The sequence below is a fragment of the Stegodyphus dumicola genome, chromosome 6 (genome assembly GCF_044657685.1).
Source record: "Stegodyphus dumicola isolate Sdum_Otavi_A_Nest chromosome 6, ASM4465768v1".
Lineage (NCBI taxonomy): Eukaryota > Metazoa > Arthropoda > Arachnida > Araneae > Eresidae > Stegodyphus > Stegodyphus dumicola.
The window spans coordinates 50,847,724-51,120,845 of record NC_140773.1 but is presented as its reverse complement, the minus strand read 5'-3'; the positions used below and the strand labels follow the sequence as shown (position 1 = coordinate 51,120,845).

The window sequence follows — 273,122 nt, the reverse complement described above, 5'->3', positions numbered from 1 at the left end:
AGAATTACAGCGTTTTCTGTAAAGAATCTTAGTGCCATAAAGGCGAAGTATTCGGATTAGGGATTTGCTCGAATATGATTTGGACGTTAAAACGTTTGACATTTGATCGAAAGCTAAGCAACTGCAACCACTAATACATAGATAGTAGTAGAGTATTAATGGAAAAAAAAACTAAAAATAATAAAACGATAGCAAGGAGTAGAATAAAAATAAAGGAAAAATTTCATCAAAGACATATTTGGAACAGAAGGAGTATATTTTTCGGCCGCTTGTGTTTATAAGGGAGTATCATTGCACTGTAAAATGAATGAATTGAATTAATTTCTTAGATCCGTATATAAAACAGCCGTGAATACCAACAAAAACTTCATAATAACATGGATTAAAGGGCATAATAGCTCTGAAGACAATGAAAGAGTAGGTATTCTCGTAAAACAAATTGCACTTCAATAATTAGGGGTTAAAACTGAAACCCATGCCCAAAATCTCCGTACTAAAACATGAATTAAAAATATCATCGCATAAAAAATGACACCATCAATGGGATCAAGAAACATTAGGCCGCTGAACAGTTCATTTTTATCCAAAGACCAATGACAACGTCATTATATCTGAGTATTTTATTGCGCAACATATCTCCGGTCATGGTCCCTTCGCTACATATTTCAATAATAGAAAATTATCAACCACTGATCTGTGTATATGTGAGAAAGGGGAGCTCCTGACCAGTACCTTTTTACATATCCTGTAACCAAGAGATTTCACATTAGACACCCAAATAGCTATGATATCAATTTAAAAGATTACTTGAGCAACATTGAAACATATATAACAGACTTGAATCCAAGACGCAATATCTCAAGACGCAAGACTTAAATCCAACATCTATTATCTACATTAACAACGCCTCACCTGTGTCACCGATAAACTCTATTCTCATAGTATGCAAACACTGCCACCAAGACAAATTTCTTGCAACCTTTTTCTAAACTTCTTGTAACCTTTGTAAACTTCTTGTAACCGTTTTAAAATTATAAATGAATTGCCAGTTTGGAGCCCCTGAAAGGGCAGGTGGTTAGTGTATCGGAGCCTTACCAACTTTGACGCTGTTTTGGTGCCCCACACACGTGTACCTGAATTTGAATTGTATAATAAAATATTTTTGTCCTTTCGGTTCATTAAATATTTTATGAATTTTAAATAAAAGCTTATTTTATTTACCTTTCTTTTTTCTTATTTTTACAGATTAGTTATTACATTTGTGATTTCAGTATGAAGAGGAGAAATACGCTTCTCTACGAAAGTGGCATTGTATTATTGCGAATTTATTTATAAAGAAGTTCAGAGGTGTTTTAAAGAAATACTTGAATCATGAATATTCTGGAGAGCATTTTGATTCACATTCGCAAATGAATAATTCTGATGTTGAACATGGGGAAATAAAGGTTTAAATCTCAAACTGTGTATTTTATCAAATGACATCTTGTGCAGTGGACAATTTCCGTCATGGTTAGAAATGCAATAATTTTCCGACTAAACGTTCTTACTATTACGAGTAATTTTCGCCCGGGAGAGGTAGCTTCATTCAGCACTGAAATTTAACAATATTTGTTGCCTATATACCTCAGTACCTTTAATCGTTATTTTTAATTTTTTTTTTTTAATTTGTCAACTGCTTTCAATTAAGTTTGCTGTTTTGTCAGAATTTTTTTTCAAGGATAACTTTCTGAGTGATTCTGATATGGTTTTCTGTTATCACATAAAAAATTTTCAGACGATATTTGTACTTCTGAAAACAAAGTTATAAATAGAATAGCTAATTTTGATAAATAGAATAGCTGTAAATAAAATATAAAGCTGATTTTTGTTGTTTGACTTCTTAATTAGAATAGTTTTTGTTTAAATTGTACCTAATAATTGAGGTTACATGTGGCACGTTAAGTTCTTTTTCAAAAGAACAAGATTTTAGCTATTGTCATAAGAATGTATGATTTACTTATTTTTCGCTGATATTATTTTTATTGGTGTTTAAATTAAATAATTAACATAACAGAACGTTTGACAGCTTGACCATTTGAGCTAAACAATATTGTACACCTTTAAAATAGACGAAGGCTTGTTTCTTGATTATTTATTGAAATACTTCCTTCCTAAAGCGGGCAACGTATATCGAAGTTACGCATTTACAGATGAGCGGTTTAGCTAATTCTGAAGGTTAAGTACGATGGCCGTTTTAAAAAAGAAATTCCTTTATTCGTTGTCCCTCAAAGACTAATAAATGTTTTTATGTTCAAGGACCTAACCTTCAAATGAAGGATTCACTTCATATTCTTGCAAATTCTTTTCATATTATCATATTCTTGCAAAGCCACGCGACGCAGTGACGTTGTATTCGAGCATTTCAAATTCAGTCATAAAATTAACAAGAGTACCGTATTTGGCGATTTATCGCAATTTTTTTCGTATATATCACAAAATCATTTTTAGACCCAACTAACAGAAAAGAATCTATTTTAATTTACATATATATGCATACATACGATTATTTTATGTTTACCATTTTTATCATTATCCATTATTTTATTTTTCACTTATCTATTACATTTAGTTGCTTTTTACGTAAATAAGAGTAACTGAAATGCTTAAAAATAATTTTTGAAATTCATTTTCAAAGCTATTTTTCTTTCATTCTGTAATTAGCAAACTAGAAAACTTAAATTCTAATTAATAGCCGATTAGGAATTATTATAAAATTTCTTTTTATTTTACTTTTAATTTTACTACAAAGAACTTCAAGGGTTTATTTCTGACGCCATCTTCTCCATTATAATGACAAAATAGGTACTGTCTTACGGAAATTCTTGAAAATAAAATCCATTCTTCTTTTAAAGGCAGCATTATCAGCTGTGTAACAGATGGCATATACTAACAGCTTTTTCCATGCGATAAGGCAAATTTTATGTTTTTTTTTTTTTTTTTTTTTTTTTTTTTTTTTTTACTTTTATTTTTAATTTATGAGAACTAATACATTTTCATAAAGAAAGGAAACCGTTATCGATAACTTGGATTAAACCTCTAATTAGATTCTGTAAAAAATGCTGTTACTTCAGTCAATATAAATTTATACACCGCGCCCATAAAAATCATTACCCGACCTTTATATTCTCAACTGTGGCTAGTTGTCCAATTACAAAACTATTTTAAATGATGGAAAGATTCATTTTTCGTACTTTTTTAATTTAAAAAAAATTAATTTTATATCAACTACGATATTTAGCTTTTATACTTTATCCCGGTTTCGAGACTCCTGTTTTGAAAATAATTTACTCATTATAAAAAATAAAATACGAAAGGTTTGACTGTAATAAAAGCTGAACGAGATACTTAATTCCAAAATTCTTGATTTTTGACGTCATTTTCAACTTACCGTAAAAGGTTTGTTAATAAATAAATTAGATTAATTTTAAATTTATTTTTTCCCTTAAATTTAATTCAAAGATATTCTTTCGTAATTTACTAATGTGTAATATTCTTTAATTTATAATTTGTTTGGAAATGGTATGCTGAAAAAATTTGCACGCAAATAATTTATTAATTTTGATACGGAAGAAATATGTTACATTCTCATGCAGTTTTATAATTATTATTAATAGAAAGGTGATTAAAACAAATTTTTGTGAAAGTGATATTTAACATAAATTACCATGTTTACCAGTTTCTTAATCTAAAAATATTGAATTGAAGGTCATATTTATGGAAATTTATAGATAATGGGAAAATGATTTACTAAATACCCTGATTTACTAAATATCCCAAAACTAAAAATTTTATAAAAATTCATTAAACTAGGAATATTTTCTCTTTTTAATTTATGCAGATAGGTTATGACTTAGCAATATGACAAATTGGTAATAATACTCAATAAACTCAGTTCTTTATCTCATTTATTAATTGTTAGCTGAACAATGAAAGGACACTGGCTGAAATAATTAAAAGCATTATATATTTTTTACAGTAACTATGTAGAGACATTAGGTTATTTCGAAGCAGGAGAGATGTGAAAAATGAACAAGCCTTCGCCGGGAATCGAACTGCGGACCTCTCGAATACGCGCCGAGTGTGCTGATCACTACACTACGAATGCATGCTAAGAAGGCGGGCTTATAATTATTTTAAGCGGCTACTTATGTGAAAAGTGAAAAAGACAATAAAAGCTAATTGGTGCAAAAGTGAAACTCGAAAATCATAGTTCTTCTGGGCTAAAAAGTGTATGACGATATTTAAAACCTGATCAGGAATTCCATTAATATGTTAATATGTTTTTACTTCCTTGTACGAAGTAAAAAGGAAGTATTGTAATCGCGAAAAGTTTCAGGCAGCATATTTCAACGAAAATATCCATTTTGACCGCATCGAATGCAATTTAATTATGTTTTTGCGCGATATCTGTACGTAAGGACAGAATAAAATACTCTTTTCGGTGCTACTTTGGTAGACGGTAGCACGGATTTTGGCAATTTTTTGGCGATTTTTCTTTTGGCGAGTAATACAACTTATGGTAAACCTATTGCTGGATAAGTTATTTATGGTAACCGATACTTTGCTGTCATTTTATGAAAAAAATAATGTGTTTTATTATGCATAACTTCCGTGTTTTAAATATTATTTATGGCTTCTAAATATTAAAAATCAATTTAATTTTACATTTTTATTTGAAATAAAAATTTTGTTGTTTATAATATTTTATATAATTTTATGTTGTTGACGATGTAATCAATGACGTCACCTTACTTAAAAAGAAATTGGTTTTATTAATATCTACAAATTTAATCTAATATTTTAAACATTATTTATGGCTGTTAAATATTAAAATACAATTTAATTTTGCATTTGTTTTAAAAATGATTTTATTATGAATGATTATTTAAATAATTTTAATTCTATGCGTGATGTAATCAGCTCCCTGATTGGTTACTGAATATTTGTGCATTACCGCGCCATTTTAAAATTTTATTATTCATCTCTTCGAATTCGTCAGATTTCAAATGGAATGGATATCTTCGTTTCGAAGATGAATGTTGTTATTGGTAATTACCAAGAATTATTGGTATTGGAATAAAAAAATTGCCCTTTGAGACCTTATTTTGGCTAACCTGTCTTTCCTAATCAAAGATTTATTTATAAATTGTTAATAGCGTCAGAGGAAATTTATTTTAAATTTTTGGAGGAAACCTCGCTAATTGCCTCTTCAATGAAGTGCGAGATATGTGAATAACAGATGAAGATGGTTAAAAGAGCCGATTCAATTATGATTTCGATTTTTTTTTTGTGGTACTTATCAATAAACAAGAGGTTAAATTACTCAAAAAATGTAAGTCCATATTTTTCTTTTCTTTTATAATTGTATACTTCAATTTTTGTTAAAAAAGTTAATACACTATTTTCAAAAATTGCTGAGATAATTATTGTCACATATGTTTTAATGTTAATTATATTTTATATAACGTATTTTAAAGTATTTGAATTTAATAATATTCTAATTCTTTTAAATGTTGGTAGGATGGTTTTTAATTCGATATTCAATTTCAGTAATATTTTAATCTAATTAAACATTGGCACAATGTTTTTATAGCGGTGTTTTTATTCTTTTTTTTTTTTTTTCCTATATGAAAGTAATAATAGCCTTACTTTAGTATTTTATACTCATAGTAAATGTATTTATTTACACTTGCCAGCCATCTTAAAAAACAACATTTTCAACAAAAAATTAATCCATTACTTTTAACGATATTTATTTTTTTTTTTTTTTAAAAGTTTCAAATACTTTAATATGCGTAAAAACAGCGTTATTCAAGATGGCTGACAATTGTAAAAATCGCGCCAACATTTGCGCCAACGTAAATCGCCAAAAATCCGTGCAACCGTCTACCAAAGTAGACCCTACTTTTCCTTCAAAAAAATTATAAAACTGCTTTAAAATTAATTCTGAAGAGAATTTTTCGTGGCGTTTGTACGAACGTATGTACGTACGTACGTACGTATCTCGCATAACTCAAAAACGAGTAGCCTCAGAACGTTGAAATTTTGTATATAGGACTGTTATAACATGTAGATGTGCACCTCGTATTTTGGTTGCAATCGGCCGCACCAAACGTATATAAATATATTTACATATATATCCACTCTGTTACCCGGCTAAGTGATCTCAGTTTCTTTACCCTTATATGTTTGTAAATTGTACATTTTTTGCTTTAAAAATGATTGTATTATGTTGATTTTATCTTCCGGTTAAGGTTTTTATGCCTTTAGTAAATCTGTGTGCAATATTTTTAGAATTATCAACAATTTTAAAGTTGTCTAAGTGCCGCTAAGCCTTTTTTTTTTTTTTTTTTTTTTATGGCGGCCATTGATGTTTACATTTTAAACAGGAGACTAGTGGATTTGCTGCCAATCTAGAGAAACTTAGCTTCGCAACAACAAAGATAACGCATTCATTTATTATTGCCAATTAAATCATGCTAATTCTTTGTGGAATTTTTTCGAGGAAATAAGTGTTTGAGATTTACTTCGTAATTTTTAATATAGATATTTTGAGTTTTTATGTATTTTTGCCTTCTCGCGAAGTGAGAACTGAATTAATTAAATGAGAAATACTCAATCGTCTGTGAAAAATTGTTTCTTTTGTTTGCTTAATTTCTTTTATACATCATTCTAGCTTTATTAAAGTATTTGAATAGAACATGTGGCAACGATTAGATAATTCTATTCTTTAAATGATATAAATTTTGTGCATTATGAGTTATAATATGAACGAAATATATAAGTTAACTCTTATATAATTATTGGATTATATAACAGTTAACTTAGTTTCCGTTATATAATTATTATATAAGTTAACTGTTATATAATTAATTATACTGTTAAGTGAAACTAGCGCCGGAGTGTCGCTATGGTAAACAAATACTAGAGTGAATTTTAAAGAATGCATTTATTCTATTGTGGTTTATGCGCTGTCGGCGAAGTAGATTTAATTCAATCCAATAAGTTTAAATGAAATGCAAGAAAAAATGCTTATAATTTAATATTCCGTACAAGGAAGTCATGTGGTGTACACGTCAGATTTTTTTTATAAGTTTTCGGTTTTCGCTGTTGAATTTTATTTGGCGTAAGTGTGAAGAAAATGATATCTAACACTAAAGTTAAAAAGAAAAAGTTATGTCAATAAAGAGCTACAAGAGCAGATAACCAAGAGTGATGTCCAAACTGCAAGCTCAACGGGAACATAAAAAGAAATTTAAAAAAAAACTATCTGCTGTGACGTTAAAATATAAATCCGCTCAGAGTTTTTTTCCTGATACGCCCTGCAAGCTCCTGCATTTGTTTTCTGTTTTTAACTTTGCTTAGATGGAAGCATGCGTTTTCAATATTTTCTATAGTTATACCATTTTACGTTCAGAAAAGAAATGTATAAACAAACAGGGTTTTCAAAATTAAAATATTTCCTCAGTTGAAGTTTAGATTCATTCGATGATAAAAATTTAGTTTATAGTTTTGAAGCAGTAAATATTATTTTTAATTAAGAAAAGAGTCGAAATGTTTGTATGTATTTTGAAATTTTAAAATTACTTTAATGCGAAACTCTTCTTTGAAGCGTTAAACTCTAATCTGAAATTATCATATTATAAGATTGTTTTTAAATTTCTTTCTCTCGAGAAAAGAAGTAGTAAATTGTTTATAACATATAGTAATATTTACGTAGTTGAAATATATCATATCAAATTCTTACGTAAAGGTGCTTTAGACGAATATTTATGTATATTTCATACATTAATATAAAAGGCAATAATCGATGTTTGTATACTTTTTCACTAGCCAATGAATAAAAATTACTGTATGAATTTGTACGCAGTTGGTGTTTTATTCAAGAAATTTTACTCGGCACAACTTTAGTATAGCCCACCTGGAATTTTAAACAAAAAAAAAAAAAAAAAAAAAAAAAAAAAATCACCAAGAGCGGCGATAAATGATATGATCTGGTAACCCATACTATTTGCCAAACGCAATGTAAACAAGAGGATGAAATTACGGTTACAGCTAATTTAGTAGTCAGTTACATTTATTCAATTTCAATACAAATTACCGACACATCCGTTAAGTTGAATGCACGTGCCCTGTATTCTTACTTTTCCGGTATAGATTTCTCTTAAAATTTGTCTCACGCTGCGTTGCAGGAGGAAATACATTTTAAATTAGAATTCTACTAAAATTAATATCTAAATACACAATTCGTAACACTGTTATTGGCGATTGTTTAACGCTCAGATACCGTGAATACTATTTTGTATATATATTTTTGGCTACTTGAGGTGATATTTTTGCGTTTAGTTATTGCTTGCTCTAAAACTGCTGTTAGTGATGTTGTAATTAAATATCAGGAGATTATAAAGGAAAATTTAAGGTGGGAGTTTTCAAACAAGCGTAAAATTTTGGGAACAGATATTTTATGTATGAATTAACAATAGAGTATGAACTTTTTAGAGGATTTTTGATGGATTGTCGATTATTGAAGGATAACGTTTTCTGTGAAAAATGTAAGATACCATGCTGATTAGTTAGTCAGAAAAAGTCATCGAATGGTAGTATTTGCAAGAAATGTACGGCTGAGAAATCAATTAGGCTAGGATCTTGATTCGCCTGTAGCAAGCTCAATTTTTCTAGAATTTTTTTTTTTTTTTTTTTTTCCCAACGCGAATCAATGGAGTTGCTTATGCGCGAATTTCTGCAATTCTCCGATTTCTTTTAAGTGAAAGAAGATTTCTTAGTATATGAGCAATGCAGAGTTTATTCAATTTCTGATTTTTAAGTAAAAAGAGATCGCTATATACATGGGCTAAGCCAATGCAGTGCGCAATGCCGAGGTTGTGCACGTGCCTAGTTTGTGCAATTCTAGGATTTTTTTTAAGTGAAAATAGATCGATGTGTACATGGGCAGAGCCAATGTAGTGCGCAGTGCCGAGGTTGTGCGCGATGCCTAGTTTGTGCAATTCTAGGATGTTTTTTTAAGTGGAAATAGATCGATGTGTACATGGGCAGAGCCAATGTAGTGCGCAGTGCCGAGGTTGTGCGCGGTGTCTAGTTTGTGCAGTTCTAGGATGTTTTTTAAGTGAAAATAGATCGATGTGTACATGGGCAAAGCCAATGTAGTGCGCAATGCCGAGGTTGTGCGCGGTGCCTAGTTTGCGCAATTCTAGGATGTTTTTTAAGTGAAAATAGATCGATGTGTACATAGGCAAAGCCAATGTAGTGCGCAATGCCGAGGTTGTGCGCGGTGCCTAGTTTGTGCAATTCTAGGATGTTTCTTTAAGTGAAAATTGATCGATGTGTACATGGGGAAAGCCAATGTAGTGCGCAATGCCGAGGTTGTGCGCGGCGCCTAGTTTGGGCTGTTATAGGATGTTTTTTTAAGTGAAAATAATCGATGTGTACATGGGCAGAGCCAATGTAGTGCGCAATGCCGAGGTTGTGCAATTCTCTGATATTTTTAAGGTGAAAATAGATGGATGTGTACATGGACACCGAGCTTTGATGTTTTTCGGGCGAATACGGATCGTTGTTTACAAAGGAAAACGAGATAATGTGTGATGACGAGCTGTAATGTAACGTATTTTATATGCAATGTTTAACATATCGTTTGTGTATTTTAAATTTGTATTGTTGTTTTAATTGTGAATTATATTTAAGACATCATTTTTCATTTAAATTGTATTTTAATGTTTTGGTTTTGATATGTTTATAATGCTTTCCGACTTACGATATATATCGATAGCCCGACGATCTACTCAACAGTAGCAAAACTGTAAACTTTGACCCTATAAGTAACTTTTACCTCATTATTATAATACGTAGTGTTTGCAATCCTAATCGCACTTGATAATACGAGTTCTTTGATAATACAGTGTCTCACAAAAGTGATGGGACACTTGTGCTTTACAAAAGGAAACTGTAATAAAATAAATTAAAAAAACATGTAAAAATGTTTTGTGGGTGTGTTTCATACTTAAATTTAGTAACAATTATTACATCACATACATTTTCTCAAAATATTAACTTAATAAAAATACAATTGTTTAGAATGGAGCAAAAAATGGCTCACATAAGTGATGGGACACCATTAGATACTACTACGTACTATGCAACAAAAATCGTCTGAAGTAAGCAATAAAAATATTTTTTTGGGTTTTTATTTTTACTCAAAGCAATTGGCAATAATTTATCGCAATCGTCTGCAGTATTTCTCTCCAGTTTTTTTTTTTTTTTTTTTTTTTGGAATTTTTGTGTTTTTTATCTCTGTGCAGCCATGAATGCTAAACGAAAAGAAACTTTGCCTGAAATTCGAAAATTAGTTATTAAATTGCATATTCAACGTGGAAAATCTATTAGAGAAACTACTGAAACAGTTAACTTCAGTCATTCAACAGTGTTCAATATCATTAAACGGTATAAAAAGAATCATATGATTCAGGATAAAGAAGACCTGGCTGACCATCAAAGCTATCCAATGGAATAAAGCGAATTATCGTTCGAAATATTAAAAAAAATCCAAGAATGAGTGCTCCCAAAGTTGCTACTGATTTACAAGCATTATATGGAGTAATTGTTAATCCTGAGACTATTGGAAGAGTTATTCGATTTGCTGGATATCACGGTAGAGCAGCCAGGAAAAAATTCTTCGTGAGTGAAAAGAATAGAAACCTCAGACTGGCTTTCGCAAAATCCAACATAAATAAGAATTCTGATTACTGGAATGAAGTTATATTTGCTGATGAGAGTAAATTTAATATATTTGATTCTGACGGTAAAATCTTGGTGTGGAGAAAACACAGGAAAGACAATTAATTAAAATCGGTGTTTCAAGAAGAATGGGGTAAAATCACTCCAGAAATCGCAAAAAAATTAGTCGAATCCATCCCAAGAAGATTAAATCATGTTTTAAAGGTAAAAGGAAATCCAACAAAATATTAAATTCTTTTATAAAGTAAAATTTTTGGATAAATATTTGATGGAAAAGTAAGTGTCCCATCACTTATGTGAGCCATTTTTTGCTCCGTTCTAAACAATTGTATTTTTATTAAATTGATATTTTAATATTTTGAGAAAATGTATGTTATGTAGTAATTGTTACTAAATTTAAGTATGAAACACACCCACAAAAAATTTTTACATATTTTTTTTAAATTTATTTTACTACAGTTTCCTTTTGTAAAGCACAAGTGTCCCATCACTTTTATGAGACACTGTATGTGTGTGTGTATGTGAAGCATTGCTTAGTGTTCCTAATTTGTAGTATTTATTTTCTTATAATATTTTCTTTCATTGCGAGAAATTAAATTTTTTATTTATTTATGTGTAAAATTCTAGTATGCCTGCCTACAGAGAATATAATGTGATTTAGAAATTTAAGAACCTGTTTTTCATTAATGTGAAGTTTAAAATTTTTAGAAAATAATTAAAATTGTCTACTTACTGGTATATAAGGGATTATGTTGTTACGTAGCAAAACGTTAATTTGTAAATATGATAAAATTGATATGTTCCAGAGTATTAATTAAAAAAAACTTTTTTTTATTTGTATAAATGCTAAAGCTTAAAAATCTTTGAAAATATGGAAGCTGTATGAAATACAAGTATGAGAGACTGCGACGTTCTTTATCGTTGTAATAACTGGTAGAATTCGCTTACTGTATCATGATAATTTTAAATATAAACAATTTATTATACTTATTTTCAGTTACGCCTAAGCTCAGAAATGTAAATTTAAAGAATTTGATGTTGATTTACAATAATAAACAATTCATTATTTTTTTTAAAGAGAAAATACAAATTACCCGTAGCATGGAGAATACATTGTGACGTCACACCAAATTATTTATTAAAGGTGAAATAGCTAAAGGTTTCCGGTATTGTTTTTAAAATTACATCCTTTTAACCTTAATCATTTTTATTAATCATTTCTTAATATTTCTTTCTCTTAAAACCGTGTATAACAGTCATAAACTTATTTCTATTATCCACGATTTCTGGTGAAATCAAGATGGCTACCATTTTTTTAAACACGGAGTTTCGTCGAAAATCTGGATGGCAACCATTTTTCAAAACAACGTATTTCATGTGCTTTGGCGCCAAACCAAATTCGCCAAACTTTGAAGGTGGGCTATACTAAAGCTGTTCCTTTTACTCTTATACATAGTAAAATATCTTTCAGTAACTCGTATATTTTTAAATCATTTATCATTGTACGACAATAATCAAACTTCGGTATAATGTACAGTAACTAAAATAGCCAAATCATGCTTTAAATTTCATAATCATATACTGCACGCATCTCATAATATTTTTAAATTAACATCAAAGAACTTCACAGAAAGCAAATTATAAAACTAACTCATAATAATAAGGCTTATAACATCCTATTGATTATATTATTGTAATCTTAAAATTCACTAATTGAAACGTATTTAAAAAAGTCTTGCCTGTCTTCCGAAACAAAAGTCTTAAGATTCCATTATAAATTGCTTTACAAATCGTTGCCATTCTCAGTTTCAAAACAAAGAATAATTAATTTAAGAATTTTGATATTTCCCACTGTTTTTAAATATTGAATTAGTATTTATGTATGTTAATGGTTCATATAATCTTCTTTGCCCTATGCACCTCTTTTACGGTTGCTAGAAGATAATTCCCCTCCCACTCCTTTTCCAAAACTTGAAAAATACACGTTTACATTTATTTAGATTTATATTATAACTCATTTCATAAAATAAAAAACAAAAAAGTATAGAACATGTTGGTAAATGTTAAAACTTGAATAAAAGTAGTTTTTTACTTTCATAAACTAAAACTAAATTCTTAACAGGCTGACCATATTCTTCTTGAAACTATGAAATCCCCTCTTCGATTGAGAACCTTTAATGTAGGTTTTATGAATACAAATGCCAGGAGATCATGAAAATGAACCGAAAATTTGGAACTTTGCTTACAAGTCCAAGCAGTAACAGTTTTTTACGGGTGAAGATATCCTGAGTTAAAAAAAATATTATAAATATTTTACTGACTGGAATTTTTTGCTTTTTGAAGATTGTTAAAAAGTTAGATTTCATATTTATAGAACATTTCCATTCACGTCATCCCTGAAATTATTCCTATAAAATTGAGCAAAGAATGTATGCATTTACAAAACCGATATACAAGGAAAAAACCTTGTGGACATTTATTGCGTATACCTTGTGTAAAACATAGTTGTAAAATCAGTATGACCTTATATATCACTTAGATAGATAGATAGACAGATACATAGGTGATGGGAAACATTGCTAACTGCTCATAGACGTTAGCCCTTCGGAAACTTGTCACTAACTAATACATTTTATCATAAGAATGTATAATTAACAGTGCATATGCAGATCAGGTAAAACACAGGGCCAAATTAAGAGCTTTAGAGGCCCTAAGCACTTAAAGGTTTTGCTGCCCCCACATACATTTTGTACAGATAGATAGAAATATATAGGTGATGTGAAACATTGCTGACTGCTCATAGACGTTAGTCCTTCGGAAACCTGTCAGTAACTAATACATTTCATCATAAGAATGTATAAATAACAGTACATATGCAGATCAGGTAGAACACAGGGCCGGATTAAGAGCATTAGAGGCCCTAAGCACTTAAAAGATTTTGCTGCCCCCCCCCCCCCCCCCAAATACAATTTGCGCCAGTTTTTCCCCATTCCTTCTCTCTCGGTCTTGGTTTAACCACACAACACATTCGGCACGCGTTTTTTATCGCTCCGCTTCTTGCCTGCTCATCTTGCGGAATTACTGTGCTAAAGCATACAAATTTCGCATTATCGTTAAAAGGAAGATCTAAGGATTACAAAGATACCAGATTTGTGATAGAGAGATTGATAGAAAATGATTTATGAATTTTCAGATTGTTCAAAACTCTGAAATGGCAAAAGTATTGTAATTACGCAAGCTACAACTTTCCACCGTTCTATATGAGCCGCCGCTCATTGGATCTTCAAGTAACTTTTACCATCGGATGTGTAAGCTTTCCAGGAGCATTTTAAGACCAAGCTCAAGTCGTTCTATTAATTAGGGAATTTAATATTATTAAATTTGCGATTTTACACACGGTGTGGAATGCGATTGTGAACTCTGACCTTGAGCAAAAGGCCGTTGCACTCGTCTCCCCCTCCCCAACGGAATTCGCTACGGAGTGACCGCAAAGAATGCTTCAAAAATAGAGAAGTGGGCGTTTTCATACACAGTGTTTATAGTAGAACTAATTAGTGTACCAAGAGAGGGCTAGCATCTTTGATCTCTGCTCATCGAGACGGATCCAAGTTTCTTTATCTGATAATATTCTGACTAGTGGTTCGCAAATTACGACTTTTTTTTTTTTTTTTTTTAAAAAAAAAAAAGCTTAATTATTCATCTTAGTGTGTTACATCAGTTCTCACAGCGTAGTGTGTATCATGGTGAGTGTGTTGACATCAGTTCTTACAGTGTAGTGCTCATTAGTGCGTTATAGTGATCTGTTCTAATTGTGTTGTGCCTTCGCTTTTGGATTACCTAATTCAACAGATGAAATACATAGAAGATAAACGACCAAGGATTTCCCAGCTGAAAAGAGCAATTCACATAGCAGTGTGACGTAGCAGTACGAATCAGAAACTTCGGTTTTCTCAGCTGAAACCAACAATTAACGTAGTAGTGTGAGCTAATTAGTGACACAATGATAGTGTTGTGCGAATACAGTGTTCTACAGCGTGTGTGTGTAGTACTCAGCACTATTAGTGCTTAATAAATATTATTGTGTTTACTTCATAGAGAACAAAGGAAGCGCAGAAGAAGCCCTGCAATCAAGGTAGGATTGTTTTAATTATCCGGTAAACAAAATATCCGATAATCCTACGAGCAATAATTAAGATTGCATTACATTTACACAATAGCAGTCACCTAAATAGCATCAGGGTAATAATAGCTGTTTAAAACTTATGATTTTGTGCGTTCAATAAGGAGCTGGTAAATTAGCTGCGTATTCATTCCTTAATCCTGTATACCACCCTCCTAAATATTAGCAGTTTTGCAAGGATTCGTTTCAGTGATCATATCTTGTATGTTTTCCTGTTTTATACATTTAACTATACTCATATTTGTGAGTGTTTATATATCAGTAAGTGCTAGTTTTTTTTTTTTTTTTTTTTTTTTTTTTTTCCCTTGATGTGCGTTATATAACTATGGCTTACAATAATTTAACTAATTAAGTATTTATGCTGATATTTTGTGTTATGTACTTCTAGCTAATAATGATAATTTAATTGATTTAGTTTTTATACAGAGAATAGTTTCAGCGCTTATATTCTGTGTGATATCATGTTCTATACCTTTATTATGCGGCCCATAGACTTATTCATTGATCTTTACTAATTAAGCAGTGTACAGCGCTACTGCTACTTTATTAATTGAGCAGTGTGTTACCTGTCATATTTGATTGAGCAGAATATTTGTCATATTTAATTCAGTCATATTTGATTCAGTGATCGTATCTTGTATATTTTCCTGTTTTATACATTTTACCATACTTATATCTGTGAGTGTTTATATATCAGTAAGTGCTAGTATCTTGTGTAATGTATTTCTAGCTTACAAAAATTTAATTAATCAAGTTTTCCCCCTAATGTGTTGTATAATTATATAATTCTGGCTTACAATAATTTAGCTAATTAAGTATTTATGCTGATATTTTGTGTTATTTACTTCTAGCTAATAATAATAATTTGATTGAATTAATTTTTATACAGAGAATAGTTTCAGTGCTTGTATTCTGTGTGATATTATGTTCTATACCTTTATTATACGGCCCATAGACTTTTAATTGATCTTTACTAATTAAGAAGTGTACAGCTCTACTGCTACTGTTTTAAATGAGCAGTGTGTTTTCTGTCATATTTGATTGAGCAGAGTATTACTTGCATTACTTGTCACTTTCCCAGATTGAGCAGAATATTCCCACTATCCTGATCGAGCAGTGTATGACCAGTGCTTATGTATACTTATACAACTTTCATGCAACTTATCTAGCGGCATTTCTACACTGGTAAATACACCAAAATACCCCTTGATTGCTATACTCAACTTCATCATCACCCATATTCCTTCCAGCACAAACCAGCACTATGCCTGATGCAGAAGCGTCAGTGCGCCTTTGCAAATTCGACGCAGCAACAATCGTATTAACTGAAAGTCTTAATTACGAACAAAAGATTAATACACTCTACGAGAAAGCCAAAGACATTGGCACCAGTACAAAAAATAACAAGTACCTGTTACCGACAGAGCAAAGAAAGAAACTATTGGCCATTTTAGAGGCCTTCTGGACTCTAGCCACCAGAGGACCTGCTGCCACTCCACCTCCAGCTAAAACCAACACAGGTGTTAATACTGATTCAGGACTTTCCTACTCTCCACCTCAACCAACAATACACCCAGCAGCAGCTCCGGTTATCGAGCGTTCCTACGCGCAAGTGGCATCACATTCTACGAAACACACACTTCTTATTTACCCAAAAGAAGACTCGAACGCCACAAGGAAAGTACTAAAGGAACACCTGAACGCCAAATTCCCTCTCCCATCACTAGGTGTAAAAATACACTCAGTTAGAAATATCCAGAAGGAGGGGATTGCTGTTGACTGCGCCACCAAAGAGGATCTCACCCACCTCACAAAGACACTAGAAAGCACGCAAGGCAAACAATTTGCCAAAACAAAACTGCCAGCAGTCAGACTACCTAGAGTCGCAATCCACGACGTAAAACTAGACGTCACCAAGGAGGACATTGAACGGGCACTAGGCTCTGAACACAACCTTACCAGCAGCACTACAAAAGTCTTATACCGGCTAAAAGATAAAGCAAATGGCGTCAAATGGGTGCTGGAATGTCAGCCATCAGCCTTCCACCGCATCATGCAATATCCCAGATTGTATCTTGGCTGGAGAGTGCACCGAATTGCTGAATTCTTCAACACCAGACGATGCTTCCAGTGCCAGGAATTCGGGCACACGCAGCAAGACTGCAAGAACAAAGTCTACTGTGCGTACTGCTCCGGAAGCCACAACGTCAAGAACTGCAAATCCGGGATGGCCACCTGCATCAACTGTGCAGACTATAACTACAGAAGTAATAACAAAATATCCTGCGCCCACCCCGCCTATGACATCTCCTGTCCCACCTACAGCAGGTACGTTGAAAGAATCAAACGCAGCACAACCTATGAGTAATAGCACTGCAGACATCCATCAATCTATGCCTAGAGACCACAACAACCAAGTAACATTTAGCCCCATAAAATGCGTCCAGATTAATCTACAAAGAGCGCAGGCAGCGACATCTCAAGCAGTCACTCATGCAACATCCTACGATGCAGATCTACTCCTGATACAGGAACCTTATTGTAGAGAGGGTCAAGTAGCAAGCCTTCCCATATCGTGGAAAGTCTATCAGCGTAAATCAGAAACTAACGAAAAATCCCCCAGAGCCGCAATAGCATGCACCAACCCATCCTGGTCTCCAATAGTCATCAAGCAAGAACGAGACTTCGTTGCCATCTTACTAGCATTCAATAACGCACAGTACATAATAGCTTCAATTTACTCTTCCCCAACGGACAGTATCACTGGCACCACCTCATACATTCTTGACACCATACAACGATGCCCTTCAACCCCTCTGCTTCTTAGTGGTGATTTTAATGCGCATAACACCATATGGGGATATGCAGATACTACGACGAAGGGACAGGAGCTTGAGGACTTTCTGGCAGCCAATAACATTCACCTATTAAATACATCCGATTCCCCACCTACATTTGATAATACCTATCATGTGGGCTGGCCAGATCTCACCCTCTGTTCAAGCAGTATCGCAAACCTAGTGCAAGACTGGACTGTGGTCGATGATGAGAGCTGCTCCGATCACAAATACCTTCACTTTCTCATAAACTGTGACACGAAAATCACAGTCCTACGTAGGTACAGGCTTCCAGGCAACAAGATCCGCCCCCTCAGTCGCTCCTTCACACGCATCTTAAGTAATGAGGAAAACAACCTTGCGCTTCACAACAGCCCAGAAGGCATGGAGATTTTCACAGACCGACTACTTGGAAACCTTAAAGCAGCCTGTAGTGAACTACTCCCCACACGCGCAGCGAAGAAAATACAAGGAGTTAAGTGGTGGACGAAAGAGCTCAGACAACAACGGCAAAAATGCAGAGCTATCAGACGCCGCATACGTTCCACCACCAATGAAGACAGAAAAATCCAACTATTGGCGACATTCCGCAAGGAGCGAGCTCTTTACAAAAACAACATACTAGCGGCCAAAATTACCAGTTGGAGGAAATTTTGCACCGAAAACAGCAATCCGTATGGAATCCTCCACAAGCTAGCCTCAAGTAAAATATATCAGCCAGCTCAAATCTTCATGCAGCCACCAAATACAAGCAACGACAATCCAGTACAAAATACAGCCACCACAATCCTCAACGAAGTCTTCCCCACAGACAACGCGGAGGAAGATACGCCAGCACAGAAAATTGTTCGCATGAATACCACCATCCCACCGACTCCACATGATATACCATTTAGTGACAAGGAAGTCAAGCAAATTTTCCAACACCTACCCCTGAAAAAGGCCCCCGGTCCAGACGGCTTGGACTATAGCATCATCAAAGTTGCATACAAAGCACGTCCCTCCTTCTTCTACAAATTCTTTAACCAACTGTTTGACAACCAAATATTCCCGCAGGCATTCAAGAAAGGACAAGTTGTCCTATTCCTGAAAAAGAATAAAAGCCCGCAAGACCCGCGTTCTTTTCGCCCGATATGCCTTTTGCCAACCCTGGGCAAAATTTACGAGAAATTAATTGTTAACAGACTAAAATATCATCTCCATAGCAACAATCATCTCAGCCCCAGGCAGTATGGCTTTCGCACTGGTCTGTCCACTACGCATGCCCTCTGCAAAATTCGTGAAACAATTCAACGCAATAGCACCACAGGTTTCCATACAGCTTTCATATCCATTGACCTCCAGAGTGCGTTTGACACACTCTGGTGGCCAGCGATAAGACAGGCCCTCCGAGACGCACAGTGTCCATCCAACCTCTTCAGCGTTTTTAGTAGTTATCTAGAGAATCGTAGTCTTCTCATAGCCATCAACAACGACACTACCTTCAAAGTGCAAGAAAGAGGATGTCCCCAAGGCTCTTGTGCTGGACCGATTCTCTGGAATTTAACATTCAACTCTGTACTGGATGCAAACTGGCCACGACATACAAGTGTCATCGCCTACGCAGACGACGCAGCTCTTCTTGTCAAAGGTCGCACTCGTGCGGAGCTCGAGAAAAACGGCACCGAAGTCTGCTCCCTCCTCGCCAATATCTGCAGCAACTTAAAGCTTACAATCTCTACCGCAAAGTCATCAGCAATAATAATACCCAAAGCAGGCACGAATCCAACGCGCCGCCCCTGCATCAAACTACAAGGAGCCAACATAAAGATTGTCCAAACGCTAAAATACCTAGGTGTAATATGGGATAAAAAACTAACCTGGATCCCTCACATCCAAGAACTAAAAAACAAAACATCAGCTATTGCCAGAAAGGCCCGCGCCTTCCAAGGTAAAAACTGGGGTCAGAATCATCATATTCAGAAGATCCTCTACCATGTGGTAGCTGAAAAAATAGTCTTGTATGCTGCTGCCGTATGGGCCCAACCGATGGGAGGACGAAAGATCAAACATCTTACATCTCTTCAACGACCATTCGCCCTGAATCTCTGTAAAGCGTACCGCACCACAGCCACCAGCTCAGCGACAGTCCTTGCAGGGCTCATTCCACTCCACATACGGGCAGAACAAGAGGCAGTGTACACCACCCTCATATACCTCCGCAAAGATGCAACATTTGGCAACATAACATACAGCCCTCTGCAATTTCAAAGCCCAGGTAACACTCTTCACACTCATCCTGCACGTAAAGGCACAGGAATAAGAATTAACATCTCACGGATACAGCCACTGTCAATGACGCGAGTTTCAAGGGATACGCAAATATACACCGACGGCTCTAAGCAGGAAGATGGAGTAGGCAGCGCCTTTGCACACTATGACAAAGGAAGAATCATCCATGTATGGAAAGGACGCCTTGACTTAAACAACAGTGTGTTCCAGGCGGAGGTGCAAGCAATTATAACCGCGGTAGATTACATTTTCAATAATAATATAGAACGGGCGAAAATTTTCACTGACAGTATGTCAACGCTTCTAGCACTAGATAATCACAACCACACCTCGCCCTTGATCATCAAATTACAACAACTTTTACAGCGCAACCCGCAGAAACATCTCTCCTTAACATGGATCAAGGCACATGCAGAAAATGAGGGGAATGAAGCAGCTGATAGCCTGGCCAAGCAAGCAGCCACTGATCCAGAAGCTGAAAAAATCACAATCCCAGCCCCTCCTTCCTACCTCAAAGGGCTATTACGGGGTCAAGGCCTAAATCTTTGGCAGGAAGACTGGACGCACTGCACAACTGGAAGACGTACATACAGCTATCTCCCGAAAGTCAGCACTGAACGCAACATTGCAATAGCTCCTCTTACGGCTTATATTACGGGACACGGCCCATTCCCGACCTACTTCAATAGACATGGCATAACAACCACGGACATATGCGCCTGCGGAGCGGAAGGCTCCCCAGACCACTATGTTTTTGAATGCCATCTGACAGCAGGAAATCACCTCCCTCTTCCTATCAACAATAGTGAAGCTTATCACCGCTTCCTTATAAAGCACAAACCGGCAGTAAATACAATTTGCAAAGTTGTTAACAAGCTCAAGAGAATGGGCCAAGATTTGTGCTCTCCTCATTAACCAAAACTCTCAAGACATGATACACTAACTAAGTCAGCATGCAGTTCCACATTCTCAGACACATAAGACTACTCCTAAAATTTACATAAGTCCCTATTACAGACACCTTTCAAATAATGCACAATCAAATGTATTTAACATTTCCTCTTCTGTATATGCATAATACTATTTTTTTTTATTTTTATTTTTATTTATTTATTTATTTATTTTCCCTATGAGCGTGTATTTTGATCCTATTATTTTGTAACTGTATTTTTGTATCTGTATATTTAATTTGTATTTTATTAGAATTTTATTGTGAATGTGCAAAATTACCATAGCAAATTGCAACAACAAATGTCAAAACGGTAAAACGAATGCAATCTGCCCTTGTATGGCCATGTAAATGATCTTGTTAACATCCTAAAATGCTCCCGAGGCGGCCTCTTGAGGCCCCAGGGAGTTGTTCCTGGTTAGTGGAGGGCGCGGGACACATGCCTGTTTACCTCTGTTAGACATCAGGCGTCCCCGTCCTCCGTTACCAACCAACCAACCAACCACACAACACATTCCATAGTAAAACCAGAGATTGTAAATTGTTTAGGTGCCTCCTTTCCTGAATCCCTAAGTATCTTTTTGTGGTGCCCTGTTTCCTTGATGCTCTAAGCATGTGTTTAACGATTAATATAGCTCTGGTGAAATATTTACTTTGTATGCTGTGAAATACCCGCCTTTCTATGCCCGCATTTTACAACTTTTAACATTTTCTCGTTTTTGGAAACTAACGCTTTACAGTGAATCTAAAGAAATTTGAACATCTGGTTATATCTTTATATTTTATTTCATTCATTAGATAAATACGTTACTTCTCCCTTACGTTCTTACTTGAGCTCTCTTCATATTTTTCTGAGCAACAATAATTTGTTACCTATCTTACAATCATTTTCAGCCTAAAGTTGAATTATAGGAACAATGAAACCAATCATTCTCGTTTCCTTTCACCGTAATATTAAGACAGTCTTCACTAGAGTCTTTCCAAAATTTTGGATTATTGTTATTTTACCGTGCATTAATCACCCACGTGATTTGATAAATTTAGCCATAGAACAAAATATAACTTCAATATTCTTTGTATATCTATAGGGGGCCCACCAGCGGCCGAGCGGTAAAGTCGCTGAACACTGGTAGTTCGGTCCGAGGTTCGAATCCCGCGAACGGGCTGGCTGCATGGGCGTTTTCGTGGTTTTCCCCATGTGTAACGTGTATACGAGCCAGTTACCCTTAGAAAGACCTCCACGAAGGCATCCCTCCCCTTAGGCAGATAGCCCTCGAGGCTTTGCCCTAATCACACACACACACACACACTTTCTATATCTATAGGGCCACTTTCCGACATAATACTTTGTCGAAGACAGAAACATGTCAGAAAGCAACCTTTCGGCGAAACATAAGATTTTTAATTAATTTTAAAGATTTAATCAGACTGAAATTATCTAACAGTCGGAAGAGTTAAACATCGATGAACACATTTCTTAATAACTTAAATCCCTGTTTCATTTATAACATTATGTTTAATTAATAAAATTGAAACAGAGTTAAGTTTTAAACAACTGCAAAATACTTTTTAACGCCAAATATTTTTATTTCTAAATTTGTAGGAGAGGCACAAGAAAGTTTCAGTTTGATACAGCACCAAAAATGTAATTCTTAACACAGAATTTTAAACGATTATCAGTCTACGAGAAGGAGATCTTTTCCCTTTACGCCTCTTCTCCACCACGGCATCCACAAATATTCTGCCACCAAATATTTTAAAATTTTCACCAGAATGATTTCCATCTTCTTGAAGAAAGTACTTATTAATGTAAGCTTTTATGGAATCATGTGCTTCAATTCCTTTCATATCAATCCAAACATATTCTACTTTCTTGTCGTGTATTTTGAACAGTGCTTTGCGGTCTGTGGTCCACATAGGTGCGAAAGTGCTTCTTTCAGGAGATGGATAGATGGTGTTATATCTCTTCGCAATGTTCCCGGCATCGACCTGGAATATAAATATATCTGTTATAACGGGAACTTTTGGACAGTCTCTGTAGCGTCGTCAAGAAAAATACTAACAAAGCGTTTTCTGCCATCACAAGCTACTTACAAAAGAAAAAAAGCATTGCAGTTATCTTAAGGACAAGTAAACATAAATGGTGCTAAAAAGTCCTGCTTAGTAACATTGATGGCAATTTTTTTAGACACTGGTATAATAATCGGGGTTAATTAAGGGAAATTATCTGATTAGAATTACGCATTTCGGTGCCATAGTTCAAGAACGCTTGTTCGACGAAAAACTTGAATTAAGTAAGAGCACAGATAAAATTCTCTCTCACTTCGTAAAACATCAAGCATGCATTCTCCCGCCCCTGTTGAACCTTTTGAGCAGACTGACGAGCTGAGGTACTTAAATAATTCTATTAAATTCTTTCTCTCTTGATTATACGCTGCTACTAATTATAGTTCTTGGCTACAGTATGCAGTTTTCATCGCATACTGGTGTCGGGTTTGCGATGTGTCGATGTTATGTCGGTAAAACCCTATGAACTGTCTGTCATATCTCTGTCGCAATTTTATGAAGATGAAGAACGTCCATCAGTCCTCTTACTCATTATTACATCATAACCGAAATTTCTTTTTTATTCCGTTGTCGTGTCTCGTGAACTTGCATTTTTTCTATGCTATGTTGCTCCGTGTTGCAGTGTTAGTTGTCGTACACGGTGTTTATCCTATGAACTTAAGCCGAAGCGAGTGCTGCGCAGTCTGTCTACTGACTGTCCGACTGAACTTCTCATTCAGTTGGGTGATCACTTGAGCTAAGTTTTGTTATCTCTCGTTGCGGTGGTTAGCGATGCCGATTTCCATAGCATAGGCACCAATTTGTATCTTCGAGAAGACATGGATGCTTGTAAATATGTTATAGTGTCTGTGCAGCATGAGGGCACTTAAAATACTGGCGCATCAAAAGCTCCGCCTAATGGGCTTTATAGTAAGAAAAGAGGGATGAAAGATCCTGTAGGGTGTGCTCTGCCAAAATTGGGATAGAAGTACAAGGTTAATGCCCAGGACTATATCTGTGAAACCATTTGGCGAAAGTATGGCATCTCGAACTCTTCTTTCTGTTTTCTCCTGACTCTAGCTATGTACTACACAGTTCAGTCTCCGATGATCACAAGTATTCAAGTCTAATCGTTTTCTGTAATTTGCTTCATTATTTTTGTTTAAATTGTCTGTGCAATCTCGTCACTCTATGCTACTATGGAACGAGAGAGCACCAATTCTTGAATTAATGCTGGAATTGAATGGACTTTGCACATCCTGAATCGAAGGCATCTAAATAGCGACTTCCTTCTGTCATATTACTTTTAATAATCAGCTAGAGAAAGCTATAGTTCGGGTTACATTCTCCTATACATACGCAGAAATGATACAGCAGTACCAAGATATTTGCATAATGCAGTTTATTCGCAATTCATTGCCACTTCATCGCATAATAACAAATTCTATATTACATGCGATGAGAAACATTATTAGAAAATGATCAAGAATGTTTCATATTAAAAATAGACGATGCGCACATTTTCTACTTCGAAATAATCAAAAACTTCACGTTCGAAAAAATAAGCTGTAATATTCAGGGAAAAGTGCTATGTTATTAAGTGAATTACTAAACAAAATATAGATGATACCATCTGGTGATTCCTCATTTGATTACAACATCACCTCAATGTCAAATTCCTGAATCTGCAAAATCATCCCTTCGAGTAAAAAACATTTAACATTTAGATGATTGGCACATGCTTCGTTTAAAGAAAAATCTGGTTATAACCTCTTAAAAATAGTTTTCATGCTTTATTAATCTTGTAGAGTAGACAGTTTTTCTTTCAACTTAGTCTAAATGGGGAAGGAAAGCAAAAATGGGTACAAGCGAACGAAAAAAATAATGTCTTGAAATCGCCTACGTATTAAATTTTAATTTTCATTTTAAAAAATGTGTAAGTACTATAGGAGAAAACAATTTATGGAATATTGTGCAAATAATTTAAATCCTTAAAATCTTAAAACTGTATTACACATGTCAACCAAAACTGACAATATTGTCTGCAGAAGACTTATAATGAGAACCACTTAAAACATAAAATTCTAAGAAACTAAACTATCAATACACTGCTCGTCAAAATCTAAGGATAATCTAAAAAATACTCACTTATTATGTTCTTAACCAGTGTCCAATGGTATATTTATTAATGTGAATTATCTTTATTTGAACACAAAATTGAACTTCTGCGCATAGAAATATGCAAATTGGGCAAATGACAACGTGTTGTGAAAGAGACGTATGTTGAAATTCGGATGTGTAGTATTGTTTAAAATTAATTTTGATTCTAAGAGTGATCAATATTCGTTAATTATGACTCAAAGGCATCATTTAAGTGGAGGGAAAATGTATCTATTAAATTGGGAAACTCGAAAGGGAACAAACACAAATGGAGTTTGCTCAAGATTTGAATATTCATGATAGTGTTATATCAGGAGCTTAGAACCTATTTTAAAACAGTGACTTAATTACGAGATAGCCTGGTCAAAGAAGGCTAAGAACAAAGACCGCATCGAAGGACAGTTTCTATCTTTGCCCGGGTGGAATAAACCGTGAAACGACTATAGGAGAACTAATGCTTTGTATCCCACTGACTTGATCTTTCTAAGAGGCTGTATAAGGTGACATCGTCGTCATATTAAATAGAGCCAAGAGGAACGGAACCATGTATTGTTTACTGACGATTCCAAATATATTATGCATTTTTATTCCAGATTTGTTTGGATCTGAAAGGAGTGAGGAACACGTAGTTAGCCTTTATGGTTTGAGGTGAAATTATCAAAAATGGTCGCGCCGAGTTGTATAATTTTGATGGAGGCCATGTAACTGTCACATATACGTGAACGAGGTTTTTTGCTATTGAATGACAATGTTCCTCGACATCCAATATCTCTGCTATCAAAACACTTGAAAACAAAATATACCCCTCCAATGGACTGGCCAGCTTACTCACTAGATTTGAATCCTATTGAACATGTATGGGATCCCTTAGACATCCCGAAATACAGCGCGCCAAATGCCTGCCTGGACCTTCCACGATCTGAAACGTGCGCTGCCGGAAGAGTGGCGAGCAATTTCATGATACTTGATCAATAGTTGGTAAATTCCATAAAATCGCGATGCAAAATCTGCTTTCCTCTCACAGATCATACATTACATTAACTAAATATTTGTCGGAAAACTAATTCAATCATTCTTCCACTGCTTTTAAATTTTCATAATTGACTTTAAATTGAATATTTTGGGATTCCTTAACTCGCAGATCTAGTAATTTATGTTAAATAACTTCTAACATAAATTTACAAATTGTTTTAAATCATAAATATTTTTTCTATGAATTTGATTCCTATCAATACCCTTTAATTTTGAGGAAATATATAATTTATAAAAGTCATCTGAAGTAATTATACGGAATTTTGACATTGCAAATGTCTCCTGTGGAATCTTTTCAAATTTTCCGTGGTTATGTGTCATTTGGTGATGTGTTTTGTTAGTTTACCATTCATCACTCGCACGATCAGGCAACTGATGTCTTTGCAAATAGCTTGATGTATTTCTTTTTCCTTCGACTTGGTATACAGCCATTATACGCAGAGTTGTCTTTTGACACAGCAAAAAGTCTCTAATTCATCCTTCTGATTACAATATTGCTTAAAAAATGTAAGGAGTTTATACAATAAATGTCCTCCTTAATAATATAAATGCTTCTTAACTGTATATCTAATTGATATATTTAAAAGTATATTTAATTTATAATATTTATTACAATATAGTAATTATTTACATTTTCAGTATTATTTTAATCAACAAAATTTGTCTTAATACCATATTTTTGTGTACCTTCGTTCAGATACTTTAGTCTTTTCTTTTGTTTTCTTTTTCTTTTCCCCCCCTTTCCTCTTTTTTTTTTTTTTTTTTTCCTCCTATTTGCACTCTATGAGCGTATTTTTTTTACTTCTCTCTTTTATATAATTCCTTAAAAATTTTTGATCTTGGAAGAATAAAGTTACTTTTCCATCAAATAAATACAGTGTGAAATATATATCTTAAAATAATTTCACACTTAAATAAATAATCTGAATAAGCAGGCTTACTTCAAAATTTTTCATATTAAAGTATTTTATAGACACTTCGTTAAATAGTGCTATTATAAAAAGAAATTCTGCTCTCAAGCGAAACATTTTACGTGAAGAATAAATAATTGAGGATTATTTACGTAAAGAATAAATAATAAAGCATTATTAATACTTGCATTGAAATATAATTCTAAGATAGTGCTAATTTTCTTTTAAATTTCGTATGCATTATTTTCTCTGGCCAAAGAGTATTAGGAAGCTTTTGAGTTCATTCAAGCATTCTACAGTTCAAACTAACGCCTATTCAAAAATTCAACGTTAGTTCATTGCCGAAATAAATGAAGTATCTAATTGTGAAAAAGACTTCATATTGTTATCCCATACGTTTGAGGAAAAGAAATTGATCTAATAAGAAAAGTCGAAACAGATGCAATGAAGGAATAAATACTCTTTGAATGATATATAAAATATACATACACATATAAAAGTTTTAAATAATTTTAAAATCTTTTATAAAGTTAAAATGCGTAAATAATAACACATTTCTTTAAACATTTTCCCTTTTTCTTATTTTTGTAAATTTTGTTACCACTATTGCCATTAAACGAAACTGTTTAGAAGCTAAAGCCTGATTTTTCTGCGTTTGACTATCAATGTTTTCGTATGGTTCTACGCTTCACTATATATTTCTTTTCCATTGTTTAATTACAGTAGTGTTAGAATTTTATTAACTATATTTCATTCACAAATTAAAGTTAGTCACTTAATCAATGTTGAAAATTACATAACTAAGTATAAATTTTAATAAAAAATTTAATGTTCAAACATTTTACAACAACAACATAATTCAATTTTTGGAAAAATAAAATGTGAAATGAAAATGAAAAAAGATCATTTTTAAAGAAGAAAATAATCAGCAGTTTTATGTCATTAATTCATCTCCCATGTGAATAATCATAATTTTTTCATGATATAACTTTCTAACAATTTAAATTTTATGCTACTTATGTTTAAAATTATTTTGCATACGCCTTGATTTTTTCTAGGTATCTATCTTTCTAGGTATTTATGACTAAACGTAATTTTTCGTGATGACATGAAAATAAATTATCTTTGAATGTAATCCAAGGCTTAATTTCGAAGATTAGAAGTGCCGGAGCCCTATGGAAAAGACCGTCAGCAAAGAGGAACAAGAGTAAATAAATAAATAAAATGACTATTAAACGCATTAATAATTTTAAAATAAAATAGTTAATTATTATCCAATTAATTAATAGCTATTTAATTAATGTTTATAAATTCTTATTTAATCAATAATTATTATATAATAAATTAATTGTAATTGAAAATTATTAGATAAATAATTAATTATAATTTAATTTATAATTAATAGACAATTAATTATTATTTATTGAAATAATTAAATAATTAAAATTAAATAACATGTAAAGAGATAAATTTAAATTTAATGAGCGATTTTTAATATAACTTTATTGTTAAAAATAAAATTTCTACTGAAATTGTTATTCAATTATATAAAAGAAGCGCCGCAGTCTATTTATTCAGGGCTGCGGTGCGTTCCGGCAAGAATTATGATTTAGTACAAAAACTACGGAGCACCGGAGCCGAAATCCGGTGGGCTCCGGCCCAATTTAAGCTCTGATCGTAGGGGAAGTTCTTTTATCATCACAAAAACTAAATATACTTAAAGTATAGTTGATGAAAATTCCAGGGCGAAACAGAATGAGGGTATGAGTGGGTGGAAACAAAAAATGAGGGGAATCGTGGTGAGAGAGAACGTTTTCTTTGACCGCGGCTCTCTGCTGATATAATTATAGCTATCAAACAGATGTATGTCAGAGGTGAAATGAGTCCTGAATCTGACTCCTAAGGATGAATGTAAAGTTGCTGCTTACGCTTTCCCCCTCATTAGTGGATACTGTGGGAAGACGATGTATAGGACGTGCTTGAGCAGTTTACCTCAGTATTTCACTCTTATTGTACTCGCTGTCACTTAACGCACATTTCAGAACACAAATTATCCTTCCTGCGAGGATAACTAACTGTAAACATCGATGACAATACAGTAGGTACGATGGCATGGCGAGAAATTTACGCTTTCCTAAACAAACTCCCCCATATTTATTGCCCTTCTTAAAGGGAAAGGTTTCCGCATGTGAATGAAGGGACTACTTGTTCTCATGAGTTCGTATTTCTAGGAAAATAGAATATTGCAAGGTCTGCTTATTGTTAAACTAAAACGTTAGGAACTCTAATTTTGTTTTCCCTTTAAATTGTAGTTCAGTTTTATGAAAAGAAGTACCGAAGCTCATCTTATTTAGGGCTCCGGTGCGCTCCGGTTAAAACTGTAATTTATCTTACATTTGAGAAGTACCGAAGCTGGGAACCGACGCAATTTAAGCACTGACATAATCTGACTGAAATATAGGAACGCCTGTTCCTTTACATTACAAAATTAATTTTGAAAACTAGAACTACAAAACATCTAAATTCAAAAACCTTCTTACCAAAATGAATAAGTCTATGTAAAATAAAACTGCCAGAAGAACTGAAACACTACCAAATTCTTTCATTTTACTGTTAATGTTTTTCACCTATATTTTTTACAGTGAATAATGAAACTTGCTATACACTTAACTGTGTAGTCACGGATTAGTTCCGGATATACAATAAGGTGAAAGTTTTTAACATCAAGAAGTAATAAAAAAAAATAAACATAGTAAAATATATGAAAATTCTTAGAAATTTTTATGCAACCAATAAAATCACAGTTGCAAGCAATGTTTTAGATCATATTGCTCAGAGATATGTGCTTTGAAATGAAAAACAAGAAATAAATGATTCTGCTTGTTTGAGGAAACATTTAGTCCGAAGAGAAAGCTATCCAGGATATCCTAACAATAATAAAGGAATTTTGAGCTTGTCAATGGCAGCATGCGTTTGGATACTCAGCTTATAGATTCTGTCAAAAAGAGAATAAGAAAGTATCTGATCACATACATTTCACTATTCCTGCTTTCCAATCACTTTGAAAGATGGATCAAACTTTTGTTTTTTTAGGTTTTGAGAACTAACTATAGGTTGATCAAATAGTTCCGTTTTCTATGATCGTGAGTAGCACGGAGCTTAGGATTTCATCTTTTCGTGTCATTTGAAAATTCAGATTTACCATGAAAAGATTATTGCGTCACTCTCTCGCTCTGACCGAGAATTGAGTAATCTGTCTCATTCACCAGAAAGAAGTGAAGGGAGGAGAGTCACGTGACCAGTTTTATTCTTTTTGCTATTTATTTGTCTTATTTTTTCCTCTGAATTTTATTTAAAAAGTGTATTTGCTATTTTACTGTGTGACAACCATGCTCAATATTTTATTAGAGTTAGAATTTAGAACGAAAACTGGTGTCTGTAAAAGATGGATATAATGCAGTTACTCTAATTAGAATAAAACGTTATGTTGTCTGGAATTTGTAATAAATGTCTTTTTTTTTTTTTTTTTTTGGTGGGGCGATTTTAAGCGCTTTCTTTTAGAACTTCACACTGACGTTACAAACCACAAGTAGACTAAAATTTGCATGTAAATTTGGATTTCAACAAAAATTCTAAATCTTATCCATCTAAAGGAACCAAATACTTCTCAGCCACTGCAAGCATTAATTAATTCTTTTCTAAGCGAGTTTAATACTGAATACTGTTTCTATGGTGACTGTTTTAAAAGAGTACACAAAGTAAACACTGAAGAAAAGGAAATGTGTGTTAGCTACTACCTGTAATAAAACACTTCGCCAATGTTTACGTAATTTATATTACTAAATAAACGAACACCGGCTGCTACTATTTTTATTCGGACATAATAGAGTATTTACAAAAAATGGAAAAGGAAACTAATTACAAAAGTGTATCCTATTATATGTTTATGAAGTTTAATTTTTTAAAACTAAAATATTCCTGTCCTTCCTTTATTTGTTTTAATTCTTCTAATTTGTTTGTTTATGAATGAATGCATACTTACGAAAATTTAGAAAAACTCTAAAAAATATTTCAGGACGTCTACAAAAGAAAGATTTTATGGTAATGTGAAGTAATTATTCAACAATTTGATGTTCCTTCCAGATTTTGTTAATATACTGATAAGTTGTGGACATTATTTTGATTAATTGATAGATGGCGCTAGCATTGCGTGTTAAACGCGACGTGCCTTTTGAATTTCCGAAGACCCTCCTCCGGCAGCTTGGTAGATAGAAGTATAGATGCTTCGCACACATTAGGAACACTTCGGTTCCTATTTAAAAGATTTCGATTTTCTATTTTGAAAGCATATAGATTTTGCTTGATCGCCGAATGCTGTAATTAATGTTATGTAAATATTGTACATAATAAAAGTTACATTTTAAAAGTGATTGACGTCGATTTATAGTAATCTTAGAATAATTTGAAACATAAGTACCTAAAGATTGGATTGAGCTGAATTATCTACTTAAGCACACAAAACGTTCTTTCTAACTCTATCCCAAACTTGATAAAAGCAGGCACTGGACTGAATCCGAGTCTTACGTACCCCCTTGCGTCTTCTGCCGCCACAACTTTTCAAAAGGACTAAATAGATCGACTATATGTAAATATTCTTTAACAAATCCTAAATTCTATTTTCCAAAAATTTTAAACTCATATCCCATTATAATATGCATATGTACTCAGTCTCTCGTCACATAAAATAAGTTTTAATTTAAAAATTTATATATGTACTACTCGGAAAATATTTACGTCAAGCAACGCATTCATTTCTTGTACCAGGCGATCAATTAGATAAGTATTTAAAGCAAAGTATATGGTATAAAAAGTGACTGAATCCTCAGAAACTATTAGTAATTGTAAATAATACTGTGTAAAAAATTAGAAAAGGGAAGATGAGTAATTGTAAAAAATATTGTTTAAAAAACGTAGAAAAGGGAAGATGAGTAATTGCTTGAGTTTACCTATATCTGGCCTATACCTTTAACTGAATCTTTAGAAGAACCTTTAGAATCTATAATTATAAAAAATATTTCTAAAAAAGAAGAAAAGGGAAGATGAATAACTGCATGAGTTTACGATATTAAAATTGTTTAATTAATTATCAAATTGTAAAATTATTTTCTTTCACTTCACTAATCTGATAGTCTCTTAGTAAAAGTTAAATGTTGTTTCGCTTCTATTAGTTAAATAATTTTAATATGGGTAACCTCATTCAGTTACTCATTTTCGCTTTTCTAATATCTTTAGACTATAGTTTTCTTGCAAAATGAACAAGACAACTTCATAAAAAAGATTACTTAAATAATAACTTTCCACAGATTAAATGCATAAACTTAGTTATGCATTATATTAACTGCTACATGTAGGATTACTTTCCTACTCCTTTTCAGTTTTTGAATATTTAAGATTTTTTCTTCTGTTTAAGCAAACAATTATTAATTAATCCAAAAATATGAAATGCAGAGATAAAAATACTTCTCATTCCGTCTTTGCGATTGCAAATCGTTATGCGAATGTACACTGCTCAAAAAAAAAAAAAAAAAAAACGGGACAGTCCTATATCTCCCGATCTACTGGGCCGATTGACAAAATTCAAATTACGTTCTTCATGTCTCGAAAGCGCGACTTAGAATATATATTAGATTTATATATAGCACTATTCTAACATAGGTATTTTGACACAAAATAGGACTTTTTCTGAAATAACATACCAATTTTTTTTACATATTTCGATTCTACGACTCAAATTACGCCTAAATATGAAATTTTGTAAAATTTGGAGCGAAATTTACGGAGAAATTCACAAATTTATGTTGGCACTTTTTTGTCAGTTTGCGCCACGAATGCTTCACTTGGCGAACTTCTTAATATATGGCAACCTAGTTTCCTTTCCCGTGAGAGGGGAAAAAGTCACCATCGTTCCTTTTTTCCAAATAATATTCTTTATATTATATTTTTAATTATAACTTATTATTTTAAGTAATTTTTTCTTTTTCGAATTTAATTTTAATTGTTTAAGTTGCATGGTTTTTTTCGAATAACTGTTTTAAAAATTTCTATTTACCTATTCGAACTGAGTAAATAAAGGTGCAGCGTTTATATTTTTCAAATAGTTTTCTTTATATATATTTTTTGTCATAGTTATTATTTTAGGTAATTTTTAAATTCTTATACTTTTATTTTAATTGTTTGTGTTGCATTGTCTCTTCAGATAATTCTTTAAAAATTTTCTATTTATTCCTTCGAACTGAGCATTTTAAATATATTCGTTAATATAAATTTTCCAGAATTTGATTTTATTTATTTGAATTGCGTTTCTTTCGGAGGAATACTTTGTAACCCGGACTACGATGCGTTTGAAAACTGCATTTATTAAAAGAGAAAATACAGTAAAGCACAGTTAACACGCCTTTCAATGTTCCGTTCAGAAAAGATATATATAAATAGGAGAGATGTATAACCGACATTTTAACTTAGGATGACTTGCATACACTGCTTTAAACAGTTTTACAATTGTGCCCATTGCTTTACACAATTTTATCTTACATTTGGTTTCTTAAATGTTATTCATATTTTAGACAAATATTTTATTTTTGAAATCGTAAGAATCAAATATCATAAGATTAAAAAATTTTAAATTTAAAAAAAATACAAATACTAAATTTTACCCAAAAATTCATTTTTTCTTCTCTTTTTCTTCAGGCATTATACTTTATTCTTGCTCTTTTTCTTTAGGCATTCCGCAAGTATATTAAAAAGCATCCAACTTTTCGAAATATCTTGATATTTCTGACAATCATTTTAAATAAAGTTATCGGCTTCCATTTCATAAATTCCCATAAACGGCCGAGCGGTAAAGTCGCTGAACACTGGTAGTTCACTCCGGGGTTCGAATCCCAGTAAACAGGCTGGTTGCATGGGCGTTTTCGTGGATTTTCTCATGTGTATCGTGTATGCCAACTGGTTTCCCTTAGAAAGTTCTTCACAAAGGCATCCTTCTTTTTAGGCAGATAGCCCTGCTTTGACGTAACTTAATAATCCAATTCAATCCATTTCATCAATATTTGGTCAAAGCCTTTATCAGTTTTTAGAGGCTAAACATTTTGAAGGTATGAGATGAAAGGAAAGACTGGTTTCATCAAGAGGTTTTGGTTTATTTAATTATGACAAAGCACACCAGGGCTATCTGCCTAAGGGAAGGGATGCCTTCGTGGAGGACTTTCTAAGGGAAACTGGCTCGCATACACGTTACACATGGGGAAAACCACGAAAACGCCCATGCCACCAGCCCGTTCGCGGGATTTGAACCTCGGACCGAACTACCAGCGTTCAGCGACTTTACCGCTCGGCCGCTGTTTCACCAGGAGGAAAAAAAAACCTCTTTAAGTGACACCCACATACATCACTGGATAAACTCCTGAATCTTCAAATAATTCGAATGAGAAAATCATGGGATTCTCCATTTATGATACGATATGATGTTCTATAACGTAATTTAAATTTATACAACAATATAGTCTAAAACCAGTCGCTCTTCACTTTAATTTGGAATGATATCGTTTTTATCTTTTCTGTTAACACAAACTCAATTGATGGTATTTTCTAATGTACACGTCCAAGTGTTTTCTCTTTGAGCACCTAAATTCTTTGAAGTATACTGAAAGTATATTCAAAAGCGTCCAACTTTTTTAAACATTTTGGTATGTCTGACAGCCAAATTTCCCTGCAAATTTTTGCTTACTTTTCTCCCTAATTTTATTCTTTCCTTCTACAGTTATTTTCAGTGCTCACACAAGAAAATTAAGATTTTTCGATTGCTAGACTCCCATAAATTTTGCATTCTTCTCAATTTTTTAAAATATGAATTACATGAATTGCGTTTCAGCTGAAGACAGCTTTTCATTTTCTAGTCATTTTTACTATAAACTTTATTTAAAGTTTAAAGCGAAGTCCAAAGGATAAATATTTTAATTAAAATATTTTTGCTAAATGACAAAGAAATAAAACAGTCCAGCAAGGTTTATTCTGTACCACCGAGTGACTCGATTCTTATATCGGTTGAAACAATCTAAATCATATTAAAGATCATGTTTTTTTTATACAATCTATAACGCGAGAAAAAAATTAAGAGGATTAATATAAAAGATTATATTTATATTTATATTTTTAAAGCTGGGACATGAACCAAACTGTCAAACTTTTAAATTTACATGGTGGTTATAATTAAAATTCCAATTTGAAATGATCATAAAAGGAAAACTACCGGACCAAGTGTTATCAAACTTGGGAATCGTGTAAAGGAGGTTATGGGAATTTATTTTCCGAGAAAAAAAAAAAAAAAAAAAAAAAAAAAGAGTTCCAAAACTCACCACCAGGGCGAAAATGGCGCTGTATACAATATTGGTAAATGAAATAAGACATGAAAACATCTGTTTAAAATGTGTTTAATGGTTTCCGAAACGTGTTACAAAGCATGTTCAATGTAGCGTCCAGCATTTTCCGAAAGCAAGTTAAATCCTGTTACTGCATTCTCAACAGCAGCTCTTAGCATATCAGGAGGAATGTTACGAACATGTCAGTGTATCACATTTTTCATTTCTGCCAAATTGTTTAGATTATCACCATAAACAGTGCTTTTGAGATAACCCCATAGCCAAAAGTCACAGAGGTTGAGGTCTGGTGGGAAGAGGGGAAGTGTTGGCCTACAAGACATTCATTCGTGAAATGTTGCCTAAGTAACTGCGACACACGTGAGGTTAGGCCCAGCTCTGCATAAAAATCGTAGTATCTAAAATGCCACTTTACTGCAGTTCATGTATCACGAAACATTTTAACATTGACTCTAAGTGAACTGCAATCTTAGTGGTCCAGCTGTGGACTGCTCTTCAGAGAAAAATGGTTAAATTATAAAACTAGCTGTCATTCAACACTAAACGGTGTGGAATGACTGCTATGCAATCGAATGCAGTAGGAGAATGCAATGGAACTAGGTAGATAACATGAGGGACTTCTTTCGCCCAAATCGATTAAAAGCGTTTTGAATCAGTATCTTCATGTTTTAGGGCCGAATTCAGGGTTCAAAAATTACAATTTAGCGATCTGTCAGAAAGCGATTTCCAGATTGTACGCACTTGTGCGAGTGATTTGCGATCTCACATTTTCTAATCGATAATTCGTGGTTTTCACGGACGAAATTCTCACTTACACGGATGGCGCACTCGACTTTTATCGAATTTAACGCCTTTAAAAAATGGTAATTTGCCTACTTCAAAGTTTCTTAAGGGTATACAACATGTTAAACCCGTGTAACGAAAGGTTAAGTTAGATTCCGACCCATATTTCGTTTAACAATATTGCATACAGCGCCATTTCCTCCTGGTGGTGAGGTTTCCAACTTTCTTTTTTTCGCGGGAAATAAATTCCCATGACATCCTTTACACGGTTACAAAGTTTGATAACATTTGATCCAGTAGTTTTCCTTTTACGACCGTTTCAAAGTGAAATTTTAATTATAACCACCCTGTATATTATTAAATTTTAATTTGAAGCTATGCGTTATATGTATACCATGCGTAAGATTTTCGCTTTTATGGAAAAAATTAAGAATCGAAGCAAATATACTTAGGGTAATGGACCAAAACTGAAAAAATTTCCCCTCCCTCCGAAAATCAAATATTGAAACTTCGACCTTGAATTTATTGGGTTATCGAAATATTTAATTTGACTTATTTCTAAGTCCTAGTTCTGACAACAATGCCGTCAAGAATTCTGAATTACTTAAGCTGAAGTAAAAGATTTAGTATATATTCACTGTATGTTAATAATGTAATCAGAGTGTAATAAAAATAGATTATAGAATTTGCGCTGATGCAACTTTTTGTCTGACTGCACAACATGTAATGGAAGAGAAGGCTTGTAGAGATCTGTTTTTGACATGCCTCTAAAATTAGATGTCATACTCCTTTTGTCTCTTCACTGTCAAAAAACTTTCCTTTGAGAGGCAACTTTAGTTTTTGGGAAAGAAAAAAAAATCACAAGAAGACAAATTTGAAGAACATGCAGGACGATTGAGTACACATACTTATTTTAGGAACACAAGCGGTTCTCCGACTGGTTATTGAATAATGAAAAGATGCATTGTCATGTAATACAAAACATTTGGAATACGTTTTCTGACTGAATAACGTAAGATTAAAAGTCATCTGCTTAATTCAGAGCCATTTACAAGTCAACTACTCAGTAATTGCAGAATCGTTTTGATCCTGAGCTTGTAAGACAAACCTAATATCACTGGATTTAAACACTTCTTTAATCTTGCGAGAACATTCCTTCTTTAGCTCATATTCCAAGAATATTAAGTGAATACAATTATTGCAAAAGAAATTGAATATTCATTTGCACTACGGCTTGGTAGTTAACTAACGAATTAACAAAACTTAAATTCTGCTTTTTGTGTCTAAGAATACAACAATATTTTTTAAATATTTACAAATAAAATATTAAATTGGAGATTTACTTGGAGCCTCATCAGTTGCCTGGCATTTGAAGATTGTTAAATACTAATTGTTTGTTGCAACGTCTAACCCAGGCTTGCATGGTTGGTTTTCATAGTTTTCTATGTTCTCCTTACAAAGGTTCTCTATGAAAGCATCTTAATCAAATAGCTCCCATGTTCTTTCTATGTTCAAATAACCAACTAACTTAGTTTAAGCGCGATTTCCAAGTGAAGTTACTAGCAAAACTGGAATACTCATTAAAAATCATGTAGCTTGCCAGTCGGGAGTAACATGAAAGATACGGCGCCAATAATTGAATTGCTGTTACGGTACGCTGTTTCTAAACTTAGATGGTCATTCCTTAATTAAATAGCTCACCAGCGGCTGAGCGGTAAAGACGCTGAACACTGGTAGTTCGGTCTGAGGTTCGAATCCCGCTAACGGGCTGGCTGCTTGGGCGTTTTCGTGGATTTCCCCATGTGTAACGTGTATACCAGCCAGTTTCCCTTAGAAAGTCCTCCACGAAAGCATCCCTCCCTTTAGGCAGATAGCCCTCGTGTGCTTTGCCATAATTAAATAATCCATCCAATCCAATTCAATCCTTAATTAAATATAATTGATTTGTAACTTCTACTAGAGTTGACGGTAAAAATTGAAGTGTAAATAAATAATATCGTGTGCAATCTTGATTAATATAAAATTAAAAATATTTGCATTCAGACAGAAAGTTTTTTGAAATATTTGCAGTTACTTTATAAGAAGGATTTATTAATAACCGTAATAATTACTTATTATATTACTGATGATCAGGATTCAGTTCTTGACAATTGCATTCTAAATTAGAATTTTAAGGATTGTCCACAGAACCTGCTGACTTATCCAGCCATTAAGTAGCTGCAGATCATTTCTACATAACCATTGAACTTCCATTAATTCAGTCTCTAGAGGGATGTATGTTTATATCATAATTTTACTTTTATAAAAATGATTATTCTAAATCTTATATTTCTATAAAAATACACTGTGATTTAAAAATATGGATGATAGTATCAGCCGCTCTTTCAGCCACTTCATAAGCAACAGTTTGTTTAGAAATAAATTATGCAGTTAATGTCATAAAATATTTTCATAAAATTCAAATAAACATCAAACGAAAATTCTCAGTTTTGGACAATTCGAATTAAGCGAAGTTAAAGTAAAGTAGCAGACGATAAAACGCCGAAGGTAAAAATTTACTCTTACAAAAATTTACTTTTATTTTTTTTAAAAAGGAAGAAAGAGAGAAATTTAAAAAATAGTTAAAAATTTGAATAATATCATCTATAATTTTAAAAAAAATAGCTTTTCATATAGCATTAAAAATATTTATTACGCATCTTTGAGAGAAACAATATCATATTATTAATTCTCCGTAAAATTTTACTTGAAATTTAAGGTTAAAAATAGTGGCAATTCACTGTAACAAAAATCCATAAACCACATTTGGCGTTATTATCGCTCAAAAAAAAGATGCCAAATTTCAAAACGCGAAAATATGTAAATTCGTGTATATCTTAGAAAATTTTGAATAAAAAAGTCTAATTTTTTGCAGATATGCTTAAAAATACACCTACTTTAAGATGATGGTAAAAATTTTATAGGTTATAATTCAAATTTTTTTTCGAAAAATTTATAAAAATTATTTAAAAATAGAAATTTAAAAAATAAAACACAAAAAATGGGTAAATTTTATTTGGAATGAACCTAAATTTCGAAATGTGAAAGGAAAAATCAAAAAAGTTTAATAAAAAAAGAGATATTAATAAATATTTGCCAAATTCAATTAACATTGAGGAACTAAAATTTTGAGAGCTAATATTTTAAAAACTACTCGTACGATTTTTACAAAACTTGGTATTCTGGCATAATTTGTGTCGTAGAATCGAAATATGGAAAAAAATTTGTATGTTATTTCAGAAAAAGTCCGATTTTGTGTCAAAATACCTATGTTAGAATAGTGCTATATATAAATCTAATATATATCCTAAGTCACGCTTTCGAGACATGAAAAACGCACTTTGAATTTTGTCAATCGGCCCAGTAGAACGGGAGATATAGCACTGTCCCATTTTTTTTTTTTTTTTTTTTTTTTTCAGCAGTGTACATTTACAACTTTTAAAACCTGAAAACGTATGCCTACGATGTTACCATAATGCGATGATTTGTAAGCGCTTTATTTTTTACCACGATATTTTTTACGGAGATGTTTTAAACTGCAAATGTTTTTGAATCGCTTTATTCTCGACGACGATGTTCTATATCACGATGTTTTAGATCTGAGATGTTTTCTTCTTGCTATTTTTGCTCTCATAATGTGTTGTTAGACGAAGTTTTCGTCATGCATTTTCTCCGCGACGTTGTTGTTCGCGATGTTTTCGGCCGACGCTTTTTATATTCCTTTACTTGTTTTCTTTATCTTTGTTTCTTTTATAAAGAAACTATAAGGGTTGCAATACTTATTATACAGTGGTGGCCAAAATTGTGCACACTTTTGGAAATTTTTATGTTTTTGAACTTTGTATGCTTATAGAAAATGTTACGTTCCGCAAAATGCAAACTTGTATACATCATTTTAAAGAGAATTTATTACTGAATTCAATACAAAACACAAAATTCAATTATTTGCAATACAAAAAAAGTTATATGTACTTTAATATAAATAAAAAACCCAGATATGAAGTGGTTTGTAATGTCTAGCTTTCCTGGCCAATCACTGTTCTTGTTCTGAGAACCAATCAAATGTTAGTAACTGCCAGGACAAGCTGACATCATGTTTACACTTGAAACAATTCATTATTTTGCTTTGTTCTGTAGAAGGAGGACCTGTTTCTTATACACTGCAATTACAAGTAGGAATTTTTGTAAAAATTTTTAATACTTAGTCAAGAAGCAATGGCATCAAATAAAAGAGTAGATTGGACACCTAGAAAGAGATGTAATATTATTGTGTTAAGAGAAAGTGGTCTTTCCTATGCTGAAATTGCAAGACAGGTGGGTGGCTCAGTGACTACATCTGGAGTCCAAAAGTTTTAATTACTATATAAAAAAGGCCGAAAAAGGTGCACCACATCTATTGATGACAGAAGAATAAAAAGACTATGTCTCCAAGATAGAAAAATGTCATCAGCGGCCATCGGAAGTGATCTGAATGATGCTGGTGTTTTTGTCAGTTCAAGAACAATCAGGAGAAGATTAACAGATGTTGGACTGGGAGGTAGAATTCCACGAAAAAAGCCTTATCTTAATTTTCAGCAACGAAAAAAAAAAAAAAAAAAAAGACTACAGTGGGCAAAGGAACACATTAATTGGACAGATGATCAGTGGTCGCAAGTTATATGGAGTGATGAAACGAAGATATCGTTATTCGGTAGTGATGAGCGAAAATATGCAAGACGTAGAATAGGATAAGAGCTACATCCTGACTGCATTCAAGCAACTGTGAAGAACCCAGTTAGTGTTATGATTTGGTCATGCATGTCAGCAGATGGTATGGGTCGCTTTCATGTCATCGATGGGACACTGAATGCCAAAAAATACATTGACACTATTCTAGAACCAAAACTTCTACCTTCCATCAAAGATCTCTTTCTCAACAATGCTTCATTTATTTTTCAGCAGGATTCTGCTCCTTGCCACACGGCCAAAATATCAAAAGAGTGGTTTCGTACAAAGAGCATTAAATTGTTGTCATGCCCAGGAAACAGTCCTGACCTCAATCCTATCGAAAATTTGTGGCACCGTTTGAAAAGTCTTGTCCTAATAAGGCACCCATCAAATAAAATAATAATCGAATAAATAATTGATGCTATAATTGTTTCCTGGCATGTAATAACGAAAGAAGAGCTTAAAACTCTTGTCAGCTCAATGAAACGTCGATGTGAAACTGTAATAAAAAATAAAGGGTACCCTACTAAGTACTGATAACTCACTGCAATCATCACTATCTAATATATATCGATAACTATTATCGTTTAACTTTTTTTGTATTGCAAATAATTGAATTTTGTGTTTTGTATTGAATTCAGTAATAAATTCTCTTTAAAATGATGTATACAAGTTTGCATTTTACGGAACGTAACATTTTCTATAAGCATACAAAGTTCAAAAACATAAAAATTTCCAAAAGTGTCCACAATTTTGGCCACCACTATATATATCATGCTCCTTTTTTAAAAATTACTAGCATAATTTACTTACTATAAAGAGGAAGGAAATAAATAATTATTTAATGAATCCAGCTAAAGTAATTTCACAGGTATAGCTAGTTATTAATAATAATCGAAATGAATCTGTATTTATTGCTTTTAAATCGCTTTGTTAATTAATAACATTATAAAGTTGAAAGAAAAATTAAATATTTTACTTTTTTTTAACGAAAAAACATTACCATGTGGAAGATAAAAATATTCATTTCGGGCAGTGGCTATACATTTCTTTTAAACCGTTGAGTTCGTTGATTAAATTCAAAAGAAAAACATATTGAGTATATGTCATATATATTCAGTATTTGCCTTCAATTCAGTATTCGAATTATAAATATTTTCAATACGTTATACCGCTGAGTTTTCTGAATTAATATCAAATATAACATATCACACTTTGTCGAATGGCAGCACAAAGCTTTTGTATTGCTGAGCTTTAAAACCTCAGCTTTGTGAGGCAATACAAAAGTTTTGTGCGGTTGTTCTAAATGGTTTGTGCGGTTGTTGTAAACAGTCTTTCATTAAATTCTCCAAAAAAAAAAAAAAAAAAAAAAAAATCGAAATAAATGAAAAGCAAATTCGAATTTCAAAATTCCGGCTCCAAAATGCACATATTGGGGAGGTGAATTATGTGTGTTCAAAAATTGGTGTTTCTGGGTGCCACTATTTTTACACAATGCACGAAACATACAGATTCTTAATTATTTAATAATAAAGTTTTCTGCTAATACGGTAATTAATTAAAATCAAATAAATTAATCTAAACAAGTACATAAATTTAAAATAAACCGTGAAACTAAAGTCTTATAAATTTTAAATAGTTACTGCAACTTTTAATCTCAATACATAAAATACACTGATGGGAGGGGCAAATTCCCGCCATTAATAGAGAGTTGTGCTAGATAAACAAAATTTGGTAGGTGTGTTTATATATCTGAAAGATGATGTCTATTTAAATTTCGCGCTAGGCGCTTGAGCATGGCACAAGTAGCGCCACTATCAATATGCAAATCAGGTTTGCTTTAAATACGCGCTGTAAAGTTCGTGAGCATTATTCATCGTCGAGATTTGACGTAGTAAGTTGATGTTAGTCAAGAATGCCTTTAAGATGATGAAGAAGCCATTATCGATAGCTCAGTGATTTTGAACGAGGTTGTGTAATAAGGCTACGAGAAATTGGATTTTCTTTCCGAGATATTGTAGAAAGATTTGGCAGGAATATATCCACTGTGCATGATAATTGGCAGCGGTGGTCAAGGGAAGGTACTGTCTTAAGAAGACCGAGTTCTGGATTGCCACGTGGCACTACTGAGAGGGAAGATCATTTTATTTGGCGTATAACTGCGGCGCATCGCACTGTGTCTGCAGCAGAAACTCGAGCTGCAGTTAGCACCACAGGGATACAACAAACTGTTCCAAATCGGCTGCTTCGAGCCAGAAGTTCAATAGCGTGTATTCCACTGACTCCAAACCACTGCCATTTGTGACGTCAGTGGTGTCGAGCTAGAGCTCATTGGAAGACAGAGTGAAGGTCTGTTATGCTTTCTCATGAAAGCTGGTCCTGCCTTGGTGCCAGTGATGGCCGTGTGTTTGTTAGAAGAAGTCCAGTTGAGGGCTTTTAACAAACCTGTCTGCGGCATAGACACTCTGGACCTACACCTGGAGTTATGGTCTGGGGACCAATTTCGTATGAAAGCAGGAGTACTTTTGTAGTTATCCCACTCACTCTGACAGCAATGAAAAGTCACTAGCGTTGGATGTGCACGGCCAAGGTAATCACATTTAGTACTTTCAGAAACAAAACATTTTACAAGCTCTTGAAAATTCATTGCACTTTCTCAAGAATAAGGCTGTGATGTGTATAAGATATTTTCTCCCTCCTTTCCGCATGCCTTCAGGGTATAACTGGAAACATACTCGACGTGTATTCGAAAGGTTCAGGGCTCGAGTACCAGCGAGAGCATTGCACATTTTTCACATCTCCTGCTTCAAAATAACCTAATTACTCTACCAGTGGCAATCGAACTAAAAGGCGGTGGACGATAATTCGTCGCCACCAGGATTTTGCGATTGGGTCCGCTCATCCCCATTTGCCCTTAAAAATGGGGAGTAATAAGGTATTTTCTTCCTTTGTTCCACATGCTTCGTGGTGAAACTGGAAGCATACTCGACACGTATTCGAAAAGTTCGGGGTTCGAGTCCAGGTGACAGCACTGTACATTTTTCACATCTCCTGCTTCAAAATATTCTAATGAAGTTTGTGGACTTTTCTTTCCTTAAATGTCTTAACCTCCGTCAAAGTGACGGAGAAAGATAGGCATTCATTCGGAAGTTATAACCGGTTTTATTTTCCCGCTGAAACTGTGTTTCACATAAATAATCAGTGACATAATACACACCAGTAAGTGTGGACTTCCAATGATCCTGTTATGTGTAAGGTCATTGATATGGCTTCTGGATATCACATCAATTGACAACATGGCATTTTTATGATAAGAAAGCAATAACCAGACGCAGGATGCTATTGAAACATATGAAGATGATCTACCTGAAATTGGTATACTGTTTTCTATTATTACCAGCATTGACAAATTATTTACTTGTGTGACCTAATCAAAGTTGACATTACTTATTTCTATTACATATAAATATGCCTGTACTTTGCTAAGCAATCTCATGATAATACAATTTGCATTTATGTGAAGTTGCTAGTATTTGTTTGGTATATTAATTAACTATCTCTGGGGCAAAAGTCATTTTATTTTGCAAGGAGTTCCACATTCCATAACAACACACAAGGTATTAGGTACGCTTGACAGCTTTGTAATTTAGGATGGTACAAACTGATGGAAAGGTATTACTACCTTTATTCAGGATGCAGAAAGCATGGCCGAATGGCGTAATGTTTCCGAAGACAAGAAGGTTACTCTGCAGACAAAAATCTGTCACCATAACTTTTTATAAAGAGGCTCTAATTGATATTATTTTAAAGATATGAAAATATGATTGACAGAAGTAGTAAGCTCTTTATTTAATAAAATCAAAAGCACAAAACTTCAGATTATTTTCAATCTCATGTACAGAATGAATATCACATACAAGTATCTTTTCTTTAACACAGAGGCATGGTGTTTTTACGAAGGAAAATTTTCTTCTCAACAACACTCATTCTTGTGCTAAAAAGAATTACAAAGTAATATTCCAAGTTCTTGATCTATTTCAGCTGATGTCCCTCAATTGTAAAATTGCAAGCACTAGAAGTTGAAATAAAAATTCAAGTTTTCTTCTTTATGAGATCTGTCTGTTTAGATGCTTATGAATTTCTAATAAGCAACAACACACTGACGAGCCAAAACATCATAACCATCCCACCTTTTTCAATGAACTTGCCTAGATGATGTATGTGATTAAGTGGGAAAGGTATTTAATTGCTGCTTGAGAAGGTAAGGAATCATTCTTGTACTTACTTTTGCAAGTGATGGAGAAGGCTACTAGTCTAAATGAATTTGATAAGAGGACATACTGTAAAGGCCTAAAGACTTGGAACAGGCATCTCTGAAACTGTATTGACTGGTAGGGTGTTCATGATCTGCTGTTGTTAGTATTTTTGCAAAGTGAACTAATGACGGTGACACCAGCAGTAGAAGCCAAAGTGTTGGACGTCCACACGTCATCAAATGAAAAGGACATCTAAGATTGCCTCACTTGGCACAGCGAAATAGGTGCAAGGCAGTGGCTCAGTTGATAGCCCAATATGATACAGGTCAAGTGTGTTTCAGAACACACAGTTCAGCGGAAACTGTTGGATATAGGACTGCACAACACACATCCCACTCATGTGTCTCTGTTGACCAAGTCATTTATATGTATGGGGGAAAAAAAAAAAAAAAAAAGAGGAAAATGGAGATTTTCTTCAAATATTTGAAAGATTCTAATTAAATTTGAGTGTGTATATATATGTGTGTGTGTATGGAAAAAGTAAGAGAGGAAAAGGGTGGAGATTTCAAGGATTTGAAATATTCTATTTAAATTTCAGAAATATTATATTTTTTGGCCTTTTTTTGCATTTCGAAAAACAGTTCGTTCAAATATATAAATGAAATAAAATGTGATCTTCCTTAATTATTGATGATTTTGTGGAAGAAGACTAATTATCCTTGAAAAGACAGCCTTTTTCCATGAGATCAATGATAATTAATTTCCTTCTGATATGAATACTTTGAGTTTTTATTATGAATTTCATTATAATTTAAAACTTCTACTTTTTCCATAGTTTTATCTCAATTTTAATTAATTTTTATTAATTAGGTTCATTTTGCAATAGTTTTTGCTATGCATTTTTTAGGATAATCAAAATTAAAATACAATAATTAAATTTAAATTTACAATCTCAGCAGCAGTAGCACTAGATTTTTAATTTTAAAGTCCATTCATGCTTTTAGCTTGTTTATTACATATGAAATATATATATTGGGAAAAATACAAATGGCTATGAGCGACTTTAAAACTGAAAAATAAAAAAAGTAGAAGATAACACTGATTTTATGATAGGTATCAAAAGATAGACTCAATATTACTTATTTAGTACAGTCAAAAGTTATTAATCCGGACTCGTCGGGACTTCGGCGATTCCGGATTATCGATTTTTCCGGATTATAGATCATCAGTTTAAATCTTGTAAGATGGCATGCAGAAATTCTAAAATTAAAAATATGAAACCGTAATTTATGAAATAAAGAACAATTATGATCTAAAGGGTATCAAAATTTGCAAAAAGAAAAAGCTTAATATTTATTTGTTTACTTAAATAAACATTTCTTTCAATGTAAGTTGTTTAAGTTTTGCTTCGTTTCATGTGATAATACTTTCTCTTTAATTCTATTAAACAGACATAATTTCTTGTTCAGTTACAAAGTTCCGCTGTTCAAGTCCTATAATTGCTGTGTCAAGAACACCGACTAAATTGTCAATCGAAATTTTTTCGTTTTCAATAACCTCTGTTACTTTTCTTCGCTACCGGAAGCGAATTATAATGACGAGGAACTTGTTTTAAATCATATCAAAGACGGAGCATATCGAGATGAAATACTACATTTGGTAAGGAATTATAAGCCAAATAAAATAAAAACATCTGATCTTCAATTATAAGCCAAATAAAATAAAAACATCTGCCCTGAAGACAAGGATAGTGCTGACAGATCAACTTCCAATTCATTACGCGCCCGCCGCGCGGCGTTCCCCCCGCCGAGCAGCTTGATAAACAGATTTCGGATTTCAAAACATACTTTCGCTTTAGATCCTTTACATATTAACAAATATATATCGGAAATTCTATTTGATATAATTGAAAGTTTAAGCTTACTTTTATAAAATTGCTCTTACAATCTGCAAAAAATAATAAGCCGGATCCAATTCGAAAATTAAGGAACAAAGCAATCATCAACATTAACTGAAATAGATAATTAGATAATTTTAGCTTATACATCCATTATACATAAAACGCGCACGCGAAAACGTATTCTGCACTTGCGCACACTCATATGCGCAGTCGTAAAAGGTCTTACGCGCACACGTAAACGCCTATGCGCATGTGTCAACGCGGTGCATGCGCAGAAAGTTTTTAGTTTTGAGGTCTGGATTATAGATCATTCCGAATTATGGGTGTCCGAATTAACGACTTTTGACTGTACCAGCATAAAGAAAATTAGCTATCAAATTTATCAAAAATCTTTAGACATAATATCACTTTCAACATTGCATCACAGTTCATGATCTACAGTGTCATTTAAATAATTTGAAATGACACATTTAAAAGAAAAAAAGAATTTTTGACAATTTCTTCAGGGAAACATTTTCATAATCATGAGGGATCAGCAGACCTGTTAAAATATTCAATCTGAATTTAAGTCCCACCCTAATTTTACATCTAAAATGTCCGAATAAAAAGTGAGCTTAAATTTGAAATAATTTTGCAATAATTTTATTCTGTATTTAGTAATGACAGCTCTTTTAATTTACAAAGATAATTTATTATTCACACTAGCTACAATATTAAAAGCTATTGCACTTTCAAGAAGATATAAAAATGGAACATGACTAAAAATACAGAATTTGTACATGCACAGATCAAATACAATACATACGCTTTACATTTAACCAAATATTTATGATTTTAGATTTTGAAAATATTTTCACCGAGTCTATAATTATGACTATATAATTTATATAAAACAGTTAAAAGAATTTAGAAAACCAGCTGTTAGTTGCTAGCTTAGAATTAAACCAATACATTATACCAAATTCATTATAATTTATCACAACCTAGAAAATTTGTAAATATTTATTTATGACAAAATACATTCTTTTATCTGGCACTATATAATATACACTATACACTTTTTATAATACTTTAATAGTCTTTTAAATAGGAATAATGTTTTTGTATAAAAGTCGCAAACGATAAAATTCTGTTGGCACAACACAAAATACTTTTTTTCAAAATTCTTGTGAAGAAAAAGAATTAAGATTTTTCTAACAAATAATCCACACTAACTTTTAGCTACAGAACATTTAAAAGAAGAGTATGATGTTAAAAACTCACATATAATTTAATGTTATGAAATATTTAAATAAAATTATCACAAATGGTTTAGCATCATCGCAGTACGAAACTCACAATTTAAATACAGAACTATTTATATATTATTAACACATAACTATGAATCTAACTAGCTTATAAGAAGACAGGTTGCACTGACTCCAATTAATTTAAAGCAGTTTTTTTAAATATTTTTAATATTTTTTAGTATTTCGTAGAAAACGTTTAGCTACATTAGCATTACAAAATTATTGCTATTGCTTTGCACATACTTTTTAAAGTGCACTTTTATTCAAGTTGGAACTTGTTTTCAACATTTCTTAAATTCCATTAACAAAAAATATAATGGCTTAGAATACAGTAGAAACACTTCACTGAACATAGCAACATAATGTAAAATAAAGTGTCATATGATTGTCACATTTTATAAGCTTTGTCAAAAATACACAAGTTACCACACACGTCTGCAACAAATGATAAACAGTTGCATATATGTACACAAAATTCAGAAAAGTAACGTGATATGTATTTAAGAAGCATGTAACGAACAAAAATTTCAATCCAAAACACATTATTAAATCAAAAATATATTTAAAAAAATAAGAAAAGATAAAAGGAAGAAAGAAAGAAAGAAGCTGTACATTTCTCATCAAAATGACAGTAAAATCTCATTTCAAGAAATATATATTTTTAAAATATTATAACTACCATTTAACAAACTGTAAGATGTAAAATCAGAATATATAATAAGTAAAATTTAATAAAATACATTAAAAAATTCGCAGGAAAATATTCTTGCAGGAAGACTTACAAATAAAGAAAATTTAAATATAACGGTCTATTAATAGAGTGTTTTATTTTGATTGGCATTGTTTTTGTTTCATTAATTTTTTACACATACCCTATATATTTAATTTAAAATTCAGTAGTATTTCTTGAACTGAAACAAAATCCAAACAAAACAGCTTTGTTATACTAACAAATAAAAACAAACATTTTTGAATGAAACTTAAAGAACTTCCCATCTAATTCATGTATTCACCATCAACAGAGATAAAAAATGAGACAAGAAAACAGCATTTTTAATACTGCATACTAATTTCATTAGAATGATTTAAAAAATTCAAACTCTGCTTTTTTTTCCCTTCAGCAGGCGAGATATTTAATCCACAAACTACTCTTTATTTGAAATAACTGTCTTTTTCACAACAGCACACGAAATAATTTCTCTTACAGGAAAGTTTCAAGAATGTAAGTATGGCTTGAAGCCCTTAAACTTATTTAAGATATTATCACATTAAATATGTATGTTAAGAGCCTTAGACACACTTACATTCTTTAATTATGTAATACACACAATAAATACACAGAATATAAGACAACTTTTTGGGTAAAATGAGGATACAGATTAAGTGGAAAATTAACTGATAAAGGGAAACTAATGCAGATAGCAAAAACTTTAAAAGGCTTCATATATGGGACATGCAATAATTTTATTTAGAGAATACACTTAAATATACACATAATAAACTCGCATTATGTTACAGAAATATAAAAATCACTTTGCCTTATCTATCCTTTTCTTCGGGTTGATGTTTACATTCCCTATCACGTTGCAAGTAAACATAAAATTTTAAATTTTACAGTATTTTACATAATTACTTAAAGCATGAATATAGGTTTTCATATAACCCAACAATGAAACACGAAGCGAAATAATATTTTAAATAATTCAGCAATACTTACTTTAAATAAATAAATAAAAGGAAAATGAAACAGAATGGGGGATTTCACTGCACACTAATTTGGGAAGAAACTGTAAGCTGCATGGTTGCAGATTCTTTTTTTCCCCCTTTTTAAGTAAACATATGCACACACGTGCTTGTATACATGCACTGCATATAGAAGAGTGAATTCTCTATTTTACAAATTCATGCACAATGGCTTAAAAAAAAATTGCATGTGTATAAAATTTGCGAAAGGGAATGTGACTAAAATGATCATAAAAGTCTATATAAACAACGAAATAACAAAATAATAATAATAATAATAATAATTCATAAACTGAAGGTTCACGAAATAGAAAGTCCAATGTATATGCAAATATGATGAGCAGCTAAATTTCAGAAAATACCAGTGATTTCCGAATTTATCTAGCTTAGAAAGGAAAAAAAATCCTCAGATTAAACATTCAATCAGAATCAATTGCAGTTTGTGAAAGTATATAAACCTATCATTAGTCATTCATACTGCAATTATACACTGTAAAATATCACTTTTTTCCCCTTTAAATAAATAAGCATGTGTGAAACCCATGCAATAAAAAAAAACTGACACCATTTGTTACAATTTATTTCAATCTCTTATTTCACCCTTCTTAAGAAAATCGTAAAAGAAAATTATCAGCAAAATAGAAACTCTTTTGTTTGATGCATATAAGATATATTTTTTCTTATATATGAAAGTGATAACAAATGCTCACCACTTTCATCTGCTACACAAAAGAAATAAATTTTAAACTAGTAATTAACTACGAATAGAATTTTCCCATTCACGATACTTTCTTATAATACACATGATATTATTTTAAACCAACTTGACTTGCATATACAGCGAATCCTTTCTGACATGATCAACCACGATTTAAGATGATTTTTATCTTCTGTAAAGGCAGTCATATTACAGAGATTGATGATTATGTTCTCAGAAATACTGGTTCTATCAGTGATCATCAGTCTTAGAGAGGTGATTGTTACAAAAGTATTCACCATGTTCGATACAAAAATTTAAAATAAAATTAGTATTTATTGATTCATAATTAATGGGAAGATATGGATACCCAAAAAGAAAGACTGTTATTTAAATACTTTATATCAAAGTACATAAAAAAAGAATAATTGAGACTCTAATGCATTCAACATGTACTACAAACAAATGTTTAATTTCAATAACTGTTGCAGCATAACTGTTACAGAAAGAGTATGATGTTCATCAAACTTTTAATAGATTTACCCTAACCATATGCAACCTTACAGTAAACAAATTTCTGACTTGGAATCAAATTTTTAAACACATAAACAATCACTATGAATATGATATTCAAATACTTGAATCTTGAAGATTCAGATTTGGAAGCATGAATCTTCATGCTTTTTCATCATTTGAATGCCAACCTAGAAAAACTGGTCAAAATTTTAATTCTAAACTTGGAAAAATAAGTCCCCCTGCCATCCATAGAAGAATTCATCACAAAAAAAGAATTTAATTTATGTATTTTCTGTGGCATCTGGATGACCAGTACCATACAGACCCTGAATGCTATATGAAAATGTATTCTTATAAAATTTTTTAAATTAAAAAAAAACTTTTTTTAGGATCTTATTTTTCTAAATTTTCATAATAATTTTATAATGAGTATTTATTTCAGTTATTTCTTAAAAAACTGTTTTCCATCTGCATATTCTTTGATCTAAAAGAATCAAGAAATTTGAAAAATTCTGAACCATTTATTTAAAATTTATTTAGAAAAATTATGATGGGAAAAAATGAACCTCAAGATTTTAATTATGTACTTCACTTAACTAAATTTCATTTATATCTTCATAATATATATGTGTATTTTTAAAAACTGTATTCTTTAAATTTGTTAATTATTAAATGCAGATTCCAAATTTTGCTTAAATTATAATCTTTTAAGGATGGAATTTTTTTTATTCCTTTAATGAAATACCTGAAAACTCTAAGATTCAAATTTAAGAACATTTAAGGATTCATCCCAACTCAAACCATCTCAGCAAACCCTGGTACATTATCATACGGTTTCATAAAGTTTAAAAATAATAAAATTTTTTCAAAGTATGACTTATAACTAGATTTTTTTTTCATTAATTTCATCAATACTTTGTAAATGACACCTTTAAAATTTGTCTCCACAATTTATTGCATTACTTAGATATAAAACAACAATTTAATATTAAGAAACTTCACTTCACTTAAAACTTAACCACTGACATGCACAATAATTATCAAAATAAGAGCAATGCTAAAACCATCTAATGTAAATGAGTGAACAGTTTTAGAAAGAATAGCGGATTTTATCCTAGAGACATAACTGATGTTAAATATACTTAGTATTAATATTAAAAATTTCTGGCTAAACTTAAGCACAACTACAAAGTTAAAAAGTACAGAATTATTTTACTTCATTAACCCGATTTAAAAGATAAATTAGGAGAAAAGATCATTATTTTAGAATAGCTGATAAAATTTTAAACATGAATAAAATAAAAAAACTACTTGAATAATAAATTTTCAATAAAATGCTTGATGCATTAGTATATAAGAACAAAATAATCACAGAAATTATCAAACAATCCACAAAAGAAAATACCATAAAAATCTACATGCAGTCTCACACAAATTGAACACACACATATATATTCATACGATCATAAAAATAATTTACAAAATTCACACTATTGTACAATCTATTAGCCTGTTTTAGCAATAAAAATACTGTACATCATGATTTCTACATATTCTACATTGCTTATATGACTGCTTAATTATAAGATGTGCAATCTATATGAAAATTAATGTAATTACATATTAATCAGTTCAATGCTTAAAACAGCATTAAAATTAAATCACAATTACAAATTTGACACAATTTTCAATACTGTGAACACCACTTGTTTACCAGCAGCATTAGTAACTGTTCTCATGACCAGCTAATATGTATAAGTTGGAAGGACTTTTTGGTTCATTAGTTGGTCTGCTTTCCAAAACTACAATTCTGTTAGGGAAAAAAAAAAAATAATAGTAGTATTGATAAGAATGAAGCATCTAAATGCAATTCTGATACATTACTTTCAAAAATTGCACTATAAAAAAAATGAAACCCTTTCAGGGGTGGTGGTTTCGCATTTTCAACAGTTTTTTTCAATTTAGAGAATTTTTTTTTTTTTTCAAAACCACTGCTAAAATTAAATTACTTCTTAAATAAAGCTGATAACAGATGGCAGCAGCAAACCCTTCTGGGCATCCATTAATTGATTGATTAATTGGGCATCTATTAATTGATTCAAAAATAGCTTCTTTTGCACACTACTCTTTTTGACCCATTTTAAAAACAAAAACCCAAAAATTTTTAATTTTTCCACAATATATTTTATAAGCAGGCATCAATGAGTAATGAAATGTCCTTAGTTCACAAAAAAAAGTAATGGAACCCTTTCAATTTTGAATGTTTCCATTGCGGTTTCAGCATGAAACCACCGCCCCTCTGGGACATCGAAGAAAGGATCAGATGACGCAGTGGTGAGATATTTTGCAGTTGTGTTTATTGCTTTCGGATCACTGCTGTAAACAGTTGCACAATATCTTCATTTGAGTGGCTTCAAAGATGAGGATTTATGGAGCTTTTGAGAGAGGGAAAACATTTCTTATTTTTTACAGAGACACAGAGCACACTGAAAAACACTCACAGTTGCGTTTTTATTATGCTTCTCTTAGCGGTCGCTTTTCTCATGCTTCTAGTTCATAGTAAAATAACTGTATGCATTTTAATTTATTTTATTTTTACATATAATTTTCTTAGTTTTAAACATAATTTTTGAATATATTTCATAGTTTTATGCAAGTAATTTAGTGCATTATTAGTTACTTTTTGTCTCATACTTTTTTGTTTCCTGTTTTAAATTTTTTATTTATAATTAAAAATGTGTGTTTATGCAAATATTACTTACTTCATTAGTTGTTCAGTAATTTACTAGTATAATCTGCAATTTGGGTTACGTTCAGATACTTTTCCCAATCCCCTTTCCATAAAGGGGGACGAAAAAAAAATTTTTTAAACTCATTTATGTTGTCTATAGGACCATTGCATGTCATTATGCTTACTTTTTCATAACTTTTAAAAAATCATAACATTGCATCCCTGAAAGGGTTAAAACCATCCTTAACTGAACACTAAAAAAAGTTACATGTGCAGATAAATAACGCAAATTTGGTCAGATGTTATGCAATTTATGCATGAAAAATAATATAATTTGAAAAGCAGAAGACTACAATTATCCATTTTAATTTTAAATACATAAAATTTTATAACAAGAGAATAAATAGGCCTTTGTTTCAGAGGCAGTGACTTTGTTCTGATTTGCAAGTTTTAATTATGAAACATACTTAAATTTTTGGAAAACTTATAAATGATAACACCCAGAATCGAAGAATGTATTTCAACTTTTAATCACAAACTATTCTGAACTCTTCCTGTTAAACACTGAACTAATACTCTTAATCTTTAAACAAAAATCTCATCAAATGACTCCCCCCAAAAAAGTTTTATTATTATTAATTAATAAACACAACATATTTCTAGAAATATCTATCATTGGCAATTTACCATAAAATGGCATTATATTACATGAATAAAAAATTAGCTGTTAGAATATTAGCATAAAAAATATTAGCAGCTTTTTTCTATAAAATAGATGTCTAAATCTAGGACAACTATTTTGAGAAAAAAGTGTGCAAAACTTCAAAATAATAATAATTAATAATAACAAGCAAAACTTTTTTAAACTATAATGATTTATTTAAATATAATTTAAAGTAACTTTCAGTACCACACAAAAAGTGCATCAAAATCATTAAAATTATCAACCTGTCTGATCCAAGCATCCTAAAAATCCTTGAATTATCTGTGATTTCTTGGACAATCTCATTATTTTTAAAACTCCTTCCTTGCATTCCATGTTTATGAAATGCCAAAACACTGTCTGTGAGGCATACTGAAACAAGAATAACTTAATGTCACAACTTAACATACCATAAAAACTGAAACAAAATAAAACAATATATTACTTAACATGATATACAATTCAAGTAAAAATAGTGTCTACATATATATGTGTGTACATATGTATGTATGTATGCCAAAGATGCACAATGAAAAATAAATTTGCTGATCCCTGTGGGATGCTTGTAAATAATTGTAAATGTATAAATATTGATTCATAGAGAAGAAACTTCAAAATCACGGCAGATTTAAATGTTGCCTTTTATTTAGTTGGCCAAGCACTTCAATAAGGCAGTGCAGATAAACTGGGCAACATAGCATCTGCTTTTGGAGTATTAAATCGGTACTGTTATGTTTGAAAATTATAATTTTGAAGACAGCAAGCATTAACAGAAGCTGGAAGAAAGTGTGATGTGTTCAGGATGAAATCTTAATTCACTGTGAATTAGTTTCGATTTTGATATAATTTTGAATAGCTAATAACTCTGAATTATTATTGGCCAGTTAAGTTTTAATTTACAAAACCATTTATATTACTAGCATAATGTAAAAATTACATGATGCCTGTTATTGATTTTAAAATGATGTAGTTTAGAGAGGTTAATTATAAGCAATTACTGTAATTAGAACAGAAAGAGGAACTATCCAAATTAAATGAAGAGTTAAGAGGCTATTGCCAATTAAAATTAGATGCTTGCTAGCTTCTTCAAGAATGCTGCATCATCCACCTTCAATGAATTAAAATTATTACACTCACATACAGATAATTAATTATGAACAAAAAGAAATTTTTTTTTTATAATAAAAAGAATTTAATTACAAAACTGAAGCAATTCTGAAAAGAACAAACTTCAAAATGTATAACTTATTTAACTTATTAAAAAACAAAATTTTCATACAGATAAGCATGCAAAACTTAAAAATAATCAGAACTTGATACTATGAGTGTATGAAAACCCACAGTTTTAAACTTGATACTATGAGTCTATGAAAAACATACGTACCTCAGGTGATACCACAATTGAAAGATACAATCAGAAATCAAGAGAAAATACAAATAGAACAAGACACAAAATATACTCATGAGAGTTAATTACAGTAATACAGGAGAAGGATTGCCAGATATTAAATAAAGATAACAAATGGTTTGCGGCAAAGCATATGAACACCTCAAATAATTCAGAGTTGTCAACAAACTTGTACAGCAGCAAATATTCTTCTATTGTCAGTGCCACTTTTAAATGTTACAAATCATTCATACAGATCAGATATTTAGTGAAATTTAGATCAAGGAAATCAGCAGGTCACTTACAAAAATTTAAAAAAAAAAAAAAAAAATGGCCTGGCAATGGCTGCAGATCACACTTAGCATCATATCTTGATAGCATGTCGCTTTTTACTGAGCTCAGATCTGTGTATTAGTTCTTGAGTAACTACCGAGTAAGGTCGTGCATATGCAGTTTCGTCAGATTAGTAAGAAAGTAAAAATAAAGGAACAGGAGAAAAAACATATCTGTGTGAAATTTTGCATAAAATTTAGAAAAACTTCCACTAAAACATTCCAAAGGCTTAACCAAGCATGCAAAGATGACAGTATGAGCTAAATATAGTGTTATAATTGTTTTTTAAAATTTGAAGGAGGGCAGAAGTTCAGTTGCCAAATATCCAAGAACTGTATGACCTAACCCATCAACAGACGACCACTAAGTTCAAAATGCATTATTAATATGTACAACATGATCAGACAGTAAATATGTCTACCACAGAATTCGAATAAGGTCTGAGATGCTGTGCGTAGAAAGAGATCTGAGCAGTGGGGAATCAGCCATGGATGTTGCATCATAACAATGTTCCAGTTCAAGCACTGGCTTCTTGTTACCAATTATCAGATAAAACGATACATATTTCCTTTTGTGTCTCACCCACTCTATTTTCTAGAATAGGCTTGGCAGACAGTTTTCCCTTTCTCAAACTTAAAACCACTTTAAAAGGATGCCATTTTGACAGCATAGAGGAAATCCAGGAAAATGCAATGACAATACTTCACACTATCAAAAAAGCAATTTCCAGTACCAATACAAAAGTGGGAGAAATGATGGCTTCAGTGTATTGATACTAGAGGAAAGTATGTTGGGATAATGGTTGAAAGTTAATATATAATTAGCTAAAAAGTGAGAACAGCAAAAGTTGGCTTTTTTTAAGTCCTTGTAATAAAGACAAATTGATGATACTGAAGAACAGGTATACACGAAATATCTGGTTTAAATGAAAGTTTTAAGCCAAAAAATGTTCTTAAATAAGTCAGGAGGAAAAAAAAATGAAAGCAGTACCTTTAGTGTGGGTAGTAATCACCATCCAAATATTTGATTTTCTGCCAACATTTTGGTACTTTTTCAAAGCCTTTGGCACAGAATATAGGTAGCTGTGAATCTAAAATCAGATCAACCTCATTTTGGATATACTGTGTAGAATGACAGATAACACCAGAAAAATGTAGCTGCATGTCTGAAAAAAGGCAGAAGTCCGAAGGAGCAATATCAGGGCTACATGGTAGGTGTGGCAAAAGATCCCGTTTGAGTCCGTACAGAGGCCAGCCGGTAAATGCAGACATATACGGTCTTGCATTATCTTGATGTAACATTACCTATTTGCATCGACACTCAGTTCGATGTTTTCTTTGATAGCAGCATCAAAACTGACTAGCATCTTGCTGTACACCTTACTGTTGCAGGTTTTACCTTTTTCCAGATAAAGTTTGTGGATAATACCACAGCAATAATCCCACCAGATACAAAGCATGATCTTTTTCTTAGTCAAACTGAATTGTGTGATGCTGCCAACAGGCTCACCAGGTACAGATCAACCCTCTTTTTGGCCTGTGCTGTTGAAGTAAATCCATTTTTCATCACAAGTGATGATCTTGGCCAGAATTTTGTCCTTGCGTTCGTATTTGAGCAGGTCCAAACATGGGTGTCCTTAACTGAGTCAGCTCATGTGGCATCATGTGGCAAAATGGTTACAGCTCATGTGGGGAAATGGAACATCATGTGAAATGACATAAACGATTGTCTGTATATCTGATGTGTCACTAACAGTGCATACATTAAAATTTATTAAAATATTAAAATCACAAAAAAAAGTTTTCCCTTTCTCTTTCACAAAAGTGTACACAGAAATTTCTAAAATGATATTTCTCAAGATATAATTTCCTTCTTATAAAAAACTTTCATTAGAAAACCTTATAATTGTTATATATGTACGTACCAATCGATTCAATTTTGTAATCAAATACCAACTCTGCTGGCTGGCGCCTACTTGATTTAAGTTTACCCTGAAGATTGACAACTCTGACTAGATCTGCAAAATATGTAAATATAGAGATTGTAAAAACAAATAATAATAATAATAATAAAAAACACTTACTATTGGAACAAAGAACAAATTTGTAACTCTTAAATATTCAGAACAGTGATGGTAAAAATTTTTCATCATATCACATATTTATGATTCTCACATAAGGAAGATATATATTTAATTAAATGAAAGTGTCAAATGTTACCAAAAAAAACTTACTATCATAACAGACTAATATGGCATCTTTTTCCAGCTGCGTAACATTAATAATTTTGAGTGTTTCATGCCTCGGAACTATAGTGTCTGTCCCTTCCCAATCATCATTTAACCAGTACTCAGAATTATTTAAGTTTATCATGTCAAGTTCAAGATGGCCTCTGTCATACCTAATTAGAAATAATTGGAAAAAATAACAATATACCCAAAAAATTAAATAATAATATTTATAAATTAAAGTATACGGTTGCATAAACATTTAATATATTACTCTGAGCTTTAAATAATAACAATAAAAATTACATAATAATTCAGATGTCATATGTTGTAATTGAGCTTTCTAACTGCAACTTATGTTCTTACTGATAGCATAAATAATTCAAACAAGTTCAGTAACTAACAATGGAATTACTTTATTGTTAATTCCATGCAGACTAAATTTACATACCATAAATAATTTTATGTTTAGATATACATAAAACTTTTAATCTGATGACTTAAGTTTCTAAAAAAATCAATACTTAATTATTACTTTAATGGGGGAAAATTTATTTAATTATTTTAATGAGGGGGAAAATATTGAATTTTCCAAATTAAAGTCAATGGCAGAATGTTACATTGACAGAAAAGATCTGGTAGACATCAAAAAGTAGTTATCCTGAATATTTACTTGTCATAACTATTCAAGATAATATTTACAAAAGTAATGAAAACATAGAACAAGATTCATGAGAATTCAAAAAAGCTATTTAAAAAGTACTTAATGGATTTAACAGAAACTCATTTCTTGACTTTGTCATTGACAATAATAGAGTTGTGTCCAACTCATTCATTTTGCAGATATAGTGTTCAGCAATTCTGTGACAGGATAACACATGAAGAAATTTTCCCAGCCTGTGAGACCACCTACAACAGCTAAGCTATATTTTACTAGAAATGAGTCTTCTTCAAGGCAGCACTAAAATAAAATTCACGGATATAACTGCAAAACAACTTAGGGTAAAAAAAATAAATAAATAAAGCTTTCAAATTTTGTATTATGCCCAAAGAGTCATATTTTTAACGCTTTGTGTGTCACCTTCCTTTATTAAATATACCACGTTCTTCACACTTAAACCACATAAAATTCATCAGCAATATCACAAAATACTTAAAAAGAGCATATCTTTAGAATTTCCGATACACAGTCTCATGCGGTGGAGATAAAAATGGTTTTTTTTCTGCCTTGTGTTAAATTCACATTGTTCGCTTGTGTTAAATTGCCATTGTTCACTTTGAAATCATTGAGTTTATAATCAAAAAACCATTAAAGTGTTACAAAATATGAAATAGATAATAAAATAAATTCAAAATTCGCATATGCATATGTTCGGTGGAGAAGCATATGTTCGGGTGGAGTACCATTGTTTTTTCACAATGCAAGAAACATATATACATTCATGAAAATTCTTCATTTAATTTCTTTAAATATAATACAGAGCAATAATGTTTGGTGGCAACCATTTAAAAAGTGAATCATCATTTATAGTGAAAAAATGCCAAAACGAAATTAACAGCCTTTCAGGCCAAATTGCCCCTTTGTGCTAAAATATGGCTGAAAAATCTGTCAGATCTAAAAATTGACCTTGTCATGTTTCAGACATTATCCAAAAAGGCCACAATGAGTTAGTTACACATCTGAAATTTGATTTTTCTGCCAGCCAAATTCCATTGAGGCAGATTGGTTAATTGCAGATGGCTGGAAAGTGGGAAAAGAACTCCTTCTCTTACAAAAGTATTTATATTTACTAAAAAAGAAAACATCTGCAGTTCCGTTGGATTGAAAACAATCACAGTAAACATGCCCATTTCATAGACACTATTTAACTACATTATACAGCATACTTCTTTTCTGATCTATAATTGCCTTGGCTAATTAAACAACAGTTTTTTTAATAAACTACTAAGTTAAGTGAAGTCTCATTTTATTTGGGATGTTATCAAGAATACTACTTAATAGTGATTTTTGTAGTCGCAAATTTACATAATTGTAGATTTAGAATAGGAATGTGAATGTCAAACTCGATAGACTGCTTGATTTTTCTACAGACCTCCATTTACCCCAAGAATATAACAAGAAATATATAATATAATAATGAAAATTGGGATTTCACTGAATATTGAGACATATTTACAATTTTAAAGAACTTCAGGTCAACTAATTCTAAAGCAAAAGTTTGGTGAAGTGCACATCTCAGAATGTTACAAATGCTTGTTTGCTTAGCTCTGAAAAATCTGCAAATTTTGCATTGTATGTGATTTCCATGTTCAGCAGAGTGAACAGCTTTTTCTGAAGTTATGAAAGAAATGTGTCCTCAGCAAGATCCAGTTAACAGAAATTCGCTTGTCCTCTGTTCTGAAAATTGCCAGTGTGAGCAGTACATTTTGAGAAAGAAAAAACTAAATTTTATGTATTTACTCCCTTTTACACTCACTACATCATTAAGTAAGAAAATGGCTATTTATTTTCTGTCTGCTTTACTATATACTGATGACTATCTGGCCCATTTGAGATACTGAGTTTGATATGCCTGATATGAACCTTCCAAATATTATTAAAGCTTTTCAATTTAAATAGGCTGATTTTTTTAATTTTGAGTTCATTCAAGCTTCTGATTATTATCCAGGAATTTTTATAATAAATGAGTATATAAGGAATTAATATCTGTTGATACAATCTCCATACATGGCAAGTGTAAGGTAATAAAATTTGATACTATTGTTTACTTAAGGTTCATTTCAAAGGTATAAAACAACATTCAAAAACTTAACACACAGTTTGCAAAATCTGTAAGATATCTACTTGAATTTAGCTGTTCATCAGTGCAACATATTTCACTGTTAATTAAAAAAAAAAAAAAAAAAAAAAAAAAAAAAAAAAAAAAAAACCAACTGAATAAAGAATCCACTTATTCCAAATATTATACAAAACCAGAAAATTCATAAAAAATCATTACACTATGCACAGCATAATAACACATATAGATAAGGAGATATAAAAACCAATAACCTGTACAAGAAACTTACCCCTTTTTAACACCAACACATATCATTGGATATTCATATTCAGGTGTAATAATCATTTCAAATACTTCCAAAGCTGCTGGAATATAACACTTCACTTGCTATAAAATATAATAAAAATAATAACAGATGTATTCAAAGTTGAAAAAAACAAACAGTATACAGAACTGCTTAAACAATGTGCATCTATAATTTTTTAGGAGACACTTTTCACGTGTAAAAGCGTATCTGTGATCACTAACATACCTATACATTTTTGCCCAATTTTACATTTAATATTGCCATGTGTCTCTTCCAGTTTGATACACCTCACTTGTTTCCTTTAAAATATCAATAATTTATAACAAAAAGTTTAACAGACTTTTTTTGTTTGTACGATCAATATTTGCTGTTACAAAGACAAAAAACTGCTCCCCGCCTTATACAACTGCACTCGTGCAGTTCTTTAGACAAAGCATAACTTTTCTCCAAGGTCCTTATTAATCAACAAGCCTGATGCATACAAACTACTTTTCACTGTTTAAGGTGAAATCTCATCTTCAAGTCCAGATTTCACCTTAAAGAATGAAAGAAAATATTCACCTTTTTATCAAAGAAATGGCCTCCTTTTATTTGATTGCATCACAAAAATTCATGAAAACACAATGAGCAATATTAAAGAGCATTCTAATAATAGGTTATTTTGAAAGTGGCCAAAAACTCTACTTATGTGCCAAGAAATGAAAAGTGTTAAAGGCACATCATAGGCTGCATAATAATAATAATAATGGATCATTTACATTATAGAACAATTCGATGGTAAAATTTTCCTACATATACAAAATATGTTTCTTAGATTAGATGTTTTAATAAGTACAGAATTAAAACAGAATGACATTCTTTAAACATTTTTAACAATACTTCTTTTGAAAAAAAAAAAAAAGAACATGCTATAAAACATAACAACAACACATTTAATTAAAATTAAGCATGACAATGATGTCATGCAAGAATGTTCAGCTGGGTTTTTATCTTTAATCTGGTGTCTGCACATGAATTTGCATAAATAAGAAACACAGAAAACATGTTATATAAGATCAAGCTGGTACACATATCGTTCTAAAGAGAACTATTTAGAAACTATTTAGTTCTAAAGATAACTATCCTTACAAAAGAAACAATCCAGAATATTTTCTTCAAATCTCAAATTTTTAAGAAATCTGGTCTAAAAATTTTGTAGATATTATATGCATAAGATGTAAAAATGTATACATACTCTTAGCAGCATGAACTTCTTTAGAGGATTATACCACTGCATTAAAAAAAGGCCATCTCTCATAGCTCCACACAAATACTTGTAACCATTATATGGATTTCGCCCAACACAACAACGTTTACATCCTTTGGTATCAGGCACTTTAGATGTTGAAGAGAATTTCCTGTGTATGATATCAAAAGAATAATTAATAAGTGTGAGAAAGCAAAATATTTAATTAAATAAAGCTTCAAGTAATAGGTACCTGGGCACAAACTTTTCAGGAATACGATTCATTGGCAGTGAAAATTTATGGGTTTGTTTGGCATACATCTGAAGTAAATCATGTTGATACAACTGAGGTGACTTCCCTATGATATGAAAGATACTCAATTAAAAAAACGAGGAGAGAAATTAAACTAAAACTAACAATTTTATTCTGTCTGTTTCTGACAAAGCAAATTTTAAATAATTAAAATATTAGAAATTTGCAATTACTTTATTTGAACAATATGATCATTTTATTTACATGCCAAATTTTTTTAAAAAGCAAACTGCTTTCTCCCTCATCATTCAAAAAACATTGAAAATTTTATGATCTAGCTGACAAGTTTCTAAGAGCAGCAAAATACATATAATTAAATTTCAATGTTGTAGGTTAGCATTTCCAAATTTTTTGACTTTGATGTTTTTTAAAGTAATTTTTATGGTACAGCCCTATATTCCTCTGTATCTCACAAGCAGTTTAGTAGTACTATTAGGCAAAAACAGAGGGAATAATTGGTAATGTTAAAATGAAGTGATATTCAAACAACAGCACAATATCCATGCAATGAAATGTGATCTACCAACCAATACTAAATGTTTTGTCAAAACTTTGCATTATTTAGCAGATATTACTGATTATTATTTTACTGATATTCCTCACCACCTATATATGCAGTTAAAGTATCAGTATTTTTAAAGACTTTTTCATTATTACATTTTTGGAAAGTTCAACTTAATTTTCACATTGCAAGATAGAAGGATGATAAATATTAATGAACCATGCTAGCACCTATATCTCCAATACATAATAATTATTTTTCATTTTAAAGATTTTTTTTTTTTGGCAACAGCAATGCATCTCTCTAAAAGTCGTTGATTAAGTTTTAAAATTTGGAAGACCCACAATAAACATGATATCTTTGAATATGTAATGGAGTTTTATTATTTTTAGTTCTTACTAGAGTTTATTTTGATTTGTGAACTGATTCGGTGAAAGAAGAGTCTCTCATGGAGCACAAGCTATTTGTCACATTCCTAATCTTCTAACCTCTCTGTTTCTTCTTAGCATAAGAGTTCTATATGGTCTACATTCTCAGATTATTCAAGCCATACAAAATGACATAATGGCCAGTGCATGACAAATACTAAAATAGTCATTCTGCTCTCACTTCCAAAAAACAGGGAAACACTGAAGAAATTATACAAGTTCCACTGGATGTTACTTTGAAAGTTATTTCTTTTTTAAATATTAAAGACAAAATTGCCTTATAAGAATTTCTGTAAACACTCTGAAGTAAGAAGTATTTTAACACTGAGAGATAATTATAATAAGATAATAGGGTAAAAAAAAATGAAAAAGAAAAAAATCTTAGCTTTTCATCTAGTATGCCTTGATTTAAATTAATTAGAACTATTTAGGAAACAATAAAATATTAATGTTATCTAGAAAGAAAACTAAATGAAGAAAGGATAAGAATCAAATCATCAGACAAGAATTTATAGAAATGCTTTGGAATTGCTGGCATATTAAAAAGAAAATTTAATTATGGAATATTTTAAGGCTGCTAAAAGAAGCAAGGGAATCAATAGTCCTAAACCTTGAAAATATTGTACTTTATTATTATTATATCACATATATATTGCCAATACTTACAGCCTAGATGTACAAAATAAAGATAAAGGAAATATGAAATATACACAAATAATCCTTATTTTAGAGAGATTAAGTATATTTCAGTCCTTTGAAGATAAAATACTCTATATAGTTTACGTTTAAGACATCATAAACTACAATTATGTCTATGCACACAAACATATATATATATATATATATTATTAATTCAGAAGTCAAACAACAAAAATCAGGGTTATATTTTCAAAATTTTCGCAGGACTCGTTTCAATGGTTTTACCGAACCACCATTCTCAGCTGCAAAACCGCAAATGAACAAGATGGGAAATAATGATTAGATAAGATAAGAAAGCCTGGACAAGAATAAGCAAGTGGCGCCATCTGTTAATGAAACCAGAACTAAAACATAATTTCTTTAAAGGCCGAAGGCAAAGATGGATTGGAATTAGGATCGTTAACTAGAACAGAAAGATTCTTTTGAATGTGAAATGCCTCTAGAAAATCCAGTTCTCCAATGGAAGATGTTTTTTGAATAATTTTGGCAGCAGAAAAATTAAAAGTGTGATTTTTGGACCAACAATGTTGAGCAACAGAAGACTTCTGTGTTTCCTTTTTTCTAACATATGCCTCATGTTCCTTGATGCGAAATTTTAAGGCTCTCTTAGTTTGGCCAATGTCAGAACCCATCAATAAAATTCCGAAATTCAAAACAACATAATTTTCTAACATAATTTTAGAATTCAGAAGACAAACAACAAAAATCAGCGTTATATTTACAAAATTTCCACAGGACTAGTTTCGATGGTTTTACCGAACCACCATCCTCAGCTGCAAAACCGCAAATGAACAAGATAGGAAAAATGATTAGATAAGATAAGAAAGCCTGGACAAGAATAAGCAAGTAGCGCCCTCTGTTGGTGAAACCAGAACTAAAACATAATTGCTTTAAAGGCCGAAGGCAAATTTGGATTGGAATTAGGATCGTTAACTAGAACAGAAAGATTTTTATGAATGTGAAATGCCTCTAGAAAATCCAGTTCTCCAATGGAAGATGTTTTTTGAATAATTTTGGCAGCAGAAAAATTGAAAGTGTGATTTTCGGACCAACAATGTTGCGCAACAGAAGACTTCTGTGTTTCCTTTTTTCTAACATATGCCTCATGTTCTTTGACGCGAAATTTTAAGGCTCTCTTAGTTTGGCCAATGTAAATTAAACCACACTGGCAAGGAATCCTATAAATACCCCAGGAATTCATATCCGGAATGGGGTCCTTAAGTATGGAACTTGGAATTTTATTGATGGGAGAATAAACAACCCGAAAGTTAAATTTCTGCAAAATGTGTGCAACTTTATAGCTAATTGATGGAAAGAAGGGAATGACAAAATGGAATGGAAAGAATTTTTATTATCTTCTAAAACAAGAGTGTGCCTTTTAGTGTGTTGAGATGAGAATTCTTTTAACTGCTTGATTAATAATGTTGGGTGAAAAGCCCCTGTCAATAGCTATTGCTTTTAAATATATTTTATTTGGCGTGTTATTGTGTCTTAATATATATATTTTATTTGGCATGTTATTGTGTCTTAATTATAATTTTAGAACCTAATTTTAGAACAACAGAAGACTTCTGTGTTTCCTTTTTTCTAACAAATGCCTCATAGAATAAAGGAAATACAGAAGTCTTCTGTTGCTCAACACTGTAGGTCCGAAAATCACACTTTCAATTTTTCTGCTGCCAAAATTATTCAAAAAACATCTTCCATTGGAAAACTGGATTTTCTAGAGGCATTTCACATTAAAAAAAATCTTTCTGTTCTAGTTAACGATCCTAATTCCAATCCATCTTTGCGTTCGGCCTTTAAAGAAATTATGTTTTAGTTCTGGTTTCATTAACAGATGGTGCCACTTGCTTATTCTTGTCCAGGCTTTTTTATCTTATCTACTCATTATTTCCCATCTTGTTTTTCTGATGCTATAATTTTGCAAGTTTTTACACTCTTACCTTGGCTTGTAGGGGGTTGGACTGATAAAAGCACAGGTTACTTTAATTGCTTTTTTGAGATTGTTTTACATTTTAAACTTTGTGTCTATCTGTTCATTCAAAAACAGGCTGATTAATTTACATTTTTCATTACACCAACAACCTGATTATGGTGCAGCAAAAGATGCAAATTTCTTAATTCAGTTTTGGATTTTATATGTTTTGTCCACCTTTTTCTGTGATTTGCCAGTGTGCTTCTGGTTTTTGCATATGCTTATTCTGATCTGAATATGGGATGAATTTTAAACGTACTATTTATTTAAATTTGTTTTGCATTATTACCACCAATTGTTGCTCCTTTCAGCACACGGATTAGGTTTTGAACTGCTTTTTATTTTGTAAATACAAAATTAGGATTAGGAACATTCTTATATGGAAGAAAATAGAAAAAGGAAAAGTACCTGAAAGTGTCATTAAAACATTCTGTATCACAAACATCCAAACTGTGCGTCGAGGATATAGCTATAAAATACACAAAATTAAGTTAATTTCAGATATTTAAAAAATTTAAATGAGCATATTTAAAAAAAATATAATTAGCTTACATAAACATGCCAGCATATGAATTAAATAATAAACAATGGTAATAAATTAAAATTGTACAAAAAACTTCACCTGGTCGACAGTTGCATCATGCAATTCATTCAGATTTAATGTATAGATACCTTCTTCACATCCAAACAGAATGTGCTGATCTGAAAAATAAACATTATGTCAAATTACAGCTATACTTAAATATCTATAAAATAATTTTAAAGAAATTTAAATGGGGAAAATAATTTTAAAGACTCAGTTATTTAGCAAGAATTTTAATACCTCTTGTTTCAGGATGAATCCAGCTAGCAGTGCAATGGATTTGCAATGGACACCCATTAAATACTTTGGAAAAACATGCACCCATCTGAAAATAAACCACGACAGTCACTAAATATTCAAAATAAAAGAATTTCAGTAATAATACTTAAAAGTAAAAAAAAAAAAAAAAAAAAAAGATTGAAAGTGTTTGACAAAAGTTAGGTGAATACATAAGTTAATTACTACATTATATACAGGATGATTCATAATATAGAAATTACAAATGGCTATAACTATTTAATTAAAAAAATTATTGATAAGAATTACACAGAATGTAAAAGTTCAAAATGTTGTTTACATACTTTATAAATGTTCTATGTGATTCCTCTCTGTAAGATGGACAACATCTAATCAGTAGTCCATTTTACACCATACATTCTGAAGCATATCTAGAGTCAGCATATAAATGCATTAGAAATGCACATTTTGAGTTCTGGAATTGTTTGGAATTCCTTCCTATGGGGTTATGTGAAAGACTTTGTGTACATGCTTCCTTTGCTGAAAACAATTCCAGAACCCAAAATGTGCATTGGTGTGCAATGGACTACAGTTTAGATGCTATCCATGTTACCAAGGGGAGTCACATAGAATATTTATAAAGTATGTAAACAAAATTTTGAACTTCCTTATATGTATAGTCCCCAAAGCATTACTATTATAAGTATAATAGGAGCTGTTTTCTTCACTGAAGATTGAAATGAGAATCTGCCCATTTGGGATTAAAAAATGTCTTTTCTGTAGATATTTTGCAGCTAAAGAAAGAAATCTATTTAATGATATTTAAAAATAAATTATTTATTTAGCAGCATACATAAGTAAAAATATATGTGCACTAAATTTCGTGATGTATGTCATCATACTGCTAGAAATTAATTTAACAAGTATGCCAGAGAAAACTACCTGAAATTTGAAAGTATTATTGAATAATAAATAAATAAATTGAGGAGGAAGAAGTCACATTAAATCATATGAATAACATTAAAATAAAGTTAACTACTTAAAGATTAAAAATTGAATTTCAAAAATTGACAGTATTTTGGTGAATACAGATATACTAAGTGGTTAGCCTAGATGACTGATTATTATTATTTTATTTTAATGCAAAATGACAAATTACTGGAAACCAAAGATGCTGAAAATTTGCTTTGCCTTTCTAAAAGACAATCTGATTTCAGCTGTGAAAACTGGTTCTATGCCAGCTGTCTGAATGATGCTCACATGATACATAATTCTCCAAGAAAGTGATCGCTTTCAACACTGGCGCAAAATTCGCTTTTTTGAGGATCGCCATACAAAATTTGCAGACTTTTCCAGATTTTGACTAAAATATTTAAATTCCCTAACTTTTTTTGCTCAATTTTCAAATTCAATTACTTTTTCCAGTTTTCCAGGTTGCATGGCAACATTGAATATTTCTCATACAGAGTGTTTGACCAACTTAACTAAAATTCAGAGTTTATGAGTTATCAGACACTGAAAATCAATTATGAAATGGTGTGGAGGCCAGCTGCATCTTCATCCTCTTGTTATAGAATGTGCTGGCACAACTTCTGCATCACTTAAACACACATTTGGGCATGCATATTTTATGGCTAGAACTTTAAAGTTATTATTATATCACTGCTATTATACAAATTTAATTTTATCACCCCTTTAAATAAACTGTTGATGTTAGATACTACTTTTTTTGGGGGAAAAACTGCTAGTTAAAAAAAAAAAAAAAAAAAAAAAAAAAAAAAAAAACAGTCACATTTGAAACATATCACGAATCATGCTCTTACATTATTACATTATGAGTCATGATCTAGTTTAAAAAAGGCATGGATAGTTAAATCAGGAGCCTTTGCTTGAAGTTCATTTATAAAACTACAAAAATTGAGAACATCTACAGCAGTTTAATACCCAACTGCAGATTACATCATGAAAACATCATAAATCTGTGTTATGGAAGAACTATGTTATAATATGTCCTACTACATCATAAATCTGTGTTATGGAAGAACTATGTTATAATATGTCCTACTATGAATGCAATGTACTTTTCATGCTGCATCCCCCCTTGTAGGTGGCAAAACAGTTAATGATAAATCTTCACCACTTCCCTCCTTCTAAATATTGGTTTCGAAGCAGAAAATGACATTTTTGGAGGGCCTCAAGGGGATAAAGGAGAGGAAATCATGAGTCATTAGTATGTTTCTCTGAAGAAACTCGATTAAGAATTAATTGTCTAATGGATCCTCAACAAGTTAAGTAAAATGGAAAGATAGCCTTCACATCTGTTTTCATCGATATTTAATAGCGCAAATATGTGTTTTCCAATTCATGTTTGCAGGGTCATATTTGCTTATCTTCTGTCACAGAATGCACAGCTGGTGCTTGTCAACTTTATGTTGGGATACCACTTGTGAATAAAGCTTGCTTTTGCATCACCTTGTTATACGAGCAATGCCTTGTAACTTACAAATCATTCATTTTCTACCACGTGTTCATAGGATCTTTTTTCGGGGGAGGGGGGAAGAAGGGCTAATTTTTTACCATAAAATATACTGCCGATGGTTGGCAATTCTATTCAAAAATATATTAAGATAAAAAGTATGTGGGATATTCAGAAAGTAAGGATCGTTTTGGAATTAAAAAGAAACTAAGTACAAGAAAAAAAATTATTACAGTAAGACCCTGCTTAACGCTGTTTCGGTTTAGCGCTCTTTTATTTCAACCCGGGGATTCCACGAAATCGCTCGCAGCATACGGGGATTCCCCGAAATATTATGCAGCGATAGGTTTCAAATACATATCTGAAAGAGTGTACTTGTATTTCTTGTTTGGTGCGGTATTGTACAGACATATTTTGAAGGGGTAAATGTGGAAGATGTCGAAGAAATAATTCAAGAAGCAGCGGCTAGTCTTTCTAATGATGAACTCAAGGAATTAACTGAACAAGAAGAAAACAAAAATGTTGACAGCAGTGATTCAGAAGAAGAGCAAAAAGAACTTTCAATGGCGTTTGTAAAAAGGAGTTTGTCTACCATAACTGAAATAATGGATCAATTCATTGAAAATGATCCGAATTTTAACAGGAGCTCAAAAGTAAGACGTGGTGTTAGAGATGCTCTATCCGTTTATGAAGAACTTTTAAGAGAACAACGCAAAAGAAAAAGGCAAACAAAATTATGCTTTTGTCACAAAAAGGCAGAACACTGAAAACGCGGAAGGCTAACTAAATATGACTGAGAATTTTATTTGTTTTTTTTAAGAATATTTGTTTTGTTATTTATATTTTGTTTTTATTTTTGCAAGAAATAATAATTTGGTATTAATTTGGGCTTTAAGAAATAAATGTTTGGTTTTATTTTTATTAAAAAAACATACTTTTTAAATTTAATACCTAACCAATTTCCTAGCCATCTTCCCCTAACCCCAATATTTACATGTAAAGATAGCCTTGTTTAGTGCTGTTTCGCATTACGCTCTACTCTGATGGAACAAATCCTCCGCGTTAAGCGGGGTCTTACTGTATATGCATCAGAAAGAGCGACTAAAATTCTACTTTTCTACATAGTCACCAAACAAATTGAGGCACTTATCATAGATAGCGGTGAACAAGCTTTCAAATTCCTTCGTCATAGAATTCTGCCGCCTGCGATCTCAGCCACTCAGTGATGCGCACCCGCAGCTCCTTGTCATCGTCAAAGCGCTGTGTTGTTAGCCAGTTCTTCATTCTTGGAAACAAGTGAAAATCCCTAGGTGCAAGATCAGAACTATAGGGCGGATGAGGAAAAACCTCCCATTTGAATGAATTAAGGAGTTCTTGAGTGTGGTTGCCGTGTGAGGTCGGGTTTTGTCGTGTAAAAACAAAATTTTGGACATCAACTTTCCTCGGCGCTTGTTTTGAACTGCTCTCCTAAGGTTGCGCAAAGTTTGACAGTGCCTCCCGAAGTTTATTGTGACACCACGTTCGAGAAAATCAATCAGAAGCACACCTTGCCTATCCCAAAACACAGTTGCTATAATCTTCTTTGGTAACAAGGTTTGCAAACATTTTCTTGGTCTTTTGGGGGAACTTGTGTGCCCCCACTGCATGGACTGTAATTTTGTCTAGCAATTCACGTGTCTCACCCATGTCTCATCGCCAGTTACGATTCGATCCAGTAATGAATCACGTCTATCACAGGCCTCCAGAAATGTCAAAGCTGCCCCCATTCGCTGACTTTATGGGGGTCTGTAAGCAATTTCGGCACCAATCTTGCACGAAATTTGCGGTAGCCTAGCTTTTGTGTGACAATTTCAAACAACAAAGTTCATGAAACTTGTGGAAAACTAGGCGAAAGCTCCGTTATTGTGAAACGGCGTTTTTCACGAATCTTTTCATCAACTTTAGTGACCAGTTCGTCAGTCACAATGCTAGGGCGTCCACTCTTCTCTTCATCATGAATGTTATTTCGGCCATTTTTAAACTGAATGCACCATTTCTGGATTGAACTTTCATTCATTAAATTGTTTCCATACACTTCACACTCTTGCCGATAAATTTCCATAGGTTTTAGGTTTTTTGCCAACAAAACCCATATCACAGACTGCACCTCACAACTCACGGGATTTTAAATGCAGCGCACATTTTAAATTTGAATATTGAAAAAACAGGCAGCATGGAAATGTTCCGTTGTGATGGCTGGACGCCGACTGAGATGCCGAGCATGCAAATACCAAAATATATGTGATCGGCTCACGCCAAGCGACGTCAGACGGAAATGTTCCTTACTTTCTGAATAGCCTATGTATGTAAAGCACAGTTTTAACTTTAATTTATGATAGTCTCTTAACTCTATATTAAAAAGTATGTAAAGCACAGTTTTAACTTTAATTTACGATAGTCTCTTAACTCTATATTTTAATCTGGCTGTTTCCTTTTCCTGTCCAAAAAATAGCAACTGCTTATAATAAATCACTCTAATTGCTTCATTTCAAAATTTATCCATGCCATATGCTTTTTGCATTAATACAAATGATGCAGGCACAAATATAAAGGTTTCAGCCCATAATGATTTCAGTTTGAGAATCGATACTTTTTATTAGCCAATGAAATGTGACACAAAACTAAGGTTTCATTTCAATAAATCAGAGATTTGTCCAGATGAACATGTATTATGGAACACATCATATAACAAATACCAGCTTTTGTATCATAAATAAAGAAGCCTCATCCACAACAACAGCTTATTACTTCTTCCACTCAAACTCAGTAATATAGTAGTGGCCCCATTTTGGGGTTAATTAAGATGGTTAGTGTGCTGGGGCATTACCTGCATGATCGATCCATAATGAAGTCTCCGATGTCCCTCTCACTACTACTATCTACTACCTTGGACGTGTTACATTACCACTCTTGCTTCTGTGATTAGTTCACTTGCCCCTTGCTTCTCATTCTTTCATTGGAATTAATTATTAGAAAAAGCAGAAAAAGCATAAATGCGATCAAGAAGAGGCACACAGATTGTGCCCATTTTGATGTGTAATTCATTTTAAGAATATGATTTCCAATAATATATAATAAAAAATATTAAACTGACAGGATTGCTAACATCTTGATAGCAGCTACATATTTATTATGCATTTCCAAATCAACAAGTCATGGTGTGTGAGTGTGCGCATATAACGTGAATTTTATGATCACAAATATCTTTGACTTACAATAAATAAATTAGTCAAATATACATCATATGGTTTAAAGAAGCTTGTTGACAAGTAAAATTTCTTTTTACTCAAAGCATGAAAGTATAGAATTCTTCACAAATGTCTCATTATACCATGATGTTAGGTGAAAAAGCAATTAATTAATTTAAATGGATCAAAGACTGGAAGGGTGTAGTTGTTTCCCTACTTGCCCTTTTTTGTAATTTGCTTCCCCCTTTTTCCAGTTTATTTGTTTTGCTTTGTTTCTTACTATGTAACATTTCTTCTAAAATAATATAATTTTAAGATAATATCATTATTCTAATATACTGCTATAAAACTATTACATTCGTTTGGGCCTGAAACAATTCAAAATCAAAATTTTTGATAAATATGTCATAAACCACTAAAATAATAATTAATCGCCATATCTTATAATGCATAATGGAAGAATTCAGACTTTTAAAAGGCAAAACAATTTTGATCTCAAAAAAGAAGGAAAATCACACAATAATAATCCAAATGGTGATAAAAGTTAACTGCTTAAAGGTAGAATTTCGAATAACTCACTAAACCGACCTAATTTTTGGCATCTTTATGAAAAATCATAAAATTTATATAAAATGGAATTTTGTGTGTGAATTCGTAAAACTAATGCAGTTTCCTTAAAAAATAAGAAAATTTCATGAAAGCAGGCATATATGTAGGAGTAGCAGCCATTGTATTTTCTTATATCTAGATATATGTAAAACAGAGTAAATGAAATTTAGTTCCAATCGTATAATTAGTTTTACAGTAAATAAAAAGAAAAAAGATGAAAAGGAAGTAATTGTAGAAATTTTTACTTACATGTACTTTTGGTGTAGGAGGAAGACCATTGGATACAGGCCTCTATAATATAATTTATTTTAGTAAAAACAAATAAACAATCATGCTTAAAAAATATAACAGCAACTATATTAAAAAAAAAAAAAAAAAAAAAAAAAAAAAAAAAAGAAAAAGGAGAGAGAGAGAAAATGAAAGGGTAAAAGTTTTAATGGTCACTTAAGATGGTCCTATTAAAATTTAATATGGTTTATTAGAGATTATTCACAAAGACAGACCACTATGATACTAGATGGATATACATTTAGATTAACACATGAAAATTATATATCCTCTCTATATTTTAAAAGTTAAGAAATATACAACATAATTCTATAAAAATATTTTATCCTTTAATTAAATACATCATGAATTAAATTTGCCTTTTTATTTAAATCAATCAAATTATAATGTTTAAAAAAATTACATTAAGAAACACATCTACTGCTCTTCAACAGCTTGGTTTACTAATCAGTAACAGGATTCAGCTTGAAAGATAAATATATTACATTTTGGTGAAAGGCTCCAATAAAAAGTGAAACAATGCATTTATAGTGCATGGCATTTAAAGTGACTCAACCCATGTTTCGAGATTAATGGCTATTTTGGACTAATAATTGTAGAGTGGTTACACACACTAAAAAGCATATATTATTTCAAAATTATTTTAATGAAGATGGGTAACTGCTTAGCTTACAGGAGGCGTATTTCTTTTTTTATCTTTAGGTCGAGGTGGCACCTCTGGAGGAGCTATTTCTATTTGTACAGCTGGTGGTGCCCTCACATTCTCCTCATTTTCCGAACTGGTTGCAGCTGCTGTAGAATGTCTGTACCTTTCTAACAGATAAAATAAAACTGAATTAATTGGTCTAAAACTAAATCTTTTTATAAAAAGGGGGGTATGTATAATATATATAAATACACAAAATATTAACTATCAGCCTTTTCAGAGATGTTGCCAAAATATTCTTCTCTTAAACTCATTCATTTTCCACAAGTGCTCATTAAGATGTAAAAATATAAAATAATAAATATTTTTAAATTAAAAAAAATTAGTTTTAGATATATAGATATTCCTTAAAAATGTGTTTAGTAAACAATTCCCTTTTGTAACATATAACAATATACACTTTTTGTAATAAATACATGTGCACTAGTACTTTTTTCCTTTAAAATATATAAGAATATATGTAAATATGCTTACCAGAAAAGCAAAAGTATGATATATTAAGCAGTAAAACAAAAAATTATTTAGCTCAACAGTAAAAGATACATTACTAGAAAAGCAGAAACATGAGCCATAAACCAGTAACACAAAAAAGTATTTAGCTGAACAAGAAAACAATACTTGATGAATGAAATAAACAGTAAATTATACATTGTTTAATCATCCTTTGAATACTTTGGTGTTAGAACAAGCTGACTGCTAGCCTTAAATCAAAACTACTGTGCTGAGCTTGCCTGAAACATGTCTTTTTTGTACAAGTAATATCACTTGCCTGTGCTAATGCACCCTAAGCAACAATCTCAGAAATGAAATGGGTAAGGCCATGATTCTTAATTAATATTTAATTTGCAAGTATCCAGCTACAATTGAGAAGGTAGATGCTACCTCCATGTTGGGAACCAATGAAAGATGAAATCCAGAACAGAAGTCCTCATGAGTTTCAAAACAAGATACATTTTTGAAAGCCTTTGAGGACACTGCAATGAGAGTTGTGGATTCTAAAGATCAATGTACATGACACAATAGTTGACCAGCCACAGCATCATCATGAAGTTATATACAGTTGAGTAATCACATAACTAAAGTCAAATAAATGATAATGAAAAGTTTATTTCTTTAAAGTATATAAAATATATTTTACCTAAATCATCCAGTTGATCAAAATTGCGATTTAGTAAAGTGCCCAATTGTTCATTTCTGTTAAAACTGTTATGGCCACCAGGAGCAATATGCTCAGGCACATCATCATCGTCATCCTAAAACAATACAATACATAACAAAAAGAATGATAAATGCAATTAAAAATTTACAAAAGTTTTAATAGTTCATTGACAATATTTCTTACCTGAGTAGTTCCATAATCTTCTCTATTACTCAGAGGTAAAGTAGCCCTAATAACAAATGAAATTAACATTTTTATATTTTAAATTATTTCACTATCATCAAATACATTCACAGGAGACAATAAAAAAAAAATAATAACTTACTGCTGCGTAAACTGAAAATCTTTGCCTCCTTCAGAAGAATCTGATACTCTGTCTCTAAAAGAACAAATACTCATTAGATAACTTATTTACAGCTAGATTTTCAACAGAGATTATTCCCATGCAGTTCCAACTTTTAATCATTTATCAGAGACTAAAATTTTTAAGTAGTTACCAGTATATAATTTTTCATGTACGTTCAACAATTAAAATAAGAGCAACTTCTAACTAAAATTTTTTAGAAACTGCACTTACTATTTCAATGAGTAAGAAGAAGGGGGAGAAAAATAAAAGCTAAAGAAATTGTAATTGACAAGGAACGACAATTTCTCTCTATTTAACTAAAAAGCAAGTCATTTATTTTGCACTCTTTTATTTTGCTGGCCCTTTTACTACATGATGTACATATCAGATAAACACTGAATGACAATGTTCATGTAGCAGCTATTTTCAAATATTATTGCACACTGTCTATTTCTCTTTATTTTCTGGTGGCTGTCAAAATAAAAAGAAAGGCGGAATAACATAACTCGAAATTTCTGACTAACTTGTATTGAACTGAAGAAGAAAACTAATTAAAAAAATTTAGACAACTATACCAATGGAAAAAAAAAAAAAGAGGTTTCTCCTACAGCTCTTAGTGCAATCTAGTAAGAGAAAAGAAATATTTTATCTGAATTCCTAATAAATATGATTATCAGTGTTTTAGTATATTGTGTTTAAGGGTGAGTTCTTCACTGTATTACAAAAATTCTTAGTTTCATAATTGGCAGCTCCTAATTCACTAAATTAACAACACAGAAGATTTACATGCTATATATACTCTGCAATGAAAAAATGATAAAGATTGCAACAGATGAAAAAAGAAACTTTTTGCTCTGAGAAAGAGGAACCTGTGATGATCACCTTTCACGCTTTATTAAAAATTTATTCTATTCTAAGGTTATTTATTTGCCTCATTTTACATTGGCATGTCCCGCCATATAACTATTAAATAATCTCTGAAAATCTGTTCAATCAAAAATTTTATACAGATTTTTGCAAAATGAGGTGAAAATAAATGCAGTTCATATGAAAATGAAGGGCTTGGTTTACGTACAAGTTGTTTTACATATTTCTCACTTATATCACACTACTATAACTCAATCATATAAGTACAATGATCATTGAAATTTTTGTTTTACAGTCTGGCATGCATTCATTCAGTAGTTCGTTGTTTCAACTCAGCAGTAACACTACATTAACAAACAATACAAAATATTGCTTATCAATTCCAAATAAGTGCTAAATTTGACATTTATTAACATTCAAATAGATGTGTAGTTTTCTTGCATTTATTACCCACACAGCACATTATTACACATGCTAGAGACTTTATGGATATCACAGTAAGTATACTATTATGACATACATTATCAACACCAAACAAGTCTGTAAAAAACCACAAATCTGTAAAATGATGGTTTTAGAGAAAATCTTATGTTACTTTTCCATTTTGCCGGTGCAGGTGATAAAGTTGGCAAAGATGGTACAACCGATGCCAAACGGAATATTCTCGCTGGTAATCTTTTACGCTTGATTTTCAAACCAAGTAGCAACAATTTCTGATCTTATTGATTGTTTCTTTTAATACTGGCATAAAATTACATAGAATTTTTACCATACAGTTCAATTTTATGCCCTAAGTGATAGAAATTACTTTCAACGTGTTAGGCTTAGCATCGCCGGCGCTGTGGAGGTTGCTTCTTTTTCTTTCAGAAAAATCAAAATTTCTTCTTTGTTTCTGCTAAAACTTCTTTAGAGCATATTGTGCTGATAACATGACAGAAATTACTTAAATGGCAGTTTTATTTTGAAAATATAGTAGAAAGAAATATGCAAACCACAAATGCATGTTACATGTTTAAGTTAGCCAAGTAAATAAACATGTAACGTGCATTTGTGGTTTGCTTATTTCTTTTTACTATATTTTCAAAATATATCTGCCATTTAAGTAATTTCTAACACTAAGGGCTTTCGCGGTAATTAAGTCAATTAGGATGCAATCACCCGAAGGCAAAAATATAGAAAAAGTGAAGTCATGAGTTAAATTCATCGATTCTAATGAGAATGCTCTAGTGAAGTAAAGCACTGCGGTTTTACATAATTTCTGAGTAAGCTATTCGTACAAATTGAAATAATTCTTTCATTTAAATTTATATAATATATTCTATAAGATTTAATTTAAGATTTAACTTGAAATTAATGTAGATAACTGACAGAATTAGATTTATGTAGCATAGTTTACGTGAGATGAGATCACTTGGGGTCATGCGATATGAACCGGTGAATCAGGATGCTGAACCAAGAGATCATAGTAAATTCTTAAATTAATGTCTTTTTACAAATTTATTGCCTTTATTTTTTGTCTTTTTACAAAATTTTAAATATTAAAATGTTTATGCTTTCAAAATAAAAAATTCTTAGAACTAATATTTGTTACTTATGTGTATACTGTGTGTTGTTGCCAATAAAGTCTGCTTGGCGAGATTTGCGCCAGCTAAACGGAAAAGTACCAATCTTATTTATACTTTTTGTTTAGTAATATGCATTTAGCTTGGCATGAAACTAAACATACAAAACAAGCCCAAAACTGCATTTGTATAAAAATAGCAAAAATAGAAATTCATGATTTCCCAAATGACCACACTGACTAAATAAATCTAATTCCTTTTGCTTCCGAGCCTTTATATTTGATATAAAATGATTTAATTGCATTTATAAATGAATAACTTAATCATTTACATAGGATCAAAATTTATACATGGATTAAAAGAAATACACTCATAAATTGTTACCTGTGTATAACATCTGACTCATTATCTTCTTCCATCCATGCTGTTGGCAAATCATATACATCATTATGAGTAGAATCCTGAGAACAAATAAATAATTTGGAAATGATTAAACAGTTTAAAACTATAAAACATACTGTTCATAAAAAGTTTCCAAGTAACTTCTGAAAGCTGATAAATCACATGCATATATGTATATAATAAATAAATTCACCTGTCAATAAAAAAAAAAAAAAATCTCGTGGTTTATAGAGTTCTTTGTATTTCAGAAAAGCAAAAATGATAATAGGTACCATTATACTGAAATCCTAACAAACCTCCAAAAAAGATATGGTGTATATAAAATATACTTTTAGATACACTAAAATGGGGAAAAGAATTTATAGCTTACATAAAATTTCCCAACTTTTATTGAAAATTACATATTTTCAATAGTTAGAAACCAGAATATTTATAAATTTGTATTTGAAGTATCAATACGAGATTATTTCAAGTCAGTACACTTCAACCTTTACACTGTCGAGTTAAAATAATACAGGAAATAATGATTATTGAAGGTATTAAGCAACAAGAATCAGCATAATTTGATAACTTCTGCAGTTTTGCAGCTGAAGAAAAAGGTTCTATGCTTAAACTTTTCAAGCTAGTCCTACAAATATACGAATGCTACACTGATTCTTGTTGCCTTAAAATGTTCTCCAATAATGATACATTGTCACAAAATACTATATTAAAGGGGAAAAAATTACTTTTTTTTAAAAAAGTAAAAGAATAAAGACCAGTTAGAGATAAACAAAAACGATTTAGTCTAAATTAAGATGCATTTAAAATTCAAGTTTTCGTTGTTCCTCTAAATTTTAATAATTTATTCATGATTTCTTAACTTACCTCAGATATTCCCCAAGCTTCTGATACAGTTGATGTTTCGGGATTCTAAATTAAGATTCAACAATTTAGTTCAAGACTCTAAAGGTTATTTATTATTTAACAAAATAAGAATATTGAATACAAATAAATTCTTTATTGCATTTCCAACTGATAATATTACTTACTTGCTCGGTTGAAGTTGAAAGTGCAGTCATAAGTGGGGGATCAAAGTTAACACTTTCCACTAAAAAATAATTTTAAAGAAATAATTTTTTTCCCATAAAATAATCTTAATGAAAATACAAAACTAATAATAATTTAACTTACTGTGAAGCTCTGATCTGGTTCTCTGCTTATCTCTGGCTGGTTTTTTGGAAGTAATACGCTGAGGCACATCAGGTAATATCTTCAAAAACGAATAGGAATTTATCGGTTACTGACTCAGTTTGTAATACAGTGCAATAAACTACATTTTAAATTATTTATTACTTCAAACTGAGTTACTTCGTATACTCTAGAATAAATGATTACACACTTCAGCAGCAATATCTAATAGCACAATAAAAATGGAAAGTTTAATCATCAATTATGCTAACAGTATAGAAACTTCATTTAAACATATGTTTTGAGGCAATTGATCAAACATCCAGAAACTTCAAAGAACTCAAAAGGTTAACAGAATGATAAAAATTTTCTTTTTTATCTAAAGCCATTGGCTAGGTTATTTGAATATGAGAACACAAACACATGAATGCTATTGGCCTAAGAGGAGGGATACCTTCATGGAGGACTTTGTAAGAGAAACTAGCTTGTAATCACATTACACATGGACAAACCATGTAAAACAACCATGCAGGCAGTCTGTTTCAGCTGAATTCCCAGTAGTCATCAGTCTTAATTGCCTGGCTCCTGTTGGAGCCTTTTAAAGTAATTAAAATTCAAAATCTTTTGCACAATACATGCATGGTTGATTAGTTACTACTCGAAGAAAATTCCATTTTATTTTCTATAACTAATTTTATTGTATTCCCTTGAATAAAAGGATTTTGTTTCTAGATAATATGTAATATTTTTAAAATCAGATACAAAAGATAAATTCTGGCATTTAACTATCAGCCAGTTTTAACTCTAGGAATAAAATAATTAATAAAAGAAATACTCTCCCATATCACTGTGAATCATGTTTTCTTTCTTCATATAAATGTTAACAATTCACAATCACTCATAACTTTCTCATGGTTTTCTGTTTTATAAAATTTCTTAAATGTTTGACATACCGACAAATGAGGAAGCCATTAAATACAACTACATATAAATGAAAGCATCTGAAGCTATAATATGAAAAGTTTCAAATAAAGGAAAAGCATATGTTTTGTTGACAGGATCAGAGGTTTCAGCATACTGCTTGTACTAGCCAATCAAAGAAGTGATTCTATCCCTTAGAAATTTTGTGGACATAAATCAAAATCTATTATTTGTACAGGAAAACAACAAAGCTAAGTAGAGTTCTTCCACAATAATGGATATTTGGTGGCTTATGCTGAGGAAGTGGTAAATTCTTTCTTGCCCAAAGGTTCCAGACACACTCATGGTGAAAATCGTTATGTACAAAAGGGATTGATAACTTATTCAAACAGCTAGGGAGCACATAAAACAGGAAACTACAAAAAACATGATACAGACATTTAACTGTGAACCATAAATTTCTGTTGATTTATGAACAAAATGATGCAAGACTGAAACACATCACTATGTGGCAGAATAAAAATCAATAAGGCCTTGTTCACCAGCAACACGAGTCTCATCTTGCAAAATTCACTGGTAAAAATTATTTGCACAAGAAAATGCTTCTGATGCGACAATTAAAAACAAATGTTGAAATACAGTAGCCAAAAAGAGTATGTAAGAAGCAAACAGGAACTTGGTGATAATTTGGTGTTAACGTGGCATTTAAAAAACAAAAGCTACAATAATCAAGAAATAACAAAATTCTTTAAAACATGAATTTTTTATAATAAATTAATCAATAAAACATAAAATTTATGGTATTTCCCTTTTATATTTTGACTTTTCTTTTATGCAAATGCAATAAATGCCATATAATACTTTGTGCATTAAACCAGATAGTGGTTTCATTGTGAAAAAATATACAAGCATATATTTAAAACTAAATACAAAATATCAGAATTCTTCACTCTACATACTAATTAAATGTACACTGCGCAAAAAAAAAAAAAAAAAAAAAAAAAAGAAAAGAAAAGAAAAAGAGAGAGACAGTTCTGTATCGTCCATTCTGCTGGACCGTTGACGAAATTCAACTTGCATTTTTCATGTCTCGAAAGCACGACTTAGGATGTATTAGACTTATATAAAGCATTGTTCTAATGCATGTATTTTGATACAAAATTGGACTTTTAATGAAATGACATGCCAATTTTTTTCCCATACTTCGATTCTACAACTTAAATTATGCCAAGTTTTGTACAAAATCGCATGAGTAGTTAATAAAGAAGTAACTCTCAAAATTTTAGCTCTTCAATGTTAATTGAATTTGATATATATTTATTAATATCTCTTTTTTGTGTGTGTTAAACTTACTTGATTCCTTCTTCCAGAATTTGAAATTTAGGTTTATTCCAAATAAAATTTGCCCATTTTTTATGATTTATTTTTTCAATTTGTATTTTGAAATAATTTTTATTAATTTTTCAAAAAGCATTTTGAATTATAACCTATAAAATTTTTACCGTCATCTTAAATTTCTAAGCATACCTGCAAAAAATTAGTTTTTTATTCAAAATTTCCCAAGATATAGGTGAATTTACATTTTGACACATTTTGAAATTTAAAGTCTTTATTGTAAGCGATAACAACAAAAATGTGATTTACGCACTTTGTTAAAGATTATTTGAAAGTATGAATGATGACTTTTCCATCCTTGAGCACAAAAAAAGGCAAAGGAAAATAGGTTGCTATAAATTAAGAAGTTCGCCAAGTGAATTATTCTAGGCACAACTGAAAAAAAAAAAAAAAAAAAGCGCCAAGATAGATTTTTAAATTTCTCCATAAATTACTAACTGAAAATTATAAAATTTATTATCTAGGCATAATTTGAATTGTAGAATTTAAATATGGAAAAAATTGGTATATTATTTCAGAAAAGGTCCGATTTTGTGTCAAAATACTTATGTTAGAACAATTGCTATAAATAAATCTAATATATATTCTAAGTCATGCTTTTGATAGATGGAAAACACAATTTGAATTTTGTCAATCAGTCCAGTAAAACGGAAGATATAGAACTGTCCCCCCCTTTTTTTTACAGTGTACATACTGCAAGATAAAACATTAATCATTTTGTTGGATTGTTCCTAAAATATGCAATGATTCTTATTTGTAGTTTAAGTTAATTTAAGTTTATTAGTTCAATAAAACATGGTAGAGGATATTTTTAAATATGTATATATTTTTTTTAAATTACAAATACATACATGCTGCAACCAAGTTAAAAATTTTCTGCTTAGTCTAAAATAATCATAACAGAAATACCAAAGCATCATTGCACACAATAATAGTTAATTACAGAATTACAGAATACAATTGTGAAACTCAGTACATACAGAAGACAGATCTAGTTAAAAGCTTATGGTATATTAGCACAGCATGTAAAAAGGAGATTATTACAAGATAACAAACAGCAGCAATTAATTTCCATTAAAGCTTAAAATATATTTCTGTACAATGCTAAATCAAATAAGAGATCAAATGAGAAATTCTCAAAAAGTTGAATATCTAGTGAAGAGATCTGAAATTCATCTCCTGCTCATTCTATTGAAATAACTATTAATTTCAAATTTCAAATATAGCTACAAAATAGATGAAAGATTTACTTCTTACAAAACAAATTTTTGCAAGGATGAATCTAATTACAACTTAACTGCTAAAGTGAATTTAAACTACATATAAACATGAACAACTGCACTATTGAAAGTCATGCCACACTTGTCCTTATATGCTATCATTAAGAATTATGAGTATGTCAAAAACACTAATAAAAAGACTAAATTTTCTATTTTAATATATAATTAATTAATTGTACCTTAATGTTTCTTTCCTCAGATGCTAAAAGCATATACATTCTAAATTTGTTAATATATTATATAAATATACCAGATATCTACAGCAAATATCAAGTTTAAATCTTCAAGAAACAATTTTCTAGCAAGTTACATATAATAACATACTGCAGAAAACACCATAGCAGTCAAACAATTAAGTGAAATTTTGACTTTTTTTTGGGGAAAAGGATGATTTACAATAAGAATACATATGAAATTAAACCATTAATTAACAAAATAATATAATTCTTTCACAAATTGCTTTTGACACATGTAATGAAAAATAGCATCCCATCACCACTAAAGCAATCAACATTTTTTTTAAAGCATATTTCTTCGGTGTTAGTTTGGTTTGGCTTCTTCCTAGTAATACTTATCATCATATCTTCATACCTATTGCTCGCACAACCACATTTTTCCTCTAATTTCTTTTCTCTGCAATAGATTTCATGATTTGAAATATGCCAAGAAATTAACAAGCGGCAATTCTATTTCTTCAGGAATGAGATATTCTTCACAAAGAAAGATGGTAGCTTGAACAACCACCTCGTAAAATTAAAATGTAACTCAAAACAAAAATGACCATGCAGCATTTATGCACGGAAGAAAAAGATGTCTTCATAGAAACATGGTTTTACTGAAATGCACAATCCTTCCATTACTGGCTTACAATTCCTTTAACTACAATGTTAGCAGTTAATACCTATCCAATTTTGAAAGTTAAAGGTTCAAATAAATCACATCACAACGGTTGATTGGAATAATTATGTGTAGGAAGTATGGGTCAATTACTTGTTACCTTATCCTAATATTAAAATTGGTGGATGCAAGAAAATCAAGGGAATTAATGAAATATTATTCTCAAAAAGAAAATTTGCATTGAGCCAAGGTGCAGAGAAATGATTCCCATGAAGAACTATGTTATGATTCATTTGAAGCTGTAGTTCATAAAAGTCAACAGACATTATTAAACCCTAACACCATAAATGAATGAATCATAGTAATAAAAAGAACTATCCATCATGTAGCAAATCCCATTTATGTTAGGAATCCCATCCCAGCGTGAATGAAGGTTGCAGAACTAGTTTGGCTTTTAGCCACATTTGAATTGCATGAGGTGGTAGTTCCGACACAATCTTTCTTAGTGAAGAATAGCTCTTCTTCAAGAAATAAAATAGCCACTTGTTCCTTTCTTGGAATATTCCAAATCATGAAATTAATTGCAATTAAAAAAAAAAAAAATATGTGGCTGCATTTTTAAGAAGGGGATTCCAGGCATAAAAACCGATCTCAGTTTTATCACTGAATTTCAGTAAAATTCAATAGATATTCAGTAAAAGGGAAGAAAACATGAAAAAGAAAATTTAAACTGGGGGTGGGGATGTAAATACAGAGTCAAAGGTGTGTCAAAAGAAATAAGACAATATACTGCTGGAAATATATGGTATGGATTTAATAAAAAAAATATAGAAAAAGTTAATTCTATTTCACACAAGGGCTATGATTATTTTTATATGGTATGGATTTAATAAAAAAAATATAGAAAAAGTTAATTCTATTTCACACAAGGGCTATGATTATTTTTATTATGAAAAGAAATATTTCATTTCTTTGCATTGAAGAATAGAAATCCTCTTTATTTATATATATAAAAAAAAAAAAAAAAAAAAAGTATTTTCACTTACACCATCATCATCAACATCTTCAGGGAATGCAATGTGTGGATTATTTACTTTGTCCAACAGCTCTTTTGCTAAATGTTTACCTAAATTTCCTTGTAAAAATGGATGCTGTAAATGTAAAAAGCACTTAATAACAGCAATCTTAATTTAAAAAACACAACTGCATTTAAAATATAGGTTTCACATATGAATATAATAAAAAAAGAATTGCTCAGATGATTACATTATTTAAATACAGTTTTTTTAAAATTATATCTAGTTTGGTTGCAAACAAAAACAAAATATGTGTAATTAGTTAATTACCTGAATTATATTCCTTAAAGAAGATTAAAACTTAAATATTTTTTATAGAAATACTGTACTGAAGTAAACCAGTAATGATACAATTTAAAATTAGGATGCTTCACAAGGAAACAAGAAGCCATACATTTCCATGTATTATCCAAAATACAGAGAATATAACTAATTCTAAGAATTTAATGTTTGTGGCACTTAAACGAATACGAAGAGAGAAAAAAAATAAAAGTGAGATATATGCATTCTAACAGGAATTTGAAATTATTTAAGCATTATTACCTGCAAAAGCCTTTCTGCAGTAGGCCTCTTCTTTGGATTTTTTGTCAATGCAACTTTAACAAAATGGTGAAAGACTGCTGACCTAATAGAAACATCATAATCAATGTAATTGATGGTTACAAGTGAAAATATTTACTTCAACAGGTAATAAAAATATTTTAACCAAACAACGAAACAATATAATTTATATGGGCCTTAAAAATTTAAAATATATGAGACGAAAGTCCACAATTTAAGCAAAATTGAGAAAATGATGTTGATTGATGCAAGCATTCACAAATTTCAACGTGCAGCCGATAAAAATATTGATAAATCAGAATATCGTAGTTATCATTTAATCTATATTGCATCTACTTAAATAATTGAACATCAGAAAAAAAAGAAAAGGTGTTTTGCAGCATATCATTATTTTATATTCTTAATACAACTACGAAAATACAATACACACAGTACTGACTTTAAAACATAATTTAAAAGACAAACTGCAATAAAAAGCTGTAGATTTATGCAGCATAATTAAGTTAAAAATGTGAGCTCATCTGAAGTGTATAAAACTATCTGGAATTTTATGTACTGTGAAAATACTTTTGAAATATAATAGTCCTAGAATTAAAGCCAATGTATGCAGTTAATAATAACAATAATAAACTTATTCTAACTCAAACCTTTCCTGCAAAAGCATTGTATCAGATTCTGTTTTGCACAAAAAATGATAATTAAATCTCTATACTACGCAGCCACTATTCTCTGATGTATTAGCAATCAAATAACTGCTATTTCCCCATTAACATCCATTACTAGAGAGACGGCTACAAGAAGGGTATGTATGATGTGTACAAAGTGGATTATTTTAGATAGACATGTAAAGCTCTTTGTGACAATAAGTAACTGATTTAATGCTGCAGTATATACAGATATTGCCCTAGACACAAGCCTAGGTACTTACTTATACAAGGGCAACCCACAAACATTCATGCTCTAAAACAGCAAACGTTTGCCACACCATAAAAATTGTATAATATCTTCAAAAAAAAAAAAAAAAAAAAAAAAAAAAAAAACTAATGATCACATGGATTGAACATAAAATCAAATAAGATATTACACAGTTACTAGGATATGGCACAGGATGACATTTTTCAGCTTCAGCATGACCAAAATTCAGAAAAGGCACAAATCAGCTTTACTGACATGTCACCCAGATATACATTTATATAGAAACAAGTCTTTTTTTATATATTTACTTACTTAAAAGAATACACTTCAGTCATTTGTGGTACTGTATATTATATATACTGAAATGCCATACATAAAACTGAATGCATTTCAGGCAGATGTAAAATAATGATTAGGAAAAGGGAGTTAATTTTTTTACATACCACATTAATTAAAGAAGAAGAAAACATTGACTACAAATAAAGAAAAATGCAAAATTCAGAAAACAGACACACCATTAACTGGGTTCAGAAGAGAACATTAAAGATTATGCTACTTTTAATAACAACTTTTTTGTTTTCCCATTCTTAATGGATAAACATGAAGCTATATCACAAGCACTCCAGGACCAAGCAAGCAAAGTATAATTCATACCTCAGTTTGCTTTTATGACCATTCTAATGCAATTTAATATCAAGAATAAGATTTTGCCAAAAATTAAAATTGTGTGTATTAAATTATATTATTTCATTTAAACAAAGTACAGAAAGATTTTTCAAGCAAAGTATAGAAAGACTGCCTAATCTGCATTACAACTGTTTAATCTAATCTGTATACAGTCAAAAGTCTTTAATCCGGACATCCATAATACGGACCTCTAAGCTATAAACTTTCTGCGCATGCGCAAATGCATAATGCATTTACGCATTCTGCACAATTCTGCATTTACGCATTTCTGCACATGCGTGTAATACCTTTAAGCATGCGCATAATACGTTTATGAATGCGCGTTTAATGTATAACGGATAATATAAGCTAAGCTAAAATTATCTAATTATCTATTTCAGTTAATGTTGCAGATTGCGTTTCTCCTTAATCTTCTAATTGTATCCGGCTTATTATATTTTGCAGACTGTTAGAGCAATTTTATAAAAGTAAGCTTGAACTTTTGATTATGTCAAAAAGAATTTCTGATTCTGAAGCTGCCAAAGGATCTACAAAGGGAAAGCATGTTTTGATGTCCATCAAACAAAAAGTGGAATTGCTGCAAAAAATGGATAAAGGCATATCCTTTGCTTCTCTAACCCTCCCAAAATCTGTTTATTAACTTCACGCTGCTCAGCCGGGGAGGGGGGGGGTGCGTCGCGTCACACAATGAACTGGAAGTTGATCTGTCAGCAATATCCTTATCTTCAGGACAGATGTTTTTATTTTATTCGGCTTATGATTCCTTACTAAATGCAGTATTTCATCTCGATGTACTCCGTCTTTGATAAGATTTAAACCAAACTCCTCATCATTATAAATATCTCAAATACACATCAAATAGTTTTCTGGTTGCAATTTTCTAATTTCGACTAAGTGTACTGTATGCTTTACACATGCGCGCGTTGAAAGAAATGTTTCATAAAGTAAACAAATAAATATTAAGCTTTTTTTTGTAAATTTTGATACCCTTTAGATCATAATTGCTCTTTATTTCATAAATTACAGTTTCATATTTTTAATTGTATAATTTCTGTATGCCATCTTACCAGATTTAAACTGATGATCTATAATCGTCGTCCCGACGAGTCCGGATTAAAGACTTTTGACTGTATAGCTATTGACTCTGCCTAATCTCCATTCCAACTTTGGTCAAAAATTGTGCATGAAAGCATAAGTAAGTTTTTAGACTGCAAAAATAACCACACTGTTACAATATAATTAAATAATTCTACATAATTTTTATTTGATTAAATGAATTCCACTCAAACAAATAGAACAATTTTTGAGAATAAGCACTCTCTTACATCCCCCCTCCCAAAACTGTAGCATGTCGTCACTGATACATATTTTAGGTTCACATCCCCATTTTGGAGATATTTAATGCCATTAAATCACCATCTGATACCATGGAAGAGCTCATATTAGTGATAATGATCCCCAGTCCTTTTTATGTTCCACATTCAAAAGAACTGTTTGACTAGTATTAACACTCCCATAAAAATGAAACAAAGAAAGCAAATCGTATAACTCACTAAATCCATGAAATTTCTGAAGTATCAACGCATTGTTTAATAATGCTCTATAGAGTATTTAAATGGCTTATGCTTTATAGATATTTTTATATATACTTTAATTACCTTATTCTTGTTTAAATGCATATTTTACACATTTTATTTTCATTACTCACCATTTTATGACTTTTAACATTATACATCTGAAAACTAAATATATTACTTAAAATTCTCTTTTCGTATGAAAAATTTAAAAACAGGGATCTACACACAGTCCTACGTTACATTCCTTGAACTCGTAATAACTCATTTGCCGTTTTGGAGGATTTTTCCGGGAATGTGAACAAACGAAGCATCGTCGTCTCATTTTCTAATCAGTCTCTTCTGAACAAAGTTTTGGAAAATGTCTTTCAGTTAATCTTTCAGAATCAATATCAGAATATCAGAATCAATATCTGAAATATTTTGCATTATTTCTGCTACTTCATGCTCTGTTAAACATTTTCGACTCTAACAAGATCTAATTATTTCCTAAAAACTGAACTGCATTAACACTGTGTTTATATCTTTTGCTTCATTTCGAAATACCAAACGCTTTAGCGAAAATAAAACTTCTCTACTTACAATAAACAACTATCACATGCGAATTTAAAGAGACGTCATAAATCACGCCATTCGGAAACATTTATTTCAGCTTTTGTTTATGTAATCTAAAACATGTGTATGTGAGTCATGCTTCTCTCATTTCAAGTAGAAGGTCTAATGTACATGTATCTGAAACCATATGGACATACAGTGCCATCTTGTGGCAGAAATTATAGTTTTTAAAATGTTCCAGGACACTGGCACAAGTACGTGACAGTTGGGACTGAACGGGAAAATGCTCTGACACGCCAGCGTGTCGGCCGGGAAGTGAGTGTGTTCATTGCTGGCACGTAGACGTGACAGTCGGCGCGAAAGGGTTAAGCAATAACAAATCACAGTACATAAATTTTGAACCAAACAAAGGCCCACAGTATTTCAAGCTGAGTTAAAAGGTGCTTAAAGATAAAAGATACTTCCCTAAAGACAGTTACCTGATCATTTATTAGTTATCAGAGAATTTCCCATTGAAATAATAACATCTTCCTCATCGTTTCCCACTTATGTCATTCACCCTCCTTCATACAGAAGGAATAAAATTAAATTTTTGCATAGTTTACTCTTTAAAACTGTGTTTATATCTTTTGCTTCATTTCTTCTGATTTCCATTGGTTCCATAATTATCTATGGTCAGAAACAAATTACTCCATTTGACATTAATTCCTATGGGAGAACTTGTTTTGGTTTAAGAATATTTTGGCCAACACACAGCCTTCAAAAACGAATCGAATTTGCGAACCGAAGTTTCATTGCACATGGGTTAACATATGTTTAACTAATCTTTAATAAGAATAAAGCAATTCTTCAATTTTATTAAAATGAATTTAATAAAAACCAAACACTGAAATAGTATGTAATGAAAATGGTTCTTAGCTACTTGTTAATCCAATCTTTCTTTTATTTTAGACTATTTTAACAAGATTAAAATACAATACCATTTGACTTTGTCACTTAATGTGGGTGGTTTGAAGCCAGATTTAGACATTAAGAAAAGAGCTCTCATAGGATGGAGATCAAACATTGGAGGCTGGAGTTCTGCAAGCTCAATGGCTGTTATTCCCACAGCCCAGATATCACACTGTTGATTATATCCACCTTTTCTTTCAACAGCTGCTACTTCTGGAGCCATCCTAAAAAAATGCATTACTTTTTGTTTAACAATTGATTATTGCACAATTTTAAGCAGATATAACCTCATTTTAATACTCTAACATAAGCACATAAAGCAAATATATATTTAACATATGAGAAGTTTTCTCATGTTAATATATTTATTTGCTGATATAAAGCACAAGAACAGGGAGAAAATACATTACCAATAAGGTGTTCCGATAAAAGATTTTCTTTTGCTGATAGTGGCAGTGATTTGTGCAGATACTCCAAAATCAGCTAGTAAAACATAGGTTTAGAAATTATTAACACAAATGCAACAATGTAGAGAATGTATACTAAATAACTTGAATATATATGTAATTTCAGTACAATCAATACTAATAAAAATCATTATATATACATAAAAAATTAATAATACAGATTTTAAAACTATATTGTGGATCAAAAATTAAAAAGTAATAATCACAAGTAACACATAATTTCAACACAATCGTTATTAAATTCATTTAATAAAGATCAATGTACATACGTAGAAAAACTACTAAACACAAGTATTAAAATTATATTGTGGATCAAAAATTAAATAGTAACAATGGCTCAGCATAGTTAAGCATAGAAGGCTATATGCCTAGGAAAGGACACACTCATAAAAATTACTTTTGAAAGAAAACTGGCTCTTATTTTTTCAGGTATGGGAAATGAAAAAACACGCATGCATTCTCATTTCATTAACTTTGGAGAAAATTTTGAGTCTTTCATAGTTTTAGCCAATAGTGGACCAGTAAGGAAAACTCTTTATTAGTTTCTTCTTATTATCTTGAAATGTTTTTGTTTAAACTTAATGCCAAATAAAGGTTGACTTTTAGTTATTAATTATGCTCAGCACAGTGTACTGAATTACCGTATTTGAAGGCATATAAGACGCACTTTTTTTCCTAAATTTGGTCTCAAAAAAGCTACCTGCATCTTATACGTGAAGGACACAGGTTAACTTTCAATACTGAATGCTATTTTTAGCTCGGATAAAGGTCTAGACACATATAACTTTTTCTACATCTACATGTGTATGGCCTTCTAAATAAGGGTGCATCTTATATGCTGTCAAATACTGTAACTGTTTTTTGAGCTCAATGAACCAAAAAAAAAAAAAAAAATACTTACCTTTAAACAAAATAAATGTATAAATAAATATACTCTAAATACCCTTAAAACAAAATATAAGATTCAACTAAATCGCTTCAATCATATTTTACTTTCATTCCTCCTTCATTTCACATGCTAAGAAATGCAATATATATATATATATATATAGGAGTTTCAGTTTGGGTAATAAAATTTAATGATTTGTATCACTGCGGCACTCAACATATTAAGAAAAATTAAAATTTCCCTTTCAAGATCAATAGCTTACATTTAAGAGAAAACTGCATTCCAGTTTAATATTTTAGCTCACACAACAGATCTGTGACAGGTCTTTATGGCAAGTGAATATCAAAAGTCAAAGATATGAATTACCTGCATTTTATAACAAATACAAATCTAATTTTCCTTCCATTATAGCATACAGCACACATTCATGTATGCAGGTACAAATTATAACAAAATAAAACACATAATTATACTAAAATACAATCAAGTAATATACCTAGTTTAATATCTCCATCGTCAGTGAGTAAAATATTTGCTCCTTTAATATCCCTGTGCATCATTCCAAGAGAATGAAGATATTCCAGACCTTTCAGAGTTTCTCTGCAGCTATATGCTATTTGTAGCTCAGATAATGGTCCAGTAACTAAAACAAAAGTTGAAAATTTACAAAGGGGTTTAAATACCTTTATAAAATTAAATATCAAATAGGTCATTCTGAAAATTAGCATTGCCAAGTAACAAACACATCAAGTTTATCTTCAGTGTGTCACACACTTGCCAGTTTTTCCAAACATTTTATCAAGTTAAGTGTCTTAATGGAATTCTTGAAAATAACAGAATGTACATGGGTATTCTTCTAAACTTTTTGAATAAGAACTCCAGTTTTATGGACAGACACGTTTATTAATGATTATGTACATTGCGCAAAAAAAAAAAAAAAAAAAAAAAAAAAAAAAAAAAGTAGACAGTTCTATATCTCCCGTTCTACTGGGCGAAATTCAAATTGCATTTTTTATGTCTTGAAAGCATGACTTAGGATATATATTAGATTTAAATATAGCATCATTCTAACATAGGTATTTTGACACAAAATCGGACTTTTTATGAAATGACATGCCATTTTTTTTCCATATTTTGATTGTATGACTCCTTATTTGCCAGACTACCAAGTTTTGTAAAAATCGCACGAGTAGTTTTTAAAAGATTAGCTCTCAAAATTTTAGCTCCTCAATGTTAATTGAATTTGGTATACATTTATTAACATTTCATTTTTTATTAAACCTTTTTTATTCTTCCTTTCACATTTCAAAATTTAAGTTCACTACAAATAAAATTCTCCCATTTTGTATGATTTATTTCTTAAATTTGTATTAAATAATTTTTATAAATTTTTTGAAAAAAATTGTGAACTATCACCTATAAAATTTTTACCATCATCTTAAAGTAGGTGTATTTCTTAGCATACCTGCAAAAAATTAGACTTTTTTATTCAAAATTTTCTAAGATATAGACGAATTTACATATTTGCGCAGTCTGAAATTTGGCATCTTTTTTTGAGCGATAATAACGCCAAATGTGGTTAATGGATTTTGTTACAGTGAATTGCCACAGCTATTTTTTACCTCAAATTTCAAATAAATTTTTATGGAGAATTAATTGTATGAAATTTTTTTCCTCAATGACACGTAATAAATATTTATTAAAACTATATGAAAAGTTATTTTTTTAAATTATAGATGATATCATTCAAATTTTTAACTATTTGTTTTAAAAAAAATATTTGTAAGAGCACATTTTTTACCTTCGTCGTGTTATCGTCTGCTACTTTAACTTGATTCAAATTTAATTGTCTAAAACTGAGAAAAGTCTGCTTGATATTTATTTTCACAATTTTTTAAGCAAACAAGACATTGACACTTTGGGTCACATCCCAGCTTTACAAAACATATATATAAACATAAAGTTTTACATTAACTCTCTGAGCGTTATGACCGGCTTTATCCGGTCATCAGAAGTTTTGCTACTTGGCATATACAGTCAAAAGTCGTTAATCCGGACTCGTCGGGACTTCGGTGATTCCAGATTATCGATTTTTCCAGATTATTGATCATCAGTTTAAATCTCGTAAGAGGGCATGCAGAAATTCTAAAATTAAAAATATGAAACTGTAATTTATGAAATAAAGAACAATTATGATCTAAAGGGTATCAAAATTTACAAAAAAAAAGCTTAATATTTATTTGTTTACTTTATTAAACATTTCTTTCAATGTAAGTTGTTTAAGTTGCTTCGTTTTATATGATAATACTTTCTCTTTAATTTTATAAACAGACAATTTCTTGTTCAGTTACAAAGTTCCACTGTTCAAGTAATTGCTGTGCCGAGAATACCGACTAACTTGTCAATCGAAAATTTTTTCGTTTGTCACCTTCTTCATGTCTTTATCCATTTTTTGCAGCAATTCCACTTTTTGTTTAATGGACATCGAAGCATACTTTCGTTTTTTAGATCCTTTGGGAGGTCCAGCATCAGAAATTCTATTTGACATAATCGAAAGTTCAAGTTTACTTTTATAAAATTGCTCTTACTGTCTGCAAAAAATAATAAGCTGGATCCACTTCGAAGATTAAGGAACAACGCAATCATCAACATTAACTGAAATAGATAATTAGATAATTTTAGCTTATACCGTCCGTTATACATTAAACGCGTATTCGAAAACATATTCTGCGCTTGCGCACACGCATATGTGCCGTCGTAAAGGTCTTACGCGCACGCGTAAATGCCTATGCGCATGTGTCAACTCGGCGCAATCGCAGAAAGTTTTTAGCTTTGAGGTCCGGATTATGGGTGTTCGAATTAACGACTTTTGACTGTATTACCTTATAATTTAATATATTTTGCTTTCTTACTTTCTTTAATAATGTAAATATCATCTTAATGAATGTAAGTTTATGAAAATATGGACTAAAATAAGTAATTAAACAAAATCAATTTTTGGACCTTTAAACTTTATTTATAGTTAAAATGTCTATAAGCTGTCTTCAGCTGAAACACATTTAATGGAACTGATATTTTAAAAAATTTGACAAGAATGCAAAATTTATGTAACAATCTAAAAATCTTAATTTTCTTGTGTCAGCACTGAAAACAAATGTAGAAGGAAAGAAGGAAATTGGGGGGGGAAGCAAAAATTGAAAGTGGAATCTACTTCAAGGAAGTTGGGTGTTCAAAGAGAAAGCACTTGGACGTGTACACCAGCAAATAGCAGCAATTGAGTTTGTGCTAACAGAAAAGACAAAAACGATATCAATGCAGATTAAAGTGAAGAGCGACTGATTTTCGACTATATGGTTGTATAAATTTAATTTAATTCACAGAACATCATACAGTATCATAAACGGAGCATCCCATAATTCAGTTGAATTATTTCAAAATTCCAGAATTTATCCAGTGACGTTTCCAGCTAAAGACACTGATGAAACCGGTCTTTCCTTTCATCTCACGCCTTCAAAATGCTTAGCCTGTAATGACTTTAATGTCTCTGACAAAATACTGATGAAATGGATTGATTTGGATTATTAAGTTAAGGCAAAGCTGGGTTATCTGCCTTAAAGGAGGAATGCCTTCATGAAAAACTTTCTAAGCGAAACCAGCTCGTATACACAATACACGTGAGAAAAACCACAAAAACACCCATGCAACCAGCCCATTCACCAGTATTCGAAACCCGAAATTCGAAAGTATTCGAAAGTGAAGTACCAGTATTCAGCGACTTTACCGGTCGGCCGTTTGTGGGCCCTTTTGAAATGGAAGGCGATAAATTTATTTAAAATTAATATCAGAAATACCAATATGTTTCGAAAAGTTGGATACTTTTAAATATACTTGCAGAATGCCTGGAAAAAAAAAAAAAAGAGCAAGCCATTAAGAAGAAAAAGTAAATTTTTACCTAAAATTTATTATTTTTTTAATTTAATTTTATGATATTTGAATCTTGTGATTTCAAAAATAAAATATATGACTAAAATGTTAATAACATTTAAAGAAATTGAATATAGGATGATAAAATTGTGTAAAGCAATGAGCACAATGATAAAACCGTTTAAAGCAATGTATGCAAGTTATCCTAAATTAAAATGTAGGATATATATCTCTCTTATTTATGTATCTTTTCTGAATGGAACATTGAAATATGTGTTAACTGTGCTTTACTGCATTTTCTCTTTTAATACATGCAGTTTTCAAATGCATCATAGTCTGGGTAACAAAGTATTCTTCCGAAAGAAACGCAATTCAAATAAATAAAATCAAATTCTGGAAAATTTATATTAATAAATACATTTAAAATGTGTAGTTCAGATGAATGAATAGAAAATTTTAAAACAATTATCTGAAAAGACAATGCAACACAAAAAATTAAAATAAAAGTTAAAAAATTCAAAAATTGCTTAAAATAATAACTATGACTAAAAATATAGTATAAAGAAAACTATTTGAAAAAAATAATAAACGATCAAGCTTTATTTGAACCACACAGTTAGAAAAATAATAAATAATGAGTAAATAGAAATTTTTAAAACAGTTATTTGAAAGAAACCATGCAACTAAAACAATTAAAACTCGGAAAAGAAAAAAAAAATATTTTACAATATAAAGAACATTATTTGAAAGAAAGAACAATGTGACTTTTTTCCCTCTCACGCACAATGTTAAAAGGAAAACTATTCTTGGCACAAACTGAAAAAACAGTGGCAGTATAAATTTTTTAATTTCTCCGTAAATTTCGCACCAAAATTTAATAGTTAGGCATAATTTGAGTCATAGAATCAAAATATGTAAAAAAATTGGTATGTTATTTCAGAAAAAGTCCGATTTTGTGTCAAATTACCTATGTCAGAATAGTGCTATAGATAAATCTAATATAATAATATAAATCTAATATAATATATCCTAAGTCGCACTTTCGAGACTTCGAGACATGAAAAACGAAATTTGAATTTTCAATCGGCCTAGTAGAATGGGAGATATAGAACTTTCCCCCTTTTTTTGTATGCAGTGTACATAGGGTGGTTAAGATATACGAGGGCTATCCAGAAAGTAGATTACGTTTTGGAATAAAAAAATAAACAAAGTATAGGAAACAAATTTTATTATATACAGATGAAAGCCACACTCAAATACTACTTTTCTACATAGTCACCATACAAATTAAGGCATTTATCGTAGCGATGTACGAGCTTGGAAATTCCTTCGTCGAAAAATTCGGCCGCCTGCGCCTTCAACCACTTCGTTACCTCTTCTTGCAGCTGTGCATCGTCATCAAAACGCTGCATAGCCAGCCACTTCTTCATTGCTGGGAATAGGTGGAAGTCGCTCGGTGCCAGGTCGGGACTGTACGGCGGATGAGGAAACAACTCCCACTTAAAAGATTCAAGAACTTTACGAGTGACATTTGCCGTGTGGGGCCGGGCGTTGTCGTGAATCAACAAGATCTTAGAGCTCAACATTCCTCTGCGCTTGTTTTGAATTGCTCTTCTGAGTTTTTGGAGAGTTTGGCAATACCTTTGAGAGTTTATTGTAGTGCCTCTTTCCAGGAAGTCCACCAAAATTACACCTTTTCTGTCCCAAAAAACAGTCGCCATCATCTTCCTTGCCGACATTGTTTGCATGCATTTCTTGGGTTTTTGGGGAGAACTTGTGTGCCCCCACTGCATTGATTGCAATTTCGTTTCACAGTTCACATGTTTCACCCATGTTTCGTCACCAGTAATGATGCGATCGAGTAAAGAGTCACCATCCTTATGGTAAGCATCCAAAAAGTTCAACGCTGCAGCCATTCGCTGATTTTTGTGGTCCTCTGTCAAGATTTTTGGAATCCATCTTGCACAAAACTTGTGGTAACCAAGCTTTTCGCTGACGATTTCGTGCAACAAACTTCGCGAAATTTGTGGAAAACTCAAAGAAAGTTCCGTTATTGTGAAATTTCGATTTTCACGGACTTTAGCATCGACTTTTTCGAGAAGTTCGGCGGTCACTATGCTGGGTCTCCCACTTCGATCTTCGTCGTGAACATTGGTTCGGCCATTTTGAAATCTTATGACCCACTGATGCACTCCACCTTCAGTGATAATGTTGTCCCCATACACTTCACGAAGCTGCCGATAGATTTCTATCGGTTTACAGTTTTTTGCAGTCAGAAACCTTATTACTGAGCGCACCTCGCGGGATTTTCAATTAACGCAGACATTTCAAACCGTCACAGTATCTGAACGGAGCACAGCACGAACCTCTCACTAGCACGGCTAGATGCAGACTGAGCTGCGCAACGCTCTGACCCCAAGATGGCCGCGCTAGCCCCACCCCTAGCAGACACAGACGGAAACGTAATCTACTTCCTGGATGGCCCTCGTATATAGAATACATTGAAGAAGTAGATGTGTTTCGAACTAATGCCCCCACACCTAATTAGAATCAATAATATATTTCACTTTCCAATGATGTCACTTCTTATTTGAATTACTGCTACACCCAAATAGTTCTGAGACCATCTGCATATGACCCGGAATCTAGCTCCCCCGTGACTATCTTTTAGCTATGAAACTCTTCCTCGATTTGCATGGCAGGTGACACACTGTCCTTGACGAACATGGTCCTAGCATCCATCAGTGACTCCAACATAATCTGTTGGCGGGGATGGGATGCATAATGCATCCCATCCCCACATGTTCCATCCACATGTGCATTATGCATGAAGTTAATAATATTCTAAATTCTCCCTCTAATGTTTGTGTGTGTGCTTCTCAGACATACCTTTAAATATACTGCACAACAAAGTCATTAAGCACATTGTAAGCAAGTTAAAAATTTATAACAGATTAATTTGTTATATTTATTTAATGCAAGAGAAAAATCATTCATCAAAATCTCACAGAAATAAAACCCTATAATGAATAAACTGAAATCCACAGAAAAACAAGAAAAGCTTGCAAAAATTTAGGATCACTTGTTTTTTGTTATATAACAGTTTCTAAATATATAGACTACAAGTATTAAACCGAATATTGTTAATGAAACTTGAGATAAAGTCTATGTAGATGATCAGCATAATTTTTTCCTCTTCAAATGATAAGTAGAGCAGAATTACACTAATATGAACATTTAACCCATACAAAGGCAAGTCTAACCTAAGAGGAGGACATACATTTCAACAATTTAAACTTAATTTGTTGTTATTAACTTGGTCAGGATTGAAACTTAAAAACTTGGTCAGGATCGAAATATGCACATATAATGTAAATAAACAAACTGGTAAACAATATGAATGTGTACTTATGAAGCAAATAAATGAATGTATACTCAGGAAGCAAAAAATAAATATATATATTCAATGAGAACTACAGATATATTTAAAAAAATTAATTCTTCACACTGACAATTTTTTATCAGTATAGTCCCCTTCCTTTGGGAGAATGCTTTCCCATTTATGCTATTCTCCAGTTTGCAAGATAGTCAGCTTTATTTGCAGCAACATCTTTTGACTGAGAATACTGGAAAAGAAATGTGAATATTCCAAACCTCGCATGTTATCAGCAGTACAATATTGTCTACTTCTTCATCACTTGCTAAAGATATCTTTTCCCTACTGTTCTGTTACTGCTTTAATGATTTTCATTGCTAGACAGTTTATCATCATATTACTTTATTATTATAACTGCAAAGAAATCAGCATTGATTCTTTGCAGAATATCACATTTAGCTATGTCTGTTATTTGTAATATATTCTTCAGAAAAGATGGCATTTAATGTTATTTTTATCTTTTTCAACCCTCAAATAATGGGGAACAACTGACAACAGCTGTAGATAACTTCCTATAAAAATGGCTGAAGCTTTGGAACTACTTAAAAAACATTCACATTAAGAATTTTGTTTTATTAAACTGTATTGATTATATGGATTTGAAAATAATGGATTTTTCAAAGCTTAATGATAGCTTGATTAATTAGTTAAAGCACTGAAATTTAGCTATATGAAGGGGGAATCTTTATTACTTGCTGAACAAAGATATTTGCAGAATGGGCCAGGCATCCATGAACAATACTTACCATTTTTATTTACAAAATCATTTACCTAATATGATCCCCTGCAATATCACACAGCACCTGGATTTTTTAGATTTATCAATGATTAAGAGCAAAATTTTCATCACAATTTGCTCCATCTGAACAAAATTAGATTCATCACAATTTGCTCCATCTGAACAAAAACGTAAAACTTGGAATGTTTTTCATCAGGGCTATCTTGTCTTCAATAATGGAGACAGCTGGAAATTGAATACAAAAAAAAAAAAAAAAAAAAAAAAAAAAAAATCTATACCAGTTCTATATATTCCTACCAATTCATTTCCAATCCCTTACTTTTTATTCTGCTCATTTAAAATGTGATGCCTTGACGTTTTTTCATTAACCCTCCTTCAATACATCAATAGCACTCAATATTCTTTTCTGCCATTTCTATTTCATTTTCTCAAGGAAACAACTCATCAGTTGCCTTATTTATCAGTTACATTTGTTTAAACCATTTGAGAAGTGCAAACTTAAGGTCTGTCTTGAAAACTTTTCCTTGAGCTTAGAATCTCACATCTCAACACTGACAAAAAATATTTTTCATCACATTCAAACAGAACTGAGTAGTACAAAGAAGTACTTTGCAAATACTGATCTGCTTTCATATACTCTCAATGAATTTGACAATTTTTACTTTTTTTCTAAGAGACACTACTTTCTTTTGATCAGAATGTTTCAGCAACATGAACCAAAAATTAAAGTAGGCAATGAGAGACAGCAAATCTCAAATTAAATAAGAGCATTACTTTGATATGTAGCACACTCTAGATTTGGTTTCTTACCTTATAGGAAATATCTAAGTTACCAAGAGACATTCTAGTTCCTCTATCCAAGAAAAGCTAGATCAACAAACACTCACACTGACCAATAAATCATAATTTTAGTTTTATGCAACCATATCCTCTCCTTTCATGGCCACAAATACAGAACAATCTAAAATCCGGACCTCCGGATCACCACCAAATTTTTTCCTCATGCTTTAAATTTGCCATAATACAACAGGTGGAGAGTCTCAATTCTTAATTTTACTTTGGCACTGATGCCAACCTGGGGAATCATTATTTATTAGTCATTATATATTAATTCTGTTTTGGCATTTTGTATTGGTTCATTATACACAGTGTTTCACTTTTCAAATTGTTGCCATTAAATATTAGAGCCCGGCATGATATTTAAAGAAATTAAACAATGAAAAATCTGCACAAATGTATCTATGGCTCTTGAATTGTGAAAAAAACCTAGAGACATCAAAGTTTGAAGAATGCAGTCCTTCACCAAATTTGAGCATCTGGAAGCCCAAATTTGGAATTTTTAAAACTTTAATGAATTTTTGATTAACAAACTCAATGATTTAAAAGTGTTCCATTAACATCCCGTGCATCTTCAAGTACGGATATTTTATGCGCGAGGTTTCTTCACATTTTATGTTGGTAACGTAGCATCACAAAGACATTACAATGTCAAACGGTATTTTGTGTCGATAGACTTTGATCGTCTGTATCACTTTTGAAATCCCATTTTGAATCCCCCATGCAAAAAATGCCCCTTTGGGCATAACATAAAATTAAAAGCCTTCAGATTTAATTTTTTTTTTTTTTTTCTATTCTTTCAGCATCCTAAGATTATTGACACACTACAGCTTGAAAAATGACTCACACAGTGATGTCTAAATATTTTTAGCCCAAAGCGCATAAGCCCAGAAAAGCTATTAATTTCATTTTGGCATTTTGTGGTGAAAACTTTAAATGTCAGTTCACTTTTCAAATTGTTGCCACCAAATATTATCGCCCTATGTTATATTTAAAGAAATTAAATAATGAAGAATCTGCATACACTTATATATGTGTTCTCACATTGTGATAAAATAACAGTACCTAGAGCCATCAAATTTTGAATAACGTTTTCTTCCACCAAATATGGGCATCTGGAAAGACCTAATTTGGAATTTGAAATTTGTTTTATTATTGATTTCATATTTTGTAACACTTCAACAAATGTTTTATTAACTAACTAAATGATTTTGTGCAATCACAAAACTGTATGGGGAAAAAAAAAAATTACCTCAAGCATGCAAGACTGTGTATCGGAAATGGCTTAAGTGCAAAGAACATTTAATAAATTAAGGTAACACACAAAAGGTTAAAAAAAATAAAAGTCCCTTTGGGTGTAATGTAAAATCTAAAAGCTTTCAGATTTTTTTTTAAATTTTTGTTTAATTTTTAATATTAGTAATTGAATACTAAACAGCATGGTACCATTTTATGTTGGCATTATGCTTGGTGACAATTACAGACTTCAGATAACTGTTGTGAAGTGTTGAGTATGCTAATCAGGAAAAATTTAAGAGAAATTTCTCTGCATGTGCAAAAAATATGAATTTGAAAATGATACTCATAAGCCAAAAGATTACAGTTAGTGCTATCTGAATTGGGAATAAATGATTTGTTATTCAATTAAGCTCAGAATCAGTAGTAGCTGGTAGGGTCCCACAGGGCAGTAGAATTTAGGGTAGACAAAATTTTTAGAATTTAGAGAAACTCCAAGCAACAACATGAAAGGATGGCAAAATCTTTAGAGTTTAGGGAAGGCACTGGGACATAATTTAGAAGTGTCGAAATTTTTAGAACTTTAAAGATTTTTTTAGATTTACACTGTACTGGGCTACAAAATGTCTAGCATCAGCCCTGGATAAGTATATGTGTAAATTTAATTATTCAGGACTCAGATAAGTCTTATGTATACGCAGTAAATTGTCATAAATGTAATAAATGACTACACTTATATAATTCAGACTTAATCAACATGCGATAGAAGAAAGACAAAATTTAACAGAACAACATTATTATATTCACTAATCTTATGATACATTGCAAATAGTGTGTAGTGGATGTTAGCTAAGTTTTAGGTTGATAGCTATAAATTTGAAGGTTTTCAGATATCAGAAAGAAAAAGGGATATTTTTCCAATTAATCAAATTTGTGAAGTAGTAGTCATAAGTAAAGATGATATAATAGAAGTTGTTCATTGTGATGAACAATGCTCGAATCATCAGTCAACTAATGCACAGCAAAATCTGGAGTATGGTTCTAAATCCAGATAATATTGCTGCCAATAGTGAAGAGAGTGACAGAGAGGTTGTTGAGAATAAAAAATTTCGATCGACAATTAAGTGCGAATTCTCAACACAGCAATAACAGGACATGAGAATCATAACATTTTGTAACATAACAAGAAATTATGTTTATCTATAGAATAAAAGATAAAGTATTAGCACAAAAAACATACCATATTAATTAACTTATATCAAAAGAAAACCAGAAAATTCCCAATTCCAGAATTGTCAAAGTCCTGATGAGTTCAGACCTTGATTTGGTTTATTTAATTATGGTAAAGCACTCGAGGGCTATCTGCCTAAGGAGAGGTATGCCTTCGTTGACAACTTTCTAGGGAAAAGTGGCACGTATACAAGTTACACATGGGAAAAACCACAAAAATGCCCATGCAACCAGCCCATCCACCAGGATTCAAACCCCCCAGATCTTGGACTTTGTACTGTATATATAAATAAATAAATAGGGAGTTTGCTTTCAAAAACAGAAAAACACATCACTCAAAACATAATCATGTATCAGGCATCATTCTCCCGGTAGATGGGGAAAAAAAGCATTTTTTTAAGGGGGCAGAGGATTAAATGATAAAATGAGAAGTATATATGAATGATGTCTTTAATAAAGAATGCTTAAGGGGGAAAGGTGCTCTCTAGCAGCAAACTTATCTCACATTGGGGGCTGATTCAACAAGAGTTTACAATTATTTTAATCAATTCTTTATTTAATGAACAATTCACAAAGAACGTTTTTAAAGTATATTACAACATTTATTAAATTTTGCAATGAGCAGTTAAGTACAATGCTGTGTCAACAGGATTGGAATACATAAAGTGAAAGGAATAATACAATACTTAAGTGTTTCTAAATTATTTGTGATAAGAAAATAAACTATCACTCATTATCAGATATATTATATACATTTAACACAATAAAGTTAATAACAATTTTGAACACATTTGTGTCATAAAATAATCAAAGAAACTTACTGTGATAAATATCTTGCAGTGATCCTCCTCCACAGAATTCCATACAAATCCATAATTTATCTCGCCTAAGAAAAATTAGATTTTTTTTTTAAACAACAGGTACAAATCAAATACTTATTTATATAGTTACTATATTTAAGTATATGTCACTAGAATTTACACATAAATTATTAAAATAAGCAAAATGCCTAGTAAATATTTAATCTTTAAAATAGCATAAAAAACTAAGCTTTAACAATCTGCTACATGTAAATTTGATTACCCATGAAGATGGATTTCTAATACCCCAGATCTTGAACTTTTCAATTATGCAAGTATCAGCAGCATTATCATATCAGACGGCCACAACATAATCATACATGTACATTTTCCAGCAGATTAAATTCTCCTATCTAACAATGTCATACTTAAAGTCATTAACTTGCTATTAACATCCGCAATTTAGACATTTGCTTGAATTACCATTTTTCTTGTATATTTTAGAGTATGTTCAGAGTACTGCCACAAAGCTCACCATAGGCATGCAGAGACACATATGCTAGTACACATGGATTACCATACTTTATATTTAACTGTCGCTTTGCTGCACAATATCCACTGGCTATAAAATATAAATATTGGCTATATAGAAGTTGTTTTCCCTCACAAAATTTCTTGTTCCTTATAAAATTATTCTTTTCATGATTATCTTTTAGTACAACAATACTTATGATTAAACAAGATAGCTAAACAAACATTTTTTACCAACGAAGTTCCAATAAGTTGACAACTTTTAATGGTGGCAAGAATAATAAGTACCAAAATTAGCATATAAGAGCATCAGAAACAATTTATACAAAAAATTATTTTATTATCAAAACTGACAAACATTATATAAGTAGACTAGAAGAGAAACACGCTAATGTGACAATCAAAATCATAAAAACAACCTTGTATTTAGCGTAAGTATATTGAAACACTCAATCGATTTAGAGGGCAGCTAAAGGTCCCTCCTCATCAGGAGAAAGAAATACCTAGAAAGAAGAAAATAAAGGGGAAGGAGTCTCAGAAACACCTGGTCCTTATCAGCACTGCACGTGGTTATAAACGGATTTTTAATCAGAGTTACACTGGCCGCCTACTTTTACTGAGCCAGTCTATCTGATCAAACATATAAAGGACAAGAAAAATTAGCAAAGTTAAAAATAGGGAGTGAGGGGCAACTGCACCTTCACACTTAAAATCTGAACTTCGAATAATGGAAAGCAACCACTGAACGGATTTTTATACCCTCTGGTAGTACCAAACGCGAGGAGGTAACGCCATCTATCGGCAAAAATAACTGAATTAAGATTTTAAAGGCATTAGGAAGGACTGGATTGCTCTTCAAATCATTAACTAAACATGCGCTATTTTGAGATGAAATTATTTGATAAACTATCTTTTCGTCTTTGGATTTGGTATGTTGACGACACTTTCGCACTTTTTGACGGTTATAAAGAAGATTTATACGAGATTCTATCTATTATGAATTCAAATGATCCAGTCATCCAATTCACTCTTGAAATTGAATCCAACAATTCCCTCCCCTTCCTTGATATTCTTATAATCCGCAATGAAACTGATTTTAGCACTACTGTGTACCGTAAACCCTTTGCAGTTTGTTTACCACCCCATGCCAAGTCATGCCACCCTGTTAAGCAAAAAATGGCTTCTTTTTACTATTATGAATTATGCGCGCTTAAAAGTTTGTTCCTCTGAATCTTTGCTTACCAATGAACTTAATTATTTGAGAGCAGTTGCGATTGACCGTGGATTTTCTCCCGTGATTATTGATAAAGCCGTCAAAAAAAAAAAAAAATTTTCAGATTCCCATCAAAGAAGACATTCCACTGTTAGAAATAATATCAATGACCTTGTCGTGCTTCCATTTTATCCTTCTGTTAGCTATAAAATTGCACGGATTCTCCAGAAATTCAATTTTCAAGTCGGTTTCTCCCCTATTAATAAAATTCACCCTTCGATTCTAAAAGATTTCGTTTCTGTCTTGAATTCTTGGGGAATTTATAGTATATCATGTCAGTGTGGTTTAAGATATATTGGCCAAAAAAAAAGAGCGTTGAAGTTTCGTATCAAGGAACATGAATCTTATGTCAAAAAAGGGGAAATTAACAAGTCTTCAATAGCGTATCATAGCTGGACGTTTAACCATAATTTTGATTTTGGGTCTGCAAAAATCATCCAAAAGGCTTCTTCCATAGGTGAATTGGATTTTCTTCAGGCTTTTCATATTCACAAAGATTTAGCATGTTTAGTTAATGATTTGAAGTCCAATCCAGTCCTTCCTAATGCCTTTAAAATTCTACTATCTTAATTCAGTTGTTTTAGCCGATAGATGGCGTTACCTCCTCGCGTTTGGTACTACCAGAGGGTATAAAAATCCGTTCAGTGGTTGCTTTCCATTATTCAAAGTTCAGATTTTGAGCATGAAGGTGCAGTTGCCCCTCGTTCCCTATTTTTAACTTCGCTAATTTTTCTTGTCCTTTATATGTTTGATCAGATAGCCTGGCTCAATAAAAGTAGGCGGCCAGTGTAACTCTGATTAAAAACCCGGTTATAACCACGTGCAGTGCTGATAAGGACCACGTGCTTCTGAGACTCTTTCCCCTTTATTTTCTTCTTTCTAGGTATTTCTTTATCCTGATGAAGAGGGATCTTTTAGCTGCCCTCGATATCGATTGAGTGTTTCAATATACTTACGCTAAATACAAGGTTGTTTTTATGATTTTAATCATTATATAAGTATCAAAGATAGCATTTTTGTAAGATAAACTTCCAGACGTAGCTGCTACTTGCAATGTATTCTTGTAAAATACGAGTGATCTCAAATGATGCTATTTCCTCTTTTCAAAACCCAACTGATGATGGCAAACCTTCCAGGTAAATAAAACCTCCTTCCAGGATGACTGAAGCTTTTGCATTACTTGAAGAATACTCATGCCAGGAATTTCAGAGCACTCGGAACACTGTGCCAGAACAGTTAAATAACATAACAGCTTTATTAAGATCAAATTTTGATTCTACAATGCCTTTCAAGTGGGATTTACAAGTTAAGTTTGCCAATATTGTTTTGATCTTGTATAGCATAAAATAACCTGGCTTGTACAGCTTTCTCATTTCTTAAAATGAAACAGTCCTGATCATATTAATAGATTCACTTGAAAGGAATATTCTAAAACTCACCTAGTACTTTGGTATAAGCTTCACAATTTAAATTGAGAATAAATTCAGCTGCTTTAATTTCATATGGTTTTTATCAAAACTAACAGTAATACAAATACAAATTTATAGTTTTATTTGAGAATCATCTGAAAAACTATCAAGAAGTCTTCTGCTCCAAAAAATACGAAATCCAAGCTCTCCAATCAGTTAATATAAGATACTGCAATTAAATTGACAGAGAAATGTTTTCTAGGTTAGTCTATATTTAAGGGTACCCCTTGGATTATCACCAAGTTGCTGTTTCATTTATCACCAAGTTGTTTCATTTATGGTAACCTCAGTGGTTGAATGTTATGCAAACCCTATGAGGACGTGACTGGTTTAATGTATGATAGCGGTGATTTTTGACTGATGAAAAAATATTTGTAAGGCCTTATTTATGTGTTAGATGTTGGTTAGGAAGTATGTAAATTATTTTGTGCTTTACACTGTAAATGCCTGCTGATGGTACAATTAACCTGAAACTTCTCTGTACTTTAGAACCACTGGGAAAGAAAACGTTGATTGACTGACATGTAAAGATTTAAATGGCTTCGTTCACCTCTCAGTAAATTATGCAGGGAGATTTAAGGATTTGGAAACCACAGCTCTTATCAACACTATGGAAGTTATGTGGGGGTGTAATAAAAAAGGATTTTTGAAAGAAATGCCACCGACGGTATGGAGGATATTTTTCGTTTTTACTTTTGTGAATTTATGTGGTGATGGCAATATACAGATTCTAGTTTAGATAATTTTAAATAATTTTTAGATGCTGTTAAGGAATTCTGTGTGTCACATATACAGAGGAAACAGAAATTTTTAAATAAGGTAAGTCAATATGTCCTTTTTACACTTTGTAGATTAGATAACATGTATCTCCATTATATTATTTCTTTGTTTGATTTAAAATACAGTTTATTGAGATTATATAATTTTTGTTTTAATTATATTTTATTGCATTATGTTTTGAATGTCATTTTACTGGGAAGGGTATTGGAAGTAATCAGAAATGGCGTCAATTTTCGCCAAGGGGTACCCTGAAATATATTTTTACCGTTTTCTGTATTATATTCTAAAAACCATTTAAAATAAGAAATAATATGAAAATAGATGACCTACTGCTCCAGTAACAATTTTCTAGTAAAAAAGATAAGATATGGAAAGAAACTAAAATATTAAACTGCAGAAATGGTTACTAGCAATGTCATCCAAATCAGTTAATTTAAAATAACTAAGAGATCTCCTCTTAAAGTCAGAATATCTAATAACAACTTATCAAATGTATACTACCTCAGGTAAAATTACCCTTGATAACGAAATGAGGCTTTCAATACGTAATACAGGAAAATTAGTTAATTATCATCGATCATCATTACTCGTATCTATTAAAAATTACTTAATTATCATCATGATGAGAAATAAAATATCACAAAAATAAATGAAAAACATTGAATTGTAAGTGTAGAAAGATGGCGTGTACTTATTATCAGATTGGTCATAAAATTTATCCATTTAAGAAATACCACAAAATAATATATAATCCCTTTCACCAAAGAATTCACTTTGAGTTGCTTCCGTTAAAGGTACATCTGGATTACGTATCACGAGGTAAACATTTCAAATTCATGCAATTAAAGTAGTCATATTACGATACAAAAACAAATTTATGATGAGAAATATCTTTTTTTTTTTAAATAAATGTAATATTAACATAAAAATTTCACTGATGAGAACCATATTTCTGCACTGATGAACAATTAAATGTCAAGTTAAAAATACCGGAATAAGTTCTAGTTCATTTAAGAAATCTAGTTTATTTTAACAGAACGGAAATGAGAAAATCTCCTAGCAGATCATTACAGTCCAAAAATAACATGGATGAATACAGAGATATTCAAAGATTGATTCAGAACTATATGTGTTCTTAAAGAGATGGATATTTTTTTAAGAGTTACCAGAAAAAGTATTATTATTAGATAATGCACCTTCGCAATCACATGAGACCATTTTAAACACAATGGATGATCTAATGACAATTAAATTTTTATGTAAAAATGTTACCAATTTTATTCAGCCAATGTATCAAAGTGTTGCTGAGAAAGCTAATGATTAAATAAAGTTTCAGAATGGATGCCATACATGGAGTAGCAAAATCTTAGTTGAAAGTAAAACCAATAATGCTGGTTTGATCATGGAGGAAGATTCTTCCTAATACAGAAATTGGAGACTGATCTAATTATGAAAAAATCAAGGCAATAACTGAAGTTGTATGTCAAAAAAAGGTGCTACTTTGGTAGACGGTTAGACGGATTATGGCGAATTTTTTTTTTTTTTTTTTTTTTTTTTTTTGGCAAGCAATACGACTTATGGTAAACCCATTGTTGGACAAGTTATTTATGATACCAATACTTTGTTGTCATTTTATTTAAAAAATAATCAATTTTATTATGCATAAATTCCGTGTTTTAAATATTAGTTATAACTTCTAAATATTAAAAATCAATTTAATTTTGCATTTTTACTTGAAATAAAAATTTTATTGTTTATGATATTTTGTATAATTTATGTTGTGGATGATGTAATCAATGATGTCGCCTTGCTTTAAAAGTAGTTGGTTTTAATATCTATAAATGTATTCTAATGTTTTAAACATTATTTATGGCTGTTAAATACTAAAATACAATTTAATTTTGCATTTTTTTAAATGATTTTATTATGTATGATTATTTAAATAATTTTAATTCTAGGCGTGATTTAATCAGCGCCCTGATTGATTACTGAATATTTGTGCATTGCCGCACCATTTTAAAATTTTATTATTCATCTCTTCAAATTCCTTAGATTTCATTGAAAACGGATATGTCCCTTTCAAAGATTAATGTTGTTATTGGTAAGTAACAAGAATTATTGGTATCAGAATAAAGAAATTGTCCTTTGAGACCTTATTTTGGCCAACCTGGCTTTCCTAATCAAAGATTTATTTATAAATTGCTACAGGGGTCAGAGGAAATTTATTTTAAATTTTTGGAGGAAACCTCGCTAATTGCTTCTTCAATGAAGTGCGAGAAATGTGGATCATAGAAGAAGATCATTAGGAGAGCCGATTCTAAGGACGGGCATATATTGTATTGTGATCACAGTGGAAGAAATAACCACTGTAACCGTAAAAAAAAAAAAGATTAGACATTCCTCTTTTTTTACTGGCAATAAACTAATTGCTGTCATTTTAGCTCTAGCGTACGGAGCGTTCTTATTTACTTATTTTAAAGTATTTAAGTAATATTTTAATTCTTTTAAATGTTGGTATGATGGTTTTTAATTCGACATTCAATTTACGTAATATTTTAATCCAATTAAACGTTGCCACAATGTTTTTATAGGGGTGTATTCTATTTCTTTGCTATATGAAAGTAATAAATTAACTTGCTTTAGTATTTTATACTCGTAGTAAATGTCATCTTAAAAAACAATGTTTTTATATGTAATACATTTACTATGAGTATAAAATACATTTACTACGAGTATAAAATACTAAAGTAAGGTTAAATTATTACTTTCATATAGCAAAGAAATAAAAATCTTAAGGTCTTAAAAAAAGAACGTTTTTTAAGACCTTAAAATTATTACCTATTATGCGCAAAATGCGTAAAAACGGTGTTTTTAAAATGGCTGACAATTGTAAAAACCGCGCCAACAGTTGCACCAAAGTAAATCGCCAAAAATCCGTACAACCATCTACCAAAGTAGCACCGAAAAAAATTGAAAATGTAAAATTCTTTTAAAATATTGATAGAGAAAGCATAAAGGTGGGAACAAACATTGTTTGTCTGATAGCAATTCGGCTGAGCCCGGCAAGTTTTCAATACTCGAAAGATGCAGATATTGTTTCAAATGCCATAAAAACTGAAAAGGTGAGTGCTCTTGAAAATAAGCAAAGAAGATACTGATAATTACATTACTCCCAAGACAGCAACTTCAGCTGAAACTCTATGTGACTTTGTCTACCAAAAGGGATTCCAATATAGTGATAAAATAGCACTTTGAAAACTACACAGATAAATTTGAAAACCATTTTAATATTCTCAAAAACAAAAATTATTGATGTTTTTATGAAATAAGCACATAAATATGCATGAAAATTGACTGCTTGGATTATCTGTGAACTGCATCCCCAGCATTTTAGCCCAAATGATCGAGAGTACACTATATAATATCTATGCTATGGACTAAATGAGAACAAAATGGAATTAAAAGAAATGAGAATGTATGCTAAATTGTGGTATACATTATGAAGATGTCAAGTTATAATATAACTTAATATTTTTACCAGTGGATATTTCACATGTGCATATTTTACATTTCTCTAATACTGCAGTTCGTGAAAACTGCTCTTTCTTTCTAAATAACAAAATTTGCCTTTTTTTAATATATATATATATATATATATACAGAACCATTCATGAGTAGCACACTGTGTTCAGCAATAATTTAATAACTCAGTCTTTTTAGTATTCTGTACCAGTTTTCAGAAAACATGAACTTTTGAAAATATTCATAATTAATTAAGAATTATTTCAGTTCATTTTTATATGCATGGATTAATCATGAGTATAATTACAAAAGTAATTTTACAAACCTCAGATAACTTCCAAAATATGCAACAATATTTGGATGCCTACATGATTTCATCATTAAAATTTCTTGCTGGATAATAGAAAAATCATCACCTACACACAAGAACATTTAATTATTAAAACAAATAATTTGCAGAATTTTCACTAAATTTTGAGACGCATAATAGAAATAAATTTACCTGGCTCCAGCTTGATAATTTTAACAGCTGAATATAGTCCATCTTTAACTCTCTTAGCCTGCATAAAACAATTTCAAAATTCAATATAAAACTATAGGTTTAATCTTAACTTATAACATTACTAAAGATTTTATTAAAATAGCCCTATCAATAGAAAAGTAATAAATACTGATTTTGTACTAATCAAGCAAAACATATAAACTTAAAACTTCACATTAAAATTTAGAAAACTTTCAAAAGTCTTTACCAACTAAAAAAAAACTTTAATTAAAAAAGTCATTAATAATGTAACAAACTATAAAAATACATAATATAATACTGTTTAAAAAAAAAGTTTTAAAAAACATTATTGCATATAATTTTTATACATATAGAGTCAAAAGTCGTTAATTCGGACACCCATAATCAGGACCTCAAAGCTACAAACTTTCTGCTCATGCGTCGCGTTCACGCATGCGCACAGGCGTTTACGAGAGCGTGTAAGACTCTTACGGCTGCGAATATGTTTGTGCGCATGCGCATTTAATGTGTAACGAAGTTATACGCTAAGCTAAAGTTATCTAATTCAGTTAATGTTGCAGATTGTGTTGTTCCTTAATCTTTGAATTGGATCCGGCTTATTATTTTTTGCAGACTGTTAGAGAAATTTCATAAAAGTAAGCTTGAACTTTCGATTATGTCAAATAGAATTTCCGATATATATTTACTACAAAGCGAAAGTATGTTTTGAAATCCGAAATCCGTTTATCAATTTCACGCTGCTCTGCGGCAGAGGGGGGGGGGCAGAAACGTCATTATTAGATTATGATAGATTAGAAAGATTATGTCAAGTAGAATTTCCAATATATATTTACTAATATGTAATTTGTATCTACAAAGCGAAAGTATGTTTTGAAATCCGAAATCTGTTCATCAATTTCACACCGCGGATTGGAAGTTGATCTGTCAGCACTATCCTTATCTTCAGGGCAGATGTTTTATTTTATTTGGTTTATAATTCCGTACTAAGTGTAGTATTTCATCTCGATGTACTCCGTCTTTGATATGATTTAAATCAAGATCCTCGTCATTATAATTTGCTTCCGATAGTGAAGAAAGTGACCCAGAGGTTATTGAAAACGAAAACATTTCAATTGACAAATTAGTCGGTATTCTCGACACAGCAATTATAGGACTTGAACAGCAGAACTTTGTAACTGAAGAAGAAATTATGTCTGTTTATAGAATTAAAGAGAAAGTATTATCACATAAAACAAAGCAACTTAAACAACTTACATTGAAAGAAATGTTTAATAAAGTAAACAAATAAATATTAAGCTTTTTCTTTTTGTAAATTTTGATACCCTTTAGATCAAAATTGTTCTTTATTTCATAAATTGCGGTTTCATATTTTTAATTTTTTAATTTCTGCATGCCATCTTACCAGATTTAAACTGATGATCTATAATCCGGAAAAATCGATAATCCGAAATCGCCGAAGTCCCAATGAGTCCGGATTAACGACTTTTGACTGTACTAACATTTTAGGGATAAATTTTCTAAATGAAAAGTTTTATGGAAAATGAAAAATGCATATCGATTCATAAGGAAACACAAAATACAAATGCCCCTCAAACTGCATATGTAGAAGGTCACATATCTGTGACATCTTTATCATATACAGTCAAAAGTCGTTAATTCGGACTCGTCGGGACTTCGGCGATTCCAGATTATCGATTTTTCTGGATTATAGATCATCAGTTTAAATCTGGTAAGATGGCATGCAGAAATTATAAAATTAAAAATATGAAACCATAATTTATGAAATAAAGAACAATTATGATTTAAAGGGTATCAAAATTTACAAAAAAAAAGCTTAATATTTATTTGTTTATTTTATTAAACATTTCTTTCAATGTAAGTTGTTTAAGTTGCTTTGTTTTATGTGATAATACTTCCTCTTTAATTCTATAAACAGACATAACTTCTTCTTCAGTTACAAAGTTCTGCTGTTGAAGTCCTATAATTGCTGTGTCGAGAATACCGACTAATTTGTCAATCGAAATTTTTTCGTTTTCAATAACCTCTGTGTCACTTTCTTCACTATCGGAAGCGAATTATAATGACGAGGAATTTGATTTAAATCATATCAAAGACGGAGTACATCGAGATGAAATACTACATTTAGTAAGGAATTATAAGCCAAATAAAATAAAAACATCTGCCCTGAAGATAAGGATAGTGCTGACAGGTCAACTTCCAATTCATTGCACGCCGCAGCATCCCCCCCACCACCACCGGCCGCTGCAGAGCAACATGAAATTGATAAACAGATTTCGGAATGGTTAGATAAATAAAGGATTATGCCTTTATCCATTTTTTGCAGCAATTCCACTTTTTGTTTAATGGACTTTGAAACATACATTCGCTTTGTAGATTCTTTACATATTAGTAAATATATATATCGGAAATTCTTTTTGACATAATCGAAAGTTCAAGCTTACTTTTATAAAATTGCTCTAACAGTCTGCAAAAAATAATAAGCCGGATCCAATTCGAAGATTAAGGAACAATGCAATCTGCAACATTAACTGAAATAAATAATTAGATAATTTTAGCTTAGCTTATACCATCCGTTACACATTAAACACGCATGCGTAAACGTATTATGCGCATGCGCACACGCATATTCGCAGCCGTAAAGATCTTACGAACATGCGTCAATGCGACGCATGCGCAGAAAGTTTGTAGCTTTGAGGTCCGGATTATAGATCATTCCGGATTATGGGTGTCCGAATTAACGACTTTTGACTGTACTTATGCATGCCTATATGTTACTGCATGCCTATAGTCGGTATGGCTATATCATTTCTATGCCTGTTTGAGGGCTAAGGCTGCCAACCTTAGCCCTCAAATACTTTTACTCAATACAGTCAAAAGTCTTTAATTCGGACATCCATAATCCAGAATGATCTATAATCTGGACCTTAAAGCTACAAACTTTCTGCGCATGCGTCAACAAACACGCATAATACGTTTATGAATGTGCGTTTTATGTATAATGGATGGTATAAGCTAAGCTAAAATTATCTTATTATCTATTTCAGTTAATGTTGCAGATTGCATTGTGCCTTTACTTTCTAATTGAATTTGGCTTATTAATTTTTGCAAACTGTTGGAGCAATTTTATAAAAGTAAGCTTGAACTTTCGATTATGTCAAAAAGAATTTCCGATTCTGGAGCTACCAAAGGATCTACAAAGCAAAAGCATGTTTCGATGCCCATTAAACAAAAAGTGGAATTGCTGCAAAAAATGGATAAAGGCATATCCTGTGATTCTCTAACCATTCCGAAATATGTTTATCAATTTCACACTGCTCTGCGGGGGGAACGACACATCGCGCAATGAACTGGAAGTTGATCTGTCAGCACTATCCTTATCTTCTGGGCAGATGTTTTTATTTTATTCGGCTTATAATTCCTTACTAAATGTAGTATTTTATCTCAATGTACTCCGTCTTTGATATGATTTAAATCAAATTCCTCATCATCATAAATATCACGAATACACATCAAATAGTTTTCTGGTTGCAATTTTCTAATTTCGACTATGCGTAATGTATGCTTTACGCATGCGCGCGTTGAAAGAGATGTTTAATAAATTAAACAAATAAATATTAAGCTCTTTTTTTTTTTTTTTTTTTTGTGTGTGTGTGTGTGTGTGTCTAAATTTTGATACCCTTTAGATAATAATTGCTCTTTATTTCATAAATTACAGTTTCATATTTTTAATTTTATAATTTCTGCATGCCATCTTACCAGATTTAAACTGATGATCTATAATATGGAAAAACCGATAATCCGGAATCGCCGAAGTCCCGACGAGTCCGGATTAAAGACTTTTGACTGTATACATTTTTTTGCATAGGACAGTGCTTTAATAAGCTTTCCTGTCCTTGACCTTTTCTTTGGTTTAATAAAAATGCCAAATGTTCTTTATTTCAGAATTAAACATCTCTTGCAGTTAAATGATGTTTGGCACTATAATTTGAACAATTCTGCTGGCTCTTCGCAACATCAAAATTTCAAGCTTACTTTTTACAAAATTGCTCCAACAGTCTGCAAAAAATAACAAGCCGGATCGGATGATCTTTACATTATGGTAACTTGGCGTTTTTTTGGCGAAAATTTGGCGACCAACTCTCCTACAGCAACCCTCTATTTTTTTTTCCCGCCGCCATTTTGTCTTCACGAAGTAAAGACATGTTTCTTTTCTTTTTATCTACTGAACAGTTCTTCCAACAATCTACTAGCCGAATTACACTTGTGCTAGAAATTTTATCTAACAAAACTGCTTAATCCTGACAAATATTCACTGCAAAATTGGGAAAAAGTGCACAATACCATACTCCTTACGTGTTTTTCAAAATAATACATACACATAAACCATGTACACGCCAACTTATTTTTACTTAAAAAAACATCCCAGAATTGCACAAAAATGGCATTGCGCACACTCTTCACTATATCCATGTACACTGCTTTTTTCTCATAAATTAGGAAAATTTCACGAAAATACATGACAATTTTCTCAATCTTTAAACCCGGTAAAAAGAACATATATGAAATTACCTGATCGCAAAAAAGTATTTACCCTTTCCAAATATGAACATTTCCACATATAAAATAAATAAAATATCCAAAAACTTTTACCTCTAAATCATCTATTACATTATACACGTCACCAACGAATTCATACCGCAAGCATTACAAATACTTAGTATCAAATATTTAAATTATTTCCATGCACGTTTACTTCAACTTAAACGTGTACCGAATTCCTACAAACATAAAATTCACAAAATAACTATCATTTAATTAAAATATCACTAAACCATGTACACGCCGACTTATTTTTACTTAAAAAAACATCCCAGAATTGCACAAAAATGGCATTGCGCACACTCTTCACTATATCCATGTACACTGCTTTTTTCTCATAAATTAGAAAAATTTCACGAAAATACATGACAATTTTCTCAATCTTTAAACCCGGTAAAAAGAACATATATGAAATTACCTGATTGCGAAAAAGTATTTACCCTTTCCAAATATGAACATTTCCACATTGTTCGGTGTCTGAAAGAGTATTGCTTGGCAGCATTGTTTTACGCCAATCAGAGTTTGGCTTTAGTGTAACCCTAAAGTTATTTCGTTTTTGCTTTATTAGTATGAATGATTTCTGACTTGATGTAAGAGCATATGGTTGCTCGCTCTTTAGCTAAGTTACATAGGTAACTATAAGCACATGCGTGTGCTAGTATTCAATAATGTTGTTTTTGTTAAAATAAAATTGTTATTGTTAATATTACAGTCCACTTATTGAAGTTAAGTATCATTAAATAAGTTCGAGCTATCTTCGGCAAGAACAGTTTGGTCTCACGTTAGCCGGAGAAGAAAATGGCTACTAATATTGTTTCATTGAATCGCCAACGCGGCGTAGCGAAAACGAAACTCGGAGCTTTGATAAAATTCCTTGATGAGTATAAAATGGAGGAGAATAAACTCAACCATGATGTTATTATGAAGACTAAATTGGATTCTTTGTTGGAATTAAAATCTCGGGTTAAACAACTCATAGTGGAATATACTAATTTGCCAGAGGAAATTGACTTGAAAGATAATCTAAGCATTACACAAGAATTGGAAGAAAGCATCGAAGAGTTCGAAGTAAGATTTAGAATTTTTCTTTCTAATTGTGAAACAAATAATAAAGATAAATTTGAAACCAAAACTGTTTCTAAATCAAATTTTAAACTGCCTGATTTACCTCTTCCTCAATTTTATGGTAAATATGAAGATTTTAAAAATTTTAAAGTGCAATTTATGTCTATGATTGGTAATAATAATAATTTAAATGATACTGAGAAACTGTTTTATTTGAAAGCATCACTTAAAGGTGAAGCAAAAATGTTAGAATCATGTCAGGATACATTTGAGTCGCTATTTTCTGCACTTGAAAGCAGATATGAAAACAAAAGAGCAGTAGTTGATGCCTTTATCAATAATTTGTTGAAATTTGAAAAAATAAATGACTCACCTTCTCAGTTGAGATCACTGGTAGATAATGTTAAAAGATGTTTGAGATCTTTAAGTGTATTAGAATTTGATAGAAATAATTTATCTGATGTTTTGATATTAAATATTTTATTGCATAAATTAGATAGAGAATCTAGAAAAGCATTTGAACTAAACGTAAAATCAAATGAAATTCCCAAACTTGATGAATTTTTAGAATTTCTCGAAGAAAGAATTCGCATTCTTGAAGAAATAAACAAAGTTAGTTTTCCTAAGCAGAGCTATGCTACTAAAGTATCAAATCAATTAAGTCGCTCTAGAAATTCAAAATCCTTGGTAACTAAAACAAACCCTTCTCGAAAGTGTATTATGTGTAAAGAACCACACCCAATTTATCATTGTTCGAAATTTAAGAGTATTTCTGTTTCTGAGCAGTATGATTTTGTTAAAGAATATAAATTATGCATTAAATGCCTTTCTCCATCACACGTATTATCGCAGTGTAAGGCTAAACTCAATTGTTATGTCTGTAAGAAAGACACACATCATTCGAAAAACAAAATGAAATTGAATCATCGAAAGAAAATGAATTGACCTTGAACTTTTCGTCAGTGAATAGGAAAGAGGACTGCTCCTCTCCCCCCCCCACAACTTTGATGGCAGCTGCAAATAAATCTAAATTTGTGTTAATAAATACAGCAATTGTTTATCTTTGCGATGTTTACGATGAACGAATTCCTTTTAGAGCCCTGCTTGATTCAGCTTCGACTTGTAATTTTTGTACTGTAGGTGTTATGAACTCATTAGGAATAAAAAAAGAACGAGCATTTATTCCAGTTAGTGGAATATGCAACACTACTTTGAATGTTAAATCGCAAATAAAGAGGCGTTTATCGAACTTAGAAAATGAAAATGAATGGGAAATAGAGTTATTAGTTGTTCCCAAAATAACTGACATGACACCATCGAAATCTATTGATATTTCGAAATTAAATATTCCGAAAGGAATAAAGTTAGCTGATGATGAATTTTTCAAGGCAAAAAAGGTAGATTTATTATTAGGTGCGGAATTATTTTTTGAATTTTTAAAAACAGATAAAATACGTTTAAAAGATAATGAGTTACTTCTTCAAAACAGCTGCTTCGGCTTTTTAGTTTCTGGAAGCATTAGAATTCCAAATGTAAAAAATTATGACTTAAATTATTGTTTTTTGTCAACAGAGATTAATTCGTTAAATAACTTAGTAAAGTCATTCTGGGAAGTTGAAGAAGTAAATGAAACTAAATCTACAGTTAATTCTGAATTAAATTATTGCAACGAACTTTTTAAAAACTCATTTTACCGGCATGCGGATGGAAGATATGTGGTTAAAATGCCGTTCAAGCCAGATATTGGTGAAAACATACAATTAGGGGATTCAAAGGAAATCGCTGAAAAAAGACTGAATCAGTTGTGGAAACGTTTGTCGAGTGATTCTGTAATGAAAGAACTTTATGTTTCATTTTTAAGGGAATATGAATCATTAAATCATATGGAGAGGATGGAAGACTATTCTGAAACTGAAGGAGGATATTTTCTTCCTCATCATGGCGTGCTGAAACCTGATAGTAAAACAACAAAGTTACGCGTTGTGTTCGACGCGAGTGCCAAAACTACTAACGGTTGTTCATTGAACGACATATTATGTAAAGGTGGAATGATTCAAGAGGAACTTTTTTCCATCATGATACGATTTAGAAAGCATATTTATGCATTTACTGCTGATATTGAGAAGATGTTTCGACAAATTGAAATATTACCATTGCAGACCAAATATCAGAAAATACTTTGGAAGGAAGATGAAGATAAGCCTATAGAACTATACAGACTCAAAACGGTAACTTATGGCACAGCATGCGCTCCATATTTGGCACAAAGGACTCTTCAACAGTTAGCGAAGGATGAAGAAAAGGATTTTCCTGTAGCATCGAAAGTGGTCTTGGAAGATTTCTATGTAGACGACTGTCTTACTGGATCTTCGAATTTGAAGGAATGCATTCAGCTCCAGAAAGATTTGACAGAATTGCTCCAAAGAGGAGGAATGAAGCTACACAAGTGGTGTACTAGTTTTGATTCTCAGAACTCTGATTTACAGAATTTTTCATTTGATCATAATAGTAATACAACTGTGAAGACGTTAGGTATGTTGTGGAATAATAAGAAGGATACATTGCAATATAAAGTTACTGTTAATGAAAATCCTGATGTTACGAAGAGAGATGTTTTATCTCAAATAGCGAGATTATATGATCCGTTAGGCCTACTCGGTCCTATTATTAGCAAGGTAAAGATATTCATGCAAGCACTTTGGTTGCTTAAGCTAGACTGGGCGGAACAGTTACCACCACATCTTGCCAATGAATGGAATGTGCTTATTAAAACTCTTCAGAGTATAGAAAATATACAAGTACCTCGTTGCATTTTAAAAGAGACCTTTTCAATGCTCATTTTACAGGGATTTGCGGATGCCTCCGAGAAGGCATTTGGGGCAGTGATATATCTTCAAAGCATTACAAGCCCTGGTGAATATTGTAGTAAACTTCTTTGTAGCAAATCTCGTGTAGCACCAATCAAGACTATGACTATTCCTAGATTAGAACTATCAGCATGTCTACTCCTGTCCAAACTTATGCAAAAGGTTTTAGAAGCTTTGAAACTCAAAATTGATGACGTTAAGCTCTGGTCAGATTCAAGCATTGCTTTAGCCTGGATCAATACATCACCGCATCTTTTGAAAACCTTTGTGAGTAATAGAGTCTCACAAATTCAACAACTTACTTCTAACTATCAGTGGGGACATGTGTCTTCAGAAATGAACCCAGCCGACATCATTTCCAGAGGATCAGATGCTACAACTCTTGGATCTAACAAGCTGTGGTGGAAAGGTCCTGATTTTTTAAACAAGGACAATTTTCAAGATACAAATGGACTTAGTGATGAGCTTTATTCTTCAGAACTGAAACCAGTTACGACTTCCTTGTTGACTTTACAAACTGATTCATTCTTTGATGACTTCCTAAAAATAACTAATGATTTCTTGAAACTAATACGAATTCTTAGTTTACTTTTCAGATTTATCTACAACTGTAGGAACACAAGTGAGAAACGAACAGGTAGTATTAGTATAGATGAAATGGAGCTGTCAAGGAATACACTCCTTAAATATGTCCAAGGTAGGTATTTTGCAGAAGAAATTTCTTTGTTGCAGAAAGGTCTACAGATAACATCAAAGAGTAAGTTAAAATATTTTGATCCCTTCTTAGATGAAAAAGGTCTGTTAAGGGTAGGTGGTAGGATAAAGAATTCTAATTTAAGTTATAGTCAAAGACATCCCATTATTTTGCCTGCCAAGAATACGTTAACTGAACTTATATTTATTTATTTTCATGAAAAGGATTTTCATAATGGTCCACAATCACTATTAAATTCTATTAGACAAATTTATTGGCCCATTAATGGCAGGAATATAGCTAGAAAGATAGTCCAAAGCTGCATAATTTGCTTTAAGGCAAAACCAATAATTTCTCAACAACTAATGGGAGAATTACCTAAAGAGAGAATTAATATTAACTTTACATTTAATTGTTGTGCTATTGATTACTGCGGCCCATTTTTGATAAAGTACAAAGGGCAACGCAAGGGTAACTATCATAAGATATATGTTTGTATTTTTGTTTGTATGGTGACAAAAGCAATTCATCTAGAGATTGTCAATGACTTAACCACAGAAGCATTCATTGCTTGTCTGAAGAGGTTCTTTGCCCGACGAGGTAAACCAAAAAAAATATTTAGTGACAATGCAAAAAACTTTGTTAGTGCAAATACAGAAATAAAAAAATTAATGAGTATTTTTCTAAAGCAGAATGAAACTTTAGCTAATTTTCTAGCCGAGGAAGGTATACAATGGAAGTTTATACCCCCAAGAGCACCAAATTTTAATGCTCTATCTGAAGCAGGAGTAAAATCCTTTAAATTTCATTTTAAACGAACAGTAGGAAATTCAGTATTAACCTACGAAGAATTTTTGACAGTAACAGTTCAAGTAGAGGGAATCTTAAATTCTCGCCCTCTTACACCGTTAACTTCAAATATTGATGATTTAAATGTTTTGACCCCTGGTCATTTCCTTATAGGTCGACCGATCAATTCAATAATTGAACCCAATTTAACAGAAGTAGATAATAACAGACTTAGTTTATGGCAAAAAACTACAAAAATGGTAAAATGGTACAAAATATATGGAAGAACTGGACTAATAATTACTTGAGCACTTTGATTCAAAGAAATAAATGGATGATTGCTAAACAAAATATTAAAATAGGGGATATGGTAGTGATCAAGGAAGAAAATCTTCCTACCTGTAAATGGTTGTTAGGGAGAATTGTAGATGTGTTTTATGGGAAGGACAACCTTGTGCGAGTTGTCTCTGTCAAAACCAAAAATGGTATTTATAAACGAGCAGTTACTAAAATTGCTGTACTGCCAATTGAGAAATAATGTACGAATTTTTATGTTTATTTGAAGGTTTGAATTGTAATCCATCATATCTGTTCTTTTTACAGTGTAATTACTTGTATTATAATTTGTGCATTAATTTACATTGTATCATTTTGTATTGTATGAACATTTATTACTTTTTTGAATTTTACTTATTGTATTGAAATTAATATTTCAACGCCGGGCGGGATGTTCGGTGTCTGAAAGAGTATTGCTTGGCAGCATTGTTTTACGCCAAGCAGAGTTTGGCTTTAGTGTAACCCTAAAGTTATTTCGTTTTTGCTTCATTAGTATGAATGATTTCTGACTTGATGTAAGAGCATATGGTTGCTCGCTCTTTAGCTAAGTTACATAGGTAACTATAAGCACATGCGTGTGCTAGTATTCAATAATGTTGTTTTTGTTAAAATAAAATTGTTATTGTTAATATTACAGTCCACTTATTGAAGTTAAGTATCATTAAATAAGTTCGAGCTATCTTCGGCAAGAACACACATATAAAATAAATAAAATATCCAAAAACTTTTACCTCTAAATCATCTATTACATTATACACGTCACCAACGAATTCATACCGCAAGCATTACAAATACTTAGTATCAAATATTTAAATTATTTCCATGCACGTTTACTTCAACTTAAACGTGTACCGAATTCCTACAAACATAAAATTCACAAAATAACTATCATTTAATTAAAATATCACTAAACCATGTACACGCCGACTTATTTTTACTTAAAAAAACATCCCAGAATTGCACAAAAATGGCATTGCGCACACTCTTCACTATATCCATGTACACTGCTTTTTTCTCATAAATTAGAAAAATTTCACGAAAATACATGACAATTTTCTCAATCTTTAAACCCGGTAAAAAGAACATATATGAAATTACCTGATCGCGAAAAAGTAATGAAGATTTCCACATATAAAATAAATAAAATATCCAAAAACTTTTACCTCTAAATCATCTATTACATTATACACGTCACCAACGAATTCATACCGCAACCATTACAAATACTTAGTTTCAGATATTTAAATTATTTCCATGCACATTTACTTCAACTAAAACGTATACCAAATTCCTACAAACATAAAATTCACAAAATAACTATCATTTAATTAAAATATAATTAAATTCAAAAACACTACTTAAAGTATAAATGAGCACATACATTAAATTAATACATACATAAAAACCCATTTTGAATTCACTTTAGTTACGGCCATGGGATCCAAAAATTCACGAACACTGTTTCACACAACACAGAATAAAGCCAAATACAAAATTTCCAGATTTTTTCCCGATTTCCCCCCTTTTTCGATTAAAGAACCGTAATTCGTCCATTAATATCACATGACATATCCCATGATCTCTCATTTCCCTCACACAAAATAATGCGTAACTGAGTACTGCTCACATTATTACCAAAGTGCCAGATAGTAACCTTTATCGCCTCCAAAATGTCGCCAAACTACCAGTTACCATATTGTAAAGATCAACCGCCGGATCCAATTAGAAGATTAAGGAACAACGCAATCTGCAACATTAACTAAAATAGGTAATTAGATCATTTTAGCCAAGTTTAAACTGTCCGTTATACATTAAACACACATGTGTAAACGTATTATGCGCATGCGTAAACGTATTATGCGCATGTGTAAAGGTATTATGTGCATGCGTAAACGCTACATTTACGCATGCGCAGAAAGTTTGTAGCTTTGAGGTCCGGATTATAGATGATTCCAGATTAAAGACTTTGTACTGTACAATAAAATTATTTATTATGTTCAAATAATAAATAATTTAGTAATTATTAGTGAAAAATTTTACAAAATGCATTAAATAGCAGGTCTTTGGTCAACATAATATTGTCGTAATTAGAATACTTTTTTATTATCACAATCACCTTAGTAGAAGCCACCAGATTATCAGAATGTGACAAATTCTGGCAAAAATGCACCTAACATTGCTCAGGCAACTATATTCATACCAATCTCAATACAGTATTTTGCTGCAAAATCAGAACAGGAAGCAGTCACAAGATGCATTTCATTGATAGTCTGTACACAGTGTTAAAGTTGTACACGTCTGATGTTTTTCAAGCAGAAACAGATTGTTATGTACATTGGAAGAACAACAGAACAAAAAATTCCAGAACTATTCCAAAAAAATTACAAATGTTTATTTTTTGTATTAGATAATCCTTATTTAATAATTATAAAATTTGTGTTTCTTTTAATATCTTGATAATGCAACTTAACAATAACTAAAGATAAATTGGAAATTTTCTTAAAATATCACGAAAATCACCAACGTGAACCTGATAAGTAACTTTTACCGTTTTATCTGTAAAAATTCACTAAAGCTGGCAAAGTAGCTGCATTAATATGCAAGTACAGTAACTAGTTAATATAGTTTATGGAATATATGACTTTCATTGTCAATAATGGCAAAAGCATATTTGAGAATCATTTAAATTAGTAGCTGATGTATATCAGATATACTTTCACAATCAGGTAAAATTTCTGAAATTTTTATGCACTCTAGAATGCAATACCTACATGAATTTTTTTTTTTTTTTTTTGGTTGTTGTTATTACTCTGCAAAATGCTCTGATTTTTGCATTTGTAGTAAACATTAAATATGACTGAATTTTGATGATTTAGAATGCTAAAACTGATTAGCAACTGTTGAACTTTTTTTTTTAAAAAAAAAAAAGATGCTTTTGAACCGGATGTCAGAAATTAAACAAGCAGCATTAATTTAAAATGATATTTTATATAAAATTATCTTTTAAAATGTAGATGTCTATAGTCAAAATAAAACTTAATGCATGAAATGCCTAGAGTGGCAGAAATTTTCCTTCTTTAACGCAATCTAAAATATTACCTGAAAAACAGCCCTTTAAATACGGGGAAGAGAATAACAGTATACATTACTTTCTTCGAATGCAGCATGGTATTTCATTAAAAAAAGTGTAAACAATCCTCAATTGGTATCAACTACTGACACAGATAAAATGATTTTTGGAAACTAAATTATATTTTCCCTGAAATATACGATTAATTTTAATACAGAATGGAGAAAAAATAACCTTATATACATCGCCGTAAGTCCCACTTCCAACTCTCTGCACTAGTTCGTAATCATCTTGGGGATTTCGTCGTGAAATGTTTGAATTTGGTGCTGCAGCCATCATCTAGTATCAGCATTACTCTTGTTTATAAAAAAAGTCACAAACGACGCGGATTAATAATTCGATTTAATAGAAACATTACACACTCCACGATTTAAGTTCTTCGATGTCAACTACAAATTTAGTTTTAGGGCAGAGCGCATAAAAACAATAATAATAATAAAAAAAAAAAAAAAAAAAAATGTAACGGTCACGATTATTAAGAAACAGCTGCCGATGTCATAATAATCTATCGCTTCAGAAGCATGCGTAACGCATCGTTGGCTTTTGAGTGCTCCAGATGTTTCTAGACTGACTAATGCAGCTCGTACTCGTTATTATTTTGCAAAATAAACTTATTCTGGAAAATGAAAGTATCGTAGATAAAAGAATCTCGGAAACACTTTTCATTAAGAGGTATTTTCTTCTTCTTTTTTTAATATGATTTTCTTTCCGTGTCTTCACCTGATCCTGTAACAAATGCTAGAAAGAGTTTTAGGCAGTTATTTTTTCTTTAAATCCAGTTATTTAAATTATAAAAAAATTCTTCACGCTTTTTTAATTTATATTATATGTATTCATCTAACTACTATGCAAGTAGTGGTATTATTTATTTAATTTTTTTTTATTGAATAATTTGACATAAACTATAGGCTACTTAGTAAATTTTAGAAGTTATCTATGTCAATAAATTGTCGTAGCGTAATAAAAAATATTTATCGCCTGCAATTATATGATTTTGATATCATTAGGAGCAGGGGAGAACCTTAGAAAAAGGTCTGAGCCACACTTGTTGCTTGTTGATAACTAACTTTACTACCAACACTTGGCAACTAAACAAAGCATAGGAAACGTAATCACAGATCTGGCGTATAATTTGAGAATTTCGTGTCGGTGTGAGGTACTGTACAGTTTCTCTATCGTACGTCCTTCAGTTATTTTATGCATTAAGTTCTTAAATTATATAAATACACATTAAATATACTAGTGGTAAATGAAATGAAAATGTGATCGCATATATAGAAGACTACATTTATTATTTCACTCAAAATGTGTTATGTAAGATGTCAGAAGTTTAAATGTTATTATTCTCCCCCCCCCCATATTAAATTTTCGAAAACAGCCTGAATTTTTATTCCCATTTAGTTTTGTGGTCATTTTCTTTGAGTAATTTTAAGAGAAAATATTTTTACACTTCACTGCTATCTTGAAATGCACTTTTTCTTGACAGCGTGTAATTTTTAGTATAATCTAAGATTTTGCTTGTAATACCTTACCCATCATGTGATATTTATGTATTCTAAGTCAGTATTATTAAAATTGATATAAATATATTATAAAAATATGTCTTCTGAATTGATTGGACTGAATTATTTGCATTATGGCAATGCGTACCAGAGATATCTGCCTAACGAAAGTGTTATTTTTGTGGCGGATATTTTGAAGGAAACTGTCTTGAGAAGTACATGGGAGAAACTACGAAAATTCCCAAGCAAACACTAACCCTTTCCCAGGATTTGAACCTGGTTCGAACTGCTTCTGTGCAGTGATTGGTAAAAGTATAGTTTAGGGTACCCCTTGGCAAAACTTGGCGATTTTTCGCGGTACATGGATATCAGTTTTGAGCATTTCTTTGACTCGTTATTTTGGCTTGCAAAGTGGCGATTTTTGGCACAAAACCAAAATAACAAGACAAACAATTGCACAAACTTGGTATCCATGTGCACATCGACTTATTTTAACTTAAAAAAAAATCCCCGAATTGCACAAAAATGGCATTGCACACTCCTTTGACTTTATCCATGTACATGTCAACCTATTTTCACTTAAAATCCCCGAATTGCACAAAAATGGCATTGCGCACTCTTTTAACTTTATCCATGTACATGTTGACCTATTTTCACTTTAAAAAAAATCCCCGAATTACACAAACTTGCATTGTGCACTCCCTTTACTTTGTCCATGTACACGTCAATATATTTTCACTTAAAAAGTCAAAGGAACACCAAATTCTACAATATAGGCAAACAAAAAATACATAATCTCAATAAAATACATTTTAAACCAAACAAAAAAATAACATAAAAAAGGAAAAACATGTTATACATTTAAGCACTACCGAAAGTAAATATTGACTTACCCTATTTAGAAGTTCCTTCATCTTCAGTCTGTGGCACACAAAACTCCTTAACAGCATCCAAAAACTTCCAAAAATTATCTGAACTCGAATCCGTATATCGACGTCGCCACATAAATTCGCAAAATATGAGTAAAAAAATATCCTTCGTAGTTCCGGACTGTCGGTGACACTTTTTTCGAAAATCTTTCTTCACCACACCCCACATGCCTTCCATATTATTTATATGAGCTCCCGTTTCTGGATCTTTAAACGTGATGGAATGATTTACAGAAAGGTGAACGAACCCATGATCAGAAAGACAATTATACGATTTCCAACAGTCAGATATAATAGTTGTACCTGGCAATATATTTCTTTCAATTACATTCAATAAAGTTTCTTAGCTTCTATCTTCAACTACTTCAAAAAACACCTTCCCGTTGATCGTTCTATTCCACCAAACACCCACTTTCCCACCACTCGTTTACCTCTGGTATAATTTCGCTTTCCAAATTTACTTTCATCTACTTCAACAGTAATTCCCTCACCCCCAATCTTTTCACCTTTCCGAAGACAAATATCCACGTATACATCTCTACAAAAATTCTTCCAATCTGTTACAGTCTTATTATTATTAATATTCAATTCCGTCTTGATGATTTTCGAGTTCGCTTCGTACACCCAGAGCCACGTAAAAATTAAAATATCAATCATACTCAAATGACTTTCTTGAAACAAGGTACCCTTTCTGATCGAACGTTTCACATAGTGAACATTTGAACCTTTCTTCCTACAAACCCATTCAAATCGATCTAAACGGTTTTTACGTTCGACTAGATGCATATCCTTCCTACGTACAGGACACTTATAATGGCTACTAAGTAAACCTTCATTTACGCACCAGTCAATTAAAGCTCTTTTCCCATTTCGCTCCAAATTGTACAAAAACTTCAAATTAATCTTACGACATTCGGCCATTCTACAGTCTAAAAAATCACACACCACAAAAACGCTTACAAAACATCCCATGATTCAAAATTTCCCAGAATCATGCACCCGATTATGTCACAATAGGGTTTCCATACCATTCAACTACTCAGGCTACCATAAATCAAACAACTTGGCAATAAATCAAACAACAACTTCGCCATAATACAAGGGGTACCTTAAAGTCTACTCTACCCCAGAGATTTTATCCCTCAGCCGCTGATGAGCCGATGCGAAGGAATTTTATTAATTTAAATTAAACGTTTAAAATCTTTTCAACTGCAATTACTTAAGGGCATATATTGAAAATTATTTAAAATAAGGTGATTTTATTTTAAATTATTAGATATTTACTACTTTTTAAACATATTTAATTTTAATTTAGAAGTCAAACAACAAAAATCAGCGTTATATTTTCAGATTTTCACAGGACTAGTTTCGATGATTTTACCGAACCATCGAAACTAGTCCTGATGCTGAGTTTTGTTGTTTGACTTCTAAATTAATATTTGTTTGCTGTGTTATTGTATCTTAATTATATTTCATTTTGTTAAAAATTTTATACCTACTGGAATAAATTTACTAAAACTGATTTTTCTGCTTAGCATTGGTTAGTGTGAGGCACTTCTGATTGTTGGAATGGGTTTCTCTTTCAGATACCTTAAATGTTTTATCGAAGAGCTTTTAGATGGGGCATTGGTACAGCTATTTTAAGTGTGTCTTTAGCATCTTTATATAAAAACAAATGGGACGTATCAACAATAGGATTTTTAAGATTTGGTCGAGCTGCTGTTACTGTAAGTACTTTTTATATTTGTCAGTATTTAAAAAAAATCCATAAAATGTTTGTGTGTAATTAAATTGCATAAAGTATTTTTATGCATAAAATCTTCAGCTTGTTTAATTTAATTTAAATGTTGTGTTTTAGATGATTTTGTGTTATAAATTTGTAAAATAATTATGAATAGTATAATTAATTTTCTAATATGCTTTTATTATCAGAAATGTAACAGGTATTGCATCAGTTTCTAAAACTTTTGATCATGACCAAACCATAAATACTATCAAGTCCAAAAAATAAATAAATAAAAAATTAAAATAAAAAACTATGGCACATCACCAAAATTAAGTACATACCTGAAATTAAAGGTAATTTCTTTCTATGAATTTTAAAGTTACATTCATTGCTTGTGAAATTAATCTTAAATTAGACATTAATTTTATTAAATTAAAATTTTATTTTATTAAATTTTTAAAAATATTCTGTAGAGGAATTTGTCTATTCTTTCTTCTCTGAAACCTAAACATATTCTATATCATTGAGACACAATAACATGCCAAATAAATACTAATTCAGAATTCAAACAACAAAAATCAGCGTTATATTTACGAAATTTTCACAGGACTAGTTTCGATGGCTTTACCGAACCACCATCCTCAGCTGCAAAACCACAAATGAACAAGATAGGAAATAATGATTAGATAAGATAAGAAAGCCTGGACAAGAATAAGCAAGTGGCGTCATCTGTTGGTGAAACCAGAACTAAAACATAATTTCTTTAACCCCTTCGAGCCGGGTAGCGAAAACGTGCGCTTATCGCGGAGGCCGGCAGTGTCTTCCATGAGCGTCTCTCCAGGGCTGGGGGCTTTTTTGCTACTAAGCCTAAATCCTTGAAATTTCCGAAGTGTCAACGCATTGTTTAATAATGCTCTATAGAGTATTTAAACGGCTTATGCTTTATAAATATTTATATATATATATACTTTAATTACCTTATTTCTTGTTTAAATGCATATTTTACACATTTTATTTTAATTACTCACCATTTTATGACTTTTAACATTATACATCTGAAAACTAAATATATTAATTAAAATTCTCTTTTCGTATGAAAAAATTTAAAACAGGGATCTACACACAGTCCTACGTTACATTCCTTGAACTCGTAATAACTCATTTGCCGTTTTGGAGGATTTTTCCGGGAATGTGAACAAACAATGCATCGTCATCTCATTTTCTAATCAGTCTCTTCTGAACAAAGTTTTGGAAAATGTCTTTCAGTTAATCTTTCAGAATCAATATCAGAATATCAGAATTTCAGAATCAATATCTGAAATATTTTGCATCATTTCTGCTATTTCATGCTCTGTTAAACATTTTCAACGCTTCGACATTGAAACGGTAAAAACAGAAAGAATTCACGTCTAACAAGATCTAATTATTTTCTAAAAACTGAGCTGTAAACGGAAATACTCAACGCTTTAGCTCATATAAAACTTCTACTTACAATAAACAACTACCACGTACGAATAAAGTGCGATTTAAAGAGTCGTCATAAATCACGCCATTCGGAAACTTTTAGTTCCCCGTTTGTTTATATAATCAAAAACACGTGTATGTGAGTCATGCTTCTCTCATTTCGAGTAGAAGGTCTAATGTACATGTATCTGAAACCATATGGACATACAGTGCCATCTTGTGGCAGAAATTATAGTTTGAAAAACGTTCCAAGGTACTGGCAGAAATACGTGACAGTCGGTAGTAAACGCAACAATGCTCTGGCACGCCTGTGTGTCGGCCGGTAAATAAGTGTGTTCGTTGCTGGAACGTATACGTGACAGTCGGCATGAAGGGGTTAAAGACCGAAGGCAAATTTGGATTGGAATTGGGATCGTTAACTAGAACAGAAAGATTTTTATGAATGTGAAATGCCTCTAGAAAATCCAGTTCTCCAATGGAAGATGTTTTTTGAATAATTTTGGCAGCAGAAAAATTAAAAGTGTGATTTTCGGATTAACAATGTTGAGCAACAGAAGACTTCTGTGTTTCCTTTTTTCTAACATATGCCTCATGTTCCTTGATGCGAAATTTTAAGGCTCTCTTAGTTTGGCCAATATAAATTAAACCACACTGGTGTGGTTTAACATTGTAGAGACCACTTTGAAATATCTAGCATTAAAAGTGGTGGAAGAGATACATTCGGTAGGAGTTTAGGATTATTCCTCTAGAAGGGTGATAAACAAGGTTCTGTTTCGACAAAATATAGCTCCACTACTGATAGGGAATAGCATCTAATATTTCTGAAGTTTTACCACAAAAACTCCTGTTTTCAGGGTTGAACTGTTAACCAACAGAGTACCACCTTGGAGTCAGTCTGAGCGTGGAAGGAAATTTTAATACTGGAAAAGACCTTATGGACAGTTTTGATTAGCCTAGCAAGTAGCAGTGCACCTAGGAGTTCTAGTCCAGGTGCGGACAGTTGCTGAATGGGTGTGATTTTGATTTTAGTAACCACAAATTGACTTCATTTCTGTCGTGAAATGTTAATTGAACATAATAGATGACAGCAGTGTAAGCAGATTCCAATGCGTCACTTGGAAATTTTAACATTACAGTGAATCTTAAAATCTTGAAGTTGCTGCAACTTGTCTTTCCATTCTTTAGGAAGTGGGGCATCCCAGTAAAGTTTTAAAAATCGCAACTGCTGATAAAGTATTTTCAACTTGACTGTACACTGTAGAAAAAAAAAAAAAAAAAAAATTGTACAGTTCTATTTCTCTTGTTCTACTGGGTTGATTGATGAAATTCAACTTGCATTTTTCATGTCTCGAAAGCATGACTTAGGATATGTATTAGATTTATATAGAGCTTTGTTCTAATACAGGAATTGTGACTCAAAATCGGACTTTGTCTGAAATGACATGCCAATTTTTTTCCATAGTTCAATTCTACGACTCAAATTATGTCAAGTTTTGTAAAAATCTCATGACTAGTTTTTAAAAAAGTAACTCTCAAAATTTTAGCTCCTCAATGTTAACTGAATTTGATATATATTTATTAATATCTCCTTTTTTTTTATTAAACTTGCTTTACTCCTTTTTCCAGAATTCAAAATTTAGGCTTAATCCAAATATAATTCGCACATTTTTATGATTTATTTTTTAATTTGTATTTTCAAATATTTTTTATAATTTTTAAAAAAACGCCTTTTGTATTATAACCTATAAAATTTATAACATCACCTTAAAGTAGATGTATTTCTAGGCACACCTGCAAAAAATTTGCAGTTTTTTATTCAAAATTTTCAAAGATATATATAAATTTACATATTGGCTTGTTTTGGAATTTGTCATTTTTTTTAAATGATAATAATGCCAAAAGTAGTTTATGCACTTTGTTAAAATTATTTGAAAGTATGAACGATGATTTTTTTCTCCTGCTCTTCTATAATGCAAAAAAGGAAAAGAAAATAGGTTGCTATAAATGAAGAAGTTCATCAAGTAAATTATTCTTTGCTAACTCAAAAAAATGTGGCAAGATATATTTTTGAATTTCTCCATAAATTCCGCACCAAATTTTATAAAATTTAATATTTAGGCATAATTTGAATGGTAGAATCGAAATATGGGAAAAAATTGGCATGTTATTTTAGAAAAAGTCCAATTTTTGTGTCAAAATACCTATATTAGTCATATAAATCTAATATAGTATATTCTAAGTCACACTTTTGAGACATGAAAAACACAATTTGAATTTCATCAGTTGGCCTTGTAGAATTGGAGGTATAGAACTGTCCCCCCCTTTTTTTTTTCTTTTCGCAGTATACATAGCAGTAGTAAGCCAAGAGGGTCAAAGATTTTAGAAGATTGGGAAATGGTTGGGCCCTATTAATAATTTCACATCTGAAATCTATTGAAATGTTAAATAAAAATATGTCTTCTGTAAAGTTCCAAAAGTTTTGACACAATCACTTAAGTGAACCTGATTATCGCTTTCGTCTTGTCCTTCAATGGATACGTTTTCAAGAAGTTCAGAACACCAATTCAGAATTCAAACAACAAAAATCAGTGTTATATTTACAAAATTTTCACAGGACTAGTTTCGATGGTTTTACCGAACCACCATCCTCAGCTGCAAAACCATCATGACGGTTGTTTGACTTCTGAATTGGTATTTATTCGGCGTGTTATTGTGTCTTAATTAAGTTCAGGACAGTTTGGTTCCCATGTCCTAAAATTAAATCTACATTTCTCTAATAATTGTCAAAACGTAGAACATAGATCAAGTGCTTCTTCTTAATTATTTGATCCAGATAAACAATCATCTACAAGGAAGTTGTTTTTAAGAACAGAAGATACATGAAGATGATCCTGTTCTGAATCCAAAGCAATCTGCCACAAACAGCTTGTCGCTAAGAATGGGGCATAATTTATATTATTAAGTAACTGTGCGTAATTTATATGTCTGCATTTTTTAATTAACTGACTCTTTGCAAATGTTGATGCTCATTATCTACTAAAATTTGGTGGTATATTTCTTCTTTGTTAGCAGAAAAAGCTATTTTATATATATGAAACTTAAGAAATATTGAAAATATATCTCATTGTGTTGTGTATCCCTAAAATAGATTTAAAACAAGTACTAAAACTTTTAACATTTTTACTTAACTTTTTTAGCCAAGTTTAATGTTAGTTAATATCAAAGATTTAATTTCATTAGTTGGTTGTTGTAGATATTTTTATCTGAGGAAAAATGTGAAATATTTACATGTTTTGTATTATTTTAATTTTTTTTAATTTTGAATGCTTAACTCTTTTAAGGTATTAAATTGTAATTAAAATTTTCAGATTGATTTTGTTATTATTTTTTAAATTCTTAATTATCAATTCTTTGAGATATTAGAGTATAAATTAAAATTTTTCAAATTGCAGTTTTTCTTAGCACTTGAATATAATTATTTTTGCCTACTGTTCATTTTGAGATTCTTACTTTTCTTTATAAATTTTTTGATGTAAAATATATAATTTATTTAGGTTACAAAAATAGCTGTGGACTATAAATGGTCTTTAAAAGGTTTAGATGTAAACAGTCAGCAGTATGAGCAGTTGAAGTCTGAGGTCAGTTTTCATAGTTTTTCAGTCAATATCAATTTCAGTTTATATTAGAAATATGAATCAATTTTGAGTCGTACTTTAAAAAATTGATAGGAAGCACATCTGATTATATTATAATGACTCTCAGTCTCAGTAAATATTTGTATTTTTCTTATGTCTTAAAAAAAAAAAAAAAAAACATGCTAGGTGTTTTAAATATTTGTGGTACGTTAATACAGTACAAAGTTCAAGATCCAGACATCCAATATCCGGAATGATCTAAAATTCAGGCCTGAAGGTGACCAACACGCAGTTTTTTTTTTTTTTTTTTTAATTTAAATATACTTTACGCATGCGCATTGAATCTTAATTTCACTTTGGCACTAAATAAAATACCTCATTATTGAAGAAGCAATCATTTTAGCTAAAATTTCTATGATCAATCATTTGATTCCATAGCTACATATTTGCTTGGTATACATCTCAAACTGAAACTTTCCATATAGAAATATTGTTGATTTTACACCTTCTAATATTTTATATCCCTGATGCCAAAGTGGTGAAACATTCTTTATTATATTTTGCTTTCATCACTGCATGTTTATTCAAAACGTGACAACTTGAGTAATGGCTCGTGCAGTGATACCTAAGCATTTTTTTTTATATATAATAATAATTTAATAACAAAGCGTATGGGAACCTTTTCTGCTGACATTATAGTTAGCAATGATTACAGATATGGCCACTCCGGATGACAGAATTTAAGGAAGACAAAATTTGAGGAATTTAGAGAAGCACCAAACAACAAAATTAAGGGCTGACAAAATTTTTAGAATTTAGGGAAAGCACTGGGAAACAAAATTCAGCGACAGCAAAAATTTAGAATTTATGGAGGTGCTTGGTAGCAAAATTTAGGACCTGCAGAGACTGCATCAGGCTGTAAGATATCTAGCCCAGGCAGACAAAATCATTTTTTTTTCACATGGAAAGAAGTTTCTGTTAAATTTCTAAGGGCACTCAATGCTTTCCAACATAATTATCTGAAGTCTGTCAGCATCACCAAGTGTAATGTCAATATAAATCTTACAATGCTGTTTGGTATTTCAGTTACTGAAAAACAATTGTTTTATATATCTCTACATGTGTCATTTCTCAAGCTGCCTGGCTGATAATCACATGATAAGGAAAGCAAAAAATAATTAAAAAATTTATTTCTCATATTTGCATCAGAGATATGAGTTATTCAATAATTTAAAATTAGCGATGAACTTTGGTACAATTTTTTGATGTGGTGTGTATGCTATCCAAAAAATATGAAGCTAAAATATTATTGATTATATAGATTTATGCTAATAAATTGTTGTGTTTCTTCAAAATCGATTTGTTTTATTTCATGCCGAAAGGAAATTAAGAATCTGAACACTCCAAATGCTTTATTATGAAAAAATATCTCCTGTGCATATGTGAAACATTAAGCACATGCTAAAATGTGATGCTACTGTTGGAATCTAATTCTTTCTTCCTTTTCAAAGCAATATTTAAACAAATTGCTGGTGATGTGGATATTTGACATCTGAAATTCGAACCTTGTACTAGAATGCAAATTGGTAATGGTACACAAGCATGAATTTAGTTTCTGTGTCTTTATTTATGTAGTAGGTAAGGTATCATTTACTAATTGATGTTCTTTAGAGCTCTGAAATTTAATAAGTAATATGCATCTTTATTACTTTTAAATTAAGTTTCATTAATGTATAAGTATGTGCTTGGCCTTGTTATTAATAGTGTTACATGCATATGGGCTTGTAATGAACTCAATGCACTCAGAACTGATGATAGTGTGATAAGATTTATTTTCCCAAAAGAAACAATTTACAGTTCTGTAGCTTTCCACAAAAGTACTCGTACAGCTCTTCTCAGTATAACAGAGCATAATGAGTAGTCACCATTTCAAAGTACAGAGAATATTAAACACAACACAATGTAATGTAAAGTGCATCTAAAAGATAAAGCTCTCATGGATATCTTAATGCTCTGAATTCAGCTCTGAACTGACAATTAAGAAACTGCTGCTCTCTCCAGTCTTATATATTTTTTCTCCAGCAGCTGAGAAATGTCTAGTACCTTCCAATTCTTGAAATTAATGAAAGGCATATGAGGGCCAGGTGTAATTGCAGTTACATATAGGGTACAATTACAGTACCAATTACACTTATAAAGAGACCGGACCAAAATCGGCAAGTTTCGCGAGTTTTGGCGATAAAAATTAGTTGCCAAAACCATAGCCAACTTGGTGATATCTTGCCAATTACTTCAACGTTAAACAGACTTTATAAAGTATTTCTTCCACGTTCTTAGCATGCCTTCATAGTGCTAGATCAGAATGCTCGACGCGTATTCGAGAGGTCCATGGTTCGATTTCCGGCGCGGGCATTATTAATTTTTCATGTCTCTTGCTTCGAAATAATGTCTCTACAGTGGCGCCCAAACTAAAAGGGTGATGGATAATGATTCTCCACCTCCAGGATTTGGCAATTGGTTCCTAATCCCCAGTCGTCCTTTAAAAGGGGGAGCACATAAGGTATTTTTCCCGCTTTCTGAGCATTCCTTCGTAGTGTGGTAATAAGCACACTGGGCATGTATTCTAGAGGTCCGTGATTCAATTCCCGGCGAGGGTGTTGCTCATTTTTCAAGTCTTCTGCTTCCAATAAACCTAATGTCACTACAACTTACCATTGAGGTAACCCCTTTAATCTTATTTTTCCAGACGAGATTTGTCTCTTTCAAGCATATCATGTTAGATTATACAAAAAAAAAAAAAAAAAAAAAAAAAAAATACAATTTTACATGTAATTTTACTAAAATTATTTTAGGCCCATCTGAACGAGTAAACTTTACTGAATTCAGAGATGATTTTCACTCATCTTTTGTTTATAGAAGTAATTCGTTTCTTGAGGTATTATGTTCATTAGATCAGCATTGGAAAAAATAGTAAAAAAAAAAATTTCATTTGCATAACTGTGAATAATATTTACTCCTGCAATTCTAATAAATTTATATGGTTTCAGTTCCTTAATAGAGTGAGTGTATGATGAAGTGTCCACTGTTGCACTCGATTGTGAGATGGAAGCAAAAGAAGCTCCCAATCCAGTCTCTGATGAAATTCAATCAAAGGATATACCAGTGCTCAGCAAAAAACAGCAGATACCCATATGCTATTGTTACAAATTTTGCATACGTATAAATAGTTTTAGTGAAATTCTATGTGAAATTGTAGTTCTTGTGTGTGTGTGTGTGTTTAATTTAACAAAATGCTTGAAATAGACGTAGCTCTGTCAGAAAAACAAGATTAAAGAGGCAAATCTATTTAACATTGAGTTAAATGGCTACCTCGTTAAATTGGTGAAATATCTCCAAGTTGGCATTGGTTTGGGCGACTCATTTTTATTGCCAAATTTTTGAGTTAAATGGCTATCTCGTTAAATTGGTGAAATATCTCCAAGTTGGCATTGGTTTGGGCGACTAATTTTTATTGCCAAATTTGGGGAGAAATTACCAAAAGTTGGCAACCATTCGGCGACACATTAGTCCAGTCCCTTTATAACTGTAATTGGTATTGTAATCAAATAAATGTAATTGACTCCTAAATGTAATTAAAAATAAGCGTATCTGGTCCTCGTAATGCCTGCTAGTAATTTCAAGAAGAGGAAGGTGCTAGAGATTTCTCAGTGGCCGTGGGAAAATCTATGTAAGACCAGAGAAAGCATCAGTTTCTTAGTTCAGAGCTAAACTGAGATATACATAGCAGCTTTGTTTTTTAGATGTGTTTTACACTGCATTGTTTTAATATTCTATGTAATTTAAAGTGGTGACTGCTGATTATGCTCTGTTATATTATGGAGAGTACTTTTGTGGAAAGCTCCAGAAATGTAAAGTATTACTTTTGGGAAAATAAATGATTACATATGTACATATGTATCTTGTGTAACTCAAAAACGAGTAGCGGTAAACATTGAAATTTTATACACTGACTACCAATAAGTATTTGGACACCTATGCAAATAATGATATCTGCGGTCCCAAGGTACGCCACGGACTTTGCCGGTATATATCGTGTAGGAAACAGCATCGGCTTTAGTCGTATGCAAGATGCCTCGCAGTTCGGAGCTCTCTGATTTCGAGAAAGGTATAATTATCGGGTATCACAAATGGGGCCGATCCTTAAGGGATCTATAGTACCCAATATCTATCTAGCGATCTATAGTACCCAATATCGACAGTGGCCTATGTGATTAAGAAGTGGAAGGTGAGGGGTGATTGTCGGAATGTGCCCCGAGTCGGCAGACCAACGAAACTGGGGGATAGAGACTGACGAGTGCTGTTCAGAGAAATTCGGAAGAACCGCAACCAAGCGATAGCCCTCATCCGCGAGGAGTTTCAACAGGCATCCATGAGTATTGTTTCAATGAATACCATCCGTAAGGAAGCACATCTGCTTGGTTTTCATAGTCGTGCTACTGCCCATAAGCCTTTGATCACAAAGTCCAACCGCTCTGCTTGGTTAATGTGGTGAAAAGCACATCAAAATTGGACCGCAGATCAGTGGAAACGGGTTCTTTGGAGTGACGAATCAAGGTTCACCCTTTACCGTTCGGATGGCAGGGTCTGAGTCTGGCGTCTACCTGGAGAATGTCTCTACAATAATATTAAAATTCTAAATACAAATCCTTGAATTACTGAAACACCAAACTCCAATACCAATAATATAGATTGTAAAAACAACGATGAAGAAAACCCAAAAATTCTCAATTTTCTAATTATTGATAACAAGCCTACAATTAAATGTCCTGCTATTATATGCCAGAATGCATTGTGCCAACAGTCAAGTTCGACGGAGGTGGAATTATGGTCTGGGGGTGTTTCTCCTGGTATGGGCTGGGGCCCTTGGTCTCCGTTCATGATAAGCTCAACTTCGATGCCTACTGCACTATTTTGGATGACAATGTGCTTCCTACATTGGGGCAGTTTTACGGGTTGGACTCCTGTGACTTTCAGGACAACAATGCCAGTTGTCATGTTTTGACATTAACCAAGGCTTGGTATGGTGCCAATGGAGTTCATCGAATGGACTGGCCTGCCCAGAGTCCAGACCTGAACCCTATCGAGAACCTCAGGGACGAGTTGCATCGCCGAATTCAGGGGTGCAGTACCCTTGCAAAATCGGTGAAGGAACTTCTATGTCTTCTCCAAGCCGAGTGGAAGAAAATACCACTAGCTGTCATACAAAGACTTGTGGAAAGTATGCCCCGGAGAGTAACACTGTAAATACCTCTCGTGGAGGCTCTACCAACTATTGATTTTGAATAAAGTTAGTTTTTCATTTCTATCACAGGTGTCGAAATACTTATTGGTAGTTAGTGTATATGGGACCTCTATAACATGTAATTGGGTATCCCCTCTTTAGTTGCAATCAGGCACACCAAACATACATATGTGTGTGTGTATATTCCCTCTTTGTTACCCAGCTCAGTAAGCTTAATTTTTTATTCTTAAAATGTTGATAAATTGTGCATTTTTTGCTTTAATTGATTATGTTATTTTTATGTTTCAGTTAAGGTTTTTATGCCGTTAGTTAGATAATCTGCATGCAATAATTGTAGAATTATTAAGTTTAAATGGCAATTAAACCTAATGAGGCCGCCGTTTGTTTACATTTGAAATTTTTAGTAGAATAGTGAATTAAATCGTTGCATTAATTTCAGTGTCTTTTTGCCTAGTGGCATCAAAAGTTAGCTTTCAGTTTTGTGCACAGAAAATTTTGTCTTCCTGCTTGCCGTCCAAATTGTTGTGCAGAAACTCTTAATTTTAATTGCAAAAACTATTTTTTTTAACTGTGTTTGTTGTTTTAGGTTTTTCTGTATTTTGCAATTTTTAATGAAGGTACTTTGAGTTTTTCTGCATTTTTGTCTCGTCGCAAATTGAGAACTGAATTGATTGAATGAGAAATATCTCTAAAGAAATTCGAGGAAATATGTTTAAATGAAGTACAGCAAAAAATGTATATAATTTAATAAGCTGTGCAATGAAGTCGTGATGTCCATGTCAGAAATTTTTTAATGTTTTACTCATCCAGTTTAAATGCTGTAACTTTTTGTTTATACATTGTTGGACAGTTGTTAAGAACGAATCTTTAACTGCAATATAGTATGACATTAAGGGAGGTGGTGGCTAAGCGGCATAAAATATTTTTCCCACACTGTTTGGATATTAGAATAAAGGGCATTTATTGCTCACGAAAATACACAAGGTTTTGAAGCGTCCAAAAGTAAAAAGAGGAATGAAAAATACTTATGAACAAAGCAGGCATCTTTGTGAATAGTGTCAGTATGGGATGCTTTCCATGTGAAATGCAATACAACTTTACACAAGTTATGTCTTTCTTTCCACAACATTATATGGCAGCTGTTGAGGCAGTTGATAACACTTTTCTGTCGGTGTAGGGTTGAGGATGTTATTATTCGTTGGAGATTATTTCTGCCCAGCTGTTCACCTACCCAGAGCATCCCAAGCATTTTGAATGAGGTGTTGATCTGGAGAATGTGCTGCCTATACAGGATGTTGAAAATTCTCACTGACTAGATAATAATGAAGAGCAAGTGTTCAATGGCACTTGAACATCTTCATCCAGGAAAAAGAAATTTATCACTGAAAGTACCACAGAAAAGGTAAACATGAGACATTAGAACTTCATTAATAGATAACTAGCCATAGTCCTAGTTACAACCACATGTAGGGGTTTGTGGCTATTGATCATTATGCTTGCCCATATCATAATAGTGCATCTCGGCTACTGGTCCCATTCCTTGTTATTTTCTGGGCAATAAACAGTATCACTCTGTCAGATCAGTTGGCATCTACAATCCAATGACAAGCTGAACTTATTTTCATCTGAAAATAGTACACAAGCCTAGTCAAATTGTGATGCTTATAATACCATTGCAGATGGGTGGTACTGTTCTATCTGAACTGTGGGATACATATAACAGATCTGTGGGCATATAGTCCTCCTTCTCCCATACATCTGGCCACAATTTTCAGGAGATCTGCTGTCCTGTACCAGCAAAAAAAAAAAAAATCATTTGCCATCATGTGAACTGTGGTGCAGTGGTTTCTTTTTACTGATAAGGCAGCATACTTGTCTCATGCAGATGTCATATATCTAACATGACCTCCGGCATGACACTGGCTAGTTCCAGTTGTTTTAAATGTTTTCTGCAAATTTTCTATGTGTTGCTTCCTTTTATTTTGTAGTTGCTGTGGGTGATAATATTGCCTGTCCTTAGAAATTGTCCAGCAGTGTATGTTTTCTCTAACTTTTCAATATGTTTTATATATCTAGATTGGCATTGGTATAATTTTCTATATTGATGAAATCAATGTTTATCTTTAGTAAGTCATTTCTATTTCACTTAATTTTCATTTTGTTCAATTGTATATAATGAAATGAAATTCTCATTCTAATTTCTAGTACAGTAAAAGTCCAGAAATCCGCAAAGCTTGGGACCAGAGGTTGTGCGGATTTTAGGATTTTGCGGATTTCAGGACAGAAAAGATAAATCATAATATTCAAAGTGCAAAATAAATAAGGCATTAGTAGATACACTTAATACTATTAGTAATAAATACATTTAATTAAATTATTATATACATTATTTCAATAATTTATTATATGTGTTAAAATTATTCATTGTATTGTATGTACACAACATCCAGGTTTGCTGATTTCGCCTCGTGCAAAGATTTCCAGTTTCGGATTCCGGTGTTAGAATCACTGTTGCTGTAAAATTTCAAAGCTTTTCTTTATTTTTCCGTATATCATACACAATCGTGTTGCAATTCCATACGTTTCTGCTATAAACCAAGGAGTGAAACCTTCCTCCATCTTTTGCAGAATTTGCACTTTTTGCATTACCGTCAATGTTGCAAGCAATAAAATCATGAGTGCGTTTCTTAGCTGTCATTGTATTTAAAAGGGCTGAAATTAAAAATATTCTTACTTTATCCACAAAATATCCGGATAAAAAAAAAAAGGCAGCTCTAAATAATCTCGTGAAATAACTCAAGCTCAGAAAATACAACAACGTGAACCGTGAACTTGAAAGAAGAGTTGAGTGAATTGTCTGCTTTTTTACCTCAATGCAGATTAGAGGGGAAAAACTTTTATCATGATGTCAATAATTTGGTATTTCCGTTATGACTCATTATTATTCAGTAATTATGACGTTATTATTCGGTAAATATTTTTTCTTCGATATTTTGTACTCAGTGTTGCAGTTTCCAGAACCTATAAACTGAATGTTTATATTTTGAGAGGCAATGCCGATTTCAAGAGTTGGCGAATTTCAGGTCGACAGATTTTCGGTATTTGACTGTAGTTATTTTCATATGTTTAAGTGCATGAAATATGAAAATATTGGTATTAACTTATTGCATGTATGTATTTGAACTGTACTGTCATGAATTATACTTTAATATCTGAAGTTAGGTGTTATTGTTTAACTGTGCAAGGAAAAAAACGGGGGAGTGATATCTTGTCAAATTAGGAAATGTTGCCAACTCACATTCTGTAATGTCTAAAAATATGTTTTTTTTAGCTGACTTAAATATCAGTATAATTTGTCAGCCGATGTACCATAAACAGGAATTGTTTCCAACCCATACAATTTCAGTTTAATTTTTTTGTACATTATATATATCATATAAATAAGTGCTTCTCATTTTCAAGTCGAAATGTAATTTTTTTTGGGGGGAAAGGGGGATCTAGCATTCCACATTACAGATACAATTTTATGTTAGCTTTCAAATGCTAAACTGGAATCTAAAAAATCACATTGTAAATTTCATTTGCTTTACCTAATTTTGAATTAGATCATGCCCATCATGTGTTGCATTACATTAAAGCTAAAGCAATGCATTTATTAGCATTGGGTATATATCATTTGTTTACATAAATACTTCTTAATGGTGAGAAGTGAATTTTCTAATATCTATTTAATGTAAACAAATAGCATTTCAACATGAAATGTTAGCTAAAAAAAATAAAAGTTGATTTATGAGAAATAATGTTGGCATTTTCCCATAAGTCTGAATGCTAATCAGATGTATCTAAGCCCTTTTTTATGTAATGTTTTTCTTCACTAAGGAATTTTTCAACTTTTATGTGAACCAAAATTAAATTCTTGAAAATCTGCATAATTTATTTTGCATTCTGTATCATGTAATACTTACATTAATAGTTTAAGAATAGTTGCATATTGATGTACTGTTGTAATAAATAATCATTTATTTACTGTTACAATACTTTTAGGTTCATTTTCGTTCTGCCCAAAAACTTCTTGATTTATGCTGCAAAAATGGAGGAGCATTTATAAAAGTTGGTCAGCACATTGGAGCATTAAATTACTTATTGCCATATGAATATGTATCAACCCTCAAAGTATTACACAATAAAGCTCCAAAAGCGAGCATCAAAGATGTTCTTCATGTAGTTCAAGAAGATTTAGGAGATGAGGTTTGTGTGCCTTCTCAAATAAAGTGAAGAAATATTGTATGGATTTGCAGGATTTTCTTTTATTATTTTATTTAACGTTTTCTTGTAGTTATTTGTTAATATTTAAAAACTATGTCTGAAAAGTTGTTGCATCAAAGTCATATGCATCGAAATTTATTGTGAATTTTAATTATTTTATTATTTATGCCTTTTACCTTTGTTAAAACATATATTTAAAGTGGCTAAAAGTTATTGAAAAATATAGTTTGGGGGCTCCTGTCTTTTTTTTTTTTTTTTTTTTTTAATAAATAGGTGAAACTAATCATTAAATAGATAATGAAAATATATGCTCGTTTCCTTTAAACCTTCGCCACATTTGACAAGTTTGAAGTAATAAAAAATAAAATTGAGCATAAATATTAAAAATTTACTGTAGAATTAAAAAAATATAAAATTGCATGTCAGTTTTAAAAAATATGAAATAAGTTTGTATAATGAAGCTTCAGAATAGGGTTTCCCAATCCTTTTCATGCATCAACTGGTTTTCTTCACAGACCCTTGTACGAGGGCTATCCAGAAAGTAGATTACGTTTTGGAATAAAAAAATAAACAAAGTATAGGAAACAAATTTTATTATATACAGATGAAAGCCACACTCAAATACTACTTTTCTACATAGTCACCATACAAATTAAGGCATTTATCGTAGCGATGTACGAGCTTGGAAATTCCTTCGTCGAAAAATTCGGCCGCCTGCGCCTTCAACCACTTCGTTACCTCTTCTTGCCTTCCATCTTGCACAAAACTTGTGGTAACCAAGCTTTTCGCTGCTGATTTCGTGCAACAAACTTCGTGAAATTTGTGGAAAACTCAAAGAAAGTTCCGTTATTGTGAAATTTCGATTTTCACGGACTTTAGCATCGACTTTTTCGAGAAGTTCGGCGGTCACTATGCTGGGTCTCCCACTTCGATCTTCGTCGTGAACATTGGTTCGGCCATTTTGAAATCTTATGACCCACTGACGCACTCCACCTTCAGTGATAATGTTGTCCCCATACACTTCACGAAGCTGCCGATAGATTTCTATCGGTTTACAGTTTTTTGCAGTCAGAAACCTTATTACTGAGCGCACCTCGCAGGATTTTCAATTAACGCAGACATTTCAAACCGTCACAGTATCTGAACGGAGCACAGCACGAACCTCTCACTAGCACGGCTAGATGCAGACTGAGCTGCGCAACGCTCTGACCCCAAATGGCCGCGCTAGCCCCGCCCCTAACGGACACAGACGGAAACGTAATCTACTTCCTGGATGGCCCTCGTACATTTTTCTTTGTAAAGTATACCACACAATGTAATCACACTACAAATAACTGCACATAAATAACTTAAAGCAACAATTAGACGAAGAATATGAACAAAAGTTCTGGAAAAATATTTTATTAATGTTTTATTGTTTTTTTTTTTTATTATTATTATTTTTATTTTTAATTTTACACATATTAACAAGTTTGCAGAAATAAAATCGCAGATTCTAATTGCCCAAAAATTCAATTTTAATTCATATGATGGCTTTGCTTGGTGCAATTTTTACCTAGCTAGATAGAATGGTAAGAGTTCTCATGGTAGGCAGATTACTTAAGCATTTCTTGAATGAGGTAAACAAAGGTAATGTGCAGAGGCATAACTAATTGAACTCTAGTCATATACCAAACAAAGCATTTTGCGTCTGAATGCAGCATATACCAAGTTGGATTTAATCTAAAATGGAAGCATACCGAGGTACTGTTGTAATTATTATATGGCAATGTACTGTCAAAGCATAATGTTTAAGTATGTGAAGCGTAAAATATGTAAGCAAACTATTAACTTTAATTTAGCAATAGTCTTTTGATTCTTCATTTTAATTTGGCTGCATCCATTTGCTGTCCTAAAAACTATTAATATATGAATTAAAGTGTGTTATCTTATTAACCTCTTGTCCAATCAGTGTTCAAAATTTAAGCAAAGAATTATCAACTCTATCCTTTTTTTTTTTGTTGTTGTTGAAATGGGCATTCCCTTTCCTGCTTTCCTTTTGACGTGCTTGCACAAGCAATTGTGCTCTCTTTATCATCCATTGTCTCAGATGTGACTAGTTGTATAAACTTGCAAGGTGCTTATTGCATCCCCCAAGAATTGGTTATTATAGAATAAAATTATGTATTGAATCCATGCTATATCTAAGTTTCTCCGTTATGCACCTTATGAATTTACACAACTTTAGCATTCTATATACACCATAAAAATATAAGACATCCATAAAATTTATGTTAACATATATATAGACAAATATGAAAGAGTTATTTGACAAAATAAGATATCTTGTACAAAATTTCAGTAACTTTCTCAAAGAAAGGAAATTTAACAAATAGATTTATTAGTGTATTGAAAGAAAAACAAGCTTAGTTTTGTTTCTGTTTTGATTTAATAATGTACAATTGTTATTTTACTTTTCATTATATAAGTAAAACTATGATGCAAATCTGAACATAGTAGCTAGACAGTTTAAATGTGCTCTTCATACGCATACTTTTTTCTTTTTTGTCATTATTTTTTCTTTTTTTAAAAAATGTCCCTGTGTCTAGCGTAACATGTTTCATCTTGATATTATAAACCTTTTATGGTACCTGTGGGTAAAACTATAAATTAAGAAACTCTTTTTAAATAAATAAATCTTAAGGAGAAAAAACCTTATTCTCTTTAACTTTTACAAACATCAAATTCTAAATATGAGTAATTGATTTAGTTACTGTGAAGAACAGAATTTTGAAAATTAAGGAAAATGTGTAGAGATGCAGAGTAATCCCTTCATATAATTCTTTATAATGGTATTGTTTATTATTCCATAGAATAGATTTAAAAGTTTAAATGAGTATTTGCTTTATTTTGTTATAGACGGTTTTGTATGTACTATAGCTATATCAGGGGCATAGCTAGAGAAGGGGCATCTGTCCCCGGGCACAGAATCCAAAGAGCGCCAAACTGATGTTACGACATTTTAGAATTAAATGTTTTCCATCCTTGGCAAGCAATAGGGGGCACGAAATCTTCAGTTGTCCCTGGGCACTGAAAACCCTAGCTACGACTCTGAGCTATATGTATTCTAATACCTTTCTTTAGTGCATGTTTGTTATTACATTTGTTTTCTGATTGCAAATTTATATGCTTTTGGTTTGAATTAAATGAATGGCAGCAATTTTCAGAAGTGAAGGATTGATATTTTAATTTTAATAATTTCAGGCTTTAAAAATATTCAAAACTTTTGAACCAGAGCCACTTGGGGCAGCTTCATTAGCACAAGTCCATTTAGCAACTTTACAGGATGATACAAAAGTTGCAGTTAAAGTACAACATAAAAATGTTCAAGCACATGCAAAAGTTGACATGGCAACAATGGAAGTAAGCAAATTTTGTTGTTTCTGGGGATGAAACTCTATAAAAATATTGCTTATTCTTGAAAAAACTGTGGTAGTTGTATTTTTAAAAGAAATATATTTTCTGAATATCTGGCCAATCATAATGAGCATCGTGACTTATATTTATAAATATTTAGTTCAGTTTAAAAAATTAGCTTATGGTAAGTAATGCTAGTAATGTGATGAGGACAAAGTATTATCGCATATTACATAATTGAAATGATGAATCCTCCTTGAATTTTTTGATGCAGCTAAGATTTTGACACATGCGTATTTACATGAATTTGTGATATGTTATGGATTAATTTGATATAAATTTTTGTTATAAGATTGATTGTCCTATATATAAATATAGGACATATTTTTTATGTATAGGACATTAAGGTAGTTGTTTGCAGGTAAATGATTAGTACCAAAAATGTATACTTTATTCATATTCGAATTTGGGACTTCAAGTTAAGGATATAATTCATATACATGTGTGTGTAATGTATTATGTTATTAAACTGGAAAAGAACTATATTGATTATAAAGACTAATTCACTTAATAAAATGAAAGTACCAGTCATCTTTACAACATTAACAGCTTTTATATTCGTCAAAAACAAGTTACAAGCATGTGTCAACCATGAAAAGAACTACACTACTCAATGAGATACAGTGAGGTACTTACAATTTCTTTACATTTAAAGGTACAGTTTTAGATATATGAAATAATGCAGGTAGATAAACAGGTTAGAAAGTAATGAATAGTTCAAAGGTCTACTTATAGTTAAATCATCACACTAGTCTGAAGGATTTATCAAAGCATCAGCTCAAAAGCAAAGTTGCAAAAATGCACGTAAATTTATTCAGGTGTTATTTCATAATCAGCTGTTGTAAATTTAATCAGCTGTTGTAAATTTCATAATCAGCTGTTGTAAAATCATAGATAGATCAGTTGTAATTTTTATTAAATGATTTTACATAGTTTTTACAGTGTTGTGCAGTCCATAAGAGTCCTTAGGTTTTTTTAAAAATGACTTTTGGTCCTTAAAAGTCCTTCCTTCCAGCTGAAATTGGCAGAAGGCCCATAATTTTAATCATCTGAAATTTCTGTCTCTTTTTACTGCTGCCATTTTGAGTGTGAATGAGCAATTTGGAGGAAAATTGTTGGTGATTCTCTGACAAATGTGTATTTGATGGTTGAGATGTTTCATTGTTTGAATTAGTTCCTACTTCTAATATAAATAGTATAATACTTGAGTTTCTGGGCAAGAAGTAAAACATAAAGCACCTGCAGGTTTTTTTAAATTATAATATTGATTAAATTTATTAAAATAATGATAATATATTAAAATTGTATTTAAGAAATAGCATTAAAATAAAATATTTTTATTTTTCCTTGTCATATTATTAATATTTTAAGTGACATTATTTCCTATTTTGGCAAATTATTATTAGAATGTTCTGAACCTGAAAATTAAACAAGATAATAAATGCTGTAAAGTATAGTTTCCATAACACTGGTTAGAAAAGCAAAATAGCTGTTTTATAATTTTCATGCTAATAATTTTGTTTTTCCCTGTAACTGTCTCAGAATATTCAGAATTCATTCCCAGAATGTGTAACGGTTTTCTCCGTAAAATTCATTTTACAATTCTCTTCTCTAAATTTGTTTTTCAAAAGATGTCTGGCATTTTGCTGTTACAGAATTAATAAGGTCAATTTTTCTTTCGGATTTTAGACATTGCATTTTAGACTTGGAAAGTTTAGAAGGATTTGAAGGCAAGATTTATAGATCTGTGATTCTAGAAAAATGTGACAAAATGAAAAATGTGTTCATGGTATTAACATGTATTCGATGTATTTTACAGGAATTTTGAAATGAATTTATTATTTACCGGCTAGTTTTTGGAAGAACAATAAAAGCATAATTATTTGAATTTCCCGTACTTACGGAAAATCCTGTTGACCATTTTTGCCTATTAAAGGAAAGATGCCAAACTATGCGATTTTTGGCCAAAGATGGAAAAGTCTTCTTCAAACACACTGGGTTTGGTGTGACCTTGATTATACATGTTAGTTATTACTCTCGAGTAAAGACTCCTTTTTCCCCCTCTATCATGCTTTTTTGAAAAGAAAATTATTAAAATTTGGGACCTTCTTACTACAGAAGAGCATGCAGTTGAATACTTCCAAAGTTATGGAAGCTTACTGGCCTCGAAAAAATGTGCTAATGACACGAAATGGCGCCTAGCGAAAAATCTAATGAAAATAATTGCGTTTACAGTTTATCTCCTTAATAAAAAGTAATGGAAATTTTTAATGAGAAATTAAATATAAATAAATGATAATATAATAAATTTGAAAGAAAAATAAGAATAGAATGTTTTTATTGTATTTAGTGATTTTTTGGGGGGGGCGAGATTGGTGGCATCTCTTGTGGTCGACGGCATTTTCCGTTGGTACCGAATTTTCTACTTCTGATCGTAGAAGTCTATCTCTTAACATATTTATCTTCCCATTATTTTGTCTTCTTTTCACTGAACACAAGCATGGAAAATATCAAAAATGCTTCTAATCTTGTCACATGGAGAGGCATCTGCAGAAAGGAATTTTTCTATCAATAAAGAATTTGAAAAATGACAATTTAAAAGTTCCATCTTATGTGTTTCAATGTACCATATACAAAGCTGATGCTAAGCATTATCTGATTAATCTCTGTGGGTCCTAAATTCTGCTGCCTAGTGCCTCCCTAAATTCAAAAATTTTTGTTGTCCCATGCCTGTTGTAAATTCTGAAAATTTTGTCATCTCTTGGTTTTGTTGCTCAGTGCTTCACTAAATTCTAAAAATTCTGCTACACTGGCTCTGATATTGGCTCTAACTGTATATCATTTCATATTTTCTCTCAATTTCTAAAGATATAAAATTATCAGTTCCCACTATACATTCTGAATGCATGAAATTGTTATTGAAATGTTTAATTTCCAAATTTATTGAGGAAGTACTGAGTGCATAAAGAGAAAGAAAATTGTTCTTTAGAGGTATATTGTTAAGACATTGTCAAGTTAGGAGAATCGGCACAGTTGGAACATTGGTTTGCTTGCGGAACAAATTTTTGTTAAAATAAGGTGCTGAAAGATACGAAAATTGATATAAACTAGCCAAAATGCCTGGGAAGTTTTCAAATTAAACAGATGCAAATATTTTGTTGTGTGTTGTTATGTTTTGTAGCTTTTAATGTATAATTATCCTAAAATGTTTAAGAATCAATGTCATAAATTACATGTGTTTTAATCTGTTCTAAACAAATATTTTCAAAAACTAAATAAAATTTAATAGGGGCCATGTAAATCTCGAATGACTATCTATCTAATTTAATTATTTGTAACTACTCGCCCTTTATAGTTGTCTCTGCATGTTAAACCAAATTATTGGCTTTTCATTTATCCTTATTATTATTATTATTATTATTATAAGATACAACACAAAAATGTAAAAGTTAATGTAAAACTTTATTCCTTATAGCTGCTAAGACTTAATATCACAAAACAACTTCTTATCTCTGGTGCTTTAGTGGCTTATTGGAGCCTTAAAGTATATTAACTGGTTTACAACTTTAACAATTCTGCACAAAGCTGCAACACTAAGTGCATAAGACAAATAGAACATAACTAACTTTCAGTGCTTACCAACCATATGGATATTAGGTGTTCAGATCTGTATTGGTCAGCAGGTTTCTTTTAGGCAAACTTCCACTATGAATCATGCTGATTATGATTTTACTTCTTATTTTAATGTATATTAGTTTACATAAATTGTACTTGCTATTTGCTAAACCTCTAGACGGAGCAAATATGTGATAAAACAGGACATTAAAAAAAATCAACATAATCTTTTGCTAAAACATAAATAAAATGCCTCTAATCTTTTTTAAAATATGTCCAGCTATTATAAGTGTTAAAATATTTAATGCTACTTGAAAAAATTGAAAAGTTGATTTGATTCTCAAATTTTTTCATAATAGATTATACTTAGTAATGTTATAGATCTGTTTTATTTTTTAGATGATAATACAAAAGAAAAAAGTTCATGCATAGATAATATCTTTAATTGAATTTTCAATTCCTATTTGCTGACAAGTCATTAATTTTTACTTTCTTGTATGAAGTAAAGGAAGTATTGTAATCATGAAAAATTGCGGGTATGATATTTCTATGAAAATATCCATTTTGACTGCTATCGAATGCAAGTTAATGATGTTTTTGCATGACATCTGTACGTAAAGACAGAATAAAAGACTCTTTTCCTCCAAAATAATTATAAAACTTCTTTCAAATGAATTCAGAAGAGAATTTTTCGTGTTGTCTGTACGTACATATGTATTTCGCATGACTCAAAAACGAGTAGCCTCAGAATGCTGAAATTTTGTATGTAGGACTGCAATAACATGTAGATGTGCACCTCCCATTTGCAATCATGGTTGCAATCAGCCGCACCAAAAGTATATAAATATAATATATAGTCTATTACTTGGCTCAGTGAGGTCAGTTTTTTTATTCTTATATGTTGGTAAACTGTGCATTTTTTGCTTTAAAAATTATTGAATTACCTTATCTTCCGGTTAAGATTTTTATGCCTTTAGTTAATCTGCATGCAATAGTTGTAGAATAATCAACAATTTAAAAGTTGTTTAAGTACGGCTAGGCCTCTTTTTTTTTTTTTTTTTTTTTTTTTTCCCTATAGCAGCCATATTTTTTTACATTTGAAACGTAGCAGAATAGTGAATTAATTCTTTCTGCACATTCAATGCCCTTTTGCCAAGTGGGACCAAAAGGAAACTTTTAGTTTTGTGCACCGAAAAATCTGCCTTCTTGCTGCATTGCTTCTTTCTGCATAGAAACTGTAATTTTAATTGTAAAAATTCTTTTAACTGTACTTGATGTTTTATGTTTTTCTATGTCTTTTAATTTTTAATGAAAATATTTTGAGTTTTTATGCATTTTTGCCTTGCCGCGAAGTGAGAACTGAATTAATTGAATGAGAAATATATATCGGCAGTTTGTCTCGGACAGAGAATGTTTATGAGTAGTTCATGTGCATTAGATAAGCGCGCTGAATCGCCTGTGAAAAACTGTTTCTTTTTTATTTGTTTAATTTCTTTTATATATAGTTTTAGATTTATTATAGTATTTGAATACAACATGTGACAAATGATTAGATAATTCTTCAGATGATATAATTTTTGTGCCTTCTGATTTTAAAAATGAGTGAAATGTAATGCTGTTAAGTGAACCTAGTGCCAGAGTGTCACTATGGTAAATAAATATAGTGAATTTTAAGAGTGTGTTTATTGCGGTTTATGCACTATCGTTGAAATTAATTCAATTCAATAAGTTTAAATGAAATTCAGGAAAAGATGCACAAAATTTAATATTCCACATGAGGAAGTCACACATTAATATTTTTTTTTTTTCAATTAATGGTCCTTAAAAGTGTGTAAATTTCCATGAGCAGAAGTGTGTACAAATCCTACTATATACTTGCATGGATACTAGGCATACCTTCAGATACCTAGCAAAACACACAATCAGTCTTATGCAGTTGTTTCAGATCTTTTACAGATAGTATATGATTTTGCACAATCATATTAACTCTTTGTCACATCTTAAACATTCTTCATTTTCATGCAGCCCACCAGCGGCCAAGCGGCAAAGTCGCTGAACACTGGTAGTTCGGTCCGAGGTTCAAATCCCGCAAACAGGCTGGCTGCATGGGTGTTTTTGTGGTTTTCCCCATGTGTAATGTGTATACGAGCCAGTTTCCCTTAGAAAGTCCTCCACGAAGGCATCCCTCCCCTTAGGCAGATAGCACTCGAGGCTTTGCCGTAATTAAATAACCTAACGCAACCTTCGTTTTTATGAGTATCTGTGAACTAAAACTATTGAGCAGTTAATAATATTTTGAGATGCATAAAAATATACATTATAGGTTTGCTATTTATATTTGAATAATTCTTGTCCATTTAATGGTTACTAAATAATGTCTAAATATTGCATAAAATCAAGAACTTTAGAAAATCCTTATGTGTTAGCGTTCACATACTCTTTTTTTTTTTATTATTTTATTTTTTATTCCCTTTTTATTTCTATTTTATTTATTATAAATATTTATTTATTATTTATGTTTATAATAAATAAATAAATATTTTTTATTATTTCCTATATTGTTCATCTGGGTTTTAGTTTCTTCTGACTGAATGGGCTATGCAAAAGTAAACCAGTTTCCCTAAAAATTCTTTTAGGTGCATCTCCCCTTTAGGTTAATAACCCTCAAAAGCTTTTTCATTTTTAACGTTTTATGAACAGCTTATGTCTACTAAGTTACAATACACAGATTAAATTAACTTTCAAACTTGAAAAACCTTCTTTCCATGATTTATGCATATGTTATTCCCGTTTCATAAAATTAAAATTTTTAATTTATATGTCTGTTAATTTACCTTATTATTAACGTGAACATCTATTGTGCTGAAAATGTTGTTGCAAATTGACTTGTCAACAAATTACTAAAAATTTTGTTTCACATTTACGTCTTTGGATTCAATAGTTAGTTTGTTTTCTACATCAAAAAACCTTTTGAGGTAGAAAACAAAATAACTTATTTACAGGTACTCTTTTGTTTTCAAAATTAATTTCTGAATTCATTTTAATTTTTCATTTAACTTTAGCTCCTTGTCAATATTGTAGCCTGGCTGTTTCCTGAATTCACGTTTATGTGGCTTGCTGAAGAAACAAAAAGAAACTTGCCATTAGAATTGGATTTTATTCATGAGGGTCACAATGCAGAGAGAGTTGGTAAAATGTTTTCATCTCTTACTTGGCTCAAGGTAAAATTATGAAGTAAATTATAAAAATTGAAATATAAAAAATCTTTTATTTTCGCTGATCTGGTGTAATAAACATTTTTGTGATATCAGAAAAAAAATTGGGTAATTGCGTATTATCCGACTGACCATGAAAGTTGGCTCCCATCAAACAATAAAAATGGACAGAGATCCTGCCAAAATTTTGCCAATTATTCCTGCAGAATTCTGAAAAAACTGACATCTGCTTATTTAATTAAACAAGCAGTATTTGATCTGCTTCATTTATGCTAGGCTTTCCAACCATTTCTTCAGAATTCTGAAGGAACTGACACCTCCTTATTTCATAAACTCCATGAATACTCAACCTGCTTCAATTTTGCTAGGCTTTCGACAATTTCTGTTTTTTTTTTTTTTTTTTTTTTTTTTTTTTTTTTTAAAGCTTTCTAGTTTTACCAAAAGCTCTTTTAGAACACTTTGAGTACAAATTTTCTTGAAAATTTCTTCTAATCTCTTACCGTTTTGCCTCCTCATAATCAGCTGACCGTATCGTGCCTCTTAATACATATTTTTCCAAAGGCAAGGTCACATAACTTTAATCCAGTGTTTGCTGTTCTCTTGAATAAAGGTCTCAAACTTTAATCATTTCTTTCAAAATGCAAGGCCAAAAGTATAACAATAAAAGTTAATATTTATATCCTTACTCATAAAAACAAAAGTGGACTTATTGAGAATGAATCAAGGTTTCATCAAAAGAAAGCACAGATGTTTTGAATGTGCTGTTACGTTATGTTTATCATAATTGACACTAAAGTATACTGCTTCACAATAGCTTCATAGTTCATGAGATTATACATAAGTACCAAAATTTACATGTATGTTCAGCAAATAAAATTGGTAACATTGATTTGTGATTTTGCATTCAGCTTTAATTATTAATTCAATAGCCTTTTACTTTATTGAGTTTTTAGACAGTATTTTAATTATCAAAGTAAATATAATAGCTTCATGCTAAATTTATATAAATGGTTCAATGAAAAAAGGTCTTTCAAGCATGAAAACATCTGTTTTATCCAACAGAATTCAAATGTTGTGTTACCTTCTTTTTTCTGTACTGTTTGGTTAAATTATTCTTTATGAATACTTAGTAATTTAATAGTTAGCTTAGTATGTTAAGCAATATGTTTATGTACTATGTTAAGCAGTTTTTATTATACATGCATGCCTGTATTTTCGTAATGTATGACATGTTTTATTATTAATATATATAATTTTTTGATTTTATTGTTTTCAAAAATTCTCTGCTATTGTCCATGTTAATTAATACTGATAAAACTGAGAGGAAATATATGTAAAATAGAAAGTATTAAACAGTAAATTTTATAACTTTTATAAAATGAATAGCAACTCCATATCTGCAGTCTTAAATTCTGCATAATATATCTTAAAACTATACTTGCTAAAATACCCCAAAAAAGCTGTGTACTTTTATGTGAAATTTTAACATATATTTAGTTTTATTGTTTTCAAAAACATACAGCATGTTGTTATATTTTATTTGAATTCTAATACATAATACATTATGTCAAATATTATTATTTTTATTTTTAAATATTTCTTTAATTGTAATTTTGGGGGAAGGGAAAATTTAAAAGTAAATTAAATTAGTGTTTTAAAATATGTATTATTACACTTTACTGTAAAAAAAATGATTCAGATTCAATTAAATGAATATAATAAATATATATATATGTGTGTGTGTATGTATATTACATATTCATTTAGTATATTAAATGCATAATCATAAGTGTGCAATATTAAGGAGTACCCAGAAATAATCTAAATGCAAAAAAGTAAAAATTAATATTTTTTTATTTACTGAAATTTTAGTCTCCTTCCCAGTAATCACTGTGTAAATGAATGCACTTGTTCCAACAGTTCTGCCTCTGCAGCTGTGCCATTGCTAAAGGAAGACATCCAAAGCATATAGCATTTTTCTATGACTTCCTCCATAGTACCCCTCCCCACCCCCACCCAAAAAAGAGGACATTTAAGCTCCTTTTTCATATACAGAAACAAAGAAATATTGTACTGAGCAAGATCAGACCATAGGCATGTAAGAGTTATCAAAAAAAAAAAAAAAAAAATGTTGGACTCAGTAAGTGTGTATGTTGACAGTATTGTTCGAATTCAAAAACCAGTCACCACTCTCCCACTCAGAGCAGTTTTAATTGCACACTTATGCCTAATCATCCCGATATCTCAAAATAAAAATACTAATTCATCTTCTATCCAGGCAGAATAAATAAATACCTTCAAACATGATTTAACTTCTGTTGCTCTTTTTTTCTTTTTAATCTTGGTGACTCTATTTTTCCATTGGCTTAATTGTTGTTTTATTTCTGGGTCATAAACATAGCACTAACTCCTACTCCCTGTTATAACTTTAGAAAGTGTCCATCATTTCAGTGTTGATTCTTGTATTCATGACACTCAATAATGCATTAATTTTCTGATCTGTGAACAATTGAGGCCCTAATGTTACAGCTGTGTATTTTTTGTTCAAATCTTTTGTTAAAATTCATTGGCAAGTATTCCAAGATGTATAAATCAATTCAGAAATCTCCTTCAGTAGATTAGTAATGTTATTTGTAAATTGCATTGTGAAATGTTTCAAGGCCAATAAAATTTTAAAGGGGGTCAATGGTGATCAAGAAATAAATTGGAGGTTGATAGCTAAATATGCATGGGCAGTTGATCAGCATAACCAAGATCCCATTAATTACAAATAATAATAATAAAATAGACATTTAATTGTTTATTCATTTAAAGCTATATCATGTAATAAAGAAAAAATTATGTAAAATAACTGTAAGGGGGAAGTGCACAAAATTATTTAACCCTTTGTTGCATACAAATAATCTAGAGAAGTTAAACGAAAATGTTTGTATTTTTTCTACCTAAAATAACCTTAATAATAATTTAAAAAATTAATTTTATTTAAATTTCGTTTTAAATAATTGCTACGGTTTTTTCATTACAGTGGACAGCATGCATATACATACATGCATACAAATCTCTTCCCAACAATTTACGGTCATTGCATTTGAAATCATTTCATACTTTGCTTGCAGTGATCATTACCATCTTCTAATAAGTAAATCTACAAATGACATGTACATACAGATCCCTCAAAATACCTTCATTCGTCAATTGTGATTGAATTCATTTTGCTACGATTTTGTAACCTGTACCTATTGGATTCAAATGTCAAATGTTCTAGAAATTCCTTGCCAAACATAAACATATCCAGTGGTGTTTTGGCTTGATAAGCTGTACATTTGGGTTTCAATTCACTCTACCCACTACACAATTTTCTCAAACTGACATTTAAAATAAAATGTCTAAAATTACTAATTATGAATAAAAGATGGCAGTATAAGAAAATGTAAGCAATATATTATATAATGTTTACTATGAGAAATTGTACTAACTTGGAAACAGAAGTAACAGCCATTTTCCAAATAGCAATGCTTTATTTAGTGATGCTATACAGCCATCTATGATCGACAGTTGAAAGTTCTAATAATATAGAATGAATAAACACAGGAATGGAATTTGTTAAGGCATTTACAGAAGAATAAACAAATTTAAATTTTTTTCTACTAGAGTGGACATGATGCAACAAAGTCTTAATATATTTTTAAATCAATATAATTTTTTAATATATAAAACTTTTATGCAAGTGCACTAAAAAATTAAAATGCAGGAACACAAGAAAACACAAGCAAAATAATATGAAGAATGCAGTACCAGAATGGAAAACAAGAAACAGTTTGAATATTTTTTAACGTGGAGATTTAAAAGTTAAATTAAGCAATTTTATGGCAAATATTTAAAAAATTGCAAGAATACATTAAATGCCATCATTAAATCAATTAAAATCAAACTTGTATGCAATTCAAATCTATGATTTTGTTTCTGAAAAATTGTTTCTATTTGTAAAATTAAAAAAGTATATAATAATGAAAAAAGTAGTTAAGCATAAATCTAATAAAACATTTTCTCAAAACATTTGTTCATATTCTTAATCTGGTTGGTATTTTAAAGCTATTAATCTTCAATTTTATATCATGGTTATATTGTATACCATCTCTGTTGTGAAAATATAAAGGTATCAATGAAGAAAACCATTTCTTTAAAATAAAAGGTCGATGCAGGAAATAATTGGAAATTCCTGATTAAATCAACAAGCCAACCTACAATTTGTTCTTACATTATATGTTTTACTATTTTTTTCTCTTATTAAGTTTAAATTTTTTTTTTCAGATATCAAGGGAAAAAATTTCTTTAATAGGTAATAAAAAACTGTGTGTATGTATTTGAAATTCTAGGTACCTCGCATTTATTGGGATCTATCCACATCACGTGTACTTACAATGGAATATTGTAGTGGTGGCCAGGTGGATGATAATGATTACATTAGAAGGAATAATATATCTGCAGCAGAAGTATCCAAGAAACTTGGAGAATTATACAGCCAGATGATTTTTGTGCAAGGCTATGTGCATTGTGATCCTCATCCTGGTAATATTCTTGTGCAAAAAGATGAAGCTTCTAATGAAGTGAAAGTAGTTCTGCTAGATCATGGGCTCTATACAGTTATGTACTTTATAATTTATTTCTTTTTACATTTATAGTGAAAATTGATTACTATGTAAATATACAAGTTAATAGAAACGGGGAAGCATTATGATCACTAGTTCACAAAGTAGTGCAATTAATTGTAATATTCATTTTATAAAAATATTAACGTGAAACTGCAAAGTGTTTTGAGCAGATTAAACAAATAAACTAATTATTTCTCATTTTATAAGATTTTAAAACTTTTTGGAAATTAAGCAAATTATGACATATTTTTTTAATTCTATCTAATATTCTAAGACATGTTACTCATTGACTAAGATAGTTTGAAATATACTCAGGAAGCTTTGAACTATTCTTGTTATGCTTTATGTGATACATATCTTATATGCTGTTTGAAAGGTATCTGAAAATACTTTGTTGTTTAAATGTGTAAATATTTCTTTTTTTAATGAACATCTCCCTGCACTGAGCTAGTTTAGTTTTAGAAATCTCTTTATTTTACACATTTGGAATGATAATTAACTATCATCTTTATGAATGTCATACACCTACATCATACACATATCTGTTTTCTATGTGTAATCTGTAAATGCCTGTTAGAATGGGAAAGTGTGTCAGTTTAACTTTTTCGCCCACAAATGAGATTATTTTTCTGTCAGAAATATTAAGAATAGATTTACCTCTAGGAACATCCAGTAGGAATGATTGCATTAGTAATTCACCTAGTAGTTTATTCTAAAAGTAAGCATTTTGTATCACAGCTGGCACTTTACTATGAACTGTAGCCACCGTAAAATTCATTGAAACACGTGATACAATGGAGTTATCATTGAATATAATTTTCATGTCCCTCATATGTGTTATTTTGCATCACTTGGGTTTTCTCAATTAGATGTCAATGAGAATAGCCATGATAAGACACAGATATTGCAAGTATTAATTTGATAAAGAAGTAATGCAGGTTTGAGGGAAATAATTAAATGCATAAATTTAATTAAGTATATATCTGCCCATCTTTCAAGTAACTTTTCAATCATTTTTTTAAGAAGTCTTAATTTTGCTATAAGGGGGAATACTGTGAATCGAAATATTCATTTTTTGCATTTTAGACACATGAGAGTTTTTGTCAACAAACATAAGAAAATACTTCAATAACTTAAAAAGAAAATCAAAGAAAAATGCAGTGTGTAATTGATTGTTAACTTAATTAAAAAAATTATATCAGGTGTGTTGATTAATATAGGTCATTTGATGATTAAAAAACATTTCAATTTTGCTCATTGATCGAATGACATCAGATGTGTAGATTAATGTTTTCATTCTTTTCTAATAGTTTAAAATAAATCACACCTTCCCTATGTCACTGTAACAAGAAAATATTATTTGGACATTGTTTTTAAGCAAGGTTGGGCTTCTCTTTTGGGCTCAGCTATTGTCTTTTTTGAGTAACGTAAGCATAAAGAATCTTCTTTTTAACACCAGCACTAAAAACTTTTCTATTAATTTTAAGTGTTTTTTTAACTGGTCGCCTTAAAGCCCCTCAAGTATTTTTTGACTAGTAATATGTAAAATTGACTAAATTAACATCTTAGGGTCATTATTTTCTATATGTTTTTGGTATGGTCATGCATAGACTTTAAAATTAAAATCAGCCATTTTAGAAGAATTATTAATATTCATTCATATAAGCCAAAAAAAAAAAAAACTTCCATTTCGCCTGTGTAACATTTTCATGCAGGCAAAACCTATAAAGCATAATAGGAAGAATATAATTATAAGTAAATTAAATGAAATAATTAATTCATTAGAGTTGGAATAGAAAGAATATACTATCTAGATTATAATATTTTATAAAAATTTTGATTACAAAATCATTTTAGCCTTTTTTGTCTATACTTGAATTTTGGCAAGTCAAACTGTTGCATTACTTTCACCATGATCTCACTAGGTTAGAAATATTTTTGATGGACCCTCCATAATAAGATTGCTTAGAGTTTTAATTCCCGTTGCTTGACAAATAATATTGATGACTGAATTTTTAAATGACATGAGTAAAGTCTAAACATCAACAAGCCTTTTCTTTATTGTGCAGTTCAGCATACATTTTAATAGGCTAAACTCCAGCTCTTATCAAGTTTCAAAAGGTACTGCTGAAAGTCACCAGTATGCACTAAATCTAATAGTGCATCAAAGTGCACTAAATTGAATTTAGTGCATCTCATTGCCAAGAATCATCAATTTTAATAAAGCTATTAACATGTTTTTAATGTACACATACAGGAACTTAAAATGAAAATATGCTTATAAAACTGTGAAATGAAGATTTGTAGCTCATAACAGTTCAAAACTATATACAATATTTTATGAGGACATATTTCTCTGCAAGCAAAATATATATAAAGTGGAGTAGTAACAGTAGATTCTCAGCAATAATTTGTGTAAGGTTATTATGATTATCCCATTTTCAGTGTTGAGGTTGAGAAAATTTTTATTGCAAAATTTATGTATCATAGTAATTTAAATATTTTTGCCCGTGTATCATGTATATAAATATTAATGAAAATTAAATGTACTAAAAATATGCAGAACTTGTCAGCAATTTTCCTTTAAATTTGTGCTACCAAAGTGTATTAGAATATATTCTAATTATTATTGTTTTAATTTTTCAAACAGAATTTGACAGATCAATTCAGGATAGATTACTGTAATATGTGGTTAGCTTTGATGAAAGCTGATGTGAAAGGAGTTGAACACTATGGGCATAAACTTGGTGTTGGAGAATTATATGCTCTTCTTGCTTGTATGATTACAGCTCGTTCATGGACAGCTGTAACTAAGGGGATTGAAAAACATAAACCTACAACTGAAGAGGTATGCACAGTTTAGTCTTCCATGTTTTTGTTTTTCACATTTATGAAATAAAACAGATTATTTTGTTTTGTAGGAAATGTTGCTTCTTATTGGAACATACTTATTTTGATTTGTAAGTTTATTTGTAAAAGTAGTTACATATTAATAATTCTTAGCATTCAAATATCTATTATATTTCATGCAAGGTTAAAATGGATATTTCTATTTGAAAAATTGATTCTTAATTTAAAAAAGGACTGGTTTACTACATGAATAATAAATATATGTACAGTGAAATACAAAACAAGGAAACATGAATTAATGTGGCTAAAATAATCATCTAAAAAATTAACTTCCAAAGAAAATTAAAATTTATGAACAGTCAAATACATGCTATGTTGCAAAAATCTTTGCAAATATATAACAGAAGAAAATGTTGAGGGTAAAATTGTGTGTGTGTACATATATATATATAATTACAAAACAATTCTTTTGAAAACAAAATATAAACATGTTTAATATTTTCATGCATTAAGCTGCAGAAAAGTTATTATTAAAGACATAAATTAAGAAATTTAGAAGTAATATTTCACAAAAACCAGAAATTGAAATTCATAATTAATAAATTTCAACTAATCATATAAATGCAACAAAGAATTTAATATATATATATAATATGAAAGACAACTACTAACTTTAATTTAGCAATAGTCCTTTTAATTGATCATTTTAATTTGGCTACATCCCCTTTCTTGAGTCTAAAGTGTATCATCTGGAAAACTAATCAACATTATGTCACCTTATATTAATAAGCAATGCAGTAAGCACTTATCTAATTGCAGTTTAAAATTTAAATAAAGAAGCCAACTCTATAAATAGAAATGCTGCTGAAATGCACATTACATTTGCCTACTTTCCCTTCACTATGCTAAGATGGGCTGTTGCATCACCTTGTTCTTAATGTTGTCCATTGTCTGGAAAAATGTGATATGCTACGAAAAATTGTAGCATGCTGTTGCACACATAATGATGTGTAAAAGGGATTATGTGTCTTCGGAATTAGTTATCAAGAAATAAAATTGTGTCTTGTTATCTATGCCAACATCTTAAAGTTTCTTCTTCATAATTATGTCATTTTATTTATCTATGCCAGGGGTGGCCAACTTTTTTGTATATAAGATCTAGTTTTTATCTTAAAAGTGTGTCATGATCGACTTGTTGTCATAGTTGTAGTCTAAGGGGGGAGAAGGGTGTAAAATACATACAATGTTTATACACTGTGTATCAGTATAAGGTGCATTCCAGCGAAGTATGAATAGATAAGTAAAATATATTTTCAAAACATTTTTTTAGTTTTTTAAATGATTTATTAAGTTTTTGATAGGCTCATGAAGAAAATAATTTCCAGACCCAACTTTTAATAGCAGCATTCCGTACATGTGGTACTAAAAAATTCGATTTTCTAACACTTTTTCAAGATAGATTTTTACTAACTGAAAATGCAATTTAATTTTTTTATCTACTGCCTATCTATTTTTTTTTATCTACTGCTATTGTATAAGTGGTTGTACTATTTGTTTGTTAATATAAAAAAGTTGTTATAAAAATGCACAGTATGGCTGATAATTTGATTTCAATATATCACTTTTGCATTTTTTGGGCCAAGAGAATTTATCATGGAAGAATAACATGGCTTACCTTCTGCTAATCTATCAATAGCTCACTGAGCATACCTTATACTGAAATATAGATATAAGGTTTTTCTACCTATGTAAAAAATAACAACAATAATTATTTAAAGACCCCAAAAACTCATGTCAAAGAAAAAAAAAAGAACATGGATAATTAATAGCAATATTTATTAATTCAAAATAGCTACAGATAAAGACAGATTTAGTATTTACTTGTAGCCTTAACGTCAATGGGAAGACTGAGTTTGCATCTTCCTAACTAAGGAATCATAATTAGGTCTATATCTGATAAAGATAGTGAGTCTTCAGTATAAGAATCATTCAGGACAGAACGTTGTTTAGTTTTTGTTAGTTTCAAGTATGGAAATGACGATTCGCATAGGTATGTAGATTTGAAACAAGAATAGACATATTTGCTACATTTGGTGATACTGGGATATTTTTCTCGGTTGACATATTTCCAAAATTCTTTTTCAAATTTTCGTGTTTGTAAGATTACGTCAGTTTGTAAAATTAGAATTTTATTTTCTAATGTCTTTTGATCAATACAAAATATGTCTGAAATTTTTTGGCCAATGCGTTTCACACTTAAATCTTTTTTAAAAGAAAAAGATATGAATTCCACAATTTCTTTAATTTTTTCAAAATCCTGGAGTCTTATCTCAAAATCTTGAATTACTTTTTGGATTTCCGCAACGTATTTGTCAATCTTATAATTAATATTTTTATGTTTTTGTAGTTTATCCACTATATTTGGAAAATGATTCAGATTATTTTGTTGCAGATCTTCTATTAGCAAAATAATTTTTTGTTATTCGTCTATGCAGCTGATCATATCAATTACTGTTTTATTTTTACCTTGTAATTCTAAATTTAAATGATTTAATATTGAAGTAAAATCGGTAAAAAATGCTAAGTTACTAAGCCAAGTTTCATCATTTAAATTTTCACAGTTTCCATCTTGTTCGTGAAGAAAATCTATAATTTCAGGCTAGAAATCACTGCAAAAATTTACCTCTGCTTAGCTACCTGACATTGGTCTGTAGTAATAATTCAGCTTGGCCTTCATCGAGCTGCAGCTGGAAGGAATGTTGTTTGAGGGAACTTCCTCGAATTGAATTAACAATTTTAAATGCTATGTCTATGTCCATTATCTGTTTTGTGTTTAGTCTCTTGCTAGCTAACACTTTCTGGTGAAGTTTGCAGTGATAGCTTATAAAGGCAGGAAACTCATCTTTTTTACATTAGGGCTATAAATCCATTTATGCTACCTATCATTGCAGCTGCGCTATCCGTTGTTATTGAGACTAATTTAAAAAGTGGTACTTTCAAATTATTGAGCAAGTTTTTAAAGGCTTAAATATGTCTACACCTCTAGTCCTTTCCTTCAAAAAAATCACACCCAGCAATTCTTCTTTAGATATAAAATCCTTGAAAACCATATGAACAAAAACAAGCAATTGTGCCGTATCACTTACCTCTGTTGACTCATCACACTGAAAGGAAAAATAAGAACATCTATTAATATCAGTATATAACTGCTCTTTTACATTCCCACTCATCCTTTTAATTCATCGCATCACTGTGTTTCATGACAATTGTAGATTTTGAGTTGCAGCAACAATTTCACTCTTGTTCTTAAAATCATTAAAAAGTGAATCTGACATTCCAAAAAAATTTCCTTCCCAAATTCACTGCCAGAAAATGGCTTACATTTATTTGCTAAGAGATAGCTGACTGAATGATGCAGTAGTTACTGCTTGTGACTTCAACCTTGGCTTTTTAAAAACGCTTTGTTGATTTGTTAATTGAGTTTTAAGATCCCTAACTTTATATTTTCTCAGTTCAGAATTTAGGGTTAATCAGTTTGATACTTGTTATGTAAAAAACATCTAAAAAAATAATAAAAGCTAAAAAAATGTCTCTGCAGGTTACCCTTTTTAGCAATAGCTACTGAGGTAAGGCATATTTAACAACAACATTTATCATTCAACATTTAAAAAACTAATCGAGTTCTCCTTCTTCATTGAAGTGATAAATTTTCAATTTCTTCGGTTTACTACTCATGTTCATGGGTGTATGAGAATGCAAAGAAATACAACAATTTAAAGAATAAATATTGAATTAAATATTTTTCTAAAAAATTAAAAACTCATGAACTGTGGCTATTATCGCTCTTACATTGAGAGAAATGATAACAGTAGTGCATACTATGATCGGACACAGCAATGCAAGTGTATTAAAAGCTAACAGAGATATATTAAAATTTACAAGAACTATGTTAAAGTTATAATATATTTATTACGGTTTAAATACTGAAATCACAGGGTGATGCACTGGCTTGCTTGCTTTTTAACTTTGCTTTCCAAAAAATCATAAAAGACTCCAACATTAATACTCGTGGAATTATCTTTAACAAGTCTTTTCAGATTTTTGCGTTTGTTGACAATAAAGACATAGTCGCACGCACTCCCGAGTCACTTAGAGAGGCTTTTATATTTCTAGAGGCTGCAGCCAGCAAAATGCATCTAGCTGTCAACCAAAATAAAACTAAATACATGCCATGTGGTAATAACAGAAAAAACAATGAAATTAGGAATTACAAATTTGAAACTGTGAGCAAATTTAAATATTTAGGATCCGAAGTTAATACTCTCAATGATTTAATACCTGAGGTCTGTAGTAGAGTCACAGATGCTAACCGATGTGTTTTCAGTCTAAAAAATACTTGAAGTTGTAAGTTCATTAGCATAAAAACAAAGATTTTAATTTACAAAAGCTTAATCAGACCCATTCTTACATACTCTGCTGAGACCTGGGCGACGACAGAAAAAGCTGAAAGTATTATTTCTGTCATTGAAAGAAGAATTTTGAGAAGTATTTTTAGTGGCATAAAATGTAACAATATCTGGAGAAGAAGAACTAACTCTGAACATTATAAATCCTTTAAAGAAATAGATATAGTAAAATATATAAGGATTCAGAGAATTAAATGGGCAGGACACCTATGCAGAATGGATGAAAATCGAGTAACTAAAAAGATCTTCTCGGCCAGACCATTCGGCACCCGAAAAAGAGGGAGACCTAAACTTAGGGGGCTTGACTGTTTGGAAACAGACTTAAGAATTTTAAAAATAACCAAGTGGATGCCCATGGCCAGGGATAGAAGAGCTTGGAATTCGATTCTGAGGAAGGCAAGGGCCCATCCTGGGCTGTCTGGCCATTGAAGAAGAAGAAATACTGAAATCTTAATTTAAATAGAATTACTGTTATTCCTAATATAGTTGTAGAATTACTGTTATTCCTAATATAGTTGTAATACTTTCCCTTATTTTTCTCTCAGTGTAATAACCGCAGTTTAGAGATCTGTTGCCGAGAATGCTCACTTATCAAGTAAATAGATATGTAAGAAAAGCAATTTCAATTAAAGCAAAGAAAAGGTACTTACATTTTAAACAGAAGAAAAATTGAAACCCAAAGTGGTCTGTGAGGATAAATAATATTGATTAATAATAATACTGTTAATACAAAAGAAAAGAAGCTACTGAATGACACTACCAAATATTCAAGCTAATTGACTATGTTCTTTGATGAGTCAAGCCCTAATATTTGCATTCATACGCAATGCATGAATGCAATTGTTAGGGTTGTTTTGGTGACAAGTGTAAAACATAAGTCAAATGTATTGTGCTAGATGGGCGGAGAGCACAGTGTCAGACTGTCAGAATTCTAAGAATTTATGACCTCGGCAAATTCCCAGAATGCATTAAATAATCGCTAAAATGTTTTGTCTTCTACAATCGCTTCAAAGTATATGGAATTCCACTCCAGTCATTGGGAGTGATCGTCGATTCACCAAAATTAGCTTCGTGATCGACCTTGTTGGCCACCCCTGATCTATGCTATCTTCTAATCCTCAAAACATCTACACAGAGTTATCTCTCACACACACAAACAAGTACATAATATATATATATATATATATATATACAAACTTGCACATATATACATATACAGTACAAAGTTGGAAATCCGGACTTGTCGGGACTTCGGTGATTCCGGATTTGGGATTTTTCCGGATATTAGATGATCAATTTATATCTGGTAAGATAGCATTATACAATTAAAAATATGAAATTGTAATTTATGAAATAAAGAGCAATTATTATCTAAAGGGTATCAAGATTTACAAAATAAAAAGCTTAATATCTATTTGTTTACTTTATTAAACATTTCTTTCAATGTAAGTTGTTTAAGTTGCTTACAAAGTTTCTGTAATTGCTGTGTCGAGAATACGAAAAATTTGCATAATAAAAAACTTCTCATCCCTTAATTTTGCCACTTGGTGCTTGAAAAGAAATTTATGTTGAATTATTCCTCGTCAACATTTCTTAGAGCATTTAAAAATCTATAATCATCCCCAAGTGCTAAAAGTATAAAAGGTTGCCATACTCTTGTTATTCAATAACTAATATAAAAAAAATTTAGACATCACTGCATGAGTTATTACTGAAGCTGTCATGTTTTGATAAACACACCATGATGAAAGCAAAGTATAATAAATAATGTCTCGCCAGATCGGCGTCAGGGATATAAAATAGGTGTATGTTTCGGTTTGAGATGTATGCCAAGCAGACACTCAGCTACGGAGCCAAATATTAATCTCACAAATTTATGCTTGCATAATTGTTTTTCCATAACGAGATATTTTATTTACTGCTTAAGTGAAATTTAGAATCAGAATTTTTAAGTAAAAATCTCTGTATGTTTTATTATAGAAGGAAAAATCAAATGCACATTTGTAAAGCACACAAAAAAATCTTTCTGGCTTTGAGGTTTGGATTTTAGATCATTCCGGATGATGGACATCTGAATTTCGGACTTTGTACTGTATTTAATTCTTTTGTTGCAGCAACCCTGATGGCAATGCAGCAAAAGGTGTAAACTGTTTTCCCTTTTCATTTTTGGTTTTGGCATTTATTTCGTCTATCAGTTTGCCTCCGTACTTCTTGTTTTTCATTTTTTTTAAATGGTTTGTTTTGAACTAAACATGGGATGTGTTTTAAAAATATTATTAATTTATTTTCATTATTACCACTACTTGTTGCTGCTTTCAGTGCACAGTTGGATGTTTTTTTTTTTTTTTTTTTTTTTTTTTTACTTTGTGTTTATTAACTGCTTACAAACACTCTCTCTCACACACACACATATATCTTGTTGTAATGAAAGTTTTCCTCCAAAAAACATTATTAATAAAGTTAGGGAAAAACATGAAAACAGTATCTTTAGTGCAGCTAGTAATCACCACCTACATCTATGATTTTCTACCAATGTTTTGGTAGTTTTTCAAAGCCTTTGACCCAGAAATTTGTTGACCCTGTGTCCAAAAACAGGTCAACCTCATTTTGGATGTCCTCTGCAGAATGGAAGATAGCATCAGCAAATTGTAGCTGCAGGTGTGAAAAAAGGTAGAAGTCCAAAGGGCCTATATGCTGGGTGCGGCAAAAGATCCCATTGGAGTCCATACAGAGTCCGGCCAGTGAATACAGACACATGTGGTCTTGCATTATCTTGATGGAACATTACCTTTTTCGTGCCGAAACTCAGTTCGACATTTTTCCTTGGTAGCAGTGTCAACACGGAATAGCATCTCGCTGTACTTCCTTACTGTCGAGGGTTTTTTAAACTTTAATCACTTAAAGTTATAATTATAATTTAGAGATATTATATAATATTAAACTTCTTATCTAAATGAATTTTGATAAAATGACATTACAGTGTAAAATTATCTGTAATATAAAATTTGTGAAAAAAGTATTTTGGTATTTTTAATTCGAGTTCAAGATTTTATGTTCCATATTTCAACCATATTCCATCTGCAAATAATAGTTTTAAGCATATTTACAGGATCCATCAGAAACATGTACATACTTTAATGAAAGATAATTCTTTTTTGTGTGTTCGTAATGAACTTAATTATAGGTTAATATAATCATACATATCATAGGTAGGAATTTTATAACTTTAACTGGTAATCAATAAGAATAGATAAGTATTTTATGTGTTAAGTAATTTTAAGTCAAAGAAAAATTAATACACCTGCACAAGAGAGCTGAAAGTATCAGAGTGCTGGCCATTAGCAGTTAGACATATAACACACTGGTGAGCAGTTGCTTGAACAGTCTTGGTCAATGTGTAGACAGAGATTGCTGCACATGCTACTGTAATTTCATGATGAAGGACCTCCAGCATAAATAATTCCCTGTGTTGTATGATGTCTTTCAAAATCTCACTAGGCAATTCTGATTCACTATTATTCCTCATATATCACATATTACAGCGATATGAGAGTGCCCACATATATTAAGCAAGCACCATACTATATATTGTAAAGATAATTCTTATCAGTTTCAAAACTTGTGGGCACTTACTTATTCAGCATTGGTCACTCCTAAGGCCAAAAGTGATCATTTTATTGTGGGAGCACCTAATAGGCAGCCACCATTGCCTCCTATGAAGGGATGGACAGTTACAACCTTGCCTTCTCCAGAATCCAAACCTGAGTGCTTAGGTACTGCCGCAAGCTCACCTAATGACTAGCTAACATCTGGATGCCAAAAAACTTCAAAACTAGTTTACAGGGTATATATATTTTTCTAATGGACCTGAATTTCCTGATTAATAATCTAGTTTAATTATTGCAGTATTTGCTGCAAAAGCCTAATATTTTTCTAAATTTAAGAAAGACACTGTAATAAAGGTAATTTTTGTATTAAATCACACACAATCATTTTTGTATTAAATCACATTGTTACTGTGGGGGAGGGAGGAACTATGGACAGTTCATTTGAATGGATTAATTGGGTGTAAGGTAGTACTGTTTTGCTTTATTTTTCATTTTCTTAGTCACATATGCATTTGTATGTTCGTGAATAGGATTTTATAACTTTAACTGGTAATCGATAAGACTAGATTGATATTTATGTTAAGTAAATTATAAGCCAGAGAAAAATGAGTTTCTGTATTTGTAACTAAAAAAGATAATTCTCTTACATTGTATATTGATGTATGTATGACTGGTGTAATATTTTATCAACATATTATATCTTATAACAAGATGAAATTAAATAAATAAAATTATGTTAAAATAAATTAGTTCAAAAAGGTTTTAGTACAAAGAAATTAGATGTGAAAAGCTTCTAGTAGGATTTTAAAGCTAACTGTGTGTTTGTTGTTTGGTTTATAGTAATGAACTATGGGAAAATGCTTCTTAAATTTCAGATTTTTATAATTTGTGATTACGTGCATGTGCAGAATATTTATTATTTCACATTTGTAATTTTTTTAGAAAAAAGAAATTAGGGATAATGCAGCGAATTATCTCCCAGAGATTACCACAGTTTTAAGTAAAGTGCCTCGAGAAATGCTACTTATTTTCAAAACTAATGACCTTCTAAGAGGTATAGAAGGTTCTTTGGGTTAGTAAATTTAATTTTTTCTATATTATTTCCATTATACAGTTTGTATGTACATAAAATAAATCTTTAATTAAAATTTGTAGCAGCCTTTATCATCTTCCTTCTAATTTGGGTTTATTCCCTTCCTGTCTTGGAAACTGTAATGTACTTAATATTTCTGATATATATATATATATATAAACTTAAAGCATCTAAAGTTAAAATTAAATTAGAATCAAAACAAGCCAATTCCCTAACAATATTAATAAGAGGTTTAATACTGTATCAAAAATAAAATAAAAAATTTATCATTGAAATAAACCCGGATAATAAAAATGGGAAAAAAGCATATAAAAATTAATCTCCTTTTTCTGAAACCCTAATTCAGAACTGATCTGGAGAAAATGAATTAAAAGTTTATAAGGTATTTTACCCGCCTTCTTAGCGAGCCTTCGTAGTGTAATGGTCTGCACACTCAGCGTGTAATTGAGAGGTCCACACTTCAATACCCGGTGAAGGCATTGCATATTTTTCATTTCTCCTGCTTCTCAAAAAAATCCTAATGTCTCTACAGTGGTGCCCGAACTAAAAGGAGGTTGAATGATGATTCTCCTCACCCAGGATTTGGGGATTGGGCCCCCTAAAAACCCCAGTCACTCTTTAAAAGGGGGAGTATACAAGGTATTTCTCCCCCCTTCTTAGCAAGCTTTCGTGGTGTAGTGGTCTGCACACTCAGTGCATAATTGAGAGGTCCACGGTTCGGTTCCTGGTGAAGGAGTTGCATATTTTTCATCTTGCCTTCTCCCAAAAATACCTGATGTCTTTACAAGTTTCATAAAAGTTGATTAATATGTATTGAATAAATGTTTCATTCTTCTGATTTATTTGAGCTCAAAAACTGAAAAAAGATTTAATTAAATTTTCATTTAAAACATTAAAATTCACTTAAAACTGCAAAATTGAATCTCAGATGTATTCAGAATTTTTTCTGCATGCATTTGAAACACTTGGAAAAAGAAGAATAAAAATGACATTATGCCAAATTGACCACTTAAAAAAAAAATATGTCAAATAGCATTAAATGTAAATCCAACACTCAATTAAATTAAAGAGCAAAACAAATATACTTTTAAATTAAATTGTCATTTAAACAGCACTCAATTGTTTTATTCTTTTTTCCAAGTGTTTTGAACCTGTATAGGGAAAATTCTGGATACATTTGAGATTCGATTTTTCAGTTTTTAAGTGAATTTTAATGTTTTAAATGAAAATTTAATTGAATCTGTTTTCGGTTTTTGATCTCAAATGATTCAGCAGAAACATGTATTCAAAACATATTAATCGACTTTTATGAAACTTTAATAATCTTTAATTCATTTTCCTGTGATGAGTTCTGAATTAAGGTTTCAGAAAAAGGAGATTATTTTTTATATATTTTTTTCCTTTTCACATTTTTATTTTTCAGGTTTATTCTGCAGATGAATTCTTATTTTAATTTTGATTTGTTTTGATGCAGTGTTAAACTTCTTATCCATGGTTGCAATTGTTAATATTGTTGGGAAATTGTTTTGATTCCAATTTAATTTTAACTTTAGATGCTTTAAGTTTAATTTACTTCAATCCTGCAGCAGGACTGTTTTTTTTTTTTTTTTGTTGTTGTTGTTTTTAATTTTAGGCCTATTACTATGTTTCTATTTGTATATATATGCATATATATGTATGTATATTTGATTAATGGCTGTTATATGCTTCTTAGAGAATATTAATGATGCTTATGTAATAGCAGATATGAAACTTCAGTCTTCTGTTCAATAATTTTTTTTTTTTTTTTTTTTTAATTTTAAAAAAGTCGTCTGGTGGAAAGTAATGTGCTTTGCAGTGTGATCATCCTTTAAAAAAACTGTTTCAGTGTGTATATATAATTTATAAATCATCTTTTAAGGTTCTATAACTGTTATATCATTAATAAACATCTCTAACATGTTAAAATCTTTCAATCATAATATATTATACATATATATAAATATATAATGTAAGATATAGTGAAATATGATAGCTGCTTTAAGAAAATAATTGGTGACCTCAAAATTAATGATTCTATATTTTATGCTCTCCCCCTAAATTCATCTGTTCTCCCAAATTCGAGATCTTTCCATGTTACATAGCGCTTAATGCAGATACCTCTTGTCCAATCAAAGTAATTGTAAACCAAAACTTTTTTTAACTCTAACTGAAACTTTTAACTCCCTCCCTTCTTTGCTGCAACCCTTTTCGCTTACACTTTTCTCCTGGCAAGACGCTCCATGCTGCTGCTGCTTACTTACCTAAGACGACATCCTATTTTAAAACCCATGTACATAGAAATTATTTTATTCAACTGTGATTGAAAAATATCATATCTGATGATGATCTGATGTGAATTATCCTGCAATAAAATTATGTTTCGAAATGGCTATATCTGGAAATTTTTGGTGTATGCATTCATCCTTCCAACTACGCACTAAAGTGTCTTTGGATGCCAGAAATTAAAGTACCAGCGTTCTTCATCCATACATTAAAGTATGACATATAAATAATTTAAATGATGAGTTTTAAGATGATTTTGTGTGCTGGAGATTAATGTTTTCCAAAACATAATGCAATCACGACCATTTAAAACATTTCTATATTCATAGATAAGCATAGCATATAAGCACGTAATGTTGGAACACATGAAGTGCAATATATGCCTATTGTGCAAAAGGTAAAATATAAGTTTTATAACTTTATACATGGTAATAAAAAGACAGAAGTTACACATTTCATTTTTATTAAAAGACATTGGAACATTGGAAAAAGGACATTGGAAACATTGGAAAAAGGAAATTTCCAAATAAATATTTTGCAGGTGCTTGCCATGTTTTTAATTTTCACTAGATGTTGTTGTTTTCAAGTTACATCATTGACTCTTAATGGTGTTAGCCTATATAGTATCTGTTGAAAGTTTGTGACCGCATAATTACTGCCAAGGTTTTATTATATATTCTGCATATGAAAAAGACCATAAGCTGAAGGCTAGATATTTTATAAATATAATTGTTTTGTTTAACTGAGAATTCTCCAAATGAAGCCTCCAATGAATAGTTAAATATTCAATTCCAGTTGAAATAAAACAGAGAGTAAATTTTAATGTATGGGCTATTAAAAACAAGTAAAATTTACTTGTAGGGATTGCTATTTATACAAGTTTCATGCAAGACATGTCGATACTTTTGCTGTCCCTTTGTTAATTAACTATACTAATCAATCTAACCTTGAACACTTTCATACATTTTACTTCTAGCTTCTGCTGGAAAGTAATGTGCTTTGCAGTGTGATCATCCTTTAAAAAAACTGTTTCAGTGTGTATATATAATTTATAAATCATCTTTTAAGGTTCTATAACTGTTATATCATTAATAAACATCTCTAACATGTTAAAATCTTTCAATCATAATATATTATACATATATATAAATATATAATGTAAGATATAGTGAAATATGATAGCTGCTTTAAGAAAATAATTGGTGACCTCAAAATTAATGATTCTATATTTTATGCTCTCCCCCTAAATTCATCTGTTCTCCCAAATTCGAGATCTTTCCATGTTACATAGCGCTTAATGCAGATACCTCTTGTCCAATCAAAGTAATTGTAAACCAAAACTTTTTTTAACTCTAACTGAAACTTTTAACTCCCTCCCTTCTTTGCTGCAACCCTTTTCGCTTACACTTTTCTCCTGGCAAGACGCTCCATGCTGCTGCTGCTTACTTACCTAAGACGACATCCTATTTTAAAACCCATGTACATAGAAATTATTTTATTCAACTGTGATTGAAAAATATCATATCTGATGATGATCTGATGTGAATTATCCTGCAATAAAATTATGTTTCGAAATGGCTATATCTGGAAATTTTTGGTGTATGCATTCATCCTTCCAACTACGCACTAAAGTGTCTTTGGATGCCAGAAATTAAAGTACCAGCGTTCTTCATCCATACATTAAAGTATGACATATAAATAATTTAAATGATGAGTTTTAAGATGATTTTGTGTGCTGGAGATAAATGTTTTCCAAAACATAATGCAATCACGACCATTTAAAACATTTCTATATTCATAGATAAGCATAGCATATAAGCACGTAATGTTGGAACACATGAAGTGCAATATATGCCTATTGTGCAAAAGGTAAAATATAAGTTTTATAACTTTATACATGGTAATAAAAAGACAGAAGTTACACATTTCATTTTTATTAAAAGGCAAACATTGGAAAAAGGAAATTTCCAAATAAATATTTTGCAGGTGCTTGCCATGTTTTTAATTTTCACTAGATGTTGTTGTTTTCAAGTTACATCATTGACTCTTAATGGTGTTAGCCTATATAGTATCTGTTGAAAGTTTGTGACCGCATAATTACTGCCAAGGTTTTATTATATATTCTGCATATGAAAAAGACCATAAGCTGAAGGCTAGATATTTTATAAATATAATTGTTTTGTTTAACTGAGAATTCTCCAAATGAAGCCTCCAATGAATAGTTAAATATTCAATTCCAGTTGAAATAAAACAGAGAGTAAATTTTAATGTATGGGCTATTAAAAACAAGTAAAATTTACTTGTAGGGATTGCTATTTATACAAGTTTCATGCAAGACATGTATTTTTTAACTTTGCTTACTTCAAATATTTGGTTATTGAAATCCTTAAGGTCATGGTATTAGTAGAATTTAAAATTACATTATACATCTTTTATTTGTGATTTTAATTTTAAAATGTATTGCTAAGTTCTTAATACTAGCAGTATAATGATGTTTTTAAGAATGCTTTGAAATTCTTAATGTTAAAAATCTATCTATTTAAGAATAAAATTTGAACTTTTTTATTATAATAAATCCACATATTGTTATATTATAAGTCTGAAATTTTAAGCCCATAATTTTTTTTAACACTGCAGCATCAAAACAGTTAAGTTTTATTATTTCCTTCTTATGTATGCCGTATTCATAATATTATGTTTACCATGTATCTTTCCAAACAAAATCCAGCTGTAGTTGAATGAATTAGTTTTTGACAAAGCACACTAAGACTGTCCCTCTAGGCATGTCTTCATGGAGAATTTTCTAAGAGAGGTTGGTTCATATTTATGTTACACAAGGAAAAACTATGAAAACTATCTTGCAGCAGTCCTCTTCACTGGGATTTGAACCCAGATTGAACTATCAGTGCTCAGTGATTCAGATCCTAGTGAATAAGCTGGCTACATGAATGCTTTCATGACTTTTCCCATTTGTAATATGAATATGAGCCAGTCTCCCTTAGGAAACACTCCACAAAGGCATTCTTCTCCTCAGTGTAAGCCTAGTATGCTTTACTAGTATGCTCAGTGGTTCCCAAACTTTTCTGAATTAAGGCGGCTTTTTTAAATTAAAATTTTTCCATGGCGCCCCTTCTTAAGTATGGCTAATGATAAGTAAGAGATAAAAATAAATCAAACTTGTGTATCTTCATTTTAACACTTTTTCACTTTATTAACATTAAACTAATATTGTGGTATATGAGCCTGCAAAGCACAACACATTTTCTCAAATCGTGAAATTAAAATGGACACAGCCACCGTCATTTCCTTTTTCTGCATTTATTTTTGCTCTATATTTGCTTTTTGTTACAGTGACTGTCAAAAATCCAGCTTGCCATAAATACAACTTAGAAAATGGAATTAAAATCCGCTGAGTCTCATTACTTAGAAAGGGATGTTAATCTTTTATTGAAATTTAAAATTCTGCCAATTCTATGCTGACAAATTGGGCTTTCAAACTGTGGGTAACTTTATAAAATTCTGTTCTTCTGCAGAAGTAAACTCAAACAAATAACAAACATTAAATGTATCCTGATGCAAACCTATCAAAGTTTTCATTTTGAAAGCATTTCTCAAACCAGATAATTAGCTGCGATAAATGCTCTTTCAAACCTGGTTTTTATACCTAGAAAAATATGAAGCTTATTTGACATTGAAATTTCCACAATATTAAAAAACATTGATTGCCTGCATCTTCTTTCAGTTAGTTTCCTTCTGCATAGATTTTTTTGTTCTTGTTGTTGTTTGTTATAAAAGCTGATACTTTTTTCATTGATTTCAAAAAGTGCATATTTTTTCCTGCAAACAGAGATTAAAAGAATTCACCTTTTGTAAAACATCGCATAGATATGCCAGTTTTATTTTTAAAAAAATGACATCAAAATCTTCTGCATCTTTGTATCCTTCAAGTAAAATAAAAATTTCTTGCTGCAACTCAAAGCTGTGTGATAAAATTTTACCACAAGAAAGCCGTCATGCACTGCTATAATATAACAAAGATGAGTGTTTATCTGCCATATCCTCACATAGTTTTTTTTTTTTAAGAAAAGTTACTTTCAGTGGATGAGATTTTATAACATTTACCACATGCACCACACATTTACTACATTTAACCCATTCAGTACGGAATTCAGATGCTTTGAGGCAAGTGCTTCTCTGTGATTAGTGCAATGAGTCCACAGTACATTTGGTCATTTGCTTCGAATAAGTGCCTATAATCCTCCGTTGTAGCCAGACTTGGAGTGAGCTCCATCAGCACAGAAAGCAATGCACTTAATCCAATTCAAGTTGTTTTGGGGTATGAATGTTTCAAGAATCTCAAACATATCCTCAGCCTTCACTCCTGCAGTGATGTTTTTACAGAACAGAAGGTCTTCTTTAATATTATTATCATCTATAAACCATATATAACACATGAAATGAGCATCCTTTATTATCTGTAGCCTTATCTACCTGCAAATCCAAATTCCATTCCTGTAATTTTTTCAATTAATTCACCTTTGATATCCTTCACCATATGTTGTATTCTCCAACTAATTGTGTTATTGGACAAATACACTTTTAAAGGCAGCGTCCCAGTAGACTCACAAACCATGATGTTCATCATATCTACAGCAGGCAACAGGAAAGATTCTTCTGTGACGGTATGAGGCATCTTGTATTTCATGATTCTGTAAGCCACCTTTTAAGTTGCTAGCAAAGCATTGTATGGTATTGATGCAGTCTTTAAAAAAAAATGCATTTTATTGTAGTTTTAGCTCTTTTAACTTCCTGGCAAAAAATATCGAGGTTTGCTAAGTATGCTGTGGTGATTAGTGTCTAAATTACACTTCAGTTGCTTGGAAGCATACACTCCACTGCCAAAACTTTCATACACAATACACACTGGCGTCTCTATTCACCACTCATTTCTATTGACGTAAAGTCAAACTCTAAATAACCGTTATCATATTTGCAATATTTTCTTTTTTTCACAGTTGTACCACTGGTTGAAGACATACTTTATCTGCACTAATACTTTTATTACTGTTCAAAAATTGGTCCATCAACAATGATACAACAGCAAAAAAAATGTGAAACTAGACAATAAACAAGAAGTAATGTAACAGTAACTATACTACATGATTAACTTATATCACTGTTTATTTATATGAAGCATTGAGTTTAATTTTGTTAGACTTGTATTATAAACCACCTGACTGAATCGAGCTGGCAACGCTTCCGTATATGCTTTTCGCAAAGTCTTCCAAAACAGTCCAAATGCATCACAAAGTGTCTAGGCACTTCGATGTGTCTATATTACAGGTCAACCTAAGTTGAGAACACTGTATATAGTAAAATGTGAATATAGTTCGTCCCCTGTAGAATATAGTTCTATCATATCAAGATGTCATATTATAAAAATTACACTATAAAATATAACTATTGTTGAGCAAATAGAATGCAATGAAAAAAATGTGTGAAAAGATAGATTATGTTGCATCCAGCTTTTTATTTTAAAATTTGCTAATGTCAATCATTTGATGACCAGTAGGAAAACATGCCTTTTTTTTTTAAAACTCCCCCCCCCACACACACACAATTTGCAACACCTCCCACACACTTTCATTAAGAAAAGCAACTAAAGCATTCATTTATTCACTAAGGAGTAAAAGAAGAAAACAATTGTTATGACCTCTGCTTCATTTCTGACATATGTGTATAATTTCAAAACCTCATAAGGCTGGAAAACCACTATGCAGTTCTGTTAAGATTAATGTTATGTTTTTTTCAAAATATGGGATCATTTTCCTATATATAAAATATCGGAACAAATCCGGTATTGAAATTGCTACATTTGCTTCAGATTTGACTGGCGTTTCTGTGACAAGCATAAATCGCATGAACTCCAATCTGAAATGAAATGGTAGATTTTAGATTCTGGGAGAAAAACGACCTCTGGATGTTGATACACGAAAACCAGAATCAAACGACAGAATGAGCTAATTTTAGTAACAGTATGAAGAGAAGTTATTTGTTTCTTTTTATGGAATGAGCCATGTAAATGTTCTGACCTTGTATGAGTTCTAAGGTTAGATCATCATGAGAAAAGGTCCAGTATTGCCGAGGTGCAGTTGCAAGACTGCTCTGCACCAGCAACTTTACCTTTGTACAAGGTCAAGTAAAACAAACCATACAAAAAAATCAAGATATTTTTAGCTTCTCGCTTTTTTTTTTTTTTCTCTCTCTCTCTCTCTAGCTAAGCCAAGTGTCTTGATTTAGTTAATTATAAAGCTTTTACAGTATTTCGCAGCTCTCCCGGGTGCTGCAATGCACAATTTGGGAATCACTGCCAACCACAAATTTTATTAAATTATTTGGGAATCACAAGTGATTAAAGTAAACCAAACCTTACTTTACAAACTCATGTTTCATAATAAATGAACTTTGTAAAACATATATACGATTAATGTTATGAATGTTTTTGTCAAAATACATATTTAATTAATATGTCATATATATTTAATTAAAAAGTATAGATTATCATCGTTAATCTATCAGCTTTCTCCAATCAGGAAATCATTAAATAATTGGACAGCCCTTTAAAAAAAAGTAAAATTGTATTAAGTATGTGTGCTATTTTTATTATTTACATGTTTCTTTACTTTCTCTCATATATCGTCTTCAGTTGTTCTAAAATGTTTATTGTATTGGCAGGTGTTAAGGGTGCTGCTGGATCGTTTATTGCAATGTCAAAGTGTTGTATTAAAGCAGTATATGAAGAACAAATGAAGTCTTGTAAATCTTTTTTGAGTTCATTAAAAATTACTTTTGCAAGAAGTCTAGCTTTTAGTAGAATAATTATTTATCAGTATTATTTGTGGTTTATAAATTTAAGTATTGTTTCAAAGGTAGGTATTTTATCTTGAAGAACAATAGCTTCCTAATTTCATACTCTAATCAAATCATATGCATTTTCTAAAGAATGGGCATTTGAAAGGTAATAAACTACAAGTTTTGCATGTCATTAATTCTGTTTTGTAGATTAAGTTATAATTTATTGTCATACATAAGTTAAGAAGTTTTGAATGCTATAGCTAAAATATATATATATATATATATATTGTTATCAGATTTGCTTTTAATCACAATGTATATATTTTTATGAGATCCAAAAATAATAAATTTCCAGTGATAAATATATATTTTAATACTGTTATAATGGATCATTTTCTGTCTTATATTTTTATATTGATGGCAATTATTCTTAATTTTTTGTTTATATTGTCAATAAATTCTTCTTTAAATTTAATTAATACATAATAATATCAGATTTAAATAATATGAATAATTGTTTAATAATATATTACATAAGTTTTGTTTGATAAAGTTGTAAGAATTAAAAATAATGTACATTTTTTACCAAATGTAGTCTGTTAAAGAGGAAACGTACACCTGACTTGCATATTTTTTAGATTTTATTTTTGAATTAGGTTATTTAATTAAATAAAAAATAAAATATTGCAAGATTTTAAAGCAATAATTTATTATACAGTATTTTAAATGACAAATAAAATATTAACTTCCTTTCCAATTTATGTAACTTTTTTCCCCCTCAAAAGATGTACTTTTGGTAAAAATACAATATTTTTAATATTTCAGTTTAAATTTGTGTATCATCAATAAATTAATTGCAAGTCTTAATTACTGATACCTGCAAAACTGTTCATTGAGTTTTGACACATAATATAAAGTCTCATGATGAAATCTATTATTGTTTGTATATTTATTTATTTATTTATTTATTTTGGTAATGTTTTACAAGTTTGCCAAGGCCAATAAGTTTAGATAATGTAATTTATATTTATTAAATTTATTCTATGCATCTATGTACAAACTGTGTGTTTGAAATTTAGTATACTTTGAAATTTCATTTTTCATGTATTCATCAAAAACTCCTATTTGTTAATAATTTTCATCATATGTTAATATTTATTTTAGCTCCATAAATGTGCAGTTTTTTTGCTTTGCCCCTTTAAATTTAAACTTCGGAATAGTAATCTCCTTTCTCAAAATATAATTTTTAACATGTTCTTACCTTTGAAAAAGATGCAGATTGCTAAAAATACTTCTCATTTGTTATGACAATTCTGTGTTGTGTAAAATATAAACAATTATTATTTAATCATCCTCAAAGTAACATCCACTGGACACAAATACTTGCTCTATTCCTCCTAATATTCCAGGCAGCATTGGTAGAAAGCTTCTTTTGATACATGTCACAAACTGACTGTCATGTTATTTTGGACAGTTTGAGTGATCAGGAAATGTTGAATCTGGAGAAGTACTCTGGTGAGAAATGTGGCAGATAAGGTGGCTGTGGTATAATAACAGTCTCTTTCTGATCAAAGGAACCAAAACTTCTTTGCCTAAACATCATTTAATTTAAACATTGGGCCAATAAATCAAAAGATGTTTTGATTCCATTTACACTGCAACATGAACGGTACTGTTCCAGATGATGTCATTTTATACATTTTTTCTTTTACCTTTGTAGAAGATACACTAGCGCATTTAACAACTAAATACGGTTCCTGCAAGTTTCACAGTATGTGAATTTTTCAATAAAAGAGTTATTTTAATTTTAGTAATTTTGAATCACTGACTTTTTTTAATGACTTGCAAAAATTTAAACTTAAAATTTGTAATGCAAATTTCAAAGTATTTAATTTTGTTTCTATATTTCTAATATCTCCTTAATGTTTAATTTAATAAAACCTGCTTATAAAGAACAAGTTTGTACTCTAACCTTTTTTTAATGTTTTTGTACACTGACTTTAATTTGTCATCATGAAGTCATCATTGTCATCATTTGTCATCACATCTATCTTAATATATGTCAGTCTCAGGTAATACATTATGATAGTGGTCTCAAACTCAAATTGCATGCAAGCCAAATGTTCTTTCTGAAAATAGGTGATGGGCCAACATGAAAATATTTTATCAACAAACTAAAAAAAAAATTAACTAAATTTTAAATTTGCTAACTAAATATGACTTACTTTAAGTTAAACTAAAAATAAATAAATAATGAAAACTTTTTAAGTTTTCAGAGAAACTTTCAATGTGGGACAACACTTGAGAAAAAATAATAGCAAACTTCTCCCTTTCTCTTATTTATTAAACATTTCTTCAGCTCATAAATAAAAATGCATATATTTTTATGTAAATAATTACAAAATTCTTAGTTTCTTAAACTTGATAGTGTTGCAATTCTAATAAAGTTTGTAGTCTTAGAAAAAAATTGCTAGAATATATCTTCATTGCAGATTGTAAATGCTTATTGGGTCAGTCAGGTTCATTTCTGAAAAAAATACTGTTTACATATAAATGTATTCCCAAGCAAAGTGATTATTCTTAGTACAAAAATTCATAACTAAGCATATTTATCTTTTGACAAGTGCAAATAAAAGTTAAATCTGTATCTTGAAATCTTTGAATGAGATTTATATCACGATGTGAATTAATTACCTCGATTTGTAGATTTTTTGGTGCGTTACTCAGGCTCATTTTTAATGATAATGAAAATAATATAAACTTAGACTTCAAATAATTAAAATCTTTGGAACACCATATTTGCAACAGATACATAACTGAAACATATTCAAGGGCCGCATAAAATTGCTTCAGGGTCTGTGAGTTTGAGACAACTGCATTAACATATATGTATTCATACTCAAATATGTACTTATTTTTTGGGAACAATATAAATTTTCTGTATTGGCATGTTATTTATGTAAATTATGCAAATTTGTCACTGTATCAAATTCTGTAATAAAATTATTTATAATTGTTTCAGACTTTTTAAATATTTGGGAGATGTAAACAAATGTTTGCATAAGAAATTGAAAAGAAAATTTTAAAGCAGTGAATTTGCTTTAAATTTTCATAATAAAAAATGTGTTCAGTTGTCACTAGTACCCAGTTTGATTTTTGTTAGGTACTATTTGATATTATTTTGGTTTGTATTGAAATGACATGAGGTCATTGTCAGAAAGATGAGTTATGAAATGTGAAATGATTCAAGAATTTTGAACTCAAATCTTATAGTTTCAAGAGTTAATCATAAATATTGTGTAAATGATGCTTTTCACTTATAAACAAGCCAGCAGGCTGTTTGTGTGGAGCTTTCAGCAGCATTTTATGATTGGTTAACAATAGATTGACTATATTTCTTGAAATATCATTCACCGTAAATTTTAATGCAGTTTAAACATAAATCATTCTGAAAAGGTTTTTTATTACTGTGTGTCTTCCTTTAGGCTGGTAATGAATTTACCTATACTGTTTGACTTCTGATACATCATCAACAATCTCAAAGTGCAATAGGCCCAAAAGTAGCAACAAAATTGTTGGCAGAAGAGTAGATTTAAATAGCCCGGTTCAGTAAATCAAGTTTCTAGTTTTTCATGTTGGCAGTTGCATTAAAATAGGGAGTAGTCCTAGTAGAGTTATGGATCCTTTCATCTGCAAAGTAATTTTTAGGCTGAAGGTGGCTTTGTATGGGGTACTTAAGTTTCTCTTATTCATTTGATGTTATCACAAGTATGTATTAGGAGGCATTCTCATACATGAGCCATATCCATGATGACTCTAAAGAATTCTAATGATGTTTATGAAATCTGACAATGTAAAGTAACATGTCACCAATATTAAGTTGTTAGGATTTGGATCCAGGAACCTTCTATTGATTTTAACATTCAAATCAAGAGAGTATAATATGCCCCTCACACTCTTTGCTTTGTGAGGGACCAACTCCATAGTAAACCCTTTGAGCATTTGTGGGATTAAATGGCAAGAAGCTTGTGATTCATGAATCCTGCTATGTTCACAAGTATAATTTGTGTTGCTGAATTTGTGTTTGGCTAAACTTCCAGGTTGGAGCTAACAACTGTAGACATATAACCTTCTGATGCATGCTAGAAAAGAATCACATCATCATTAGATATTTTTATGACGTGTAATCTATAGTGTATAATATAATATGAGATCATTAATCATTTCCACATTTAACTGAAATATTTTATTAGAAGGTACAATAAATGTTATACAGAAGAAATGAGCCCATGAATTTATTCTTATTTGAAGCTTTAGTATTTTTGCTGTGTTGCTAATAAGTGTTTTTATTACCTGATACATCGCAAACTTTAATACTGATCTATTCTTGAAATTATGAGAAATACATTTTAGTGGATTTTTGTTTTCTACAGGTCTTCTGAAACATGAAACATACATAAAAATATTGTTTGGCATCATTTATACAGTCAGTCAGTAAATCCTGGAAGACATTCACATTGAATTAATGAAACACTTATACGTTACTGTCACACAGAAATACCATCTGGTATTCTAATAAACTATTACCTTTATGTTTATAAGATTTATGTAATAATAGTTTTTAGTAACATGCATTTCAGAGATCTCAAGATCATATGTAAGATAAAAAATAGGAGAAGGTAAATCTATAAATTATGTTCTTCTGTAATACAGGAAGAAAAATAAAATTGTTCTTTAGTAAATTGACTCAGTAAAATACACTGTATGTATGTAAATCATAAATGTTTAGAGAAAGAGTACAATATAAGTATAGAAAAAAAAAAAGAAATGACATTGTCTGGAGTTATCATCATCAAAAATATATAGCAAATTTACAGGAATTTCTAAATTTTTGTAAATCATAAATACAATTTTCAGGAGTACATCAGCTCATCATCACATTTCTGATTATCCGAACCTCGCTGAAAAGTAATCACGAGGCAACGTCCACAAAATGTAATCATGAAGCAATCCAGGCCTATGCTTGCATGTTGATTTAAACCTTCAAACTTGATGGTAATTTTTTTGTTGCTTTTGTCACCTTGAATACATTTTGTCCTCCCTTACAAGGAACTGTAATAGGATTAGGGAGTTTGTAGGTTGATGAAAAGAAACTAAGAAATAAATTAATAAGTTTCAGTATCGTGAAAATAGTAAATGACCAAATCTTAACGTTATCTATTGATGAACATAGATTATATTGTTAATCTTACATTAAACTATTGATACAATTATTAATCTTACATTAAACTATTGATACATTTTAATGTAAGATTAATAATTTTGTTAACTTTATACGCCATCCAGCGATCTGCTTTTGTGATCCAATGCCCTGTCACTTGGAAACTGAGTATTTGAGAAACGTTGGTCTGGTCACGTAATATTATCTAGATGTCGTTACAGTTCAAGTTTTTCTTAAAAGTTTAATTATACAATTGGTAAAATGATAATTTTCATTAAAATCACAATTAGGAGGATTTGTTTTGCAAATATTTAAGTATTTAGTTGAGTCAACGAAGAGTTTGTTAAAGAAAAAAAGTAATTCCCCATCCTGTTCTATATATTTTTTACGGTCTTGAATCCGAATTTTGCGTTTGCCTTTTTTCCAGAGGCCCGCTTCGCAAGGAAAAATTTTAAAAAAAACCTAAAAATTTTTGCACTTTTTTCAAGACAAAGTAGCCTTTATAAACTAGTGGGTACGCCTACAACGTAGCTCACGTTCATTAATTCCATTAATGTGACCTAATCATATCAGACATTCATAAAATAATTTTAGGCTTATGACGGTGATATTAGGGCGTCATTCACGGAGAGCCAAAAGATGGCCTTTATTTCAGCGGCGTCCCAGATTGTTCGAACATTAAACTTAATACAAGATGCGTCTGAAAACTTCGGTGAATGGTCTTAGGAAATAAAGGAAGCAAGAATTCAAACAAAATACTTTTACTGTCCTTCAAAGCCATTAGTTAAAACACACTTCTGACACTGGTTGTAAAACTGTCCGCAAACGCTTTTTGTGGAAACAGCGTAGTCACGCGTTGTTGGATAACTGCAGTGTTTGTGAAGCTTAAACCTTTCAGGGCTAATTTAAGGCGGGAAAACAAAAACAAAAAAAAAAAAAGTCTGCCGGTGCCATATCTGGCGAATAAGGAGGGTACTGAAGAGAAATAACCTTGCGTTTAGCGAGAAAGATTGAGCACGCGGATCGTAGTATGCGGACGCATGTTTCTGTGAAAGAAATTCCACTGTTCTCTCCGGTGAAGTTCTGGGCAAACCCTCCGGGTGCGTTGCAACAGTCCTTTTCAGAATTCCTTTGTAAATTTCCATGTCGACAGTTTCACCTTCTGGTAGAAAATTCACGGTAGATCAAGTCCTTGCTGTGGAAAGACGACCAACATCTTAAACTTGGATTTTGTCTACGGACTTTTTTTAGGAGGCAAGGAACACTATGAAAATCCGGCCATTGACTGCCGCTTGGTCTCCGGATCGTCTTGGTAGCACTAAGTATCATCTCCTGTAATGGTGGTTTCACAAAAACTGCTGATTCCATTCAGACATGTCGATGAAATTTCCAGATCTCGTCTATCAACGTTTACAGTACAAACCGGGCGCAAATCATTCGCCTTTTTTAAAATATTCGTGAATAGTGGTTCTTGCACTGCCTTTGCTTATCTTCAAACCTTCTGTTAACATTCTCCAAGACAACAGCGGATCATCTACAAGCATCCGTCGCACTCATTTGATGTTGTCTAGAATTTTGCTTGTTGACTTTCGACACCTTCCTTTTCGTCTCTAAAGCCGTTAAAACCACTCAAACACACACGTTTCACTCACTGTTTCACCACCTTACACTAGCACCAACATTCCATGAGTCTTCTTTGTAGCTTTCTTTAACTTGAAGCAAAACTTCATATTAACGCATTGTCCATTTTGCCAATGACACGAGTTCTACTACCACTTCCGTTAGGTTCTTCGCAACCTACGACCAGTGCTTCACTTCTGTGATTTGCAGGATAGGGGACGCTTGTTGACATGCCTCTCAATGCGTATGCGCGAGCGCCTCATCCTAATCAACCCGGTTTCTAACACATGGGACCATTGACTGAACTTTCAAGGCGCCTCTTGTATATGCATTTTGTAGGAGATTTTGTCTCTGTTTATTACAATTTTGCATAGAGTGGTCATTTTCCAAAAATGTATTGTTTTCGAGTTATAAGTGAAAAGCCGAAAAATGTGCCAAAATTTTTAGGTTTCTTCCGATTTTTGTTGTGAAACCGGCCTCTGGCGAGGTAACAAACTTAAAATTCGGATTCAGCATCTCGAAAACCTACAGAACCGATAAGAAAAATACATCTATAATTTTTTTCCCGAAATCACCCTTTTTGAACTTTCGATGACTCGTCTGATTTGAACCGCGGGCACTTTAAAATTGCTTTGCGAGCACCACGTTGCCGATTCGTCGGATCTACGATTAAGTTAACACATTTTCTGTTTAAGAGAACTGTTAAACAATGACTGATAAATTATCTAAATAAATATTTTTTTAACGTTGGACAACGTTAAAAAAAAAGGGGGGTTGTAGTTTTTCGCTCCTTCCCCCCCCCCCGAGTGCTCTCCATCAAAATTGGGAGCGAAACTGAGCAAAGTCGTACTGTCACCTGTATGATGCTCAAAATTCTTGCCAACGACAGGCGCAGTCTTGCCTTCCTTGCCATGATGAATTTCTTTGTTGTTGTTGTCAGACTCGTGAGATAAATCGCAACAACAGAACAGCGTGTTAAACGAATATGTGTTATTTTATATTGGGACTAGTACAGTAACTCAGAATGGTAATTCCAATACGGAATTCACTAATAATTCATTAAAGAGAATTAAAAAATATAATAAAATGATGTAAAATCCAAAACAAGATGCAAATACTTAAAAAAAAAATGTATAATTACTTTTATAAGATAATACATACTAAGTATATAATGTTGGATTAATAGCGCTCTAAAAATCACCGCTAGTGAAGCATTGAATATAAATGAAAAACAACCCAACATCGTAGGTCAAGGAATTCCCCCGTTCTTGGTATTTTAGAAAATATCAGCAGTAATTCAAAATTCCTGAATTTTGGATATGTTGCAAATGAAAGTAAAATGTATTGACCTTTTTTTTTTTTTTTTTTTTTCTTTTTTTTCTTTTTCTTTTTTCTTTTTAAATTCATAGCATATGTACAGCACTAATTTCTTTCAACGTTATCTTCAATGTATTCTTCCATATCTCTCTTCTCATTTCGTGTTTAGAGTAAAAAGTGTTTGTGTGTTTTAATGTAAAAATGAAAAAATATTGCTTGGTAAATAAATATTTATTTAAACAACATCATCATAAATAAAGTACAACTTTTTGATACATAACAGCTGTGGAAGGCCATAAAGGTTTGTACTAACCTCCTTGGTTAACAACACTCTCTCATACAAAGGAGTTGAACACTCGGAGGTCGCGATTAGGACCCCACAGCAGTTGAAGCACTATCAATAAAGGCTCCGTTTACACGACTTCTTTCGATCACAATAGGTAAAAGTTGAGCTTGCAGACCTGCTTGCTAAGCAACCAGAACTTGCCGCGTCATAAAAAACTGATTTAGATTTTGTCTAAAAGTTGTAATTTTTCAACTTTATGCCAGTTTGGTATACAAACTGACAAATCACAGCGAAGCAAGAACGAACTGCCATTCGGTCGACTGTTTCATTGATTCAGCTGCAGATTTATGCATGCGCAATTTCACTTTCTCTGATTGGTTACAGCTTTAACCTTGTTACACAGGTTTGAAAGGGCTTAATAATAATAATATTTACGCCTTAAAACACAAAGTCGTATGACCGAAAAGTCTTCATCTGAATGAAACCTTAGGCTTCTTGTCTGTTTGTTGCGAGTTTATGATCACCTAGTTAGAATAAAATTTTCTCTTGCCGCTGGTAGTTTTTCATTCAGAATTTGCCAAAACCGACGTGTTCCTTATCCACTCAACGTGTATTTCCTTTCCTATTATTTTAATAAGGTCAACAAAATAGTAAAATAGACTTGATGGAGAAAACTCTAAGGATTGACAAGGATCAGATACCTATGGAGATAGAACCTAGTAAAATATGGGAGAAAGTTCGTCTATTAACATGGTATATCGAAAAGAGAAAATCTTAACTAGAGGGCTATCTTAACTATCTTAACTAAGTAACTAGAGGGCTCAGCTTTGGGGAACTGAGAGACAAAAAGCTACTTCAAATTCTTAAAAATTTTATTGGGATGCAACATATTATTTACTCAGTTCCTGGATCTGAAATTTCTGTAGTTTTCGTACGCAGTAACGTACTATTTTTATGCATATTTTTGAAGAACTCATCTATGTGTAAAAGCAAAATTTTCTACGTGTGTGTGCGTATTATATGTATACATTATTGTTATTATTATTTAAATTTGGAACAATTAGAATAAAAATTAAGGGGTACTGGTTCTAATAGTTTTCTGCTTTTTAATCCAAGACTATTAGAAATAAGTTTTTTTTTTTTTTTTTTTTTTTTTTTTTCCTTAAAAATAAATATTTATTCAGGTAAACGAAGTTGCAATAATGAGTATTTAAGTTTTTTTAAGTGCTTCACACTTCATTCTGAAAGCTATAATGTTGAGAACAAGATTCCTCCCCGATGATGAGGAATATGACCGTAAAAATCCAGCTTTTAAATTTATGTAACCAAACTAGATAAAAAAAGAAAGAAAGAACTGAACGATCTAATCCATTTAAGCGCATCTTCGTGGGTGTTCGTACAGTATATATTTTCATATGGTTAGGAAGGGAATTGTCCCTACCTACTATCAGTTATTTCCCTCATATACACTCATATAATAAATCCAGTAGATCATGGCGAAGATACAAAACGAAAGTGGGAAGATAATCTTGCACATACTGTCCACACGTTGACCACGTAAGTGTTTTTCATAGCATGCGGGGCAAGTCATTTCCTTGGCACTGGTTGCTTTGAGTTCGTTTTTAGTCGACCTCACTAATCGTATGTCATTGTCACTAAGAATCCAAGGAACAACCCCTGGTTTCCCTTCAGATTTCACCTTAAATCTGTTGCTGATTATTCTCTGTATTTTTCCAGTTCTGTAATTAATCTGTAAGAAAAAAATATATCACTGATATAAGATATGCATATAAAAAAACGTATGTATACGTTTGTACTTTCTCTCTTAAATAAATAATGCAGCAGAAAGGTTGGATAGGTTATACTGAATGTGGCAGAGCCTAAGGAGGCTAATTTACCTAAGGGGATGCCTTCATGAAAGACCTTTACAAAAGAAAACTGGCTTGTATTCACGTTGCATATGGAGAAAATCATTAATGTCCACCGTACTACCAAGCCGTTTGCCTAGGTTTGAACCCGAGTCGAACTGCCAGTATTCAAAGGGTTAGCCATTCGGTCGCTGGTGGCGCCAGTGCAGATTAGGGTTTCATATGGGAAGGGATGCTGCAGAAAACCAAGAAAACGCCAACTCTTTTGCGGGGATTCGAACCCAGATCGATTCTGAAGAGACATACGAGTTTTCGGTTTTATCCGCTTTGTGCACTCTTTGTGAGTTTGTCACTAAACTGATTGTGCAACATTTGATCTCGTTCATTCGCTCTCCCAACAATGTTGTAAGTTCAGATTGGAATTCTAATATTCTTCTTTTCTGCCTCTCAGAGTGGAATGCGACCCTATGTTCTATGGTAATTATTGCACATCTGGATGAGTACTATCACCCCTCTTAAGGTAAGTAAGTAAAATTTAAAATAAGGGATACACACAAGTATATACGAAAATCTGCTTAAAAATTTTGAAGCACTAATTTCTCTATTCGCTATAAACAGTCGATGAGATTCTTGTTAAGCTGATTTTTGTGTGTATCCTACAGATACATGCGAGCTAAACAAATATGTCTTCCCATCCTGGCAATATGGTTTTGAAAATCAAAAAACTTCGCTGACCACATTTTTTCTTTCTGGGTAATATTCTAAACTGATATTTTTATACAAGTTGAATTTACCTCTTCGAAAACGTACATATGAAGCGGTTTGCACTAGTGTAAAACTGCCGGTTTAAAATGTAAACTGCTGCCATACTGTACTTGAGGAATTCTGTGTTAATCTTGTGATAAGTTATCAGGAGTCTTTTTGGATTAAAACATGATTATGCTAGAAATTATGTTTGCTTATAAATAAAATGCATGTGACATATGAGAGTCTACATTTTTCCCCGGCATGCCTTTAGTGATATTAGTATTCATAAGTGGCTGATTAAACGTTTAATCTTGAGTTTGTTTAAGATATTTGCATTTAACATGGCACAAAGTTTAATAAGTCTTACGAAATTGTGCGTGTGAACGTGGTTATTGATTATTGGTTTGTTCATCGAAGACAGGGGTTATCTTTTGATGTGGTTACTCGCTGGTGATTTATCTTTGGTATGCCCACGATCGTTGAAACTATGCGGTGTCCGTCGGAAATCGATATGGTAGCAATTTCTAAAACAGACGCAGGTAGGTATCGCAGTGTCGTGAACATAATTAAACAAAAAACAGATACCTGAGAAATGTCTAGTTTTTACTGAGGCTTCCTTTTTTTAGTTTATTATTTTCCGTTTTGATTCTGGTCACTGTAATTCGTTAGTCAATAGTCAAGCAATAAGGTATGAACAGTTTCCTTATATTAAATGGCAACAGGAGACGTTTAAACTGGGTATGAAAATAAATGAATAGTGTAAATTTCAGGTCTGGTCATTAGCACTTTAGCAATATCTTCTGATAAAACGAATTAAATAAATTAACGATTATTAAAATTAATTAAAAATATTGGCTAAATCGCAGAATAGGCTGCATCAGTCGATGCTGTGTTTACTTCTTTTACGCATGGACACGCCTTTTTATGACGTAATATTGGTTACGCCTCTTCTTAAAAATAAGTTATAAGTATGCTGTAGCTTCGTATTTGAAGAAAACTTAAATTATATTTTAACTGAGTTGAAATGGTAGGTTTATAATGTTCTGCGCGAGATTTTTTTTAATTATAAATCTACTTTTGTGAGTTGTGTGGTAGTGTTAGCATGTAATGCAATGAATTATCTCTCACAAATGTATTATTAAGATACCAAACGATTGAAAACGATCATTACAAAACGATTGAAAATATTGAATGCATGCGTTAAAAATTATAACGGTAACTTCTGAAAATACAGAAGAGAATTCTTTTGCTTAAAGAATGTTTTTTTAATTGATAAATGTGTCAAAATCGGTGCTTACTGCAGAATGGATGAGTATCTGAATATGGATTTTTTTTTATCAGTTGGAGCGAAGAGGTAAAAAGAGCGTTATTGAGTGGTGTATGGAGAAAAGTTTGATTGCAATATTGTATAAGTGCCCAATTGGTGGAACAAATATGAAACTAGTAGAGCGAAAAACCGTATAGACGGTTTTAAGTGGTACGCAATGCCGAGTTTGTGCAATTCTGGGATTTTTTTTAAAGTGAAAATAGATCGATGTGCACATGGGCAAAGCCAATGTGGTGCACAATGCCGAGGTTGGGCGCGATGCCTAGTTTGTGCAATTCTGGGATGTTTTTAAGTAAAAACAGATCGGTGTGCACAGTGGGCAATGCCGAGTTTGTGCAATTCTGGGATTTTTTTTAAGTGAAAACAGATCGATGTGCACATGGGCAAAGCCAATGTGGTGCGCAATGCCAAGTTTGTGCAATTCTGAGATGTTTTTAAGTGAAAATAGATCGATGTGCACATGGGCAAAGCCAATGTGGTGCGCAATGCCGAGGTAGTGTGCGATGCCGAGTTTGTGCAATTCTGGGATGTTTTTTTAAGTGAAAATAGATCGATGTGCACATGGGCAAAGCCAATGTGGTGCGCAATGCCGAGGTTGTGCGCAATGCCGAGTTTGTGCAACTCTGGGATGTTTTTAAGTGAAAATAGATCGATGTGCGCATGGGCAAAGCCATGTGGTGCGCAATGCCGAGTTTGTGCAACTCTGGGATGTTTTTAAGTGAAAATAGATCGATGTGCGCATGGGCAAAGCCATGTGGTGCGCAATGCCGAGTTTGTGCAACTCTGGGATGTTTTTAAGTGAAAATAGATCGATGTGCGCATGGGCAAAGTCAATGTGGTGCGCAATGCCGAGTTTGAGCAATTATCTGATTTTTCTTTAAGTGAAAATAGATGGATGAGCACATGGACACCGAGTTTGTGGAATTCTTTGATGTTTTTCGAGCGAATACTGATCGTTGTGTAAAAGGGAAAACGAGGTTGTGTGTGATGCCGAGCAGTAATGTAACTTTATTTATGTGCAATGTTTAACATATCGTTTGTGTATTTTAAATTTGTATTGTTGTTTTTATTGTGAATTATATTTAACACATCATTTTTCATTTAAATTGTATTTTTAATTTTTTGGTTTTGATATGTTTATAACGCTTTCCGACTTACGATATATATCTATAGCCCGACGATCTACTCAACATTATTAAAACTGTCTTGAAGTTATATTTTAATACGTAGTGTTTGGTATCGTAATTGCACTTGATAATATCAGTTCATTCATAATATGTGTGTGTGTATGTATGAAAAGCATTGCTTAGTGTTCCAAGTTTGTAGTATTTATTTTATTATATTATTTTCTTTCATTCTGAGAAATTAGATTTTTTTACTTATTAATGCTTAGAATTCTAGTATGCCTACAGAGAATATGACGTGATTTAGGAATTTTAGAAACTGATATGAAAGTTGTGTAATGATGTTCACATGCAATAAAAAATATTCTTCTTTTTTATTAATGTAATGTTTAAAATTTTTAGAAAATAATGAAAATTGTCTAATTATTGGTATCAAAGGTTCCGACATAAGGAATTATGTCGTTACGTAGCAAGAAGGTAATTTGTAAAAATGATAAAATTGAAATGTTCTACAATGGGAATTTAAATTAAATTTTTTTTATTTGTATAAATGCTTTAATAAAAATCTGAAAATATTGAAGCTCTACAAGTATTAGAGACCGCGATGTTGTTTATCGTTTTAATAATTGGTAGAATTCAAGGAGGTTATTGGTAGAATTCTCTCACTGTATCACAGTAATTTTAAATATAAGCAATTTATTATACTTATTATCAGTAACGTCTAAGCTTAAATGTTATAAATGTAAATTAAAAATAAAGAATTTGATACTAATTTACAATAAAAAACAATTTATTATTGTTATTTTTTAAGAGAAAATAGAAAGTACGCTTAGTGTAAATGCGAGACTGGAGACTACCGTGACGTCACAAGCTTAGTCCCACCTATTTATGTACGTCAGACAGCTCCTCCTACTGAACTTTGTTGATGCAGCCTATTCTGCGCTTTTACCAAAATATTAATTTAATGAGGGAATGCTTTTAATGTAAATATTATTCATTTGGGCATTTTTAGTGTAATTTGTGTGAGCTGAATACAGCGTCTTTCCTGTTTGTGCGGCTGCATGATTTGATAATGCTGAAAAACTGCAATGTTGTTTAATGTATATTCTGAAGAGTTTTGATTCGAATAATCCAATTTCGAAAATGTTAGTTAATATTGCATAGAAACTTATTTATTTATAAGAGGTACTATAATAAAAATGAAACATTTGGTGATAACGATAAGATAGTATTTAGCATTTGCACTTTTGTTATATACTGTGATAAAGAATTAATCCCCTAAGAAATTCCAGGATATCTATATATTGTTAGAGCTTTTTACGTATATTAATCCTTATGATTATAGTCACCGCTTCCCTCGCTTCACTTCTGAACCTCCAAAGTTTAGAATTCTCATAGTTCCAAACTATGTATTGGAAACACTGAACAAAGATTTTATACATGCATACAGCGCTGCAAGAAGGTAGGCTGTTTCATGTCCATGGAAATAATATCTAACAGCTCTTGATAACAGCACAGCCGTAAGGAAGACCATGACTAAGTATCAGTAAAAGGAAATCAAAAGGTCTTTGTCTAGGGCAATTCAAGTGGATCTTGAGCTAAGTGAGAGACAGAGAATGTGGGAATCTTAAGGTACAGAGATAACACTTTGCTACAGGTTTATGTATATGGTAACATAATGGAAAGACGAAAGAATATTGAGTATGTTGGAGTATAGTGTACAGAAAAAAGTACAGCATTTACATACAGAGATGTTTACTTAGCCAAAAGGGCACTTTTAGAAGTACGCTGCGGGAACTGCTCTTGTTGTAGCCGAAATTTTTCCAGACCTTATTGGTTTCATGGCACTGTCTATAATTGGTTTTGTTGACCAGTTGCTCCTGTTCTACTAAGTTATATGTTTATTGAGGTGTTTGTCTGTGAGATTGTTGTTCTTGGTTGACGCTACTTTGCTGAGTATAGAACTCGGGAACTTCAGCAGCGTAGATTGATCGCTAAACCCATCGATTCAAAAACAGCTGTCTCTGTCGAGATCAATTTTAGTGTTATCTTCTGAGCAGCGAACATAGCGCTCCATAGCTTCTTGTCATCTTAAGTGATATTTCGATAGAGATCCCGTATCTAACGCAGTGAGCGAATGTATTTTGAGCTCGTGAGCGTGCTTGAGCGACCCCGGTGTGTTGGTATGTGTGTCGCCGTAAGGTTATAGGCTGGAGCTGGAGCGTCTGGTCGACTCTACTGGAGCGCAGTTCGTTGGTGGGTGCAGTGGTCGACGCTATTGTGACACAGTTCCTTGACTGTGTGGAGGTGGTTGCAGCAAAGCAGCCTATCACGTCTTAAGCTAGTCAATGCTACAGCAATATTTGGTGTTGTTGCCGCGAGCTGCATTTGGGTTTTGCCGGTCTCGTGTTGCCATCCATTACTGGTGTTGTGAATCAGTTGCTCTTGGTCTATTCAGTTAGATATTAAAGGCGATGCTTTCCCACAGAAGGGGCTTGTGAAGATCACTTTTCTTAGCTGATGCTACTCTCCCAAGTATAGAACTCGAGAATTTCAGCACCGTAGCTTGAGCGCTAAAATAATCGATTCAAAAACAGCTGTCTCTGATGTGAGCTTTTTTAGCGATATCTTTCCTGCGCAACGCCTCAAGTATGAAGTCGGACGTAATAGGTTCGATGGAATAGTTGTCTTTAAAATTCTCATATTCAAATCTATCACTGTAATCAACAGTGTTGCAAGAAACCACATGAAGAAAGAAATTGTTACTAGAGTTTAGTGAGATAATCTTTTCCTTCTATGGCCTGGAAATCAAAATGAATGTTTCTGTTAAGAATAAAGCGCACTAGTATTCGAGTGGATAAGATCGTTGAAAATTAGTAATTCTATCCGATTAATAAACACCTGTTTAAATTAATTTTTTTCAGAAAAGTAAAATAAAATAATTGTATTAAACAGAAAATCATCATACTATTTTAGAAAAAAAATAATATGCTTATTGTTTTTGATGATGGCTATAATCTTATTAAAGTAGTATTAGTTTTTCCTGAAATGGGATTTTCGGGACTGGGTTTTTCCTGAACAGACATTTTCTTCTGATTTCTAAATAGGTTGGATTATTTGATAATGACAGAACATTTAAGGGCTATCTATTTAAGATAAGGGACGCTTTTGTAGATGGATTTCTAAGGACTTCTAAATAGGATTTTGCCTTTTTAAGAATATAAGTTATTTTATTATTATTTATATAGCTAGTAAAAGGTTATAAGGCTATTTTAAGGTAATTTCTAGACTTCTTTATCTATTTAATTCTCTTTTCATTATGATATTTCAAAATTAAAATAGTTATAGATGCCATAAAGAATATTTTGAGAATCTTACCGCAGGCCGCTTGGAGCACTTTTCACACTTTTTCGAGTGCATATTGTAACTGATGGCAAATTCCAATAAAGTTGAAAATACCATGATTATGCAAACAAATAGCCAAATATCCATAGCCTTTATGTAGTTCACAGGCGGTAGTTGGGATTTAGACTGCTCCACCTTTAAAAAAAAAAAAAAAAGAAAGAAAGAAAAAAAAAAGTTTTAATTATTATACAGTTTATTCATTTTGATATGAAACTCAGAATTTTTAATGTTAAGTATTTATGCTTATCATTGCTCTATCTTGATTCTTACGACTCACGTTAAAATTAAAGTTGCTTAAACCAAACTGCGCGTGAAAATGACAATTCGGGAAAGAGAAGGCAACTTTCATATCGATTCATTTTCCCTCAACAGTTACATTTTATAATATTTCATTATATTTCTGTCAAAATGTCTAGTATTGATTAAATAGATGCGTTACGACCAAAGCCTGAAATCCACCATTTCGCGAAATGGCCAGCCACTCTGGTCAAAATGTATAGAAATTTCAATGCTAGTTTAGGTTTTGGCAAGCCATTTCCAGATTTGGCCAGAAGAAATTGACAAAAGTAGAAATTATCTTTATTTTGCTTTTTAAAATTTTCTCAAGAACGTAAATGCTCTTTTAATTTACAATGTAACTTTTAAAAATCACATTTTTGTCATTAAGGCCATCTTTAATAATGTAATCAGAAAATTATATTACGATTTCTATGCTCCACGCACACAAAAAAAGAAAGTGAAATAAAAATAAATAAATAAGAAAATTAATAAAAGAAGATTAGTTTGTTTCTGAAAATGTAAAAGTCATTTGAAACACAGGAGCAAGTAATGAGCTTAGCATTATGATATGTTCGATTTTAGAAATGCGATTAACAAAGTCTTTCAAAAGATTTTGAAATTAACATCACATTACACTAGTATGTACATCAGCTGTTTGCTTTGATAACTGTTGCCAAACATTGTAGTTTCCACAATAGTCATTGTGGGAACTACAGTGTGGGTGATTAATGGTTTAGTGACCATGGATTTAGTCTTACAAAAACCTTCACGAAGGCATCCTTTCCCTTAAGCAGATAGCCCGTGTGTTCATTGCCGTAATCAAATAAACCAAAACAAAACATGGATTTAATTATTTCATTGTAGTTATCATCGATGATCGATTTATTGCCAATGACAGTCAAGATGTAGATGATAAGTGACCAACCAGTCTTTACAGAAAATGTCTTCCCCCCCTTTTTTTTCAGTTTACAAGTCTATGTAAACTTGCTACACTACCACCAAAGACATCGGTTGACTGCCATTGACTGTCAATGTGTAGGCCACTAGGAGCCAATAATCATTGACAGATTTTTAGCGTGTTTCGGTTTTCTTTCAATTTTATAATCCATCTAAATTTACTGCACCACCGCGCACTAGTAATGCCAAGGTTGTCTGCCATATACACTGATGGTCACTGGAAGTCAGTCTATACTATACCCTATACCCTTGTATAAAGCATTGCAGTAAATTTAGATAGAATTTTAAATTCATATTAAACTGAAGGTCACAAGTGACATAGAGTTTGAGGCTCCAGGTTTGAATCCTGTCGACTTTATTGTAATAAGGTGACTTGGAGAAAGCTGCAATGTATTGGCAATGGTTCTCTACATTATGACCTGGAAAGACTGCGTAGATAAAAAAAAAATGTTACTCCAAGAAGAGACTTGTAGACAGACGTGGCCGAATTGAGCATAACTTTTATTGCTGGAATCGAACTAATTATCAGAAACATACTTTTTATCCACATGATCGTATGCACAAGACGCGCCCCACAGTTTTACATAGAGTAGCACATTTTAAAAAATGGCGTAGCTAGCAACACGAAAAAGCAAAGGGAACGAAGTAACGTCTTCGGTGCAAAAGATTTGAAACTAAAGTTCGCAATTATCAAATATGGAAGCTCACCAAGAGAAGGTTTTGGTTTAGATAAGAAAGGTTTCAGTTCTTGAAATTTTGAGTTCAACTTCCGAATTAGCTGCGTCATCAGCGTAGTCACCTGTTTGGGCAGTGCAGAATACTTACATAAATTTTGAAATTAAAATCAAACCGAAGGAAAATGGTTCTGTCGAAGCTGTGTATCATCGATGATCTACAGGTTAATAGTCACTTATAATCAGTCCAGGATTACTAGTATGGGACAATGCAATAAAATTAAATAATTTTTTAGATAACAATTGAACTACAAACATTGGATGCTCTTCAAATTATATAAATGACTTCAAATTATATAAATGGCTTGATCATTAGTGACCTATGCTTCCTAGTTGCAACCCATAGAGTACTGGTGTGAGACAGTGCAGTTTAGATTGTTAAAAAAAGATTGTTGATCGAAAGACATCGATGGCAGTGAAAGGCTGGTCATTCTGTGACATGTGAGTGGAAAGTCAAGAGTGTGGAGTAATGCAATGTTTGTTGCAGTGGAAACGGTTGCCAAAGCAAGCAGATAAACGCAAAATAGAGTAACAGAACATAACATGATGCTCCAAAAATTTTTAAAGTTACCTCCTTGTATGGACGTTTATAAAGCTCATCATAGTGAAAATATCGTATTAATTCGTAAATATCGTATGATCGTAAATCGAAGTTTTTCCCCATCTTCAAGAAACACATTTTTCTTTCTCTATTCATTGGTCTAAAAGGGCTATTATTCTCAAAACGCCATTTTGCGTTGTTTCCCTTTTCATACGTGTCTGTTTCCATTCGGAAAAAGCGTAAGCTATTATTCTTTCGTATTTAATATCTATCATTAATTAACAAACTAATCTATTTAAAGGCAATAGACGCAGTTCTTAAGAATATTATTTTTTACTTTTTAATTTGTTTGATATAAATAAAAATGCATTTAATTCATGATATATGTAATTAAAATCATTAAATATTTTTATAGAATTATATTACATATTTTTTCATTTTTTAAATATCCAGATGATATATAATGCTCACATGATAATTCTAAATGCAACTTTATCTAATATCTTATAAAGTATTTCGCTATTCTACCTGTGCCATTTTTGTCGATAATCTCTACTGATAAACCACTTTAAACCTTAAAAAGAGCCCTTTTAGGCGACCATTAAAATCTGAACCCTCTCAGATTTCATAGGTATTGTTACATATATTTCTTATTATATATTGACAATGATACCAATGATAGAAATGTAACCTTTAAAAATTATGCCACTAAATAATAAACAAACCTTTCATCCACTAAGAGCATCAATTTCGTCAACAATTAATAGAAACGAAATGAAAATAATTTTCAACTGTAACCAGTTTTACTTAGTGAAATCAGGAATTGTCCGTACCCGAAGTAATGATAATGTTTTGTATATTAGACCGATCAATACGTCGATTCGCAAATTAACCACAGTAACGTAGCATATACATAAATCTATAAAGTCTCAAATTGAATTTTTATTTAGCAGTTAAGTTTCAAACTGTTCTGATTTTTCTTTTCTGATTTCTATGAAGTCCCTACTCTGTGCATATTAAATGCAAATTAAAATGGATGTATGCAAACTAAAATTGTATAAATGATGATATCGCACGCTATTCAAAGTATAGCAGACATTAATGACTTGCTAAGAGAATTGTTCAACATTTTCATTAACTAAGTGAAATAGTTAGCCAGAAATTGGCTAACAGTTTGTTTCCTTAAAACTAGTCTATTGTTATAATAAGAAGTTATTGACTTGCAAGTCGTAAAATGGTTAACTGTAATCAAATAATGCGCAACTAGTAAGATACTGATTACCAGCAGATATTTTAAATATTGTTACTATACTGCAGTACTTTATACTGATTTCTTGCAGATATTTTAGTTATTGTTACTTATTGTTTGTATTTATTGATTAATTCATATTTCTCTTGATTAATTAATAAGTATAAACAATGAGTAGAATCTTGTTAAAACTTGTCGATAACTCTCAACAACTGTATTTAGACAGAACTAAGTTAGAGCTACGGGCTAGATCTCACAATACATAATGGACATACAATGAATTTATAATTTCTAGATTTGAATTAATTTCCAGCAAATACAACATAATTTTTTTATCACATGCAATTTTAAAGAACACGAACGATGAATTTTTATATACGTTTATTATTCTGATGTAGAGAATTATGACTTTCAATTAAAATTATTACTTGGAAGAATTTCGAGAAAATTATTTTACTACTTTGTGATAAAAATTTTGCGCTTAGTTATTGCAATAATATTAAACTGCAAGTTAAAATACAGTCATATATTCCTAAATTATTACACTGTATAGAGAAAATAGGAAATTCAATACTATTAAAATGTTGAACAAAATCAACAAATGTTCAAATGTTCAACAAAATGTTGAATGAAAATGTTGAACAAACTCTTTCTTTTTGCATGACTTCTGTGGAATGAAAAGTCGGTTACTTACCTGTGTGCAGAGTGTGAGAAGAGATGTGACACTAAGAGCCACTCTGCCTGGTACTGCTTCCACACCTAACCAGAAACTCACCCAGCTCATACTCACAATCATGGTTGAAGGTATATAAGTGTTCACGATGGGACCAATTAGTAGACGCACAATCGTGAAATCAGCAATAAGAGTTGTATAATTTCCTGAAATATAAAGTGTTAAATTGCAGTTGCTTCAATTGAGAAAAAAAAAAAAAATAAAGTCATACATCATGAAAGAAATGGAATATCGTGAAATTTTTAGATAAAAGAGTTACAAGTACTTGTCTTCTAAAATGGCCTTGGCGAAAAAATGAATTTGGCGCGTTTCTACACTGGCGAGAAACAAACGGTTACCGATCTGCCCATGAATGAGAAACTAATGGTTAAAGATCTAACTGTTTTTTATTTATTTATTTATTTATTTATTTTCTGTAACAGCGTTGTGTCAAATCATCGGTTTTTCACTGTAAAATACTCATTATGCTTATTATTTTCAATCTTACATCAGCTGAAAAAGGAGCTATTGTTGATGTCGAGGCATCATTAGCAGCAAATGCTGAACTTTGGCCACCAAAAAGAGTCTGTAAGAAATTAATTTTCTGGTATGTTTATAAATGCTGTTTCAATAAATTGCTACTTGAATTGTATAAAATAAGAAATAGAATTTTACGATACACTTAAAGGGTATTTCTCATGCCTTCTTAGCGTGCCTTTGTGGTGCAGTGGTTCTGCACACTGGGTAGGTATTCCAGAGGTCCGTGGTTCGATTCCCGGCGAAGACGTTTGCTCATTTTTTGTCTTGTCTGCTTCCAAAAAAAAAAATGCCTAACGTCTCTACATGCTTAATAATAAATAGAAATTTTTGACATGCTTTTTTATGCTATTATTTTAAATAAAATACTTACATAATTGTATTAAATATGGCAATTAACGCATACATATTAAATAAGATCTCTATCATTATGTTATGATTTTAAATCAATGGCTTAGATAACTACTTCAAATCTAATAATTAATGTTAATATTAAATCATTTCTGTTGAATTATGTTGTTATTTAAAATAAATTGCTGACAAAATTGTATTTAATACTGTAATAAATACAAATTTATGTTAAATTTCTTCTATATGTATATATTCAATTACTTGTGTTATATAGATAATTCATGAATTCCGATTTATCTTTTATAGTAGTCAGTTTTGTTTTCCTGGATGTTTACAACATTTAGGAATAAACATGGACCTTATAAGAAATAGACTAACCCAAATGGGTTTTCTTCCTCGTCTGAGGCGTTCCCGGCTGTCACCTTGATCACGTCCGGAGGAGTAGGGACGACTTGCAGAAATTTAACAGTGGTTGCCTATTGCAGGGTGTATAATTGTCAAGAAAATGCTGGTTGTAGCGCCTCATTTCACAAATTGGAATTTCTACATATTTTTAGTTTTGAAATTGAGATTGATTTTTAAAAATTTAGCATATTCATCAAGCATAATTAACGTTCCAAGTAATTATAAAGCTATTGCATGCTTTCAGGGCTGGATATTTTTTTAGCTTTTCCTATGCTGTAAGGAAATTTGATGTAAGGAATTACTTCTTTTAGAAAATAATATTTTAAATCTGAACTAATAGAAAATGTCAAACAAGCAGTTTTCTCTTGCAATTTTTATGCTTTTTATTGGTGTAAATAAGTAAAAAATACTAAAATATTTAAAAACGAATTTTTGAAAATTTTGTTTAAAATTCTAAATTGTGCTGCTTTTTTAAAATTATAGATGAGTATTATAACACAATTTCTATAAAGGAATTTTATTTCAATTATATTTCATAATACATCATAGTGATAAACACTTTTGACTCCTTAAAGATTTTAAACATTTAATTCTAATATTAAAATTGTATTTAACAGTAATAATTAATTTTGCTTGTATTTTATAGTTATTAACTGACCACTATGTTTTTTTAAATTTATTTTTAGTTCTGCAGAAGATTTTTTTATTTACTGTTAATTTAATTTATTAGCCCAAAAGGGGCCGTAGCCTAGAAAGGCTGTTAGTTTCGAAGCGGCATTTTGCCCTGTTTTACTATAAATGTCCGTGTCTCCTTGCAAATTGTTGTTACCAAATATTATCGCCCTGTATTATATTTAAAGAAATTAAATAATGAAGAATCTGCATGAATACATGTACGTTTCTCGCACTGTGACAAAAACGACAGTATCTAGAGCCATCAAATTTTGAATAATGTAATCCTCCACCCGAACATGGGCATTTGGACGGCCGAGTTTCGAATTTGTTTTAATCTCTTTCATATTTTGTAAAACTTTAACGAATTTTCGATTAACAAACTCAACGAGTTCAGAGCGAGCACTGTAAGGAAAATAACAGTATTATCTCCAGTGCGGAAATTCTAAAGATTAGGCTGTTTTCAAATGTATGTGGTTTACGGGCGAAGAACATGATATTCAATAAATATAGGTAACCCACAGAATGTTAAAAAAAGGTTCCTTTTGGGCGTAATATAAAATCTGAGTGCTTCTAGATTTTATTTTATCTTATTCCTCCCCTTCATTACACTCAGAAAATTTTATGCTCCGAATTTTATAAATTACTAAAATAAATATTCCACTTTAATGTTAATAAGTTAATGATGATATAATCAAATAAATGATTGTCTTGTAATGTTATTATAGTTTTGAAAATCACTGCCTGAAAATAGTCATTAAATTTTAATAACAAATATCAGATCTTGTTTAATTTTACCTTATTTATTTCAAAGCGTCATGTACTATTAATCTTATTTAATTTTACGTTATTTGTACGCAAAATTAAGTTCATAAATTTTGTGTTTAGAATTTTTACCGTTTTACCAAAGTAAAGATGTTTGTACAAGAATTAAGCGTGAAAAAAATGTGCGAAATGCAGTAAAAAGTGCTTTAATGAGATATATTAAATTCTATTTGCAAAAAACTCTGGCTTTCATAATCTCATCGCTATACAACGTATCACATTTAATAATTAAAAAGAGTTATGTGATACAAACGCCATAGGTTTCAGTGTTAAAGTAAACCAGATCGTCCCTACTCTTTCTTGCCGACATGTCGGTGACGCGCGCCCCGCCTACTGGGTTAGTCTATCTCTTATAAGGTCCATGGCAATAAATCGCACCTTCTCAGGACGGAAATGCGCAAACGCCAATATCTGTCGCTAAGGCCGTTTCAAAAGACAAGTACTAAATTACTACTGTTAGACCAGTTGATTTTATTCTTTAACATTTCCTTCATGCTAAAATTCAAAACCACTTGTCCTTTTCCCATAACAGAAAACTGATGCCAAATTTCTCACGCTTAAAAGATCTTTTTTAAACTGCTTATTTCCGCATATCCAGTTTTCAGTATTTTGTTATTCAGCTATTACTTCTCATTGTGGATTCAGGTCTTTATGAAAATATGCCATTATCTTTTTGTTTCGAAGACTTTTTATGAATTCGCTGCTAAAATGTCACGGTATTGATTATTTGTTTCCTTTGTCATCAACAAAAGTAGATGACAAGCCATGTACTTGAATTTCGTCAAAATGTAGTTTGGCAGTTTTCAACTGATAGCGGCGCTATATTTCTTTATATTAGGTTATGGATATTTATAACATATTCTTATTTTAAACATGTTATTTGTTTAAAAAATAATGCTTCATTGGGCGAACGCTAATAACTGAAAGGGGGACTTATAATATAAACAAGACGCCCTTCTCAACATATTTAATACTTCTGCTCAATTACTGTATTATGATGCAGTTCCTTTACGTACTATTATACTGATTTGTTTAGGAAAATAATTGTATTATAGCATAAATATAAGTTGTTCATAAAAAGTTAAATTACGCTGACTGATATGCTGGCAACGCAAAATAATAATAGCATCTCAAGTTACGTTCTCGCGACACTATATGCTGTTAATTAAAATGTTAAAAAAACTGACCACTATGTTGGCACCGAAAAAATTATAACATCTTGAACTATGTTGAAGTAATATTATATGCTGTTAATTAAGACCTTTTCAAAAGATTATAATTTTGTTGAAGAAAATATCTGGTGTGGACACCACATGGCTTCCATGTATGGCCTATTAAATTATGCATATTTTTTGCTGTACTTGAATTAAATTTACTTCATCGACTTTTCATTAAAGATATATTTCTCACTGAATCAATTCAGTTCTCACTTCGCGGCAAGACAAAAATACATAAAATCCCGAAGCATCTTCATTAAAATCTGTATGCAGTTAAAAGCAGTTTAAAAAATAATTTTTACTATTAAAATTAGAGTTTCTAAGCAAAAACAAGTAATTCGATCAACAAGTGAAAAGATAAAACTTTCAGTGCACCAAAATTTAACTTTCGGTCTCTCTGGGTAGAGTGACACTCAAGTTGCTGCTCCAAACTGAATTAATTCACTATACTATTAAGAGTTTCAAATGTAAGCAAATTCGCTCCAAGTTAGGCTTAGCTTCACTTAGACTTTTTTAACTGAATGAAAAAAAGCAGACGAGGGTTATCTGCTTAAATGGAGGGATGCCTTCGTGGAAGACATTTTAAGGGAAACCGGTTCGTAGTTACGTTACACATGGGAAAACCACAAAAACCAACCATGTAATCAGCCCGTTTGCTTGGGATAGAATATCCCACTACTCCAAGAATCGAATTTAGATTGTAAATTCATTATGGCAGAGCATGCAAGAGGTACTTTCTAAGATAACTATGCCTTCGTGGAGGATATTCTAAGAGAAACTAGCTCCTATTTATCTTGCAAGTTAAAAAATACCCCATGCAATTAACCCTTTTGTCGATATTTATACGTGGCTTCAACTAACAGTGTTCAGCTCCACTCCATCATTGCTGGACTCAAGGTTTAAAAGAAGCTACTAATGCATGGAGTGTATATTAATTTTCCTTAGTCAGTGACGGGTGGGACATTTTTAACAATTTCATTTAATTTTTCTTCATATTCTGCGAAGTTACTTTCATTAAGCATATTAATTTCTTAAAACAATAATTCTGCATAATTCTTTTTTATAACATTCATATGCGTATTAGTAAAAAACACCGAGGCTTTGAAATCAACACACAAACCTTCAATAGTCCTTTTTGTAAAAGAGCTGACTTTCGGCTGTAACAGATAAAATTGCATGAGTTCAATTTTCCTCATTATGCTTATGGAGCCTATTTCGTTTCTGTAAGGACTTTGGTTTTCACCAATCCACTTTAGGCGAGCAATACGGTCTGAAGAAACTACTAAAGAAACCAAATCATAAAACAAATAAATTAGTAATTGCAAGATCTTCAATAATAATCACTGGTAAAATGTAAAAGATCAGTACATTTCGAACATAAAGACCCGATACCAATTTCAAACATTAAGTCTCAGTAGATATCAAGAGGAAATGAAGAAATTCACACCTTCAGAAGAAAATGTATTATGTTTGTAATTAACAGACGTAGTTAAAATTTCCTGTGAAAACTTTAAAAAAAGATTTTTTTTACATATTATAAGAAAAACGTTTTAAAACAGTTTCTTGATGATAAAGGCAATGAAATCTCAGTCAGTAAGGTTTCATATGTAATCTGGTTAAAACTGAGAGTTAAAAGTCTTTTGAAACATTGTATGTTTTACAAAACATGTCATGCTCATTTAATAATTATAATTTCTACTGTAATTATTTCTGAAATTCCATTTACCTAGTCTTCTAACTTCTTAAAACATTTTCTCTTTTCCCCAGTTTTGCTTAGTGTTATATGACGCTAGTTGCTTATAATACACTCGTGCGTAAAATTAAGAGAATTTGCACATTATATTGAATTTCTGAAATACTAATGGACAGATTTTAAGCTCATTTGGTATGAATATACATTTATAACAGAGAAAGCGATGCACAATTTAAAAAGCATTTTATATACGCATGATTATCAGTAAAGTTCATAGTACAGGGATATCAAAAGTCCACGTTGTGATAACGAATGAAAATGAGTCTAATATAGAATATGGCCCTCTCACAACCAGAAAGGTCGCGTATCATGACGGCATTTATGAACAGGAGGCAGATTTCAACTCAGGGATGGTTCTGGAATGTGAATGGCGAAGTGAAATTGCCCTTCTAAGAGTGTTCCAGATATGCTCTATAGAGTTAAGGTCAGGGAATTTGGCTGCCCAGTGGTCGCGACTAATATCCACATTTTCCAGGTAATTGTCAACCAGCTGAGCCCTGTGTGGATGAGGTCTGCCGTTCATTAATAGGAAACCAGAACTAAATGCACCCTAGCAAAGTCGAATTTGGAGCTCTAAGATCTTCTATCTTAATACCTCACAGCAATCAGCAAGCTTTTTCCAAACACATGCAGAGGTTTTCGGCCGTCCAACATGATGCCTGCCTAAACCATTGCACTCCCACCACCGTAACGATCCTTTTCCCTGAAAGGGAGGGATGATATCGAGTTCCAGGGCTCTCCAGGTACAGGTACGCAGAGAATCAATATCCAGGCTAAATTTCGACTCATCTGTTAAATGCACGATACTCTACTGAAGTCCGGCTAAGGTAAATGTTGTCTATACCATGCTAAGCACGCTCTCTTGTCCGCTGCATTGAGCTGAGTGCAAACAGCGGGTCCTCTGGTATACAGCCCTATCTCATGAAGCCTTCGGGCATCTGTAGACCATGAAACTCTGGTTCCCGTAGTAGCATACAGCTTACGTGAGAGCTGTGAAGTTGCAGCATTCCTGCGTCGCCGCGTTGAAAGTGCCAAATAACGCTCCTCATTCATCATTGTGGATATTGGTCAACCTTGGCCAGCTCTTTTTGATATATATTCAGTGTCCTAAAAGTTTTTCCACAAACTGCAGATAACAATGTGCATTCCATTGAACTCTATAATCCCACTTGCACTTGTGGTTGGCCTACTTCCAATCGACCGAAAATTCTCTATCTCATTCCTTCATTCATACGTTCGTAGCTGCTCAATTTACATGATAAAATTTATGATTGTAAAAGACAAGGTGAGTGCACAAACTGTCGAAAGAAAACCTCTCATGGGCTTTATCTCTTCCACAATCTCAGCTCCGCAGACACGCAAGTGTAGGCTTAAGCATTCAAATCTGAATATTTGCATATTTCTTCGGTGGTATAATTAACTCCTTTGGTTCAATACTATTCGTAAAAATAGATATAATTTACAAACTCTCTAAATTTTGCATACGAGTGTATTTAAGCGAAAATAAACTAAAGCACATGCACAGATTTACCGAATTTATTGGCGTATTTTCCCCGTTTTCCAACCAATTTTACCACTTGGAGACTGGGAGGAAAAAATACGCAGAGTATACTATTTCTAAAGAGACTGCTTAAATGATAAACATAACGCATTCAGAAACGCACATCAAAGACAAATGAGTAAAATTTGATTATGTATTGCAAGGGCATTATCAATTGCAGTGATATTTTTTTTTACTTACGCAAAATAACTTGCTGTCTGACATTGTTTCCATAAATTAGAAGTTTTTAAATCAAATGCTGAAAAAACTAAGGGGGAACATGCGGGGGGAGCAAGAAATACGCAAGTTATATGGTGTAGTACGAATGTGGAAGTTGGCGCATGACCTTGGAGCCGTTCATTTTTAAGTACGGAATACCAGGTTAGCAGTGTAAAAGCAGATGACCCTTGGTGAGCATTCATTTCACCAGACGATTCTTTTGATTACAACTGTTATGTTTACGAATGATTATAACTTTATCACCAGACTTTCTAACCAATAAAATGACCTAATAGTACCAAATCAGAATACCTGTATGTAATGTTACCTCGGAAAGCCAAACTATATTTGCTTCTGAAAGATGATGTTCACTTATTTGTTAGCTGTACTCAACTGAGACTTCCAATTCGAAATTAAATGAAGAATATGTTTTACTAATTACAAATGACTTAATCCTAACTTATTAGTGATTACAGAATTTGATTTTGCAATTAATTTTCCCATTCATGCAGTTATGTATTGCTCTTTTTTTTTTCATTCTGTAACGCAAAAGAACAACAATTATATTCCAAATAAAAAAGAAGTTTCAGCATCTCTCATATTCCCACGTTAAAACGCAGTGCAGCTTTCTTGCCAAAACAGAACCTTAAACTGTTTGTGTATCATTGTAAGGATTTCTGTACAACACGCATTTCTGTTTGTGCAGTGAAATATAAGGACTAAACCCATTTCAATATAAAACCAATGTAGTTAAAGCAATCAATATGAGATATCATAAACTTTTGCCTAGTACGGTATATTCGCTTTTCAAGGCCGTAAACAAAAAGTTAAATCGCAATATATGAGAAAATTAATTGAATCTTGTTTCAGCGACACACAGTTATTGATCAGATCCCCTTTTAATATTTATATGATAATATATTTTGCAATTTTAAATGTCACGCAAGAAAAGTAATGTTATGCACGATAAAACTTCATGAAGTAAAACAAAAGTGTGTTCTACTTTAGATGAGGGTTAATAACATGGAATTCCTTAAAACATTATGTCATCCTACGACATCAAATACTTAACAATTTCACGAGAAATTTTGTTCCATATTACATTAAAATAAATAATGTCATTTTATGAATCATTAAATTTGTTTCAAAGTAGAGAGAAAGGTAGAAGTAAAAGTTTTTAAAGCTCTCTAAAACAGCTTTCGTGCGTATATAAAATTTGCTTTCTTAATTTCTAAGCAAGTGTATTATGCACTTTATGAAACTGTACTTAGAATATTACTTACACAATGAAAGGAAAAACTGGCAATTCTGGCTATCAAATGGATAGTAATCTAGTTCCATATGACAATCAGCCTTAAACGAAAACCTGAAATTAAATAAAATGACCTCGGTAGAAAAATTGTTTTTAATGTTAAGTAATTAAACAATATTAATAAGTTCAGAAATAAAATTTAAAAAGATTCTGCCTTATTATTGTTGTTCTATAAAGATTTATGCACATTAACTTATCTTATTATTTTATATAGAGTGTCACTTTTACTTTCGTCGTCTTCCACCAGGATGCAAGTTAGTTAAGGCACGTATAAGAACAGTGTTCTTGAACCAAGAGCTTTTGGCAGCGACGCTGACTTTCGTACTACTGTTTTTCGCCAAGCCTTTAGAGTTATCTAGATTGGCTTTAGCTTTTTGCTAGCTGTGTTTTCTCACACATTTGGAATGCTGAGCCAAAGCTTTAGTACGATCTCGCCCTGTAAATTCCATATTTTATCTACTTAAATTTGAATCTGCTATTTGTGTTCTGTGAGATCCCGCGAGTAACAATGACTCTTTTTGCGATTCACGAGTTGTGTAGTTGATACGTTGCAACGAAAAAGTTTATTTAAGCCTTCTTTTGAATTTATAATTATTTCACTAAAACTCTTAAGAAGGGGCGGTAAGTCGCCTGACTTTCTATACGTAACCAGATTTTAAATTTGTAATTCTTAAGTTTCCGTATAGTTCTTGCTCCTGTTATATATTTTTTCAATATTAAGTTAACGGTAAATGAATAATAATTGCCAGTGTTGTACAATGAAGATAAACTGATTTTCAGTCCTAAAATTAAGTTTCCGATAAAGATAAGTTTACATTTACAAAACCTTGTAGTTTTACTAGTTTAGTAGTTTTAGTAAACCTTGTAGTTTTACAAAACCTTGTAGTTTACATTTACAAAATTTTGTAGCTGTTTAATCATGAATTAAGCCAGTGTTTCTTAAACTGTGGGTCACTTCCCTCAAGGGGGTCGCCAAAGAATTTAGCAGTCTTGACATTTCTTTAACTTATTATAATAATTTTATAGTTACCAAATATTTTTACATAATGTATCTGTAAATAAATAAAGTTAAGACAATACAGACAAAGATAAAGGAAAACGTTTCGCCGCATTCTTTTTATAATGGTGTGGTGGTGTGGTGTGGTGTATTTAATTATGGCAAAGCACACAAGGGCTATCTGTCTAACTTTTTATAACGAAAACGTTCATTTTACTTGCTTTGCACGTGATGCTGTCCTTTTTTCTGTTACTTATTTAAAATTTTCACATTGCTCTATGACTTAAAAATTAGAAATTAATGACCTAAAACTGCAATCGTATATTATAGTACTAGTAAAATAAATTGACAGATTCACACACGCGTGTGTCGGATTTGCGCAATGCTTATGGGGTCCCACAAAATTTTCGTAAATATTATGGGGGACCTGGAACTCGCGAAACAATCTCAGTGATAAAAAGGGGTCACGACTAAAAAAAGTTTAAGAAACCCTGAATTAAGCGATGCTCAAAGCATATATTTCCATCGTACCATCCATTCACTCTGCTTCAATTGTGCACGAACTTCTGTGATGGGGAACTGAAGAAAGAATTCAGATAACTTCGAAATGTTCTCTTTCTGCGTCAAGCTGCAATTAAACATCGCGTGAGCAGAAGTTTTACATTGCAGTCCTAAACAACACTCACAGATACACTAAACAAATAGTTACGCAAGTTTATATCCGTATATATTGCATATACCATCATAATATTATTTATTATTACGTTAGTTCATTATTTTCTGTTTATTTTAATTATTAAATTATATCAGACATAAAATAAATGAAAAAATGCAAGTTTTATAATTCCTCATTAGTGTTTAAGGCAAATCTTAATTATTATGCTTCTGTCTCTTCTTATAAATTTTTTAATTTAATTATTTCTTGTTGATATCCTTGACTTGTTGATCGATCTGTATGGATTTTCAATTTTCTGTGCTTTCAAATTGTGCGCCTTTAATAAAAATGCATCAGAACACAATTCAAAAAGCCATATCAATATGATTTCTATTTTACCCTACTTTTAGCACAGAAAAATTTAAGAAAGTAAAGATTATCAGAACATTTTTTGGCAGTAGAATTAAATGGATTTTCAAATTAAAAGGTCCGTTTCCACTTCTGCGTATGCGTATGCGGTGCGTATGCGTTTCTCCAATCAGCGAACGAATTCACTTTGATTGACATCTGTAATCCGGTCGATGTGCGGTGACGGATAACGTACGGATGGAGTTCAACAACGTTCAACCAAAGAATGTGTATTGTTCTAAATGTATGTATCTAAAAATTGCTAGCGTACTTTACTTTCATAGTTCATAAGCAGAAATAAATATTTCCAATAGCATGAAAATATCTTAAGAATCCAAACCCGTAAGTTAAATGCAGGTGACAGCAGGGCGGGGCACCCGGATAACCTTTCAAGACTAATCGGGTATAGTCCGGGACCCGCTCCATCTAGAGCATAACATATTTACAACATAAAATATCTAGCGTTGCATTACCTATACGACAGGTGGACATTGCATGGCGACATAACATAGGTCAGCATAGACATGACATGGAATAGCAGTAAGTTAAATACAGAGACATTTGGTGGCAATAAATGCAATCGACCACCGAACTTCCGTAAACTCAGGCCCGTTTCCATTAGTACGTTGCAAACGCGTAGCGTCACTGGGAGAAACGCATATGCAGACGGACTAACAGCTAAATGTCTTCTTTGATGGCAAGAAGAAAATTTCTTAAAGGTTTTATCAATAATCATGAGAGAAAATCCTGTGTCAAATTGCATATCATTGAGTTCGTTAGAAAGCAAAGATTCTGAGGAGCAAACTTTCAGAGTATGAAATACATATTTTAGATTTAGTTTGAGGAGGCAAAAAAGAAGAAAACAAAGTGTGTTGGACTCAAAGATATTTTAGTAAAAGAAATTATCTCTTCAGTTTCAGTATGTGTGAAATGGAATTCACGAACCTTAGTTTCAAGACATTTTCTTGCTTCTTCGACAGAAACAAAACATTAGTAAACAGTGATTTAAAATAAATATAAACCATAACTGAATGCAGAGGAGAGATATTTTTAAATTTATCGTCGACTTTTATTTAAGAATATTTTACAGTGTAAAAATTTTTTTAAAGTAAAGGCAGAAAACTAGAAAATAAATATTTAGCCAAAGGGTATGATTTCGAAACTATAGGCCGAAACAGAATTTTGATTTTGTGGACATTAAGGAGAGCATAAAATCTAGCACAGTTAACAATAGTTGGAATAAGTGATTTTTTTAAACTGAGTTGAGAGTGTCTGCTGAAAACTCGCGGAGAAAACATCGTAAGGCAAAAAGCATTGTCGTACAAAACATGGTAAAAGAAAAGAAAGCAAGGAGAAAACTTCGCAGTTCTAAAACATCGTCATAAAAAATAAAGCGGTTTAAAACTTCGCAGTTTAGAAACATCATCGTTGAAAATATCGTAGTAAAAAATAAAGCAGCTACAAAAATCATCGCATGACGATAACGTCGCTTACACACGTTTTGAAAATTCGGGATATTCGCATAACGATTTGTGAACACAAGAAGGAAGGAGGAATGTTTTACTTTTATATTTTATATTTTTCAGTTAATTAATACAATTTTTCTGAAAAAAATAAGAAGGAAATTTAAGCATTCAAAGTTTAAAAGTGAGCAGAAACATAATTATAGGTATAGGTAATAATTATAGGTTAGCTGAATTTTAAAACTTTTATATATAAAGGCCATTAATTAATTAATCATTTTTATAGAGTTTTATTGGTAGTTTTCATGAAAAACATACTCTAAAAGTAATTAGGAAAAAGAATATGAGTAACTGCATATGGTTAGCTCTATTAAAATTGATTAGCTAATTATTACATTATCAAAATTCTGTTGAGTGCTATAAATCACACTAATTTTCTACTCATTTTCAGTTTTTGAATGCTTAAGTTTCCTCCTGAAATTTTCAGTAAAAATTTATTAGTTAGTTCAAAAAACAAAAATAAAACTAAAAATATTCCTCATTCCATTTTGCGCTGACAAATCATAATGTGGATGTGCATTTACAACTTTTAAACCTGAAAACACGTAATGTTCGCTATATTATGGTCACGCGATGATTTGTAGGCGCTTTATTTTTTTAATATGATATTTTCGACGACTATGATTTTAAATTGCGAAGTTTTTGAATCACTTTATTTTCGATGACAATGTTTTTGAACTACTATGTTTTCTTGCGTTCTTTTCTCCCACGATGTTTTGTATGAATTTGTTTTCGCCTTGCTTTATTTTCTTCGCGACGTTTTCGTCCGCGATGTTTTCGCTTGTAACCGAGTTGAGAGTATCTGAGAAGAGAATATTTTGTATGAGTTGAGAATATTTTGAATTTTGTTTTATTTTGGAGCGTTTCCCTCTCTCTTGATTTTAGTTACCTACTGACATTTTTGAGAAAGTTCTAGTTTTTTCCGTTTGCTCATTTATGCCCATTTCTGTTTGACATCACCATCCCACGTGATTGTTCGGTTCTTTCATTTCCGGAATTTGGAGAGTTTCTCTTTTTTGTTTGTTTCTTTAATATTCATTGATTTTGTCATATTTTCTTTTGGTATTTGTTTTGCTGATTCTTTGATGCATAAATAGTGTTTCGTTTCGTACTATATTGACTGCTTATTATTTTCGTTTTAACGAATTTATTTTAATTGTAGTTTCGTATTTTAACTGTTTCAGGCTACTTTATACTTTTCGTGTTCACCACCTTTTCACGATTATTCCCCTTTCAGTTTAATATATCAACAGAAAAGAACCGATTTTGCAAGTTACACTTTAAGCCTATAAAATTCTTGAACCATTGTTCTTTTTCCTCAAATGAAAATGAAAACATCAGAATATTATTCCCAAATTTATTCAAGTCAAATATAATCTCAAATCTTCTGTTCAGCTTTAAAAAATTATGGTTAAATTAATAGTGCCACTTCCTCAACTTAAAAAAAAAAAAAAAAAAAAAAAAAAGGCGCAAACGTTTATCTAAAATTTAATATGATTTATATTACCTTGATTTAAAAATCAGTCACTTCTACTGTAAATGTTTCTTCTTTTAATCATAAATCTTGGTCTAGAAAAGAAACCGCTTGTCAACGCCATAAAATGTCCTTACTTCGAAATTCCAAAAGCTGACAGCCCCGTCGTCTAGCCCCACCAATGCTGTTAATCTTCCCCTTCTAAATACTAGTTCCATTGCTAATATTCTCTTATGTTAATCTTCCGCAGGATCAGAGGAAAAAATTAAAATTTAACTTTTTAAAGACATCTAAATCTTGAATTCTCCAAATTATTATTTTAAATTCCCTAAAATTTCAGAAGCACATAAAGATACAATTCCCCATTTAATTACTAATAACGTGAATTTTAATAACAAATCTCTGGTTTTGAAGCTTAGAATGAAACGAAGGCCTTATGTGAAATTCATTCTAATTCTAAAATCATTACCTCTAAAGCTGATAAGGGCTGACAGATTGTTGTGAAAAAACACACATACAATTGATGAAGTCATTAACTTCAAAAATGAAGGCCTATAGTGCTCGATCCCTAAGAATCCTTCAATTTCTGACCTCACGAAAGTTAAAACTGTTAAATCTTCTCAAATACTTTCAACTCGGTTTTAAAAATCACTCATTCCATCTACTGCTAAATATGCTTTCCCCAAAGTCGACGTTTGGAATTTTTTTTCGTCCTTTAAGTTTCTGACTTAGAGAGAGCATCACATATTTTCGCCAAATATTTAGTTTCTTAGGCTTCGTGAATTCCATTTCACACATACTGAAATAGGAATTAATTTCTTTTATTAAAGTCTACTTAAGTCAAAACTAATTTGTTTTCAAAAATAAATATTATCGCCAAATTGAGAGATTAGCTGCGGGTAATCCCCTCAGTCCTGTAATTGCTGACATCTGCATTTACTATTTTCAGGTCAAATTATTTGAGGAACTATATTTTCGTATCTGGATTCGCTACATCAACGACACTTTTGCGCTTTTTGAGGGTAATAAAGATTTATCCCAGATTTTATCCGTTATAAATTCGATTGATCCAGCCATTCACTTCTTTTGATGTTGAATCTGAGAATTCCCTTTCTTGATATGATTATAAATCGTAGTGAATCTGATTTTAGCATTACCGTTTACTGTAAATTCTTTTCTGCTTTTTTGCCTCCACAAGCTAAATCATTCTTCAGGCTTAACAAAAATATAGTTTCTTTTTACTATTATGCATTTCGTACTCGAAAATTTCGCTGCTCAGAATCGTTGCTTTCTAATGAAGTCAGTGATTTGCCATCAGTCGCTACTGACACACGACTTTTCTCCCAAATTCTTTGTTAGATTCTTAAAGATTCTGTTTCGGACTTTAATATTCGGGGAGTTTATAGCACATGTTACCAATATATATTGAGATATATCGGATAAATTGAAAGAGCTTTAATGTTTCGCAACAAATATCACGAATCTTATGTCTGAATTTTAAAAAATAAACATATCTCTGATAGTTAATCATTGTGGGAAATTTAATCCTAGTTTTTATTTTGTGTCTTTAAAATTTATGCAGAAAGCTTCTTCAGTTGGTAAACTGGACTTCCTCTAAGTTTCTCACACTCACAAATATTTATCTTGTTTATTTAATGACTTTATAAGGTATTTTTCCCTCCTTCCTAGCGTGCTTTCGATGTGTGGTGGTCTGCAAACTGGGCCGGTATTCCAGAGGTCCGGGGTTTGTTTCCCGGCGAAGGCGTTGCTAATTTTTCATTATTTCTGCCTCCAAAAAATAACCTAATGTCTCTACACTGGCGCCCAAACTAAAAGGGTGTTGGAGGATAATTCTCCGCACCCAGGATTTGGCGATTGGGTCCCCTAAAAAAAAACCCAGTCGCCCTTTAAAAGGCGGAGTATATAAGGTATTTCTTCCGCCTTCCTTGGTGCTACCTTCCTGTTCGTTTTACTGTTTGGCCTTTGGTATAAATGTAGCTTTCTTCTTCGTAGTATTGCTTGATGACGAGGGACGGGCATTTAATTTGCTCGAAATCGATAGACTCTTAGTTAAAGTAAACACCAAACAGAAGGTTGTTCCTTTGCGTAATTTTATGTTATTCAAATATTAACAACATTATTCAGGAGCAGCCACTGTCGAGTAGACCACCAACCGTCACAACCGATGAAAATACACCAGACATTCAAGAACTGCTTTAAATGACACATACATCACCACAAGATAGGTCGTAGTGCACATAGGTGTTCTGTTTTAACGTTAATTCAGAGTTAACGTAATATATGTTCTGTGTTAATTAGAGGCATCTGCGTTAATCTTAATTCAACGGTTGGAATAGAGAAAAATCTGTGATTGCTGGTTTCATAGCTTTTAATAATGCAGATAATGCAAAATCGTGTATTACAATCTTCTACAAAGTTTCTCTTGATATTGTCCAGAATGCTATCATGGAGTCATCCCATGTCATAAAATCTGGCGTTTTCATTTCAATCCTGAGAGCAAAAGGCAGTCAATGGAATGAACGTGCATTCTTGTCAGGAAAAAAGTACTGCAGTACCGCAAAAAAATGGATCATGTATTAAGCAACATTTTCAAAGATTATATCCACAAAAATTTCATTTCTATGGTGCTTACCATTACCGAACTGTAGCGGATTGTAGATTACTTTTTGACCGACTTTTGTGCAAAAAAGAACTGTCAATATTATACAGAAGGACCGTCTCCATCATGACCGCAGATACGTTTACGTAAAGCTTAATTTATTAATATTTCATCGTTTATACAGTGTTTACGGGAATCATTATTTTTGTAATTCAGTTTATCCTTGAAATTTTGTTTAATACAGGTGCGGTGGTTTTTAATTGCTAAAGAACCTTTCAAGAATTAATTTGAAAAATTAAAATCTTTTATTCTGGTAGGTATGAGAATGAGAGAAAAAATAAAAATATAAATTATACTGCATATGTACACTGCAGCTAAAAGTAAAATTTCCTAGACTTTATTTATTATAATGCACTGCCTTGTTTTTTTGTAATTAAATTTTATTTATGCGTATTACATGCATAGCATATTTATTGAACTTAGTACGTGGTGTTATCCTCGACGACACATAACCACAGTAGTTTTTGGAAATATTAATTTTTATTTTTAACTGTTAAAAACAACTTTAAAATTTTTCTGAAACTAAACGTTATCGAAAACGGTTCCGCCTCTTTTAACTGCGATAAGCAGATCTTTGCTGCAAATACAAGAACACCAAAATACTAAAACCGTACTTTCATGAAATAAGCACGCGAAAAAGGCATTAGTTGTCAATAGACTTCTAGATATCTATAAGCATTTTGCAATTATTTTGAATGTACTTTTAATTCATGTTTCACTAAGCAAACACATAACAAATTAACGCAAAAACTGCATTACCATAATTCATAATTATGACAGTATACAAAATGTAACAAATAAGTACTTTTATAGCTGATACAAGAATGAGAGAATTAATGTCAAAAATAAGAAGTTCATATCTCTAGACATATACATTTCTGGATTGTACCATTATATACAAGAAATGTGCAGAACTTCTTTCGCTTTATAAATCTCTCAGTAAGATTCAGTATGTATACCACTGATGAAGTGATAAAGCCCTATTCTTCATCATAGCTTCAAGCACGATCATCTAACCTCTAGTCGCATTATGAAAGTCTTAAGTGTGAAGTCGTGGTTCATCCCTTTCTGATACACAATGTGTAAAGAAAAGCTGTCAAGAAAAACGTATAAAGAACATTTGTACTGATTATAAGACCAAAAAAGCGTAAAATCTCGTCTTTGTCCATTATCATTATATTTGCGCATAAAGAAAGCTCTAGAAATGCTACTTCAAAAAAAAATCTTTTCTGAGATAGCAGAAAATACGGCTATAATTTCCTTATTTTGAATTTTATCTGATCACACTTTATTCTTACATGATATTGTATCCTATCTAAATTAGTAATAATTGATTTCAATGTTGGACTTTAGATTGAATGTCTACGGAAAAAAAATATTCTTTTGATTAAAACAACATTTCTTGTATAAAAGACAATTCTGATTTTAATAACAGAAATTTTATTTTAAAAATAGATTGGACAGTTAAAAGATATTTTTCTTCAAGTCAAATAACATAAACTCTTGAAGAAGGAGAAGTTTAAGTCATTAATACATAGCGCATACGCCAGAATCAAGCTCCGCAAAGTTAACTTTCTGTGGGAAAAATTTGTATGGTATAAATCAGTTTAAGAATGTATGTATAATTTAAACAAACCTAGTATTGTTTCAATTAAAACGAAAAAATCGACATAATTGTTGACTGAAGAGATTTTTATTACTGCTTAATAAGAAAGACAATTATACTTTTATAAAGCTGGAATTTTTGCTTGAGACAATGACTGCCAAACTCTTTGAAAGTTTCGTGGGAAACAGCGCAGAGTTTTGCAATGCCTGTCATAAAGGTTTTCTTTCTTTCTTCATTTGGGACAATCTCAATTGCAAATTCAGGCTATTCCTGTGCGTCTTTTAACAATTCGTTTAACTTCCTGTAATTCAAAGGCTCTTAATCTTCTTTTCGATTATCACTGTTTTCATTGTCAGCTGATATTATCCAATTCTTTGTTCGTCATTTTTCGATTACTTCGTCTTTGACCACTTCTTTTATATCAGAAAATCTCTTTCGCGCTAACTGGTTTTGTAATTTGTACGATTTCTTTGGCTTCATTTTTAATCGATGGAAATCCTACAAAATTATTAACAACTTTCGGCCAGAGTTTATGCCAGCAAGCATTCATTGTTGGTGAATGAATACTACAATGCAGTTTTCTCGTGAAAATCAGCTTTATGCGTATGCAGTTTCATAAAATTGGGCTTAAGTCTTTAGGCTATAAAATTCAGGCAAACGCATAGATGTTGAACAATTAAACAAGAATTTAAATGAACAATTTACTCCCATTTTTCCATTAACTTACGTTTTAGACTGCCTGAGAGTAAACTATGTAAAATTTTAAAATGATTTGCTTTTAAAAAGAGGATTTTAATATTTCTTATTTAAATATTTAATATACTTCTAAGAAATAGATAAACCTCTTAAACTATATATAAGAAAAATGTGAAAGGAATGAGAAAGAAATTTACCTTTTAGACAACATAAGTGCCCCATCAGGAAAAACTTTGAAGATAGTGCTAGGTGTTTTAGGCTCAAAAGTTTCAATGAGTTTTGCAGATTCGTAAAAGATATCAGGAATCCAAATGAAGGTGCGGCATTTATCATACAAAACACTTGAGTAGTTCTTATTCTTATAGGCGTCCAGATTCAATCGGGTATCATTCCATACATTCATGATGAAAAGATGCAGTCGGAAATCCTATAGAAGTAAACACACATAATAACGTGCTTTTTTAATATGAACTTGGAAGCATGCGTTTCAGAAATCAAAATATATTCGAATTCGTAATCTCTGGTTTAAGCAGTTCGTCTAAACAGTTTTAATCAGGCTTATACTGCTGATGCACTCCTGTACTTATTAATTAAAAAAAAAATCCCAAACTGTTAAAATGTGATCTCGGACTATCTTAACCCTCTTTAAGGAAAACGTTAAAGACGGAAGCCCTTTTTTTATTAAAACTTAATCTCTTTAGCATACCTTTGAAGAAATAACCATTTGATGTTCTGATAATTTCCTAAATTCTTCTCTATTGTTTAAACCGTGTGGCGCTCTAGCTAAAATGCTGTAGAAAATAATTCGTCACGACCGGGATTTGGTGGCTGGGTCCCCAATCCTCCGTCACCCTTTAAAAAGGGAAGTGTATAAGGTATTTTCTCCCTCCTTCCAGCATGCCTTCGTGGTGTAACGGTAGCACGCTCGGAGCACAGGTTCCAGTCCCGCCGAGGGCATTGAAAATTTTTCATGTCTCCTGCTTCAAAATAACCTAATGACTCAACAACTTGAATTTGCTGACTCGATCAAGTGGGTGTATGGATATACAGATCAGATAACTGTTCCAGATAGCTCCATTATTACAGTATTACAGCATATCTTGAAATTTGTTAGACAGTTTCAAGAATTAAAATGCGAAAACGGCAAAAATTACAGAAAAAGAACACTCAAATCTTTGAACAGAACAGGAAAGACATACGCATAAATAATAATTATACGTACTGCATGCCTTATGTACACTGTTTGGCCTAGAGATATCTTAAAAAAGTTCCTAAAAAGCTGCCGAGTTATACGGAATGTCGAGATATAGGAAGCTGAGATTGCGGGATTCTACTGTACAACAAAATTGAGCTTGCGTTTGTATTTTGTCCAGAACAAGGCAAATGATGTTGAGATGTCGTCAGAAAAATGATATTAGAAAGAAAGTACTTCCCAGCAATACTCATATATGTCTCTGGAACAGTTCTGTCATAATGGGAAACCATAAAAGACTCGAAAATATTGGGTAACGAACAACGTATTTCTCGTTCTCTAGTTGAAACAACACAAGAAAACGAGAACAAAATTTGTTGTGTAATTGAAAAAGTACACATTCGCTTCCTGGCCATTCTCATGAATCATTATTGCATGATTACGTGGCTTTTCGGAAGATTTGTTGCATATATATTTCCCACGATAGTGCAGAAGCAAGCACGCGTAGGCATAAAACATAATTTCCTGGCCCCTGACGCATAAGCTGCTACCTTTATCTAATGCAGTCTCCTTGCGGAACGGTGCTTGCTACACCAGGGTGCCTGAGCCTAGGCTGTACCTCTTGTAGAATAAATTGGTAGCTCCGAAGATTGATATTGATTAGCCAAACATTTCAGGATATGACATTTTTAATTAATTAATTTAATAGATAAAGATAAAGCTTAGATTGGCTTGAATTAAATGAGAGTATGACTAACAAGAGTGGTCATAATACGAGGTGTGAATGAAGCTGTTACGTGAATAAGGCACAGAGGCTGTCGAGCTGGTGAGAAAAGTGCATAAAACATATAAGTACAAATATTTGTAGCTTAAATCCACAAAAACGAGTAAAATAGGAATACACAAATATTTGTAGCCTAAATCCACAAAAACGAGTAAAATAGGAACACACAATATAAAATGCATAATAGAGAATACAGAATACCATTACATAACGCTCTATCCAATACGATCAAACAGGTTCTGTTTAAACGGTTTCTGTGCTTTTCCTATTAATAACTTGTAGCTCTTTGAATAGGCCTTAGCATCTTCCATCATACTGACAGTGTGAAGTGATGTAGGAAGCCAAATGCTTTCTTTATACAGAATAGCACAGTAAAATAACGCATTAAAATGTATGATTGAAACTCATACCAAATATAGCTACGCCATAGACATTGCATTGAACTTTGCAGGAAGAACATTTTGGAAACATATGATGATTGAAACCTTATATCGAATACAGGCACATCATAGATGCTGTATTCAGCGGCAACATTCTGGAATCATTAAGACGTTCAGCAAGTTCCAGTGCCATAGATTATAGAATCCGTTACTGTGGAATGTTAGTCCTCCCAAACTCTTCTGAATGTTTTTGTAGGGCTTTATTATTATTTTATTTTATTTTGTTTTGTAGGGTTTTATTTTTAAAAATCTTAAGTCTCGTGTTTTAAAATGAAGTGGAAACGTGAGCTTAAATTATTAAATTGTCAAATGACATAAATAAGAATTTTAACTGTAAAGTCATTAAAAAATTAGAACATGTAATTCGACATGAGTTGTGTAACATTGGTGTACTCAAAGAAGTATATTTTTGAGAGTAGTAAGTTGCTTCTTTATCGCATTTCATTAACCTTGGTTGAAAATCATAGTTTTACGAAATTATAGTTTTGATTGTCGACTTACCATTCACCACCCAGTGTCATACAAGAGCTCACTTATCAACCATAGGGTGCAGATAAGCTGTTTGAGCATAAGAAAATATTCAGCAACTTTTGCTTTTACAGTGTGTGTATGTTTACCTATCTATTTATATAGACAGATAAATGGATAGATGTACTATATGCATAGAATTACAATCTTTAGAACTTAAATCAATATTTACTGTTTCTTCTTACCATTCTTTCTTCATTAACTTCACCAATGTCTAGCACTTGAAATCCTATGTATATATCTATGGGCTTACCTATAAGGAACAAATATGAAAGATACGAAAAGATAATGTACTTTCTAAACATGATATAAATATGATAATATGCAAGTAATCGAACATAGTAAAACTATTTACCGTTGTTTGTTGGAGCCTTGTGTATTTCATAGTTCTCAGGTAGAAGTTCTCTGCATACTTGATCAGATGCTGAGCTGCTGCGTAAAATATGGTAAGCATGTCAAAATCAAATTATATTTTCTAGCTTTCAAAACACGTAAGTTTCTAAAAAATAAAATGTTTCCGATAATGAGGGATATACATTTTCATAGTCTTCTCTCTGTATGTATGGGTGAGGTTTTTGATATAATAAAGCAAATGCATTTTAATTCTTGTGCATAATTATTTACCAATTGTATTGCTTTTTATTTACATTTAAATTGATAGAAATAAGAGGGAGTGCATTTTTCCGGTTTCAACTATGTTCTTCTTTTTTTCAGAACCGTAAGATTTCTTCCTGCAGTTAACTCCCCCCTCCTCCAAAAGAGGAGCATTTTCACTTAATTACCTCAAATGGTTTTCTTGATTGATTAGGTCTTAGAACTTAAGTCAACTGTATATTTAGATGTTGAAAATTAAACAATGCTTCGTTCACTTACGTTAAACAAACGGATGAAAATAAAAAATAATCAAACATATAAATAATATTAACAAAAATAACATGAATTTTAATAAATATAAAATGTTTAAAAAAGGTTTTTAAAAAAATGAGCTTTTACTTAAAACTCATATATTTTAATAAACTAAAAGGGGCTAATAAATAAATAACGTTATTTAATTAATTAAATAATTAATTAATAAGTTAATAAACTAAAAGTTATTACGTAGTTAATAGGAACAGTGGATTAAATAAAAATATTTAAAAAAAGGTTTATAAGGTATTTCTCCTGACTTCTTGGCATGTCTTCGTGGTGTGTTGGTCTGCACGCTGGGCGCGTATTCCAGAGCTCCGTGGCTCGATTCCCGGCGAAGGTGTTGCTCATTTTTCAAGGTTCTTGCTTCCAAAATACCTAATGTCTGTACAGGTTTTTAAAAAATAAGATTTTATTTAAAACTCATAATGCAATTAAAGAACCAAACGGAGAAAATAATTATGTATTTAATGGGAACAGAAGATTAAAAAATCTCTATATAGAATTTATATACAATTTAGCATCACGACACGCTTTTATTTAATTCTTTTATGATTTTTAATGAAGGCACATTTTTTAGAAACCCTTTTCTTTAATATTTTTTTTATCTTTTTAGTCTCAATGACACGTCAAATTACAATCAGTCAAATAACTCAATTAAATATCAGCTTTTGAACAACAGTATCTAATCAGTCGCCCAGACGGTACAGTGTTTAGGGAAGCCGACTGCTATACCAGAGGGCCCGGGTTCTCTCCCGGAGAAGGCCTGGTTGTAATTGTCCGTCCCTTCATAGGAATCAAAGATGGCCCTCCTATTAGCACCCTCCATAATAAAGTGACCACCACTTCTGTCTTAGTAGTGGTGGTTACTTTATTATGGAAGCACCTGAAAAACTGGATTACTGTGAGCCCTTACAATAGCAGGCCCTCAACCGACTTGGTCACTATACTAAGTACTACTACTTAGTAATGGCCAATCGCAAGCCTGCCATTGGTAATATATATATATATAATCAATCTTCTAAAAATTCTGTTACATGAAGAGGTCTGTGATGTATTTGTTTTATTTAATTTTACCCAAAATTTTTACCTCAAAAAGTTTAGCCAAAAAAAGAAAAATTTACGCGAAAAACAGAAATAAAGTTAAAAACCTCAAATTAACTTCATTTAAAAACTTTTTATTTCCACTCTAACACTAACCGATGGTGCAAATAATAAAATTATATGAATTTTAGTTTGTTCATTAAAACAAAGATATATGCTAACAATATTTTCAACATTACATTTCTAAAAACTCTAATCAAATTTTGAAAACTTCCTCACTGCATTGTATTGTCATCCAGAATGAGTGTGTATGCAAAATTTGGCTTCATAGCTTTTAAGGAAATAGTTTAAAAACCGACGGTAAATATCTGACCATAGTGACCAACACCATATGAAAGTTAATTAAAAGCTTGTAAAAATATAGCAGGTTTTAAAAAAATCAGACAGTTTAATAATTAATATTTTTTCTTTTGTGTATGTTTCTTATTTTAAAACAAGGCGAAGAGTTTGTCTTATAATCTTTGAAATTCAAATGTTTATCAGAAATATGTTTTTGGATGTTAGAATTTGAAAGTCCAGTAAAAAATGTAAAATTTCGTACCATAATAAAATTAAGAAAGCTAGCTATTAAAATGAAATGCTGAGAAAAAAGTATATGAATTTATGATACAAAAAAAAATAAATTAAAACGACATGCTAAATTTCATTGGAAATAATTTTTAACTCCACTCAAACAGCTCTCTTAGTTTTTGTAATTAATGAAATTAACTGAAAATTTAGATCTATGCATAAAAAGGGGGGGGTAGATATAGCATTTATAAAATGGCAATTTTCTCTTATAAGCTGCAAGAGTAACGGGACACACAGCTCAGAGTAACGGAGTGACAACGGCTGCGGGTAGTGACGTTATGACGTCATAATTTGAACTATATTTCGAAGCGATCGCCAAGAAACAATACATATCGTTTACCCTCTGCCTATTACTGAAGTATATTTTTAAAAGCAATATAGGAAATCACACAATTAATGTTTTTTTCCTCAATCATTCTTGCTTTAGAAACGGGCGATGAGTTTATTTTATAATCTGTGAAGAGTCTAAATCTTTGTAACTGATAACTTTTTAAATGTTAAAACTTTAAAATCATAAACGTCGAATTGTCGAAAAAAATCGAGTGATTAAAAAAAAAAATTCGGCGAAAAGTCATACATGACATTAAAACTTTGATACAAATTTCTTTCAAAAAAAGATGTTTTCTCCCGCTCTACTCCATGACGCAAACATAAATTTCTAATATTTTTATTTCTTCCTAAAACAATGATACGTGCAAAAAACTTTTAAATACTAAATTCAAAACATTTAAATCGAATTTAAAAAAAATCGCTTCACCACATTATAATGTCATCCACAATCAGTGTGCTCACATGATTTAAACTCGGTAGCTTATCAGCAAATAGATTAAAAATCGATTAAACGTTTTGGCCATATGGGGGACAAATACCACGAGTGAACTAAATAAAAGCTTAGAAAATTGAACACTGCACGACATAAAAAATAACAGTAAAAGAATTGAGCAGAACGCGGATATTGAGCAATTTTCCTATTTATAGCACCGGAAATATCGTCAATTCTCAAAATCACAAACAAAATAAAGTCTAACACGCAACTCAACTAACTTTCTTTGAACTACTGAATCTCACAATTGATTAACAGCTAATTCTCAGAGCCCGATCGCGAAAACTTAGCCTATAGCCATCAAGACATTTAGCCGACACGGCGTTTAGGCGTCAGGATATTTAATCAGCAAGGGTATTTAGCCAGCACGAACAATTAGCCGACAGCATATTTAACCGACAGCACGTTTAGCCGATAGCACTTTTAGCTAACAATGTGTACATTTAGACAAAAACATAAACCATTATTAAACCATACAACAATGGTCGTCCATATTAATCAGACAAAAGGCTATTACCAGGAGAATGTTTGTGGATCAGTACCACATTTTGGTCTTATTTAATGCTTTACAAAGTATATATATTAAAGTTAGACAAAAAAAAAAAAAAAAAAAAAAAAAAAAAAGCAGTCTTTGGTTGGCGTAGATTTTGAAATCAATTTCGAGATCAATCAGCTATGGGAAAACAAAATATTAGCAAGAGGAGGAGAGATATGGTTTTATATCTCTCCTCCTTTAAATGTAGCATGATTAACCAAAGCACACGGGGATTAAAAGTAAATCAATTAATATATTAGAATTTTGAAAGGTTTGGGAACAATTAGATTTGAAAATTAACGTCTTTAACTAAACATTGAAAATTTTTGTTAATGTGAAATGGTTCACAGTAATCCTTTTTTCGAACTGAGAAAGCTTTACGGTTAATGTTAGTTGATCCAAAATCAAAATTATACCATTAAGTGTCCGATTATGATGAACTATCGAAAATTTGTTTATTTCTCCTTTTCAAACTCGCAATTCATGTTCATTGAGGAGAAATGGGATCTCTAAGAATTAAAGAACGAATTTTACTGAAAGCTGAGAAAATGATTTGAAAGTTTTACTTATGGAAATTCCGAGCAATTTTGCAGTTGAAAGAAAAATTAAATAGTTACTAATAACTAATTACTAATTTAATAATAACTAATTTTACACTGTCGATTTTACATTGGTGTAATCAATCATATCATGTCCAATATATTAGATTTCATCTGACAAAGCTATGCAGTTTGTTTCGCACTATAAAACACCAAGTCGCATTTTGCTACCGTAAGCACGCATTCTTTGTACCAAAATTTAATTGCCATGAGTTCAACTTATACAAACAGCAATCTACAAAAAAGAACATTACTGTTAACATTTAGGAAGCTTTATTTAGCATCATGCTAAAAAATAAAATAATACTAGGCAAGCAGATCACTTAACATATAATAGTACGTGTGAGCTAAAACAGGCCCTGTAATTTCTGAAGTCAAAATGTCTTAACAGTGCCTTTGACTTTTGGAATTTGCAGTTGTAATGAGATATTTATCTTAATGTATCCTTGTATTATTCACTTTTATGAAAATAGCTTGAATATTAAATTAATGGTGTTTAAATGAAGAGCAATTTGTTGTATCTATTTGTAGAGGGCATTTTGGCTGAATAGAAAATTTCTCTGTGCTGTAACGACCTTAGGATCTACAGCCTTGCGGAGAAAGTAACCTGCTAGAAACCCACTGAACGATTTTTCTCATGACCAGGCTGCTAGGCATCATATGAATCATATAATGTTTTATCCCCGGTTTTTATCGTCTTATCTGTTTCCTGACTAGTGGAGCTGTCAGCGATAAATCTTTAGTAAAATCAAGTCTGTGCCTGCAACCGACATGGATATAAGGCCCTCGTTTATGTATTATTAGCTACGATGATCCTATTTTCCAGTCCAACCTCTAGAGAAAGAAGAGAGAGCTTGTATAATTAGGGTCGCATATTCTTCAATCTTTAGCATTTCAGATTCCACAAGCTTAACAAGGCGTTTAATTATTTATTAATGTGTTATTTTTACGCCGAATTTGGGGTTAAATTTTTTACTTTGCCTTCCATTTCCTTACGTGTTATATTGCTTCCTTATCCTGCCTCAACTTCCTACCTGTCCTCTGCATTTCTCCCACTTTCAATGTGATAAGGCAATTTAAGTCCAACATTTATTCGTATTCGACTGGAAGCCAAAGTTGGTTGGATATTCCATGGCTAAGTCCTCTGAACGTTTGATCGAAGTGCCTGTAGAAAATAGTTGAATGTTTCGGGACTAAGAAAAAGGCTAAGAACTTTTTAAAGATTCTGCAATAGTATTTCCATTTTGATGAAAAAAGCTCTGTTTTGTGACTAGCATTCTTAATATGTGATTTATACATCTTCCGTCATCGTATAGGACATAGCCAAATAACTGTCATGTGAATATGAAATCGGTCAATGCAGGAGGGAACGACTGACAGACAGGAGCAATTACAACCTCCTTATCTTACCACTCCATGGGAAGACAGGCATATTGTGAGCAAGCTTTGAGGAGCGCACTGTTATATCCGTGACCATATCACGATTGATTCAGTCTGTAACACAAAAATCGATGTCTGCACGAGCAATTCGATGTCATTTACAGTGCAATGAACTAGACATCGTTGCTTCGCTAACCTTTAACTTTAAACCACAGGTGTTTGCGTTTGCAATGGAGCACTGAACGGCAGAGTTGGATATCCGAGTGGCATTGTGTTTTGGGACAAATCACGTTTCTATCTGCAGTACCATGATGGTCGGATTAGAGTTAGGAGACATTGTGGAGAGAGGCCTACTTTACTGTTGTCTTATAGATTGTCATACTGGTCCTGCACCCAATGCTACAGTGTGGGATGACACTGAATTCCACCTTCCATCTCCTAGTACGCATTATTGGTACACTTACCACTCAAAACTGTATCTCTGAGGTTTTGCAGTCTGTTCTCCTTCCTTACCTTAGGGGTTGCCTGTGGCCACATTTCAAAGGACAATGTGCGACCACGCTTAAACATTGGACGTAATGTCCAAGCTTTCTTATTATTCCACCGTATTGAATTATTACACTGGCTTGCCCGTTCTCCAGATCTATCGCCCATCAAACAAATATGATAAGTTATTGAAGAATGCGTAACAGAGCATGATGAACAATGGCTACGTGTGGAGGCAGCAATCTATGTTTTTAATGAGCATATTAATGCATGGGTGCAATAATGTAAACATGTGCATTTTATAAACAGAATATTGTGCAGCGTATTGTGAACAATGTATTGTATAGCACACTGTGTATAGTACCTTGGTAAAATGTGTAAGTGCTCGTAGCATGCAGAGCTATGCTTTGAGACGCAGGAAGCATAGCAATTATAACTGTAATACTACAACTTAATGTATTCAAGAGCACAAAATGTAAATATTATAGTAGTTATATGTATGTAAATATTATTGCATTCTGTAAATTTTAGTGTATTGAGGAATTTATATATAGCAGTGTGTTAACGTGCATATTATGAAATGAATTGTAATTCTAGCAAATAATTGTAATTGTGCATGGCAAATACGGCATTTAATGTATCTAGCACATGCAATTTTTTAACTGTAATTAATTTAATGTGTAATTTTTTCCCTCAATGTGTATTTCTATCGGTGTTTTTTAAAAAGCTTTTTGCATTTAAGAATTATGTTTTATATAACAAAGAGTTACTACCACTGCCTATATTATTTAATCAAGAGTAATGTTCAATGTAATATGTAGTCAATACACACAGTGCATTAAGTGTAGAAATGAGTTCTGTAAGGTGTCCTAAATATAGTGCAGTGTTCAATGTAATATGCATTATAAAAATTTTAGTGTATTGAGTGTTTTATGTATAGCAGTATGTTAAGGTGCAATGTAAGCAGTAGAACGTTTAATTACAAAGTTATTTTTGGTATGTTTTAAGAATACAGCAACATTTATGCCACAGTTCACTTTTAACATGTTATTTAATCAAAAGTAATATGGGCTGTGCTATGTCCTTAAATCTGTATTTTGTATATTATAAGTACAGCACAAAGTAAACAATGTGTATTTCTGTGTGCAAATGTGTAATTTGTTTGTAATGTGCAATTTTTCTCTTTATTTAAGAGTTCTTAATTTATTTATCTGTTGTATCAAGTTATTTATTTAAGTCTGTCTTATATAACGAAGTTATGTACTATATAATCCAGTTATGTCTTGTTTAAACAACTACGTTGTTCAGAATCTATATTGAATTGTCAAGAATAATGTTCAGCGTAATATGTTGCAAAGAATATATAGTGTATTAAGTGTAGCATTGAGTTGTAAATGCGCCTTAAGTACAATGCAATGATCAACGCAATGCATATTATGAAATGTATATTGTAGCGAGTATATGTAGCAGTGTGTTAGCATGCGATGTAGCCAAGAAAATGTTTAATTCCGCATGCAGAAAAATCTATATTTAGCCCTTGTATGGCCATGTACTTTGCCCTTGTGTTGTTTTCGGAGTGTAGCTTCAGATAGTTGCGGGATCCGAACGATACCTGATTAGTCTATGTAAGCCGTCCGGTTGTCTGAACCTGCTCTCAACTGTCACCTTTGGAGGCAGCATGAGCTGGACAGCTCATTCAAAGGTAATTGCATTTGCAGACGGTGCAACCTTTGTAGTTAGTGGCAGAAGCAGAGACATTCTAGCAAATAATTGTAATGAAATCATCTCAATGTTTGACAATTTGTGCCGGGAAAAGAAGTTAAAAATTTCTGAGGTTAAGTAGAAATAGATCATATTTCATAAGCCGGGGAAAAAATCACTTGAAATCCCTGTATCTCTATTCAAGAAAGTAAAATCAAACGTATTAAAGAACTAAAGCTCCTTGGCATCACGTTGGATGAGGCTTTCACTTGGATACCCCAATTACGGGCGCAACGTGAGAAAGCGCACCGCATTGCAAATAGCATCAGATGAATGCAGGGATTAAATTGAAGGCTACGTCCTCACATCTTAAAAATTCTCTATTCTACAGTCGTAGAGAAGATAATTACTTATGGAGCGGCGATCTGGGCCTGCCCGATGACGACAAGAAAAGCCAAAATGCTAGACAGCATTCAGAGACCTTTCGTTCTTGCTAATAACTAGGGCGTACCGAACGACTTCAACAGCAGCCGCATCAGTCCTAGCAGGGCTAATACCACTGCCAATTAAAGCGATGCAGGAGGCTGCAATTGACTTTACACTGCAAATGTGCAAGACTTTCGGGGACGTCACTTGTGACGTCTCTGAATATGAGTTCAAGAGTTCCCAGCTGGATACGCACCCGTCCCTTTACGGGAAGAGACTCTTCACGTACCACGACCCAACTCTCGCACCAAACACAGACGGCCAGGAGTAATCATATATTCAGACGGGTCCAAATTAGATGGAGAAGTGGGATGCACTTTTGTAGCATATAATAAAGGCGATGTCCTAGCAATCTGGAAAGAACATATGAGCCCTGGAATCACAGTGTTCTAGGCGCAAGTTCTGACACTGCATGAGGCAATAGGTTGGCTAACAACAACCCGCAAACTGTACGCAACAATCTTCACCGACAGCCTCTCAGCAATTCATGCAATTAAAAACAAACGACGTTCAGCACATCTTATTACTGAAGTGCAAAAAACGCTAAGAGAGAAAACCCCCGCTTCAAAGATCCGCATATCCTAGGTAAAAGCACACGCTGGAACCCAGGGTAAGGAGAAAGCAGACGAATTGGCAAAGGAAGCAGCCCAACATCAGGACGCAGAAGAAGTTTCGATTTTGCTGCCGAAATCGCACCTAAAAAGGAAAGCGCGGGAAACAGCTCTAAGCCTGTGGCAGGAAAAATGGGATACAAATATAACAAGGCCGGAGAACTCATGAATTTAAACATAGAGTGACGACAGACCGGGTTATCTCCGCACCCTACCCCACGCGCTTCATAACGGGTCATGGACACTTCCCGTCTTATTTCAAAGACAGAGGCATATCTGCCACCAATATCTGTGTCTGCGGCAATGAAGGGTCGCCCGATCATTATCTTGTGGAATGCCCTTTAACACAGAAATGGCACATTAGTTTCGGTGCTTCTGAAGTTCCATTCAATCGCTTTCTAATAAAGCAACCAGCATTTACAAAGAAAATCAAATGTATAATGGATAAACTCGAAGCGCTTGGACAAGAGCTGTGCCAAACAGTGTAATGTCTAAACAGAATAATGTCTAAGAAGCTTTAAGTAGTGAGCTAAGTTATGTGCAGCTAAATATTCGCTTAGTAAGCCTATTTTTTGTGCCTGGTAACGCTCCATATGTACTGCTTGACGTCCTATTTTTGTCTTCTTGTGCTAATTCACAAAAAGTCATGTTTCTGTATTCAGTGTTGTGTAGGCCATGTAAGGTTGTTAATATTATACAGCAGTACGTTATGATTTGCAATGTATTCGTAGTGTACGATACGTCAAGCAGAGAATGCCATATGTGGCAAAGTGTTTAATAATAATATGCAAATTTGTGTGGGTTATGTAACATTGTATATTTTTGCTGTTGTAAATACGTTATGTCATGATGTTAAGTTGCCAAGCTATGTCCATGTGCTACGCTATATCATGTCCCTATGCTATGCAAAGTTATGTATATGATATGACAATATGCCATGCTGTGTTCAATCACTTTTGTCTACGCTATGCTATGCCAACCTGCTGCACAGGTCATGTTATGCTGTTTATTTATTTATTTATTTATTTATTTTGTTATAAAAATGTTTTGTCAATATATATGCCTCCATGCTATGTTCATATGCATATATTCTGTATGCCGTGTAGGCTATATGATGCTGTGTATTTTATGTTTTAAATCTGTGATACGTTATGTCAATACGCTATGTTGCAATACTATGTATGTTATGTCTATGAAATGCTATGGTATGTCGCTACGCTATATCCACCTTTCGTGTAGTTACGTTGTGTATTTAATGCTGTAAATATGTAATCCTTATGCTATGCTATGTCATATCATGTTGCAATGCTGTGTCATGTTATGTCCACGTTATGCTATGATATGTCACCATGCAATGTCAACCTGTCGCATAGGTCATGCAACACTGCGAATTGTACCTTGTAAATATGTAACCTCAATATGTCATGTCGCTATGTCTTATCTATGCTGAACTATGTTATATCGCTATACTATGTCCACCTGTCGTGTAAGTTACATTACGTTGTGTATTTAATGTTGTAAATATGTTATGTCGCTATGCAATGACTAATTCTATACTATGTCATGTCGAAATGCTATGCCATGTCATGTCTATGCTGAGCTATGTTATGATGCCAGGCAATGTCCCCCTGTCGTGTAGGTAATGCAACGCTAGGTATTTTATGTTGTAAACATGTTATACTCTAGATGGAGCGGCTCTCGGACTATACCCGATTAGTCTTTGAAAGCCGTCCGGATGTCCGGCCCTGCTGTCACCTGTCACCTGTGAGGGCAGCATGTGCTGCCATTCCCCAACAACACACTCAAACCTCTTTCACTCAATGCCGCGGTGTATGGCAGAGGTATTAGCCCCAACGTGAAGGAAACACTCATGACTAACTTTCTCGTCTTCCGCACCTCAAAGAACACTCAAAGAAATCAATTAACATTGATTCTATATGTAATCTCTGAAATAAATTTTGCTTTAATATCTCTTTTTATTCTTCGTGTTGTGTTTTAGATGGCCTGCAGTGTAACATTTTGTAAACTTCCTCTCATCGTTTTTCAATATGTATTTAAGTGTTAAAGTAGCTTTCCTACTGCAAATAAATTGTGGCAGTGAAGTTTGTTTCCGGAAAATAAAGAACGGTTAACTCACAGTCATATGTTTAACTTGTTGCAAAGCACACCTTGAGTTTCTCTTCCCATGGCTTACAATAATTCTTCATATTATCAATAAGAAAGAATTTATATGCGTCACAGTGACATTAAAAGAGCATAAAACGTTTCGTCTGCAGCTCCTTCTACTACCTCAACCATTTGTAAAAGTAATTTGTAATGTCCAGTTAACGTCAAACAGATACCAGTTACCTCTTTATCTCTTCTTCCAAATTTCAAAAACGTCTTTATGCGTAGCAAATAAAAGTCACTTTGACCAATATAATGCCTTAAGGTGTTATTAAAAAGGAAAACTATCCTACAAAATAAAGCTCGTTTGAACTAAAATGGATTTTTATTAACTACTCTTTCGAGCTAAAATGGACATTTATTACGAGTAACTAAAGCAAAATGCTGTGACGCCAAAGGAATTATTTAAAGATATTTTCCGCACTGCGTTCCTTCGTTGTGTAACTGAATGAATGACTCAGCAGTCAAGAGAGCTGGAGTTCGAATACCGGCATGGGCATCGTTGATTTTTTATGTCAACTTCTCTGATGAATAACTAGTCACTTTACAAGTGGCTCTCGAACTAAAATGTGGTGCACGATAATTCGTCACTTCCTTGGTTTTGCAAAAGACTCCCTCTTTTTCCCACTCGCCTCTTAATTGGGAAAGAATGCAAAGAATTTTTTGCCTAATTGCCGACGCCTTAATCTTGTAATTGCAATTGGAAGCATGTTTAGTTAACATTGGGAGGTCCGGAGTTCATATCCTGATGAGGCAGAAATAATTTTTCTTCTTTTCTTTTCTTAAAAAAAAACGTAACGACTCTACAATGTTACTTAAATGGATTCATTTTGCCTAAAACCAAACCTCAGTGTCTCAGCCTTTTAAGCTATAATACTCGCAAATGAAAAATGATGAGAAATAACTTCAAGCATGATAAAATGACCAAAGACTAAACTAATCTATTCCTAAATCCATAAAGGGAAACAAAAAATATTTATTATATAGAATGTCCAGTCCACCTGTACCATAGAATTTCCGTAGTACCAAAAGTGAAAAAGCAATCAGGAATATATGCTTCTTGAAAAAGACGAGCATATGCCATATTCCCATATTCTGTTGAAACGAAATATTTCTATAGAACCAACACCAAGCATTGCTAAATATTTCACAATATTAAAAAAAATTAGTAATTTTAATGCAAGGTTACCCTTTATAACTTATAGTTAGACTAAGTGTTTCTGTCAGTAAAGTGGTTGAGAAAGGTTGCTATAAACAAATGTTGAGCGAAAAAGTTTTTGCTATATTTTTTTAACATTTTGACTTATTTCATTATTACTATCTTATTGTCTCGATGACGATATTTGCTCCAAATATTGATTTCTTCTTCAACTTCACGAGTATATTGCATGATAACACATCATCGTCGTGATTCTTTGTGTTTTGAGCACCTAAACCTTTGAAACGCATCCCGTTTGCATGTATTCTTTCATTCAATTTGTAACTGCATTGTGGCGACAAGAAAGAAAGAGAATTCTAAATTTTTACGCGTACGGCTGCATGGTTTTGGAAATATCAATATTTTGCTAAGATTTAGGAGGCACGTATTTGCTGTATATCTTCCAAGTACGTTGCGTGTGATTCACATTGAAATAGCCTAAAGTCATGAATAAAGCTACGTGCTTAAAAATTAAATGAATTTATTCAAAGCAGAATCTATATTCTTTAATGTGTTCTAGCTTAGCCGTGTAGTTATAGAAAGTCGTTTTCAATATATTAGGAATATTGACTATACATATCCTAAAAGCAGAAATATCGATGCTACTTTAAACTACATAAATATTACGCGTCTCATTTATATTTCAGATAAACTAATGATATTTTTAGAACTGTTTTCATTTATCCTTGAACGAAACTTTGTAACCGAATTTAATAAAAGCAACCAAGTGAAATCAATCTCAAATGCCAGGGTTCAGTAAGCTAAAAGAGTAGTAGTTTTTGAACTTTCGCATTTCTCCCAGATCGTTTAAAGTACTGAAACTGGATTGTAGCTTTAAATTTTCATAAAGTATCTGACTTTTGCTTTATTCGAAGTCTTTTGATTTGTTCATTCAAAAGGTGAATCAATATTCCCCTTGACTGTGTTTTGTTTTCCTCAAATATTGTAATATATTACATTTTCATGCAAATTTCCTTAATGGATTGATTCAGTAGCAGCAGTCGTGAAAACTAATTGTAAAATTAAAATATTAAAGGTTAACTACTATTATAAAAGCAAAAATTTAACAAAAGTTCAAGGATACAAATTTCGTCTCATATTCATCACACATATTTGCTAAACATAAATTCTGTCAAAATGAAATACACTTGAAGACTTAGTTTATCGTTTAAAGGTAAAAATCTTGATTATTGTAAACATTTTTACCAATCAACGAGTAAGAAGGTTTTTCATTTATCTTCTGCTATATTATATTGCTGTACATCTTTGCGAAATTAGTCATTTTAACAGAGAAGATATTTCACCTAAATTTCTTAAAAACGTTTTGCAGTAAGTATTATTTTACACTAAGTGACAAAAATAAAATAATTTACAAACACACTTATAATAGGTAGATTTCAAAATTTCTATTTCTTGCGTGTAGCATCGTCCGCATCTAAAATAAAACCTAACGATTACGATGAAATTTTTTATTACTCTATAGAATGCAAGCTGATAAATACAACATTTCTTTTTTTACTTCCTAACACGAAGAAGCGTCGTAATCGCGAAAAATCTCTGGTATCATATTTAACCCGCGGGAAGGCGCGTGGGGTGTATCATAACCCAACCCTACATAAAAGTGGAGTATTCCGAACTTGTGAAACTGAAATTCTGTGCTGCTTTCAGTAGCTGAATTTCTAGTTGTGGTTGACTTTCAGAAGCGCTTTTTCTTTGCCTGTGTCTTTCAGAAAAAGATTTATCGGTATTTTGTTGGAACTGGGGTATGACACAACCCACGCGCCTGTCCGTGTAAGTGTTTTTTTGACTGAATATTTAGTTCAGAAATTTATTTCTAGAGTGTAACAGTAAATATTTCTACTCGCAAGTGATTTTAAAGTACTTGACATTAAATTCTTAAAAATTTCTAACTGCATTATGGTAAAAAGAATGAGTCCCTATGAACTGGAGATACAACGCATGCGAGATTTATTAGAAATATTTGAAAGCGATGAAAATTGCATTTCGGAAACTGAAGATGAAACTAAGAATATTTTCTACGCTGTTTTGGTTTCGAAAAAGATAAAACATTAATTCCTGATGTTCCTAAAAAAGGAAAAACTGTTCTTATGCTTTATATAACGATCATTATAACATTATAACGTTATATAACGATCATACTATAGATGATACTATCGGAGAAAATAAAACGTTAGGAATTATATGTTTTAATAATATGACTAAAGGAGCAGTGAATATGGAGAATGAAATGTCAGCCAATTGTTCAATTGCCAGAATAACGAGAAGGTTGTAAGGATCTTAAGTTTTACTAACGTTTATTTTATTTTAAATCTTTACTATCACTTCTTATTTTCTACTTCCGGCCAGAATTAAAAGCGTTAACTTATTTATGCAAATTTGTCTGGCGAACGCCAAGTACTTAAGTTGTGGCTTTTTGCCAAGCAAGCAGAGAGGAAGAAGTTAGTAGAAGCAGGCCGCTTGCCTCAGCAGTTTTACTCGGTTGCTGGTTGCCTTCCAGGCCAGAGGTTTAATCCTCTTAATAATTTTAAACGTATTGTAGTGTTAACAGTTCTCTGTACTACATACGGCTTCCTGTTAATATACGGCCAATCTTTCACGTAGGCCCTTGTTTATTATCACAAAGATAAGTAAAATTTTATGTTACTTTGCAAACTTAAGTTAATCTTTCATTCTTACTGCAAGTGGCAGATTTCAAGACGTTTTACCTCATGTGAGGTCTACCTTTATCGCCAAAAAGGCGAGAAATGAGTTGTTACCTATTTTTGTATTATGTTTTTCAATTACTCGCGAGTAAAACTAAAGTTGATGTATAATAGGAATGTGTAAATACTTGAATATTGTAAAAGTTATTGTATAAATTTTATTTAAAACATTCTGGCAAGAAAGAAGTTTTAGTCGGAAAGACTTTTGAAATGTAGTATTTCAATGTAGAAGAATTGGCACTTACTTGGAAAAGAATAGAAGTTAACAATGTACTACTAATGTATGTTTTAAATTGCGTAAAATTAACGGCATGTTAATATGTCCTTATATACAATGTGAACTGTTATTTTAAGCGTTAAGAAATACTGTGATATGTTAAAAGTGAAAGTAATGCCAAAAAAATTTTAACTTATTCGTGTGACTGAAAAAAAAAGAGAAAAATATTGTGAATATGTGTTAAAGGTTGAATGAATGTAGTTAGGCTCTCTGACGCTACACTTCAGAGTTAGCCACTTTCAGAATAGTACCTCAGGGTTTAGAGATGAAGATAGGGTGTGTTACGAGGTCTTGTTATGTTGAATTTTAACACGTTAGTGTTTTGATTGTAGGAGGCAGTGTTGAACACTGGTACATAAACACATTCGTGTTCGGTGTTTTCTTTTACAACACATGTCAGAGAGCACGGGGAGAGATAATTAAATAAAAGTCATGAATGAAATAAGAATGTTAGGAGAAATATAAATATTCATGTGACTTGCCATTTAATTGTGTAAAATTTCATTAAACTAGTTTTTCTGGAAGGAACCAGATTTCAACTAAAAGCTCCTGTTTAGATGCAGTACAGATGAAAAGTAATTGTCCATGGAGCTGATAATGTAAAAACAAATTTTTTTAAAATTTCTAGTTTCTAGTGAGAAATGTTTGTAAAAGATTGGCCTCGCGTTAGATTCTAGAGCTAAAAGTTTTCAACAAGGTCGTTTTAGACCTCAGTTTCAAACTAATTAACTCTGGCGGGAAGTATGTAAGGATCTTAAGTTTTACTAACGTTTATTTTATTTTAAATCTTTACTATCACCTCTTATTTTCTACTTCCGGCCAGAATTAAAAGCTTTAACTTATTTATGCAAATTTGTCTGGCGAACGCCAAGTACTTAAGTTGTGGCTTTTTGCCAAGCAAGCAGAGAGGAAGGAGTTAGTAGAAGCAGGCCGCTTGCCTTAGCAGTTTTTTTCGGTTGCTGGTTGCCTTCCAGGCCAGAGGTTTAATCCTCTTAATAATTTTAAACGTATTGTAGTGTTAACAGTTCTCTGTACTACATACGGCTTCCTGTTAATATACGACCAATCTTCCACGTAGGCCCTTGTTTATTATTCCAAAGTTAAGTTAGAATTTAGTTAATATTTTTATATTCTTACGTTCAAGACCACAAGTGGTTGGTCTCTGTATTCCGAAGTCCGGAAATTATTGTAAAGAGTGAAAAATAAAGGGCTTCGTATACCCTTCCTGTGTATCTTGTCTACTTCCCACATTTATTGAACATAGCTTTAGTAAGCTCCCTGTTCCGAGTCAGGTCTTTGCATGTTCCCAAAGCAAGTAAGGCGGAACATTGAACCTGATAAGGTGGCCAATGGTAATTTTCTTTCCTGCACTGAATGTTGCTGTAATAAATGCTTGAATTATATTACATTCAACTGCTAATCCACCAACAAGAAACAGAAGTCTGTTTTTGAAAGACTTAGCATTACAATTAATGAAAAAAAGTATTGAACAAAGATCAGAGATTAATACTTTTCCAAGAAATTGATGTACTGCATGCAAAACAAAAGCCGAAGTTTCGATGAAGAATTAAAACGAATACATGAAATTAGAAACATTTAAGTATGAAAGATGTGTTAAATTTTTTGCCCTCGCGCCAAGGACAGAAGAACGTGAATGTAATGTTTAAAATGTGAAAACATTCTGTGCTAAGAACGCATGAATGTATTTCGTTCAAAGTGTGAAGAAATAAAAAAAGCATGGTGTATTAGAGATGCAATGAAACTTAAAGGCGTGATGTTTATTATTTTCATTTATCTTAATTTTGACTCTAAGATTATTTCGGAAATTAATTTTTTGAAACCCAATTATTATTCACTTATTTATACTACACGAGAACAAAAAAAAAAAAAAAAAAAAAAAAAAAAAAAAAAAAAAAGTTTTAAAACTAAATAATACTATTTTTATTGTATTTTAAATATTGGGGTATGTGATACCCCACGCGCCCGTTCTAGTAACTTTTCTTGGTGCGCCTTCCACCGGGATATATATATGAGTGTAAGTTAAAAAAAAAGTGTGAATTAAAATCATAATTTAAACTAACGGTAACTCTTTAATTCTCTCTATATATACTAAAAATCGTAATAACTTCTGTCTATTGCGTCATTTTTAGATCATTCCCTTTTGCATGGCCAGCGCAGCTGTGATGACGTAATAATTGCGAACTGAAACTTTTAATTCAAACCAAAACCTTTCTCGTGGCCAAAAATTTCAATTGCAAATAAAAATGGAATTAAAACTGCTTCGACTGCCAGGTTTCTTAGATATTACGAACTCAACATTATTAGCATACTACGCAATCAGAATTCTTCCTCTTCAGTATGGATCGACGATCTATCCTATCTGAGTATTACGCATCGACAGTGTTCCTACATCAGTACTTCTAAATTTTGCGCATATGACATATATATACACTTGAGCGGAATAAAAAAGAGGATGTGTATATATGTATATATATCGCTCGCAAATTAATTACGCCGTTGTATTCTTTTCCCTGAGTGCTGCTCTGCCAAAACCGCGTTGCTTCGCTTCTCAGATGACTACGTCTTTCTAGGTTAAGAGCAATGGAGGACAGGTGACAGGTGACGGAGGACGGGGACGCCTGGCGTATAACATAGGTAAACAGGCATATGTCCCACGTCCTCCACTATCTCGAAAAAGCAACTCGCTGGAGCCCCGTGAGGCTGCACCGGGAGTTTACATGGCCATACAGAGGCTAGATGTCGAGTAGTTTTTATATAGGACGTTGTTAATAACACAAAGTAACTTAAAAAGAATATAAAGGATAGCATTGAAACACTAAAGCACTCATATAAGCTGAAACACATAGATATACAAAATTAAACGTAAAAGCATAGCACTGAAACACTAAAACACTCATATAGGCTGAAACACATAGATATACAAAATTAAACGTAAAAGCATAAAAACACACTCGTAATTACGTAACATAAAGACATAAAAACACACACGGGAATACATATCATGACACATAGAATACATATGGAAACACGTAGAGCACATAAATGCAAATATTACACACAGAAGAAACATATGAGACATAGTAAGGTGTGCGTAAACAGTAGCGCTGTGCGGAAATATACTCAGTTCCCATAATACATAATGTACATACTTGCATTAGGGGCTTCTGTTGCATGATTTACATATTTCGTTGCATACACTACATTCGTGCATTGTACGGATATTATATATTTCGATTTACGATAACACATCATTCCATTGGGTGCCCAGTGCTTTACACAGATAAACATGTCAGTAACATTATTTCTGCAAGTTGCTGGCTATTGAAAGCGGATGTTAACATGAGGCTCGAAATTGAATATGGAATGTGTACATACTGCGAATATCTAATCGTTGAGTACATTGTCTGAAGTACCATGCTATTGTGGCTCGCAAATGTCTTGCCCTAGGGCGTTGATTTGCTGTACAACTGCGCAGATACTCCTTATAGCTGGCGGGTGTTTGATTATGAAACGATAGTAAAGTGTTCTATCATTCGTTGGATGTGGTAAGTGGTGGTTTGTTGTTAGCCGCAGTCAAATAGGTTATAACGTTGCGCGCCTCTAACTAGCACGCAACCAAGAGGTGACTGTGAAAGCTTGTATAAACCACAGAGTCTTGTAAAGGGTTTAAGTCCCTTTTTATTCAACGTACTAATTTACAATTGCGTTCTCTTGACGCTTACAAACGGTGCCAACTCGGCAGTCAAAATAAAAATAAAAACCTGAAAAGAAATTAAAGACAATATTCTAACTACGAGGCTCTCTCAAATAACTAACTCACCGCGTTTTACAATACGGCTGCTAATTCAGCAGACTTGAAGCTCACTGGAACAATTGCAACTACTTCCCGCCAAGCACATAGGCCGCAACGCGGGGTTTTTCAAATCTCTATAACTACCTCCGCGCTCGCTAAGTAAGAATAACTCTCTCTCACCGAACTTGTTTCCTTCTATTTTAAATCATACTACTTCCGCTGATAATTTGAATGCTTGCGCGTTCTACTCAAATTTACATATTCTGGCATTGGCAGTTCCAGGGGAAAGTAAGGATTGACAGGAAAGATAGTTTAAACTTAAAATAAATGTTAGTTAAAATAAATATAAACCCTACATTTGCCGCTGCCAGAATTTGGAAAACTTGGAAGCAGACCCTACAAACGACCTGTTGTAAGTTTATCTAATTCTGAACTAACTGGCGAAAGCCTCGTTTACACAAAAATAATCTTATGTAACAATTAAAATTCTGTTACTCTTTACAAAGGTTTCTTCTTACAGCAACTTTTCCTGGACTTCATCAATCAATCTTGGTCTTTCCTTCCAGCATCTGGAAGGAATAAGTATCAGTATCTTTCTACATACATTATAATTTACACTTTCTTGACACAATAAATTTTTGTTTTTAACGTTTCGTTTTTCTTAGTTATTGCTTACTTCATATTCATTCAATTTTTCAAGCATTAATTTAACTTTACCCTGGCTCTCCACCGTGTGTGGTGTCAAACGGGAATATTCGTGTTTTAGTCTTACAACACTTCCCCTAACCACCATGATTTGTTAGAATTCAACAACCAAATAGACACACCTTACTCGACATTCTACAACTCAATGAGCTACTTTAATATTCTTAAAAATTCAAATGTAGGTGGAGAACCCTACAAAACACATTCATTCTAACTTCCCCCTCATTCATCTTTTAAACATGCAGGCTTTCGCTCTAAAGCATGACTTTACAGTTTAATACTTAAATTTTGACTTCATTGCTTTTAAGCATTCACTTTTAGCATCTACAATTTTATGCTTCTAGACTAAATTCTACTTTTACATAACATGCAAGTATTTACATACATTTACAAAAGTTTAATACATATGCTTTTTACAATTTACCATAAAATGAATAAGAGAAAATAAATTTTTACTTTACTCATCCTTCGCCAAGCTGGCGGCACTGAAACTAAAATTCTTATTAGTACATACAAGAATACGAAGTTATTTTTATCTCCGGCCAAATTTTGGCTTTAACATAACAGAATTAGTCTTTCGACCAACAGAAAATGCTTGTTTTTAGCTTTTACACTTAAAGAAAATAATACTTTTGCCTTAGCTAAATAAAGTAAAACAAAACTAAGTCTCAACCGAGACATATTGACTTTCGTCAAAACATAGAACTTCGTACTTATGCATAACATTTCGGAACAAAAGAGAAAAATATTTATAGAAGGTTTTAACTTATCTTTGAGTTTTCGATGCTTGAAACTCCGTCATCCGTTTTTGACAAAATTGATCCCAAGTTAGAGTTGTCATGGATGTCAATCTTCTCCTTGTTGATCTCCAATTGTCGTCCCCGTTGATCTTTCTTTTGCGTCCTCTACATGCTGGCCTCTTGACGGAGTAATCGTCTGGTTGTTGGCTTTTGCGTTTCTGCCTGGGACGGCTGGTCTTGACGTCCTCCGGTCTGGAGTCCTTGAATTTCTTCTGTTCCTCGTACTTCTGTGCTTCCTGTTGGCGTTTCAGTTTCCGGAACGGCGGCCTTGCTGGCACCTGACTCTGTGGCCGTGTGCGCGTTCTTCTTGATGTGTAATTCCTCCTGCCATCCTTTGTAGGTGGTGTTTTTCTTTTTACCACGGTTTCTTTACCCGGTTCATCTGTACTTTTGTTTTTCTTAAACGCCGGAGTTTGATAATCATTTTTTCTTTTTGATACCGACGTCCGGGTTGTAGAAGTGCTAGGTCTCTCTTCAGTTCTCCGTTTCTTGGGTGGTGGAATAGTTGTTGCAGTCTCTGGCCCTTCTATTTCGTTTAGACTTGAGTCCTGCAAGAAACTTTTAAGGATTTCAAAATCATTGGGATTATAGTATTTTTTCACCTGGTCGGGACTTGCTTTACAGATTTCCCCTCTCTCGTTTTTAAGATATAAAACTACTCCTTTGATTTCCTGAATTACATAGGGGCCTTCAAACTTTGGAGCTAGCTTTGCCATAAAATTGTCTGGGGCACTTGATAAAGAAAATTTCCGCTTCAATACTTTATCACCAACTTTAAAATCTGCTTCACGGCGTTTTCTATCGTAATATAGTTTCTGCCTATTTCTTGCCGTATCCGAGGTTTTAAGCGCCTGATCAATGAGCTTTTGCACATCTTTTTGTTTAAACTCCTGCTCTCTTTGTTGCACAAAGAATAATTTATCTAAAGGCGTAATTAACTTTCTGCCTAAAAATAATTCTGCTGGAGTTTTTCCCGTAGTATCATGATGTGCCGTTCTTAAAGCATAAGCTAATTCATTTATGTAGCCATCCCAGCGCTTGTGATGTGTGCTCACGTAACTGCGAATTATTTTTACTATGTTTTTATTAACTCTTTCTGCTATGTTAGCCTGTGGTCTATACGGAACCATTTTGATATGGCGTATATCAAGTCCATTGCATATGTTTTCAAATATTTGACTAATGAATTGTTTTCCGTTATCGCTAATGACTTTTATCGGTGCACCGTATTTTAAAATGTATCTGTGTAAGAATGCATCTGCGACTGTTTTGGCTGACGCGCGTTTAAGTGGAACAATTTCTATCCATTTTGAAAAATGATCTACTATTACTAAAAGAAAACGATTTTTATTTAACTCGCTCTGGGGGAAGGGACCAAGGAGATCTATGCCTAAAATTTCATTCGGAAATGTAGCGCGAATGCTATTTAAGTACCCGGCCGGGCTGTAATTAATATCATTTATTAACTGACATTGATTGCAGGACCTGACATACGCCGTTACTATTTTGTATAATTGCGGGAAATATACCGCCTCGCGTACCCTTTTTAAAGTCTTTCTGACCCCGAGGTGGCCCGCTGTTTTTTTTTTTTCGTGCAACTCCCTCAAAATGCTTAATCGAAGCGAGGCTGGGATGACTGGCTTATACTCAAGATTTTCGTTCGTTGTTTTCGTATAGAATAATAAATTATCTATTATTTCATAGTATTTTGCTCTATTTCTTATCGCATCGATATCTGTATGCTCAAAGCCTTCGGGGTCTTTCAAATAAGCATAGATATTTCCAAATTCAGGATCAGCTTTCAGTTCAGTAATAACCGTATCTCTAGAATCTAAAATTTTTGAAGTCAACACAGCGCATTTAAGTTCATTACCTTCCTCGTCCAGTTTTATACGAGAAAGTGCGTCAGCTACATTGTTTTCCTTACCCGGTTTATATTTTATTGTGATATTATATTCTTGGAGTTTTAAAGCCCATCTTATTAACCTGGGCGTTAGGTTTTTTCCCGAGTAAAGTCTACCAACAGCCGCATGATCCGAAAAGACAGTTACTGGCGATTTGCCGAAATAAACTCGAAATTTGTGTACAGCCATTAATACGGCTAATGTTTCTCTTTCTGTAGCTGTATAATTCCTTTGTGTTTGATTCAATGTTTTACTAAAAAATGCCAGCGGATGGTTATTTTGCATAAGAACCGCACCCACCGCATAGTCTGATGCATCTGCCGCAATTTCCAGGTTTTCGTCCCCCTCAGGGAATTTTAAAACAGGGGCATTAATAAGCGCTTCTTTTAATCTTTCAAAAGCCGTGTTAGCTTCCGCTGTCCACGTAAATTTACTCTTTTTTCTTTTGATTACTAAGAGTGGTTCAACAATATTAGCGAAATCTTTTATGAAAGATCGATAGTAAGAACATAGTCCAAGGAAAGACGAAAGTTTCTTGGCGGTGTTGGGCGGTGGGAAATTCTTAATAGCTTTTATTTTTGAATCTTGCGTTTCTATACCCTTTTGCGAAATTTTATAACCGAGATATTTAAGTTCTTTAGTTGCGAACTTGCATTTTGAGGCGTTAATTGTAAGACCGGCCTCTTTTAATAATTTAAAAACTTGTTCGAGATCACTAATGTGTTGTTCCAACGTACTACTCGTTATAATTATATCATCTAGATAAATTAAAGTTGATTTTCCTAGGACAGGCTTTAGAACAATGTCCATAGCTCTCTGGAATGTTGACGGGGCCCCACACAACCCAAAAGGCATGCGTAAAAATGCATAAGTGCCAGATTTTGTTATAAACGCGGTTTTATGTATATCTTCGGGTCTCATAGCTATTTGATAGTAGCCAGACGTTAAGTCCAAAGTAGACATATATCTCGTCGATTTGATCTGTCTAATGATCTCGTCTATAACCGGCAAAGGGTAAACTGGGAATTTAGTTATGCTATTTAGTTTTCTATAATCGATAGCAAACCTCCAAGCCCTTTCATCCGAAGGAGGAAACTCGTTCTTTTTCCTACATAGTACGACTGGACTCGCGTATTCACTATTTATGGGCGTTATTATTTTATTCTTTAACATCTCCTGAATATGTTCTTCGATGATTACGTCTTTTTGTTTGTCATAGCGGTAAGGTTTAGTCCTACAAGGTTTTTCGGCATTTAATTGAATCTTGTGAGTTACAATCTGACAGTTTCCCGGCTTTTCTGAAAACAAATGAGAAAAATTACTCACCACTTGCTGTATTGCTTTACTTTCCTGGTCATTCAAATGGCTAAGGTCCAATTCAGGTGTCTCCACCGGTTCCACCACCCTCTGGTCCATCTCCAGCACCACGGAACTATCTTGAAAATTTAATTTGGCCCTCGCGGCCCTTAAAAAGTCCATACCTAAAATAAGAGAGTGTTGGAGGTGTTTCACCACAAAAATTAATACTTTGAGATTTTCCTCTTTTACCTGTACGTTTAATGCTACTTTCCCGATGCAGTGACATGTTTTTCCTTGCGCCGCTATAATTTCCGTATTTCTGGTTTTAAAGAGTCGTATCCTATAAAAATTCTTTTTGAAGAACTTTTCACTCATGAAATTGCCTTCTGCCCCTGTATCGATGAGGGCTTCTACTGGTACATCGCCAACCAGGACTTGTATAATTCGTAGCTGTGAGTTTTTTTACGATGACTGTATTTAGATGTCTATTTGAGGGTTTTTCTAAAACTTCCGGGGTCTGGACCCTCCCTTTCACAGGCCCCTCTAGTCGTTTAAAGCTTTCCTTTCAATCTGTGTCTTCTGGGTACGCGGATGCTTATTTTCAAATTTTCTTTTTGGGCCTTGCCCTTCAAGTTTCGATGCGTTAGCTTGATAGTTCTTTCCCCCATATGAGCGATTTCCATTTCTTGTTTCCTCCTTCCTTCTGGTACTTTGAGAATATGTTTCCCCTCTCGCTCTTTCCGCGATTCTGCGATTTTGAAACTTCACCGCCAATTCGAAAAGTTCCTGCAATGTGGTTGGGTTTCTAATTTCAAAGTAGTCTTGGACAGCGGGTAACAATCTTGGTAATATTATTTCAATAATCTCCGCATCGGTTTTTTTCCCATACAACATATCCGTTAGCTTGATTTTTCGTAAAATAAAGTCCGTCAATTGTGCTGTATCCCGTTGATAGAAACTATATAGCTCGGCTTCCAGCCGTGCGCGATCTTTCACTATGGGGAAGGCCTTTACTAACGATTTTTTGAAATTTTCAAAAGTATACGTCGGGCTTCCAAATTCACCTAGAAGAAATTTGCCTATATTTTTCCACCATAGCGCGGCCTGTCCTCTTAGTGCTGATGTGGCGATAGCAACTTTTTGTCTTTCGGGCACAGGATAGAGCTGAAAGTGGTTTTCTATACCTTCTAAAAATACGGACACCGAATTTTTTCCGTCGAAATAGACGTTTGGCTTGATTGATGCTCTCAAAGTCTGGACCAGGTATCCAAATCCTTCTAACTGCGTTGTCATTTCTTGGTGTTGTCCAGCGGCTTCCATCCAGTTTTCGGCCATTTCAGTTCGATAAGTGTTCGGGCGCCAATATAACGTTGCGCGCCTCTAACTAGCACGCAACCAAGAGGTGACTGTGAAAGCTTGTATAAACCACAGAGTCTTATAAAGAGTTTAAGTCCCTTTTTATTCAACGTACTAATTTACAATTGCGTTCTCTTGACGCTTACAAACGGTGCCAACTCGGCAGTCAAAATAAAAATAAAAACCTGAAAAGAAATTAAAGACAATATTCTAACTACGAGGCTCTCTCAAATAACTAACTCACCGCGTTTTACAATACGGCTGCTAATTCAGCAGACTTGAAGCTCACTGGAACAATTGCAACTACTTCCCGCCAAGCACATAGGCCGCAACGCGGGGTTTTTCAAATCTCTATAACTACCTCCGCGCTCGCTAAGTAAGAATAACTCTCTCTCACCGAACTTGTTTCCTTCTATTTTAAATCATACTACTTCCGCTGATAATTTGAATGCTTGCGCGTTCTACTCAAATTTACATATTCTGGCATTGGCAGTTCCAGGGGAAAGTAAGGATTGACAGGAAAGATAGTTTAAACTTAAAATAAATGTTAGTTAAAATAAATATAAACCCTACAAGGTAGTGCTCGGGAAAACCTAGCATGCCACAGATACAATTGTCAGATGCTGCGAAAATAAGATGGAAATGGGCCATGACCCGTTATGTACTGTGTCAGTGGGGCTATTGTTATAAGACGTTCCGTGTCTACCTTTGGTAGGAAGTTATACGTCCTTCTCCCTGTGTCGCCACTATTCCATTCTTCTTGCACTTTTCTTTACAGATATTACGCAGAGTTTTCTTGAGGTGTGAGACGGGGGTAGGGGCTCTTATAGTTTGAGCGTGGATGTTGTTGGCAGCCTCATTAGCCAGTCGGTCTGCGACGTCATTCCCTTAGTTGTCGGAGTGTCCTTTCACCCATACCATGTTAAAGCGGGCTTGATGATTATTGCGTAAAAGTTGCTGTATATCTATGATGATGGGTGAAGTGTGGTGATGATCCCTGAGTGCGTGTAGCACTGACATGCTGTCCGTGTGAAAAGTAGCATTGGAAAGGGAAAGGTTGAGGGCATGTCGTAGCGCATTCAATATTGCTAGTGCCTCTGCTTGAAAGATACTATTGCTGTTAGTGAGATGTCCTTTCCATTCCTTTACTAGTGTGCCATGTTCGTAGTGAGCAAACGCGCAGCCCACTCCCTGATCATAGCAATGGAGGACAATTGAGCATAGCAGTGCAGGGATTTTTGCAGGGCAGGAGAAGTTAAGAAAAAGAATAATTGCTCGAGGAGCAGTATTTATACTAGGCGGATGCATATGTACAGCTAAGCTGTGACTAGCTACTTTAGACAGGTAGCCTTTGAGATTTTGCCATGATCACATAAACCAAACCAAATCACCAGGAAGGAGATAGTCCATTTAAATGAGATAGCCTCATGGCTACTACTTCCGTGGAGCCTTCTCGTTTAAAACTGAGCTCCAGTATTGTATATACACTTAATTATGTGTCAAATCTTTTAGTTAAAGTTTTTGCACCGCATTACAATAGTCCATTATTTTCTGAAATGCATTTTTTGCATTTCGGAAAATATTGTCGCAATTAAGAATGTCTCTAACATTTTGCGGCTCATAAGACTATATCCACAACACATCTCTCTGTTCGTCTTACCTTAAGATAAATCCCTACGTCGCAGTTTTCTGACGAGATAGTGACAATACATTATGAGGAAAAGTTTTTCTAAAAAATATGTAAATTTTAGAGGGGAAGAATGTAATTGTATTTTATGATTTTAAATTAAATAAAAGTGTATTTTGATGTCAATTCACACATTATTCATGATGTAGTAAATTAGCATTTAAATGTATATTATTACCCCAAAAACGTATTTTGCATTATTTATCATATAGCATCTAAACACCAATAGAGCATAACAATTATAAAAAAAAAAGAAAAGGAAATCAAAAAAGGAAAGGAAAACAAATGATAGAAAGAAGATCTAAAAGGATTCAAATTTTAATATCGCACCACAGGATTTTATTAAAGTTTTCTATGCTTTCGCTGAGCATCGCAAGTTAGCAGTCTGCTCTTGGACTCACTTCTCCTAACACAAGTTTTCTTTTGTCTTTTTAGCTCTCAGCCTTTTAGTTTTTTTAGCTTTTATTATTAAGCATCGTTTTCTTCGCATTTATGTCATACAAAATTTAAGTAAAATCACAAAATATTTAAAACCAACATGTCTTTAGTGTTCCCTGCAGAGTGTTAGAGGTTGGGCATACTTTTTTTTCTCGCTATATTGAAACCAGTCGGAAAAAAAAAAAAAAAAAAACAGTCGTTCGAGAAGCCAGCGGCCTAAAAGAGTTCTCATAAAAAGAATAAAAGAATACAATGATTTTAATGATCCAGTTAGAAGTCTTTTTATAAAAATATTTAATACGTCTAATTAGACATCTCATAATACAGATGCATTTTTATTTAAATCAATCAGATTAAAAAATTATTTTTAAGAACAGGGTTTATTTTTTTAATCAATTCGTTTGCTACTTAGTCAGAAGATTATATCTCAACGGTAACACGCTTAAGAGGGAAACAGTATTTTATTTGAGGTAGTGACAGAACATTACATTCAAATAGCCAAATTTGTGGATTAAAAGTGAAAGATCTTACATTTTGCTGAATGGCAGCAGTCTGGCGCGCTGGAGATAAAAATGTTATTTTTTTCGAACACTGTTGCCACTTCTCGCTTTCAGATCGTTTAGTTTGTTAAAAAATAATTCTTTAAATTTGAACAAAATATGAAATGCATCAAAAAAAAAATTCGAAATTCAAAATTCTGACTTCGAAGTACCATGAACGGGTGAACTGCTACATGCATTAACATGCATTAAAAATTCAGTATCTCTAGATGCCTTCGTCTTCCCACAGTGCGCATAATTACATACATACAGCTTCTTCTTTATTTAATTCTTTTACTAATACATAGCGATACCATTTGGAGACAACAGCCTGAAAAGTGATTCCGACAAAATGTAAGTTTCAAGACTAATAGCATCTCTGGTGTTAAAAAGTATACATGCATAAGAATTTATTGAAAATGAAATTTATGAAAATGTAAATCCTTTTCTCCAGTATGTTTCTGTAAAATTTTTGTTGTACAAAATGTTTTAACAGTACAAAAGTTTTTTTTTTAATTCTAAAAGTGAATAATAAGAATTTTTAAATTCTAAAAGTGAATAAGAATTAAACTAAAGCTAGAAAACAATAAAATGCAAAGCTAAAAAATAGGAAATTTACGTGATTTTAATTTAACATGAAATTTTTGAGGCACACGCAAAATCTGTCAAACACGTTATTTTGTCCAAATACTATTCTATTTCTGATTCGACTGTTCTGAAATGTTTTAATGAAAATCTGTCTAAGAGGATCTGGGTAATGCTTAATTTTATGTGAGGAAAATCCTGAGGATCAAAAAATAATCTCTTCTGTAGGAAAACTCTTCTACATTTTAATAATTTTATCTAAATGTCTTTTAAATATTGAATTGTAATTTATAGATATCAAATATAACGATTCTATTTTGTTTAAAAAACTTACACGGGTTTTAGAATGTATGTCAACGTAATTTTTTTAATTTAAAAAATATTTCTTTGATATAAGCTGAAAATTCGTACATGCAGTCAGTTTATAAATATTCATGTAAATCATCCTGACTAACCTAATTTTTTAATGAAAGATTTGTAAGAAATTAAGGCATTCACCTCATTTCTAGATTCCTTTTTTTAACCAGACTAAACATTCACAGAGCATGATTCTTTCGATTCTATTCATTTTTGAGAAATCACGAAATATAAAGAATAATATATATTTTCCCAGGTATTAGAAACACAATTATGCTTACACATTTTAATCTAAGGCAAATCTGAAAATTACGTCTTACGAATACTTCGGTTTATCATTTTCTTACTGATCGTTAATTTATTGTACTTTAATAGTACTCCTCTTCTCACTTCTTACCTTAAGAAAGTGCCTTATTTTCGGCATGACTCTGATTAGACATATAACTTCAAACAATAACTCTAATATAAATGTGTATGAAAAAGAATCTTCTTAAGACTTAATATTTATGGGAAGTTTCAGAAAAAACTTCACCATATATGAAAAGCTTATAGGTAACAAATTCTTGTAGCCTCAACAATGTACGGAAAATTTCTAAATCGTTTAATTTTTTCAAGAAAACGTGTATTGCTTACATGAAATAGTTGATTGTTGTCTTTCGCTTTTACCTTTTCTTAGATGAGAGTGAGTGAGTGCGTTGCCGAGATGGCTTCCAACCACGGAGGTGAACCAAACGGAATTACACACCATCTCAACGGTTAAATCTAGTAACTGTCGAAATGTGGAAAAGTCAGAGATAATGTAACAAAGTAATTTCTTGTCGAAAGTTAGTTCATATTAATACACGTGCAGAGTACCTGAAACAAACGCTAGAGATTTATACTTCTTGCTGAATGAAAACAAGCTTAAAATTCCCACTAGTTCGGGGATTATTAGCTTGATAACTGCAAACCCTAAGCGTTATCCTAATTATCTGCTCCACATTCTGATCATTTCAAACATAGTGTTATTCACAGTGGTTTCTGCTTACGCAGTGTCTTGAGGTTTTCTCTGTTTTACCAAGGACTACTCTATTTTTGTGTTGGCGGTCCATGCTGCCCAGGCACAGTCCGCTGGTTTCCTTAAATGCCAGACTGTTATATTAACGCAATGAAAGTTATAACAGTCCATGTCACTTTCCTCTCCGCACTAGCAAAAGGGAGTACCCCTAAGTTTGAATCTGTAGGGGTATATTGGTAATGGCCCATGAGCTCTCAAGAATTGTGTTAGGCTAGGACGGTGGGTCTTGATTTCCATCTTAACGTTTTGCCGAAATGTCTTTCGTCCTACCTCTGCTTTGCCAATTTTGTAGCAAACTTATCAAAATTACTCTTTTAATGTGAGAAAAACGATGTTCAGTAGGTTGATCTAGTTATTCCGTGCTATTAGCCTCCTGCTTGGGTAGAAGGTCCGCGACTTCATTGCCTTAACTATCTGTATGAACGAGAACCTATTTTAGATTGGGTTTTTGTGAGAAAGGCATAGCCAGAAGCTGTTCTTGAATTTGGTATTTTCTTATTTTAACCGTCTGTGTTGAAACAGTGACAATTATGTTTGAGGAAGAAGGAGATTTTGAAGATTATAGTATCTGATGACACGATTTGCAAAAGAACTAATGACATGTCCTACAGATTGAAAGAAAAATTGCAGGTGAATTTTTAACATTTCCTTTGTTAAAAAACAAGGGAGAAAAATTAACTGATATAAATGGTAAGATATATCACTTAGGCTTTGTCCAGTTTGTTAATAAATAGAAGCTAGTAAATCAATTTTCATGCTGCAAGGAACGTTTTGGACGTACAACTGGCCAGGACTTATTTGACGCGAGAATGTCGTATTTGAATACGTTAATATTATCATGGGATCAATGGGTTGTAATCGTAAAGACGGAGAAACATCTATGAGGGGATCAATCAAAGGATTTATGACTAAGGGGAGAAAGCAATCTATCCAAATATAATATTTCATCTCTGTTTTTTTGCTGCGAGAAATGCTTGCCATAAAGATAACGCGTAAGGACAAAACAACGGAAGAAAATTCTAAAACATATTCATGATTAAAATCGAAGTTCATTGAAAATGGTCCTGAGATATTTTGGGTGTCTGTTGAAGAAGAATATCCGGGTATGATAAACAAAGTACTTAACACATTATTATTACTTTCCACATCATATCTTCGCGAGGTAAGATATTCAGCGATGTTTGATATTAAAACAAAAATTACGCGAGAACCTGGGAATTTTTGAAGAGAAAATGCGAGCATCTTTACCATTTATTTGCTCCAGTATTGCTAAATCTGCAAAGATCACCAAGCTGATGTATCGCATTAAATTTAAGAATTTTTAAATATTATAATTTTAAGTTAATTTTATATAAATGTGTTTACATCATTCAATATCGATATTTTATTTTTTTATAAAAGTGGCACTGCGAAGCAGAAGTGACTAACCCTGATCTCACAATGCGTCTGAGACAGGATTCGTTTTTTTTCCTTTTTCAAATATGGAATTATTTTTGTGAGCAATATCTTTTTTTTAATTGCTGCCTTGATTGAAAAGGAATTGCCCACCATTTCGATTTAAGGCTTATATGCTGTAGTCCGTGCAAAAAAAAAAAAAAAAAAAAAAAAAAAAAAAAAGCTCAGAGTTTGGTGCTTCTTGATTTCACGCAAGTTGAGATTAATGACGTAGACTATATCATTCTTACTTGGTGCATGCAATAATAACAAAACATTTTATTCTATAAACGATAAAATAAGCAAACCTGTATTAATATTTTATGAACAAAATCGGGGCGCTTCATTAATAATTCACTCTTAGAAACAGACAGATATCTCTTAATTGCTCTCTGGTACGGGATGTGGAGTGTTATCTCATATTCTACGTTGTATCGATTACCGTTTAACATTTATGTATAACAAGAATTCGCTGAAATGTATCAGCACTGCATAGCGAATAATCGAACTCTACGATCAGACATTCAGACACTTCTCTAAACAGGAAGAATTTGTTACTGTTTCTACGAAATAATTTTCTGCAGGTTATTACGTTCCGTGTGAATTAATTCTTTATAGCTTTGTTTACTGAAATGTTTTTAGATCTAAAGCAGCAGCGGAATCGCATTTATACAATATTTGAGATAATTTACAACTGGAGAAAAGCCTATAAGTTGTAGGGTTTATATTTATTTTAACTAACATTTATTTTAAGTTTAAACTATCTTTCCTGTCAAGCCTTACTTTCCCCTGGAACTGCCAATGCCAGAATATGTAAATTTGAGTAGAACGCGCAAGCATTCAAATTATCAGCGGAAGTATTATGATTTAAATAGAAGGAAACGAGTTCGGTGAGAGAGTTATTCTTACTTAGCGAGCGCGGAGGTAGAAATCGAGAATTGAAGAACCCCGCGTTGCGGCCTGTGTGCTTGGCGGGAAGTAGTTGCAATTGTTTCAGTGAGCTTCAAGTCTGCTGAATTAGCTGCGGTATTTGTAAAACGCGGTGAGTTAGTTATTTTAGAGAGCCTCGTACTTAGAATATTGTCTTTACTTTCTTTTCAGGTTTTTATTTTTATTTGACTGCCTAGTGGGCACCGTCTGTAAGCGTCAAGAGGACGCCATTGTAATTTATTACGTTGAATAAAAAGGGACTTAAACCCTTTACAAGACTCTGTGGTTTATACAAGCTTTCACAGTCACCTCTTGGTTGCGTGCTAGTTAGAGGCGCGCAACGTTATAAAGTGAAACTGATTAAATGGCAGGAGAGAACTGAGCTCGAATAAAATATATCCAAATTTGCTTTTTCCTTCCCTGTGTAGCTAATTTTTACTTCCTAGTACGAAATAAAAAGGAAGTTTCAGGAATCATATTTCAACGCAAATATCCATTTTTACCGCTATCGAATGCAATTTAACGATGTTTTTGCGTGACATCTATACGTAAGGACAGAATAAAGGACTCTTTTTCCCCAAAAAAATTATAAAACTGCTTTAAAATGAATTCTGAAGAGAACTATTTGTGGCGTCTGTGCGTACGTACGTATGTACGTAAATACATATCTCTCGTAACCCAAAAAACGAGTAGCCTCAGAACGTTGAAATTTTGTACATAGGACTGCTATAACATGTAGATGGCACCTCGTATTCTGGTTGCAATCGGCAGGAAAAGAATTCTACATTGTGTATGAGCGGAAAAAAAAAAAAGACACATCGTTTCTACTTCCAAATAATTTTAGCAAAGAGTTTAAACCGCATCTGATGTTTTATCGCTATCAACAAATATGCCAAATTTCAACACGCGCCAATATATATAAATAATATATATAAAATCACGTTATATCTTCGGAAATTTTGAATAAAAAATTGTAATTTTTTGCATGTATGCTTAGAAATACGTCTACTTTAAGATGATGGCAAAAATCATATAGATTATAATTCAATTTTTTTTGAAAAATTTATAAAAATAATTTAAAAATACAAATTTTAAAAATAAATCATAAAAATGGGCGAATTTTATTTGGAATGAACCTGAATTTCGAAATGTGAAAGAAAGAATCAAATAAGATTAATAAAAAACGAGATTAATCAATATATATCAAACTCAATTAACATTGAGGAGCGAAAATTTTGAAAGTTAATTTTTTAAAAACTACTCGTACGATTTTTACAAAACTTGGTAGTTTGGCGTAATATGAGTCGTAGAATTGAAATATGGAAAAAAACTGGTATGTTATTTCAGAAAAAGTCCGATTTTATGTCAAAATATCGATATTAGAACAATATATATATATAAATCTAATACATATCCTAAGTCGCGCTTTCGAGACATGAGAAACGCAATTTGAATTTCGTCAATCGGCCCAGTAGAACCGGAGATATAGAACTGTCCCCCCCCCTTTTTTTTTTTTTTTTTTTTTGTGTGTGTGTGCAGTGTACATCTGTATGTATGCATGTGTGTGTGTGTTAAATAAAAAATATGTAAATAAAAATTCTAACTTTAATTTGCAGCAACCCCTTGACTCTTTACAGTAATTCGGTTATTTTCCCTTTATATCCTAAGAACAGTAACTGCTTATAGTATATTCTAAACTGCCTCATTTGAAATTAATCCACGTGAATTAATCCTTGCGTACTTTCAAGTCAAAACTATCGATATTTCATTGCGGAGTCTGAGTGGTTAGTACACTCAGCTTCTATATAGGATTCATGGTTCTGGCAGGGAACATATAGTTTTTTGCTTTTCTGGCATTAGAAAAGCTAAATACAAGTTTTCACATCCTCAGATTTAGTTGCATTCAACTTTTGTCCGCAAGCATTATTTCATAGTCACTGCCATAGGGTTCGATAAAGTAAAATCAAGCTTTTTTTGCTCCTCCGAAGACGTGAATTAATTTTTCTTTCTATCAGTCGGTCTATTCAGGAGGTCAGATTACTATTCTAACATTCGCTAGATTAACCATTTCTCCAAATGATTAATAATATTCTCCTCCAACTTTTTGATTATTCACTCTTTGAGCAATATAAAATATTGCACTGTATTATCGAGAAAATCTCTAGTTGTCGTCCAAATTTTCTTTTTATAATTTCGCTTTCCTTAAAATTATCTTTCACTGACTGCAAAATAAGATGATACTAATTCAGAAGTCAAACAACAAAAATCAGAGTTATATTTTCAAAATTTTCATAGGACTAGTTTCGATGGTTTTACCGAACCACCATCCTCAGCTGCAAAACCGCATATGATTAAGATAAGAAATAATGATTAGATAAGATAAGAAAGCCTGGACAGGAATAAGCAGGTGGTGCCATCTGTTGATGAAACCAGAGCTAAAACATAATTTCTTTAAAGGCCGAAGGCAAAGACGGATTGGAATTAGGATCGTTAACTAGAACAGAAAGATTTTTTTGAATGTGAAATGCTTCTATAAAGTCCAATTCTCCAATGGAAGATGTTTTTTGAATAATTTTGGCAGCAGAAAAATTGAAAGTATGATTTTCGGACCAACAATAATGTTGAGCAACACAAGACTTCTGTGTTTCCTTTTTTCAAACATATCCCTCATGTTTCTTGAAGCGAAATTTTAAGGCTTTTTTAGTTGGGCCAATGTAAATTAAACCGCACTGGCAAGGAATCCTATAAATACCCCAGGAAATTCATATCCGGAATGGGGTCCTTGAGTATGGAACTCGGAATTTTATGGGTGTATACACAACTCGAAAGTTAAATTTCTGCAAAATATGTGCAACTTTATAGCTAATTGATGGAAAGAAGGGAATGACAACAGAATTTTTATAATCTCTTAAAACAAGAGTGTGCCTTTTAGTGTGTTGAGATAAGAATTTTTTAACTGCTTGATTAATAATGTTGTGTGAAAAGCCCCTGTCAATAGCTATTGCTTTTAAATAATTTAGTTCTTCATCAAGGGCTAGTTTGGAGGAGCAAACTTGAAGAGCGCGGAAAACATAGGAGTAAAATGAAGCTAACATTTGTTTAGTCGGATGACATGATTTAAAGTGTGGTGGAAGGCAAACCGATGAAGGTTTACGGTCAACCGTAGTACTGAAGTTAGATGTGTTACGTGTGACTAGAATGTCGAGAAACGGAAGAGAATTGCAAGTCTCAAGTTCAAAAGTGAACTGAATAGCAGGATCAATAGAATTCACTGTTAAAAGAACTTTATTTAAATCATCTTTATTACCTTCAAACAGGGTAAAAGTATCGTCTACGTAGCAGAACCATGCCGGGAAGTTTAAAGATTCAAACAAATTTGATTCATAATAATACCTGTAGATATCAGCCAGGATGGAACTGAAGGGGCTTCCCATGGCTAATCCCTCAGTTTGCTTGTAATATTTATTTTGGAAAACAAAATGTGTTTGTTTCAAACAGAGTTGAGTGAGAGAAATTAGCTCACCAATTTCGATGCAAGAGAAATGAAATTCGCGAAGTCTGGTTTCTAGACATCTTAATGCACCCTCCACTGGAACATTGGTGAATAATGATTTTACATCAAAAGAAACCATGAGTAAATTTCTAGGAGAAATGTTTTTAACCTTTTTTACAAACTTTATTGAATTTTTTATGGTGTAAATGTTATTCTCTAATAGAGTTGAAAATCTAGAAACTAAATATTTAGCTAATGGATGCGAGGCAATACCTAGATGTGGTACAACAGGGCCCAAAGGAATACCACTTTTATGAATTTTGGGAAGAGCATATAATCTGGCACAATTCGCAACAGATGGGATAAGCGAAAGTTTTAAGTTGCTTGAAATGATTTGTAAAGATTTGATAGCAGTTTTTATTTTTGACAAGTCCGAAGGTGAAGTATCTTTAGGGATCGGATTATATGGTCCTTCGTTTAAGAGTTTAGTGACACCATCGACGTAAGTGTTCTTATCCATGACGACTATCTGGCCACCTTTGTCGGTCTTTGAAATGATAATAGCCGGGTTAGAATGAATTTCGCGCATTGTAGCTCTTTCTCTCGCAGTTAGATTTGGTTTCAAAGGTTTATTATTGAATTTCATATTATGAGCGATAAGATGCCTAATCATTTCTTTCTATGAATATGAAACTTTACTGAACTTGAAAGCTTTTTCGATAGGAGCCAAAATCTTTGGAATCGAGGGTTTACAGGTTTGTGAGAAGTTAAAATTATATTTTAGAATTCTCTCTTGTTCTTCTGAAAGACTAACATTAGAAATATTAACTATTGGCTTCATGTCTAGAATGGGAAGATTTTTTGAACTGGAAGACTGTAAAAGAAGTTTATCGAATTTAACTGCAACGGTGGTTTTATGACGGTTATTTTTATATTGCATTCTCCGTTCTAGACTAAAACTATTGTTCAAGGGCAGTGAATTTTGGATATGAATTAGCGAGTTCCAGAAGAACTAAGAGAGCCTTAAAATTTCGTGTCAAGGAACATGAGGCATATGTTAGAAAAAAAGGAAACACAGAAATCTTCTGTTGCTCAACATTGTTGGTCCGAAAATCACACTTTCAATTTTTCTGCTGCCAAAATTATTCAAGAAACATCTTCCATTGGAGAATTGGACTTTATAGAAGCATTTCACATTCGAAAAAATCTGTCTGTTCTAGTTAACGATCCTAATTCCAATCCATCTTTGCCTTTGGCCTTTAAAGAAATTATGTTTTAGTTCTGGTTTCATCAACAGATGGCGCCACTTGCTTATTCCTGTCCAGGCTTTCTTATATTATCTAATCATTATTTCCTATCTTGTTCATTTGCGGTTTTGCAGCTGAGGATGGTGGTTCGGTAAAACCATCGAAACTAGTCCTGTGAAAATTTTGAAAATATAACTCTGATTTTTGTTGCTTGACTTCTGAATTAGTATTTATTCGGCGTGTTTTTGTGTATTAAGATCATACTTTCAAATTTTTAGAATCTTATGCATATTTTTTTGGAGGAAATCGTAATAACTAAACGTTGAAATAGCACAAATTCCAAGAAATTTTATTGAAGCATTCAAGAAGGCGATATTTTAGTAACCGCCTACTGCGTTCGATGTAACACAATATCATAAACTTGAGGATTTTATCTATCGCAAATGATTTTGTCTGAACTGTCAGCAATACCCGAAGATTTTTGTGAATGATTATTCTGTTCTATAGAAAAGATAAAAATTTTTTAATTACTTATTTTATATTTGGTAAAAATGTATGATTAAAAAGATGATTAGATAAATGCATAATTCACAGAAATGTTTCAAAACTTCTGTTTTATAGATATAAAAATTTCAATCAATTTTCTTTTTCTTTTTCCCCTTTCTCTCTCTTTTTTCCTTTTCTGTTTCTTTTTTCTTTTTTTTTCGAAAACTATGCGTGTTCGATCACTATTTATATATTACTTGACGAGACATTATTATATTTTTGTTTGTATCATTTTATGGTAAAAAGAACTTTTAAGAAATTAAACTGGCCCTATCGTATTTATGACTATTATTTTAATATTTTTCCGTTTCCTCATGTTAAAAAAACTGCAGGAAAAAACAGCAAAATTGAAACCTTTCCAATTTAGCTTAATTTCATTTAACAGTAAAGATTTAAAATTAGCAAAGTAACAACCTTGTGTTTGGAGTAGATTTTAGTCAAGACTATCGATTTCAAGGGCAACATGCATAGGCCCCTCTTCATCAAGAGCAAAGGAGTCTGAAAAGAAGGGAAAGTCGCGATTGTATTTATACCCAAAGGGAGTAAAGCAAATGGTAGCAAAACACGTGTTTGTTGCTTTGCTAATTTAATGTTTTGCTTTGGCATTTTTGAATTCTGTCTCGAGTAAAGAATTAGTTTTATTAGATGGCAGTAGAAGATATTAATCAATCCTATGTCTTTTTTTTTTCTTCTAATATGTCAACGTTTTAGATAAATTTTCATTACTTTTTATGTATTTTCATATGATCTTTTCATATATTTCATTTTTCTTTTCATATATTTCATACATTCTCACGTATTTTCATATGATCTTTCAATTATATGTTCTTTTTTTTCTTTTAATATTTCAATGTTTTAGATCAATTACATTTTGGGACCAAACGAAAACTCATTATTCAATATGTTTTGATCTATAGTGATAGGCGATCAAAATCAATAGTTTTGATCAATTAGATTTTACAATAGATCAATTACATTTTGGGATCAAACGAAAACATTTTACAAATAGATCAACTACATTTTGGGACCAAACGAAAACTCCTCATTATTCAATATGTTTTGATCTATAGTAGTGATAGGCTATCAAAATCAATAGTTTTGATCTATAGTGATAAGCGATTACAGGGGCAAAAGCAAGGCCAGCGTCAAAAATACTGGGAACATGGCAAGATTTATCCCAGGCCCACCTCTAAATGAAAAGCATAAAAAAAAAAAATTTAAAAAAACTGAAATAGTTTACATCATCCGGTAAATGATTTTAAGAAGTTCACTGATATTTCGAATGAGTGAATAATATTATCATTTGTTTATTCGTATTCTTTTCGGATAGAGCAGTGATTTTCAACAGGTGGTACCCAACAGAAAAATAGGTGGTACGCAAAGAAACAAAGCATTTTTAGTCCAAAGGGGCAATTTGCCCAGATGGACTATTAATTTCGTCTTGGCATTCTGCGTTGAAATGTCGGTTCACGTTTCAGATTGTTGCCGCCAAATATTAGAGCCCTGCATTATATTTAAAGAAATTAAATAATGAAGAATCTGAAAAAATGTATGTATGTTTCTCGCATTGTGACAAAACAACTTTAGAGCCATCAAATTTTGAATAACGTACGTTTCCCTCCGACAATGGCCATCTGGAAGCTCAAATTTGTAATTTGTTTTATTATCTATTTCATATTTTGTAAAACGTTTAACGAACTTTTAATTAACAAACTCAACGATTTCAACGCGATCAATGGCAACACTACGGGGACGGGGGAAACATTTTTATCTCCATTGCGCAAGACTGTGTATCGGAAATTCTAAAGGTATGCTCATTTTAAAATTATTTTACGACATTTCTGTTGAACTGAACTTTAGGGTATAAGTGTGAACAACATGATATTTAATAAATAAAGGTAACACACAAAACGTTTAAAAAACGCCCCACTGGCCTTAATGTAAAATCTGAAAACTTTCAGATTTCTTTTTTAACTATTATATTCAAGCTATATAAATAAATTTAATTTATCATTTATTAAATTAAATTTATTTACGTACACCCCAAGATGCTGTTTAAGTTTTCTTCTCTAACACTCGTAAATTTATGCGATCTGCGCTTTGTTCAATAGCCGCTCACAGATTTTTACGAAATAATCCGTTTTTATTTTTACAAATATTCATTTAGCCATAAATATAACAAAATTTGTCATAAATGTTGTTTTTTAAAGGATTAGTAGGAACGGATGTTGTGTTTAATGGGAAATTAATGTAAGTTCCTATAAAAGATAGTAGTATCTCACTAATTCTTTTAGAATTGATTAATATATTAGCATGTCTATAATTATTACGGTATTTTCAATTCGAATCATTATTTACGTGGGTTTGCTGTATCTTACAGCAGGTATTTTGTTTTCTTGTTGCTTTGAATTCCTTACTTTTTTACGCTATTTGAGAATATCATCGTTTGTTTTGGAAGAACTCGTAATATATTGGGAATTTAAATAACATAATATGAGAAAAAATAATAAAACAAACCTAGATTTTCAAAATGGAAAAATAGCAAGGATTGACTAAACGGAAAAGTGATGATTAACAAGTGATGGATCCAGGACAATCTACTAGCACTAAGATTATTAAAAAGAAAAAAACATTTTTATAGAAAATACAATGAAAGTTATTTATGATTTGGGTTTACTTGGAATGGAGATGAAATGGACTGTGAACCTCAATGTGTTGTTTGTGGTGAACTGTTATTCAAAGTATAAAACCATAGTTTCTTAAAAGACATCTTGAATCTAAGCATGCCAATTTAGATGATAAATCTGAAGAATATTTTAAAAGGAAATTATCGGAGTTCAAAAATAGTAAACAAGTAATGAAAGGAATTGTTGCTTCAAGTAAAAAAGCTTTGGAAGCTAGTTACCAAGTAAGCCGAAAAATTGCCAAGACTATGAGGGCTCACACTATTGGAAAAAAAAACCTTATATTACCAGCAACTAAAGATATTGCGTTAACATTATTCGACGAAAAAGCAGATAACGAACTTAATATTCCGTTATCGAATGATACAGTAAGTCAAGGAATTCATGAACTGGAAAATTCCATAAAAAAAGACACTTATTCAAAAATAAAATTCAGAAAATAAAGGAATCTCTCAATGATAGAGCAAGTGAAAGTGAAATTTTTCAAGTAACGACAATTTTGTCTGAGAATGATATACCTTGGAATCAAGTGCATTGGTGTTTGCAGTGACGAAGCTCGGTATTTAACAGGAAAACATTCTGGTATTATTTCTCAGATAAAGAAAGTCGCAACAGAAATTAAATCTACTCACTGTTCCATTCATCGTGAAGCTTTAGCAGCCAACACAATCCCCGAAAAACTAAAATCGTTTTGAATCAAACTGTGAAAATTGTTAATTGTATTAAAAGCCGAGCTTTAAATTCAAGAATATTTACAATTTTATACTAACAGATAGGCTGTGAACATGAAACGCATTTGTTACATTCCGTAGGTAAGGTGGTTATCCAAAGGCAAAGTTTTAAATCGTCTTCTTGAACTTCGATAAGAAATTCAAATTTTCCTCTGTGATTCAAAATTTGAATTGCAAAATTACTTACTTGGTGAATTATGGTTGACACGTTTAGCATATTTAGCTGATATTTTTGAAAAGTTAAATGAATTAAATTTAAGATTACAAGGACAAAGTGTTAATTTGTTTACCATTAGAGATAAAATAAATGCAATTATAAAAAACAAACTCGAGTTAATAATCAAAGCATCGGATAAAAATATTTTAAGCTTTTTACCACTTTTAGAAAGCTTTTTTAAAATTTCAACATGTATTTTTACGAGTATTATGAAAACGAAATTTGGATTAGAAATCCATTTTGTTGAAATGTACCTTAAATTTTATCTAGTGAAGAAATGAACAAATGATAGAAATTTCCTGTGGTCGAACTCTAACTGAAGATTTCAAAAATAGCACACTTGTTAACTTGTTGGTTGAACCGGAAAAAAAAAACATAATTTAAAGGCCTTTGAACAAAAGCTATTAAATTTTTATCGACTATTTTCATAACGTATTTATGTGTGAGAACTGCTTGTATAGAGTAATATGTGTTCCAACGCGCGTTTTTAAGGGATGAGCTCTTCCCTTAAGATTTTCACTACTAAATTTCTCTTTAATTTCCTAATATCTGTGTATCTTTATGATATTTAAAGATTTAAAGTGTCTTTTACCTCTCGTTATGTGAAGGAATACTTCGTTGGAAATCAATTTAAAATAACGATAGATTTAGGTTTAATTTTGGCAGTTAATAAAGGAATCAGTCTGCTGAAATGAAAGTATCTGTCTCGGAATTGCTACAAATAAAGCATGTTAAGCAGCTAATTTATAATCTGAAGATAAACTACACAATTAGTTTAGATTAAAAGTGTATTATTTTCTGATTAAATGTATGCTAACCTGAAATTAAAATGCTTTTTATTTAGGTTACTTAAGTATAACTATCAGACCCTAAAAATTTATGCTTACTAATATTAATTATCTTCTGTGGTAAACTAGATAGGAATCACGAGTGTAAATGTTATTCGGCTTGTAGAAGTTGTAAGAAATAATTATACAGTTTTTCCCCCCTTTTTAGGCAATACAAATGCATTATAAATACGTTTGTAAATACTCTCTTCCCTGAAAACGTTAAGATTACATCATGTGCAATGAAGTAGACCTTAAGTTTGTGATTTAATAGTGTAGAGATATTAGGATTTTTGGAAGCAGGCAAGATGAAAAATATGCAACACCTTCGCCGGGAATCGAACCACGGACCTCTAGAATACGCGCCCAGCGTGCAGATCAGCACACCACGAAAGCATGCCAAGAAGGCGGGAGAAATACCTTATACTAGATACAAATTAACATATTGTTTTCTATGCTTATTTATTTTGTTTAACTGATTTTAGCAAAGCACTCTAAGGCTATTTGAATGCTCAGAAAGCACTTTTTGAAGGACGCCGGATTTATTCAAGTCACATATCTTTCCCACCACGATGTTTGTTGATGTTTCACGCTAATTCAAGCAAAGATTTATCAGTTTGGCTAAAGCAGTGTTTCCCAACCTTTTTTGTGCTATGCCCCACCTGATCCTCTCTAAACTTTTTAAGCTCCCCCTAGCATATACATAATTTTTAATATTTAAAAATTGAAATGTTCACGAAAGAAACTTGAATGATAGTTTTTAGGAAGAATTGACTACGAAATTTTGTGAGCAAACACAGTAAGTGAATTTTAAAAACATGGAGAACTGAAATTCAAGAAAAACCTCATTTTAGTGAAAGTTTTTTTCTTTATTTTAAGTATTAGTAATTTTTATTATTTAAATTTAGCGAGTTCCTTGCGCTTGATACTTGTTGCAAAGAAATTTTATGTCAGGTTCCAATTTAGATAACTTGAGTCTCAAGTCTCCCGGTTTCATTATATCCAACCGATTTCTTTTTTTTTTAAGCAGCAAATCATTTATGGCCCTAAATCCGCATTCAGTAAAATATGAAGATGGAAACGGTAACAATAGTTCTCTTGCAAATTTTTTGCATTTGGATATCTAATTATGGTTTCCTCACAAAGCTATATCATCGCTCCTTTTATATTAAATAAAGTTTTAATTGACTCATCATTTTGCATTTCTGCGAGTTCTTCTTTTTACTGCATATTTGAAATATCCACTAGCATTGGCTGCATCATCCAACTTGGGAAATCAATTTGTTTTAAGTTACAAAATCTTTTAAATCAGCCGATAAAATTTTCAGATGATCGACAATAATAACTATAGTGGTCACCTTAAAGCATACAATTTAACTTCTGCTCAGTTATGGTTTCAACAGTTATTAAAAAGTAATATTCTCAGAAATAATCTTCATAATATAATAAATTATATCTCCGCAAACATCGATAATCTTAAAGGAACTTGAAATCATTATTCTTTGTTCATTTACCTTACTTAATAAGCCATTCTTTCTACTACCTCATTTTAATGCTTTCACTCAAGACTATCTTTATTTAAACCTTCAAGATCTCTCAAGCTCGATCAAAAATTTAAGGATATTTTCTAACTCCATCTCCTTAATATATTAATAAAGTCTCAACTCAAGATTTTTAGTCAAGTCTTTTACTCAAGAATGACTCTCTATCAAGAATTTCCACGAACTTTTCATTCAGGTCATCCTAATTCATTCAAATACTATTTCTCATCAACTTTTATTCAATTACTGCTTTTCATTCTCCATAATGAAATACTTTACTCTTTACATATCTTACATTCTCAGCCTTTACTATTCTTATACATTATGTTGTTCATTTTCAAAATTTGTAATGATCTTCTTAAGTATTTACTTATCTATTTACGTTTCATTTACTTTCATATTTCTTTAGGTATTATGTTTTTATATATTTAATTTCTTCAATTTTTATTATATAATTCTCAAAATTCTGATACTTTATTTGACTTCATATATAACAACATTGTATTTATCTTATTCTAAATTTTTAACTTTTATTTATTGTATTTATTTATGTTTATTATTTATTGTATTATTTATATATTTATTTTTGATATTTTATTTTTATTATGTAATTATCAAAATTCTAAAATTTTATTGTATTTTACATAACAACACAGTTGGTAGATGATTCCATCAGTTGAGCGTAAAAGCTGAATGTCTTAAAGGCGGTGCAGCTGCTCATCTGATGGTAAATAAATAAATAAATAAGTATAGCGGTATCAATAACAAGCATAACGATAGTCACGGCACATTTTTGGAGCCAATGGGACTTTTCAAAATTTTTTTGAAAATAGTATATGCCTGACATAATTCAACAAAGATAAGGAAACCAAATATCTTCCTTTTGCATCGACATAAGTTTTATTTGCTCCTTGAAGTTGTTTATTTAATATATTAATTTTTCAAAGATATCGGCTAAATAACCCACAATTGTCTTGTTATCATCCGTTAACGATTTTTCATTTCAGGTTTGTCACTTATAAAATAATTAAGAGTATCAAATAGTTCCATAAGTATTTCCAAGCAGTTCCCTTTCGACAGCCTTCTTACTTCAGTGTGAAGTACAAGTCTCATATAGTCTTCATTTGTTCTTCATAAAATAACTTGCAAAGACGTTCATATTTGGCCCTAGCTTTAATGGCATTGATATACTTTATAACTGAATTTAGTACTCATTTAGAACAGGCGAATTGTTTTTAGCTACCAGGTTTTCTCTATGAATAACACAACGCACAAGAAGCATTTCTGGATTCTCATCTTTTATCAATTTTAAGCAACCCTTTTTCTTATTCCATGCTTTATTTTATTTTTCAACCATCATATTAGGAGCACCATCTGCAGCACAAGATGTATTATATTTTTTATTGGTATATTTTTTATATCTAAGTAATTTTTTAGCTTACTATAAATATACTCGTATTTGGAGGTATGGTGCTTTCTAATGATTTACAGAAGAACAATTCTTCGGCAAAAATCCCCTTTATGAGTGTATCTTACATAAGTTACAAATACGGCCTCAGTGTCTCTCAAAGTTGGTTCATCCATTTGCACCGAAAAGTTTCATGTTTTCAACTTTTCAACAAGTTGTATTTCAATATCCTCATTTAATTCCTCTTCTACAAACAGTATTGTTATTTAGTGGCATAGCTTTAACGTCTTTGTCATCTTTTTCTAGAACATTTTTAAATGCTGATATTGATGATTTGATTCAATTCTCCCCTATATTACGGCTTTTCCCAAATTAAGCGATGAGTAATCAAATTTGATATATAGCCTCAAGAGCACGATTAACAGTTTCATTATGAGCAGTAAACAGGCACTTTAATATTACTCTTTTTCAAAACTGTTCCTTAAAATGTGAAAAAAATTCAAATCTGAATTAATATCAGCATTATGTTTCGCCTTCAAATGTGCCTCAAGACGACCCAGTTTCATTGATTCGTTGGTCAGGCATTATTGGCATGAAAGACAAAAGTTGACCGTTTAATGGACCGGGTATGAAACCAAATTTTAAATATGCCTCCGAATACCGACGAACGTTTTTTTCTTGCTTGCACCCCTCATTTCACTAAGGGCTGAAAGAAATAAATATAAGATCAATATAAACAAAGCTGAAAGCAGTTGCTGTTGCCATTCAAGGAAAGGATAGTATACCAGTTATCATTCCTGCAGTAAAAAATAAAATTAATTCGTTGGCTAAAATGTGCGAGAAACGTCTGGAAACCATAATGTGTCAGTTATTTAAATACCTTTAAAAGCATTTAAATTTCCATGTCTACAGCGAGAATTCTTTATAAAATATTTAAAATGCACCGCAATTTAAAAACTTTTTACGTATACATCACTTACATTTTTCTTTATTTTGGGGAATAAAAAATGAAATTTCGAAACATTTTGACTTCATGAAACATATTTAGAACGTCCTTTATCCCCTTAAACTCTGGACCAGTCCATTTTCGAATTACCCCCCCTTAACAGTCGCACTATCCCCTTGTGGAGCGTGGGCCCCACGTTGGGAAACACGGGGCTAAAGTGTAAGTTCTTAAATGACTGTAGAGTTATAAGAGTTTCTTACAAGCCTGGCTTCTAAATGAAAATTTAAATTTTAGTGTAATGGAAAATTTCATGCACCTGGTTTTAAACTGCTTTAAAGTTACCTGACAAATTATATAAATGAAATAATATGTTTTCTAAACCAAGTAAAATACACTGAAAAGAATAAATTACGTTTACGTAAAGATTACGAAACATATTCTTAAAGCGCAAGAATTACAAAAAGAGATAAACATTATAATTTTTTGTGTAATCTAATATGGCTAGTTCTAAGACTGTTTACTGAAATTTATGGTACATGTTGCTCTACCTGGTGTAACTAAATAAATATTTTTCAGATTACCAGTATTTCAAGTTTGTAATATTTTCAACAGTTTTGCATTTCTAGATAAACTATATCATTTCTTAATGAATAAAACCAGTTTTCTTGACATGTTTATTCAGCCTATGGATCTATTAGTAATCTTGTGTATATTAGTATTGCTGTATCTATGTTTGAGGTACATGGGTACCAAAAAAAACAGCAGAGTGTAATTTAAATTAGATTACTAACTAACTAAACTGAATTAAAGCAGGACTACATATTTAACAAGATATACATTAGAAAAGATAACAGTAACAAATATTTTTGTGACTAAAAAATTATATATTTGATACCTAATGTTGATTTTCTTTTATCGTATTAATAAAAGTTAGCGTTATATACAAGGACAAATAAAATGAAATACTAATTTGTAAGCGTAAAAAAAAAAGAAATTATAATTTTCTTACTACATATAATAGAAGGAAAAAAAAAACGATTTCGTAATATTCATCAACAAAAATCTATTAATTAAGAATTAGTAAATGTTAGAGAATTAAAAAAAAGATATTAGGTATGATCTATCAACGCAATATTTACCTTCCCTGACTTTCTGTCATTCTGATGTACCAGGCCAATATAATGAACCAGTACACTCGAATTAAACATGAATAAGGACCAAGAAACGGCATAACGGTAGCTTGATGACAAGAGCACAGCAAATCAACATTTGGACTTAATCCCCATTCCCGCGTGGGTTCCAGAGTATCTGGTCACTTTTATGATCCTTTCTTCACAAAACGCTTTTTTTTTTTTTTTTTTTTTCTGTTGAAGTGTGAGAAACTGTCATCACAAAACAGAGTGAAGCATTTCTAGTGCTATCTATTCAACAGCTGTTATATTTAGCGTGACATATGCTTGTGGAATTTGCACGCGAGCTCCTGCTTTGACAAGCGACGGATGGCTTCTGCGACTTCAAGCCTCTGGTTGCTACAGTCTTAGTTGCAAACGCAAACATACTATATCTCTATAATTATTTTGTCAATATTTACTGCATACGTGACAAAGCAAAAGCATTCCGTGTGAGCGTATTTAGGTTGAAACTTATTTCGCATTAATAGTCTAAAGAAAACATTTAGTGACATTTAATTCATTTTCGTTCTATTTATTACAAATAGCTGCAAACAATTACAATTACAATTTATCTACTAGAATGAGGGAGAAAGAGATTTTCTGTGTTGGAGAAGAATAATTTGGGAATGGAGGAAAATTAAATATTGAAATAATTTAGATCATTTTTAACGGTTCTTGTGTTAATAAATACTCCCCCCGCATTTGTTTAATTTATCTTAAAGTGGAAAATTAATACAACTAATTTTCATTTTATTATCAATATCATAGAAAATAAAAATTTAATTAAATATTTAAAACATATTTCTTTGAAAACATATTCTCAGAAATATTAAAGTGTTAAAAATGTTCTTTACTACTGGTTATTTATAAAGAATAAACAGGAGTACGAAATTTCATCTGTTATATCTTGTATCTAAATATTCCGTTTTGCAGAGTTTTAGTTTATAGAGTCATTAGTTTTTTTGGAAGCAGGAGATGTGAAAAAGGAGCAATGCTCTCGCCGGG

General features: G+C 31.9%; 3 protein-coding genes across 6 annotated transcripts; 1 reads left to right on the top strand and 2 right to left on the bottom strand.

Moving 5' to 3' along the window:
• Positions 1 to 44,965: 44,965 nt before the first annotated feature.
• Positions 44,966 to 127,122, bottom strand: LOC118202857 (mitogen-activated protein kinase kinase kinase kinase 5-like). Its single transcript, XM_085818310.1, has 28 exons — positions 126,871 to 127,122; positions 113,175 to 113,232; positions 112,998 to 113,088; positions 105,119 to 105,183; positions 93,392 to 93,538; positions 91,950 to 92,022; positions 91,569 to 91,763; positions 86,840 to 86,921; positions 86,267 to 86,371; positions 80,791 to 80,869; positions 80,649 to 80,707; positions 80,485 to 80,529; positions 79,600 to 79,676; positions 76,766 to 76,819; positions 76,624 to 76,669; positions 76,420 to 76,534; positions 75,249 to 75,388; positions 74,537 to 74,578; positions 67,979 to 68,063; positions 67,778 to 67,857; positions 67,564 to 67,624; positions 63,489 to 63,594; positions 63,245 to 63,407; positions 61,993 to 62,090; positions 58,930 to 59,096; positions 58,621 to 58,713; positions 55,222 to 55,348; positions 44,966 to 53,352 (listed from the first exon to the last, which is right to left on the bottom strand). The coding sequence occupies exons 1-28, from the start codon at positions 126,973 to 126,975 to the stop codon at positions 53,265 to 53,267; spliced, it is 2,646 nt and encodes an 881-aa protein (XP_085674436.1). The 5' UTR covers positions 126,976 to 127,122; the 3' UTR covers positions 44,966 to 53,264.
• Positions 127,123 to 127,233: 111 nt separating this feature from the next.
• Adck1 (aarF domain containing kinase 1) lies at positions 127,234 to 184,652 on the top strand. 3 transcript variants are annotated; one of them, XM_035375056.2, is made up of 10 exons: positions 127,234 to 127,368; positions 130,714 to 130,854; positions 135,872 to 135,955; positions 145,299 to 145,502; positions 148,764 to 148,922; positions 155,654 to 155,812; positions 160,183 to 160,449; positions 163,109 to 163,306; positions 172,325 to 172,454; positions 181,515 to 184,652. In XM_035375056.2, exons 2-10 carry the CDS (start codon positions 130,723 to 130,725, stop codon positions 181,724 to 181,726), a joined length of 1,545 nt encoding a protein of 514 aa, XP_035230947.1. In that variant the 5' UTR covers positions 127,234 to 127,368; positions 130,714 to 130,722; the 3' UTR covers positions 181,727 to 184,652. The 3 variants fall into 3 exon arrangements, with proteins under 3 accessions (XP_035230947.1, XP_085674437.1, XP_085674438.1); XM_085818311.1 differs by lacking the exon at positions 127,234 to 127,368 and adding an exon at positions 127,712 to 127,852; XM_085818312.1 differs by lacking the exon at positions 127,234 to 127,368 and adding an exon at positions 127,780 to 127,873.
• Positions 184,653 to 190,008: 5,356 nt separating this feature from the next.
• Positions 190,009 to 272,458, bottom strand: LOC118202866 (glycine receptor subunit alpha-2-like). 2 transcript variants are annotated; one of them, XM_085818308.1, is made up of 9 exons: positions 272,085 to 272,458; positions 225,191 to 225,267; positions 225,021 to 225,088; positions 222,089 to 222,318; positions 211,824 to 211,906; positions 208,149 to 208,310; positions 203,004 to 203,188; positions 198,523 to 198,684; positions 190,009 to 191,828 (listed from the first exon to the last, which is right to left on the bottom strand). In XM_085818308.1, exons 1-9 carry the CDS (start codon positions 272,174 to 272,176, stop codon positions 191,526 to 191,528), a joined length of 1,362 nt encoding a protein of 453 aa, XP_085674434.1. In that variant the 5' UTR covers positions 272,177 to 272,458; the 3' UTR covers positions 190,009 to 191,525. The 2 variants fall into 2 exon arrangements, with proteins under 2 accessions (XP_085674434.1, XP_085674435.1); XM_085818309.1 differs by having other exon boundaries at positions 225,191 to 225,264.
• Positions 272,459 to 273,122: the final 664 nt, after the last annotated feature.

What these genes read in the sequence shown, in the direction of transcription:
- LOC118202857 (XM_085818310.1), bottom strand. Translation starts at nt 126,975, where the DNA reads ATGATGGCTGCAGCACCAAATTCAAACATTTCACGACGAAATCCCCAA. An exon ending in TTTATCGGAACACCTTATTG is followed by an intron (nt 91,764 to 91,949) that starts GTAATGTATTTT and finishes GCATTTTTTTAG; the next exon opens with GATGGCTCCAGAAGTAGCAG. An exon ending in GAGTCAGATGTTATACACAG is followed by an intron (nt 76,820 to 79,599) that starts GTAACAATTTAT and finishes TTGTTCTTTTAG; the next exon opens with AGACAGAGTATCAGATTCTT.
- Adck1 (XM_035375056.2), top strand. Translation starts at nt 130,723, where the DNA reads ATGTTTTATCGAAGAGCTTTTAGATGGGGCATTGGTACAGCTATTTTA. An exon ending in TTGGTCGAGCTGCTGTTACT is followed by an intron (nt 130,855 to 135,871) that starts GTAAGTACTTTT and finishes TAATTTATTTAG; the next exon opens with GTTACAAAAATAGCTGTGGA. An exon ending in AGGTATAGAAGGTTCTTTGG is followed by an intron (nt 172,455 to 181,514) that starts GTTAGTAAATTT and finishes TTGTATTGGCAG; the next exon opens with GTGTTAAGGGTGCTGCTGGA.
- LOC118202866 (XM_085818308.1), bottom strand. Translation starts at nt 272,176, where the DNA reads ATGCCGTTTCTTGGTCCTTATTCATGTTTAATTCGAGTGTACTGGTTC. An exon ending in TACAAAAAGGACTATTGAAG is followed by an intron (nt 203,189 to 208,148) that starts GTTTGTGTGTTG and finishes TTTATATTTCAG; the next exon opens with GAAATTATACAACTCTTATT. An exon ending in AGTGCTCCAAGCGGCCTGCG is followed by an intron (nt 191,829 to 198,522) that starts GTAAGATTCTCA and finishes TTTTTCTTACAG; the next exon opens with ATTAATTACAGAACTGGAAA.